The sequence below is a fragment of the Anabrus simplex genome, chromosome 1 (assembly GCF_040414725.1).
Source record: "Anabrus simplex isolate iqAnaSimp1 chromosome 1, ASM4041472v1, whole genome shotgun sequence".
Taxonomy (NCBI): Eukaryota; Metazoa; Arthropoda; class Insecta; order Orthoptera; family Tettigoniidae; genus Anabrus; species Anabrus simplex.
This window is the reverse complement of record NC_090265.1, coordinates 133,572,390-133,836,264: the sequence shown is the minus strand read 5'-3', so window position 1 is coordinate 133,836,264 and position 263,875 is coordinate 133,572,390. Positions and strand designations below refer to the sequence as shown.

Sequence of the window (263,875 nt, the reverse complement as noted above, 5' to 3'; positions counted from 1 at the left end):
GTTGTGTATCATCTTCGTGTATCTTTCGGAACGGAGACCAAAACCCTAACCATTCCTTAAGATCTCCTAAATGTCTTCAGTTCAATTTTGGGTAACTTAAAGGACCTTCGTTTACTGTTATGACTGCCTACCTCATTTACAAACATCTCGCTAGGTGGTGGACTAATCTTTCCAGCGAGCAAAAGTGTATTGTTTATTTGAACCTTAATAACCTCAAATTTGTCACTATATTTCTCAGTACTTTCTCTTTCAGCTAAAACAACATTATCCTCCGCATGACTGTCTAATAAATGATCCATTATTCTCACGTCAATTTCATGTTTCTCCATTAAACGTTCTAAGTGGTTAAAATTTGATTGCAACAAGTCACGATTCTGCAAGGTAATTTCTGTTACAAGAAACTCTTTAATACATTGAAAATTCTTTGTTACACATTGCGTAGTAGGCGTCCTACCTGTCTTTAGCCGTTCCGTGTTGCTTCCTTCTCTTCTTGGATAGGGATAATTATTCACGATTACTCACAACATATATTCCTCTCTCGCCTTGGACAGGAATATTCACAGTAATTTATATACGTCTCCGATCATGTTGGCGGTCACCAGTTGTTCTCACGGTCCGTCTCCGTAGCGTAACGGTTAGTGTTATTAGCTGCCGTCCTCGGGGGCCTGGGTTCGATTCCCGGTACTGCCAGACATTTAAGAATGGCAGGAGGGCTGGTTAGTCGTTGAAATGGTACATGCAGCTCACCTCCAATGGGGGTGTGCCTGAAAAGAGCTGCACCACCTCGGGATGAGGACACGAGTTTACTTTAGTTGTTCTCACGCCATATTTATATTAAAACAGGCTTTATTTTCTCTCATGCAAACTATATTGAAATTCTCCTTCTACCATGTTTATAAAATAAAACAAGAACAACCACCACATTATTAGCATATTATCCCACGATAGTTACTCCGAGGTGCTCTGAATCAACAGTCCATAGAGATAAATTCAGAGTATAAACGTATTTATAACAAGTCATATTGCATTAAGAGTCCCCTTGGATTTGGAGAAATATGGTATTTGTCCATTCTGATCTACTGCACAGTAAAATATTATATTTAACATAAGTATCTGGAAAGTGACAAACTACTTTCCCTCCTTTGTGAATGTCTGTTGGATTAGACTGTTTTCCAACAACGATTTCTCTTCAGTTCTGTTCCAATTTTTAAGAATAGAGACTCACTGCAGAAATGGGAAATGCAGAAGTGAAGAAAAGGATACTATGGCATATGCTTATAAGACAGTTGGTTGGCCAAACCGGTCGACTGCTGCAAAATTAGGGATTTTGGAATATGGTGTTCATATTGCTTTGAAGCAAAAACTAGATACAGGTACTTGCAAAGATAAGAGTATGTAGTGGGATGTCCTTGAAAAACATCTGCTGCTGAAGATAAACGCAACAAATATAAACATAACAGAAAGCTTACAGCTGTGGACATTACACTGAAATCAACAGAACTAGAGAAAAACTAATGTCAGTGTGAACTGTGAAATATTGTTTTCATAGTGTCGGGTTGCGTTGACATATATCTGCCAGAAAGCCTCTCAATACACATGCATAAATCTCAAACTTCAGTTGGCCAGTGAAACCTGCTATGAACTGATGAGTCAAAATGTGAGAAGATTAGGTCAAATCTTCATCAGTATGTCTGCAGTCGTGCAGGAGAAAAAATCCTAGAAGTTTGCCCACCGCCAACTACTAAGCATGGGGATGATAGCTTTATGGTTTGGGATTCTTTCAGAAACAAAGGTAGGAGAGTGAAAAGTATCTCAGGAAAGGAACAGTACCACCGCATTCTATCGCAAAATGTAGTACCATTTGGAACTCAACTTATTGGAACAGGGTTCCATATGCAGCAGAATAATGACCTGAAACACACGTCAAAGCTCACCCTTATCAATCACCTGATTCATCCACCCATCAAGTTGTTGTGGCATGAACTTGCCTGTAAGGCAAAAAATAATTTTCTCTCAACAGTTCTGAAGATCTCTGGCAATGTTTTTTGCACACATTGGGAAGGAAAAACAAACCAGAAAAATGCTACATATTTGTCGAGCAGTAATCGAAGCAAAAGGGAGTCGCATACATGACCACAGAGATTGAACGGTGTATCTCTAAAACATACAGTTTTCCATGATTTGAAGCATATATTGCTTTATAATGAGTCACTTTGTGTATAATGGATGCCTATGTTTGTAGTTTGATTTAAATTTTATGGCAAGAGCAAGAACAACTTAAGCTTTCACAAGCGGAGTTTAACTCACTCATGTCACATGACTAGTGCGATTGCACGCAGTGTCACATGACTAGTGCGATTGCACGCAGCGTTTTGGCGCATTAATAAAATGACTAGATTTGCTCGCAGTGACGCACTGCCTGACTTATCTTCGTATTTTAGATTCCCTTTGCAAAATAATTTCTAACAATCACTAAGGAACTACAGGCATGTACGGTACTGTTGGTAAACAATACTCTCTGCATTTCTGTGTGACACTGGGATTGTTGAAAAACAGTTTATTTTCAACAGTATTCAGTATGTAGTAAAATCGGATTCACAGCAATGACAAGAGACTGATAGCACTTTGTGGACATTGGTTTAGAAGGCAATTATGACAATAATGTTTCGAAAATGAATCAGTTTGAGGATAGTAATGGCAACAGTGAAAGTTACTGAAGTGTGCAGAATATTCAAGAAAGTGGGTGAAAGTGTCAGGCGAGGTTCTTACAAACACGAAAGTACTGTAGTGATTGGAAAATGGAGAAAAAAAGACAATAATCCTGGTCTATATCCGGCTGATTCCAAAGAATAGTCCACCCAAGTAGGAAAAAGTAAAGTTTTATTTTAAACTCAACAATTTGTTTTTATGATAGATAAAACATGATATTTGATTAATTTAATGATATGTATTAATTTATTGATGTCTTTCAGTTTTTAATTGTACCTTTATGTAGAGGCTAGATTCATTTGATATCTCAATAATTTTAGGAATTCTTGTTTATTATGATGAAAAGTTACGAAAATAATAATTGAACATGTTAATTCTAATGCTCTTTCTCTTCGCAGGAAACTGCTTATTTAAGTTATTAACCTTCACATCGCTGCGCTCTCAATATTGCGAGCGCGGAGAGTGACCGCTGCTCTGCTGCACCCGTAATATTGCGAGCGCGACATTCTTCCGACTTTATCAACGCAATACTCCGAATGTTAACATAAGAAGTCATTCAAACTCCGTGGACGGATACACGCATCTCTCTGCAGTCGACAGGAGCTTACAAAATGACAATCTGTTGATTCATTCACGAGTTATTGAGATAAATACGACACACTGCTTTACGAGCTGCTCTGCGGAATGCCCGGCGTGCAAGCTAGCAGTGAGGCCCGCGTCAGAGATGAGTAAGCTACAGTAAGTCGATCGCCAGTAAAGCGCGCGATCTTACCGAATCCGAGGTTGTAAGTGTGGTATCCACATTAGAATCGGAAGATGAACATTCCGATTTTAGTGATTTCGAGAATAATGATGATAGTGATGACACCGATTATAATGAAAGTACAGAAGTTGTCCAACCAGCCGGGAACAAACCGCTTAGACTGACCAGACATTTTCCTTCCCCTGTACCACCCACCCCAAAGAAGAGATTTCCTGCCAGGTACTGCTATGTGTGTTCAAACACCACACTTGATGAGAAAAAGAGGGGAAAAAGTAGATATATGTGTGAAAAATGCGACGTTGGACTCTGTGTACACCCCTGCTTCAGAAACTACCATACCGTAGTAAAGTACTGAAGGAGACGAACTTGTTTCGTGCGAATGAACACTTCCAAAGAAGACATGCTATTTGAAAAAATGTAGGCTACCTACAGTTTTGTACAACCCTTGATGAACTGGTCTGGGCCATTTTTTATTTTGATATCAAACCAATATGTACAGGAATTTTTAATGCATTCTCAGTGTTTTATCTTGAATTATATTTTACCGTAAAATTTACATACATTTTTACTCATTTTAGACACCCCTGAAGTTGTTTTCAGTTTAGTTATATATCGATGTTTGGAAGTGGACAACTAGGACCACATGTAGCCACTGAAAGCGAGTTGAGCTTTTTTTACTGTTATTTTTAATTATTGGTTTGATTTTTGTTCAATTGTTGGCCTTTTATGTTGGACAACCTTGAATTTCCTGCGCAACATATAGCTAATTTTGTGTTGGAAAAATCAGTTTAGTTTACGGCGTTCTTGCAAGCAGGCGACCAGGAATTTCCCTGCTGCCGACAGGATTCAGTTTCTGCGTCACACTCACTTGTAAAGGATGTATTTTAGAACAGCAATCGGTGTTCACACTGAGGTGATATTTAATAATGCCGCTTACAAGGAACGTTGTAAGCGGTATCGCGAGAAGAAAGACGACACCTGCCCAGTTATGCGTATGCCGCCAACAGGTACGAGAATCTGTGAAGAAACGCAGAGCTCAGAAAAAACTTCAAGGCTTATCACCAGTTACTTCCTGTTCTACAACTCCAACAACACAACCATTAACATCAATTGCAAACAAACATTGGGAAAGCTGTAAAGCATTCGGAGCTTTACCAGTGAGGCTGCGGAAGAAGCGCAGAGTTGTTTCTGCACCGAGTGTAAAATTTGGTGGAAGTTCATCTACCTCCGGCAAGTGCAGGAAGTCTTCACTTTCAAATCAAGTCCTTATATTTCTCAATCCAGATGACATCAGTTGGCCATCTCCTCAAGGAAGAGACTTTATCTCCCTAAAGGACAGTTCTGAAAAAAAAATTAGAAATAAAAAAAGGATTCATGTGCATCACAATGCAAGACATACAAAGCTTTTTAAACAAGAATACCCACATCACGCAACCGGTCCGTCTCCTTTTGTGAACTTTGACCAAAGTACATTTCTGTGCACTACCAGGAACACATATTAATTATGTGGAGCTATTCAAAAATATATAGTTCAGGCAAGAAAATATTCTAAACTACTCCCACACACTACACCCAGACTAAAAGATCGAAACAGATGTCAAAAGTCCGCCCCGTGATACGGCTTTTGAAGTGGGCGATTTCGTACTTGGAAAATGCAGCGGAAAGAAACATTCAAAATATTATGTTTGTACCATAACCAAAAGTAATGGTGATACTTATTTTGTAACCAATTTTCGCAAGTGCAACGATGAAGATGAACTTTATTGTGAACCACTGATGAAAGACAAGTGCTTTTTAAATGTAAGTGAAATCGAAAGAAAATTACCGGCGGCTCATTTTACTCGTGGGAAATGGTATTTTGATGAGTCTATACCAGAAGCTGAATGAACTTTTTTTTTTCATTTTATTATATTTTTTCTGACCAAGCTTTCATTCAAACTGTAGGCTACTTAAGCATTGAATGTTCAGTTATTTTTAAATAACTTAGTTCATTTTACATTCCCTGTTATTAGTGTTAAATAAATGTGTGACAGTTCATAAAAACATTATTAGGCAGGTCACATGTCAGTATCTGTAGTTATACATTATTCTTATTATTATAATTATTATTATTAGGAATGAAGCTTGTAATTTTAAATGACTGATAATCTCAGCAACATAAGCTAACACGAAATCCAAATCACCGGACGCGACTTTCACCTCAAAAATCACACATGCATTAATTGGGACTCGAACCCAGTCCGTCTTGATGGTTCCAAGCAGCCTGACTGCTGCGCCATCACACCCCTTCTTTATTATTACTTACTGCGACATTAAATATACATTTTATCATTCAGTGATTGTATTTGATGCGGAGCCGATTTATTAGCCCCTCATGCCCTGTCGCCATAGCATTGATTCGCGTGTGTAATCCCACGACGCTGTCAAGTAAACACGCGACGATCGCCTTTATATTACGCAGACATTACGTACCTTACACATTTGGGTTTTTTTGCAAAATGTACCTTTGTCTTTCTTGTAAACAATATCTTAACATTACCAATAAAGTTGCCACAATTCGCAGAATTTAGAAAAATGTAAAGTTAAGTAAAGTCAGAAATCTGTTCCTTGTAAACACGGATTGCTCCGTTTAAAATGTTATAAAATCACATACATCACGTTTACAACAATGAAACTTGAGGAAGTTGTTAAATATCATGTAGATGTTATTATGAATAAATCTCAATTTATTTAGATGGTAAGTTTCATACATATGTTAAAAAGAAATGTACAAATGTAAACACGCAACACCTGGAATTGGCCATCCATTTCGTGCATACAGCAATGTTTCAGAAATACTTACGTAAAATTTATAGGCCGCTCACCCTCTGAAATTGCGATGATTTTAGAGTACACTGATCCGCTCTTTTAAAAATTATTTCAAATTAAACATTTGTACCACAGCCAGCAGTCACTCATGGAATGAAGAATGGGTCAGTCATAACCTTCAATGGCACGAATGTGAAATTTGAGCGCATTATCTACATTAGTTTATATTTTATGCATGTTTCTGTGCGACAGGTACACTCAAACTACGGGTGGGGAAATTAAATCTGATTCCAGTCACGAATTTGGCCATTTATCGCGACTCGAATGGGTTAAACTTTGTATGTGTTTGGAACTTCTACCGCAGATGTTTGTATCTCGTATAATGTTCACTACTTCCATAAAATCTCCAGTAACCTGTCAAGTAACATTACAGTTCCCTTATTAACACTGGGTCCTAATGAAGTGTGTATGCTCTCCTGTTTCTCAGGGTCCAAAAGCATCATTTTACATCCTGTAAAGGAAAATATAGAATATCACTACTGGTGGCCCAACGGCCGTAGCCGTGTTGAAACACCGGATCCCGTGAGATCTCTGAAGTCAAGCAACATTGGGCGTGGTCATGATTTGGATTGGTTGCCACGCGCTGCTGGTGGGGGAATAACGGAATGGAGGAGCGGAAAGGAACTGGACCCTCTACCATATGTAAACTCCGGCTCAAGCACACCTCTGCGGAGGTTTAGGACCTACCTTTGCGCAGAATACACCCTTACCTTACTACTGGTGGATTAACAGATTTTTATGGAGAAAAGAGCCTTTAACCTCACCTCACTCTGGGGCCAAAACATATTTTGGTACTAGGCATTTAATATTTCATATAAAGCATCATGGAAATCCTTATTCATGGTGCAAGTTCAACAGCTGCTTAAAAATGAACAGAGTCAAGACTAGTTAAGACTTCCTTCCCTAGCGCATTTACCTGGATATTATGCCGTTATTCCCAAGTCCCAGTTCATAACCTATTAAATACAGTAAATACTTAAGAAACTTGGATAGTGTATGTCACTCTTTAGTAAGTTTGTTACTCCCGCCATAAGGAATTTAACCCATTGCCATAATTTGACGGACCTTCCGTCCTGCGATCGTAAGGCGGTAACATACTTTGACGGACCCTTCTGTCCTGGTGCATGGAACATGTATAAGTTCATTATCGCGGTTAGCTGGTCAGAGAGATTTATTCCGTTTGTTTTGCAGCCTACCCGACTGATGTCGGATGAAACCTGAAGCTATTTTCCCTGTGCAAATAGTAACTCTGAGCTGAAATACGGAAAATAAAAAGCAACTCAGTTTGCCGCTCAATCATCTTGTGTCAAAAATTTCATTTTTAGGTTCCGTATTGAATCGAGATTTACAATCAAAATTGTTAGGTATGGGGATCCACTAATTACATACAAGGAATAGTGATAATTATAAAGTCATCGCATATTCATTTTTATTTGGGACCGGTTTCGGCAATAGGGTATGCCATCATCACCCTAGGAAGTAAGACAAAGAAATTGGACAAAAAAGGACATTACATTTCTTAAAATTATTAACAATACTTTTTAAATGTATGTGCTTGAACTGAATTATTTTATATATGTACAAGGGTTTTTATCATTAAAATTGAATACAGAAAGGTGTACACCAAAATATTTGTACAGTTTAAATTACCAAAAGTGGAATGAGCTTTTTTCACATTGTAAGAACAATATGGGCCGTAGCTACTTTGTAGTCATAATGGTATAAATAAAATTAAGTTTCTTAATTCAGTAATAACATTTGCAGTCATTATAGATAGGCTGATGGACTAGTTACAACCAGTTCTTTACTTAAAGTTCCACATAGATGTTCAATAATTATTCTACTTGGATACAGCAATGTGTGAAGTTTAAATAAATGTCTTGTATGCCTAAAATATAGTATGGCTTCTGTGTCACAGGTTATTATATCAGTAAACATTGTTAACACCTGCAGACACGCAGACCAAGCTATACAATGGACTTATCCTTTTTGTTTACTGGACTTTAGTGGATATAATAACCTGCGACACAGAAGCCATACTATATTTTGGCCATATAAGACATTTATTTAAACTTCATACATTGCTATATGTAATTAGAATAATTATTTAACATCTATGAGGAACTTTTAAGTAAACAAATAGTTGTTGTAACTAGTCCATCAGCCTATCTACAGTGACTGCAAATGTTATTACTGAATTAAGAAACTTAATTTTATTTATACCATTACTAATTGATGTACCCGTGCTTCACTACGGAATTCTACATTGTCTACAGAATTCTAGGTTACGTAGTGTACAACGTTATGAGCAAGATTGTATTAAATTATATAGCTCTTAACGTTACCCTAGAAACGCGAGGGGGAAGTCACCAAACGTCTTTTCTCATATGAAGACAGGGTTAGGGAATTTTCATTGTAACGGTAGGCCCGCTTGCCTACCATCAGTCACAATAAGGTAGGGGAGTTTTCGTTATAATGGCAGACACTCTCCACCAGCATTTTTACATCCTCCGAAAGACAGTCTTAGTGGTTTTCCCAACTGAAATGAACATTTACAATTTACAATGACATCAATAGGAATGGTGCGATTAAAAGCAATGCTTTCATGTGAAATACTCGATCAAATGAAAAACCACACATTTTCTTACTTTTAACCAACAGTGCTACGCTGCCGATCTAACAGTCCAAAGTTCCAGAGCTGGAATGACCAGGCTGCAGATAGTCGTGATCCGTGAACAACAATCTTTGTCTTTTTCCGGGGGGGAGTCGAATAGTGGGCAGTCCCAGGGCAAAAACTAAGCCCTTTTACTAATCTGTTTCCTAGGAATACCCGATGAGTCTGAAAATCTCTACTCACTACACTTGCGACGGAAAAATCTATTTGACTTGGAGGCAATTTTTTTCCTCCAAGCCAGAGGAGAAACCTCTTCTTCACTGCTAATTTGGAATAAAATGAATGTAGAATTTAATAAAAGTGAAGAGGAAGATTTTCTTAAGAAACGGCTCTTTTCAGGGTTGACTTTTGAGTTATTTAGTGAAATGTGGTGCTATAATTTGGAATTGGCTTATTAGTGTAATTCTAGACCAGGTCCTACTACTACTACTACTACTACTACTACTACTACTACGCGAGCCTCTGGCGTAAGTGTGCATACAGCTCATTCAGATCATCACGTCAGAGTAGGGATCAAACAGCTGGAATTCTATGACGAACCAGTGTGTTTCGTACCTGCAGTATCAGAAAATGTATGAACCAGAGGAATGGCATGCTAAAGGAGAAAGTTTTCTAACTCCCCAGCTATTTTCCGCCAATATTCAGTCAGGCTGTTATACTCAGTACGCAGTAGTAATCCCATCTATCGGAGTTGAGTGGCACGATAAGAGACAGAGAACATCGCAACAAACAATGGTCAAGGTAATGCTATTGTTTATCAGTGTTATGCGCTTTCGACATTGTAGGCCTTCCCATTTATTTTTCTTTCGACTCTGAAATACCACTCTTATCATAGTCGGTATGGTAAAACTGAATAAAACGTAAGTGATCGGAAATTGTATTCTCTATAAGTTTTGTCATGTAGTACTTTTCGATAACAGCAATATCACAGGTACCGGTATTTAAAAATGAAATTTTAGGCGCCTTCCCCTAAACTACCATTTCGTCTAGGGTGAATAAAATTATTTATAACCTAGACTGTAGTTTCTTATTCCCCGACTCTATATACCGATTTTTATTCAATTCCGTTAACCCATTTTCTCGTGGCTCGGCGCTGATATGGACTTAGCAACAAAAATACAAATTCATTAATATCTGTGTTATCAGAGCCGGTACGGTAAAACTGTATAAGGCATAACTGATCGGAAATTAATTTCTATATAACTTTACTAATATAGTATTTACCAATAGGGCCACTAATAATATAAATATTTGAGAGTTAAATTTTAGGCCTTCCCCTAAACTACCATTTCACTCAGCGTGAATAAAATGATTTATAGCCTGGATTGTAGTGGCTCATCCCTCGACTTTAATACCGATTTTCATTAAAATTTTTTCAGCCGTTTTCTCGTGATGCGTGAACATACATACAGACAGACATTACGGAAAGGTAAAAAGTACATTTCCTTGTTACTATGGACATGACCGATATAGAAATACCATTCTTTTCAAATTCTGAGCAATGTACAGACAAAACTCTTATTTTATATATATAGATGACTACAAAGTAGCTACGACCCATATTGTTCTTACAATGTGAAAAAAGCTCATTCCACTTTTGGTAATTTAAACTGTACAAATATTTTGGTGTACACCTTTCTATATTCAATTTTAATGATAAAAAACCTTTTACATATGTAAAGTAATTCAGTTCAAGCATGTACATTTAAAAAGTATTGTTAATAATTTCTAGAAATGTAAATGTACTCTATAACCAATGTCTTTGTCTTACTTCCTAGGCTGATGATGGCATACCCTATTGCTGAAACCAGCCCCAAATAAAATGAATATGTGATGACTTTATAATTATCTTTATTTCTTGTATTGAATAGGTGGATCCCCATACCTAACAATTTTGAATGCAATCATGGCGGCATCCAAGCGCGGAATGGATGAGGTTATCGTAACTGGCTTGAAAATGGTGATGTTGAAAGTGGAAGTGATTCTCAGGAGAGTGAAAATACTTCAACTGACAGTGATGAAAGTGATTCAGATTTCAGTTCCGAGATGATAGTACCAACTGAAACTACGTGACAAAACCAGAATGCAGCAAGGGCGGGTGAGAAGTTTAGTACAATGATACTTGGAATTGTGACCTTGTTAACAATAAGCCTGTTTCTGTAACATGCAAACTAGTTTCTGAAATTCACCCTATAGTGAGGATGGGGTTGGGTAATAATCCAAAAGAAATGGACATAGTGAATGAATTTCTAACCCCAGTGTTCTGGGATCACGTTACCAAGGAAACTAATGCCTATGCCTCTACATTTCTTGCTAATTTATCTGCTTCCCTTGAAACCAGTCATACTTACGAACAAAAACATTTGTTTCCTGTTACTATAGACGAGCTAAAAGCTCAGTTTGCTCTGTGTATTCTTATGTATGTGATTAGTCAAACTTATGTTAAAGTGACCAAAAAATAAATGGTATGCAAGAGAATATTTCCTTTCACAAGTAATGGTAGGCCAAAGGGTTAAATTAGCTTACCAGGCTATGTTGCAAGCACAATGCGCCAGCGACAACTGGTTTGGACAAGGATTTCTTAGATAAATTTTGTGGCACCGGATTGTGTAGAGCGGGAGCATGTCTGCCTACAAATACAGGGAGCGTCAGTCCCAAGCCAGTCTTTCTTGTGGTTGTTGGGATCACACAACAGTAGCTCAGCTGATGTGTTTGTGCTTAATTGTATGAAAGTGAATTGCATAACATATGTAAATTAGGCATACTGTTTTATGCATAGTGTTTTGCAGGATATTCACTTATGGAGAAGAAGAAAAATGTATAATTAAAGTTTACAAATGATGAAAAATTAAAGTTTATTGAGAAAGTGGATATCAATCCACACATCAAACATGCACAAATTAACCAGATACCTGAAATTTCTATGACAACTGTAAACACCTGAAAGAAGATCGAAATGCTTGTCCGGCAGGACGACGAATCATGTTTGTAAAAACCAGTTTCAAGATTTAGATGTTCTGGTGAAATGGTTTAAACAAGCTAGGGCTCTGAATATTCCTATTGATGAAACAATGACATGGGCCACAGCATCACTCTTGGCCACCAAAACAAGATAATGTAACATCAAGGCATCTCATGGATGGCTTTAATGTTTAAAAAAAAAGAAGGCATAAACTTTCATACAAATCCATATGTAGCGAGGCTGCAAGTGTCCATAATGATAATGTTCACACAGAGATGTGACACTACCGGAAATCTTAAAGGACTACAGCCATGATATTTTTAATGGAAATGAATTGGGGATGTATTTCAGCTCCTCCCTGATAAAACGTACACATTCAAGGGTGAGAACTGCCATGGAGGTAAACTCAGTAAAGGAAGACTAACAGTACTATTATGCTGCAACGAGTGTGGTATGGAGAAATTAACGCCGCTCACAATAGGGAAGTGGAAAAATACGTGCAGTTTTAAGAATGTATCTACCTTTCCATGTCAGTAGATGGCAAATACCAATGCCTGCACGACATCTTCAATTTTTGAGAACTTCTTGCGAACACTTAATGCCAGAATGGGAGTGTGGCAGAGGAAATTCGTATTGTTCATTGCCCGATGTGCTGCACAATCAACCGACACATCTTGAGAAATATACCTGTAGTGTTTCTTCCCATGAACTGTACAAGCCATATCAAAACCTTGCACCAGGGCATCATCTGGTGTGTGAAACAGACAAAAGGGAAGAAGTTGGCTTTCCTGGGAACGCCTTCAAGTAAAATCTCAATTTTGGATGCCATGCAGTTATTAAAATGTGCTAGGAAATCTGTTAGAGAGACCACTATTTGAAACTGTTTCTGCAAAGTGGGCTTCGTTCATTCAGCCACTGATATTTCAATGGAAATTATGGAAGAGGCAAATTTTGCCACATATGTGATGACTAGGGGACGGACTTCTATGACCTAAAATGTATGAAATATGTATGCATTTATGACCTAAAAACATAAACACATGACCTATAAAATTCAAAATATGACTTAATGAATAGCAACTACGTTACATAGAAACACTTTTATTACGATTGCTACAGGCTGCAATTAATTTAGAGTTAAAAAGTTTTAATTCTTCCAAATCTTTAACCCAAAATCAACTAAAATTATGAATATTTCATGAAGCTAAGGTTACACTGCATATTCCTAGGCAAGGACGGACTCTGTGGAAGACAAACACTACAGTTACTTTCACTGTTCAATATTCAATCAGTTTTAATCTATACACAAAACATAAGTTATTTGAATTAAACTTTCATACCTGATCTAGTCTCCATTATCAGAATTGTGGCAATTTATGACCACATGCATCTTAAGATTGTTGAAAGAGAATGCCCTCTTGTTGTACCTAACATACTGTAACCGTACAACAGGGTTACAGATTCCATTCAGTATTTATTATTATTATTATTATTATTATCATTATTAACCCGATTCATTAGATTTTATATTCTGTTTCTCATCATTTAGACTGTAATAATTAGTCATCACGCATATTATTGTATTTAATCATAGGTTAAGTGAAATTTGTTTGTAATTATTCTGTATTGTTGTGAGATTTGTTGGTTTCATATAGTCATGCTATGGCTTGTAACTCTGGCTAGATGAGCTGGCATAGTATTTTGCAATCGAGGCTATGTTTAACTGAGAATGTTGTGTGCAAGTAGAATTCCCGGTGACGCATGAAACTTAGTCATCTGCAATCCGCTTGGGCACGCTTAGACAACACTTGACTGAGAACATAAGTGCGTGGGCACGGGATTGCGACCAAGTGTCAGTATTCGCCAGCTACTGTATGTTGAAGTGGAAGGGATGAACAGAGAGTAGGGAGATGAGTCGTCATCGCGAGGTTATAAAAGTCGATGCAACGGTGGTGAGAGGTATTCAGATCATATGTAACAGTCAGATGTATCAAATGGAAGAAGTGGTCTTAGAGTGATGGTCAGAGCTAAGAGTTGTGTTTTCAAGAGGTCTTGTAATAATCGAGGAGGTCTACAAGAGGTGGTTGTATCCGAGCAGAGACGGGTACTATGCTGATAAAGAAACATCTTCTTGTGAGGATGGACTGCACAAGATGTTTCAATAATATTGTCAATTACTTATATTGAGTGGACGTAATTACATTGGAGCTCCCTACACGCGTACATGGTATGTAGGCCAACTCCTTGTTATATAAGAAGATAACAGCAGACGGCTCCCGACTTCAGCTCATAGGTTTTCCCAAGAATTTCAAGTTCAACAGCGGTGTATGCAGACATCAGGTAATTAAAGCATCAGACATGTTATGCATTCATAACATGAAGAAGAATGTAATCAGCGGCGATATCACATCTCACTTCAAGTTCATGCCAATAGCTTTTTTTGTTTAGATTAAATTTTCCTTTTATTAGTACCGCAAATCTCACTATATATATATTTTTTTTAAAATTAAAAGACGTCAATGATTGTTCATTGTGACATAAATTATAGTCATAAACTCAGTTTTATTTTAATTATAATAAGTGATTCCATCTCCATGTACAATCCTCAATTGTGGAAATGCAACAGTAATTTAATATTGTCCTGATCCATATCCCTGTATATTGCCAGATATGTGAGTTTATCACCTCACGCCTTGAGATAATTGATATAAGAGGTATGCTCTACCGAATTTTGTTGTTTTTCTTTAAAAAGCAACTGGCGCTCAAACAAATGTTATTTATATTGTGTGGAAGATATGAAGGTATAAGAGTAGTGGTTGGAGTAGCCACAATACTGGTTCATCATGGTATTCCAGCTATTCGATCCCTACTCTGACGAGCTGTTTTGAATGAGCAGTGTGCCCACTTAAGCCAGAGGCTCACTTAGTAGCAGTAGTAGTAATAGTAGTAGTATCACCTGGTCTAGAATTACAATTTAGGTCTATTCCAAATTATAGCTCCACAATTCACTAAACAACCTAAAATTCAACCCGGAAAAGAGCCGTTTCTTACGAAAACTTCTTCCTCTTCACTTTTATTAAATTCTACATTAATTTTTATTCCAAATTAGCAGTGAGGAGGGGGTTTCTTCTCTGGCTTGGAGGAAAAATTTGCCTCCAAGTCAGATAGATTTTTTCTGCCGCCAGTGTATTGAATTGGGATTTTCTGACTCATCGGGTACTCCTAGGAAACATTAGTAAAAAGACAGTTTTTGCCCTGGTACTCTCCACTATTCGACTCCCCCCACCGAAAAAAGACGAAGGGTGTTCACGGATCACGGCTGTCTGCTGCTTGGTCGTTCCAGCTCTGGAACTTTGGACTACCAGATCGGCAGCTATCGTTAAAAGTGAGAAAATGTGTGGTTTTTCATTTGATCAACTATTTCATATGGAAGCATTGCTTTTAAACGCGCCATTCCTACTGACGTCATTGTAGTGAGCTATGTTCATTTCAGTTGGGTAAACCACTAAGACAGTCTTTCTGAGGATATAAAAAGACAGGTGGAGTGTGAGTGTCTGACATTATAATAAAAACTCCTCATCCTGATTGTGACTGATGGTAGGTAAGCGGGCCTACCTTTACAATGCAAATGCCCTAACACAGTTTTCATATGAGAAAAGACGTTTGGTGAATTCCCCGTCGCGTTTCTAGGGTAACGTGAAGAGCAATGCAATTTAATACAGTAGAAGTCCGCTATAGCGAGTACGGTATATAACGAGAACTCCATTACAGCAAAGACTTTTTTCTGCCCCTTCAAAATTCCTATATTAAACTGTGTATCGTCCTTCGGTTACAGCGACAACCCTATCACTGGCGCATCCGTTATTACGAGCGATTAAGCGTGCGTGCGTTTTCCGTTACCGATATTTATGCACCACAGCGATGATATTGCATGCGATTGATTACCTTTGGCATCGTTTCCTCGCTATGTGCACTAGCGATTTCTCTCGTCGACATTCGAAGGCGATGTTGGAGTCGATTAGTAATACCCGTCGACAGCTGTTCCGTAAAGAAAATTCAAAATGAAAGAGAACATATTTTCGTAATAAATGCGTAAATAACGTGTCCGATAACAGTTGTTCAGTCGTTAAAAATTAAGGCTGACTAAACGACCGCTTAATTTTGAGGCTAAATACTGCACTTAAGTAAGAATGGGATACACCTCGAGATATGGCAGAGTGTTTAATTGATTTCAGAGGTTAGTTTATATTTTGTCGCGCCTGGTTAAATTACGGAAAGGCTATTATGAAAATTTATAGCGGGAAAGTTATAATTTCTCTAATGGCACTTTAAGTGTGTTTTCATCATACGTATAGTACGATGAAGTTAGGATACGTGATGCTGTTTGAATAAGAAAACTGAAATGTTTGCAACAAAATGCGATCGATCATCTTCGGTACGGTATAGTTTTTTCACTTTGTGCACTTGCGAGCTCTCTCCTTGACATTCAAAGGCAATGTTGGAGTTGATTAGTAATACCCATCGACTGCTGTTCTCTAAAGAAAACTCAAAATGAAAGAGGATAACATGTTTTCGTAATAAATGCGTAAATAGTGTGGCCGATAGCAGTTGTTAACTCGTTAAAAATAAAGACTAAATTAAACGATATCTTAATTTTAATATTATATCGGAAATTAAGTAAGAATGTGATACACCTCAAGATATGGCAGAGTACATCACTGATTTCAGAGGATATTTGATATCTTCTCCCGTTTAGTTACGGCTATTTACATGTAAATTTTTCGCGAGGAGGTTATTTCTCCACATGCATTTCAAATATGTTTTTATGATAGGGCACATATACGGTTATGTTAAGTGACGCTGCTTGAAGAAGAAAGCTGAGGCGTTTGCCACATAAATCTCTAGAGTGATACCGTATTTTTCCAAATCCAAGACTTTTTTCTCAGAATCTCATGCGAAAACTCAAGAGTTGTTGCATTCGCGGCCTAACAGTAAGTTAATGGATACCCCTAGCAACTACTGCGGTAACCACGCTGCTTCTTTTCACACGCGCAGAACTCGTTGACAATAAACGACCGCCTCTTTACTTCATATAATACCAATATAATGGTCCGTTATTGGACATTATAAATTTTCCAGTTAACTCATTCTTGGTTGCCTGCGCTTCGCCCTCGTGTGCTAAGTTGGGCTCGTCAGTTGGGACTTAGCACACCTCCCAAGACCCAAGGCTAGTGCATACCGTGGAGGCTACTGCATAGGCCACTTGAAGCTACCAGCAGTGCCAATGCACTATGAGAACTATGTCTCCACGGTATGCACTAGCCTTGCGTCTTGGGAGGTGTGCTAAGTCCCAACTGACGAGCCCAACTTAGCACACGAGGGTGAAGCGCAGGCAACCAAGAATGAGTTAACTGGAAAATTTATAATGTCCAATAACGGACCATTATATTGGTATTATAAATTTACTCATTGAGGACAAATATTTTTAAGTTCCCTATGGGAATCAACATCTATATCATCTTTACTACACATCGCTAGCCGCGACAACCGGTTGTGCAGTGCCTGTGTGTTTCTCAAATCTGCAGAATGGCATCAAAACATGCAACCCTTCGAATTCTTAGAAAAGCCATGGCTACTCAGTGGCAGAGTCATAACGCGTCTATTGTACTTGACGCTTAGTAAAATTAAGGTTTATACACAGCAGGAATATTTTCGTGATGGATAGTCGTATTGTAAAGATAGGTGGAAAAGGTATTGCCGGCAAATTTTCAACGGGTTCTAGTCGATATTATGATGCCAATTTTAAGTTAATGTTTATTAAACACTCGGAAATGTAGAATAATTGTGCAGCCGCAAGAAAATACAGCAGAGGCCTAACTAAAGCCAATATTTGACGTTAGCGTGAAGACAAAGAGCTAAAAAAAATGCGTACTGCACAAAAAATGCATTCAGTGGTCCGCAACAAGGACGCTTTAAAGAATTCGAAGGTGAAATTGTGAGGTATGTGGACGAAAAACGCAAGGGCGAAATGGCCATACCGTGGCGCAACAAACTTGTTCGTTGACTTTCAACATTTGCGATTAGGCCTATACATCGCTAGCCGCTGAATTTGGCCGAACCCGACAAGCAAGATGTGCATGTAGCGGTAGCCGGCTATATCTGACGCTGCGTAAAAGTAACAGTTTTATAGATAGCAAGAATAATTTCCTGATGGATCGTTGTATTGTAGAGACGCATGGAATAGGTATTGCCGGAAAATTTTCAATGAGTTCTCTTTGGTATTATGATGCCAATGTTAAGTTAATGGCCCTTAAACCCGCGGAAATAAAGAATAATTGTGCAGCCGCAAAAAAAAAAAAAAAAGGAGTGACGAAAGTCAATGTTCGGCATTTAAAAATAGTCTAAAAATGCGTAAGCCTACTGTACAAGGCATTCATATGATTTTACACACTTCTTTTTGAGCCTGATTTAAATTTTTTGAAGGGAAAAGTGGGGTTCATCTTGGATTCGGAGAAATACGCTACTATATTTTTTTCAGAAATAAATTAAACATACACTTTCACCTAGAATTGGATTACGAAAAATAAACACTTAAGCCGTAGTGTGGATATCATCTGCGGAAACACAAGTTTTGAACAAACTGATTGCCGTTTCATACCGATTTTAATGTGCATGAAGCGTTTTCCGACTTTTATACAAAAATCGGATATAACGACAATCCGTTATAGCAAGTGAATTTTTCGCTGTTGTGAATTCTCGCTATAACTGACTTCTACTGTACAATCTTGCTCACAACGTGTACACTACCTAACCTAGAATTCTGTATACAAGGTAAAATTCCATAGCGAAGCACGGGTACATAAGCTACTTTGCTATATACCTTCCATCCACATCTGCGGTCTCATCTATTGAAACCCATATCTTACTGTCTCCCACGCCATGCCTTATTATATCCAACATCTCTTCATAACAAGGGGTCAGATAGTCCTTCCTGAGAGTAGATTCGTTGGAAACAGGATGCTTTGTATATTTTTCAAGAAACTATCTGAAGCTTCGGCTGTTAAGTTTCTTTAAAAGAATATTAGACGAAACCATTATCTTGCAAGATCTTGTGAGAATTGTGAACACCGTGAACTTGATGTTGGGGTTTCGAATAGCAGACTTTGCCTATTTTTGAGTGCAGAATATCTAGTTACACAATTCTTATGTTTTACAGTAGTACAATGTTGTTGCACAGAGAAGCGTTTTTCGGCAGTAATTTTTACCTCGCACAATTTACAGAATAATATCACTCCATCCGTACTGAATATGTTTTCACCGAACTCGCGAACAAAACTTCGCAACTTCCCACAAATTGAGACTTTCGTTTTAGGCATATTGAAAGGAACTGAATTACTGAAGCTCCCTAATGACCAAGGTCATTCAGTGTGTTGAAGGTGGAAAAGGGAAGGGCGAAGGAGAAAGATAAGAACAATGACAAATAACGGCAGAATTACCTCTGCTTCAGTGGAAACAATATCCCGGTTTCCAGGAATTAACCCAGCTAACAAACAATAGCTCCTACCTGTTAAACATTCCATACACTACTTTGGAATGGTTCTTCAGTAGTATATTCCAGTCTATCCTGAAAAATAATTTCTAGAGCTTATTCTGATTTTTATAAAACGAAATTCAAATGAAAATTACCAAAATATACCATTATAATGATATTTTGTTCAAAATATGCCATAAAACTTAAGAAAGCCTAAATATGCATTTATATTCCCAATAAAACCTGTTTAATTTTGATTATCATGCTTGGAAACGTGTTGAAAATACAAGACTATAAAATTTAATGTTAAGGGAAAAATATGACATCATCGAAATCTGCCTCCTAGTGATAATGTTGCAACCTGCGAAGTGTAGACAGACTAAATTCATGAACAGCTGACAATTGATAAAGACAGTAATGAGCGTGAACTAGAGTATGTAAATGAAACTGGTGAGACCTGTGAACAGCAATAACAACACATTCAGCAGCAGTAGAATCTATGGACATAGCACGATGTTATGTGTCATGTTTTATCAAGAACGACTGTAACGAATTATACTACCAAACTCTATACTGTAATTTGGGACGGAAGCAGCAGCAGTCTACTTTAAACATGTTTCTTAAATGCAAGTGAATATATGCAAGTTACTGTAATTTTTAAATGTGTGTTTATTCTACATGAAATTCTTGACAATTTTTGTGCATATTTTTATTTTCATGCAAATATTGATCGTAGTTCATGTTTCTAAGAAGGTTTATCCTTGTTTTACAATGTTGCTGTTTTTAAAATGTACTATTATTCATTCAATTACAGTAATTATAATTGTAAATGGTTCTTTCTTTGTTTTTATTGTAATTTTCGTACAGTCAAACCTAACCTTAAATTTAACTGTGCAATTTTTTAGCAAGTTTCCCCTTTGTGAAGTTATTTTTTGGTCCCCACAAAAATGTCCTAACCAGTTTTGACTATTTCAATCCACACGAAACTTTGAAATCTAAATAAAGATAATGTAGCTTATTAGATATTTAAATCTTGAGCTACTTTTCTATTTCCTACACAGTGAATTGACCTTACCATTTTCCCTATTCTTGTTCAATGATTCTTCCAATAACTGAATACCCAAGATGAAAAGAAGTAAATAAGAAATACTACTCTTTCCAGAAGACATTTATTCCTCGAAATCTTCAGTCTTAAATATGTAAATCTATGCAATGAAGGGTTAAAGATCTTCAGTCTTACCCTGTCTGCCTGCAAACCTTAAAGCATTCTGAAGAGGCAAAGAGGCACTAAAAGTGGTTTTAACAAATGCAACTAAGCAAGAGCAATTTTAGACAAACAGCAAATCAATAGCAAGCAATTTCATAGAATATATTCCAATTTTTTCAGTCAAAAATAATAGCTAGCACTGTTATATTCCTATGATAGCAATGTATTCATATAAAAAACATTAATAACCATCAATTCTACAAAGAAAATTACCACAGCTCTAAACTTAACAGCAATGAATGTTCACGAGAACACTACAGCTTACATTATTCCCGTTTTCTACTGTTACAAAGAACAGGACTTCGTTTTAAAGACAAATTAGAGTAAAATGTTTCTTAGCAAATGGTTATCACTGACACATTACTGAATAAGTGATTTATTAGGGCCATAATCTGAATGTACAACATAAGGAGTCCTTCACTTTAGCAACAACATTTGAAAAAATAATAATAAAGGACAACGTGATTGCAGATGAAGTAAGCTCATTCTGAAAGCAATGTTGTAGTTCCTAAATCCACTTCTTCAGAAGCAAATTCAACAATAAAAAATAATACAAAAATAACAACATCGCTCTAGTAGACTGGACTGCGTGCAATGAGCTCAAAGAGGTTTACTTTTTGTTAAACACAGCACCATGCAGAATTTTAATACTCAAGAAAAATGCTTATATATTATTCTGCATCATAAACAGAAGCATAAAAAATATCAATGCATGAAGTGTTTCTTTCATTCACATACATCATTGCTTTTATAAACATCAATTTATGTGCCTCACTATTTTCTTTTTACATCCACTTCATTCCCATTTCAACACAATTTGTTCAGTGTAAAATATTATGGCATGGTACATTTCATTATTTTATATATATATATATCTCAGCAGTGTTAACTACAGTAAAGATCACACAGCAAAAAATCTCAATTATCTGTACAAACCAACTCACCTAAATTGAACAATGAGAAATGTTTTCACTCGAGTTCAAACCTTATTAGGAGTAAAGTCTTTTATAATAATAAATCTACACAAGAATAATTCAATAATAAACCAATATCCTAAATATATTCAGGTGCATATAAATAAATTATAACTTTCCAATGGCATGATTGTTGCTGCATAAAAAAAAAAACAACAACAGTGATGCAAGGAATGTGTTTCGTACTACTTGTGGCTCATCCACAGATGAAACCATTACTTTTATTTGCAGAGCAATGAACAGAGAAGGCCGGTCAGTTATTTTTTTACGTAATCTTTTTTTACATAACACAAAGAAATACCGGTGATAGCTTGCTAGTTTACTTTTTGTAGTAATTATTACTGAAATTCCCGATGCACAATGCTGTACATCAACTTCCCAACCCCTTTAAGTTTCCTTAGAAACTTTGCAGCAGTTCCCTTGAGTTACTTTCACAGGGACAATTCGTTCACACATTAACAAATCACTCCTCAGAAACACTGTCCCAAGTTGTCTCGTTTTAAGGTGTACAGCACGCCTTCTTGGCCGCACTGCTCTCGTCCGTTGGCTCAACGTGGATGGGTTTCATATTGCCGGACGGCGTATCTTCGTCTGGGCTGTCCGGGATCTGCTTCTGAGATACGATACGGTAGATTTCTGTAACAAAATAATTAGCTATTATTCAAATACAGTAATTAACATAAAAATTATTCAGCATGTTAAGATTTAAAGACAAGGCAAACTCTAAAAATAGAAAATAAAAAAGTGAAAACTAATTATTTAGTTCAAAGATTTGAAAGGTGATAGTAATCACATTGCATATTGAGCACCAATCTGTTTAGCAATAAAAATGTATTTATAAAGATATATTTATTTACTTTTGTTGAACTAGCACTAAATTTTACTTTGATCACGTCTTCGTAATCGTGTCAAAAGTGACCAACTTTTAAATACATTACAATTCTACTGAGGTATTTTGGCGGAAGATACTTGGCCCTTATGTAGTACCCTGGTAATCCGAAATTTTGGATAATGCAAACAGTATACGTAAAAGATTAAAACATATTAAAAACCCCACATGCAATGTAAGAAAAAGGATTTAACGTAGTAATGTACTTAAATCTGATTATTTAGTATAATAGAACCCAAATAAAATCACAGTAAACTGTTAATTAAATTCTAGTGTAGTGTAACTGATAAGTTTTAAAAAACTGAAAGGGTTAATAATGTAAGCAATTTTTTACTGTGTTCTGTACTGTGCCAACAAAACATGTTTGTAGCATAAAAAACTTCATTACCTTATTTTATTGCATTTTGTAATGCACTGATTACCAATACTATATTTTCCTCTCAATTAAACTTTCGCATTTGTATGAATGCACAGTTAACTTTCACTCAACATGAAATACTGTACCTGTAATCTTTAGGCATCAAGAACTAAACCTCCCAGTTTGGCTTGTGGGTGTCAATACCATACTGTAGCTGTTATTGTATAATGTACCGTATACATCATAACCTGAATTAGTACGGATTATTAGGGTTCTACTGTATAAGTATCATGAGTTTGTTAAAGTGTCATTCCAATTCCCCATGAGCAGTATGGTTTTGATAATGTTATGACTAGAGCACGGATTATATGTACAGTAATTACATATGTTCCCATATACGTAACTACAAGAAAAGCTAAAATATCAGCAAATCACACCGAAAAGACCATTATTCCTGGAGTTTAAAGTTACATGTTTTTACATATTTTGATAAATATTACATATTTTAAATATTTTGAACGATATTGCACATTTGAAAGTAAACTGTTCTTTTTTTTTTTTTACAAATTTTATATCAAGTTTTTAAATGAAACGCTTGAAAATAGTTTAAAAAGCCTGTACGTCTCTTAACATCTAAAAAAAATTCAATAATTTAAAGTGAAGTATTCTGTCAAATTGCATCCCTTAGCTATATTAATGTTTTGTACATTCCTTAAGAAGTAAAGGTAGGCTACAATGCAAAGGGTCTGTCAATAACATGACACTGCTACTACGGAGAAAGACTAAGTTACCCTGCGGCCGGGATGACCGCTTGGCAAAAACAACCCGTGAAAGAAAACACTTGTTCTAACTATATTATCAGTTACAGTGATTGGATTTCAACTGAAGAAGCCTTTACAAGTGACTGTAAAATCGTGCTACATGAAGTGTGACAAAACGTATTGGGTGCTCCATTAAGTCACAATTAGAACAGCATTTAAAAATTGATCATGTGAAAAATAAACAACTTGCTCCGTTGAAGAAACAAGTTGTTCTTACACAAGGGACACTGGAACCTTCATCTTCTACCAGTGAATTTAATGAAGATTTGTGCCTGGCAATGGTCACTGCAAACACCAAAATTTCAAGGATTCCTACGCAAATTATTGCAACTTTGATATTCTGGATGAATCAACACTCCCAAAAAACTATTTGAACTCCTGCTATATTGACACGATGGGAAAGATTAGAGCTGAACTTGGAGATTCATACATATGGATTGCCGTTGAAGAGTCAACAGATGCCTTGGGTCGTTTCACTGCAAATCTCCTAGCAAGTAAATTGGATCCAGAAGCTTCGTACAAGTCTTACTTAATTTACTGAAAAGCACTGGAACAGACAAATCATGCAACAGTTTTGCGATTCATCAAGAACAGACTTAAAGAGCTAGTAATTAAGGAAGAACAAGTGTTGGTGCTCTACTCAGATGCTGCATCCTATATCCAAAAGCTGTAGATGCCTTGCCTGTGCTTTACCCCAATATTGTCCACTTCACATATTTGGCATATGGATTACATCTAGTAGCCAAGACTACAAGAGAAAATTTTCCTGGAGTGAATGGTTTAATATCAACAAGAAAAGTTTTCCGGAAATCTCCCTATCGCGTGCAACGCTACAAGAAATTGTTACCAGATGTGCCTTTACCTCCACAGCCTGTGATCACCAGATGGTGAACGTGGATAGCACAGCCTGTGATCAACAGATGGGGAACGTGGATAGAAGTTTTAACCTTCTTTAATGAACATTTTGAAGCTGTGAAGTCAGTAGTGGAAACATTTCCTTCTGAAAGTGCAGTATCTGTGCACGAGTGTATGAATGCCTTTCAAGATTCGAAGGCGGCTTCATCAATTGCATAGGGGAGAGTGTTGTACCTTGGAACAGTTTTGACATTTCATTTTTTAATTTCTTTTATTTGGTATTTCTTGAATCCTACTTATTATTCCTCATTAATATAGGTCTTTTCCACCTATTTTAATGCACTTTGCACTGTGCTCAGTGTCAAAGTTAAGTATTTAAAAAACATTTTCTTGAACTCTGCAACATGTTCCAAGGTACAACATAGTCATGTACCTTGGAACAACTTTAACAGATATGACAGAATTACTGAATATTACAAAAATATTATATTTTTCACAACAAATGACGTTATTCATCTGTACATGTATACACAATATTAAACAGGTTGTGTCACTGGACACAGTATTATTCTCTTATTACAAGTCTCTAAAAATGACTTTAAAATTTAATGAAAATGGCTGATTAATTAAAAAAATAATCAGATTAAACTAGTTTTGTTATCAGCATCTCTTCATATTACAGCAACAGCACAATCAAACACAAATTTGTTTCAGTGACGTACCTGGAAGTTATGAAATCTTTTTCAAAGTGCATATGTTTCTTTTGTCACTGGGTGCCACCAGAGATATTTGGCTGAGGCAATTTCATTATAACGTCATCCTCGGAAACATCATATAGTGAACATCATATGAAGTTTTTAGTGTTGCCCTGTCTCTTTAAAAACTGAATTTTATATTCATCATTTCTCATATTTATGTATTTTACCACCATAATGTACAAGAAACTTTCTTGTTTGAAACTGAATCAGAACAAATTCTCCTGGGAGACATGGGTGATCAAAGTGTTGGCTTAATGCAAAGTCATCCTCTTGCTGCTCTCCCAGCAGATCAGCTGCATAATCTGCTTCACTACCACTAGACACCATGTCAGGTTCCTCTTCAGAATGGAAAATATTCCTGTTAGTCCTTTTCTTTGCAATCAAAGTTTTAGATTCATTATTTTCTTTCATATTGGACAAGTTAGATTGGGGATCATGTTTGTCAGGAGTAGCTGTTAGGACTGTTGACTTCCCTTTCCTTCTTTCCCTGGTTTTCTCTCTTCAGCTGTGGGGAAGAGCCTGATAATATGAGGTGATATGAGAGGACGTCTGTCTTGATCAAGAGAAGATCAAGATCTGTAGACAACTTCAGATTATTAGGTCTAGATCTATTAAAACTGAGTTGGATTCAGGTGAATACAGAATAAGAACAAGATAATGTTTCAAAATAGCATCTAAAAGAACTTAGTGTACCTTATAATGTACCTTGGAACGTTCCAAGGTACAATAGGTGTGCGTGTTCCAAGGTACATGATGTAGCCATTTCAGAAAAAAACAATTTCTTTTTACAGCTTAGGTAGAACAAAAATGTAACCTGTGTATAAGTTAGCCCATTTACATACTAACTTAGTGTAAATATTGAAGGAATCTCTTTTACATGTGTGAACTACTAATATGCCAATCTGAAATCACTTTTAAAATATTTCAAGTACCAAAATGCTTTACACTTAAATAACTTGGAACTGAAACCACAATGGATGCCACCAGACAAACTGTGCTGCCCAGGGTGGCAAAGTAATGAAATCAACTCAACTGATCCAAAGAATGTTTACAACGATCAAAGATAATGCAACTGTTCCAAGGTACAAACGTTCCAAGGTACAACACTCTCCCCTACATCATAAGCTATTTTAGTTGGATTCCTAACAGCACTACAAAGCTAGAAACTTCTGGACTGCCCCTCCACGAATCTATGTCTATAGTAGAAGATGCAATCAGTAAATTGAGTGTTGTGCCAGGAGCAATTAGCGAGTGTTTCATTAAAATTCAATGATGTATTGAAAAAGAACTCAGGATAAAAATGTTTTTCAAATGTATGCCAAATACTTAATGGTGAGTCTATGTAGCTCCCGGAGAATGAGAACGTATCTTCCAGTATCAGTCCTCATTTGAAATACGTGCCAATGACATCATGAGAAGTTGGAAGGTCTTTTTCTATGTACAAGAACATCCTAACAGACAGAAGGCTTTTGATGACCACAGAAAATTTGGAAAAATGATTAGTTATTAATTGCCCCTCCAAATAAAAATTCAACTTTTTTCGGTCATGTTTCCTTTTCCATGTACAAGAAGACATCAAATAAAGCTTAGATATTAAGTTACATATTTTTTCATTTATTACGTATTTATCTACGTATTTTGTCCATTTTAGCTACATATTTGTGTACATATTTTTCATTTTTATACTAAATATAATCAGGGCTCTAGTTATGACATAGCTACATTTATGTCAAGTAGAATTTAAAACAACTTATATAGTCGTCGATGAAGAAACTGATTTCTCTAACCAAAAAACTATTCACAGCAAGCCACGTGCAAAGTGATAATGGCAGCTAAAATGTTTCTGTGCAATGAATCTTCAGAGCTAGGGCAGGAGGCAGGAGGAACTGTAGGGGTCTGAAGGATCGAAGAAGCGTTTACGATAGATTACAAATCTCACAATAAACTAGCGATATTAATTTGCTGACTTTTGACTACAAAAATCTATGCATCATGTATCATGTTACTGCGATTTTATTTTAAATAACTGAGGACATGCTCCTTTAGCAGGTTAGTAATCCTTATTTGCTAACTTGGCAGGAGAGAAAAACAGTCTGCCTCTTCTTGGAAAAGCGTGCCGGTCCAAATGATTAGCCCAAACGGCACGTTCTGGGCAAAATGCTGCATACACACACTAACAACCCAAAAAGCTTGGTTCTATTGCTGTGATTTTTTAATCTGAGATTGTGAAAGCCTTTGACTGGCATTGTATTAAGTAATGATTGCTAAAGCTAAATGATTTTCACAATTTTCCTTCTGAGTATTGAATAGCAATACAGTAGAGTAGAAGTTCTCCTTCATGTAACCTACTATAGCTGTAGATATCAAAACATCTACAACTTCAGCTTATCCCAGTCATTTCTGGGGTTGTTAGAGCCACCCAGGCTCATTTTGGTTTCGGCTGGGGGTTTAAGACCGGATGCTCTTCCTGAGGCCACATGATTCTGGAGATGAAAATCTTGACCCAGGATCAACTGGGATTTGAACCCGAGCCTTCTGGGTGGGAAGCCAGCAGCTAAGCCACTGACTGAATCATGTCACCCTGGTAGGAGACATTATTATTATTATTATTATTATTATTATTATTATTATTATTATTATTATTGTCTGGCTCCTTGGCAGAATGACCAGAGTCAAGACCTTCAGTTAAAAGGGTCCTGGGTTCAATACTGGTTGGGTCAGGGATCTTAATTGCATCTGGTTAATTCCTCTGACTCGGGGGCTGGGTATTTGTATTTGTTCCGATATTCACCTCTTCATACACATACAGCACGCTAGACTACCAAGCACCATAGGAACACACAATGGTAAATTCATCCCTCCATACTACAAGGGTTGTAAATAAAGTAGTGGCAACAGAGTCCAGACACTGGCAGGAGATAGACATGCGAAAGTAGGATATGGCAGCGGTCAGGTGGTGCTGCTGTCTATGTATAGTGTGCATTTGACTGGCATCCAGTTGGGAGTGTTGCTGCTGTGTGGTATTTAAATGAAGAGTGTATTTCATTCTTCTTATTTCAAAAGTCTATCAGCAATTATGGATTAAAATAGAGGTAGCCATGGCAAAAATGCATCAGAATGTTATCGAGGATAACGTGAAGCGAGAATGCATTACTATATAGGACTGTTGCACGATGGGTGAAGGCGTTTAGGTGGGTTGGAATGAGACTGCAGATTTGCACCACACAGGTCAGCTGCCCATTCCCCAAGATCAGATTGACATCCTGAGTTGACTCATTTCCATAGACTATTGATGGGCTGTCCAGGAATTCTCCGTAGAGGTTGGTCTCAGGCATGGAAAATAAGGCCTATAATGCAAAAGTTAAAGAAGAGATGTATTGATAATTTCATACCTGAGGAACACCTATCACTTGATGAATGTATGGCAAAATATTTTGGCCACTATGGGTGCAAACAATTCATTGTGGTAAGCCCATTAGATTTGGGTAGAAGATGTAGAGCCTGAACACCAAGGACGGATTTTTGGTGAATTTCGAGTTGTAGCAGGGTAAAGGACTATGACAAGTTATTTGGTAGGGCTGCAAGTCCCCTACTTGTTCTGCTTGAGGAAGTTCCAGATGAGAAAAGGGAACTAAGCTAAAACTTCTTCAGGGACAATTTATTTTCTAGTGCCCGACTTTTCTCATTTCTGAAATATGGAGACTATTCTGCCATTGGTACTATTCGAGAAAATCAAATTCCTAAAGGATGTTCTCTGGAAAACAAGCAAATATTTTCCAAAAACGATCGTGGGACTTATGAGACAGCATTAGAGAAGAATGATGGACTGCTTTAGGTCCGGTGGATGGATAACTCTGTGGTCACAATGATCTCTTCTTCATGTGGTGCAAAAGAAATCTGTCAAGTGAAGAGAGACTCAGAAGCGAAGTGTAATGATTCCTAGGCCAAGGCTGGTCACCAAATACAACACCTTTATGGGAGGCACTGACCAGATGGATCAGAATGTTGCTTGATATTGCACTGGGATATGAGGCAAAAAATGGTACTGGCCTTTGTTCACGTGGATGCTAGATGTGGCTGTTCAAAACAACTGGATTTTATACAATAAACGGATGACAAAAAATTGCTCAGCTGGATTTCAACAGAGAAATAGCTACAATCTGTCTCCAGAGATACCAGAATGTACCGAAACGAGCTGGAAGGCCAGCAGCTTCACGGACCTCTCTTAGCGGCCGCATATCACATTCTGCAAGACTTTATAAAACTGACCACCTCGTCCAGTACACAGAAGGAAAGAAGAGGAAAAGGTGTGCTAATGAAGACTAAATCCAGTATGAGGACAATGTGCTTGAAGTGTGGAGTGGGATTGTGCATCGACTGTTTTGTTCCTTTTCATACTGGCTAGATCGTGTAGTTTTACAAACACTGAAATGATGTGTGTAATATATCAAATGTAAAGTTCTAATTGTTATTGCATTTTAGTAGTATTACGTTTAATAATAATAATAATAATAATAATAATAATAATAATAATAATAATAATAATAATGTAGAATAGTAGCCTGCTGATGATACAGAGTGAAATTTTTTTATCAAAGTGATACCCAATATAAGTAGGTAGTAGAAGCGCCTAGCGTTGCCATATGGTAACAGCAAATAATTTTCAAAACCGAGTGATGAAATATTTCCAGTGTATTTGTGTTACTTAGAGTCATAATAATGTAAAAACAAATAAAAATTTAGAAAAAATAATTCAGGTGTTAATGGGTTAATTTGGGTATATATTCATTGTTCAAGTTCATTTTTCAAAATTCACCATGCATATTTTATTGTTCAATTTTTTTGCTGCCTATGGCCATGATTTATCGCTGCCCGCGAAGGGTTAATAGATTTGGTTGTCATCAAGTTAAGATGAAATCCAGGCTGCTGACAAAGAATAAGTGTAATGAATCAGAGAAGACAGTGTTGAAAACAAGGTCATCAAAACAGTTTTCTTCCCAGAGAACAGAAAACCAGTACAGCACCTGCCAATGTTCTTACAGAGATTCAGGAGGCTGAAGTTAACCGGAAAGGAATTCCAGAAGGAAGAAAATCAGAAACAAAGAATATGGGTCTCCATACCGAAATCCCAAACACCAGGTGGGAGAGCAGACTAAGTGGTTTAATGCACTACTGACACATACAGGTTTCCTGGTGAGTTGAGGAAAGGTCTTGGACTGAGAAGTAGAATAAAAACTTTGTTATTACAAATAACACATTTCAATACAGATTAAAACATGAGATTAGTCACTTGCAATAAAATGGGAAACCACAGAAAACCATTTCCAGGGCTGCCAACAGTGGGATTTGAGTCCATCTTTCTCCCAAATGCATACTTACACCTAAATTACTTTTACCCCAGAGCAAAGAAACAAAAGACTGATGTGCCTTCAAGTTTTTTCAAGACTGTTTATATTATTATAGACCTACAATTTAAGGTAGAATCCGATCTACAGGGACATGACTTCATTTCCAAAACCCACATGCACTGGCTGTTGTGATCAAGGGCCTGATAGCAGAGTTCAAAAACTTCAAATTGGCTTCATGTAGTCAACACACCTGTAAATTCATCTTTTGATATAATTTCTTGTAATATCCTGCCTACATGTTATTAAACTTATGTTTTCATTCAATTTCTTTGTTATAGCATTGTAAGCAGACTATGTCACTAGGCTACCTCCCAATTGTATTTGCTGATATTAACAACCTAAATAATTTGGATATATTTTGAGAATGTGTCTGCAGAAGAGGTTTCTGCTGAAACCATAGTTGAAATGCAGCATTCATATCGAACAATGGGAACTGGCCTCTAGAGGACATTTCAACTCCTGGAAAATGTAAAAAAATCACATAAGGACATGTCCAGTGTAGAGAGGGCAAAGTGTGAGCACTTCCAATCTGAATATATGCTTTGTGTCACCGATATCACAAGCAGTATTATACAGTTGGGCAAGGTCGTGGAACAAAAACTATCTTCCAAGAGCAGTTCAGGTTTCTTTTACTTTAACTGCAAGCACTGAACAATAAATTTATTACAATTGTTCTACATCAGACATTAGAAGCAAGTCTCAAATAATTTTTCTCCTTTTTAATTTCTTTTCTGTATGTTTATTTATTCCTAATTCTGGCTATCAATCCCAGATTTACTTCTTTGCCTGAGGTCCTAAGTCAACTTAATGACATCATTTAATGACATATGACAAGAAGATCATAACCATAATTTTTGTTATTGTATGTATTTTAATGTTATAAATCCTGCAACATTCTTTTTTTGGTATACATACTGTATGCTTTAGTTATCACCTTTACAAAAAATTCAATAACAACATACACTATCCAAGTATGACAGGTTATCAGCAGGAAGCATTCTCAAACAAAAGAAATCTTTAACAAAATTCCTGGCACATGACATAATTTGGTATTCTACAACCTATTTTTGTGAGGAAAAAAAAAAAAAAAGCCACTTCATTAGTCTTTGAAGTACTACCAACTGAATGAAGAGGACTTTAAAATGGTGGGGATAAACGTGAGTAATAAATGAAAACAGGTTAGGGCTGATTTTTGGAAAACCTTGCACAATGACATATTTGCGAACATATAAGATGTTACCACTAAATAACATGCAATTCCCTAAACAATGCAACTCAAAAAGTTCTCACTTATTAGATTTTCAACCCCAACATCTTAAATCATTTCCAGAATATAAGGCAAGCTACAATAAAATAAAATATATTAGTGCATCTAACAACCAGAAATGAGTGCATGTAATAACCAGATATTCATTCCTTTTAGCATAATAAAATAGCTTAAAGGCTGTAAATAGGGCACTCATGTTGAAAAAAAAAAGAACAGTCTATCATCCTGATCTAGTTTCATTACTGAAAATGCATGAACCCACCAATATAATCACCAGGCTTTTTCCAAGTATCCAGCAATGCAAGAAGTAGGTTAAGTTCCAAAAGCAAGCTTGTAGATTTGTGCAACTACTGATATCAGAATCATAGCCAACTCCTGTTTTACATGGAAACCAAACCATAGGGACACAATTTTTAATTGCAAAAATTCCACATGCATTAGCTAGGATTAAGACGGCACCCGTGCTGCTCTTCGAAGAAGAGTGTGGTTGTCTATTTTGAAAAATTTAATCATTTGAGCATAATTTGAGCATTTTAACATATCAAAATCCACAGCAGAAGATTCATACAGTTCTCCTACCAGGAGTACAGTATATATATATATATATATATATATAATATTTGAAACAGGTTCATTTTTAAAGGATCCAACCGTAAGAAAAGAATCAAGATTTTTTTCAGTGACACAATCAAGATTTTTTCAAAGTGATACTTTGAGTAAAACTCATCCAAAACACATACAAATTTAATTTTCTACAAAAAAAGAATTGCTTTTCTGAAGTGTATTTGTACTGTTAGCACTCCTGAACCAAACATACACATCAGTGAATGAGGCTCTAGCACATACTAAAAAACTGTGTATCACAAGTGATGACAAATAACATTTTCAGGACTAGAAAAATGTGATTGTACCAAGTGGTAATAGTGAAAACTCATGACGCGGTGAAGTATTTTTATATAGATTTAATACAAGGAGAATCTGGACTTCGAATTTATGATGAGTTAAGTGGGAAAACGTATAAAAGAGGAATGCACTAATGAGGTTTCACTGATGTGTTTTTTTTTTTTTTTTTTTGCTTTACGTCACACCGGATAGGTCTTATGGCGACGATGGGACAGGAAAGGCCTAGGAATGGGAAGAACGCGGCCATGGCCTTAAGGTACAGCCCCAGCATTTGCCTGGCGTGAAAACGGGAAACCACGGAAAACCATCTTCAGGGCTGCCGACAGTGGGATTTGAACCCACTATCTCCCGGATGCGATCTTACAGCTGCGCGCTCCTAGCCGCACGGCCAACTCGCCCGGTGATTTAAGTGATTATCAACAACAAATGCTTTACAATTGCAAGGTAGTCCAGCGACAATGTCCGCTTACAATGTTATAACAAAGAAATTAAACGAAAACACAAGTTTAATAACAACATGTACGCAAGATATTACAAGAAATTATATCAAAAGATGAAGTTACAGGTGTGACAACTACATGTAGCTTACTTGAACTTTGTGTACTTTGGGTGTTGTAATCAGGGGCCTGATAAGAGTGGCATAGTCGCTGGCTTCTCACCAAGGTGGCTGCTGTTCAAAATCCAGCCAGTGTATGTGGGTTTTGGAAATGAAGTCATGTCCCTGTAGATTGGATTCTACCTTAAATTGGAGGTCTCAAGACTATAATAATATCAAACAGTCATGAAAAAATTTGAAGCCACTTCAAGTCGTGAAATTCCTTACTAATGAAGACAAAATCGAAATATGTCAGAAAGTGGACAGGTGTCCGCATCTTGCAGCGTGCAGAGGTTGCAAATGTTTAATTCTTTTACTTGCAACTTCGAGTATCGACTCGATCACTCATATTGGTTGAAGTTTTGTTCTATTCAAAATGGTGGCCAAAGTCATTCCTGCCAGTTGCACATGGTCGAGTGTAACTTCCAATTCACTGTCAAAGAGTGTGACCAGAGAATAATGTTTAACCCACTGCTCCAAAATAAAATTCTGGAATGATTCAAATCCTGAGTAAAAATTATGACATTTTGGCCAAGAGCCTACCTTAAGACATCTCTCTCAGAATTGGGTTATGAGAAAAGAAGGAAAAGACATGGAATGTACAACTACACAATCGGGTCCTGTGCTACAACAGCAGCAGCAAAATTCATGTTCTCTACATGCTGAAATGAAAACAGCAATTACACTACAAATTATAATCCAAATACAATACAGTTACAAAATAAAATACAATACTTGCATAGAAGATAAAACGCCAATATGTATAAAATAAGCATTTCTATAGTTACAAAGATACTGACTGCAATATAAAATGTACAAAATGCAATCATTCATGCAAATTAAATGGTCTTTGATTCAGGCATTCCAAGGACAAAACAGAAGTGAAAGCAAATGTAAACAGTTTCTAAATATCATTTTGATAACTTAGGATGTTTGTGTACAGTCGAAAGAGCACACTTAACGGGCATGTACCAATGCAGTTGAAATTTCAGTGCTTGTCCTAATCCAAAGCTGTACGAATTGGGAATAAAAATTATGTACTCCTCAGAAAGCAACGACAAGTCATGCTAATTTCTGAAACTGCCAACTGCAATGTATGTCCATAGAAGTGCTTTAGAGAAAAAAGATGTACAGAACCTGTCCATGCTTCAGTCACTGGCAACACTGCTTGCGGACACTGTCTGTGTTCACCGTTGGCTTCACATCTATTGGCTCCACGTTTTGAGGTCGAATTGTGTCCCCTTCAGGAGGATCACGGATTTGCTTCTGAGAAACGATCCGATATATTTCTGTCGAAAGGAGTGGGAAAAAAAAAAGACAGAAACAAAAACAAAACTTAGAAAAGGATAAACAAATAAAATGTTAAAGTTGTGAGTTAGGAAAAGGTACAAATAACAAAACTGATTTTAAACAGTTGGCAGAATTCCTGAATTTAAGAACTAAATCTTCTCTACGGCTAGGTTTACACTAGCAAGTTATTGCAGCAATTTACTTGCACAGAGCAACTTGCTGTGCCACTTGCAAGTCTAAATTCCTCAGCAAGCTGACTTGCGGGTGTTAGTAATTTCTTGGGCAAGACGCTTGCAGCCGGTCTCATGCTAGCAGTGTGAAAGACACGCCATGAGCTTTATGAGCTTGCATAAGTTACTTGCACGGACAGAATCCGATCCTATTTTGTGCAAGTGGAAGGCGCAAGTTGGTAAGTAGGTGATCACATTTCACACATTCATTTCCCTGTATATTGTAATTAATTTAGAAAACTTAATTAAATTCATGCAAGCACCACCATACCACTCAATTTTCCAGGAAGGACACTGGTGAATAAATACAAAAAAATCGAGACCTTCCCAGAAATTTGGGACATTCACAGCAGTGAATTCAAAGACAGAATTAAGACGCCCAATGCTGTCAGTACCAATGTGGAGGACTTTGTAACATTCCACCGCAGGAAATACAGACAAAATGGCACAACGTGCAAACACAGTTTTCCCAGGAAGTAAAGAAACTTGTAAACATAAAAAGTGGCTCCTCAGGGACCCCGGCTGAGTCTGGGTGGCTGCATTTTTCAGCTATGAAATTCATGGAGAATAACATAGCAACAATTTTGGACGAATTATATTCCTTAATAAAGGTAAAATAATAGTTATTATTTTAAATATTTTATTATTAAAATTGTTTTGTGCATCTGAGAACGGAGGTTGTGGACTCTGATTCCATTACAGAATATCTATTACCGAAGCTGCTTGTTGAGATGTCAATGTACTGTGTATTGGATGTTTGGTTGTGATTTTATGAAAATTTTAGGCTTGCCTTATTTAGGAGAAGAGGCAAGTTTTGTTAGGGCAGGTCCCCAACTACGCTAATGTAGAAACTGTCACGTAACATAGTGGCATTTTGACGGGGCTTTTCATAGCCAGCTTAACCAAAACAGCAGCTGCATTTTCGAATGAGGGAAATTCCGGTTACTAGGCAGTGGAAAATTTTAGGCCAGAGGGCAGTAATACCATATGAGAAAAATGTGCCCACGTTCTACAAATGTAAAGTTTCCAAAGCACAGAAAGTTTAAATAGTTAGCAAGTGAAATAATATTTTCTAGCAGTGTTTTACCAAACAGATTTGTATCTCTGTTGTTTACCACAGATATGAATCAAGTTTGATATCTATGAGAAAATCATTCAGAAACTTTCTCAGGTAGCACATTTCCACTTCTTTCTAATTACTATCAATACACACTCCAGACCTTTTGTAGACATTCTACAAAATTTTGAAAGTCATCCGCATTCTCTAATCTCAGTTCTTGCAGCAGATTATTGTAGGCTCCATACCGTGGTCTTCTGAGTATCCATCCCTAACACTAACCTTCCTAACTCTCCTTGTTTTACCTTATTCACAGGAATTCAGAGAGTTACAGCACATCCGATCTGCCTGTATGTCGCCATTTTGGTGTACAAACACTGCAAGCGTATGTAAACACTATCGGCAAGTTTTTGCAAGCAAGTTACTTGTGAAAAACTTGTGCAAGTAACTTACTTAGTTTCCTTGCACGAACTTAAACACAGTAACAAGTGCCTTGCAACAATTTGCAGCAATACTTGAACAAGTTACTTGCTAGTGTAAACCTAACCTAATGCTCTTCTAAAGTACTGCAATAAAATTTACATACTGTGGTACTAAGAAAACAAAAATAAAAAGTTAAAAGCATGATTTTGCAATTCTCAAATTGTGACACAAAAACCAGAATGTAAGTAATTAAAGTGTTCAATTACAGCAAGTACGTACTTGAAGATGCCATATTTTAAATATACGAGGGCAATCCGGAAAGTAGTACCCGTTAGCGCCGCATGACGCGCTGACAACTCGGGTAGCCGCTGGGCAAGGTCAGACCATGTCAGTGGCTTGTCTGCCTGCTCTGTGCGAGGTTACGTGATGCTAGCATTGCCTGTGTTGTGTCTGTGATCATTTAAAATGTTTAAACAAATTGAGAACCCTGCCAGTTGTGAAGTGAGGGCCGTGATTAAATTTCTTAATGCACGAAATGTTCGACCTTGTGATATTCATCGCCAATTAACGGAGGTGTATGAAGACAATGTGATGGACGAGTAGTCTGTTCGGCACTGGTGTCGCAACTTCAACCTGGGGAGGGGGAATACACACAACCAGGAGCGTTCAGGGAGACCATCTGTCATTACAGACCAACTGCTGAGCGCAGTAGACGAATGCGTGATGAACGATTGGCGCATCACAACTGATGAACTCTGAACATTTTCCTAATGTGTCTCGAACAATTGTTCACGAAAATGTCAAAGACCATCTGCATTATTCAAAAATCTGTGCAAGGTGGGTCCCTCGCATGCTTACAGAGGAGCACAAAACCAAGCATATGGCTGCAGCACTGATGTTTCTGGGACGTTATTCCAATGAAGGAGACTCTTTCCTGACTCACGTCATTACTGGGGACAAAACATGGGTTTGTTATGCATCACCTGAGAGTAAACAACAGTCAACGGAGTGGCATCATGCTCATTCAGCAACAAAAACAAAAAAATTCAAGACAGTTCTGTCCACCAGGAAACTAATGGTAACCTTTTACTGGGATCGCCGAGGTGTACTGCTCATTGCTTTTATAGCCCGTGGAGAGACAATTAATGCCAATGCGTATTATGAAACATTAAAGAAATTACGGCGGGCAATACAAAATCGACGGCGAGGTCTATTGTCTACAGGCGTCATTCTCCTTCATAACAATGCCAGGCCTCACGCAGCTGCGATAACAACTTTTGCAGCAATTCAAGTGGGAAACCTTCGACCATCCCCCGTATATCCCGGACTTGGCCCCTTTGGATTTTCATCTCTTTACGAAGCTTAAAGACTTTCTGGCAGGAAAAATATTTGACAGTGATGAAGAACTTCAACGAGCCGTGACTACATATCTCAATACGCTGGCGGCGGAGGACTATGACGCTGGAATATAAAAACTCATCCCACATTATGACAAATGGCTAAATTTGCTTGGAAATTATGTGGAGAAGTAGTGTAAAGTATGTTCTTTTCAATAAAAATGTGTATATTTGTTAATATTTACTCCTGTATCTTTATTGCGCAAACGGGTACCACTTTCCGGATGGCCTTCGTAGATTGTTAGAACTTTACCGATAACTAGGAGTTTTCAATAATAGAGGATAAAGCAACACGATATAAGGAGAGCTATGGAAAGTCAAGTGAAGGACATGAACTATGCAATTATGATCAGGCTTATGACTTTCTGCTGAACATCTAGTATAATCATATTCAAAAGAAGTTGATCAAAAATTTGAGAAATCACAACGATCAATTTGGTTCGCTTCAACAGAGCAGCACTCTGAAGAACTCAGTTACATGTTCTATTAACACTAATACAGACTATTCATTACGGTATCAAGGTATATCTGGAATGAAGGAAATAAGAGAAAAATTCATAAGCAGTAATCTGATACAACTTATGTAAGAAAGGTAGGGTTAAGCTTTCAGGACCTACCCATCTGAACATGAAATAGTACAAACACAAAACCACAATTCAGCTGTAGCAAATGTAAGAAGTTAATTTTGATACCTTTTTTTTAATTAGGAAGAATGTTTATGAGTAAACTTTGTGGTGGTTACTCTTAGGAGGAAATACAACTAGGCAACCACCCTCTTCAGAGAAAAAATGTGAGGAATCCAACATTTAAAAAAATAAAGATATCGGCCAAAGAAGGACGAGGGCCACGGAGGGCATGAAAATGAGAAACGCCCTAGCCCTCCAATGCTCTAAGAGCGTTGGTGTAGGAAAAGAACAAGAGTTGACTAAGGGAGGTCGGACAGGATAGATGAAAGTGAGGAGCCTGGCACAAGTGGAAGCTATACCAGGACTTGGCTAAGGGCCTTGCGGTTGCCAACCCACGCTCCCAAGTTGAGAGGCCATGGGACCTCTTAGTTGCCTCTCACAACGGGCAGGGAATATTGTGGGTTATTCTACTGCCCCCAACCAGAGGGGGAGAACATTTTGTTGGTCAGGCTGCCTGTTACAAGTGACAGAAAGATGAATTCTTTCTTCTCAATGAACAATGTCCTGAGACTTGAAAATCAAAAACAAGAAAGCAGCAGCTGCATAAAACTAGTTACAGTAACCCCTTGTCATCTGAATAACAATATTTTTTTATGCTATTTCACGAACATGTTCATTTCAAGGGTATTATTCTTATGTTGCCACCAAGTGTAGATCATAGTAGTTCATTTTACCTTTCACCATGAACTATTTTACACAGCTTACAGGAGTAGTATAAAACAGAACATGAACTGTCTAGCTATTTCAATAAAATACAAGAAATTACTCAAAATCTCAAATTAATGAAAATCAAGCAGCACACACATGCAGTGAGCACATTTAAAAACAACAAAACACAAAGAACCAGCAATATGAAGCTTAAAATCACATGCAAAACAATATATCAAACGGTTAATGTTATCTGTCCCCTCTTCCTCGGAATACTTATCTAACATTTCTTCCCCTTTTAAAGAAATTAATGTGAAGTTATTACAATTTCCATTATGGCTCTAAAATTAAAGATTCCCATGCAGAAAAACAAACTGATGGTAAGACTGTTTTGCAGATCACAACAGGGAGGATTTGATGAATTCTGAAACAACTTTGAGCCGGCCCCGTGGTGTAGGGGCAGCGTCTGCCTCTCGCCCGGAGGCCCTGGGTTCAATTCCCGGCCAGGTCAGGGATTTTTCTCTCGAGCTGAAGGCTAGTTCGAGTTCCATTCAGCCTACGTGATTAGCATTGAGGAGCTATTTGACTGTGAGATAGCGGCCCCGGTTCCGAAAGCCCAGAATAACGGCCGAGAGGACGTGACGTGCTGACCACACGGCCCCTCGTAATCTGCAGGCCTTCGGGCTGAGTAGCGGTCGCTGAGTAGGCCAAAGCCCTTTCAAGGGCGTTAAGTGCCTTGGGGGGAACAACTTTTTTATAACTGAAGAAATCTTGATATAAATAGCTGGAAGAGTGAAAAATTAAACTGTGTATAGGACACATTTAAAAAAAAAAAAAAAAAAAAAAAAAGCAACAGTTGCAAATTATATCCCAAATGAATTATTAAAAGAAATTTCGGAAAGGAAAACTTATTTACAGTAAAACCTCATTAATTCAAAATCGTTGGAACACAAAATCGGACTCTGAATTAAGCGATTTTGAATTAACCACCAAATCGTAAATCAAAAATGCCAACCTTCAACACCTTAAGTATTCTAAGACCCATTAATGCTTGCAATCACTATGATTCACAGTTTAAAACTTTCAAATGCTATGGAAAAAACTATTTCCGAAATGTATCCAACAAGGTGCATTTGCATTATTCAAGTAATATAATCTCACGCAACAAAATTAAAAAGAAGAAAGATTCAAAGAAGAGGGCAAGCTCCCCTGTGCAAATGCTTATTTTTTCAGATTACCGTACTCTGCATTTTTTAGATGTCTTGCACTCGCACAGAAAGTGCCCGATGCCCTTAAAACATCGTGGCTTATCTTACTTTCCAATGACAAGAGGAGGAAGTCTCCCACTTCCGTGTGCATTGCAATGAGTACAATGACCCCCACCCTTGTACAATATCCAGGCTGACACTTCTCTCCTTTAAAACCATAGGCTGTTTGGGCTCAGCATTAAAAAACCAATGCAGTTTCATAGGCATTGACAATATTGTTTGGTGCGTACGAATTTATTATATGAGCCATACTCTTTTGCCAACTGTCAGCATTGCCAGTGTTTGCGGATTCTGCTTCTCCACACTGCCTGCTACGTGATATTGTGGAGTTTCTTAAAACTCTGAATACAAAAGAATTACAATTTTACTTAGAACTTAGCAAATATGAAGCACACACTAGACACATCGAAGTGAGTGAAAGTACGGAAAGCTACTCTAGCATGCTCCGAAAGATGCGTTCTATCATGACGCGGATCAATTCTGAATGCGAATTACTATGAAAAATACTTTTTTTTAATGTAAGGGTAGTTTTGAATTAAAAGTCTGAATTTCGGTAATGGGACTGACATTGTTCTCCGAATTATGAATTATCCGTATTTTGAATTAAACAATTTAAATAACATGCATAATCGTACCTCATGTTTCCAGGAATGAGAGCTGCTTCGAATAGGCGGTATTTTGAATCACCGATTTTGAATTATCGAGGTTCTACTGTAAATGCGCAGGAGAATAACGTGTACAGACAAAACTCCCATCAGTGACTAAAGGAAAGGGAAGAAAAATGATTCTTACTGAGGGACAGTCCTGATTTGGAGATACTGTATCTTCAATGGACATGTGACAGAAGTTGAAACACTGAAGTTTTACAAAATTTCTGGGCCACTAATGAAGCTCTTTCTATGACAGCAATTTTCTTGGTTTAAATGCACTGTATTAATGTCTCATCAAATTGCATTGCTTAAGTTGTAATTCTAGTGTTTCGTAGGATCCAAATACAACACACGCTCTTCACCGCTTCTATCACAAGCATTTAGAAAATACTGCCTCGTGTACATTCCAAAACAAAATCTATTTTAATACTAGAAGATTACCTTATTCCTTTATGTTCTTTACTTCTCTAATAATGCTCATTTTGAAGCCCTTATTTTTATTCAGTATGTAAAAGTAGTACCATACAATTCTGGTCAGTTAAACTGGATAAAATTAAGAACAGGCTATTGTAGGCAAATTTTCTAAATTCTGTGAAACTATACTGTGTTGAAATCAGGGCACAGTAAATCATATCATTCTAAATACAGTAGAAGTCCGTTATAGCGAGAATTCACAACATCGAAAAAATCACTCGCTATAACGGATTGTCGTTATATCCGATTATTGTATAAAAGTCGGAAAACCCTTCATGCACATTAAAATCGGTATAAAACGGCAATCATTTATTTTCAAAACTTGTGTTTCCGCAGATTATATCCACACTACGGCTTACGTGTTTGTTATTTTTCGTAATCCGATACTAGGTGAAAGTGTATGTTAAATTTATTCCTGAAAAAATATAGCAGCGTATTTCTCCGAATCCAAGATGAACCCCACTTTTCCCTTCAAAAAATTTAAATCAGGCTCAAAAAGAAGTGTGTAAAATCATATGAATGCCTTGTTGTACAGTAGGCCAACGGATTTTAGACTATTTTTAAATGCCGAACATTGACTTTCGTCACGCCGTTTTTTGTTTTTTTTTTTTGGGGGGGGGGGGGTTGCACAATTATTCTTTATTTCCGCGGGTTTAAGGGCCATTAACTTAACATTGGCATCATAATACTGAAGAGAACTCGTTGAAAATTTTCCGGCAATGCCTATTCCATGCGTCTCTACAATACAACGATCCATCAGGAAATTATTCTTGCTATCTATAAAACTGTTACTTTTACGCAGCGTCAGATATAACCGCTACACGCACGTCTCGCTTGTCGGGTTCGGCCAAATTCAGCGGCTAGCGATGTATAGGCCTAATCGCGAACGTTGAAAGTCAACGAACGAGTTTATTGTGCCACGGTATGGCCATTCCGCCCTTGCGTTCCGCGACTTCTTTAAAGCGTCCTTGTTGCGGACCACTGAATGCATTTTTTGTGCAGTACGCAATTTTTTAGCTCTTTGTCTTCACGCTAACGTCAAATATTGGCTTTAGTTAGGCCTATGCCGTATTTTCTTGCGGCTGCACAATTATTCTACATTTCCGAGTGTTTAATAAACATTAACTTAAAATTGGCGTCATAATATCGACTAGAACCCGTTGAAAATTTGCCGGCAATACCTTTTCCACGTATCTTTACAATACGGCTATCCATCACGAAAATATTCCTGCTGTGTACAAACCTTAATTTTACTAAGCGTCAAGTACAATAGACGCGTTATGACTGCCACTGAGTAGCCATGGCTTTTCTAAGAATTCGAAGGGTCGCATGTTTTGATGCCATTCTGCAGATTTGAGAAATACACAGGCACTGCACAATCGGTTGTCGCGGCTAGCGATGTGTAGTAAAGAGACGGTCGTTTATTGCCAACGAGTTATGCGCGTGTGAAAAGCAGCGTGGTTACCGCGGTAGTTGCTAGTGGTATCCATTAACTTACTGTTAGGCCGCGAATGCAACAACCCTTGAGTTTTCGCATGCGATTCTGAGGAAAAAGTCTTGGATTTGGAAAAATACGGTATCACTCCAGAGATTTATGTGGCAAACACCTCAGCTTTCTTCTTCAAACAGCGTCACTTAACATAACCGTATATGTAGCCTATCATAAAAATATATTTGAAATGCATATAGAGAAATAACCTCCTCGCGAAAAATTTACATGTAAATAGCCGTAACTAAACGGGAGAAGATATGAAATATCCTCTGAAATCAGTGATGTACTCTGCCATATCTCGAGGTGTATCCCTTTCTTACTTAAGTGCAGTATTTAGCCTCAAAATTAAGCGGTCGTTTAGTCAGCCTTAATTTTTAACGATTTAACAACCGTTGTCGGACACGTTATTTACGCATTTATTATGAAAATATGTTCTCTTCCATTTCGAATTTTCTTTACGGAACAGCTGTCGACGGGTATTACTAATCGACTCCGACATCGCCTTCGAATGTCGAGAGAAATCGCTAGTGCACATAGCGAGAAAACGATGCCGCAGGTAATCGATCGCATGCAATATCATCGCTGTGGTGCATAAATATCGGTAACGGAAAACGCGCGCACGCTTAATCGCTCGTAATAACGGATGCGCCAGTGATAGGGTTCTCACTGTAACCGAAGGACGATACACAGTTGAATATGGGAATTTTGAAGGGACAAAAAAAGGCGTCGCTATAACGGAGTTCTCGTTATATGCCGTACTCGCTATAGCGGACTTCCACTGTACTTTTCCCTTCGCTTACATCTGTATAATATATAAATTGTCCAACCCAAAATAACGCATCATTTATAGTAATTTGAAATGAGAAACTTCTGGTCCAATAATTATAGCTTTCCCACTCCTAATAGTTATACGTAGGGGTTGGAATACTTAGAAGCCGTGAATTTTGTGAACTGTGTTAAAATCTGTTTTCTCGTGTTTATACAAAGTCTCAAAGTAATTGTGAATTCAGAAGCAAACTGAAGTGAATGGACAAGTCTTATTTATTTTTTAATAATAATAATAATAATAATAATAATAATAATAATAATAATAATAATAATGAAATCTGCGAAATATAGAAATGTGGAAGTTCGGCAGAGAAAATGCAGCAAAAGCAATCCACGCCCTCATAGTTGAAATCTGGAGAGATGAAAAGATCCCAATTATTGGAAGTGTGCTCTTATGCACCCACTTCACAAGAAAGGTCTCTGCACGAACATACTCTAAAGGCATCACTTTACTCCCAATAACATATAAGATACTCTGTAAAGTACTAATGAGAAGAGTTTAAGAACAAGCAGACCATCTCATTGGTGAGTACCAAGCTGGTTTTCAAAAAGGAAGACCAAATATTTAACCTAAAGAGCATTCTCAGAATAAGAGCTTTGAGAAGCCTGAACACCGTGGTAATATTTGTTGATTTTAAGAAAGCATATGATTCAATTGACAGGCGGACTATTTAACGTCTTGGAGGAATTTGGAATTTACAGGAAAACAAGAATGTTAATAAAACAAACCCTGACAGAAACTTTCTCAAAAGACAAATTCTTCGGTGAAATTACTGAACCATTTGAAATAAAAAAGGGAGTCAGACAAGAGGACGTCCTATCACCAATTTTTCTTTAACATTGTTCTGGAAAAAAAAAAAAATCACTAGAACTTGGAAAAAAGCCTTGGAAGTGAAAGGAACAAGGGGAATACATTTAAGGAGGAAAGGACAGAACTTAGAAATGAAGCATTTGGCTTCTGCAGTTCTTGCCTTCTTGGCTCACAGAGAAAATGCCCAAATTATGCTGAATAATCTATATGGAGAAAATGGGTCTCAGAGTCTCATATGAGAAGACGGAATACATGGAATATGGACATCAAAAGGAGACACTTAGAAGCATGGGACTGTAAAAAGAACAGAAATTTAAATATTTAGGGAAATGGATGGAACCTAACGGATTGGATAAAGAGGCAAACAGGGCAAGAATTAGAAAACTAGAATTAGCTTACAAGTTAACCCAGAACAGATACAATGAAAGAGCAATATCTTATGAGGCAAAACTTAGACACAGTGGTAAAGCCAGAGGGTCTCTACGCTTCAGAGAGCCTGACAATGAATAAAAAGGTTGAGTTTCAAGATCTCGAAAAAAGGAGAGAAGAATTTTAAGGAAAATATTAGGACCACAGAAAAATCCTGATGGGGACTGGAGGAATAGAAAAAAAATTATGATCTCTACAAAAACACCGAAAAAATCAGTCACCATGCGAAAGCGAAGGCTAAAATTCTATGGGCATCTAGAAAGAATGGATGAGACACAGCTAACTAAGAAAATACTGAAGTACATCACTGGACTGAAAGTTTTGACAAAGTGGGCAGAAGAGGTAAAAAGAGATGCAATAGAAAGTTGACTTTCAATGGATATGATTCATAACAGAAAAGAATTTAGAAGCCGAGTGGACAGCATCCAAACATTCCAGGAGAAACCACCAAAATTTAGACCCAAATTGGTCTGAGAAAGAAGATTAGAAGTGAAAGAATGAAGAGGTTCTGGGAGAAGGAGAAAGCCTTAGGTTCAAAGCGGTCCCTAGGCGGCCAAATTCGGAAACAAGAAAGAAGAATATCCGACTCCTTGGCTGAATGGTCAGCATTCTGGCCTCCCGGGTTCAATTCCCAGCCAGGTTGGGGATTTTACCTTCATCTGGTTAAGTTCTGTAGCTTAAGGGCTGGGTGTTTGTGTTGAACTTAATACACGTCTTCGTTTACAAAAAGCGCACACATTACAAACCACCACAGAAACACTTAACAGTGAATACATCCTTTCATATAAGGTTGGCATCAGGAAAAGACATCTGGTCATAAAAATGGGCTCATTCAATACAAACTCCCAAACCCAGGTAATTGGCAAAAAAGCCTGAAATGATGATGATGATAATAATAATAATAATAATAATAATAATAATAATAATAATAATAATAATAATAATCATTTGACCATGCAGAAACTGTTAAGTTAGAAATGAAACAAGACATTGCAAAGAAAATTAAAAGGTTGAATTTATGTTCCAATCTAAGAGTACCATCACATGTGTGTGAAAGGATTAAGGATGACCAAGAAAAATTAACTGTGGGGAAAAGGAGGGCTTTATTCTATGTTAACCAGGATGATCATGAATTATGACTACTTTGCACTCTACCTTCAATTATTATAGATGCCACAGGCAAATGTTGACTGAACGTCTTTTGGTTACAGTAACACCCTTAGAGACAAGCATTCGAATTATATCATCTTTCAGTCGTCTCCTATTGCACTGACTATGTTCTTTCATGCATGCACAGTATTAAATTTATTTCATATGAAAAAAAATTCCATTCTGTGATTCCAAGCTGAAAGTTATACTATACAAACTTATTGAACTTTATAAACTGCAACACAAATCATAAGTTATTCTTAACATACTTGGCTGCTAGTAAAAATATGGTCTTCATACCATGCAGATATAAATAGCATAGAACTCATCTGGTCTACTGTAACAGAGGGTTGGTGCTAGTATAACTGATGTTAAACACCTTTGCAGACAGATTTGCAAAACTAGGGGAAAGTGACTGGATTTTTACGACTTTGTGGAGAAAAGAAGAGAAAAGATTACTACGAACGAGAACAACCTTAAATTGAGAATATAATCTATCATAATGATGACACCAGCAGTGAAAGTGAATCTGATGAAAATTATAGCAAATTGTCTAACTGAACCATAAGACAATTTAATGACCACACAGTAATTGACTTAAGAAAAGATTTAAAATACTTTATTTGACTGACTAATGAATTAATAATTATGTAAGGACTCTCTCTTCAGCTTCTTACGAGACTTGTTCAAGGGCCAATTTGTTTTGAGGCAATAACATTAGTGGTTCTATCGATAAACACGACATACAAGTTATGTAGAATACAATTTCTGATCATTTATCATTCAGTTTTACTGTACCGGCTATGGTAATAGTGGTGGTGGTGGTGATGATTATTGTTTTAGGAGGAAGACAACTAGGCAACCGTCCTCTATTTACAATAAGAGTGGAAAAATGGAGGGGTCAGAACTTTGAGAAATCGAGGATATCGGCCAAAGAAAGAAGACTGCCACGAAGGGCATGAAAATGAGACTCCTTAGGCCTCCTCAAGTAATACCACTGGAGTAAGAAAATAAAAGAACAGGAGTTGACCAAGTGAGATAGGATAGATTAAAGTGAGAAGTCTGGCACAAGTAAGCGGAAACAATGCCAGAACTCAGTTAAGTGCCCTGTGGTCGCCAACTCACGCTCCCAAGTTAAGAGCCCCTAGGGCCCCTTTTAGTTGCCTCTTACGTCAGACAAGGTATACCGTGGGTGTTATTCTACCGCCCAAATACACAGAGGGGCTATGATAAGAGATACTGACGAATTTAGACTTTTGTTGCTAGTCTTGTTTAAAGGGGCTTAACATCTAAGGTCATCAGCTCCTAATGGTATGAGATGGACGACATGCCATAATTAAAATTTTAAATGTATCCACTGACTAGAGTTTAAAATAAATGGTGATGAAAAATGATGAGATTAAAACAATCAGTGGATCTAATTCGCAATGCCTTATTTTCTAATAAAATTATAAAAAATAAGCCGACAATGGAATAAGGCATTGCCTGGAAGTACAGAGAGAGATATAACACAAAATACACAAACTAAAATAGAGTAAATGGGTTAAAAGCGCAGTTAACAGAAATACACTAAGGACATTTTTACACATGATAAAAAAGACCACTATCCCTCATAAACGGATGACTAGGTCTGCTGACTGCTCATCACGCAGGATGAGGGAGATGGTATTTAAAAAAATATAAAAAAAAAATTCCGTTGATCCTTACCTACCTCCGTTTCACTCTTCAGCTAAAAAAAAAAAAAAAAAACTCAGACCTTTATTTTCCTTCCTTCACCTTCTCAAAAAAAAAAAAAATTCCTTTGTTCCTTACCTACCTCCGTTTCTCTCTTCAGCTTAATAAAAAAAAAAATTATATATTCTTCTCCTGCCTTCATTTTTCTTCCCTCACCTCCTCAAAATTTCCTTTGATCCTTTCCTACCTCCGTTTCTCTCTTCAGCTCATCACATCACGCTTGAGTTTTCCTTTTGACATATTAAAAAAAAAAAAAAAAAATCTTACTGTCTTTTATTCAGAATCAAATTTATGGTCCGCATTGAACTGCGAATTTATTTCCACCTTTATTTAACTCCATATATGTTGCTCCACCTCGTGAAACATCCATCGTCCTTCAAGATTCCAGAAGCAGAAGAGCTTTCTCCTAGCATCATACTTCGCATCGTCTATTAATTCTGGTTTATGAACATCTTGAGAAGACTATGTTACGATTCTTTATTTTCAATCGATCTCTGAATGAACAACATTATCGCTTAAGAACCAAGTTTTTTCGATTTCCATTTCCACAATTTATACAACGCACGGGACTTTTTTAAGGATCTCTATTTTTTAACATAATATAACGCTTCTCTGCTTTCCTAAGCCTCCACACGCAACTATTGCCATGTTCAAAAAAAACTGAAGAGCCTTCCAACATCCATGTATTTTGACGTCTATCAATACCTTATAAAACACGACGTAATCTTCTTCGATTATACAACAGCTAAGAAGAAGCCAGCATTCAACCTACTATTCTTCTTTATTGCATCATTTAGTGCACAGTGGTCTTTTATAATATACGGCGCACCGAACTTTACATAAATTCCGCTCAGTGCTTCGTCAATTTGGATGAGTTATTATTTTTAATATATCTCTACTCAACTTCCCACTTGGTACGTACCTTTAAAGAGACTGTACTTGTGTTTACATTGTTTATGTTTTCTTCGATCTTTGACTTACTTCAGGCTGATGATGACCTATTACTAGGTCGAAACTAGTCCCTATGTAATTTTCATTTTGTATTGAAAAGGTGGACCAATAATAATATATTATTTTACTCTACTGAGGGAGATGGTACTCTGGAGTTTTAGACTATGGCGCAGATCGGGCAGATCGACATACTCCACAAGGATGTGTACCATGGTAAGATGATCGCCGCAAGTATACACCGGAGGGGGTTCTCCTTTCAGTAAATAGGAGTGCGTTACTATACCGTGACCGATCCAAAGACGACATAATACCACCGCATCCCTCCAAGAAGCTCGAAGGGAAGTCCTTCATGCCTTCGTTGTACCTTTTATCGCTCTCAGCTTATTTGGAAGTGGAGTGGCCTGCCACTCCATCTCCCAATGGGACATAACCAAATGTCTCAGCTGAGAGCAAATATCACTTGCTGCAACCTTGTAAGGCAACGGGGGCAATGTAACTGCCTCCTTGACAGCCATATCTGCTAACTCGTTTCCCTCTACACCCATGTGGTTTGGGAGCCACATAAACGCGATTCTGGTGCCGGCATCTGAACACCCGGCCAGCAGGTCCTGGATCAGCTGCACCAGAGGGTGCCCAGGAAAACAGGTATCAATAGACTGTAGCGAGCTGAAGGAAGCTGAAGGAGTCTGTACACTGCAGAAAGTGTCTGCACTCATCGGACAGTGCGGTGTACCGCAGAGCTTCACAGATAGCATAGAGCTCTGCTGTATACACACTACAGGTTTCCGGGAGAGCAAAAAGAAACCTATCATTATCGACAAGAAACACACAGCCTACTTTCGTTTCTGCCCTCAAACCATGCTAGTCTATATAAAGATCAAGCATTACCAACATGGAAATATTGTTCAATTCTGTTAACTGGCAATGGTGGTGGGGTTTGTCAAAAGTCAAGGTGAAAAACCGTGTGGTTATCAGCCAATATCAACAAAGAATTTTTTTTTAAAAATCCTGTGGCTATTTTTAGCAGAGTGCAGCCCTTGTAAGGCAGACCCTCCGACGAGGGTGGGCGCCATCTGCCATATGTAGGTAACCGTGTTATTGTGGTGGAGGATAGTGTTATGTGTGGTGTTTGAGTTGCAGGGATGTTGGGGAGAGCACAAACACCCAGCCCCCAAGCCACTGGAATTAACCAATGAAGGTTAAATTCCCCAACTCGGCCGGGAATCAAACCCGGGATCCTCTGAACCGAAGACCAGTATGCTGACCATTCAGCCAATAAGTTGGACAAGGAAAATTATGAAGACTACTATCAAAATGAGAAAACAATTGTGAAAAAATGATCGCTTGATGAATAAGACAAGGAGTCGTGAAAGGAGAAAGGATGACACCCTTTATACTGGATGCCCTAATATCGCCGAGTAACTAAAGGTTAAGGCTACAATATCAAAAGCCCATAAAGCTGATCAATAACATTACATTCACTAGTATTTGTTGTGAAGTGCTTTTTCTTCTGCCACTTATCTCCAATAGATGGTATTTCTGGTAAGTGTAATATGAGCTAAGGGAGTAGAACAGCCTTCCAGAATAAGGGCAATAAGTAGCTGGGGCATTATATAACTTTCCTTTTTAGCATGCCATTCCTCTGCTTCATACATGTTCTGGTTACTACTGGTACATTAAACAGTGGTTTATCATAGTATTCTAGCTATTCAATTCCTGCTATTAGGCACTAATAGGAATGGGGAGTGTGCATACTTAATGGAAAACAGCTGCAGAGTGTTCGTCACTGTCTGTCATTCCAGCTCTGGAATCTGGCATTATAAGAACGGCCAGGGTTTTTTTTTCTTTTTTTACAATTTGCTTTATGTTGCACTGACACAGGTTTTACGGCGACTATGGGATAGAAATGACCTAGGAGTGGGAAGGAAGCGGCTGTGACCTTGATTACGATAAAGCCCCAACATGTGCCTGGTGTGAAAATAGAAAACCACGGAGAAACAGTTTCAGAGCTGCCATCGGTGGTAGTACTGTTCATGAAGCGGGAAACTGCCGTTTTTTATTTTATCTACCATCTCCTACAATAGCATTGCTTTTAACCACCACAATCCAGCCTGTTAATATTGTATTCTGCCAATACCAATGTCACTGTAATGACTAGACATCGGATTAATATGCTATATAAATCACATAATACATGCATGCAACTACGCTGAAAAAGTGTTTGAAATGTGCATTTACGCATGCACTTCTTGATGCTATTAAACACTTTCATGAAACGCAAATGTAAGATTCCTTTACTAGACTCACACAATTCACCTACACTAGTACATAAAATCATACTCGTGAATGAACAGAATGAAAAACAAAGTCACAATACTTAGAACTAGGGTAAATCCAACAGAACAATCTGTGCATACTTTGCAAGACATGTCAATCTATCAGTGTTCGCTGTTAAAACATATGCACACGTCTCCTACATAGAGTGTTAATACACGTAATAAATCATTGTTAAAGTTCTAAGAAAACCATGTAAAAAGAACACAAGCGTGAAGAAAACACACTTAAACATATACAATGGAATCTTGATTCTCTGTTTTTGAAGGGACCATGAAAATAAAACGTAAAACACGGGAAAATGGAAAATCTGGGAATGAATGAAAACCATTAACAATTTGGTTAAACATCATAAAAATGAAATATGTATGATTATATAGTTACAAAAACTCTTAAACCAAACCAAACTACAGCCCCAATGGGACTGCCTGCCAAGCGACCGTTGCTCAGCCCGAAGGCCTGTAGATTACGAGGTGACGCATGGTCAGTGTGACGAATCCTCTCGGCCGATATTCCTGGCTTTCTAGATCGGTGTCGCCATCTGACCATTAGATAGCTCCTCAGTTAAAGGTAATCACGTAGGCTGAGTGGACCTGGAACCAGCCCTTATATCCAGGTATTGCCTGATCTGGTCAGAATCGAACCTGGGCCCTCTGGATGAGAGGCAGGCATGTTAGACCGCGAAACCGCATTAATTATCAGTACGCGAGTTCAAAATCTCAATGGGTACTTATATTCAATTTTACAGGGGAATCTTCGTCAGTTTCCCGTGAAAACTTCTTTCAGTTCAGTAACTTTGATTAGCCAAACTCTTCGAAAAATCTAGTAGTTTTTAATTCTGTCATCTAATAAAGTACATTAAATACAAAAGCGCCCAACATAATGGCAAAATCTTTTCTTTTCTTAAACTTTCGTTGTAATTTGGTCTCCAGTATACTATTCGTAGTCAGTTTCTGGAAATCTTGCACCGTGTAAATTAAGGCCTACGTCGACTCTTAAAGGTTATGTTGAACTCGAAAACATGGTTTTGAATGTAAGTATTGATTCTCAAAATTCTTGAATGCATTATATTCAACGTATTTGTATTCAGTTCTGCCCGTCACTAATCCAATCAAATTGGAAAGAGAAAAAAAGAATGTCATCAAAACTTAGGAAATTACGGTTATTTGTGACCTTGAGGTCATCTGGAAAGCACACTCGCTGCACATGTCAGTAAGAGTTGGAAATGATACAAACCATTTAAATGTAACGTGCGCAAATAAAACGATTGCGGTTTTTGGCATTTTAAAACGAAAACTTGAAATTCCCAGGTTTACATTAGGACCAGAACAGTAATAGGCAATCCCAAAACCTCCCATGGCTTTCTTTCTTAATGTAAGGTGCAACATCTGTTCTGGTCTCGCTAATATAATCGTGTACAATATTAAAATACCGGTACTAAATTTGTTTTAAGAGGGAGCAGTTTCAATTTCTCACCGAAAGCCCAGTCACTCTACAGTGCCCTGAAGAGAGTGCGGAAAATCTGTTCGGCAGTATGATCGAAAAAAGTAAAAATATAAACATCTAACCCTGGATATAATGTGGACGTTTTATAAGTGCGAACATTTGACAAAACTCATTCCGTCTTCAAGTAGAGCTGTCGAAATGTGCCATGTCTCCTTACAGTTTGTTGTGGCCACTCTCTGCTTTATAATTTCCGAGATCCTCTAAACAGTACCATCCAAATGCGATGCTAAGATGATCCCTTATGCAAGTTCACCGCCGATCGCTTTTCCAGTAAAATACTTGCTCTAATTATCGCAATGACGGGACGTTAACGCCAAGATCCAAAGCATGCATAGCCATCCTTTTCGTGAGGTACAGTTTTTTAATAAACGATTGATCGAGGATTTAGCATTGATGGGACTGAAATTTCTGGACGGTTGTTCCGGGAAATAGTTTCTTCGAGGAACAGATAATGTAGGATTTTTACAACATGATTTAATTAAGATGCTCGCGGGACCGCGTAATTTGAATGTCTATTCCTGGAAAACTCTGTTTCCGGGAACGGATAATCGAGGTTCCACTGTATTCCTCTTATTTTACACTGCCCACCTTACTTTTCCTGCCCATAATTTGCTTTGCACTATACAACAATTTTCTCCAAGTTTCATGGCATAAATCTGTGGTGCTTTTCTGTTAAAATTAGCTTCAATGTAGAGAATTCTCTCTCTACTTTCCAACTAGAGAATAAAGTAAGTGTAAACAAAACCACGAGGCTTTGAATGCTACACATTTGTTTCCTTCTTTGGCCGACGAGTAAATAGTCCATTTCTAAATTTAAAAATACGTGTCGATTCTGAAAGTTTGAAGTATGCAGCATTGAACGCGAAAGCGTTTTATCGATTGAAAATTGTAAGCATCTGGTCAATAACTTAAATATGCAATATCTGCTCGCAGAAATCCCTACTTGTGGCATTGTTAGCTGTCAGCCGCAGCCATGAGCAAAGTCGCATGGTTGCAAGACCTTCAGTCAGTTCGTTTTAATGGCTGGTGTTGTAAAACATGTAAGTGGGGAGAAGGCTATTGTCTTAAATGTATTTAATAAGTTTATGGAAGCATATCCCAACAGTTCAGTTGATATTGTGAAATAAATATTCTAGTTCACCGGTGTGTCCGTTTCGCATGCTGACAGTGCGTGGAAAGAATTTTCTACCAAGGGCAGTGTTAGCACACCGAGTAAACAAAAGCAGAGTGTTAGAAGTGTTTTGGACGTGGAGGGCTATGAATTTGTTCACGCTGCTATACGAAAAGCGCACATTTTTTTAAAAGCAATAAAACCCCTGCGATTAACAAAGTGTTATCAGCTGTAAATTCTAATCCTGAACTCCCAGATTTATAGAAATACTCCCTTCACATGCTACGGAAAGAAATAGGTTTCAAGTTCATCAGTAGAAATTGAAAAAGCGTCGTAGTTGACAGAGATGATATATTGTGACATAGGCGTTATAGATTTAGTAAAGGATGCTAGTGATGCAAGTGACAGCGAATCGTCCGAACTACAGGGAATTGAGGCTCTTTAATTTCGTGTAGCTATTTCTAGCCGAGTGCAGCCCTTGTAAGGCAGACCCTCCAATGAGTATGGGCGGCAGCTGCCATTTGTAGGTAACTGCGTGTTATTGTGGCGGAGGATAGTGTTTTGTGTGGTGTGTGAATTACAGGGATGTTGGGGACAGCACAAACACCCAGCCCCCAGCCCATTGGAATTAACCAATTAAGGTTAAAATCCCCGACTCGGCCGGGATTCGAACCCGGGACCCTCTGAACTGAAGGCCAGTACGCTGACCATTCAGCCAACGAGTCCGACATTGAGGCTCTTGAAAGTTCATATTAATGAAGTAATGAAATGTCACGTAAGTAGGCACACTTGTTAATCTTCACGACAAATATATTTTATAGCAGAGATTATGTATTTTTGTTAAGGTATCTCATATATTCATGTGTGTACATCCATCAATTTTAACATATGCTCATAACGTAAAGCGCAGGCAGTGAGACATGTGAGCACATGAGAGATACAAAATGTTTGTTTATTTCTACTTTATTCTTTCACTGGAAATAGTGTACATCTATGGATGTGACAGGGCAGTACTTGAATTCAGGAGCAAATGTATAGGGTGGCCGAGAAGTCCCTTTATAAGTTATAGCAAACGACAGACATGAAAACATTCCCACTGCTATAAAAAAAACAGGATTTTTTGCTTTCATCATTAATTTTGAATAAACAATGTCTGGTTAACATTAACAATTCAATTCATTGATCAACAATGTCCGTATATATTCCTCCAAGTTTGAAGAAGAGGTTGATGCATTGCCATATTGCTGAGTGCATCCCCTGCAGCATGCGAGGGGTGATCGTTTCAAATGCCATGCGAACTCCATACTTTGGTTGATTGTTGTTCACATATAGTTTACAAATGTCTTCTTTTATTATGCCCTATAGTGCATTGTACGGTATGCTGAGGTCAGCTTCGTGGACGGCATGGCAGCAGTGCTGGAAGGTCTCTTGATATATATCCAATCCGGCGGTTTGGAAAAAGTTCATTTAGCCGGTTGCGGACACTCGCAGCGAAATGTGGAGGACAACCATCTTGTTGAAGTGTCATGATATCAGTTTTACCTTTAATTCCGGAAGCAACCATGTGTTAATCATGTGAAGGTAGCTGTGCTGATTCACAGGACCATCGAAGAAATATGATCCGAGCAGATGGTCTCCCGATAACCCTGCCCAAAGCATGCAACGGATTGCTTTTTGCCCAAATAAGGACGTTATTTTGTGAGCTACAATAAATCGCTCACTCAGAGGACATGAAAGTTTTTTATTTCTTTATTTATCATCTGCAAGCAGGAAACATGGGAACAGCATTTCACATTCATGCACACGTTGCTCTGAGTCATGATCGCTCAACTCATTCACTGAGGATGGCCGAAAACGTGGAAGTTTCAAGTCTTTTCACACATGGTCTTGCATAGTCGATCGTGGGATGCCCAATTCTGCTGACCGCTTATGGATTGACTTCACCGGCAATCATTCAATCGATTCCACCACAGCAGCACGAGTTTCTTGCTATTTGCTTTACGTCGCACCGACACAGATGTCTTACGGCGATGATGTGACAGGAAAGGCCTAGGAATTGTAAGGAAGCGGCCATGGCCTTAAGGTACAGCCCGGGCATTTGCCTGGTGTGAAAATGGGAAACCAGGGAAAACCATCTTCAGGGATGCCGACAGTGGGGCTCGAACCCACTATCTCCCGATTACCGGATACTGGCCGCACTTAAGCGACTGCAGCTATCGAGCTCAGTGGCACGAGTTTCAGTGCGAGTCGTACGCCGTCCACTACGTGGTGCATCAAGAATGCTTTCTGTCTCAAAAGGTTTTCTTCTCCCACGCAAATAACGTTTGTCGTGATGGCAGTGGTTTTCCAAACCTCACAGCGAAGTCCTTCAAAATGTCTGTCATTCATGAACCCAAACGGAAGCCACCAAAAGCTCAACAGTGACAGCACTTGTATCCGCCAGGGATTAACTCTTTCGACTGAAGGCAGCAAACTACGCAGCGAAACACGTGACATTACTATCCCACGCTAACCAAAGTGAACGTGGCATGTGCAGGACTCAGCTTATGGCAGGAAATTGTTATGTCAACAATATGTAACAGATAATGTTAATGATTACTTAAAATACACGTCCAACTGTCCTACGCTGTAACATATAAAGGGACTTCTCGGCCAGCCTGTAGGTGTTAAAATATTCTGGCAGATCCAATATTTCCACTTTTTTTAACCATTTGCTGTAAGTCACACCGACACAGACAGATCTTATAGCGATGATGGGCTAGGAAAGGGCAAGGAGTGGGAAGGAAGCGGCCGTGGCCTTAAGGTACAGATTTAGTATTTGCCTGGTGTGAAAACTGGGAAACCAAGGAGAACGATCAAGGCTGCTGATAGTGGGGCTCGAACCCATTATCTCCTGAATGCAAACTCACAGATGCGCGCCCCCAATTGCATGGCCAACTCGCTCGGTTCTGGTAGGTCCACATTATCAGTACCAGCCAAATATTTATTTATAGCTACGATTATGTCGTAGCCCAGATTTTGTTCAAGGACATCACAGTGTTTTGTTTGGAGACCAAGTCCAAGATTTCCTGGGATACCTTCCAGTTCACCTATCACTTTCTCCGTAACCTCCAGTGAATCACTAAGAAGCAACCCACATGCTATTAGCTTCTTCACTCATTCTGGTATGATTTCTGAGTGTGTTTTGATAAGTACCAGTTCACTTTGAGCCTTTTCATTGCTGAAAGCCACTTTCATGTCCTGAATTGCACCGGCATCACTGACATCAAATCCTTACCAACTCGCTTACCATTTATATGAGCTGAGGTATTGGAGTGCTGTGTGAGCTGGTACTTCTTTGACAGAGAACCCCTTTGTCACAAACACAACAAAGAATTATTTTACAATCTGTGGTATGATCTGCGTTGCCTCCAATCCAGTATTTTGCAAGGTAACTTCTACTACAGCTTTGTTTAGTCATTGCCCATGACTGCTTAAAAGTCAAACTTGCAAACAGTCACCGGACAGTTCATCAAAACTGCGATAATTAGCATTGAAACACGTAATTTAACTTTCAGTCACACTCCTGAGATATACTGTGGACTTCAGGAGCAGGTAGAACGCTGAGCATTGCACAAATACTAATTTGTTTTGTTCATAGGAATAAAATTCACTGCACTTGGGTCCCTATAACCTATCAGCAAGTAAGTCCTTCCTATAGCCCATTAAGCCATTTCCCCGTTAGTGCCTTTCCCTTCCCCTCTGAAACATTATTTACCCCATTTTTGGTACAGACGATTGACAAGCCCTCTGCCATTATTTTATAAATATTAACCTGACACCTTACCTTCTTTTATACCACAAGAAAGAGATCAAATAAAGATCAGAAAGAAAAAAACTGCAAAATGTTCATAGAGAGCAAGGAAGAGAGTACGTCAAGACAAACCATTGACTAGGAGAGGAATACCTACTTATGTGCCTCAGATTTTTTTCTTTTCTTACTAGTGGTTTAATGTTGCACCAACACAAAGTATAGGAACGTAGCAGCTGTGGCCTCTAGGTACAGACCCAGCATTTGCCTGGTGAAAATGGGAAACCACAGAAAACCACCTTCAGGGTTGCCAACTGAGGGATTTGAACCCACAATCTTCTAAATGCAAGCTCACAACTACATGATCCTAATCATATGACTAACTCAGTGCCTCAATCTGGGGAACAATATGAGAGGTGGACAAAAATGAAGTCATGCACATGCTAAGTGATTGTCCCATCAATGACTGGTACTATAGCTAGTCTTATGTATATATATATATATTACATACTAGCTGATGTACCCGTGCTTTGCAACGGAATTCTACATTGTATACAGAATTCTAGATTGTATTAAATTGCATAGCTCTTAACGTTACCCTAGAAACGCGACAGGGAAGTCACCGAACGGCTCTTCACGTATGAAGACTGGGTTAGGAAATTTTCATTATAATGGTAGACCCACTTGGCTACTATCAATCACAATCAAGTTGGGGAGTTTTTATTATAATTTGTAGGCACTCAATCTCCGCCGCCTTTTTACATCCTCAGAAAGACTTTCTTAGTAGTTTTCCGAATTGAAATAAACATAGGTCATTACAGTGACGTCAGTAGGAATTGAACAATCCAAAGTTCCAGAGCTGGAATGACCAAGCCGCAGACACCCGTGATCAGCTAAAACTCTTAGTCTTTTTTCGGCGGGGGGGGGGGTCGAATAGTGGAGCGTCCCAGGCCAAAAACTATGCTCTTTTGCTAATCTGTTTCCTAGGAGTACCAGATGAATCGGAAAATCTCACTTCACTACACTAGTGGTGGAAAAAACTATATGACTTGGAGGCAAATTCTTCCTCCAAGCCAGAGGAGAAACCCCTCTTCACTGCTAATTTGGAATAAAATGAATGTAGAATTTAATAAAAGAAGAGGAAGAAGCTTTTCTTAAGAAACAGCTCTTTTCAGGGTTGAATTTTAAGTTATTTAGTGAACTGTGGTGCTATAATTTGGAATACGCCTAAATTGTAATTCTAGACCATGTCATACTACTACTACTACTACTAAGCGAGCCTTTGCTTTAAATGTGCACACTGCTCATTCAAAACAGTCCGTCAGAGTAGGGATTGAATAGCTGGAATACTATGATGAAGCAGTGTATTATGTACCAGCAGTATCGGGAAATGTATGAACCAGAGGAATGGCATACTAAAGAAGAAAGTTTTCTAACTCCCCAGCTATTTCCTGCCAATATTCAGTCAGGCTGTTATACTCGGTCCCGGTCTCGAAAGCCAAGAATAACGGCTGAGAGGATGCGTCATACTCACCACACGACGCCTCGTAATCTGCAGGCCTTCGAGCTGAGCAGTGGTCGCTTGGCAGGCCAAGGCCCTTTCAAGGGCGTTAAGTGCCGTGGGGGGGTTGTTATACTCTGTACGCAGCAGTAATCCCATATCGGAGTTCAGTGGCAGCATAAGAGAAAGAACATCTCAACAATGGTCAATATAATGTTATTGTTGATCAATTTTAAGAGCTTTTGATATGTAGGCCTTCACATTTAGTTTTCTTCCGACCCTGAAATACCACTATCATAGTCGGTATGGTAAAATTGAATGAAACAAAATGATCGGAAATTGTATTCTCTCTAACTTTTGTTATGTAGTACTTTTCGATAGGACCAATAACACAGGTGCTGAAAAATGAAATATTTGATGCCATCCCCTAAACTACAATTTCATCCAGGGTGAATAAAATCGTTTACATCTTAGACGGTACTGTAGTTTCTTATTCCCCGACTCAGATTTTCATTAAATTCTGTTCACCCATTTTCTCGTGGCTCGGCGTTGATATGGACTTAGCAACAATACTAATTCACGAATATCCCTGTTATTATAGCCGGTACGGTAAAAATGTATAAGACATAAATGATCGGAAATTCAATTTTATATAACTTTAGTTATTTAATATTTATCGACAGGACCACTAATTGTATAAATATTTGATAATTAAATTTCAAGCCTTCCCCTAAACAACATTTCACTCAGTGTAAACAAAATAATTTATAGCCTAGATTATTCCCTTCAGCCGTTTTCTCATGATGCGTGTACATACATACAGACAGAAATTACGGAAAAGTAAAAAGTGCATTTCCTTGTTACTGTGGACATGACCAATACAGTAATACCATTCTTTTCAAATTCTGAGCAATGTACAGACAAAACTCTTATTTTATATATATATATATATATATATAGATGATATGCCATTTTCAGCCAACTATGGGCACCATGAATTTGTAACAATTCACCTGTAATGAGAATTAATTATTACAATAGTATTTATCTTGCATCATGGACTCCTGTTACAACAGTTTCTCTGTATGTTAGCAGATCTCATTCAAATGAATGTTCACTTTTCAACATCAGCTATCAATGGTGAAAGTTTCCAGTTGACTGAACGTAACAATTAAAATAGAAACTATTCAATCTTGGGTTCCACTGATGGGAAAACTGTTTCACACACTCAGTATCATTACTGTATGCACTTTGTAAGTCAATTACAATGGTGTTTCAAACATTTTGAAATGAGATAAGCACCATATAGGATTTATGCATTTGTAGTTACAAGATTTTTTAAGACAAAACTTTATTTAGAGATGACAAATCAGCATTTTAAATTATCAAAGTAACATTTTCCAGAAATGCTTGTGTTGTATTGCCTATCAATCACCTGTTCTAAATTTAAATTTGACAAAGCAGACAGAGATCAGCACTAATAATCTGTTTTCAAATACTCGGAACTACTCGACACAAGAATGATGTTTTAATGCAAAAGAACATACCTGTGAGTATGTTCTGGAAGGCTGTTTCAACATTAGTGGAGTCCAACGCCGATGTCTCAATGAAAGAAAGGCCATTCCTCTCAGCGAATGCTTTGGCCTCATCAGTAGGAACAGCACGCAGATGCCTCAAATCCGATTTATTGCCAACAAGCATGATCACAATGTTCTGGTCCGCATGGTCTCGAAGCTCTCTCAGCCATCGTTCCACATTCTCGTATGTCAAATGTTTTGCAATATCATACACAAGAAGTGCACCTACTGCCCCGCGATAGTATCTGCAAAGAAAAATTTCTTGTCATATGACAACTCAAGTTATTTCAATACTAACCCCAAAGCTATAAGAGAACATTTCACATGCAATTTTGATTCTAATATCACAACTCTCATTCCCAGAAATTAACTTTAATAATATTCTACCTTGCAATGCTTTCATGTAGCCTAAGAATAATTCTTCCCATCCCACACATACTAAAGTGGGAGGCAAGTTGATTTAAGGGACTGAAAGATGTGATTACCATCCTCTCATAACTTTAACTAAAAAAGGACAAGGATCAGCAGCCATCTCTTGAAAGAAAAGCAAATTGGGTATGGAGAGACTTGAAACAGCAAGTAAAAAGAAGACTCCACCAGAGTGTTATGGTGTAGGCACCTGAATTCAAGTCTACACTGTGAATCATGGGCAGGGTAGAATTTAACTACTACAACACCTCTAGGCCCAAATGATTTTGCACCCCCTCCCTTAAACTTGATAAGACAATTACAATTACTATTGTTTTTATATATAATGAATCAAGTAATGCACTAGAATGCCTCCAAGTTAAAATATCAAATAATAATAATAATAATAATAATAATAATAATAATAATAATAATAATAATAATAATAATAACAACAACTCCAACAGAGAGCAGACTGCTGTCAACTCTGCACAATTCACTACTCTGTCTTTTAAACATTAACACGTAAGCACGATGAGAGTGAAATTCGTATGTTCTGTTAATCGCTGATTTCCATGCATCAAATAATTGAAGCAAGTTTTTGCAAGTTGGGATGTTTCTCCAAAAAGTTTATAAGGAGCACAAAAACAGATCGCTGGCTGCAGGAATAAACCAGATATTCATGTTTCATAATGTCTCCATTTAAAAGCTTTTTTTCAAACAGCACTTTTGTCAGAAATCACTAATTGTCTGGATGCATCTGCACAGAATTACAAAAATTGTCCTGATTCTGTTTCACTCCACTTTTAGCTTAGTAGTCTCTAATAACATTATTCATAAGCCAAAAATATGGCTATTCGTTTGGTTTACAATGTCTTCTCTTGGTACTAGATAATCTTGTATTGTGAAGAAAGGAATAGAATTAAGTAATTTAATAGATATATATACATACATATACAGATATTGTAATAGGAGTTGAATCATGGCTGAGAAATGATATAATGGATGCAGAAATTTTCTCACGGCACTGGAGTGTGTATCGTAGAGATAGGATAGGAAGGGTGGGAGGGGGAGTGTTCATTCTGGTGAAAGAAGAATCTGTAAGCTACGAAAAAGTTAAAGATGAGACACATGAAATTCTAGGTGTAAGGCTCATTTCTAAAGATAATAGGCAACTTGATATATTTGGAGTGTACAGATCGGGAAAGGGTAGCACTGATGCGGATTCGGAATTATTTAATAGGATAGTCAGCTATGTGGGAAACGACATGGAAAGAAATGTGATTGTAGCGGGAGATCCGAATTTGATATACTAACAATTTGTTGGTTATTTTGATCCACCTTTTCAATACAAGTAATTTGTATACAAGTAATTTGTATTGAAAAGGTGGATCAAAATAACCAACAAATTGTTAGTATATCATAGCATAGTTCAATACGGGTCTAATAATGAGATTAGTTACATGTAAACATCTGAATTTGCCAGATGTCAATTGGGAAGGAAATGCGAACGACAGGAAGCATGACCAACAAATGGCAAATAAGTTAATATGGGAAGGACAGCTGATTCAGAAAGTGATGGAACCAACCAGAGGGAAAAATATCCTGGATGTGGTGCTGATAAAACCAGATGAGCTCTATAGGGAAACTGAAGTAATAGATGGTATTAGTGATCATGAAGCTGTTTTTGTGGTAGTTAGAAACAAATGTGATAGAAAGGAAGGTCTTAAAAATAGGACTATTAGGCAGTACCATATGGCTGATAAAGCAGGCATGAGGCAGTTTCTAAAAAGTAACTATGATCGGTGGAAAACTGTAAATAAAAATGTAAACAGACTCTGGGATGGGTTTAAAGAAATTGTTGAGAAATGTGAAAACAGGTTTGTACCTTTAAGGGTGGTAAGGAATGGTAAAGACCCACCTTATTATAATAGAGAAATAAAGAGGCTAAGAAGGAGGTGCAGACTGGAAAGAAAAAGTTAGAAATGGCTGTGGAAGTAAGGAGAAGCTGAAGGAACTTACTAGAAAATTGAATCTAGCAAAGAAGGCAGCTAAGGATAACATGATGGCAAGCATAATTGGCAGTCAAACAAATTTTAGTGAAAAATGGAAGGGTATGTTTAGGTATTTTAAGGCAAAAAACAGGTTCCAAGAAGGACATTCCAGGAATAATTAATGAACAAGGGGAGTGTGTATGTGAGGATCTTCAAAAGGCAGAAGTATTCAGTCAGCAGTATGTAAAGATTGTTAGTTACAAGGATAATGTAGATGTTGATTCCCATAGGGAATCAGAAATAATCGTTCCGAATGAGTAAATTTATAATACCAATATAAATGGTCCGTTATTGGACATTATAAATTTTCCAGCTAACTCATTCCTGGTTGCCAGCGTTTCGCCCCCGTGTGCTAGGCTGGACTAATCAGTTGGTACCTAGCACACCTACCAAGACGCTGGATAGTGCATACCGTGGAGGCCACTGCGTAGGCTAATTGTAGCCACCGGCAGTGCCAATGCACTATGAGACACATTGTCTCATTATCAAAAATTGATGCCTGCTTGGCCATCAGATGATGTAGATGTTGATTCCCATAGGGAATCAGAAATAATTATTCCGAATGAGTAAATTTATAATACCAATATAAATGGTCCGTTATTGGACATTATAAATTTTCCAGCTAACTCATTGGCACTGCCGGTGTAACCAATCTTGACATACTGCTGACTGAATACTTCTGCCTTTTGAAGATCCTCACATACACACTCCCCTTGTTCATTAATTATTCCTGGAATGTCCTTCTTGGAACCTGTTTCTGCCTTAAAATACATATACATACCCTTCCATTTTTCACTAAAATAACGGACCATTTATTTTGGTATTACAAGGATAATGTCGAGATAGAGGAGGAGATACAAAAGATGAAAACTAGAAAAGCGGCTGGAATTGATCAGATTTCTGGGGATATACTAAAGACAATGGGTTGGGATATAGTACCATATCTGAAGTACTTATTTGATTATTGTTTGGTCGGAGAAGCTATACCAGATGAATGGAGAGTTGCTATTGTAGCCCCTGTGTATAAAGGAAAGGGTGATAGACATAAAGCTGAAAATTACAGGCCAGTAAGTTTGACATGCATTGTATGTAAGCTTTGGGAAGGCATTCTTTCTGATTATATTAGACATGTTTGTGAAATTAATAACAGGTTCGATAGAAGGCAATTCGGTTTTAGGAAAGGTTATTCCACTGAAGCTCAACTTGTAGGATTCCAGCAAGATATAGCAGATATCTTGGATTCTGGAGGTCAAATGGACTGTATCGCGATTGACCTGCCTAAAGCATTTGATAGGGTGGATCATGGGAGACTACTGGCAAAAATGAGTGCAATTGGACTAGACAAAAGAGCGACTGAATGGGTTGCTATATTTCTAGAAAATAGATCTCAGTGAATTAGAGTAGGTGAAGCTTTATCTGACCCTGTAATATTTAAAAGGGGAATTCCTCAAGGCAGTATTATCGGACCTTTATGTTTTCTTATATATATAAATGATATGAGTAAAGGAGTGGAATCAGAGGTAAGGCTTTTTGCGGATGATGTTATTCTCTATAGAGTGATAAATAAGTTACAAGATTGTGAGCAACTGCAACGTGACCTCGAAAATGTTGTGAGATGGACAGCAGGCAATGGTATGTTGATAAACGGGGTTAAAAGTCAGGTTGTGAGTTTCACAAATAGGAAAAGTCCTCTCAGTTTTAATTACTGCGTTGATGGGGTGAAAGTTCCTTTTGGGGATCATTGTAAGTATCTAGGTGTTAATATAAGGAAAGATCTTCATTGGGGTAATCACATAAATGGGATTGTAAATAAAGGGTACAGATCTCTGCACATGGTTATGAGGGTGTTTAGGGGTTGTAGTAAGGATGTAAAGGAGAGTGCATGTAAGTCTCTCGAAAGCCCCCCAACTAGAGTATGGTTCCAGTGTATGGGACCCTCACCAGGATTACCTGATTCAAGAACTGGAAAAAATCCCAAGAAAAGCAGCTCGATTTGTTCTGGGTGATTTCCGACAAAAGAGTAGCGTTACAAAAATGTTGCAAAGTTTGGGTTGGGAAAAATTGAGAGAAAGAAGAAGACTAAGTGGTATGTTCCGAGCTGTCAGCGGAGAGATGGCGTGGAATGACATTAGTAGACGAATAAGTCTGAGTGGCGTTTATAAAAGTAGGAAAGATCACAATATGAAGATAAAGTTGGAATTCAAGAGAACAAACTGGGGCAAATATTCATTTATAGGAAGGGGAGTTAGGGATTGGAATAACTTACCAAGGGAGATGTTCAATAAATTTCCAATTTCTTTGAAATCATTTAGGAAAAGGCTAGGAAAGTCACAGATACGGAATCTGCCACCTGGGCGGCTGCCCTAAATGCAGATCAGTATTGATTGATTGAAGTCTTCATGATTTTCACTTCCAGTTCCAAGATCAGAGCAATGGAAACAACTAAAACCAGGCGTACACTCAAAGTTTTCTGTGCTATTATTTTTATTTTCGTCTATTGCACGAGAGGAAGTTACTCGAGTTATATTTTGGATCCTGTGGAAAAACAAGTCTAATTCTGATGTCTGAGAGAACAATTCACTATCCCTCCCCTTCTGTTAATCTGTGATAATTTCTGCCACTTAGCGTAATCGTTTTCGACCATCCATGTTGTGTACTTAACATGAAAATCGCTTAATAATGCCACAAAATTAATAAAAATGGCTTTTACTTTCACAGACTTCTCCAGAATTCTTGATATTTTGGAAAATTAATGGCCTTCAATTAATTCAACATCACGTGCTTGTCTCTAGGTTGTGTGTGTGCCCCCCCACTGCTGGACTAAGACACATATGTATAGACAAGAAAAGGTTCCACCTTATCAATACAATTTTATTACCGTAAGAATTAGCTTACAGGACCGGTTTCAACTTGAAATAGTCATCAGCTGTACACGAATACCTTTACATATGTGTCAAGCATTAGTTAGTTTGCATTTTTCTAAAGGGAGATGCCATGGGGAAGCATCATGTCTAAGTGTCCAGATTGGGCATGTTGAGTGTAAAATGGTTATATACTATAATTCAGGTACTTAGGTATAGAGCTATCTCCTTAAGACTAGAATTTGTTTGTGGAACCTAACTTAAGCTTGAATCTAAATTACAAATACATTAAACACATTAAAATACACAGAACATGTTAAAATCCTTTAAAATAATAAATATAAAACATTTCATAGACATGAATGTATGCGTCTTGCATGTATCTATGTTCTCGTTTTGAGTCCAATGTTGTAAATAAATCAGTGCTTGCATTTGTAGGCAATGCTGTAGTTCTCTAGGAAGACTTATTGTATATTGAAATGTCTCCACTTATAGGTGTGGTGAAAAGCCTCTATTGTTAACAAAATCCAGTTATATAGATGGAGGTAAGTATGTGCAGCTGTGAGTGGAATCTTCCTCCAATACTTAAAGATAAGACTTGTGCCGCAAAGTCTTCATAAATGTGCATACTTGCTTTGAACAGGCTGTGTGCCATAATGCAGGCTACCTTGAACGTAAGAGCTAAAATAACAGTAATAGAATTTTAATTTTTGTACCTCCTGTATATTTAAATTAAAACATTTTTCTAATAGAGATGTGGAAATATTTTACCCTCAAATGCTAAGCTGCTAGATAAATATGAGATAACCATGATATATTTATCTACTGAAGAATGAGTAACGAACGTTTCACTTGAAATTAGTACAAGCCTCGAAGCACTACAACAGACCATAAGGCTTCATCTATTCTTAGCTTTACAATCCACTGCAATAAACTGTTCAGCATAAATTCAGGAATGAAAGAAACCTACACTCTAAAGAGTCATTTTTAATGAAGCACAAATATTTGACAACAAATGTTCTTGGATGTTCTACATCTTCTATTATCTAATAAAATAACACAATTCTCAACTGCAGGCAGATCCTCATTACATGTCAACTAAAATAATAGACATGTAGTTAAAACTAAATACAGTACTTTAATACTTAATTTTTACCTACTACACACCAACAGAAATTCATGATCATCTATTCAGCCTTGCAAACTGTTTGTACCCATGATGAGTCTTCTCCAAATGAATCTATCTTGGGTCGCTCTTATAGCTTTCACATAATATTTTAGATCATCACAACCAAGGAAGTCTTCATAAATGTTTTTCTAGACCTCCCACGAGGGAGTTTTCCAGGTACTTTGCCCTCAGGTATTTCAATGATTAAGTCACTATGTCACAATTGGTATCCCAGCTATGTTGATCATCTCGTATCTATTTGATTAGCTGTCGCTTCTTGTTAACAATTATCTCCAACGAGCTTATTTTTTCCAAACTTCGCCAGCACCACATTTCAAAGGTTTCTAGTTTTTTTTTTTTTTTTTGTCATCTTTGTTCAATGTCCCGGTTTTGACAAAATATATCTCAACTGGTCACACGCAAGTCTTTACAAGCTTTTTTCTTAAGCTGAGGGACATGTAGCATTGACATATCAGGGACTTGTTTTTCCGTATTGAAGATAATCAGTAAAATTCTTTCAAGAATAAAATTTAGTGTATCCACCTATTCAATACAATTCACAGTTTATAGTGATTAAATTCTACATGAATTACATACACTTCTCAGGTGCATGTTTTTCCCTTTTTAGGCATCTTCAGACTACTGACAATCTTAAGGTCAAGTCCAAGGCCTTGTTTGAGTAAAACATATGAACTTGATACAATACAAAATGATCTTATTCTAAAAAATGTTTGTAAAAAATTTTCTTCAGATGCTGTGTACATGGGTTTAAAATGTGTACGTTAAATAAAACCAAAATTTATGACATGAATACAATAATAATTATCTCACATTTAACTAAAATTGTCCAAAGCGAAAATTGAATCTTCATAAAATTACTGGATGAATCACTGGGTTAATGAAGTTTATAAAAAGTATGTTCATCCAAAGGTGCTCTTTAATCACCTAGGTCGTATGCTTGGTAGCAACAGAACCAGAACTTTGGTCTGTTATCAATCATGCAAAGCTTGAATATCCTATGTGGAAAGAAGCAAAGTTGGATGATACTATTTTTCAAGGAATTTAGTATAATTGTGGGTTAGATGTCATGTAAGTTGGAATTGTGTTGTCCAATATCCTTCATAGGCAGCTGCTCCTCTAACAAAATGCTCCATGGGTTATTTATGTTGTTCTTATTAGACTGTTTTCCTCGAATCTTTGTTCTACCTTTCAGTTTATGAATATTTCTGTAACTGAATAAAAAGAAAAAGAAATTTAGAATAACAAATGTTAGGCCCGCGTTGATAATTATAAAGATAATAATATAATACCCTATAATTGTGGTCAAACTTGTTCATCCAGTCTGTTGTTAGTTGGAGCCACCTGTTCCGGTTGCATCTCATCGACTAACCTTTCTACTTCTAGTGAAATACTGATGCAGTAATGGAGGGGTGGAGCGTAGAGGGGGAAGGGGAGTGGGTTGTACTTTGTGCGTCTGTGTTATTGCTAAAGAGGTGTTACACGAATTGGTGTGGGCGGGCCTAATATTGAGCGTGGTAAATGGAACATTTGAGTGCTGTGATTGAAGAACAGTAGGGACCTTATTCAGATTTACAGTATGGATCAACCTTGGAGTTATATAACAGATTTTTGTAGTTCATGACGATAGGATTATATTTATTATAGGTTTGGTCCGGGGAAAAAAAATGAGGGTTCGATCCTTCTCTATTGAAGTAAATTTATGTCCCGTTTCACTCATATGCTGGCTCATGGCTGAATACTTGTGTTCCAAATACCTTGTATAAAAGCTCCTTCCAGTTTGACCCAGATACGAGAACCCACATTCTGTATACTTTAGTCTATAAACCCCAGATCTTGAGTAACAGTTATTCTTATTGACCTTATTATGGTTGAAAAATATGTTTTGCTTATTACTGCCCTGAAAGCTATATTAATGTGGGTTTTTTTTAAAAGAACATTTGTGGTATGATGGATAGCCAGGTTATTATATGTAACTGTGGCGTAGCTGTTTTTCTTAGATTTATCTGGTACTAGAAGTCAAATTTTTTTTTTTTTTTTTTTTTTAGATCTAATGATTACACGTATGCATAACACCTTTGATTTTCGAATTTATAGGAAACCTACTCATTCACCTATAACTATTAAAGATTTGTCCCTGCACCACAAGACTAAAAAACAAGTCGATTTCATAGTTCCTCTTTCTGGAGACAATTTAGAAACAGAACCAAAATATATAAGACAATTAGCTAAGTTCAATGGTTTTAAAATAAATATGGTCAATCGGTTAGTTAATAAAATAAAAATTAAACTGTCCTCCAATCTAGTGGGGAAAACTATGGGAGAATTGGCAGGTATTGAACAATAAAGAGAAATGGCTGTGAAAGTCAGGAGAAAGTGAAGGAACTAGCTACAAAATTGAATCTAGCAAAAAACTCAGCTAAGGATAACATGATGGTAAGTATAATTGGCGGTCATACAAATTTTAGTGAAAAATGGAAGAGTCTGTATAAGTACTTTGAGGCAGAAACAGGCTCCAAGAAGGACATTCCAGGAATCATTAATGAACAAGAGGAGTATGTATGCGAGGATCATCAAAAGGCAGAAGTATTCAGTCAACAGTATGTTACAAGGATAATGTCCAGATGGAGGAGGTGAGTAATACCAAAGAAATATTAAAATTTATCTATGATAATGACATTTACAGTAAGATGCATAAGTTTAAAACTAGAAAAGCAGCTGGAACTGATAAGGTTTCACGGGATTTACTAAAGACAATGGGTTGGGATACAGTACCATATATCTTTTTTTTTTTGCTATTTTTCTTTACGTCGCACCGACACAGATGTCTTATGGCGACGATGGGATGGGAAAGGCCTAGGAAGTGGAAGGAAGCGGCCGTGGCCTTAATTAAGGTACAGCCCCAGCATTTGCCTGGTGTGAAAATGGGAAACCACGGAAAACCATCTTCAGGGCTGCCGACAGTGGGGCTCGAACCCACGATCTCCCGATTACTGGATACTGGCCGCAATTAAGCGACGTACCATATATCAAGTACTTATTTGATTGTTTGCATGAAGGAGCTATACCAAATTAATGGAGAGTTGCTATAGTAGCCCCTGTGTATAAAGGTAATGGTGATAGACAAAGTTGAAAATTACAGACCAGTCAGTTTGACATATTGCATGTAAGCTTTGGGAAAGCATTCTTTCTGATTATATTAGACATGTTTGCGAAATTAATAACTGGTTCGATAGAAGGCAGTATGGGTTTAGGAAACTGAAGCTCAAGTTGGATTCCAGCAAAATATAGCAGATATCCTGGATTCAGGTGGTCAAATGGACTGTATCATGATTGACCTATCTAAGGCATTTGATAGGGTAGATCATGGAAGACTGGGCAAAAAATGAGCGCAACTGGACTAGGTTAAAAAGAGTGAATGGGTGGCTATATTTCTAGTAAATACAACCCACGAGAATTAAGAGTAGACGAAGCTTTATCTGACCCTATAATAATTACGAGAAGAATTCCTCAAGGCAGTATTATTGGACTTTAATGTTTTTTTATATACATCAATGACATGAGTAAAGAAGTGGAATCAGAGATAAGGCTTTTTGCAGATGTTATTCTGTACGGAGTAATCAATAAGACTGAACAACTGCAAAATGACCTCTATGATGTTGTGAGATGGGCAGTAGGAAATGGTATAATAAATGAGGTTAAGAATCAGGTTGTGAGTTTCACAAGTAGGAAGAGTCCTCTCAGTTTTAATTACTGCATTGATGGTGTGAAAGTTCCTTTTGGGGACCATTATAAGTACCTAGGTGTTAATACAGGGTCTTTTTTTTGGCTCGCTCCGTAGCACCACTCAGAGCACGGCATGGCTGGCGCAATGACACTCCATCGCTAGCCGGTATAATGCGTGCCTTTCCTCCCCACTATTCATGGCAATTCACACATAAGAGATCCATTTCTAGTGAAAGTAGAAGTCTAAAACCTACCTGGCATTACATTTGATGTTCAAAATTTTGTCCCTCAGCTGTCAACATGCCTGACACCTCGTAAATAGGTTTGCAGACACTTGGCGCATCTCAGCCCGTGTGATGTTCGAAATAACTTCTGTAATGTTCTCTTGTATGAGGGTTGTTCACATACACTTTTCCCTTCAGCATCCCCTAAAGATAATCATTTCTGATAAGCCTTCTTTTTACGTTTACAAGCTGCTCTCACTTCATCATTCCACCAAGATGTTTGCCTTTTTCTCATCTTTACACACAGTTGTTCCTAGGTATTCCCTTGCAGTTTCTACTACAGCATCCCTGTATGCCATCCATTCACTTTCTATATCCTGAACCTGCTTACTGTCTACTGTTCGAAACTTCTCACTAATCATATCCATGTACTTCTGTCTAATTTCCTCGTCCTGGAGATTTTCTACCCTTATTCGTTTGCAGACAGAGCCCGCCTGGTGGCCATGATCGTTAAGGCGCTGAAGTCTAAAAACGGTCTAACACCGAGGTTAGCCGGTTCGAGCCCCGTTGGTCGAAAAAAATTTCACCATCAGAATGTTGGCCGGCAGGGTAGGGGAGGTGGTGGTATACAATTTCTAATCACTAGATTGCGTGCCAAAAGCCTGGATTAAATTCCAAACCTCTCCACAGTGCTCATATGGAGTGAGGGCATATGACGCTGTTGATGATGATTTGTCCGTCGGATGGGGACGTTAAGCCTTGAGCAGACCCCTTGGTGCTATTCGACAGGAGTAGGCTATGTGCCGGCACCGGGTTTCACCCTCTCCCTACTATCATATATCACGTCATTCATTTCATCTCTCATTAACTCCTCTGATGAGGTTGACGTCAGGAAGGGCATCCGGTCATAAAAAACCGCCACGACAAATTCATCTCACCTCATACCCGACCCCGTAGGGAAACGGGACAAGGGTTGGACAAACATTCGTTTGCAGACAGATTTCACTTTCTCTACCCTAGGCCTAGAGATACTGTACTTAGTTCACTACAGATCAGATAGTGGTCTGCATCATCGAAAAATCCCCGGAAAACTCATACTTTCCTAACAGATTTCCTGAATTCGAAGTCTGTTAAGATATAGTCTATTATGCACCTGGTACCCCTAGCCTCCCATGTGTAGCGGTGAACAGCCTTCTGCTTGAAGAATGTATTCGTAACTGCTAAACCCATACTAGCAAAGAAGTCCACCAAATGCTTGTCATTCCCATTAGCTGCCATATCTTCCCCATATTTACCAATCACCCTTTCATATCCTTCAGTTCTATTTCCAACTCTCGCATTGAAATCGCCCATTAGCACTATTCTATCCTTGCCTGTCAAATGGGAGTGGGATTATTAATCCCATAGGTCCCAGGCTTGCTTAAAATGTTCTGAGCTCGGTTCATTCATAAAGCAGGATGTTACCCTACTTACACATTTGATTTTTGTAAGCCAACACCCCGTATACATATGCTTTAACTGTTGTTGATACCCTGCTTGCAAAACCAAACCCCCTTCTCCCCTTTTTAGTCTCATCCAATAGTTTAGTATCCTTTTAACACAGTCTGCTTCAATAAACTCCTCACACATTAGAAACGCACCTGCATTAGCCGTGCACTGCGGTAATTCCATTAATGTTTTGTTACATCTACATATAATCTGTTTTAACATGTCCTTTTTATCCTCTAAACCCCATATTTCCACCCCATACAGTACTCTCCCCAGCACCAACGTCTTTAACATCAATCTTTGCAAACTATAATTTATACCAGGGAATTTTGATTCTAGGATGTTGACCACCAAAAAGATCTATGACCCCCTTCCATTTTGCCCTCTTAATTTGGTCCCCCCAGCCTCCTCTCCTGTTTATAATTACTCCCAGATATTCCAGTTTGCTTACTTCTTCAATCTTCTCTCCTAGTACTAGCCATATTTCATTCGTCCTCATCTTATTCTTACTCACTACCATCACAGTCGATCTGCTTCCATTAATTCTCAGAAAACCATTTCCTTGTGAATTCCTCAACCATGTTGAGACTTTTCTGTAAGCCTCCCCCTGTTAGGGCTAGAAGGATCACATCAGCAAATATTAAACCTGGTATCTCCAACCCATTTACCGCCAGCATAACCCAGTTATTTCCTCCGTGACCCTGTAGGATATCGTTAATGAACAGACAAAATAATATGGGCAATAACTTACAGCCCTGCTTAAGCCCCACCTTACATTCTATTTGGCTGCTCATCAGATTTTCCTCCAATCTAATACGACAATATACCTTCTCATTTATAATGCTTTCCCCACCTTCCCTAGTTTTTCTATTAATGTACTTCTACTTACCGTGTCAAACACTTTCTTGAAATCTATTGCAGCTAAGTACACTTTACCCCCTTTCCTATCCAGGTATTTTTCTATAATCATCTTGACTGTCATTATACTGTATATTGTTCGTCCTCTCTTGACCCCCCCCCCCCCCTTGCATGTGTTTGTAGCAGCATGGCCTCTAGTCACAACAGACACTATTCAAAACTGCTTTGGCCATGCGGGTTTTAGTGCCATTTCAGAAGTTTTTAATGAAGATGACACTAGTGGCGACATTATGGAAGATTGGGGGGTTGTATCTAAGGACTCAAGTGCCACAACATTCACAGAATTTGTTACTTGTGATGATATCCTAACCTCAGCACCACAGATGGATGTTAGAGACCTTTGTGACTATGCAAAAAGACTAAGTACTGAAGAAGGAGAAGAAGAAGATCGAGCAGAACAAACTTTTGGGGCAGCAGTGGAGGGACTGGATATTGTCCACCAGCACTTCTCCAACACTGATGAAGATCTCATCAACAGTCTCAATCAAATTGAGAGAAAACTTCTTTCCATGAGAGACCTAGGCAAGAGGAAGCAAACTACTGTACTGGACTGTTTCAGAAAGTGAAGGTTAAGAGGCGGCCCGAGCTGGAACGGCCAGCCACCAGCTCAGTAGTTGTTGTAACATGGGTCAAAAGTTTATGAGAGTTTTTATAAGGAAACGGAACAAGGTAAAATTATTTTGTGTTTATAGCGTACGGTAGCCTATGATACACTTTTCATTGGTGTAAGAGCACTTCAAAAAGAAATGCAAGTATAGTGATAAAAATGGTAGTTAAAATAACGAACCTCCATATAAAATTGAGCTCTGAACTGCGGTTTTCAACTTGTTCTAAGACGGTGTTCAAATTAGAAGCAAACTATACCATAAAGTTTATATTTTTCTCTAATCGGCTATTTTAACATATTTTAAAATTAGGGATTCTTTATATATTTAATCGTGATTTTAATAAAGCTCTGCTTATTGACTTACGAGTGTCAGCCGAATTTTAGTGCTGGTAGTTCAGCCAGTTTCCGTCGGATGCCGCAGCGTAGCAAAGTCTTGTCCTTGAAGAAGGATGATGACAGATTAGCTCTACCCATGCAGGGATGTGGTGAGATCTTCAGCTGCTGTCAATCGCTTCCTTACCCTTGCTTCATAACAAGCGATAACAAGCGGCAGGAGATGCGCTGACACTATTTTGTTACTCGCTAGTTGTGGTATGACCTTTCAATAGCAAGTTATATTTTTTGGTGTCTGGACATTCCGTTCCACTTGATTTTTGAGGACATTTCGTACCACCTAGGTCGTTATCTACCTGCGAACGGTTTTCCCATAATCCCCCAATATTTACGCCAGGACAATTCTTACCACTTGATACCAAATTGGAATTCCATTTCCACGCCTGACAGGCGCACTTTAGAAATCAGAAACAAAAATAATTTACATTTGCTGAAGAACACTTCTATATTACTTTAATAATTGCCCTTTAAACTATACTTATAGCTAATGTTTACGTAGATATCAATAGAAAGTTGATTTTTTGAAGTATAAAGATTGAAACAAAACAACACAATGGAAATATACATTGTATTCGGGTGCAATGTGCCTGATAAGCACAAGGATGGATAATATTACTATTATTGTGAATATTTATAAACTACTGCATTATTTCACTATCAAGCAAGTAAAATAAAAGATTCTGATGAACTGGCCGATATGTGCTTGAAGGTCACACGCAAATAGGAAAGGTGGAAGTAGCTAGGTTCCCCGCGAATGACGAATACGAGGTAAGAATTAACACACGCGCCAATCAGGTCAATTGCGCCCAGCGAAGGTTAACGTCAGCAGTGGTCACATCGTGCGGAGGCTTCTGCGCCAGTAGTGGACAATGGATGTACAAATGAATGCATTCATTAGGAAATCTTTTTACTTCGCAATAATCCCTTTCTCCTTCAAGTGGTACGGAATGTTCTCTCCTAAATTTTTTACAGTCATTAACTGCCACTTTGCAGGTAATCAGCCGGTCAAGTGGAACAAAATGTCCATGGTATGAAATGTCCTAGAACCATATTTTTTGTCGTGTTTTATTATACCATGGTACTATGATTAGTGGATTTTTTGATCAGTGTGGTTGAGGCTGTGCAGTGTTTTTTTTTATCGTGATGGGTTTAACACGGTCTAAAAAATGTATTGCTGTCCACCAATAGGAAAAAAAAAGACTACCGGAGCAGTTACGCAAGTACATCGAAATCAAAAGGTAATAAGAAGATGTACAATATTATAGGGAAGGATCCACCTTTCAATACTCCGTAGTAAGTTGAACTAAAAAGTAGTTACAACCTGTTTATTGGGACCGGTTTCAACACATTTCAAGTGTCATCATCAGCCAATTAGCGAAGATCTTAAAACAACTAGTACATTGAACACAGGCAAAAATATTAACATTGTATCATATCGTAGCAATTCAGTTAATGTTCAAAACACAATAATCACAGTCAAGAGAGTAAACAGGACATCACTATCTTGCGCCGAAAACAAACAGGTTGTAACTACTTTTTAGTTCAACTTACTACGGAGTATTGAAAGGTGGATCCTTCCCTATAATATTGTACATCTTATTTCTCTATTCGATACGGAACAATCATGAAGTTTTTAACTTTAAATCAAAAGGTAAGTTATAATTCAGTATCTTTATTGGTTTACAGTCCAGCAGTCGGGTACTTCCTACCTGGAAAGTTTTCCGAAGTTAATGATATTTTGATATGTTGTTAGCGGGTACTCTGTGTAGCAGAATCTGAGTTTTCGACCTCGAGAAACCTGTGCTATTAAAGGTTAAAAATTTCATGTTGTTGGTCCGTATTGAACTGAGAATAACATACGAGTAACAACACAGTAAAGGTTTCCACCTATTCAATACAAAATATATTCACAATATTTTAAAATTACATGGAACTAGTTTCGACCCATGTAAGGGTCATAATCAGCCATATCAAAGCAAAGATCACTCTTGACGAAATCCTAAGAACATGTTTATTTTAACAGTAAGATTATTATGGAATAAACAAGTGAATGTGGTAAATGAACTGAGATGTTAGTATGGGACAGGTGAGCAATAGCTAATAAATATACAAGGAATATACATAAGAGGTTTGGAACAAAGTATAAAAGGGGGCTTAGTGTTGTAAAAATTATATAATCATGGAAAACAGTAAGTCCTTATAATGAAGAATGCAATGTGAAATGACACACAAAATTATATATGGCTTAGGAAGAATGGAGGTGGTTTGGGAGGGGAAGAGGGCTTAAGGTGGGGCTGAAGGGTGCGGGAGAAAGGGTAATTATCTCGGGAAAGTACCTTTGATTAAATTTAGGATAGAGTTTTGGTTGGCTGCATTATGGTTTCTGAGGAAAGTGATAAATAGATCGAAGAGTATGTTGGGTTTTTCTGAGATTTCATTGAGATTGTGAATGGCGTTAAAGTATTGGTCTAGGTGTATGTAGTAATTTTCCATTATGTCGAGTAAAGGGCCCTTGTTTGCTAATACGAGGATGTCCATGTCTTGTTCGATAATGGTGAAATTACGGTTATAATCTTTCATGTGTTGGCCGATGGCTGAAAACCTGTTGTATTTTATTGCGTTAGTGTGCTCGTGGTATCTGATATTGAAGTTTCTACCGGTTTGCCCGATGTAGGTTTTTCCACAGGTGTTACATTTGATCCTATAAACTCCTGATTTTAAAAAACTGCTGGTCCTGTTGATGTGTGAAGTATTGTGTAAAACGATCATGTTCTTCGAGTTGGTTTTGAAGGCTATTTTAACGCCTTGTTTCTTAAAGATATTGGTTAACTTTTAGATATCATTGTTGAACATGAAGGTGGAAAATGTTAGAGGTTTAGTTGTTTCTTTTTAGAGGGTAGTTTTTGGGCGATATTTGTGTTTATTGATTATCGTTTCTATAAAATGGTTGCTGAAGCCGTTGAATTTTGCAATACCGCGGATTGTGTTGAGTTCGTTCTTTAGATCTTTCTTGGACACAGGTATGCTGAAGGCTCGGTGAACTAGGCTGTTGTATGTGGCTCGTTTGTGGGACTGGGGGTGCACTGAATCTTGGCGAATGGTGGAGGCTGTTTGAGTGGGTTTTCTGAATATTTTATAACTGAAAAATTCCGAGTTTCTAGTGATGGTTAAATCTAGAAAGTTAATTTTTAGATTTGATTCAGATTCTAGTGTGAATTTGATATGAGGATCAATATTGTTGAGTCTTAAGAGGATGGTGGATGCGTTAATTGATTTCTCATTCATGATTACAAAGACATCGTCAACATATCTGGCCCAAAAGAGAATGTTTTCAAATTCATTGTCAATTTTGGTGTATTCGAGGAAATCCAGGTATATTTCTGCTAAGATAGCCAAATTACGCAAAGACATCGATTTCCTAAAAGAATGTATATCACTTAACTTGACACCTAATTTTCTAAGAAGCAATAAATAGAAACATCGGATTTCACCTCAAACCATCAAAACAAAACCAACAAAATATGGTTGAGACGAAATTAAATTCCTGTACAGGAAGAAATCTTTTTTGAATCAGAAATTATACCACTCTCACCTCGCAGCGACTAAACTACTTTCAAACGCACAATGGACACTTTTCTATCAACAAGTAGAGAACAGATTATTCTACGAACTAGCCAGAAAACAGTCAAATTTAGAGAATAAACTCAACAGGCTAAAAAACTGCCAACTACATAACCAACAAACTAGAAACTCCAATAGTAACACGTTTGATCGTACGCAGTTTCATCCAGCTATCGTAAATCTATCAAACACGCCCTAAGTGAAAGTGAACGCTTAACTTTATCCAAAGGACTGAAACACAACTGGCCTAACTTGAACAGCCTCAACATAGCCGCTACTATGATCACACAATCAGAGCTAGCCTTGGCCTACCAAGCGACTGCTGCTCAGCCCGAAGGCCTGAAGATTAGGTGTCGTGTGGTCAGCACAACAAATCCTCTCGGCCGTTATTCTTGGCTTTCTAGACCGGGGCCGCCATCTCACCGTCAAATAGCTCCTCAATTCTAATCACGTAGGCTGAGTGGACCTTGAACCAGCCCTCAGGTCCAGGTAGAAATCCCTGACCTGGCCGGGAATCGAACCCGGGGCCTCCAGGTAAGAGGCAGACATGCTACCCCTACACCACGGGGCCAGCAGAGTACCCACTAACACATCAAAATATGGAATACTTTCCAGGTACCCCCTTCCCTTAGTACCGTACCTGACTGCTGGACTATTAGGTCTAGGACCTAGGTTGTTGCCAAAGTCTACAACACCATGTAGAAGTAGACACATGAAAAAACTCAAAATTTTGAGGTTTTTTTGGCTTTTTACTTGATTGATTTTACAAACGTTGCATCCTTCCTGAAATTATAGTGGTGTATACATTGCAGCGTTTCAAGCAAACCGGTGCCAATGCAAGTATTTCGCGATATGGAAGACCCCGTGTAATATACAGGGAAGATCAGTTCATATGTGCACAGAGTAAACGTCAGAGGACTTGTACGGCACCTGAAATTCGCAAGGAAGTCAATAATATGCGAGCTGCTCTAATCTCTGTCTCAACAGTGCAACGCCGTCTTCGTGAACGAGGTTTAAAGGGGTGCATAGCGGCCAAAAAAAAAACCTTTATTACAGACACAAAATAAGGTGAAAACAACGCAATGGGCACAGCAACATAAAAAATGTAGCGTGCAGCAATGGTCCAAGCTGTTATTCACGGATGAATCGAAGTTTGAAGTATTTGGGAGCCATCGTCGAGTGTTTGTTCGCCGACTTCGTGGGGAACGTATGAAGAGTCAGTATGTGACACCTACGGTGAAGCATGGTGGAGGGTCGGTTATGGTGTGGGGATGTTTTGCGCGTGATAAAGTCTGTGATCTAGTGCGATTTAATGAAACATTAAAGAAGGAAAGATATCACAGGATACTGATCAACAATGCAGTTCCATCTGCCAAGAGGCTTATTGGTCGTGGGTTTGTTCTGCAGCAGGAAAATGACCCCAAACTTTTTCTAAATTGTGTAGAGGGTATGTCAATAGAAAAGAGAAATGTGCAGAACTGAAAAATATGATCTGGTGAAGTCAGTCACCAGACCTAAATCCCATTGAACTGTTATGGGATAAACTTGACAGGGAGGTACGAAAACTGAGGTCAACTAATGTTGAAGAGCTATGGAATAATTTACAGAGCTGTTGGACTGCAATATCTACACAAACACTACAAAATCTTATTTCCAGAATGCCAAGAGTTTGTGCAGCTGTTCTGAGGGCAAAGGGTGGATACTTTGAAGAGGCCAAAATATATATAACTCATATTGTATTCTACTTAGAGAGAGAATATATATTTTGTTGGTCTATTTAGTTTTTATGGTGTGTGTGTGTACATTGAAATAAAGTATCTAGTTTTGTGCATAGCTGCTCGAAAACTTTTGACCGGTAGTGTAGTATAGGCTACTTTCAAGATTATGCCATTGTAACCTATCGTAAATAGATTTGTTGTTGCTGATTCAGTTAAGGGATTCATTTAAGGGTTTGACCACCGTAAAAGTGCCCCTTCCTTTTCCCTTGTACGAAAATTAATGACTTCAATATTCCGTTTCATCACATTTTACCGTGACCGATACACCGCTCAGATACAGACTGACGACGACCATAGACTAAATTCAGCTGACCAGCTTAGGAAAATGTATGCATGCATGTATGTATGTATGTACAGTATGTAGGCTAGTTTTGAATACTAATTTACATTTATATTAGTGCCGCAATGATGCTTACTATTCAAACTAGGACAATTAACATTTTTATTGGTAATTGTAGGTCGGAGGTGAATCATCAGTTCGAATAAGCTACAATATATCCCACGAAAAGAATGGCTAAATGTCGCAACGTTACAGAAATAGATGAAGTAATGGTTGAGAATCAGCATACTGAATAGTAATGTTACTACTAAAGTTTCTGTGTAATCTCTGTGTGTATACAATTTCTAAAACTATTTTAATGTTTATTGGCCCGAGTCGGCTGGTCAGCGTACTGGCCTTCGGTTCAGAGGGTCCCGGGTTCGATTCCCGACTGGGTCTGGGATTTTAACCTTAATTGGTTAATTCCAATGGCTCAAGGGCTGGGTGTGTGTGGCGTATTCAACATTAGAAATCATCCTAGGTAGGGAAAAAGACCTGAACCAGGCCTCTCCAGAGGCCATACATCATTATTATTAATGTTTAGTAGAATAAAAATAAAAATAAAAATAGAAACTATTGCTATAAATATGTTGTTCGTCTTTCACTTGTAGACTATTACAATTTGGGCAGTGGCAGTTCTAGATGCTTAAAACTGGGGGGGAGGGGGGAGCTGTTTGGAATTGAAAGTCTTGGTAACAGAATTAAAAAGAAAAGTAACCATGTTTATGAAAATACAATGAGCCCCGCCCCCATCGCCCCGCACCAGGGCTAGAACCGCCTCTGGATATGGGTATCTACGTTACTATTCTAGTGTGGACGGTAACTCACTGCTGCACTACTTCCCTTGCTCTCGATACGAAGCATGCAGGCACGCAGAGAGCAGAGTGCTCAGCCAAGGCTCTGTGGAGCGGTGAGATGGCCATTCCGAAAGTATTTTAATGTTAGCTTATCTTTACCAAAATATTCCAATTGACGTATACAGGCTTTCTCTTCACACATTCTAGTCGCGATGTTCTGCAGACGGGGTTGGAACACTTGCATGGAGCCCTTCATTCACCTAACAGTACTTGAGTCATAAGTAGGATGGTGACATTTGCACGGAGCCTTGATTTTCATATACTCCGGTATTAATATGTCACATACAATACAGTACGGTAGTGAATTTGGATGCATTTTGTGAGTATCCATTCATGTTATAAGTTGTAAGAGATTTTTAGCAGACTTTGCGCCATTTTCAGGCATCACGAGGAGGAGGTAGTCTCTCTGCATTCCCCATAGATATATTTGATAACTTTATGTAAGTCTGCCAAGTTTTGTTCTTTCTTAAATGCTTATTCTAAATATGAATATATTTACATGATTATCCAGTGACATTCCATTTTCAGGTTATTGCCCTTTCAATTCTGATTCAGGATATTTACATGATTTACTATTGTAGTCCAGTAATATTCCAGTTACAGTTTCACTGCAGTTTCCGGCTTCCCCTTCGTAGTCTTGGTGAACTCCATAGCTGCTGAACAATTATCACCATTTCAACACAGAACACTAGATGTCACAAAGAATCAACTGTAGCAATGAACTCTAAAGGCTATCTATGTACCTGATGGACCTTCCCCTCCCCTGTTTCTGCATTACAACCCTCCTTGAGGCTCCGTGCAAGCATCATTGTTTGAAATACCCATTACAGCTGGGACAGATAGAACGCAACCGTTTCGGGAACACAACCGTTGTTGAATGAAACAGTTACAAGAGTATAACCGTCCTTCAGTTGCAGTGCGGTGGTGGTGGTGGTTACTGTTTTAAGAGGAAGCACAACTAGGCAACCATCCTTTATATAATACTAATCAGAGAGAAAAAATGGAAGGGATCCGACACTTTGAAAAATGAAGGTATCGGCCAAAGAAAGACAAGGACCACGAAGGGCGTGAAAATGAAAGACTACACAGGCCTCCTTACATACTACCGTCAGGCTCGGAAAAGAAGAGTTGACCAAATGTGGTTGGATAGGATAGACGAGATGAGAGAACATCATCTACTGCAGCTGGTTATTCAAGGGAAGATACAAGGCAAAAGAAGACCAGGAAGAAGGCGCATTCCTTGGATTGATAATTTGAAAACTTGGTTCAACTGTTCACTATTGAGCAACATACAAAGCAAGAATCTCTATGATGGTAGCCGACTTTCTGAAAGGACACGACACTTGAAGAAGGGTAGATGAAAGTGAGGAGCCTGGCACAAGTGGAAATAATGCTAGGGGTCAGCTAAGGGCCCCGTGGTCGCCAACCCAGGCTCCTAAGTTCAGAGCCCATAGGGCCCCTTTAGTTGCCTCTTACGACAGGCAGGGGATACGGTGGGTGTTATTCTACCACCCCCAGATACAGGGGGAAGTTGCAGTCCACCTCAGCTGATGCGTTCTTCACCAGTACCGTTTTGGAGTTTCATAACGGGTAGGTATACAAAACCATCATTCACAATCCCTGTATGGGGTTTTCCAACGTAACTAGAATAACTCGCAGGTCAGATAGGTCATTTCGGAGAGCAGCACTGCTATTGGCTAATACGCCTTACGTCACCGAGAGCGAGAACACAGTGGTATTTTTAGAGCTTAGTAGTTACTTTAATTACACTTCACTCAAGTCATAAAATACAGAACTAATGGATCTTTAGATGCTGCAACATTTATCATTAAAAACTTATACGAAAACATACGACTTCAAATCAGTCTTTGTGAAGACAAAGATACTCTCAAAACAGCCCGAAGGATGGAACGCAGGCCTTCTGACCCATGTTTGATCCTGGCTCGGTGTGGTGGTATTGGAAGGTGCTCAAATATGTCAGCCTCGTGTCGACACAAAGAACTCTTGCGGGACAACATTCCGGCACCTCTGCGTCTCCAGAAACACGTTATTTGATCGAATCCAAATTCTCACACAATATACAATGCGATGTTTTATACATTGTTTATATATTTCAGAACTATTTGTTTCCAAGGAAAAAACTTATCAATTTTGTAAGGCTTTTTTTTTTTTTTTTTGACTCAGGGTTGTTGGGAAATTCCATTCTTGGTCGCTTTACAATCCAGTTCACTGTATGACTATTAAATGCGTAAATAAATTCATTTTTATTTCAGTTTGTATTTTCATTGGATAGAATTATATTATGTATTGCTGACTGACTGGTACAGGGAAAGACATGAGGCGGGGACGAGGTTGATACACTACTTCATTTCAACATCGGAAACAGTACGTTATGTTTATAAAACGGTTGACTGTTTTGCTCAACACTAACCCATGTTCAATTTCCTGGAATGTTTCGCACTCCCTATGTCACCACCACCAGCTCCGTGCAAATATCACAACTTCCTGGTGACACGGCGGTATGACGCTGGCGGGCGAGAGAGAAATCACTCGGCCTTGGCCTTCCACACCGACGTCTATGCACAAGCTATTTAACTATCAGTGGAGTTAGCTGTCAACAGTAACGAGACTAGTGGCGATATTTTTAAATGAAAGGTAGATCTTGAGCTGACTACGGCCGCCTCTTAATATGCTTATTCTCACAGTTCTCATGCTCTATTTTTCACATCATGTTAGGCCTCTGTCCCTTCAATTTAAAACTGCAAGCCGGTAATACCTAATTCTCTTTTTCTTGCTGCAGGTTGTGCTCCCAATAGTCCACAAAGGAATTTGTTAAGTCTGCTGTTTTGTAAATATTTTCTGTTATTGTTGTGTTAATTTGAATTTTTAGTACTAATAAGTACATTTATTATTTCTTGATATTACTTTAACTAAAGACAAACGTATTATTTTCTTTGAACCCGCTTTTAAGGAAAACCCCTTTTTAAGGAAGAAACATCAAATCACCCAGAGATTCGTTAAGGGCTATGCGGGAATTTAGGGGTTGTAATAAGGATGTAAAGGAGAGGGCATAGAAGTCTCTGGTAAGACCCCAACTAGAGTACAATTCCAGTGTATGAGACCCTCACCAGGATTATACTTGATTCAAGAACTGGAAAAAATCCAAAGAAAAGCAGCTCGATTTGTTCTGGGTGATTTCTGACAAAAGAACAAAAATGTTGCAAACTTTAGGCTGGGAAGACTTGGGAGAAAGGAGACTAGCTGCTCGACTAAGTGGTATGTGATAAAGATTTTGATTCCCATAGAGAACCTGAAATATTTGTTCCAAATGAGAAAATTTACAATACCAATATAGTTGGTCCGTTATTGGACATTATAAATTTTCCAGCTAACTCACGGAATGAGAAATCACATCACTCATTCCACGAGTTAGCTGGAAAATTTATAATGTCCAATAACGGACCAACTACATTGGAATCAAATGGTATGTTCCGAGCTGTCAGTGGAGAGATGGCATGGAATGACATCAGTAGACAAGTTTTGAGTGGTGTCTTTAAAAGTACAAAATATCACAATATGAAGATAAAGCTGGAATTCAAGAGGACAAATTGGGGGCAAATATTCGTTTTTAGGAAGGGGAGTTAGGGATTGGAATAACTTACCAAGGGAGTTGTTCAATAAATTTCCAATTTCTTTGCAATCATTTAAGAAAAGGCTAAGAAAACAACAGATAGGTAATCTGCCACCTGGGCGACTGCCCTAAATGCAGATCAGTAGTGACTGACTGAATCAGTGTAACATTCTCCATTTGAACACTTTCTCTTGCATATTCAGATCTTATAATCTTACCTAGTTGTGTATTGTCTATGTACTGGGAGTATTTAAATTGTATTATCTTTCTAAAATTTGAAGAAGGAAAAGTTACCCTCAATCAACCTATTGATCTTCCATGCTTTCAGGTACCTACACTTGTAATTCTAATCTTGTTAAACTTCTACCTTCTATTTTCCTTTAAATATGTATTAGTTTTTAAAAAAATATTTGATCATAGGTTGTCATAAGGCATTGTTTAAAACATTTATCCTCCCAGTCAGGTTAGTCTCTCAATCTGTACATATCACTGTTATAACTGTTTTTAATGTCATGTTGCTATCTTGGTTCGGTGTTAAACACACACTTAATGATTGTTATTAGTTAAAAATACTCCTTGAAACATTTTTCATTTATTCTTCTGTACGTCCACGGACCTCTCTCAGATGAAGGCCCAAAAAAAATTGTTATATGCTTCCACCCTTTTTGATGTATATTCCTGGAATTATCTGCTTATTCTATTCTGTACTTGTCTTTATACAACATTCATAATATGTCAATGGTAGCAGAATATTTCAATTCTTAATCCTTTTGCATAAGAAAAAATTGAGGTTAGGTTACTTTACTATTAATTTCATTGTATCTACCTTTTCAGATGCCTTTCCCCTCTTAAGATGACCTGTTCATGATTTACTACATGAAAATTTCACATTACCAGCAATGCATATAAACATGGAAAGTCCTACTACTTCCGAATCATCTGTGCCACCTCACTTTGACGTTCCTGCTAAAGGTAAGGTGAAACCTACTTTTACACCACAAAATGTGGATCCAATCAGAAAATACTTGGATTTTCATTTATCATCTGAAAATCGTGAAAGAACTTCCTTCTGTGACTCGTCCAGTGCAGTGTAACGCTAATTTACCGTCTGAAAATCAGAAACTGCTGCCTCCATCTCAGCCTGCATTTGAGCCTTCATCTTCTGGTAGTACTTTTTAAACCATTCACTTTATTTTCGTATTAATAAACAGTCCCTTATCCAAGTACCCCAACTTGCCGCTACCGACCCCCGGTCATAAGCTTATTAGTTATTTCACATTAGAAGGTTTTTAAAAACACAACTAGCCCCTTTCCAGCAACTTACGTCTTCTCTATCCAAAAACATCATCTTCATTTAAGTAGCTTTTGGTTAGAACATATGAATAAATTTTCAAATTTGATTCAATTTCGAACAGTACTACATAATCATTTTCTACCACACGAAAGTCATTTTAATCTCAGCCATGATTTAATTAGACGACACCAACGCCCTGATGAATCCACCCATGATTATTTGGACTTTCATTACATACAGTGACGTTCCCACTATCGCTGACCATCCCCAAAAGCTAATTTCTGGTCCAATTTTATGCTTCACCACCTTTTAAACACTTAATAAATTCCCTTTTACCCACAACCTCTATTGCTCAGCTATAATACATTGCTCAGGCAGATACTCTTAATACATACAGTAATCTTTCATATCATTCTGCTGTGCCTCCACCGAATTCTAGTATGACTAATGTTCCCTCACCCTCACAACCATCCTTTAAACCTCCTCGCCAAATTTCACATCACTCTACCCCTAATCGCACGAGTTACACTATGATACGCTTTTGCTGTAATGGAATGGGTCATATTGCTAAGAATTGACCTACACCGCACCAGGGAAACTCTTTCTACCCTCGTCATTAGGCGGTGGACAGCAATTTGGGTTAAATCTGCCACTTTTTTCTCTACCATTTCAGACTACTACTGTGTAACCACCTCATACATCTTATATTCTCGTTCAATTAAATTATGTTCCTACCATTGCTCTTTTAGACTCTGGAGCTTTAGTATCCTTAATAATTAAGTTTTCAATGATGTAAAGCAAATATTTCCAACACCTTGTTCATCTATGTTACAACCAGCTGACGTACCCGTGCTTCGCTACGGGATTCTCAGAAAGACTGACATTGTGGTTTTCCTAACTGAAGTCAACATAGGTCATTACAAAAACATCAGTAGGAATGTAACGATTAAAAGCAATGTTATCATATAAAACACTCGATCAAATGAAAAACCGTGCATTTTATCGCTTTTATCGAACAGTACTATGGTGCCAATCTAATAGTCCAAAAGTTCCAGGTCTTACGATGATGATGGGACAGGAAAGGGCTAGGAGTGGGAAGGAAGCGGCCGTGGCCTTAATTAAGGTTCAGCCCCAGCATTTGCCTGGTGTGAAAATGGGAAACCAAGGAAAACCATTTTCAGGGCTGCCGACAGTGGGGTTCGAACCTACTATCTCCCAAATACTGGGATACTGGCTGCACTTAAGCGACTGCAGCTATCGAGCTCGGTTCTGTGATTTGTAAAATTATTTATAGCGTAGACTGTAGTTCCTTATTCTCTGACTTTACATACCGATTTTCATTAAATTCTGTTTACCCACTTTCTGATGACTCAGCGCTGATATGGGCTTAGTAACAAAAATCCAAATTAATGAATATTTTTGTGATCATAGCCAGTGCGGTAACAATGTACAAGACATGAATGTTCGGAAATTTAATGCTATATAACTTTAGTTATACAGTATTTATCGATGCAACCTCTAATAACAAATATTTGAGAATTAAATTTTAAGGCCTTCCCCTAAACTACCATTTCACTCAGCGTAAAAAATATTATTTACATCTTAGATTGTAGCAACATATTATCCGACTTTGCATACCGATTTTCATTAAAATATGACCACTAATAAGATAAATACAGTTGAACCTGACTTATACGTATATCAAGGGGGAAGAGAAAAAACTACTTGTAACTCAGAATTACTTAGAAATCAGACTTACACAATACATCACATATTTACTGAAAAACCAATGGACTAGACCTATATGTGTAAATCCTTGCAAGTAATAAATACATTAAGACAGAAAATATTATTTTGAACTTAGTCCAGCCTTAAAGAAATCATATAGTTTGGCTTGTTTCACTTTTCTTAAATTAAGAGTATAAACCTCCTTTAGGAAACTTAGTAATAAATTCAAAGCATTTTCACTACAACTTTTCGCACCGATGTAACGCCTACACACTTCGATTGCAGTTAATTCACTTAGTTCAGATGTCAAGATTCAAGTTGTTATCTCCATCTCCAATGTCACTATTGCCTGTAGCTGGTCCATCACCGCCGCGTTGTTGGCATACATCTCTTCATCCGGTAGTTCTCCACATACAGCCAGATTATCATCGAAATGCACAAAAGTATCTAATTCTACACCCTCCGGTAGCGTTAGCTCATTGCCAGACAAAACTTCGTCCCCATAATCATCATTAGAGGCAGCCTCTTCTAATACGACACCAGCTTTGCACAAACAGTTGCTGCTTGTGGAGGATGACTCCTGCTTCCATGCAGCCGGAATAAAGTCCATGGCTTGTAGCAAATTATTGGAGAGAGGTTCATTTCCTGCATCACTAAGAGTTATAAAATGTTGAACCAGCATTTTTCTATTATGCGGTTTGAAATTTCCAATGATGCCCAAATCAAGCGGTTGTAGAACACTGGTACAGTTAGGAGGGAAAAATTCCGCTCGGACATTCTCCAGAACGATCCATAAGAAGAAGGATCTTCTTCTGTTCTTTTTCACTTTAAGGTCCAGTTTTTCAACCACTCTTCCACTGGATTCATATTCCGTAGGTTTTGTTTTTGCACCCTTAAAATACCTCAAATTCTTCGATTTTCCTATCACAAGTAGAGGAATTTTGTCAGATCCAACTGCATTGGTGGCGAGAAGTACTGTTACGCGAATTTTACTTTTCTTCCCTCCATGGCATGAGTCACCTTTTCCAGCTAATGTTTTATTAGGAAGGAGATTGTAGAATCGGCCAGTCCCATCACAGTTGTAGATGTTTGAAGGCTGATAATTGCTTATGGTGCCCGGCAGAACCTCTTCTTTCCAGTGTTGCAACGTGACGTCCGCAGATTTTGAGTCACCTCAAAGTGTTCTCCCTGTGATTCCATGACGATCTTTAAATCCTTGCAACCATCCTGATGAAGCCTTGATCAACAGTGATACTCATCATTTTAGTTAAAACTATCGCCTTTGCCTTCAGCGTGTCTCCACTAATTGGTAGAGCTGCAGCCCGCTTTTGTTGAAACCATGTGAAAAGTGCTTCCTCCAAACCTACATACCATCATTCTTGCTGACGGCTGCACTTTGCTGATTTTGAACCCAGTTTTAAGAACTCATACAAAGTAGCGTTTCTTTTACTGATGACTGTACATAGCGTGGTATAAGCATCCCTAAGTCTGGAGCAATTTCGGTTTTTGTTTTATGTGGATTAGTGTCCACTTCTCGAATAAATTTTCCTTTTCCTGTTCTCCATGGCTAATCAAAAGCAACCGAATGACAAAACTGCTGTTCAACAGTAAACACCAGATACCGGCATCATGGACATTTTAATTCTCTTTTGTTCCCACGAAAGAAATTCTCATATTCAAACAAATTTACTCTATTTTCTTTTGTTTCCGCACTGAAACTGCCCACTTTGCTGAAAATGTATCTTTGACTGCGTGTCAAAAACAACGAAGGTAGAGGAGCAGCGAAGGGGACTCGCCTTTGTTAAGCCGCCAGTAAGTAAGCTGCAACAATGTCACTCGGAGAAACTCTTTGTGTTCTGTTTCAGCACCGAAACCTGATCGCTCTACTTCTGCCTACGCCGACAAAGAGGAAACTTCGTAAATACAGTAGTTTATTTTTAAAAAGCACGTGCTCATTACAATTACGCAAAACTCAGTTATAGTTCACTGACAATACGTATAACAGCGAATTACGTACAAACGGATTACGTATAAATAAGGTTTAATTAACACTATTTTAAATTATATTTTGCCAGGACCTGAAGGATATTACGTACAAATACGAATTACGTAGAAAAGAGTTGCGTATAAAGCAGGTTCAACTGTATTTGGGCATTAAATTTTAGGCCTTCCCCTAAACTACCATTTCACTCAACGTGAATAGCATTATTTAAGGCCTAGATAGTAGCAGCTTATTACTCGACTTAGCATACCGATTTTCATTAAATTCTCTTTAGTAGTTTTCTCCTGATGCGTGTACATACAGACAGACAGTCAGAAATTATGGAATATTAAAAAGTGCATTTCCTTGTTACCGTGGACATGACATACATAAATGCCATCCTTTTTAAATTCTGAGCAATGTACAGACGAAACTCTTATTTTATATATATAGATGTACTATTTCTAATCATGTTATAGAAACATGTGGAACTATTCAACTTACTTTAAAGATTAACTAATTTTCTTGGCCTAATACATTCGAAATCATTCAAGACCTTCCACTTCCCATTATTCTTGATTCTGCTTTTTTTTCCATCATACTGGTTTTTTATTTTATTTAAATTTTATGGCCTTCATTGGACCACTCTAGGCAACTTCAAACAAAGAAACGTTCAGTTTCCTGGTTTATTATTATTTATTTTACGCCCACATTGGAGCACTGAAATCAATCTATATACAGTTAAGTCTTATAAATATTGGTTACAAATTTGGTTGATGTTTCTTCTTTTGTTCCCAGAAATGTTTCATTCTCTCTGACCTGGCTGTCCATTGTTCGTCAATTATGTTGTACTGTTTGCGTGTATAGGTCTTCAGTTTAAGTCTCACGTCGTTATTTCTCCAACTTCCATTTCCTTTCACTTCCAACCAAAGATACCCCTAATAAATTGCTCTGATTATCCAATTTCTACAACCTATTGTAAATCTCAACAAAATCTTTATTGTACCTCTAGTCACACCGATTTTATTAATCGGTTAGTAACAACTTTTTCTGATTTAATTACTTCTAAACTTGGTAGTTTTAAACTATAATGCCCATATTTGGCGTAGGGATGTGGCGACCCTATCACCCAGCGGGAAACCACTGCAATCAGCTACCCGAGTATTGGTGGGAAAACCATAACGTTTGTGGGGTATGGAGGAAATGCCTACTCTCAGTCCTGAACAACTAGGATGAAATAAGGCAGAAAGCCTTCACAATTTCATTCTTCATCTCTCATCTTCACCTTTCTAAATAAAATTTAGAATTGTAACTTGAGGTTGGCACAATGCCGTAAAATAACCAGAGAACATCTTGAGGCAAACACTTTTCACAATCTCATTTTTCATCATATCATATTTCATTTCTCGATCACATCAGGAATTGCAAACCCTGACCACAGCGAGACTCTTGATCATTGACCAATCAACCTAATATGGGAAGTCTTCTATTGAAAGAATCCACCAGTTTGGACAGTTATATAATATTCCAAACGAAGACACCGTTCGGATACGGTGGGGTGTCAGAGGATTGTGGCGACTCAGAGCGCCCAGAGACAATAATCAATCATGCAGATTAATCAAACTAAGAATGTACTTAAGTTCAATAAACCAGGAAAGTTCTTGTATTTGGCAACATTAAATATTAATTCATGGATGAAGGTTAGTAAGTTGAAACATCTAATAGATATTCTGAATCAACATAAAATTGTGATAACAGCTTTTCAAGAATTTCATAACAGTGATCATAACCCAATTGAATCAGGAGGGTATCATATCTATAAAGGACCTCGAGGTGAAAGAGTCAAAGAATGTCCCTCAATTTGGAGTTGGTTTCTAGGTACACAATGGAATTCTAGATTCCATTACTGATTACTTTTTTTTTTTTGCTAGGGGCTTTACGTCGCACCGACACATTACTGATTACTGATCTATCCTCAAATTCATCAAGAGTAGCATTATTAACGATTAAAGTAGAAAAAAAGATCAATACATTGATAAATGCTCATGCTGCAACAAATGAAAAGAAGAAAACTGACAAAGAGGGAACAGATCAATTTTGGGATGAACTTGACCAATTAGTAACGAATTAAAATTCTTCTTGGTGAAATGAAATGGCGTATGGCTTTTAGTGCCGGGAGTGTCCGATGACATGTTCGGCTCGCCAGGTGCAGGTCTTTCTATTTGACGCCCTTAGGCGATCTGGGCGTCATGAGGAGGATGAAATGATGATGAAGACGACACATACACCCAGTCACCGTGCCAGAGAAATTAACCAATGATGGTTAAAATTCCCAACCCTGCCGGGAATCGAACCCGGGACCCCTGTGACCAAAGGCCGGTGATTTCAATGCAAAGATAGGACGTGAGAGAAAATTTTGCGTTGTGGAGGGCCGATGGCCAGCACATAAATTAACGAACAAGAATGGCAAACGGTTAATTGAATTTTGTATTAACCATGGACTCATTTCAGAAACAACAAGGTTTAAAAGAAAACCGCATAAATTAATGACTTGGAAAGTCCAAATATTAAATTGGCTGAATCCTAGATAGATCAAGTGGCCATGGATCGAAGATTTCATAAAGAAATTTACAATGTTAAGGTTCTGCATGGTGTCGATGTTCATTCAGACCATTACATCTCCAATATTAAATTTAAATTAACACCTAAAAGGAAAATAAACCACATAACCTTAATAGGAAAAGATTGTATGATCCTAGTTCAGTCATTAACATGCCTGCCAACTTTACAAAACCAAAAGTCAGGAGATTTAGATATGAAAATCAGGAAAAATCGCGAGGAATCAGGAGATTCAATTTGTCAAACTGCTTATTCAAGATGTCTTGCTACTACTATGGTATATTATAACACATTGTCTCAAAACCCGACTGTGGCTATACAAGGTTAAAAATTACACATCTCTCTTCACTCACAGGGAGTATGCAAGTGACATGACCGGTCTCTGATAAGTCTTCTGAAAACAGTATGAACTCGTGCTTCACACATGTGAATCAGTCATACACTTAGACGTCATTACTTCACAAATCATAGATTAACGTATTGCACCACGCGCCCGCACGATTATGCGAGCGTAATGTTATTTTTATCAAGAAATAAATTAAAACACACCAGAATTGTCTCCAAATGGCTCCTAAATTGATGATTGATGTTTGTCGTTTAAAGGGGCCTAACATCGAGGTCATCGGCCCCTAATGTACGAAATGAGACTAAATGAGGTGACAAAATTAAAAGTCCAAAATCCTCTACTGACCAGAATTCGAAGCGCGAGGACGAAGAATGAATGGATGGATTGATATGAAGGTAAACCGATCAGCGGATCCGAACCACAGTGCCTCACATGCACAGAAGCTGGCACAAAACAACAGTAGTGGCCAAGGGACTGCTCCTATAGCACGATGCTGAATCGATTAGAATATGCTCGTTCTCGAAACGGGTCCAAAATCCAGGTCATCGGCCCGCATAATGGTATTTATCGCTAGAAAAGTAGAACCATGGTATTTCCCATGTTGCGGTACTAATCAAGAGAAGCATAGACTCGCGGTATTCCATACATTATGGTACGACTCACAGGTAATGAAATTCGCACATGTATTACAGACTTAATGTGTTTTGCACACTGCGGCGCCCTTGACAGGCAACGCAAACCTATAGTGTTCATCATCTAAGTGTACTAACCACAGGGACTCTTACTATCCCGTGGTGTTCCTCATATAGGGGGTACTAATCATAGGCAAGCCAGAACCATGGGTTCCTTCATCCCATGGTGTCACTCATATAGTGGTACTAATCACAGGTACTGTAAAAGCCATCGTGCCCACGTTTGCTACTAATCACAAACCTATTTGGTACCTAACATAGTGGTACTACGCGCAAGTAAAGGCGACCCATGGTGCCCCCCGCGTGGTGGTACTAATCACAAATAGTTTCATGGTTTTAATTTGATCACCCCTTGGTCGCCCCATTTAGACGCCTCTTACAACAGGCTGAGGATACCGTGGGTGTATTCTTCGTCTGCATCCCCACCCACAGGGGGTAGATAAAAGAGACAAAAGAAGAAAAAAGTAGTGATCCGTCACTTCGGAAAATGAAGTAACGGGCAAAGAAAGGCAAGGGCCATGAAGGGCATGAAAATCAAAGACTCCCTAGGCCTCGAATACTCTAATACAGTCGGGGTCAGAAAAGAACAATAGTTGACCAAGGGAGGTCGGACAGGATAGACGAAAGTGAGGGCCTGGCACAAGAAAGTGGAAGCAATACCAGGATTCAGCTAAGGGCCCCGTGGTCGCCAACCCACACTCCCAAGTTGAGAGCCCCTTGGGCCCCTTTTAGTATCTTTTTACAACAGGCAGGGGATACCGTGGGTGTATTCTTCATCTGCGTCCCCCACCCACAGGGGGTAATGGCTCCTAAAATCTCTAGAAAAGACACTAATCGCTATCTTTGAAATTATGTCACTAAATTACTAAAAAAAAACTCCAAATCCAGCCACTAGTCTCTAGAATTGACTAGACTGATGTGAGCGAACACTAACATAGCACGCGAGAATGAGAGATTGACAATCGAATCGCATTGCGATATACAGGTTTCAATAAACATCGCACATTCGCGCATATTTCTTGCATTAATAAACGTCGATATTTAATTTGAAAGAGACCAATGAGCAAAGGAATTCTGGCCACTGGCGTACAAAGCTGAAATGGCACGATATGAAAAAATTTTTAATTCACTGAAAAATAAGCTAAAATCGGATAAATAATAGAAGAATAATCAGGAGGCGGGGAAAACCGTCGAAAATCGGGAGTCTCCCGCCTAAATTGGGAAATGGAAATTCTAAGTTCAAATGAAGGGAATTAGATTCTTTTCCACCAATAGAGCATATCAAAAATCAGATCAAAATTAAATGGATGGCTTTTCCGGCGTTTGCTCTATTAACCAGCGTTTCGTCTTAGGTCTGACACTAGACTCTTCAGAGTGGGATGTGTCAGACCCTACCCACTGACGCTGGGGTGTATGCAGGTGAACTTATCAGAAGCTTATTTATGAAGCACAGTCTGATAACTGCATACGGGAGATAAAACTCCATAATGGAATTAATGCCCGCCTAGCAATTCCAAATGGAAATTCTAAGTTCAAATGAAGGGAATTAGATTCTTTTCCACCAATAGAGCATATCAAAAATCAGATCAAAATTAAATGGATGGCTTTTCCGGCGTTTGCTCTATTAACCAGCGTTTCGTCTTAGGTCTGACACTAGACTCTTCAGAGTGGGATGTGTCAGACCCTACCCACTGACGCTGGGGTGTATGCAGGTGAACTTATCAGAAGCTTATTTATGAAGCACAGTCTGATAACTGCATACGGGAGATAAAACTCCATAATGGAATTAATGCCCGCCTAGCAATTCCAAATGGAAATTCTAAGTTCAAATGAAGGGAATTAGATTCTTTTCCACCAATAGAGCATATCAAAAATCAGATCAAAATTAAATGGATGGCTTTTCCGGCGTTTGCTCTATTAACCAGCGTTTCGTCTTAGGTCTGACACTAGACTCTTCAGAGTGGGATGTGTCAGACCCTACCCACTGACGCTGGGGTGTATGCAGGTGAACTTATCAGAAGCTTATTTATGAAGCACAGTCTGATAACTGCATACGGGAGATAAAACTCCATAATGGAATTAATGCCCGCCTAGCAATTCCAAATGGAAATTCTAAGTTCAAATGAAGGGAATTAGATTCTTTTCCACCAATAGAGCATATCAAAAATCAGATCAAAATTAAATGGATGGCTTTTCCGGCGTTTGCTCTATTAACCAGCGTTTCGTCTTAGGTCTGACACTAGACTCTTCAGAGTGGGATGTGTCAGACCCTACCCACTGACGCTGGGGTGTATGCAGGTGAACTTATCAGAAGCTTATTTATGAAGCACAGTCTGATAACTGCATACGGGAGATAAAACTCCATAATGGAATTAATGCCCGCCTAGCAATTCCAAATGGAGCAAACGCCGGAAAAGCCATCCATTTAATTTTGATCTGATTTTTGATATGCTCTATTGGTGGAAAAGAATCTAATTCCCTTCATTTGAACTTAGAATTTCCATTTGGAATTGCTAGGCGGGCATTAATTCCATTATGGAGTTTTATCTCCCGTATGCAGTTATCAGACTGTGCTTCATAAATAAGCTTCTGATAAGTTCACCTGCATACACCCCAGCGTCAGTGGGTAGGGTCTGACACATCCCACTCTGAAGAGTCTAGTGTCAGACCTAAGACGAAACGCTGGTTAATAGAGCAAACGCCGGAAAAGCCATCCATTTAATTTTGATCTGATTTTTGATATGCTCTATTGGTGGAAAAGAATCTAATTCCCTTCATTTGAACTTAGAATTTCCATTTGGAATTGCTAGGCGGGCATTAATTCCATTATGGAGTTTTATCTCCCGTATGCAGTTATCAGACTGTGCTTCATAAATAAGCTTCTGATAAGTTCACCTGCATACACCCCAGCGTCAGTGGGTAGGGTCTGACACATCCCACTCTGAAGAGTCTAGTGTCAGACCTAAGACGAAACGCTGGTTAATAGAGCAAACGCCGGAAAAGCCATCCATTTAATTTTGATCTGATTTTTGATATGCTCTATTGGTGGAAAAGAATCTAATTCCCTTCATTTGAACTTAGAATTTCCATTTGGAATTGCTAGGCGGGCATTAATTCCATTATGGAGTTTTATCTCCCGTATGCAGTTATCAGACTGTGCTTCATAAATAAGCTTCTGATAAGTTCACCTGCATACACCCCAGCGTCAGTGGGTAGGGTCTGACACATCCCACTCTGAAGAGTCTAGTGTCAGACCTAAGACGAAACGCTGGTTAATAGAGCAAACGCCGGAAAAGCCATCCATTTAATTTTGATCTGATTTTTGATATGCTCTATTGGTGGAAAAGAATCTAATTCCCTTCATTTGAACTTAGAATTTCCATTTGGAATTGCTAGGCGGGCATTAATTCCATTATGGAGTTTTATCTCCCGTATGCAGTTATCAGACTGTGCTTCATAAATAAGCTTCTGATAAGTTCACCTGCATACACCCCAGCGTCAGTGGGTAGGGTCTGACACATCCCACTCTGAAGAGTCTAGTGTCAGACCTAAGACGAAACGCTGGTTAATAGAGCAAACGCCGGAAAAGCCATCCATTTAATTTTGATCTAAATTGGGAAAGTTGGCAGGTATGCATTAATAATCGAACATACTTTGAGAAATCCACAACACTTTTAAGTGATAGTTTGGGAACCACTATTAACAAACTAAAAGCCACAGCAGAGGAAGTGGCTCTCATTAAAAAATGAAAACAACATGCTTGGTGAAATGAAGAGTTTGATACAGCAATACGCCGACATAAAGCCTGGTTTAATGATCGACAAAAAAACAAAGCTCTAGAGAAGAACTAATCAAAGCTAGACGATTAACAGCTAAAGAAATCAGGGGAGTTAACAGATTATCAGAAGGAAACGTTTAAAATCTACTGATGAAGCTTTCAATCGAAATAAAACTAGGGACTTTTATACGACATTTAAACGATACCAAAAAAATTATACTCCAACACTTCTGATGAAAGATACGAACAGAAAGGTGGCCCATAATGATTATAACACTGCAATAATTTTGGCTGAATACTTCAGAACATTACTTAATGGTGATGACATTGGAAAATATTTTGAATTTGATCCATTTCCCAGAAATAAAACACCTTTGGAGGTCATACCACCAGTTTACGATGAAGTGCAGCTATTGATTCACTGAAAAATTTTAAAGCAGCAAGAGAAAAACAAGTAGTAGCAGATCTCTGGAAGAATCTACATAAACATCTCATTGACATTTAGAATAGAGAAAAATTGCCTGAAGAATGGAATGCTGCAATTATACACCCAATCCATAAAAAAGGTGATAGATCAGATCCTAGTAACTATCAGGAAATTTCTTTGCTAGATATCAGCTGTAAAATTTTCTCTAAGATCCTGTATTCCAGAATCCGTGACCAGCTTGATAGTCAATTGGGTGAATATCAGGGTGGTTTTCGTCCAGGACGAAGTTGTTCAGATCAAATTATGTCTCAAATTGATCATTAAAAAAATCAACGCATTAGGAGCAAAAATTTAGCTGTCACTTTTGTTGATTTTCAAAAGGCTTATGATACTATCCATCGTGAATCATTACTACACATCCTTACTAAGTTTGATCTACATCGGAAACTTGTTAACCTTATTGCGGTCAGTCTGAAAAACACGAAGTCTAAAGTTAGATTCAGAAATGAAATCTCTGAACCATTTGAAATTCATACAGGTCTTCGACAGGGAGATGGATTATCCCCACTGATGTTCAATTGTGTGCTGGAAAAAATTATGTGTGAATGGAGTATAAAATAAGCAACATTTCAAGTAGAGGAACAAGGAAGATTAGCAGCGAATGTTCGGTTGAAAATATATTTTGAGAAAACTGAAATGATGCCATCCTTTAAAGTTGACACTCCACATATATTAAATGATACTCAGAAAGTGCAACAGGCTTTGGCAGCCGGCACAATTCCTATCCTCACTGCTAGATAAGGGCTTCATTCATTCCATCCCTGACCCGGTCAAACGACTGGAAAGAGGCTGTGTATTTTCAATACTCAGAAAATAAAAGTTGTAAATGAATTTAAATATTTTGGTGAAATTGTCCCTTGGAATGCTAATGGGAAAGCATCAATAGATAACAGAACTCTAAAATTGAGACGAGCACAACAAATTACATGGCCGAGTTACAAAAAACAGTCTTAATTAATGCTAAATTTCACCACTATAACTCAGTCGTCAAACCAGAAGCAATGTATGCAAGAGAAACATTATTCAAACTTAATACCCAAGCAACAACAAACTGCAGGAAGTGGACAGAAGAATTCTCCGAACAATTATCAATAAAAAACATCACGTCAATGGCCAGTGGAGATTTTTACCCAATTCTGTAATTTACAAGGAAAATTGACACAATGAGAAAATGGAGGATTGCATTTTTTGGACACATATACAGTTTGCCAAATTTTAGACTCCTAAAACAGCTTTTTGATTTCTTTTGGAATAGTAAAACAAAAGACACTTGGTTTAAAGAAATACAAATGGATCTGGATGAATTGAAAATTACTACAGAGCAAATTGAAAATAAAGAGAAGAAAATTCTAACAATAAATATACAAAACTATCAATTAAAACATCAAAACGTAAGCAGTACGTTATCAGGAGAAGAACGGGCTGCAAGATGGTCTAGAATGAAGAAGTTTTGGGAAAAGAAGAAATTACCAACTTTTAAAAAAACTTAATTTTTTATGTACTGTACTTGTTGTTTTGAAGATTTTATTGTATAAGGTTGATTTTGGTGCTCCGATTTGGGCGTAAACAGTGTAAGTAAATGAACAACACCCATACTGATCTTGGGTTCTTTCCCTCCTATACCACTAAATACCCTTCACTTTAAGACTATGCACCAAGTCACTGATAAATTGTTGACAGAATGATCTGGATTGTTCTCTTAGCATCTGCCACCAATATCCTGCACACGATTCTAACCTTACTTTCTTCCGAAGATCTGTACACTTCTACATATGCTAAACCAGTCTTTTCAACTCCTATATTCTTGAACTTTCCAGCCTCTTTCCCCTCTCGTCCCTACCATTACGACTAAGTCATACTTATCTGCCTATAAATTCTTGCCCATCTCTCCACAACTGGTCAGTGTGCTTCGGATTACTTCGGGACTCGAACATATTTAGACTGTCTCTACGACGACTATTTCACTTAATTCCAGCAGAAGTGTCTTCAATGACTCGGGTAGGGGGAGAGACCTTTTGATTTTCTGGGTCAGCTGGTTCTTCCCAGTTTTGTTTTTTAAATAAAGTTGTTCTTCAAGATTGAACCCTTTTGTGAAGTAGTAGATAATCTTGGGGACCTAATCCATGATTGACTACTAAACCTTTCTGCTCTCCTTTCGTGCCATTATACCCCCCCGGTTTTTTCTTTTCTCTTTCCTAAATCTTTCATTCGTGCTTTGGACCAAGGAGGATAGAATAGAACTTTGGACTATGACTGTCGTGCCGATGCGATGAAGGTAAAGAGCTCCCCTTCTTTTTTTTTGGGGGGGGGGAATGCTTGGAACACCTGTATTTGATGTGCTCAAATTGGCTGGTCTGTTATGAGTCATTGCCACTCATGTAAACAGTGTATCATTCTCCATTTGAACATTTTTTCTTTTCTATGTTCAGATCTTATAATCTTTCCTAATTGTGTACTGTCTATATACCATGCGTATTTGAATTGTATTATCTTTCTAAAATTTGAAGAAGGAAAAGTTACTCTCTATCTACCTATTAATCTTCCGTTTTTTCAGGTACGTACTGTAACGTGTTCAAATCGCTTACCTTATTTTTCTTCTACGCTCAAACCCAACGCACCGTCTCGCTACACGAACTGTCTGCCTTCACGCCTGCCGCTTGACTACTTGGACTGTTTCATCGCTCCACGCGAGGCCTTGTGACGTCATCGCTTCTACCATGTTCCACGGTGACCTCGGTTCCGTATATATACGGCCTCCGTGTGCTTGTTCGAGGTTCAGGTGTGGATCAAATGTTGTAATAGGCAGTGGAAGCTCTGGAAGCGTGCACGGCTGGCCCGTGTACGTGCTGGTTTTAAATTTCTCCGTTCTACGTACTGGGTGAGCAGACTTCATATTTCTCCTCATATTAACATACATTCTATTTTGCCCTTTTTCTTCGGCTTGTTAATTGGAATCCGAACTTTAGTCCTTTTTTTTTTAAAGGGCATTACGAAATTGACACTGTGGTAAAATTCAAACTATGAACTTGAGACAGAAAGGTGAATCGAGAATGTGGACTGGACTCGGGATGTGTGATGTGTGAACTTTGCCTTCCATTCATGTGATGTGGGAGCTTCGCGGCCTGATCACCACTTTGTCTCTTTATCCCTCCTGGTTTTTCTTCTTTCTTCGCCTCATTGCCCTCCTTTGCCTTTCCCGTCCGTTATTCCTTGTTTACCTTTGTTATTTAAGATAGTGTATCGCGGTCTGCTAACCCTTTTATGATGTATCTACACTAGGTATCTTCGATGTTCATATGTTTCCCTATATTGTTTAAGCTGAACCACGAATCTGGGGGATTGTAGTAGTATCTTGCAAAGTGCTCTTTTTTTTTAAATATTGTAAACCACCTTTCAATTTACTGCCAATTGTTTTGTAACTATCTTATTCCCGTTTCTTCAAATGGCCCTCCTATGGGAGCTCGTATGTAAACAAAAACATTGATTTGCTCACGTTTAATCTTTTCACTCAAATTTGTACGAGTCAAGATATTTGTAATTCACGGGGCATTTACCCCTTTGGTTGTACCTCAAAGAGAGTTGTAATTCTCGGGGCTTTTATCCCTTGTTGTAACCAAAGATAATGTTGATTTTTACAGGTCATTTTTACCCTTTGTTGTAACTGTGTGTGCCTATCTAAATAAGATTATTGACCATTGAAATAGTCCCCCGTGATCTGTTTTCTCTCTCTTTTGTGGATCTATATCTTGTTATTTTGAAAACTTTATTCAATATATATGTTATCTTTAAAAAAAAAAAAGAATTCTGTGCTTTGGGAGTTCTCTTTTCTGATATTCCTTTCCTACAATTTAACATGCACTTACCACGACAACTCCTCTTGGGTATGGCCCACCATTAATTTTTTTTTTAATGATCCGAAGTACGACTTGTGTATTATACCTTCCTCTGCGCTCCGCTCTGCTGAGTTTATTGCCTTGTGAGTCAGAACTTGTCTACTGGGAAATTCTCCCTCTTACGCATCGATCTCGAGTTGATACTTGCGAGAGCCGTTTCTATTAACGCTCGGCGATATAGTGGAATCGACCTTTCATTTTTGACCTCTCCTAAAAGGGGATTGGTAAGCTCAGGCCACTAGTGTGAAATTTCATGACATTTTCCAAGAATTGTGCCTAATAGAACCCTTGTAATTCTAGTCTTGTTAAACTTCTATCTTGTATTCTCTTTTAAATATGTATTAGTTTTTTTTTAAATATCATCTGATCATAGGTTGTCATCTTTACATATCAATGTTATAAGTGTTCTTAATGTGTTGCTATCCTAGTTTTAAAAAGAAAAGATCTTGGTTCTGTGTTAAACACATGCTAATGATTGTGATTAGTTAAAATAAAAATACTCTTCGAAATGTTTATTTTATTTATTTTTCTGTATGTCCATGTCCTCCCTTAGGTGAAGGCCCAAAAAAATCGTTATATGCTGCGAGCCTTTTTGATGAATATTCCTGGAATTATCTGCTTATTCTATTGTGTACTTATCTTTATACGACATATTCATAATACATCAGTTTTCATTGAAATCAAGGAATATTGCACAGATTAATATAAGAATTTTCCAAGGGCATAATAACATTGTCATTAAAATAGGGGATCCCTTGTACTGTACTACAGCAGCCATAGTCAGATGTGTATCGGAGTCCGACATCTCACTTTAGCCCTTCGTGCCTGCACTCTAAATTCTTCTTCTGCCTTGAATCATACCTAGCAAGCTTATGAAGTCTTTCATAGCTTCTTAATGTCCCATAACCAAAACAAATAGAATTAAATATTTGAGAATTCTAACATTCCCTGAACGTTAAATGCGGGTTTTGCCTTATTGTGAATTAAGTTAAATGTATGTTCAATCCTCAGCCCTAAGGCTGGTTGGATCCTCAACAGCTCCACCATCAGCTGTCATAGATGGCCTAGGCATCACTGAAGTGGCGTACTACAGAAATGAGAAACGAGGTAGTTTCCCGTTGCTTTCCTCAACGAGCCAAGAGTGGCGATTACATATCAGACTGCCAAGCCCACTGAAATGCATGCTTACATTAAATATTGAATATAAAATTGCATTACTCTTATGAAATAACTTTCGGGACTTTAAATTTCTTACGTTAAATGCAGGTTTAGGTTAAATCGAGGTTATGTAAAATCGGGATTATATTGTAATTAGAGAAATATATTTTTTGCGAGAGACTGATTTATGAAACGAAGTTATATTGCACATACAACAGGTATATTCTGTTCAAGCCTTCCTGCATTGAAACCATCATTTCACGTTAGCAAAATGATGCAAAATTGAATGTGATACAAAAACAACAACAAAATTTTTTTCTGGGGAAGTTTTGGAACTGTAAATAGCATTTAATATAGAATAATGAAATCATTAAGTTTAGTGCAGTGGATTGAAGCCCGAACTGGCTCCTGATCGGCTGAATTAACCACGACACCACAGCGTGTAATCATATCGGTAACAGAGCATTGCACAACATAAAAAGCACACTTGATCTTTTCGAGTAGGGATGGTACATAATTCAAATTGTGATGATGATGCTCGTCGTTTAAAGGGGCCCAACATCTAGGTCATCAGCCCATAATGGTACCAAAATCAAACAAAATGCAATGACAATTTAAAAGTTCAAAATCATCCACTGACCAGAATAACCCTTTCAGACCTGAAAGAAAACTGGCAGTGTGAATTTTTGTTTGTAAGTCAAAAACTGACTAAAATGCTCTTAAATACAAATATTTTTAGTTTATTTCACAAAATAAAAATTAACATCTGAAAAAAAGCACCCGCACAATTGTGCGTGTCAGGACTTACTTCACTACTTACAAAAAAGAAAAATTACCTCAATGCATGTGAATATACATATGTACATGATCAAATGTTCTATTTTACAGTGTGGAACGATTTTAAACAATTAAAATCTTATACATTACATTTCTCATGTAGAGTACGAGTTTTTCTTTCACTGTCCTTTTTGTGACAGCACCCAGCACTCCTGCATGCATTGGCTGCAAGGAAACCTAGCCCGCATATTTGTGCGTATCAACATTCAAAACCTCATGGTGTTATGTACGATGTTGTAAGTTCACAATTTATGTTTGCTACACAATCTACACACTTCATTATTTATATTCTGATATTCAGTAAAGCTTCTAGATTAATATGAATGCAATAAATAAATACTTACTTTAGGCATTACTGCTTCCCGCCATATTCCTAATGAACTGTATTTTTAAACTCTTCTTCCTGCCCCCTGGTGGTCAAGTACTAAATAAAAACAGCTGAAGTACATGCTACGTGTCCCGCACAAGCACTGCAGTCCGGTCTGGTGCCAAGAAAACGTCAAATAAGCTCAGACATAAAATACGAACCCGCACAATTGTGCGTACACGGTCTGAAAGGGTTAAAAAACATAATGAAGAATGAATGGATGGATGGATGGATATGAATTTAAATCAATCAGTGGATCTGACCCGCAATGCCCCACCTTCCCTGAAACTATCAAAGAATAGTATTGCTGACCAAGGGACTGCTTCTAAAGCACAGTCCAAAATCCACATCAACGGCCCCTCATAATGGTACTTATCACTAGTAAAGTAGAACCATAGTAGTTGTCATGTTGCGGTACTAATCAAAAGTAGCATAGACTCACAGTGTTCCACACATTATGGTACTATTCGCAAGTATTGTTCGTCGCACAGGTAACGCAGACCTATGGTCTTTCCCACATAATGGCACCACTCGTAGACAACACAAACCCATGGTGTTCCTCACCTACGTCTAGTAATCACGGGCACCAGTATTCCCGTGGTGTTCCTCACATAGTGGGTACTAATCACAGGCAACACAGACCCACAGTGTCTCTCGTGGTGGTACTAATCACAGGCAACGCCCAGACCCGTGCCGTTTCTCACAATGGTACTAATCACGGCTACTGGAAAACCCATACTGATTCACCCGCTGTTGCTACTAATCACAAACCTATTGTGTACCTAACATAGTGGTACTACTCGCTAGTAAAGGTGACCCATGGTGTTCCCCGCGTGATGGTACTAATCACAAGTAGTTTCATAGTTCTAATACCATAATCCGTTGGTCGCCCCTTTTACTCGCCTCTTGCGACAGGCAGGCGATACCGTGGGTGTATTCTTCATCTGTGTCCTCCACCCACAGGGGGTAGACAGAGAAAAAAGAAGGGATCAGCCACTTCGAAAAATGAAGTAACGGATGAAGAAAGGCAAGCGCCACGAAGGGCATGAAAATTAAAGGCTCCCTAGGCCTAGAATGCTCTAATACCATTGGGGTCAGAAAAGGACAAGAGTTGACCAAAAGTGATCTTTGCTCCAACACGGCTGATGGGTCGAAACTAGTACCGTGTAATTTATAATTTTGTGAATATATTTTAGTATTGAAAAGGTGGAAACGTTTACGTTGTTATTATTATTACTTATTACTTATATATTATCAAGGGAGGTCAGACAGGAGAGATGAAAGTGAGAAGCCTGGCACAAGTGGAAGCAAAGCCAGGACTCTACTAAGGGCCCCATGGTCACCAACCCATGATCCTAAGTTAAGAGCCCCTGGGGCCCATTTTAGTCACCTCTTACGACAGGCAGGGGATTCAAACAGCGAACATTTGAGAAAACTGTGGTGCGAAGAAGTGCAAATAATTTCTTTCGTGAAACATCTCCATGTATGGACAATGATTGGTCTCAATTATCGAAAAATCGTTCAAGATAACAGTGTGGCTTCTCAGAATTTCAAACGACCCAAAATCACCAATGCTGAGCAGCAAAATGTTTAACGGGAACATCTCAAAATTAAGGCGTCATGAAGAGTAGCCAAGCACTACCACCACCCCAGTAGTGGTGGAAAATGATTTAGAACTCGTGATCTTGAAGCTGTAAATTTTTTTAAGGAATGAAATGTCAACAATATAATTTGAAACCCATGATGACTAGATAATTTATCTCAAAAATACCTACAATGCGGTACATATTTTACGTCAAAACTTGCGGCCGTGACACAGACAGCCCAATTCTGTTTTTTAATATTATGAAGACAGGTGTTATTTTGTTTTTATGAAAAAAAAAATTATGGTAGTTATAGTAGCCCAATAGTTGTGGAATATAGCACTGTCTTTGTGCAGGCAATATTGTGCCAAGACTATATAACAAAAATGCTGCAGCAAACAATAAGTAATGGTAGTATTAACTTGTACTAGTTTCATGAAAAAAGCTTGCAGCATATCAAATCCAATGTTCAAGATAACACCGGTTTTTATTGACCAATTCCCAATAACAGTACACTATACACCATTACACGTTTAGAGCTGGTCTTAATAGATCAATAAACTTGACTAATCATGGCAATTTCTTTAGCTCTGCTCAACATGAGCCAAAGTTTAAAGGCCAAAGGCTACCCACTACTAATGAAAATTGATACTACTGTATATCTTTAAAGAGCAGGTACCCTCACAAGACTACCATGTATCAGGAACTATTAATTCATACAAATTACTTACGCAGATGTGATGGCTCTGTAACGCTCTTGTCCTGCTGTGTCCCATATCTGTGCTTTGATAGTTTTTCCATCCACCTAAAAAAGAATAATGCTTCATTCTTACATTTTCTTAGTGAAGACATTTCTATACAACTAAACAAAACATATTCAAACCATCTTTTAAAATTGGCTCCTATTAACAGAATTAAAATGCTGCATTTTGTGTCATCAGCCCACAGATTGGTTTGATGCAGCTCTCCATGCCACCCCAAAGTAACTAGAATATAAGGTAGGCTACTCCGGCGGTTGAAGCTTCAATTGGCTGATGCGCTCTGACGTCATGCAGTATGAACGATAGCGAGTAAGGTACACAGTCGCAGTACAGGAAGCCTGCGAGTTCTCGTGCCTGTGAAACATCTTCTCAATCTTTCATCAAATAATAGTCTGGTTTAGTCCGATTCCATAAGTAACGGCAGTTCCAATAGATTTAAAAACGTGAAAATGTGTTAAATTTCGTCACGTGCTGAGCTGGTAGAACAACTATCAAATACGCGACATACACGGTAATACGATAAGAAAATATTGCCATGCAACTCAAAATAATTTATTTCCTGATGAAGTAAATATTTAGATCAAATGACATAGGAAAATATGCATCATATCGACATCTTTATGGAATTATATTAAATTATTAAAACGCACGTGTCAGGAGACTTAATTACTTGATGAACCAGCCCAAAGCTTAGCCTTCTTATTGGCATATTTTCTCAGTGCTAGCTCCTTACTCTTTGCATTAAAATGCCATATCCTAATAAATGTCCTGGTCCTTATGTAGAGACTAATTATTTTGTCATGGAATACTGGAAATTTTGACTTAATAATAGAAATAAAGAGTTTTCACGTTTTTGCATCTGGATACAGTCTTACCGTGAAACACACCAAATGAAATTTCGAACTGGGCTATATTTTTTAACCACTCATGACTGGGATGTGTGAGGCCCCCTTTTGAAATAACCGAGATCCAGTAACAGGTCTCTTCTCGCGCGACATTTTTGTCTCTTTCTTCGTATTTACTGTATATCAGATCATGGATACTGTATTATTTCACGAGCTTCGAAATATATTCAGAAATATAAGTTATTAGAACATAATAATGTTAATGTTATTGGATTTTACGTTCCACTAACTATGTTTTTGAGCACCTTCACCACCGGACTGAGACAGGATCGAACCTGCCAAGTAGGGCTAAGAAGGCCAGCGATCTACCATTTGAGTTGTTACTCAGCCCGGCTATGAGCACATAATAATTATAGAAAATATTTTCATTCAGTCATTTATATCTGACACCTTTTTACTGTACGAGCTGTAATAATGGAGATATTCAAGAATTTATTACAAAGTGTTTCAATAACCAAGCATTGCTGACGAAGTATTGTTATGCCATCACAGTAGCAAACTAACTGGCTATGATGGTTGTTGTCGTTATTGTCTTTATAATATGCAAAATAATGTTATTTGTGTTACGCCTCACTAACAACATTTACGGTTTTCTGAGACTCGAGGTGCTGCAATTTTGTCCCACGGGAGTTCTTTTACGTGCCGACAATTTATAGCGCCACACACGTTTCCATAATATGTTGACTGCATTTTAATCAGTACAGTGGTTCTACTTCAGATACTGACAACACGAACACTGTTCACGTAGTGAACCACTATAAAATTATGTATCCGTGATCCGATATGCAGTAAATATGTAAAAAGAACAAATGTCGGTCGGTCACTTGCTTTCTTGGCTTACGCTGCGTGAACCATCAACGATAGACCCCAAGTGTAAGCGTACGAAATGTAGAGCATAGAATCCTTTACAAAAAAGTCTGTGATGGCACATACCTATTTAGAACCGGCTGCCCTCTAGAAGCGATTTTATGCTACAGTCCGCGGTAAAAAATATAACCCCTTAAAATTAAATAAATATTTTGATATTATCCTCAAGTTCCTCATCAAAATTGACATCCTCCAGTATTTTATAAGGATTACAATAACCTTGTCAGGACATTATTTGCATGAATGGTTCAGAAGTTATGACCGTTTTAGACTGTAGTGGTAATACGTGTCAGCAGGACAGGAGAGCGCTGTCTCATATCACATGACGTCGCGCAGAAGGCGGACAGGGACAGAAACAAGTGAGTGTGATGCAGGAAGAGACCCCTCTGATGCCACCCAATGCTGTATTAACCTTTTCATTTCTACATAACTACTACATCCTACATCTGCTTGTCATATTGATACTTTGGACTACCCCTACGGTTCTTACCACCTTAACTTCCCTCAAACTGAACAAGTCCAAGGTGTCACATGTGTCCTATCATTCTATCTCTTCTTCTGGTAAATTTAGCCAAATCGATCTCTCAACAATTCAATTCAGTATCTCTTCACTCATGATTCGATCTATCCATCCCAACTTCAGTATTCTTCTGTACCCCCACATTTCAAAAGATTTCCAATAATGTTTGACGAGGTATGTAAATAAAAAAGAAAATAATTGCTTTTACTTTTATACACTATTTTGAAATTGCTGAAGGACATACAAATTACAGTATGTGTAACAAGATGTACAATCATATGAGTTGTCCAGTTGCATAACCCGTTATGTCCATTTTTTTTTCTCAAAATGAGTTATCACCGCCAATGTATGCAGCTCATCAAAGTACACAACCCAGTATTGTAATACGTGAGCAAAGCCCATTTAATCCATACGTTTAAAGGTGACAAATAACTGAACTGCTATAAAAGTCGTTATGTCTAGCGTGTGTTATGCAGCAAAGCTCGTTATGTCGCAGAACCCTGTATGAGGATCATACACAAACAAAATCAGGCAACTGTGTGGTAAGAAGTGAAGTGAACACAATCACGTTCACGATTTTTTTTTTGTGCACCGTGATTTGTGTCTTCAAGTATTGGTACTTATTATCCTGTGCTGAAACTCTTTCGCCCTTGCGTGATCATATTTTGGAGTGTCAATATATGACCATGTCTTAATCAGTCGGGACCCCCTGCAGATTCTACAGTACTACTATTATTTGCTCACTTGCAACATTTCACTGTTTTTGGAGATATACCAACGAACCATTATGGAACGTTCGAGAACATTTTAAGTCCAACATCACATCAGAAAGTATTTCATCAACAAGTTTGATCCAGAACAATTTTACCCCATTGATATAATAAATTAATACCAATACATTTTATAAATGTTACTCCAGCAACGAGAACAAGTCTATCGACCTCAATGACAATTATCAACTGCAAAAAATATTCAATACTGTTATGAAGTTTTAATGACAATTATACAAGTTAAGCGACAGGAATCAACACAACTAGCCAGATTTCAAAAGTTTTTTATTTTTATTTGTTCTTATTTTTAAAAAATTTTAAAAGATGTTCACCAGATGAGTTTCAGCAATAAGATGTTAGACTGAAGAAGATTTTAGACAAAAAGTGTTAGCTTAAGACATAGTTTTATTGTTGTGTGACTTAATATGTTATAAGATTATCAACTAGTTTTATAGGAGCAATCTTGAACCAAAGAATTGTATTATGACCTTATACAATCTTAGATTAATGATAGTTTGGCTGATGATGCTCACGAAAAGGTGCGAAACATGTACCATATAAACATCATAATAAATATGTAAGTTTAAGGTGGCAACTGGCAAAACTAAAGGAATTTTATCACATACCACTTAGTCGAGCAGCTCCTCTTCTTTCTCTCAATTCTTCCCAACCCATATATTGCAAAATTTTTGTAACGCTACTCTTTTGTCGGAAATCACCCAGAACAAATCGAGCTGCTTTTCTTTGGATTTTTTCCAGTTCTTGAATCAGGTAATCCTGGTGAGGGTCCCACACACTGGAACCATACTCTAGTTGGGGTCATACTAGAGACTTATGTGAACTCTCTTTACATCCTTACTACAACCCCTAAACACCCTCATAACCATGTGCAGAGATCTGTACCCTTCATTTACAATCCCATTTATGTAATTACCCCAATGAAGATCTTTCCTTATATTAACACCTAGATACTTACAATGATCCCCAAAAGGAACTTTCACCCCATCAATGCAGTAATTAAAAATGAGAGGACTTTTCCTATTTGTGAAACTCTCAACCTGACTTTTAACCCCGTTTATCAACATACCATTGCCTGCTGTCCATCTCACAACATTTTCGAGGTCACATTGCAGTTGCTCACAATCTTGTAACTTATTTACCACTCTATAGAGAATAATATCATCCGCAAAAAGCCTCATCTCCGATTCCACTCCTTTATCATATCATTTATATATAAAAGAAAACATAAAGGTCCGATAATACTGCCTTGAGGAATTCCCCTCTTAATTATTACGGGGTCAGATAAAGCTTCACCTACTCTAATTCACTGAGATCTATTTTTTAGAAATATAGCAACCCATTCAGTCACTCTTTTGTCTAGTCCAATTGCACTCATTTTTGCCAGTAGTCTCCCATGATCCACCCTATCAAATGCTTTAGACAGGTCAATCGCGATACAGACCATTTGACCTCCAGAATCCAAGATATCTGCTATATCTTGCTGGAATCCTACAAGTTGAGCTTCAGTGGAATAACCTTTCCTAAAACCGAATTGCCTTCTATCGAACCAGTTATTAATTTCACAAACATGTCTAATATAATCAGAAAGAATGCCTTCCCAAAGCTTACATACAATGCATGTTAAACTTACTGGCCTGTAATTTTCAGCTTTATGTCTATCACCCTCTCCTTTATACACAGGGGCTACAATAGCAACTCTCCATTCATCTGGTATAGCTCCTCCGACCAAACAATAATCAAATAAGCCATTGTCTTTAGTATATCCCCAGAAATCTGATCAATTCCAGCCGCTTTTCTAGTTTTCAACTTTTGTATCTCATTGTAAATGTCATTGTTATCATATGTAAATTTTATTACTTCTTTGGCCTTAGTCTCCTCCTCTATCTTGACATTATCCTTGTAACCAACAATCTTTACATACTGCTGCCTGAATACTTCTGCCTTTTGAAGATCCTCACATACACACTCCCCTTGTTCATTAATTATTCCTGGAATGTCCTTCTTGGAACCTGTTTCTGCCTTAAAATACCTATACATACACTTCCATTTTCCACTAAAATTTGTATGACTGCCAATTATGCTTGCCATCATGTTATCCTTAGCTGCCTTCTTTGCTAGATTCAATTTTCTAGTAAGTTCCTTCAATTTCTCCTTACTCCCACAGCCATTTCTAACTATTTCTTTCCAGTCTGCACCTCCTTCTTAGCCTCTTTATTTCCCTATTATAATAAGGTGGGTCTTTACCATTCCTTACCACCCTTAAAGGTACAAACCTGTTTTCGCATTCCTCAACAATTTCTTTAAACCCATCCCAGAGTGTTTACCTTTTTATTTACCGTTTTCCACCGATCATAGTTACTTTTCACAAACTAACACATGCCTGCTTTATCAGCCATATGGTACTGCCTAACATCCGTACTTTGAAGACCTTCCTTTCTATCACATTTTTTACTACCACAAAAACAGCTTCATGATCACTAATACCATCTATTACTTCAGTTTCCCTATAGAGCTCATCTGGTTTTATCAGCACCACATCCAGGATATTTTTCCCTCTGGTAGGTTCCATCACTTTCTGAATCAGCTGTCCTTCCTATATTAAATTTGCCATTTGTTGGTCATGCTTCCTGTCGTTCGCATTTCCTTCCCAACTGACATCTGGCAAATTCAGATCTCCCGCTACAATCACATTTCTTTCCATGTCGTTTCCCACATAGCTGACTATCTTATCAAATAATTCTGAATCCGCGTCAGTGCTACCCTTTCCCGATCTGTACACTCCAAATATATCAAGATGCTTATTATCTTTAGAAATGAGCCTTACACCTAGAAATTCATGTGTCTCATCTTTAACTTTTTCATAGCTTACAAATTCTTCTTTCACCAGAATGAACACTCCCCCCTCCCACCATTCCTATCCTATCTCTACGATACACACTCCAGTGCCGTGAGAAAATTTTCTCTTTAGGATGTTAGAAATATGGTTCATGTTTGTGGATTACCGTAGTCACGTCCTAGTTCGTGAACCATGGGCAACGGCTGAGTGGCCTAGTAAGTGGTCCTGAGAGTCGGGATACCAGTTGCTATGGAATGGGTGTGGGCATCTCGGACATATTCTGAGTCGTGGCCCTCCTTGTGCTCACGCGGCTAGGACTATACAATTCACCGGTGGACCATAACCCATTAGAGGAGAGATCCTCACTTGGACTATGTGTAAGTAGGGCAGCATCCTGCTTCATGAATTTACCGAGCTCAGAACACTTTAGGCAAGCCTCGGACCTATGGGAGTATCGGAGTCCCACTCCCATTTGACAGGCGAGTGACTCCTTGGATACAACTTGGCGAACGAAATGGAATTCGATGGGGAGCTATCAATATTAATGGGGCTTATGGAAGAAAGAAAGTAGAACTGGCTGAGTCAGCAAAGAGGATGCATTTGGATGTGCTAGGAGTAAGTGATATTCAGCTAAGGGGAGATAACGAAGAAGAGATAGGCGTTCATAAAGTGTACTTGACGGGTGTTAGAAAGGGAAGGGCAGAGTCTGGGGTAGGGTTCTTCATCAGGAATACCATTGCACGCAACAGAGTTTCTATTAGGCACGTAAATGAGCGAATGATGTGGGTAGATTTGTCAGTTGCAGGAATTAGGACTAGAATTGTGTCCGTGCATTCACCATGTGAGGGTGCAGATGATGATGAAGTGGACAAGTTTTATGAAGTTTTATGAAGCATTGAGTGACAACTGTGTGTAAAGATGGGAAAAGGCGAATATCTTGGAATGATGAAGTGAGAGCAGGTTGTAAACGTAAAAAGAAGGCTTATCAGAAATGGCTCCAAACAAGGGCCGAGGCAGACAGGGATTTGTACGTAGATGAAAGAAACAGAGCGAAACAAATAGTTGTTGAATCCAAAAAGAAGTCATCGGAAGATTTTGGTAACAACCTGGAAAGGCTAGGTCAAGCAGCAGGGAAACCTTTCTGGACAGTAATAAAGAATCTTAGGAAGGGAGGGAAAAAGGAAATGAACAGTGTTTTGAGTAATTCAGGTGAACTCATAATAGATCCCAGGGAATCACTGGAGAGGTGGAGGGAATATTTTGAACATCTTCTCAATGTAAAAGGAAATCATCCTTGTGGTGTTGCGAACAGCCAAGCTCATGAGGAGGAAAATGATGTTGGTGAAATTATTCTTGAAGTGGAAAGGAATGTCTCCATTGTCATAAAGCAGCAGGAATAGATGAAATTAGACCTGAAATGGTGAAGTATAGTGGGAAGGCAGGGATGAAATGGCTTCATAGAGTAGTAAAATTAGCATGGAGTGTTGGTAAGGTACCTTCAGATTGGACAAAAGCAGTAATTGCACCTATCTATAAGCAAGGGAACAGAAAGGATTGCAACAATTATCGAGGTATCTCCTTGATTAGTATACCAGGCAAAGTATTCACTGGCATCTTGGAAGGGAGGGTGCGATCAGTCGTTGAGAGGAAGTTGGATGAAACCCAGTGTGGTTTCAGACCACAGAGAGGCTGTCAGGATCAGATTTTCAGTATGCGCCAGGTAATTGAAAAATGCTACGAGAGGAATAGGCAGTTGTGTTTATGTTTCGTAGATCTAGAGAAAGCATATGACAGGGTACCGAGGGAGAAGATGTTCGCTATACTGGGGGACTATGGAATTAAAGGAAGATTATTAAAATCAAAGGCATTTATGTTGACAATTGGGCTTCAGTGAGAATTGATGGTAGAATGAGTTCTTGGTTCAGGGTACTTACAGGGGTTAGACAAGGCTGTAATCTTTCACCTTTGCTGTTCGTAGTTTACATAGATCATCTGCTGAAAGGTATAAAATGGCAGGGAGGGATTCAGTTAGGTGGAAATGTAATAAGCAGTCTGGCCTATGCTGACGACTTGGTCTTAATGGCAGATTGTGCCGAAAGCCTGCAGTCTAATATCTTGGAACTTGAAAATAGGTGCAATGAGTATGGTATGAAAATTAGCCTCTCGAAGACTAAATTGATGTCAGTAGGTAAGAAATTCAACAGAATTGACTGTCAGATTGGTGAAACAAAGCTAGAACAGGTCGATTATTTCAAGTATTTATGTTGTGTATTCTCCCAGGATGGTAATATAGTAAGTGAGATTGAATCAAGGTGTCGTAAAGCTAATGCAGTGAGCTCGCAGTTGCGATCAACAGTATTCTGTAAGAAGGAAGTCAGCTCCCAGACCAAACTATCGTTAATTCGGTCTGTTTTCAGACCAACTTTGCTTTACAGGAGCAAAAGCTGGGTGGACTCAGGATATCTTATTCATAAGTTAGAAGTAACAGACATGAAAGTAGCAAGAATGAATGCTGGTACAAACAGGTGGTAACAATGGCAGGAGGGTACTCGGAATGAGGAGATAAAGGCTAATTTGGGAATGAACTCTATGGATGAAGCTGTACGCATAAACCGGGTTCGGTGGTGGGGTCATGTGAGGCGAATGGAGGAGGATAGGTTACCTAGGAGAATAATGGAGGGTAAGAGAAGTAGAGGTAGACCAAGACTATGATGGTTAGACTCGGTTTCTAACGATTTAAAGATAAGAGGTATAGAACTAAATGAGGCCACAACACTAGTTGCAAATTGAGGATTGTGGCGACGTTTAGTAAATTCACAGAGGCTTGCAGACTGAACACTGAAAGGCATAACAGTATATAATGACAATGTATGTATGTATGTATGTTAGAAATAATGCATGTGTACGAAGTAGTATTAGAACGGATTATAAACTGGGCACGCAGTAGCATTGTGAGCGTTCAATTATATCACTGAGCCTATAATCCTGTTCACAATACTCCGCAATACACTGAGCTCGAGGGAAGTGAAAATCCTTAGTTTTCAAAAGCTCAAGCAGAGGGAGGGTGTGTCTAAATATCCTGCCACGACGATGACGGCTCCTGATGTCAGGCGCCAGAACAAAAGGGACTACCCATTCCTAAACTATTGCCGCCAAAGCAGTGCTGATAAATTCCCATGGAATGAATTCTTTTCATTTAAAACATACAGAATGACTGTTTATCAATTCTTGTATTTTCACTGAACATCATTTGTACTTTTTTTCTTTTACAATTTGCTTTTCGTTGCACCGACACAGATAGGTCTTATGGTGACGATGGGACAGGAAAGGCCTAGGATTGGGAGGGAAGCGACCATGGCCTTAATTAAGGTACAGCCCCAGCATTTTCCTGGTGAAAATGGGAAACCACAGAAAACCTGCCGACAATGGGGTTCGAACCCACCATCTCCCGAATACTGGATACTGGCCACACTTAAGCGACTGGAACTATCGAGCTCGGTACTTTTAATTTAATTACAGCATCTTTGTATCGAACCGTTTGCAGTTTAGAAACTGGCAACCTTGCATCAGACATCGAGGCCCGCGAACTCTAAAGCCATTTAAAGCTGGTGATTTCTTGTAGTCCATTACGTGTTTTACGTTTCTGTGTTATACTAGAGAAAATTGGTAAAATGAAACAAAGCCGCACAAATTGACCGATACGAGTAAAAAAAAAAAACAGTGTACTCTTTCAGATTTCTTCGTAAGTAGGCCGTAAATGTAACATAAAAGTGATGCAGAAGGTTGTGAATGTGGGGAAACACTTACAAGTGCCGATTGTAGTGTTCAGGACTACAATGACCAGTGTGAAATTTATGGTGTTCAAGACAATGATAAATCAAACATTAAAAATACGTCGAAATTTCAATTGTCAGGTAAATGGAAATTTCAGCAATCGTGGCTTGAATTACCGTTACCTGCGCTATGAAGAAGAAATTGCGAAGTGTGAATTGTGCAGTAAATTTCGTAGTATTTCCGACTAAAATTCTAAAATTGTATCCAGATTTTCAGGACCATTTAAACTGGAAACTTTTTAAAACTGCGAAAAATCCTATCCTCACTGGAAATATCAGGAGGCTGAAAGTTTCAAGAAAAAAGGCCAAATGTGCACCTTTAGTTAAGTGCGTAAAGAAAATGGATGCTAACATGTTACAGCACATGAATGCATTGTTCATGGCATCTTATATTGCGAAAATAACAGACCCTACACTGATTTTGAAGGTTTGGTTGCACTGTTAAGCCGGCCCCATGGTATAGGGTAGCGTGCCTGCGTCTTACCCAGAGGCCCAGGGTTTGATTCCCGGCCAGGTAAGGGATTTTTACCTACATCTGAGGGCTGGTTTGAGGTCCACTCAGCCTACGGGATTACAGTTGAGGAGCTATCTGACTGTGAAATAGCGGCCTCGGTCTAGAAAGCCAATAATAACGGCCGAGATATTCCATCATGCTGACCACACGAAACTTCGTAATCTGTAAGCCTTCGGGCTGGACAACTGTCACTTGGTAGGCCACGGTCCTTCGGTGCTGTTGCGCCATGGGATTTGGTTTGGTTTTGGTTGTATTGTTAAGCAAGTTGAATGTTAATGATTCAGAGAAGTGCGTGAATATGATAAACAATGCAGAGAATTTATTTCCAACAATGCCTCAGATCTTTGTGAAGATTTGAAGTGTGAAATTAAGGAAAGTTCATATGTCAGTATCTTACTCGACGGATCAAAAGGTAAATCTGATGAGCTCATACTTTACATTAGTTTTTAAGAAAATAACGTGAAGGAGACATTTCTTTCTATTGTGACATTGGAGGATGCAACAAGTGATGACTATACGGAAGCTCTTAGAAACAGAATTGCTTCAGTTAGGGCTTGAAGAACTCTTCACAGGTACAAAACTATCGCCACAACGACTTCGCGAACTGAAGAAAATTTCGGAGTTGCTGGAATGTGAAATATCTTAATTGCAGTACTTACACCAAGTTAGATGGGTAGAGGCAAATTAAATGCTACGCATACAGTTGTCAAAGTCTGGGAATGCCTAGTGATGCATTTAGAGAATATTTATGAAAGGAAAAGTGAAGAATGAATCAAGGATAAAGGTCTTCTAAAAATCAAGGACTTCAAATTTGTCATCACAATTCATTTCTTGTATGATTATCTGAGTACATTCAAAAGACTTTCACTTGTATTTCAGAGGCATTATCTGATTTTAAGCCAGATAAGAGTGCATGTAAGTAATCCAATTAATTCATTGCCGCAACTTCAGAACACCAAGTGCCCAATGGAAAAAATGTTTGTTTCTGTACAACACTTTCAGGAGTTTTCAGTGAAATAGACTTATCAGGTGTGTCGGATAAGAATTTCACGAACGACAAGGAACATATTTTGGCAAGTGGAATTAACATTCTGAAAGACACTTCTTCAAAATGAAGATATTCAAAGTGCCGCTGGTGTTTTTGACACATATTCCTGACCATTGGGAAAACAATGGCAACAGTGAAATACAGTTTCTTGCCACTTATTTTTCAAAACACTTTCAAACTGAGAACGTAGAAGACATACTGAGCGAGTGGTACGAGTTCAAAGTAGTCGGGAAAGGTCTTTCACTGAGCGATCTACTTGAAAAGTCGCGGACTGCGAAAGGACTTTCAGAATTTAGGAAAGCTCCTCAGTATAGTGGCAAAAGTTTCTGTATCGACCTCATCACGTGAGAGAGGGTTCAGCACAATGAATATTATCGAACACAAACTGCGAAGCAAGCTTGCCGTGAAGAACTTAAGTGATCTCTTGATGAAATCTTTTGAATGGTCCATCTTTAAAGGACTTTGATGCAACAAAATGTAATGATCTTTGGTATTTTGGTGGGAAATCAAACAGGTGCATGCAGTGCAATTTCAAAAGACGCTGACCTTAGTATTTCTTAACATATAAATTGTTTCTATTCCATTCTTATATGAATTAAGACTAGACTACTTAGGGACACATTTCTAAAACAATACGTAGCTTTATCCTAGTCTAACCTGTAGTTTTTATGATGTATGTTTGCAAAAAAATGTGCTGTCTCCTGATAAAATGGGGCTGGCTACTGAATTATTTCCTTTTTTTCTACCCCTGGTGGTAACCGTATACTCGCACATCAAGCGAACCCATATGAACATGGCTTTCATCACAGCTGGCAAAAAAAGAACAAAGAAAATGATCACATTTTGTATGTCAGGCTGTTCAGTTTTAATTCTTATATACACAAGAATACATTTTTGGGGTAGGTTGGTGGGCCCTGGAAAACATCAAGGAAGGATCTCTCCTCTCTGCTACTTCAGGTATTGTAGAACATTATTTTAATAAGATTTCAACATCTGAACCAGCAACAAAAGTACCACCATATTAAATTTGGTGATACCATCTGTACCTAGGGTGCATATTTAAGACCAAAAAAAAAGACATAGATAAATGATTTGTAGTGATACCTTAAGTATCAGAAAGAAGAGATCCTTCTTCAAGCATGCTAGGGACCCACCATCCTGCCCCAAGAAGTATTCTTTCTTATACAGAAGTATGAAAACCAAAATTGTAAACCACCAACGTATGACCATTTTCTGTGTTGCTCTTGGCCAGCCAAGTCTCCTACTGTCTCCGATAAAGTTTGCATCTTGCCTAACCACAGGTCTGCCACAATCGGTAAAAGTAAGAAAACTATGTATTTAGAATTTGCCATATGCCCTGCTGCCACATAAGACTTGTGTATTTGACATGATAAATAGTTTTGTCCAGATCAATGATGTAATCAATCCAAAACAAAGGTTTTGTCTAGACCAATTAGCTAGAAAGAAGGGGTTAACATGTCTGCCGCAGCGCTCTGGGTGGTGCCAAAGTAAAATAGCCGATGCCATACTTCAAGCACCATCCACACAGTTTTGCTCACCTATTATGCATTACTTTTAATAAATAACATCAAATCAATTAAGTGTGGTCTATTTTTATGTCGTTCCGTAACGTGTAAGGTGCAGACCAAGTTTTTCAGCAGAGGTTTCTACGAGGTTTGCAGTTCAATGCGGGACCTCGGGTGGCAAAGCAGCAACGCATGATGAAGAGGAACTTAGCTTTCTAAATTTCCTCTTCATCCTGCATCACAGCTTTGCCGCCCGAGGTCCCGCACTGAACTGCGAACATCGTAGAAACCTCGGCTGAAAATCTTTGTCTCCACCATACACGTTATGGTGCAACATAAAAACAACAGACCACAGACAACGGCACAGCCATGATTTAAAACTAATTTCAAAGCTCTCAGAGGAACATCTTACGTAAATTGAACGTTGTATTTCTGTCAAAAGCTAAAAGAAAATGTTTGCTACACTCTTAGTTAATAAGTGACATTTAATGAAAAGGTGACTACAAATTCGAATCTTTGACTACCAAGTTCATCTCGGACTTAAGAAAAGTTTTAAAGTATTGTATGTATTTTTAATGGATTATGTTTGTTGAGTCCTAACTCGTGTTTGTACAATTAGATTACTATTTTAATTCACCCTCCATGGGTTGTTTTGATAATGACTGCCAAGATCTGAACTTGTGACTGAATATCTATTCACTATTTTATTCCCCCTTTTTACTCTTATTTAATCAGAATGTTATAATATTTTGTGTAATGTATATGTTTGTTTGTATGTACGTACCTATGCTTCTTTTTTCTCACATTTTGGCTGAAGATGACGCTAAATAGCGTTGACACTAGTTCCACGTAAACATGTTATAACTTAACCATTATAACATTTATTTGTATTGAAAAGGTCGACCCCTTAAGTTACCTCTCTTACAGTACCTGGCATGCTAAATCTCTCAACTTTTTTCGACATATTCAAAATTCCTTTTTTTTCAAAAGTTTTTGAGAGTTGCGCACTACTACTTTGCCAGTGTGCTTTTGTGATGTAGTACTACCAACCTAAAAAGTTTGAACAAAATCGATGATGCAGACATCGTCACCTCCCCTTGTGAATGGGTGCGACATAAGGCAAATAAAAAGAATGTGCATTACCAGAATCTTCATCCAAAAACATGGTAATTGAGGTACAGTAAGTACGAGATTTAAGATCAATAACATAAGGACTGTCCTGTTTTCAAATAATTTAAACTGCATCATACAACTTCTTGTTATAATTATTATTATTATTATTATTATTATTATTATTATTATGGGATATTTTATTAAACCCATTGTTCACTTCAAACCTATTTCCCCACGTTTCTAGAATATTTATTTTTTGTAAATGAATTGTCTTTTACTGCTTATCCCACACCTGTGGGTTTGTGGGTGTGAACTATGTTGCACACGTAGATTTCAATGTTTTATGGCCAGATGCCCTTCTTGGCACTCGCCCTATGTGGTGCGATGTATTCACTATTGCATGTTTCCCTGGTGGGGAGGAGTGTTGGGGACAGACAAATACCCAGTCCCCAAGTCTGAAGAATTAATCACAAGCGATTAAAATCCCCGACCCGGCTAGGAATCAAACCCGGGGCCCTCTGAACCTAAGGCCTCAGCACAAGTGATGGGCAGTGTGAGACGAGGTCTCGAGATTTCTCTGGATTTCGAGACTAGCGCTGGCATTATTTCTCGCGAGAAATTCTGAGAGATCTCGAGGTCCCTGCATTGTGAGGCGAGCAGCGTGTCATAGGCCTACAGGTAGTCCGAGCTGAATGTTGTTTGTGCAAGGTATGTGAATAGCCAACCACGGACCATCTCCATTTCATAAATACTTGTTAACAAGTGACTAGGGCGTTCGTTTCTACAGGGGTCTATTTTGACGCAGTATTCTGGCACTGTATGCACTGGTAGGTACACGAATGAGTGGTTGAAGTACAGAACCTAACGGCTACTGTAGGTAAACGTACCTGGATAATGGAGGCGTGCGTTATTTGAACTCGAGACAAGGCAAGATGCGCCCTGTTGCATAAGCAACCACCATTACGCATGAGTGGAATGTGTAGTCTAAAATGCTTGAGTTTGCTCCAAATCTTTCGATAGGTAGGTGTGCATCGTTAACAGACCCCACATTCAATAACAAATGACCATTGCTTATGTTTACCAATATTTTGGTGACGAAGGAAATAATTCCTTACAATATTATAGAATATTCCCGTCAAAATTAGGTACTTCGATATATGACTGTGCAATGTGAAATTGTGTCTAGTTGTACGCGACAAGCGACAACTTGAAGACTATGTCCGAAACACAACGTAATTTGTGGATGCCGGTTATTTTGAAGAGATGTCACATAGCACAGCCCGCTGTGTTGGTTGTTCAAAAGAAGTAAAATACTTCTGGGATGATCTGGCACTTACTAACGCATTATATCAATGAAGAGGAATCGTCACACTCAGCTCGATAGCTGCAGTCGCTTAAGTGCAGCCAGTATCCAGTATTCGGGAGATAGTGGGTTCGAACCCCACTGTCGGCAGCCCTGAAGATGGTTTTCTGTGGTTTCCATTTTCACACCAGGCAAATGCTGGGGCTGTACCTTAACTAAGGCCACGGAAGCTTCCTTCCCATTCTCTAGGCCTTTCCTGTCCCATCGTCGCCATAAGACATGTGTCAGTGCGACGTAAAACAAATAGAAAAAAAAAAAAAAAAAAAAAAAAAAAGAATCGTCACAGAACACATCCGGCCCGATCTGCATCACAAGAAGGTAACCTGTCGAATAGCATAATTACCCAACAACAGCAACAACAAGAGTACAACAAGCAATTCCATGGAAAGGAAATATTACAAGAAGTAAGTTACTAATTCAACATTCTAAATCCAGCATCATACACAAATTCAGTATTTCCAGTGCTTAACACTACTGCTTACAATACGATAGGTTGAGCTTTCTATTAGCTTAACATTACAAGTGATGATAAAGTGAAGTTAAACCATCATTACCCTACAACTATAACGACAACAACGATAAAAAATATGACAAGAAGTTTAACTTTCGAAATCCAGCATCATTATATACAAATTCACACACAAATTACGTATTCCCATTACTTAACACTGGTTTACAATACTATAGGTTGAAATTACTACTAGCTTAACACTACAAGTGATATTGAAGTTAAAACATAACTACCCCACAACAACAAGAGTACAACAAGCAGTTCCATGGAGAGAAAAAATTAGAAGAAATACTACTAGTTTAACACACTAAATCCAGCAGAAAATTACCAATTCAGTGTCCGTCGTTTACAGCTTTTACTTTTCACTTTACACTAGCACTAATCATCATCTTAAACGATTTGATACCGGAAGAGTATCTATCAAAGACTGCTGCAAGTAATTTATTTCAATCCCTTATGGTCCTGTTCAGGAAGGAAAACTTGCCCACATCAGTATGCTGGTTATTATTACACTACTGTAAGTGACCATTGCCACCGGGATATTTCCCATTGGCGATGTATTTGTTGTTAATAATAATAATTAGGTGCTTCGGTATATGACAGTGCAATGTGTAATTATGTCCAGTTGTACGCAACAACTTGAAAACGATGTCCGAAATGAGACGCAAGTCTTGGATGTCGGTTATTTTGAAGAGATGCCACATAGAACAGCCCGCTGTGTTGTTTATTCAAAAGAAGTAAAATACGTAGACAGAAATACTTCTGGGATGATCTGACACTTAAAACCACATAATATCAATGAAGAGTAATAGTCACAGAACACCTCCGGCCCGGCCTGCATCACAGGAAGCTACCCTGTCGACGATTGCGAGGCGTCCAGGTAGGTTTACATCCTAATAACAGTTAACATATAAGGATTATGCAGCTAAGAAGTCCACCTGAAATAACTCTTGAACAGTTTAAGATACTGGCATTCTGTCTTCACTTTCGTTAATTCTATTAAGGAGCTCATAGTTCAAAATGCAGTGCTTTCCTAGGCCTGTGACAAAATTTATCGTCACACACGTTTCTATATGAGAACTGCTGATGATAACTATCAAGCTTACACTCGTAACTGGGATGTCGCACAGCTCGCAACACACGAGATTCGGTCTCGAGAGCATTGCCCATCACCTCCACTGAAAGAATTGGAGCAAAATCGGGCATTTTAGATTACACGTACCACTCGTGTGTATTGGGGCTTGCATATGTAGCAAAGTACATCTTCCCCGTCCCACGTTCGAATAATGCATGCCTCCAGTATTCAGAGTAGGTGCCCATCCTATCTACAGTTATTCACAAATTATGCAAAATTATTCAGCTAAGATGTCCACCCCAAATAAGTCGTGAACAAGTTTAAGATACTGACATTCTGTTTTCACTTTCGTTAATGGTATTAAGGGGTTCATAGTTGAACATGCAGTACTTTTCCAGACTTGACAAAATGTATTGGCTCACACGTTTTCACAGGAGAACTTTATTTCGCGCAATAACTGCCAATGATATGCTATCAACTTTACAGTTTACGTCCCACAGCTTGCACTACAGGAGGCTTGGTCTCGAGATCTGCGACGTCAGTCGCAAGAGTCTCGAGCGAGTGTTGCCCATCACTACTCAACACTGACCATTCGGTCAAGGAGTCAGGCTTTCACAAATTATTATTATTATTATTATTATTATCATTATTATTATTAGGTATCATTATTATTGCTTATTGTCTGGATCCTTGGCTGAACGATCAGCATACTGGTCTTCGGTTCCGTGGGTCCTGGATTCAACAATCATCTTCATCTAAACGAAACACATCACACTAGAAACCACCACAGAAACACGCAATTAGTGAATACGTCCCTGTAAATAGGGTTGGCATCAGGAAAGACCCCCCGGCCGTAAAACTGGGCTTACCCTGTACAAAATGCCGAACAAAGGTAACTGGGAAAAGGCCACGAATAATAATTATTATTCAGGTTACAACAACATGTTGACCTTTCGCATGGGTTCGCCCAACAGGGTTAAGAATTTTATCCTCAAACGGTTGATCATTCTAGCTTGGGGACCAGGTGTTTGAGCCATCTTCAACAACAGATTTCATCCTATAGGTAGAGCCCTAATCTTCACAGACGTGTACATCACCCAAGGACATCAACTTTAAGACCTGCAGCAGACCTCTCCGGATGCCATGTATTTAACTTAATGGCAATGTAATGGGATTTCTTTTGTAATTGCTGGAAACGTGTTTAGTTTCTTTCTTTGTTATTCATGTGATATGAACAATTTCCACTATAGTCCCGGTATTGTATTGTCTTATTACTACTATAATTGCAATTATTTTAACAACATTTGTTTTACATTCCACTATAGTGCAGACCAGCCGGGAAGGTGGTCCACAGAACACAATGACGTCAAAGCATCACGCCTCTCCATACTCGCGCCAATCAGAATCAGTGAAGCTTTGCCGGGCGAGCTATAAGGTGTGTGAGAGCAAACTGACTATTTTGCAAGTTTTCAAATGAAAAAGTAATTATCTAGATTGTGTTTGTGATTGTCAGAAAGCAGAGGTAGGAAGTAAACGACAGGTTTTGCATATGAACATTAAATAGTTAACACCACCTTTCCAATACTTGTCTTTCCTTATATTTAGGATATAAACATTACAACAGGCGTTGTAAGATGGGAAATGTTTAGCTGAACTGTCGTAAGCATCATCAGCCAAAATAAATCTTAGCCTAAAATTAGGTCAGGGCCCCGAACCATTCTTTTGGATGAAGTGGATATTGGCCTCTACCTTATAAGCGGCTTCAGGCATGACCAATCCTGTTTGAAATGTTACTAATCCATGTCTGCTACAATATGTGATTTCTCTTGCCCGACTCACGTATCCATACAAGATTGGGATTTAATTATTTCTTCATTCAAAATAATATAATCATCACTTTTTGTTATGTATGAACATTCTTATTAACTGACTGGTAGCAATGAGTTTATTATTACACTACCAGCTCTGTGTTGTACCTTCTGTTTTTAACCTCTGGCAACATGATTACGCGTTTTTTTTCTCTTAGCCATGATGAACACTCATATTTTTCACTCTTGTTTTATGTTTGAACATTCTGATTGACTGATTGGTAGCAATGATATCTTAATGATTTTAATTATTTCACTACCAGCTCTGTATTGTACTCTCTGTTTTTACCCTCTGTTTCAACAGGATTGTGTTGTTTTTCTCTTAGCCATGTTGCAACATTATATGTTTCTTCACACTAGTTGATTCTTAGGGTGCCATATATTTTAAGGACACTAGGTTCGAGGCCCTGACCTAACTTTAGGCTAAAATTTATTTCGGCTGATGATGCTCACGACAGTTAAGCGAAACATGTCCCATCTTACACCTGTTGTAATGTTTATATCCTAAATATAAGGAAAGGTAAGTATTGGAAAGGTGGTGTTAACTATTTTAATATTCATAATTTGATGTCCAATACGGTCTACAATGAGTTTTATTACTTATAAGGTTTTGCATAAGTAAGCGCAAGAAGTAGTGTTCAAAGTGCACCAGTACTTTAAGAACGTTAAGGAACGAGAGATGGACGAGGCAGAAGATGCCTGGGGTGATGGTGCCACATTGCAGGAACTAACAGCAGCAGCATGCGATGTCAGTGTTCGTACATATCCTTGCCACCAGAAACCAGTAACAAATTTAGATGACTTTAACAAAAACGTGTTGCTCCGTACAATTTTCGACATGTACGCTGAAGGGCAATTTCCAACATCATTGAAACTTCTTTAAAAAAAATGAAAGAGGCAGCGGGTTTCAGTGGTGGCAAGTCGTCTCTCCTTTGAGTTTTAACCTCTTCAGTGGCACGCCCAAGAAATTCTTGGGTGGCGCACGCTTGCCCATAATGTCACCGCCCGAGAAATTCTCGTTTAGCTGCAGTGTTCATTTTGCAATCGCCCAATAATTTCTCGGGTACTGTAATCTATTTGGAAATTTTTTTCCAGCATTCTCAACAGATGGCGTGAGGGTTTCCAGTTTTATTCATGAAGCCTCTGGCCCAAAATATGCCTTATCTGCTATATGCAATCTCTGGCCAGCTGATGAGGTAAACAGAAATGGCAAGCACGAAACGGAAGATATGTTTGAAGGCAAAATAAGGAACTACATCATAGATTAATCTCTAAGTGACATTAGTATTTCTGATAGCAATGATAATGTTTCTATTGATTCTTTGGATGATGACCTTAGTATTTCTAGTGAAAGTGAGGAAGATGATATGTCAGAAGCTAAGTTGATGGTGGGGGATGTTGAATATACATTCGTGTGGAAAAATTTGTGTGGAAAAAGTATAAGGCTGGGGATAGTGTGCGATCTGATATCATTCCATTTGCGGGAAATCTTGGTGTGAGGGTTGGATTATTATCAGAGGTGAGTACAATTGACTGTTTTGAACTGGTTCTAACAGCTGAAGTTGTAAATTTGACAGTGACCTAAAAAATTTGTACATTAAAAGTGCATTGAAAAACTTTTAAATAAATCTCCACATGCAGTGGCACAGTTTTGGAAGGAAATGAACTCTTATGAAATTTGACAGTTTGTTGCATTAGTGCTGTTGATGGGAATAATAAAAAAGCCTGAAATTAAAATGTATTGCTCACAGGACAGTATTCTCTAAACACCAATATTTTATGAAATCATATTACAGGCCTACTGTAAAAAAGTGTAAATATAGCATATCATGAGGATGCAGGACTCGAGACTTCTGAAACAACTACACAATCTCGTCTCAAAAAATACCACAACAGGATGTAAATGAATCAGAGAAGTAAGAGAGGATCTGAAGGAAATAGGCCTTACAACAGAAGACACCACAAATAAGATAAAATTGAATACAAAACTCAAGAATACAAACCTCCGCTTTACCCTTACACAAAACAAACCAACAACACGCACATTTTCAACTGACGAAAGGGCACAAAGATCGGAGCGTCTGAAGAAGTACTGGGAGGACCGCAAAGCCCGAACAATCCCTTCAAAGAGACCTGAACGGCTGACTGACTAAAGTGATCCTATGTGGTCATAAAAGAAGAAGAAGAAAGTAAGTTTTTATTAACCTTGAATAATATTTGAATGTGTTCCCTTAATAACTATTACACATTCCTTGCTTCATAAAAATAAATCATCTCCTCCAAAAAAAACCTCATTATTCTGGCACAAGCGGTCTGCCAGAACCCGCCACTGAAGGGGTTAAGGAGTATAGGTTTCAAATATTTAAAAAATGTAACGATGGACGTAAGATGTTAATGGAACGCAGTGATATTGCTGCAGCTAGAACAGTATTTCTAAGGACAGTTCATGACATAAGACAGGAGGGTAACTCAATTGCATTTTATTTAGATGAGACTTTCATACACCAAAATCACACAAGGAAGGCATGCTGGGTAAGACGGGACCGGAGGACTTAGGTTCCTGTGTGTATGAGAGCTTGGCTTATCGTGTGTCATGTAGGATCAGCGTCCACAGAATTTATACCGCAATGCAATTTAATTTTTCGTTCCAAATCGAAAAACAGTTCCACTGATTATCATTCGGACATGAATTCCACATTGTTTAAAAAAGTGGTTCCTAGAACAGTTACTTCCTAATAGCCCCCCGCATTCAGCAATTATTATGGACAATGCAAGCATTCATTTGGTTCAATTAGATAAAGCACCAAACCATAGCACACAAAAGGCAGACATCGTATCCTGGTTGTCTATGAATAAAATCCTCACAGAAATTCACAAACCAGAGCAGAACTGTTACAGGTTGTGAAAGCACACACAGCCAGGTCTGTAAAGTACGAACTCGATTCCATCACCACAGAAAAAGGTCATAGGGTTGTCCGACTGCCCCCCTACCATTGCCAGTACAATACAATTGAACTTGTATGGGCTCAGGTAATGGCAAACATAGCAGATAAGAACAAGACTTCTAAGATCGCTGATGTTGAAAAGCTCACTCACGAGGCCATAGACAGCATTTCAACTGAGGTGTGGAGTAACTGTGTTGCACGCAGAGAAATTACAGGAGGAGGATTTTGCAAGGAAGATGCCAATGAACAGCATAATGGAACCCTTTATCGTCAATCTTCAAGATTCTGAGTCCGAGTCCCAGACATCAGACACCGAGAGTGATTGAGAATCTTCCCAAGTGAACGCTTTTCACACATTTTCTTATGCGTATTTTTAATGTGTTATGGTTTGTGTATGTGGAGTAGCCTATATCTCGCACTTTTGCCTTTACTGTACTGTACAGCAACCAATTGATTGATGTGTTGTTTTTACTGTTGTAGAATACAATTCTACTGAGGGTAGCATATTTTGATTTTCGAAGTTCTACTAATTATTAAGGTATTATTACATTCATGTTTGTGGATGGTTCATGTTAGTGGATTACTGTAGTCACGTCCTAGTTCGTGAACCATGGGCAACGGCTGAGTGGCCTAGTAAGTGGTCCTGAGAGCCGGGATACCAGTTGCTATGGAATGGAAGTGGGCATCTCGGACATATTCTGAGTCGTGGCCCTCCTTGTGCTCACGCGGCTAGGACTATACAATTCACTGGTGGTTCATAACCCATTAGAGGAGAGATCCTCACTTGGACTATGTGCAAGTAGGGCAGCATCCTGCTTCATGAATTTACCGAGCTCAGAACACTTTAAGCAAGCCTCGGACCTATGGGAATAATGGAGTCCCACTCCAATTTGACAGGCGAGCGACTCCTTGGATACAACTTGGCGAACGAAATGGAATTCGATGAGGAGCTAACAATATTAAGTGGTCCTGAGAGCCGGGATACCAGTTGCTATGGAATGGAAGTGGGCATCTCGGACATATTCTGAGTCGTGGCCCTCCTTGTGCTCACGCGGCTAGGACTATACAATTCACCGGTGGTTCATAACCCATTAGAGGAGAGATCCTCACTTGGACTATGTGCAAGTAGGGCAGCATCCTGCTTCATGAATTTACCGAGCTCAGAAAGTAGAACTGGCTGAGTCAGCAAAGAGGATGCATCTGGATGTGCTAGGAGTAAGTGATATTCGGGTAAGGGGAGATAATGAGGAAGAGATAGGAAATTATAAGGTGTACTTGACGGGTGTTAGAAAGGGAAGGGCAGAGTCTGGGGTAGGGCTCTATCAGGAATACCATTGCACGCAACATAGTTTCTGTTAGGCATGTAAATGAGCGAATGATGTGGGTAGATTTGTCAGTGGGAGGAATTAGGACAAGAATTGTGTCCGTGTATTCACCATGTGAGGGTGCAGATTAGGATGAAGTTGACAAGTTGATTTCCCGAAACATGTATGGTTTAATTAATAATGTTTCTTCATTTAATGAGTGTATTGATCAAGGCGGATTTAAATAAACTATTATAAATAGTTATATTACACATTAAGATGGGAAAAGGCAAACATCTTGGTGGAATGATGAAGTGAGAGCAGCCTGTAAACTTAAAAAGAAGGCTTATCAGAAATGGCTCCAAACAAGGGCCGAGGCAGACAGGGATTGGTACGTAGATGAAAGAAACAGAGCGAAACAAATAGTTGTTAAATCCAAAAAGAAGTCATGGGAAGATTTTGGTAATAACCTGGAAAGGCTAGGTCAAGCAGGCAGGGAAACCTTTCTGGACAGTAATAATCTTAGGAAGGGAGCGAAAAAGGAAATAAACAGTTTTGAGTAATTCAGGTGAACTCATAATAGATCCCAGGGAATCATTGGATAGGTGGAGGGAATATTTTGAACATCTTCTGAATGTAAAAGGAAATCATGGTGGTGTTGCAAACAGCCAAGCTCATGGGGAGGAGGAAAATAATGGTGAAATTATGCTTGAGGAAGTGGAAAGGATAGTAAATAAACTCCTTTGTCATAAGGCAGTAGGGATAGATGAAATTAGACCGGAAATGGTGAAGTATAGTGGGAAGGCAGGGATGAAATGGCTTCATAGAGTAGTAAAATTAGCGTGGAGTGTTGGTAAGGTACCTTTAGATTGAACAAAAGCAGTAATTGCACCTATCTATAAGCAAGGGAGCAGAAAGGATTGCAACAACTATCAAGGTATCTCCTTGATTAGTATACCAGGCGAAGTATTCACTGGCATCTTGGAAGGGAGGGTGCGATCAGTCGAGAGGAAGTTGGATGAAAACCAGTGTGGTTTCAGACCACAGGGAGGCTGTCAGGATCAGATTTTCAGTATGCGCCAGGTAATTGAAAAATGCTACGAGAGGAATAGGCAGTTGTGTTTATGTTTCGTAGATCTAGAGAAAGCATATGACAGGGTACCGAGGGAAAAGATGTTCGCCATACTGGGGAACTATGGAATTAAAGGTAGATTATTAAAATCAATCAAAGGCATTTATGTTGACAATTGGGCTTCAGTGAGAATTGATGGTAGAATGAGTTCTTGGTTCAGGGTACTTACAGGAGTTAGACAAGGCTGTAATCTTTCACCTTTGCTGTTCGTAGTTTACATGGATCATCTGCTGAAAGGTATAAAATGGCAGGGAGGGATTCAGTTAGGTGGAAATGTAGTAAGCAGTTTGGCCTATGCTGACGACTTGGTCTTAATGGCAGATTGTGCCAAAAGCCTGCAGTCTAATATCTTGGAACTTGAAAATAGGTGCAATGAGTATGGTATGAAAATTAGCATCTCGAAGACTAAATTGATGTCAGTAGGTAAGAAATTCAAGAGAATTGAATGTCAGATTGGTGACACAAAGCTAGAACAGGTCGATAATTTCAAGTATTTAGGTTGTGTGTTCTCCCAGGATGGTATTATAGTGAGACTGAATCAATGTGCAGTAAAGCTAATGCAGGGAGCTCGCAGTTGCGATCAGCAGTATTCTGTAAGAAGGAAGTCAGCTCCCAGACGAAACTACCTTTACATCGGTCTGTTTTCAGACCAACTTTGCTTTACGGGAGCGAAAGATGGGTGGACTCAGGATATCTTATTCATAAGTTAGAAGTAACAGACATGAAAGTAGCAAGAATGAATGCTGGTACAAACAAGTGGGAATAATGGCAGGAGGGTACTCGGAATGAGGAGATAAAGGCTAATTTAGGAATGAAGTCTATGGATGAAGCTGTACGCATAAACCGGCTTCGGTGGTGGGGTCATGTGAGGCGAATGGAGGAGGATAGGTTACCTAGGAGAATAATGGACTCTGTTATGGAGGGTAAGAGAAGTAGAGGGAGACCAAGACTATGATGGTTAGACTCGGTTTCTAACGATTTAAAGATAAGAGGTATAGAACTAAATGAGGCCACAACACTAGTTGCAAATCGAGGATTGTGGCGACATTTAGTAAATTCTCAGAGGCTTGCAGACTGAACGCTGAAAGGGATAAGAGTCTATATGATAATGTTTGTATGTATGTATGTATGTATGTTATTACACCCTGGTGTAATGTTGCTCTTATTATTACTATTCCCACTTGTGCTGTTATTATTCCCACTCGCATGAAGAGTATACCAGGTTAATAATTATGGTGATTTCTGTAGTGAAAAATGCATTGAAACATCAATAATGACTAACATTAATCAGTCATCCTCCACCCGCTGTAACTCCACCTCTGGCCACCTTAACAGTTGCAACGGCAGCTGTGTATCTCTGTCTCTCTGCGCCGCACGCAGAGAGCCGTCCCACCATCCCAGCTGGTCCGCACCCTAACTACTTTTACGATTTGCGGAGATGCCAAGGTGCCAGAATTTTATCACACAGGAGTTGTACGAGCAGGTAAATCTAGACATGAAGCTGACTTATCTGAGCACCCACAAATCCGACTGGACTCTTTCAGAATCGAACCTGCAGTAGATATGCAGTATGTGCAGCATACGTTTTATAGCATTATGATGGATTTGAACCGCTATCCCCCAGAATTACATTTTCATTTATAACCTACCGTACTTACTCGTGTATTTCCCCCCCCATTTTTACAGCCAAAAAAAAAAAGTACAGGGGGGGTGGGTCCAATATGCAATAACCTCAAATTCTGTGCAGTGAACACGTGACTTCTGGGCTATAAAGAGCTATATATTGTACATGTAAACATTCTACACTGTTCTTTAACAAACCTATGAATGTATTTGAGTTATACAGGCTATTTTCGGTGGAAGGCAGTATTTCTAAATGTAAAAAGTCAATAAATGGTGAACACGACTTAGGCCTATTTTATATAAATATGATCAGTTTTCATTGCTCATATCAAGTCATTTGTTTCATCTCATTAATTCCTCTAATGAGGTCGATGTCAGGCTACGAAGATTCATCTCACTTCATACTCGATCCCATAGAGAAAAGGGATACGGGTATCGTATTATGTAATATTGATATAAAATGACTCAACTCAATGTCCAGTCATTTGTCAGTTGAGCAGTAGGACTACCACACACTAAACCTGATCACTGCTTTCATTTGAATCGTCTTGCGCTGCTAACTTCCCTGCTGCCGGCGTGTCGTCATTCCAAGTGACATCTTCACTGCCATCTCTTCAGCCATGCACTGCAATCGAAACAGAGAGCATTCGAGGTCCTGTCTTTTTGAACCTTTTAAAAATAGTTTCTTTCCCCGACTATACAGTCCGAACTGTGTGAAGCTATTCCCAAATGATTTCTGGAGATGGTCTCTGATATTCCCAGCTGGTGTATGTGTAGCAGAAGCCACTCCTTCTGAATAAAGCCATGTTGCTGAAAGAGTGCCAAATCACCAGCTGATAACTAGCATATGTTACGAGTTGTATTTCTGAATGTAATACACAGCAACTGGAAGCATTCCTTTGATAACTGCGGCTGTTGAAAGCCAGACCCTTATTTTTAAGTATATTTCATGCTTGTTCTCTACATTTATCAAATCAGGATTTACCTAAATAGCTGTAAATGAGATAAGAGGCCACACTGTTTAGATTAGGTAATGTATCGCCTGGATAGTGTCAAAAGTTCGACGGAAAGAATAGAAATAAATAACAGGAAAGTTTGCCGCATTAATGGATATCTAACTACAGGTGTGGCGGTAATGTGTTTCATTATCATAATGTTTAATTGGTTACAGTACACAAGCCCGCTATCTCCAGTTCACTTGTAGGTGCCGTCATATGCTATTAGATATGTTCACTAGGGTACAAGGAAGGAGTAAAGGTGCGAAAATGCTAGGTTTTTGTACTATTACCTGCCATATAGAACACTGAAGAGGACACACTATAGGACTGGTAGAGCACATGGCGACCATGTTTACTCGACGTCATAGGATGTGAGAGAGAGACAGGGAATTAATATCCAAAAACTAAGTCCAAATTTTTGCTACTGCACATCCGTCACCAATGTAATTATTTAATATTTCACCGTGGACAAGAAAAATGATTGTGACATAAGTATAATGTCACACCACCCCCTGATCCTCTGTAGATAACTCAAGTGGTACACCTGCAAGAATATGACATCAGCCAGGCCCACCAATCCTTCCTCGCGGAGGGAAGGGGGCATAACACCTGCGGTCCCGATGACCGTGAGTTCATCTAAATAAGTACATACCTATGACACATAATGGAATATTGAAACGAATGCATACCCATGGCGTAAAAAACTTGTGAATAGTTTAAGTAAAGACATTTGGGAAACTATAATCATATGAACTCTCTTTGCCAATAAACAGGTAAATAGTGCTGTTAGGGGTTTTGCGCCACATCGCAGAGCAGTACCCTCAATAACGTGAGTAAGCTGCTTATTATCGTGTGTGAATGTATTGCATTCTGCATCCATGCTATTGAAACAGGCCGCCGTAAATTGGTCCATAGGATCGGGCGCTCATGGGTATCGAAGCGATCCATGATGTTTTCTTCCTGTGTTTTTAATTTCCAGTATTAGAATTGTTCATTGTGATTTCTATGGTGAATTTATATCATCAGTATGCTTTATGTGATGTGAAGTGATCATTTCCTGCTGTAACCCATGGTGTGCTTCATTTATTTTTAAGTAAATTTAAATGTGACATGTTGGCTCTTGACATCATAGTTTGATCATGGCTGCCCTTCAACAAGTTGAAGGGATGAACTATGACAAACATGGATACCATGCCAAGAGAGTCATGGCACTCGGCAAATATTTGCATTTAATAATTACTTAAAATTACGAAAAATCATAATTTTCACACCTAAGTTCCTTTTTTTGGACATGGCAAAATTCGCCCTTTGAGGGTTAATAAATTTCTGAGACCTGAAATGGAGACAGCGGGATTGAGTACTGGGCCTGTATAATTTCGTACATTCGTTGTCTCCCATTTTTTATTAACGCATACACTAGTATGTTTTGTTTGGAGAGTCCAAAAATCATTGAAAGTGGGGGGGGGAATCAATATTATTAATAAATATAACTCGCTGGGGCCATCAAGGACCACGTTAAGTCTTGTTGCATTTGACACTGAACTTGGCCTTCTTTAGAGCCCAAATTTCCCTCATTCTTTGTGAGTGGGCCTGCTTATGCTCCTCTGTCCAAGGGGCACCGTGTCTTCTCTTCGGTTGCTCGTCTCGGTTTAGCCCGTTCGTCAATATTTTCTTGCGGAAGAGATCTCTGTTAAAGGCGTCTTCAGCTGAGATATGTAGCATTTGCAGGTCTTCTTTGGTATTTCTAAACCAGGGAATTGTGGTTTTGGGGTTTGAATCAAAAAAGTGAAAGATTCCTTTAGTTAACTTTCTTCTGTCCATTCTTTTCAGATGACCGTAAAATCATGCCCGTCTTTTTCTGATTGTGTCGGTAATTTTCTCTATTTTGCTGCAGACTTCCTTGTTGGATCTCTTTTGATGGATTCCATTTCTGTACTTTGATCCCAAGATTCCTCTCACAATTTTGCGTTCTCTTTTCTCCAGTTCTTCAAGGAGTCCTTTGTTGGCATTTAGAGACAGGGTTTCGGCTGCATATAGAACTACTGGCTTCAGAACTGTTTCATAGTGACGTATCTTGGTGTTTTGGGAAAGGCATTTTTTGTTTTAGATTGTGCGGGATATTTGGTAGGCTATTTCCAGTTTGCGTACTCGCTCCTGAAGTGCTTCTTTGTCCAGTCCATTTTTCATGATGATCTCACCCAGGTATTTGAATTTGTCTACTCGGGTGATGTCCCCGTATTTTGTATGGAGTTTTGGTGGAGCCTCTTTGATGTTAGTCATTACTTCTGTTTTCTCAAACGATATCTGCAAACCAGTTTGTTCGGCAATTTCCTTTAAAATTTCAACTTGAGCTCTAGCGGTTTCTATGTCGGTTGAGAGAACAGCAATATCATCGGCAAATGCTAAGCAATCTGTTGCGATCCCCTTGGATTTGGTTCCTATTTTCAATGGACTGTAGTTCGTTTCCTGTAATCTGACCCGCCAGGTTCTGATGATCTTTTCAAGAACACAGTTGAAGAGTATCGGGGATAGTCCATCACCTTGTCGGACTCCTGTTTTGATGTCAAAGGAATGTGAGAGACATCCGTGGAACTTCACCTTGGATTTTGTATCGGTCAGGGTGACTAATTAATGCCAGCAGTTTCAAATCAATTCCAAATTCATTTAAGATGTTTAGCAGGACTTCCCGGTCAATGGAGTCGTACGCTTTCTTAAAGTCCACAAAGACAGACACATACTGCTTGGACCTTAGTGTACAATATCTGATGATCATTTTGAGATTTTGGATCTGTTCAGCTGTTGAGCGACCTTTTCGGAACCCTCCTTGGTATTCACCTATTTGATGTTCGACTTGTGCTTCCAAACGCTCCAGGATGGCAAGTGATAGAATTTTGTAAGTCACGGGTAGCAAAGATATTCCTCTGTAGTTGTTGATGTTCTTCATGCTGCCTTTTTTGTGTAATGGATGGATCAAAGCTATTTTCCAATATTCGGGTAGGGTCTCCTTGTTCCAAATTTCTTCTATTTGCTTTTGCAAGATATCAAGTGATTCTTCTGGGGCATATTTCCATAGTTCTGCTACTACTGAGTCTTCCCCCGGCGCTTTGTTATTTTTGAGACGGGCAATGTGGCGCTTGATTTCATCTCTGTCGGGTGGTCTGGAATCTGGGTACCTGAGTAAGGGTTCCTTGGTCCCAAAGGCGCTTTGCGGTTTAGAGCAATTAAGTAAATTCTTGAAGTAATCTGCCAGAATGCTGCAATTTTCTTCATTTGACGTCGCCAGTGTGCCGTCCGTTCGCTCAAAGCATAGAGATGGTGGTTTATAGCCAGTGAGTTTGCGTTTGAAGGCTCTGTAGTACTCTCTGCTTTCATTCTTCCTAAAGTTTTGTTCTATCTTTTCAATGAGAGATTTTTCGTATTTACGTTTCTCAGTTCTGAACACCCTAGCTGCTTGGGCATGTTGGGTTTTGTAGGTTCCCCAATCATTTTTTGATTTCGTTGTACTGTTTCCACGCATTGAGTCTTTCTTGGAGGACTGATTCACAGGTACTATTCCACCAGGCATGCTTTTTGCTTCTCTTGATTTCTGCAACGTCTATGGCGGCCTCAACAAGGAGACTTTTGGCGTTGTTAAAGTCACAGTCATTTGGTCTAGCCTTCTCCTGGAACTCCTCGACCCTTTGCCGAAATTTATCATTGTCGAAGCGTGTGATCTGTTTGGTTGTCTTCCTTGTGTTTGCGGGAATTGGTTTGAATTTGATAAGAGACATATAATGATCTGAGGCCACATTGATGCCTTTCTTTACCTTCACATTCATAATCTCAGGGCTGTTTCTCCTGGAGATCACAACATGATCAATTTGGAACTCCCCGAGAGCTTGGACGGGAGAACGCCAAGTCATTTGCTTTCTGGGTAGATGGCGAAAGTGGGTCGACATGACCTGCAGGTTGTAATTTTCGCAAATGGACACCAGTCTTTTGCCGTTGGGATTGGTTCTTTTGTGAGCAGGGTAATTTCCTATAACTTTCTTGTACTTCTGCTCACGACCTAGTTGGGCATTGAAGTCACCCAAAAGAAGCTTGACATGGTGTTTGGGGATTTTGTTCAATTTTTCATCCAGTAGGTCCCTGAAATTATCAACTTCGTCTGGATCAGACTTGTTCTTATCGTTTGTAGGAGCATGTGCGTTAACTAGGGCGTAGGTTTTGTTCGCGCATTTAATTGTGAGTATAGACAATCTGTCATTCATAGGTTCGAAATTTGCAACTGATTTAAGGATCTTGGTTCTAACAGCAAACGCGGTTCCAAGCATCACAGCTCCATTGAGGATTCCTCTTTGCGCTTTGCTCTTGAAAAATCGGTAGCCTTCGGATTCAAACATCTCTTCATCTGGGTACCTTGTTTCCTGTAGGGCCATTATGGATATCTGATTTTCGTGAAGAGCTTTGGTGAGGGTTTTCAGCTTGCCAGTTTGTGTAAGTGAATTTATGTTGAAAGTTGCTAGAAAGGTTTTAGATTTTGGCCTGAGTTTTTGACTCTTCGGGCTACACCGAGACGCTCCGACTCGTCTCTTGCATGATGAGTCTCCCCCAGAATCCGAACGAGACTCGTGCGCCGTGGCGTTCACGACGAGAGATTTATCCGAAGATTTACCCCCTGGGGTATGTTTCTTGAAATGTTGTGCCATGCTTTTTGACTTGAATTTGCCTTGGACGGGTACCCATCCTTTTACAACTAGGGTTGTTAGCCCTAGAGGTTGCCTCAAGACGTTTTCTGGCTTCTGGTCATTTACCAGTCTTCGCCGTAACCCTGGCAAGGGACCAGTTTTTTTTTCACGGTGGTATTTTATTTCCCTACTACCCTCTGACTCTGCTGGCGGCAGAGCCAGCGAGCTTCCCCAATTCCAATGGGACGCGCCCGATGGAGGTAACCGGTAAATCCCCACACGGGATATTATTATTATTATTATTATTATTATTACTATTTGTTAGGTACGTTGCGGAGTAAAACAATTGTGATTGGATTGTTTTTATCACGTTTTAAACCTACTTCCCTCCCAAAAACCCTATAATGGCCCGGTTTTCAAGATATTAAACAATCACTTTGTTAATGATCTCACCTGCCTATATTAATAGACCTAGCAACAACCGTGAATATTTCTTAACTAAGTAAACTAGTTTCCTCATCCCGAGGTGATGCAGCTCTTTTTAGACAGGTCTCCAGTGGAAGGGAGTTGCATGAATCATTTTTACTGCAAATCAACTTTCCTGCCATTCCTAAATCTCTGGCAATACGGTACTGGGAATCGAACTCAGGCTCCCGAGAAAGAGACTGTGCTAACCATTACGCTGGCGGACATTCTTAACTACAAAACGCAGACATGTACATGACTGATGTGTGCTTGCAATGCATGGGTCAGACACAAAACAATTCACCTATTTGTGCAACGCCATCAGAGCTGCAGTAGGCCTACGCTACGGAGGCGGACATTTCTTAACTACGAAACACAGATGTACCACAGGAATTCAACGTGTTTTCATTGCGCGAGCCGTACGGACGAAACTGCCGTATTTACTCGCGTAATAGACCCCTTCCCCCCCCCCCCCACTTTTGCAGCCAAAAATAGTAAAGGGGGGTCCAATATGCGACAACCTCAAAATTTTGTGCAGCGAACATATGACTTCTAGGTTATAAAGAGCTAAAATTGTACGTGTAAACATTCTATATGTACTATTATTTAACAAACTTAGAATGCATTTAAGTTATATTGGCTATTTTCGTTGGATGGCAGTATTTCTAAACGTAAAAAGACGATAAATGGTGAACACGACTTTTAGGCCTACGGTACATATAAAAGTCAGTTTTAGATACTCTTATCACGTCATTTGTTACATCTCAATTTCTCTGGTGAGGCTGACGTCAGGAAGGGCATACGGCCGTAAAAACTCGCTATGAAGATTCGTATCACTTCATACTCGATCCCGTAGAAGAAACAGATAAGGGTATCGTGTTATCATATAATTAAATACTGATACAAAAGAACTTAATGGCCAGTCATTTGTCTCCGTCAGTTCAGCAGTAGGCCTAGCACACAGTAAACCTGATCACGATCACTGCTTTCATTTGAATTATCGCCTTGCGCCCAAAGAGAATGTGTTGCGCCGCCAACTTCCCTGCCTTGCTACCGGCGTGTCGGCATTCTAAGTGACGTCATCTTCACTGCTATCTCTCGCCAGTCATGTCAGCTATGCTTCTTTGAGCCATGCAATGCATGCATACACATTCCCTTTGTGCACTGCAATCAAGAGCATACGAGATCCCGTCTTTTTGAACCTCTTAAAAAAAATTTCATTCCCGACTATACAGTCTAAACAGTGTAAATCTATTCCCAGATGGTCTCTGATATTCCCAGTTGGTGTACTGTAGCAGAAGCCACTCCTTCCGAATAAAGAAGTGCTGCAGAAAGCATGCCAAACCATCAGCTGATAACTAGTGTATGTTACGAGTTCTACTTCCGAATGTAATACATAGTAACTGGAAACATTCTTTTGATAACTGAGGCTGTTGAAACACAGACCCTTATTTTTAAGTACATTTCATGCTTGTTCTCTACATTTATCACATCAGGATTTTTGTAAACAGCTGTCCATGAGATAAGACAGACCAATAAGGTATATTATCGCCCTGATAGTGCCAAACGTTCGACGGAAAAAAGAAAACGGTTAATAACATGAAAATATACCGCATTTATGGATATCTACAGGTGTGGCGGTAATGCGTTTTATTATCATAATGTTTAATTTTGTACGTTCGCTGTCTTTTTATTAACGCACACCCTAGTATGTTTTGTTTGGTACCTCCAAAAATCGTTTAAAGTACGTGGGGACATAAAATTATTATTTTTTGTTAGGTACGTTGGCGAGTAAAACAATCTTTTTAATTGGATAGCTTTTATCACGTTTTAAACTTACTTCTCTCCAAATATATATCTATATTGGACCAAGTTACGAGATATTAAACAACCACTTTGTTAATGATCTCGCCTGCTGTATAAATAGCAACAACCACAAATATTTCTCAACTAAAGCAAACTCGTTTCCTCATCCCGAGGTGGTACAGCTCTTCTTAGACACACCCCCAGTGAAGGAGAATTACATGTACCAGTACCGCTTTTACCGCAGATCAACCTTCCTGCCATTCGTAAATCTCTGGCAGTACGGTACTGAGAATCAAAGGAAGATCCCCAAAAACAGCAACTAATTGTGCTAACCATTACGCTGGCAGACATTATTAAGTACAAAACACATACATACAGCATGACTGATGCATGCTTGCAATGCACGGGTTGGACACAAAGCTAGGCCTATTCATCTATTTGTGCGACGTCATCAGAGCTGCAGTAGACTTACGCTACAGAGGCGGACATTTCTTAACTGCAAAACACAGATGTACCGCATGGATTCAACGCGTATTCATTGCGTAGGTTGTATGGACGAAACTATTCACAAATTTGTGCGATGTCAGAGCTGCAATAAGACTTGTAGCCTACCCGCTTCGAAGCCGAATATTCGTCATTCTCTGACGAATTACGTTGTGGGGTCTTACAGGCGAGATTTATTTTTTTTTCATTTTCTTCGTCTCGGAAACCCAGGGGGTGTCTAATACGCGAGGGGGTCTAATATACAAGTAAATACGGTATTTACAAATTTGTGTGAAACCAGAGCTGCATAAGGCTTGTGGCTGCTTCGAAGTGGAATCATTGTTCTTCTCTGATGAAATGTTAGACGGGTCTTTTATGCAAGATTTATTTTTTCATTTTCTTCGTCTCAAAAAGTCAAGGAGGGTCTAATACGCGAATAAATACGGTCATTTAATTTAGCTTACACCATTATCCATTGCTCAAGTATGCTTCAAGCATTTCCATTGTCTGAGATACAATCTAATATGACGTCATTTCCACAAGTCAAGTGAAATGCATTCTGTTGCCAACCCACGCACAATATAAACAGAACTAAATGCAATCTGTAACAAAACAATGTACAATACAGAACAAATTATTCATTTGTCATTAGCTGCAAGTAACAAATGGCTATGTCGGTGTCAGCTATTCATCACTGTCCAACATAGAATGCGCCGCTATCACCATACCGAATACTAGAAGCCTAACAGCCGTTTTGCGGCCCTAATCTGGGAGGTTATGCCTCCAGATCCCCTTTGCATGATCACAGTCCAAAGGTTTTTTTAACTAACTAGACCTAACCATTCCAGACCAATGGTTTTCTCACTAGCTGGACCAAACCAATCCAGACCCAGTGTTATCCCTAGGAGCTTTCTAATGGGCGCACCGCCAAGCCGCTTTCATTAACCACCCAGCTACCATAACCTAGATATGCACTAATTACATAATATTTCAAGTTGGTTTACGTTGCACCGACATAGGTCTAATACCAACGATGGGATAAAGGGCTAGGAGTAGGAAGGTAGAGGCCTTGGCCCTAACTAAAGTACAGATCCAGCATTTACCTGGTGTGAAAATAGGAAACCACAGAAAACACTCTTCAGGGCTGCCGACAGTGGGATACGTTAACGTCCTCAAAACAAGCTCTCCAAACACCCCCACTAAGTCGCTCAACTCATCACGCCCCTATTCTCCCTCCAATACACTCAACTCCTCCCCAAGCGCCAATCACATACCCACAGCCCCGCCTTCTCAAATCCACTCCCCTCCTCTAAGACGTCACACGTACAACACGAGGAGTAGGACATTAGCGACAGCCAGTGCTCCACAAACCTCCTAACAATTAGGTAACAGCTCAACAGCTTTCAAGGTAAAATTTTTAACTTTCACATTTTTCATTTCTCAATGATTTCCCCTTTTCTCTTTTTCCGTCATTTCACTTAACTAATTAAGACAAATCCTCCATTTTCAGATTTCCGTCACATGTAGGACAGCTCAAACACCGATTGCACTGCACAACATTTTCGACCGTTGCCCATTCAACCAACAACTGACTTTCCCACATTTCAACAACAAAATATACGCAAACCTTTAGTCAACTAGGAAGAACCTAATGATGTTTTTAACTATCTTCATTTGAAGCCGGTGTTGTTTTAACTCTGTCTTAGCACAGCCTCAGCTTATAATCAACAAAAGCTGTTCACTTGCACTGTGCACTCCATTCAAATAGAATGTGACCAACGGAGTTGACTACCTCATGAATCCCAGGGCCAATTATTTTGGTTGGAGCCAAATTACAAATAGACAAATTGGAATGTTTTACCTCATCAATTTTAACAATTATAAATAAGTGTACAGTAATTATAAATTGTGTTTTATTTGGCCAACTTTTGTATATACTACGTAGAACTACCATCGAACTCAATATCATATGGACTTTGATTACTTCCATTTTTATACTGTGTATATGATGGCCTCATTTTAATATTAAGAAACCACTAACGTATTTTACTACGTGTAACTAGTCTATTGTTATTTCGTTTTGGATAGGACTTTGTACGTGTTTTTAATGTATTCTTTCTTACATATTATGTTCATAATTTCCAACCAGACGTCTGGTTTAATTTTGAGGTGCTTTGATATGACTGATGATGCCCCACATGAGGGCGAAACATGTCTCCATTTTAACGATATTTAACTAAAAATGTTAACATCCTGTAATGTATTGAATAGGTTGGAGTCCAATAAATTCTCTTATATTATTATTATTAGTGGGATACGAACCGACTACTTCCCGAATGAAAGCTCACAGCTGTGCGCTCTTAACCGCACGGCCAACTCGCTCGATTTACTTAATATTAATAGCCTACATATTTTAGTCAATGCGCGTTCCAAATTAAAATTTAAATACTGTAAAACTGTTTATTTGAATGAAAAATGTTCATTATTGTCAGCAAAATTGCACGAGTTACAGAGTTTAAATGTTCAGCTTAACACACAGTGTCATGCGCGAGTGCTGTCTGGATTAGCGTGGAATCACATGTGAGCACTCGATTCCACGGGATGTAACAAACCCGCCCTGCTCTCCACAGCAACTGAGTGATTATGAATGAACAGTAGAACATTAGAAGTTCAAAATACTCTAATGTCTTCGTCTTGTCCATTTTTGCAGTTAATGTTTACCTATCTTAATCGTTAATGGCCAGAGGGGAATAAGTTGAAATTTTTATATGCAGTATTCCCCTCCCTCCGCAGCTACTCATTCCTGCCACCCAGCTAACGAAAATTTCTGGGGAGAACACTGCATACCCGGGGGCTTAGCCCTCACACCCTCTTTGCTTGATCACAATCCAATGGTTTTTTTACTAACCAGACCTAACCAATCCAGACCAATGGTTTTGTCATTAGCCGGCATGATAAATTGATGCAGCTTTTCGCCAATGTCCAACATAGAATGCACTGCTATTACCGTATGGAATGCTAGAGACCTAACAGCCACGTCGTGGTCCTAACCTGGAAGCTTATGCCCCCAAACCCACTTTGCTTGATCGGGCATAACTATGGAGTCCACCCCACAATGTTAGTAACACAGGGCAGCACTATGTGGCACACGCAAAGTGACTGTCCTTTGTTTAATACTTAGGTTTCCACCAGTAGTGCTTAGGTAAGTACAACAGCACTGCTGCCAACTGTTGAATGTTGATTTGATATGGCTGGGTTTTTATTCCCTTGCTGTGCGGATAATATACGCCGCAGCAACAGAAAAAAGCCTCTCGAAGGGAGTGTGGCCCTGAAGCGGCCACTGTCATCGTGAAAGAGATTGGCCTGAATGTGCAAAAATAGGTTACAACTACTAAATTACCATTTCTTTCCTTGCCATGTGGGCAGTATGCGCCACACGGCCATAGAAAATAGCCTCTTGAAGGGAGTGTAGGGGCCACTGTTCTCATGACACATTGGCCTGTATGTGCAAAAATACGTTACAGCTAATGAGTGATCTTTTCCTTGTCGTAAGCCCCGAGATTAGAGAAGGAATTGAGAAAGTGTAAAGTTATAGCCCGATGCCACGACACTTTCAAACTTCGTGGGCCTCTAGCCTTTTCTTCTGGAATGATTGATAACGAAATCTCTCTTCGTTGGTGGGAATGACGTCTTAATCTCAGATATATCAGCCAATGCCTGTGATCCTTGGCAGAAACAATGGATAATTGCGTCCAGACCATTACTTTAGGTTATAAAAGTAAACCTACTTCTAGGGGCGGGCGTAATGAACACATCTCTCCTCCAGAACCATTTCTAGGTAAGAATAGCAGCACTGAAACTACCACATGTAATAATCCTTGCAGGGCAGACACTATATTTCTACTCTTGATCGCAGTCCAAACAAATCCACTAGTTCGTAAATTCAAAAGTAGTGCCACCACACGTAACAACGTATTACTAGTTCTTAAGGTCCAGAGTTGGCAGCCTTGTGCACCGCATGTTCACGGCCACCACAAGAAAGAAATAAAAACAGTGCCATCGCGCCTAGATGTTTGCGCTGAAAAACTGCTGCAGTAACAACTTTTGCCAAACCTGCCAACATGGATTTAGAGAGCTTGTGTCTTAACCGTCCGATCCACTCAGCATAGCCGGAATTATTTTATTATGAGCTATTTCAGTACATAATTTTATTACAATTTCAAGTGATATGAATAATTTCTCCATGGCATTTTGTTCAAGGTTTCCTGTTCTATATTTTCATTCTCTCTAAGTAGAGCTAAATGTATTAAAACGGCAATTTATTGTGATTTATTTTGTAAATACTGGAAGTGTGTTCATTTTCCTCCTTTATGCAATATGTAAATATGTAGGCCTATATCTTGTATTTTTAATGCCCATTTAAGCATAAGCTATACCAGTATTATGCAACCGAGTGCTTTCGTAATTATAAGGCCCCATACACGTGCAGACTCAGTCGGAAGTAAGTCTGTGCAAACCAGTCTCTTCAGACATGTCTCTCTGTGTATGGCCGATAAGTCTGCTGACAAAGTCTACAGGCAAGTCTCTGACATTCTGGCGCTGCTTGAATTCTGCCGGAGACTTTGCGACGAAAGCGCTACCTCTGAGATGCGGCAGAAAATGTAAACGTGGTAACCTACAAATATGAGAACTGAATTCCTTTTGCGCGTCTTATTCGTGCAGAGCGCTACATTATGTCCAAATAACTCATCTTCTATATCTACTATCTAATTTCAATCCGTATACATTTTTCAATCATCCAAAGTGCATAATCTTAAACGGAAAACAGCTGCGCACGTCGTATTCAACTTCCTCGGTAAACAATCATTTAGTCTGAGCATGTGTGGGCAACTGCATATTTCCGACTTACCTCCTGGAGGCAAGTCTGTGCAGGTAAGTATTCCAGAAGTCTGCGCGTGTATGGGGCCCTTCAGAGAACTGTGAAATCTCACTTCTCTTTTCCTGCAGCCTGTGTACTTGCTTCATCGCCACACTGACTTGTTTCCGTTGCTAAAAATATGGGACACACGGCGTTCAGTGGATTCAAATCTGGCGATGCAACAGCCACTCTATAGTCTTCTCCCTAACACGGTCTAGACCAATGATCTAACCAATCCAGACCAATCAGTTTGTCATGGGATACTAGAGACCTGCACACCGCTTCACAGTCTAACCTGGAGCTTACACCCCCCAAACAAATTAACAAAAAACTGCACCAGCAGCGGAATACGACATAAAGGAGTCGTGTCTAGAGGCCTTAAGTATGTATTCATATTTCTCTAATAACTTTGGTATTTCTTAATGTGCCGCAGATTTTTCACTTCATATAAGTAAAAGCAATTATGTTCCATTTGTGACAAATTTTACAGTGACATTTCATAGATAGGAATGCGCGATGTAACCCATTAAACGATTTATTGGTCCAGGAATCGTACTATTTTCCTTTTAAAATATATATATGTATTGGTCCAGGGGTCATGCTATTTTTCAACAAAATACCCGCACTCCCATTCATCGATGCCAGCCAACGAGCTAGAAAGAGAGCTCGTTGGTGCCAGCCCTGGGTGTTCTGTGCCTGGACCTCAGAAAAAACAGACGACGGCACGAACAGCGGAATGCAACACCATGGACTGCTATTTACAGCCAGTAAATATGTATACATATTTCTTGCTAGTTACGACGGTATTTCTTAATCAACCTGGGATTTGAGACTTTATTTGAGTAAATCAATGATTACCCAAAGGGTTACGTGAATGATGTTGATCCACGAAATATCACTGTAATATTTGTCACAAATGGAAGATAGTAATTGCTTTTGCTCAAATCACGTAATCGATCTTCCCTTGTAATGTAACAACCTAGACTTAAGCTTTGGAGGATTTGATGTTAATGCCTTTTTGTAGAATTTATACTTCAATGCCTGTAAAATATCTATGCCACCATAAAATACATAACAAAATTTGAAGTTAACAGTTTAAAAGTTATTTCAGGTGAACAACTTAGCTGTCTAATCCTGGGTTACATTGCGCATTCCTATCAATGAAATATCACTGTAAAATTTGTCACAAATGGAACATATTAATTGCTTTAACTTAATTGAAATGAAAAATATACAGTAAATTAAGAAATACCGTCGTTATTAGAGAAATATGAATACATACTTAAGGCCTGCAAACAGGACTCCTTTATGTCGTATTCCGCTGCTGGTGCCGTCTTTTGTTAAAGATCCAGGGCTAGCACCGAGGAATGGGATAATTGCTTTTACTTAAATGAAGTGAAAAGTCTGCAGTAAATTAAGAAATACCGTTGTTATTAGAGAAATACATAAGGCTGACAGGACTCCTTTATGTCGTATTCCGCTGCTGGTGCCATCGTTTGTTAATTTCTTGAGGTCCAGGGCTAGCACTCAGGAAAGGGAGTACTATGTCTGTGGATTCTCATTATCTTTGTCCATATGATTAGAGCGGCCAGTTCAAACAGCAAAATGGAGGTCAACATATTTCGTTCTTCAATGAGGCAAATTACCATGTTATAGTGATGTGGCTGGAACTCCACGGAAAAACAACTAAGGACGCATTCAACAACTTGGTCCTGCACATTACAGAGAAATATCGCAGATACCACAAAAATGATTTTTGTTGAAAGAAAAGTAGCATGATCCCTGGACCAATTAACTTTTTTTTTTTTGTTCGAATAAATCACTAGTCCATAGAATTCTCCGTATGTACATTGGCCATAGCTTTTTGTCACCTATTAAATCTTGCATATCGCGATACAATTCAGGAAATGATGTCATTGACAACTGAAGCAATGAAACGAAAGCAAAGAACTTCAGTGAACACAGACATCACACACAAAATTGTTGAAAGTGTAAGACAAACGAAAGACATACGTGTGTTATTGTGAGCGTAGCACCAAAGGTACTTGTAAAGTAGTAAAGTAGGTATACATAATAGGCCTATTCTCCAAAAATAAAATGTTTCTTAATTTACTGCAGATTTTAGACTTCAACTGTGTAAAAGCAATTATTATGTTCCATTTGTGACAAATTTTACAGTGACATTTCGTAGATAGGAATGCGCGATGTAACCCTAATCCTGTACACCAAGCTGAATGGCTGAAACGGTTGAGATGCTGGCCTTCTGAACAACTTGGCAGGTTAGATCCTGGCTCAGCCCAATGGTATTTGAAGGTGCTCAAACACGTCAGCCTTATGTAGGTAGGCAGATTTACTAGCACGTAAAAGAACTCCCGTAGGACTAAATTCCGGCACCATCGCGTCTCCGAAAATCTTAAAAGTTGTTGATGGGACGTAAAGCCAATAACATTATTAACTTTGTACGCCTAAGCATGAAGAACCCAATATATTACAACAGCAACTGAGAATAAAAGTAAAATTTGTAGGCATGTCATCCAAATCACAATTTTCCAGGAATGGAACAATATAGGTACAGACAATGTTGCCTAATATCTCTTAGCATAGAAAGAACACAAAATAACTAAGCTCACCTGTATACTTCTCGTTGCAAATTCAACACCTATAGTTGACTTAGACTCCAAATTAAATTCATTTCTAGTAAATCGAGATAGAAGGTTACTCTTGCCAACTCCAGAATCTCCTATAAGCACCACTGTGAACAGCAAAATGAAAGAAGATTAGGAAATTCCACTCTTGCATTGAAAAATAGAAGTAGATATGCATTAAATCACAATATGCACGCGGTTTACTCAGCAAAGAGGACTTGACTTCATTCAAACTTTAAAACATGAAGTTTGAAAGGTCCACCTGTATACAATTAGTTAGCATTTTCGTATTTTAAATTTTCCTAACGTACTAAATAACTTTAAACAGTAAAAAAGCAGAGAGTAGGTATTCATAAAAAGAAGTTATCACAATGTTTCCAGCCACTTGCCGTAACAAAATAAAACTGGAAATGTTAGGTTACGAGACAGTTGTTAACCGAAATAAATACCAAACTAGTCGTAACACAGTCTGATCACGACATCAAGTAACACATCAGCACATAATACTAGCAATAGTGACTGGAGAGTACATTCATTATCTGAAATGCACAGTTTCTTCCCCGTAGTCAGACACTGTCTCAGAATATCAACTAATTGCAAGTGTTGATGAAGATGTTTTAAAATGACATTCTCAACTCGAAAGTGTAATACGCAAAATAAAAATACTACACAGATCAAAGACACGATTTCTAAAAACCTTTTCACAGCAGAACACACTTCAAATGCATTAACTGAAACTAAATCTTGACAGCTAAATCCCAAATGTCAAACGAAACGGTGAATTAATTACCGCGAATATTCACGACTGCTGAATCATAAGTCAGGGACATCAACCTCGGCATTAACTTCAACACTAGTCCTGATAACCTTTAATAAGAATTAGTAAAAAAAAAAGTCTCATAGTAACTCTACCTTTGAACAAATAGTCGTACTCGTCATCTCGGGTGCCCATCTTCTACGAGGAATTTACACCCTAGACGAGGTGGAAAAATCAATATAGGTAGCTGAAATTAAACGAACACCAAAACCACACTCTACAGGAAGTGTAGCACTTCAAGCACAAACCAATGTCAAATCTTGAATTTCGATTACACGCAGGATGTTTCAGATGGAAATAAATACACTAAACGAATAATTTACTCTCGCAGGAGAGTTACACAATATGGCTGCCACCTCCTACGCCCCTCGGATTGCGCACGCGCATTACGTCACTACCACATATTCTTTGACCATCACCGCCTTCTTACGTTCTTCTCAGTCCGGCATTCACCGACTTTTGGAACGGAGTTGGGCCTAATTTTATGTTTATAATATTCTGCCGAGTGGTTCTGTCTGATGATGGTCTGTATTACACAATTAAATTTTATGAAAATAATGGAACATTTCTGGAACGAGAAAAGTAGCTGGTAGCAGTACACTATACAGCACAGCTCAATAAATAAATATAGAATGATCAAAGGTTTTCGTATATAGTGTTTTCTTTTATAAAGACTGAACATTCAGCAGATAATGGAAAAGGCATCCTCCTATATAGATATATTGATTTTATTAAATTTATCTGAAGTAAAAGTTGTAAAAATCTAAAAGAGTAGATAAAGCCCCGTTTTCGTTTTTGCTTTTAAGAAGGTACCGGTACCGGTATGCGCCCTTCCACAGTCCAGATAGGCCTATCTCCGGGAGTCATATGTAACTCGTGTCACTAAGTTGGCAATTTGACATTAGATTTGTACTTTTTCAGTAGGTGGCGCAGCTATAGGTTTACTAGCAGCTGTTCAGCCGAGTCAGCTGATTCGCTAACCTCTGCAATGCCTTTGTTCTTTCAGTAAGGTCAATATTGTTGCTTCTCAAAGGGGTTGGAGATTTCGTCTGAACCGATGACGGTAAAATTGCCAAGTATTTTCGGCGCATTGTAAGAATGAAACGAAGTGATGACGCGAAGTAATCTTTTCGAATTGAAGTGTAACGTGAGTGATCGCTGCTTACGGCACGGAGTGCATGATTTAACGATGAGAAAGGAGAAATAGGCTTACGCCACATTTGCCATTGTCTTACAACAAATTTTGGTTAGCTGACCTTCAACTGCATATATAATTAACCAAATTACAATGACCTCCTTAGCAAAACTAGTGTATGTGAATAATCGGGGTGATGATGCGTCTTATATAACGGCAGAAAATAAAATATTAACTCTTGCGTACGAAAATCTTGAAGAAATTCCACTTAATTTGGTGTATAATTTCGGAAGTTCTGTTTCAACACTTGACATTAGTCATAACCAATTCAGGTTTGTGAGAAAGTTTGTATCGTAGACGTATATGATAAATATCATAAACTATGACATCTGGTTTTTAAATGGAGTGCATTATAGAGCACTAGGTTGCGGATCTATAATGTTTTCATAGAGCTGTTATTTCATATGCGGGGCAGTAATGTTAACTTCGATGAATTTATAGTTTATCCTTGCAGTGAGAAAGTTATGCTGTTTCTATATTTATTTCCAGATGCTTGGATTTTCTGACTCAGTTTGACAATTTGACATCACTCATTCTGGATCACAATGTTGTGGATTCAAGCACAGCTTTTCCATCCATGCCATCTTTGAGACTTTTGTGGTTAAATCATAACAAAGTAGCAAGTTTATATCCATTCATTCGTAACTTGCACAATAGCTGTCCAAATCTGCGATATCTTAGTCTCATGGGCAACACAGCTGCCCCAAGCTACCTGAATGGAGGATCCTTTTATGAATATCTTCAATACAGGTAATACTGCAACAGTGTATTTTTTTTTTTTTTTTCAAAACCATTTTAAAGTATAGTAATGGTTGTCAGTGAAATGAGAAATATTAGGGGTGTCAGGTGAATTGGATAAAAATAATAAAATTAGAAATGAAAACCTTTCGTCATAAGCTATGTGTTTATACAGTTAACTGTAGCTTGGGTACAAGGAGGTCTAATTTTTTTTTCTCATTTGTCTGTTGTTGTTTCCTGAGACTTGAATCAGTAGGTTATACAGCCACCATTGACTGCTTCATTATTCAAACTTTATGACCATTGATTTATAATAATTGCTTTACGTCCCGCTGACTACTTTTACGGTTTTCGGAGGCGCCGAGGTGTCTGAACTTAGTCCCTCAGGAGTTCTTTTACGTGTCATTAAATCTACCAACATGAGGCTGATATATTTGATTTGATATTTGATCTATACCACCGGTCTGAGCCAGGATCGAACCTAGAAAGTTGTGGTCAGAAGGCCAGCGCCTCAACTGTCTGAGCCACTCAGTCTGGCTAATTGGCTACTAACAATTATTTTATTATGATAGTATATTAACATTCCTGTCATTTATTATATAAAGAATTAGCTTTTAATTCATAATACATCTAGTGCAGTATAATAAGTTACACCGATGAAGTTTTCTTTTTTTTTTTTTTTTTTTAACTGTACAGAGATCAGTGCTAGCTGCTTCCTTTTTTGTACATTACACACGAAAGCTTCTCATCCACTTCAGCTGTTTTACTACTGTGCAAGTTGGCATCTTGGCGCATAGTGTGTAGGTGTAAGTTTCCATTCCGGAGATGGTGGGTTTGAAGAAGTCCTGAAGATGGTTTACCATTGTTTCCAATTTTCACACCAGGCAAATTATGGTGCTGTACCTTAATTAAGGCCTTGTTCCTTCTTTCCAGTCTTAGCACTTCGTATCCCAAAAACCTTTGTTTTAGTGCAACATTAAACCAGTGGCTAGCAAAGAAATTAGAAAGCTGTTTTACTTAGCCTCATGTACTGTCAGAGTTTATATATGGTACTGGTATTGCTTAAAAAGTACTAATTATTGTTTACAGTTAGTGAAATTCTTTTATTTCTCTTGTCATCAAACTTTCTCTTTTTCAACAGCCAGAATATTCTTTAACTCTTGTTTTAGAGGTCTTAAAGTTTTAGTATTATTTTAATATTCACAATGTTACACCTCTAGTTAAAAGTCCTTCACATAGTAATGAAAAGTAGGGTGCACTGCAAGCTGATTGAAATTTAAAAACTGTTAATGTATTCACATCAGTCTAGAAAGCCAAGAATAACAGCAAAGAGGAATTGTCGTGCCGACCATACAACACCTTGTAATCTGCAGGCCTTCAGGCTGAGCAGCGGTAGCTTGGTAGGCCAAGGCCATTCAAGGGCCGTAGTACCATGTTGGGTTAATGTATTCACAAATGTCATGTTTCTCTTGAAGATGCTCATGACAGCTCATTACATTTTGATTCCTCAGAGCCCTGTCCTGAGTAAAAACCGAATACACACAAAGCTGTAGATACTGTAGGAGAACTTGTGTGTAGGTTAACTAATGCTTCAACCCTTATGCACTCTCTTTAAACCTTTACTGTTTGATGGGAATGTAATCTTGTTAGCAGATAATTATGAACAAAATCTGCAGGTCGGAGCAGGAAGCATGTTCAGAAACAGGAATTGTTTGTATAACTGTTGTTCATGCATGATCAGAGCATTTCATTGCTTGCTAATAAGTATTACACACTGACAGTACAAAACTTTATTATTAATGTTCACTTCCAGCCATTGCTGCCAGATCGATAGCAACTTCAGGATAGCATACTGTCCACTAACATTTGTGTGTTATGATGACCCTAAGTGAAGTGACTTAGTATGAAGTTTTGTCATCCGTTTACGGTATTAAAGTAGCGAGAATGGTTGCTGGTACAAACGGGTGGGAGCAATGGTAGGAGGGTACTCAGAATGGGTGAGATGAAGGCTGAGTTAGGAATGAAATCGATGTATCAAACAGTAGCCTACGCATGAAACGGCTTAGATGTAGGTTTTGTATGTGAGGTGAATGGTTAGACTTGGTTTTTAATGCCTAGTCAATTCATAGAGGCTTGCAGACAGAACTGAAAAGTGTAAGTCTGTAATGAAGATGTATAACGTTATGATCAGAGCAGATTTGATTGAACAGAGTTGTTGACATTTGTTCGTATTTTCTACTCAGTATCCAGATAATATGGAAATGTACAGTTTCTCAGTTTTAAATATCATTCAGTTATGGACATGATACTGTATAGGCTTTTGGGCTTATGCCATGTCAAGAAAATAAGGTGAAATTTCTTTACGTTTCGCAGAGAACTGTGCTCTGCGTCATCAGAAGAAAATCTTGACTGTCCCCAAGAAAGGCTTCTTAAACAATGACTGTTTTGAAATTTAGAGCGTTATAATAGAAGTGGAAATGGTACATTCATTCATCACCAGATGCCTCTCTGGACGTGGCACAATGCTAGCGTTTGAAGCGGAAGCTGACCGAACCATCAGAATTAGTCTAAGAAGGTCACATAACATGTGCACGTAACATATGACATAGACAGGTGTATGACATTGACACAAGCCTGGAATGAAACATCTGGCGATGAGGAACATACGAATTTGGAAAACACAAAGACAAAATAACAATAGTGAAGGGACAGAGAAGGGAACTACCTACGTAAATCCTTAATGGGTGGCAACCAGGTATTACTTAATTGATAGCCATTGTCCCTATTGAAATTGTTTAGATTTCTACATATTTCCACAGCTTCCCATATAAACCTGGACCTGTAATGTCTAGTTTGGGTAAGAGCTCAAGAATCCTGGAACATGTCATTATGACCCGACGATAGAGCGTGCTCAGCTATTGCCGATTTGTCTGGCTGGTTGAGACGAATATTACATTAATGTTCCTTGATACGGGTACCAGTGGACCGGCATGTTTGGCCGATGTATACCTTACCACAAGTACAGGGAATTTCATATAACGCAGGATGTAAAAGTGGGGACAATTTGTTGTTGGTTTTACAAGCTGTCAACCATAACCCTTCAACCTAATGCACTTTTAGCAAGTTTCGATGTGGTGTCCTTGTTCACTAAAGTGCCGATTGACTTGGTCATGTCTCTCATTGAACACCTGTTCCCTGAGGACATTACTAAGCTATTTCTTGTGGGGTGGGAATTTTTACGAACAGACGGACGGAGTGGCTATGGGAAGTCCACTTTCACCCGTAGTGGCTAATTTCTTTATGGAGCATTTTGAGGAGGCGCCATAGCTTCGGCGCCCCTCAAACCCATGATATGGTGGAGGTATGTTGATGATGCATTTGTGGTCTGGACAGAAGGTCCTGAGAAACTTTGTCTATTTCTAAACCACCTAAATCGGAAACATCCTTCAATTAACTTCACTATGGAGATGGAGTTGGACGGATGCCTTCCTTTCTTGGATGTTCTAGTAAGAAAGAAACCAGACGGCTCCTTAGGACATAAACTGTATATAGGATAATATCTTTTGTTTATTTCCACCTATTCAATACATTACAAGAAGTTGGCATGTTTTAAAGTAAATGCCAACTTCTTGTAATGTATTGAATAGGTGGAAATAAACAAAAGATATTATCCTATATACAGTTTATGAAACTTTCAATACGGACGAAAAATGATTTTCATCACTTGTAATAATCCTTAGGACATACCGTCTATTGTAAGCCTACCCACACAAATCGCTATCTTCATGCAGATTCTCACCACCATCCAGCGCAAAAACAAGGCATTCTCACGACACTCGCCAAGAGGGCAAGACGAATTTGTGAGCCATCAAATATCCAGGTGGAGATGGACACGCTCAAAATCACGTTCAAGGATAATGGTTACGGCAATTTGCAGATTCATAGAACCCTGCATCGCAGAGAAATGACTTAGCAAAGCTCACAGAAGGAAGAAGTGAAGGGAACTGCCTACTTGCCTTACATTCACAACACCACAGATCGAATTGCCAAGGTCCTCCACAAACACAATATAAAAACCGTGTTTGGCACCACCACTAAAATGACTCGCAGTCTGATTAAAGCCAAGGACAAATTGTCCCCATTTTTACATCCTGGGTTATACAAATTCCCTGTACTTGCAGTAAGGCATACATCGGCCAAACATGCCGGTCCATTGGTACCCGTATCAAGGAACATTAATGTAATATTCGTCTCAACCAGCTAGACAAATCGGCAATAGCTGAGCACGCTCTATCGTCGGGTCATGTCATGTTCCAGGATGCTCGAGCTCATACCCACACTAGACACTACAGGTCCAGGATTATACAGGAAGCTGTGGAAATAGGTAGAAGTCCTAACAATTTCAACAGGAACACTGGCTATCAATTAATACCTGGTTGCCACCCATTAAGGATTTACGTAGGTAGTTCCCTTCACTATTGTTACTTCGTCTCGGTGTTTTCCAAATTCATGCGTTCTTCATCGCCAGATGTTTCATTCCAGGCTTGTGTCAATGTCATACACCTGTCTGTGTCATATGTTACGTACACATGTTATGTGACCTTCTTAGACTGATTCTGATGGTTCGGTCAGCTTCCGCTTCGAAGGCTAGAACTGTGCCACGTCCAGAGAGCCATCTGGTGATGAATGAATGCACCATTTCCCCTTCTATTATAATGTTCTAAATTTCAAAAAAGTCATTGTTTAAGAAGCTTGTCTCATGGACAGTCGAGATTTTCTTCTGATGATACAGAGCACAGTTCTCTGCGAAACGTAAAGAAATTTCACCTTATTTTCTTGACATGGCATAAGCCCAAAAGCCTATACAGTATCTTGTCTATAAGTATGGGCCGTGAATGCATCAATAGCAACATTCAGTTATGGTTGATCGTGGCTATGTTAATGCTGAATATTGTAAGATACTAAATCCTCAACTAAGATGTTCATTTTATGAAAGCAGCATTTCACATGTCTTATTATGTAAAGCCATTATAATTCCAAAGTAAATGTCACAGTGGTGCTGAAGAAATCATACTAAATTTTAGTCCACCATATACAGTACATAAATGAAGAAAATTGTACACAATTTATTGTAAAAAATATGAGAATATACAGAGTCCAATGGGACTATATCTATCTATCTATCAATCAATCAGTCAATCTCCATTGATCTGCACTTTGGTCTGTTGCCCAGGTGATAGGTTCCCTAACAGTTCTTTACCTAGTTTGTTCTTAAATGATTTCAAAGTAGTTGGGAATCATGTCCTGTGATAAATTATTCCTATCCATAATTCCTCTTCCTTTTTAAACGAATATTTGCCCCAATTTGTCCTTCTTAATTTGCCTCCCTGTAGGTGGGGACGCAGATGAATACACCCATGGTATCCCTGGCCTGTCGTAAGAGGCGACTAAAAGGGACATCCAAGCGATGCTGAATGTTGAACCATGAGATTACCTGCGATTAGTTCCATCGTGTGAGGAACTCCATTATTTGACTTTTCTTGCGATTAGTATCACTATGTGAGGAATACCATGGGTCTGTGAGTGGGTTGCTGGGTTTACAGTACCTGTGTATAGTATCTGCCACTATGACGGAGGCTCCCCTCTGTCCAGGTTCGGTTGGAATGTGCCAAGAAGATAAATAGACAGTATCCTCACTGGGGTATTTCAGCATCTGGTTGTGGACATCATGGGTCTGCGTTTCAAGGAACACCACTGGTCTGGGCGTTGACTGTGATTAGTACCTCTATATGAGCGACACCCTGGGTCTGCGATGCCTGTGATTAGTACGCAGTATGTGAGGAATACCACAGGATAGTACGAGTCCCTGTGATTAGTATCACTATGTGAGGAACACCATGGGTACGCGTTGCGTATGAGTGGTGCCATTATGTGAGTAACACCATACGGTAGGTCTGCTTTACCTGCGAGTAGTACCACAATGTGAAGAACACCACAAGTCTAAGGAACACCACGAGTCTATGTTACTTGTGATTAGTACCGCTACATGAGAAACACCATCATTCTGCTTTACTAGCAATAAGTGCCATTATGAGGGTCCGTTGACCTGGATTTTTTACCCCTTTATACAACAACCATCTTTGATTCACGTTTGTGTGCTTTGGAAGCAGCCCGTTGATCTTTATATACAGTTGTTTTAAGTTAGTTTTTAGTTTCCGGGAAGGTGTATTGCGGGTCTGATTCACTGATTGTTTCAACTTCATAATCATTGTTCATTGTCGTCCTTTAGAATTCTATTCAGTGGAATGATTTTGGAATTATTTTTAACTTTGAATATTGTGAGTTGGACCCACTGATTATTTTACATTCACATTTATTCATCCATTCATTCTTCATCAAATTTTGAATTCTGGTCAGTGGATGAATTTTGTAATTTTAAATTGTCATTGCATTTGGTCTCATTTTGTACCATTAAGGGATGACCTAGATGTTAGGCCCCTTTCTTCATTGGCTTTAACTCATTTCCAAGTAATTCACTTCTTTAAACTTTTAACTTTTGATGGTTAAACAGACCAATTCTAACATGGAATAAGCATCCACACATATTGCACAGAATTGTTGGAGGAGGGCGTGGTTGTGCTGCACGGAGTTTTCATGCTTCTCTCCTGGCCTCTTCACATCTGCGTGGTTCCCCTTTAAACAGATTGACAGCAGCAGGGATGGTGGGGCGTCAAATTGTACAGTCTTGTGCAAGCATGTCCCCTGGTTTGTGGATTGAGACCTGTCATCTTCATAGTGTGCTTAAGCTGGTCCTGTAGCGCCTCGTGGGGGCTCCACGAGGTCTGGTGCCGGAACAAAGTTCACCATACAAGATTTGGCGAGGAAATCTGGTATCACTCATCCGACGGACATGGCCAATTGATCTAAGCTGATGATCAATGATGGATGATTCTATGCTCTTGGCATGCTCTTTCTCAAGAATAGCAATGTTGTTGACATGGCCTTCCCTTTTGATCCTAAGGATGAATCAGTTTTCGTTGGTGGAAGCGCTCAAGCTTTCTCAAGTCATGTCGGTAAAGGGTCCAAATTTCACAACCATATAGCATTGTTGTGATAACACCATGAGTTTAATCTTCACGGTTAGGTCTTTATTCACGAACACCTGGTATGATAGTTGTCCAAATGCTGCATGGGCAGCACCAATTCTCTTCTCCACATCTTGCATACGCACAGAAAAGATACTACCCAAGTACAAAAAGTGGTCTACCTGCTCCAGTGGAGCATCTGAGATGGAGATGTTTAAATGTGGAAGGGCTGTGCAGGGTGAAGGTTGGGTGAGGACCTTGGTCTTTTGAACATTAATTGTAAGTCCAAAACAATCACATGCACTCTTGTAGCAGTTAACTGACTGTTGCAATTCCTCTGGTGTGAGTGTAGGTGATGTTCATCACCTGCATACAGCATTTTGATTACCTTTGTAACCTGGGTGAGCCTCCGGGAGCAAAGTCTTGCTCGATTGGAAAGCCCTCTATCGAAACATTACCTAACCTCCACACCTGGGTTGTATGTAGAAGATTCATGTAGCATGGTAGCCAAATATAATACAAAAACTGTTGGAGCAAGCACACACCTATGTTTCAGTCCATGAGTAATAGAAAATTCATCCGAGATCCTATTCTGATGGCAAACCTGTATGGTCATCCCATCATGGAGAGCCTGGACCAGATCAACAAAACTCTGAAGACAGCCAAAGTGTTTCAGTACTGCCCACAAAGCAGGTCTTGGAATAGAGTCAAATGCCTTTTCCAGGTCATAAAATGGGAGGATTCTGTTGCTCTCTGCATTTTTCTTCAAGATGCCTTGAACAGAAGATCAGTTCAGTTGTTCCTGTGGAAGTTCGAAACCCACTCTGGGAGGACTCTTTCAGAGATAACCTGGAGGCGGTTAAGCAGAGTTCTTGCGAGAATTTTACCTACGATAGATAGTAGTGATATACCACCATAGTTGCCACAAACACTGCGATCACCTTTCTTGAAGATTGTGATAACATATTTTAGTTCACCAGGTACTTCTCAACTTCCCAAATTTTGAGGATTAGAGTGAAAAATCCTCGTTTTGAGTGATTGACTACCAGCTTGAATTAACTCCAGGGAGATGTTATCTGGGCCAGGTGCCTTTCTGGGTTACAGACGATTGAGAACTGCACTGAGTTCTTGGTAAGTTGGCGGAACTGCCATCCATTCAGCTGTTCAGGCACATCACAAAGATAGTCTTCATCAGCAGTGGAAGGACGATTTAGAAGGGTGGAGAAATGTTCTTCTAACACTTCAAGATTTCATGGCTGTCAGTAAGAGTGGTAGAGTTGTCAACAGTTTTCAGTCTACCTGTTGATGAACAAGATGGACAATACAGCTCTTTTATTCCTGTGTTAAAGTTCCTGAGGCCCTTGTTAGGCCCCTTTAAACACAAAGCATCATCGTAATAACCACCTTTTGAATTCCACCTTTTCTCTTCAGTTTATCTTTTCTACTCTTAAAAACCGCACTCATACTTACGGTATTTGTCTACTAACATCATTACAAGCAATCTCACCACCGACAGTACGAAACATTCTGCTTAGTTCAACCGCTAATCTCCTTACTTCCAAGTCTTTCCAACCCAAAGTTTACAACATTTTCACAACTCTACTCTTTTTTCAGAAATCATCCAGAATGAATCGCGCTGCTTTCCTTTGGATCTTTTCCAGGTCTCGTATCAAATAATCCTGGTGAGGATCCCATACACTAAAACCATACTCTAATTGGGGTCTTACCAGTGACATATACGTCCTCTCCACTACATCCTTGCTACAACCTCTTAGTACCCTCATAACCATATGAAGAGATCTGTAACCCTTATTTACAATCTTATTTATGTGATTACCTCAAATAAGATCTTTTCTTATATTAACAATTAACACAACCGGGCTGAGTGGCTCAGACGGTTAAGGCGCTGGCCTTCTGACCCCAACTTGGCAGGTTCGATCCTGGCTCAGTCCGGTGGTATTTGAAGGTGCTCAAATACGTCAGCCTCGTGTCGGTAGATTTACTGGCACGTAAAAGAACTCCTGCGAGACTAAATTCCGGCACCTCGGCGTCTCCGAAAACCGTAAAAGAGTAGTTAGTGAGACCTAAAACAAATATTATTATTATTATTATTATTATTATTATTATTATTATTATTATTATTATTATTATTATTATTATTATTATTATTAACACCTAGATACTTAACAGTGATTCCCATGAGTTACTGTCATCCCATCAACACAGTAATTAAAACTCAGAGGACTTCTTGCCTTTGTGAAACTTACAATCTGACTTTTCTCCCAGTTAACCAGGGGTAGAAGAAAATAGAAATAATTCAGTAGCCAGCCCCTTTTTATCAGGAGCCAGCACATTTTTTGCAAAAATACATTATGAACACCACACGTTAGGCTAGGATCAAGCTACGTATTATTTTTGAAATGTGGCCTTAAGTAGTATAGTCTCAGTTCATATAAGAATGGAAATTTATATTTTAAGAGATACTAACCCAAATAATCACCGGTCGCCTTCAAGGTCAGCGTCTTTTAAAATTACACTACATGTGCCTGTTTGATTTCCCACCAGTAACATTCAACTTGCTTTACAAGGCAAACAAACCTTCGAAATCAGTATAGAGTTCGTTTTTTTTTTTTTTTTCCAGTATAAGATGCCATGAACAATGCATTCTTATGCTGTAACATATTAGCATTCATTTTCTTGACGCACCCCTTAAAGTACACATTCGGGATTTTTCATGAAACTTTCAGACTCCTGCCGGCCCCGCGGTGTAGTGGTAGCGTGCCTGCCTCTTACCCGGAAGCCCTGGATTCGATTCCCGGCCAGGTTACGGATGTTGACGTGGATCTGAGGGCTGGTTCGAGGTCCACTCAGCCTACATGATTACAATTGAGGAGCTATCTGACGGTGAGATGGCGGCCTCCGCCAAGAAAGCCAAGGATAACGGCCGAGAGGATTCGCCGTGCTGACCGCACGACACCTCATAATCTGCAGGCCTCCGGGCTGATCAGCGATCGCTTGGTAGGCCAAGGCCCTTTGGGGCTGTTACACCATTTTCAGCCTCCTGACACTTCGAGTGAGGATAGGATTTTTCGTATGTTTTAAACGTTTCCAATTTAAATGGTCCTGAAAATTCGGATACACCTTTAGAATGTTTACCGGCAATACTACGAAAGTTACTGCATAATTTACACTTCGCAATTCCTTCTTCATAGCACAGCCACGGCTGTAATTCAAGCTACGATTCTCTGCATTGTGTATCATTCTCATACTTCTCTGAATCAGTAACATTCAGCTTGCGTAACAATGTAACCAAACCTTCAAAATCAGTCTAGGGTCTGTTATTTTTTGCAATATGATAAGTTGCCATGTACAATGCATTCATATGCTGTGACATTAGCATTAATTTTCTTTACGCACTTCGCTGAAATTTCCGTTTGCCTGAAAATTGAAATTTCCACGTATTTTTGATTTCAAGCTGGTCATTGTCGTCCTGAACTCTACAGTCGGCACTTCTATCGAGTGTTTTCTCACATTCACTCCCTTCTGTATCACTTTGTGTTACATTTACGGGCCCTACTTACGAAGAAATCTGAAAGAATACACTGTTACTCGCATCAGTCAATTCGCGCGGTGTTGTACGTTTCATTTTGCCGGTTTTCTGAAGTATAGCACAGAAACGTAAAATAGCTTCCGATTTCGCGGGCTTCGATGTCTGATGCTACGTTGCCAATTTTCCATAAACGCGCAGGAATAAAAACAACCGTATTTATAAAGTGCAAACTGTTCAATACCAAAATGCTGTAACTAAATTAAAAGTATAAATATTGTTCGGTGAAAATGTAAGAATTGATAAACACGTAATTCCGTATGTTCTAAATGCAAAGAATGAATTCCACGGGAATTTATCAGCACTGCTTTGGCGGCAATGGTTGAGGAACGGTTAGCAACTACTGTATTTGCGGTTAGTCACGGGATGGATGGCGGTAATGTAGTGTTTGTGGAATTATTTAACGTAGTAGTTCTCTGCATTTCTCCACAACTCTGGTCTGATCTTTGTTCTCGGATACCGATAGCTGATCATTTGTAATAGAACTCGTGTTACGATATGTCCACATGAAAGGATACTTGTTTGGCGGGTTACAACGATATCACCCATGACCGCTAGGCAGCTCCCGCGCAGAACTGAAACGTCCAGTTCCAAGGTACGAAGAGCAATTACAGAATTCAAGACTCTGCCAAAAGCACAGAAAATGTTTATTGCACATATTAGAATAAATGTGAGCTACAGAAAAAAAAACGTTAAACACCACACGACTTGTTACTTTGTAAAGTAATGGAAAAGTACATGTAAGGGAACTCCGGATTTCAAAAAATAATTTTCAAAACCGAATTTGAAAATTCAGGCGCCAAGTTAAAATTTTCAGGCGCCATGGCGACTGGGCGCCCGGTATTTTTCGACCCCTGCAGTTAACCATCATACCATTGTCTGCTGTCCACCTCACAGCTTTGGCGAGATCTTTTTGCAGTTGCTCACAATCCTGTAAATTATTTACTATTACTCAAAACAGTATAGCATCATCTACAAAGAGACTTATCTGTGATTCCACTTCCTTACTCATATCATTTATATATAAGAAAACAAAGGTCCAATAACATTGCCTTTCAGGAAACCCCTTCTTAATGATTGCACTATCACCTACTCTGATTCTCTCGAGTTCTGTTTTCAATAAATTTAGCCACCCCTTCAGTCTCTTTTTGTCTATTCCAGTAGCCTTCATTTTTGTCAATTTTCCATGATCTACCCCGTCAAAGGCCTTGAATAGGTCAGTAGCTATACAGTCAGTTTGATCTGAATCTAAAATATCTGCTATATCTTGCTGAAATCCTACAAGTTGAGCCTCACAGGAGTAACCTTTCCTAAACCAAACTGCCTTCTATCAAACCAATTAGTAAATTCACAGACATGTCTAATACAATCAAAAAGAATGCTTTCCAATGGTAAGACAGTTTTCAAAATAATAACATAGGTTTCAGTTACATTTTTCTTTTACAGCATGTTTGTAAACTTTTCATTTACTTGAAGCTTTTATCTTGGAAATGGTAATGAAATAACATTACAGCACGCGAAACTTTCAGTGATACTTCGGCTCCCTAGTGCTGAATCGCAGTGATGGGCAACGCTCTCGCTCGAGACTCTCGAAACTGACGTCGCAGATCTCGAGACCCATACTCCTGTAGTGCAAGCTGTGCGACGTCCCAGTAACTACGAGTGTAAGCTTGACAGTTATCATCAGCAGTTCTCATTTGGAAACGTGTGTGACGATAAATTTTGTCAAAAGCACTGCATGTTGAACTATGAGCTCCTTAATGCCATTAACGAAAGTGAAGACAGAATGCCAGTATCTTAAACTGTTCACGAGTTATTTCAGGTGGACTTTGTAGCTGAGTAACCCGTTTAATTTGTTAATAACTGTCATTAGGATGTAAACCTACCTGAATCCCTCACAATCGTTATCGGGAGGGTAGCTCCTTGTGATTCAGACCGGGCCGGAGGTGTTCTGTGACTATTCATCTTCATTTATAATATGTGTTTGTATGTGTCGGATCATCCCAGAAGTATTTCTGCCAACGTATTTTACTTTTTTTGAATAAGCAACACAGTGGGTTGTGCTATGTGACATCTCTTCAAAATAACTGACATCCACGACTTACCCTACGTTGCGTTTCAGACGTCTTTCAAGTTGTCGCGTACAACTAGACACAATTTCACATTGCACCGCCATATATCGAAGTACCTAATTATGACGCGAATACTCTATAACATTGTAAGGAATTATTTCCTTCGTCATCAAAATATCGGTAAACACAAGCAGTGGTCATATGTTATTGAATGTGGGGTCTGATAACGATGTACACCTACCTGTCGAAAGAATAAATTGAAGCTAGGAAGCTTTTTAGATTACACATTCCACTCAAACGTAATGGTGGTTGCATATGTAGCAAGGCGTGTCTTGCCTCGTCACGAGTTCAAATAATGCACGCCTCTACTTATCGAGGTACGTGTACATACAGTAGCCGTCAGGTTCTGTACTTAAACCACTCATTCGTGTACCTACCAGTGCATACAATGCCAGAATGCTTAACCTTTATAATTATGTTATACTGCGTCAAAATAGACCTGGGTGGAAATGAACGCCCTTGTCGCTTGTTGACATGTATTTACAAAATTAAGAAGGTATTCGCATATATTCGACACAAACAACATTCAGCTCCGACTACCTGTAGGCCTACGACACGCTGCTCGCTGCACAATGCGGAGACAACGCTCTCGAGATCTCTCGAAATTTCTCGCGAGAAATAGTGCCTGCGTTAGTCTCGAGAAATCCCGAGAAATCTGGAGACCTCGTCTCAGACTGCCCATCACTACTGAATCGGAAGACCTTGGTTATATTCAAGCTTCGTATTTGCAACCTTTGACACACAAACTATGAATCGATTATGCATCGCCATGAGACATCTGGGGTACACTTTACGTACTAGTACTGTTGTTGTTTACACAGCAAAGCCAAGGTGATATTTCTGAGAATTCATGCTAGGAACAAGATTCGTGCCGAGAAATGTTTTATAGAGAGAGAGAGAGAGAGAGAGACAGTTGTTGGCTTAATATAATAAGGGTTTAGAAAATTCATATTGATTGATCATACTATCAATTCAATTCAGATTTCATTTCCATTCAGTTGGCAGTATTACCGGAACCGGAGTAGCTTCCTCCTTTCTCCTCACCTCCATAAAACAAAGTATCACTAAAAGTTTGCAGACTGTACAGAGTGTAACAAAAATGCTGGGACATATCCTGTAGGTGGTCTGGAAGAGAGTTTTTAATAAATTCTCTGAAGACATTGCCTATTCAATATGGACCCGCTAAACAGTCTTTTACATTACCTGCTAACAGATTGACTTTGTATTGCTGCTGTCTAGCATGAATTGTTCTTTGAGGATTTGCATCTGCCCACAAAAGTTGGTTATGAAAAGTCTTGATACTATCTTTTCCAAATGTTGCCTCATCTGTAAACAATGGATTGAATTTCCTGGCATGTAATATAACACCTGCAGGACAACATTCTGGCACCTTGGTGTCTCCAAGAACTGTACAAGTAGTTAGTGGGTCATAAAACCAATATTATTATTATTTTCATTACAATGGCTTGACAGTTTGCACAAGACCCTGAATACGTTAAAGAAATACAAACGCTGTTCATAGAGGATCCTCCATGTGATCATATGATACATACCAAATGCCATGACCAACTGTTTTGTACTGATTGCTGTATCTTCTTGGTCAGGAGTACGAATGACTCTGTCTTCCTCGATTCGCAGTTTATGATGCTACGGATCCTGTCTTGGTAACCTGATGATAAACTGTAAAGGTTTTATGGTTTGGCTAATTTTGGTCTGGGAATGGTGCCTGATATAGCTTTGGCCAGACTGTCAAACACTTATGAAATGTCCTGCCATGGTTAGGCACTCAAATGTAACTGATTTGCTTTACAAGTCAAATGTACGATTCATACTAATCACAAGTGAACACAAATGATAAATGTAAACAAGTTTTGCAACCCATTGCCATATTCAGGAGATGGATTTGTATAGATAATATCACTTGACTATCAATTTGTTCCATTTTCAGCCTGACTCACAGGGCTGCGGTAACTGAGTTAAAATAATCAAATTACTTGTACTGGTAATGAATACTTTATTTTAGTAATCTTTACTTGTAAACATTACTTTTTGTAAAAGGTCATTTTTACTCATAATTTACACCTTGAAATTAAGTTGTGGTAGTTATATTCCAGTAATCAGTATACATTGAATTGAAGCAGAAAAAAAAAAAAAGTGATGAAGTATTTCTCCTACTGCAGAACCAGTGCTGGATTGGGTACTTTCTTACCTCTTCAGAACTTTGAACGACATCTAACTTACCCTACATCATTTCTGGGGGTGTTCTTAAAATTAAATACAGGTATTCCTTCATGTATCCCCAAGATGTCGAGGCTGAGCAATGAGAATTTTCAGAACCAATTATTTTTTAATGTAAATGGCAAATTATTGTAAATGCTATGAAAAGTCACTAAAATAAAATTATGGGAAAAAAATCATTTTCAAAATGCCAAGGTATCATGTTCGGTCTCACTTAGTGATGATACCCACTTGAATTACATTTCTCCTCCTCTATACATGTTACAACATACCATGGTACTAACCACCATAGAAACACACAGTTGTGAAAATGTGTACCCTTCATATATGGTTAGCATCAGGAAGGGCATTGTGCCATAAAACTGGGCTGAATCCACTAATGCCAACCCCAATAAATTAGAAAGAAGGCCAGGAAGAAGATAGCCACTTAAGGTCTTTGTTAGAAAAAGAACACAAAATGAATTATAGTATATTTTTAGCAAATTTTTATATCATTTCAGCCTTGTGAGGAAAAAGTTGGCAATTTTCTTAAGATGGACATTCTTTGAAGTAATTGAGTAAAATGTTTCTCAGGTAACTGTATTTTAGCCCTGTTACTTTTTTCTGGTACTTCTTCCATCACTGCTTAGACACCATAAAACATACCAAACCAGCTTGTCATATTTCAATAACAACTTGCAAACAAGGCTTTTCTAGACATATGTTTGTGACTCTTTTCCCTTGTTTTGGTATGAGGAACTTGCCCTCACAGTTTGTTACAGCCTGTATATCACAGGGTGCTCTTGATTGAAATTGCATGGGAGAAAAAGGAATTCATTCACAAAGCATGCTCATTTCTTTGCTTGGTCAGTGATCATGGATTCTTCTCTCTCACTCAACTTTTATTAAAACCTTGCTGATATGCAAGTTATTGCTCTTGAAATGCATCTGTTTATGTGATCAGTTTACTTCATTGCTCACTGTCACCTTTACATGCTTTCTAAGCTAAAACTCAAAATGTGCCGGACCATGAAGCCTTGACAACCAAGCAAGAAATACTGAAGCTTTTTAATCATGTCAGTTGAACTTCGGACATAAGGTGATGCTCCACTTACATGAAATTCTCAATCATTGTTTGGCAGTGTATCATCATATTTATATGCGATAGTAGCAACATGGTCACTTACTTATGAATGCAAGACTCGACTGTTCCTTAAATTGTCTGGAAAAATACCACCAAAACTAACTGAGAATAACACAGCAAAATGGACAGGCTGTCAAATAGATAACAGTATCTTGGAAAAGGCCAGTGCCACTAGCGTTGAGGTTATGACTAACAAACATAAACTTTGATGGGCAGACCATTTCATCCACTTCCCTAGCATGCCCTCCTGAACAAGTGGTGCATTTTTAATTGAAGGATGGGCAGTACTCTCAGGGGAGGACTGCAAAAACAGTACACGGACAGTCTAAAGTTGAATATGAAAGAATGCCAGATGGACTTCAGCTTCTGGGAGGATGTAACATCTGTATTTGTATTATTTGTATTGTATATGGAGACTGGCAGCATTTTTAATTCCGACAAAGGTTCGTGTACTATAAAATTGATCGTAAAAGAGAATGAGAAAATCAGAGTACTGACTGGCAAGTTTTACAATACCTAACAAATTTGGGTACATTTAATGTTCAGGCATTGCAGCTTGTCTTTCAAGAATTGGTTTCTTTAGCCATATAAGAGCCCATAGTTGGCAACACTGATACACTCGTTAGACAATAGTTATAGTTGCCAGCTAGTGAATGTTGGTAATGTTATAGCATGTTTAGGTACTTGCCAGATTTAGATTTGTTTCAAAGAAAATATGTACAACAAATTTGTTACCTCACATCATACACCATACTATTATTGTTGCAACAATTTTGATTTTTAATGCACTTATCTAGTGTGATTCAGTAAAATTCCATTATTATAAAAAAATGTCATTAGAAAATGTTATCCAGACTGTGGAGTTTGAAATTCCATCCTATTTGTTTATAGTTCATTACTCATTTCAGTACATGGAATATCTTGATTTCTGTTGTGTAAAATTTGTCATGGATGGGTATTGCTATTGATCTTTCGTCTAAATTTTCTGATGAAGTGAGCAAGATTATCATGTCCAATGTGCTTAACATGTTTCTGGTTAAAATCTATTGCCACCTTACAAAAACTTTCTTATTCAGCCATATAATTTTCATTACAGTATATGTTCACTTAAGATTAAAAAGTGATCCTCATAAAATATGGTAGCAGTGGTCACATAATTATAACAATAAATACTTCATCAGTGTTAATCCTGTGAATAGAGATTTAAGAACATCTTGTAGTAGAAAACCACAGGAAATTAATGAATTGATATTTTAGTATTAACTGTGAAAATTTTATTTTGAATGCAGGTTATTTGTGATCTCATGGTTCCCAGACTTGAAACATTTGGATGATCGTGCTGTGACTAGTGATCAGGTCGATGAAGCTCTTCGGTTATTCAAAAGACCTCTCCTGGACCGTTTCTCTCTTACGTCATCATATTCACCATACCTCCAGTTTCTTCAAAACAAAATAACCTCCTTTATGGCTTCAGTAAGTTTTCTTTCTAGCACAAATAATACAAGGAATTCAATTGTTTAAACTTGTGTGAAAGTATTGGATAACAAGTGATAGCTTATGAGTATATTCTTGCCATAATTCAATATTTTTTAAAATCTGGAATGAATTGCAAAATTGAATGCCTAGGCTAATGTGAATCAGTGTATTTTTGTTAAGTGTATTTTGCATAATTTTATTTATTTGTTCTTGTTTTGTATAAGACACTTATTTTATAATGCTCAGATATGTTCAGTACAAAAAAATGTGGATCCTGTTTTATATTAATTGATAGGATAATAATAGTAAAGTCTATAGAAGTCATCAGAGTTACACATTCCCTTCCAGTCCGTCAGACAGAAATATTAATTCATTCTGATAACTTAAGTAATGAGAAAACAGCCAGTCAGAATAATTGTTTTCAAACTCTTAAGACCGGGATTTTTGAAGGGCAGTAATAAACAAATAGAAATGTTGGACCTCATGACTTGTAATCTTACTGAAGTGACAGTTTGCAGATATTTTGCCTAAATCCTCATATTTTAAAAGAGATTTTTGGTATCCCAATAGTAGATTGTAGTTGCATTTTTCAGCCCCAACATGGTTACAAAACTGCCCGTAATGTTTTTTTTATTTTTTATGTGTAAGTCCTGTACTTAAGAGCAGAGAAAGTGCCTGTATTTTGAGTGTACAATAGTACCCTCTTCCTACCCTTATGGAAATTATTATATTTTTGTTTCTGAAGGTGTGTGTTCTTTTCTTCTATTTTTTCTGTATCATGTCTTTTTTCAGTTAATCTTTTCCAAGTTAATAGGTGCTATTGGTTTACTTTTTTAAAAAGTCACCAAAGCATCTCATCTTACTGGCAATATTTTTAATATTTATGACATGGTCATTCTGTAACCTTTTATCATTACATTAAGTTGAAAGAATTGAATTTAATTTTGAAATGGAAAGTGATATTTTGAATTTTTAGCATCCATATAATCCATTTTTTTAAATTCATTTCGTTTACTTCAGAAATGTTGAAAAATTATACTGTACATGTCAGTCTTTCAATATGTCAGACATTTAATAAAACCTTGAACCAAGGATTGAACCACAAGGGCAATAAACTGATACCAAGATTTGTGCTGTATGCTATGACTTAAAATATATAAATAACCACTTTTTAAGTTCTTTTAAAAATCATGATTTAGTTGTGCAGTTAAGGATTAGTGTGTTGCAAGAAATGCTGTGGCGAAAGAGTTAAGTTACTCTCGGTTTGAGTAGTTGAACTATTAGACAACCTTTTGCTTAGCAACAATTCTATCAGATATACATGTAGCACACACATTTTGCTGTGAACTTACTGACAGATTTGCATTACATGTTTCATGAGCTGCCTTCCAATATTTCAAACTGTAAAATAGAACTGTAAGACATCAAGTGCATGTTCTTGTAATTGGAATGATGGGTGCACTTTGCTTTAAGCAATTTCTTACTAAGACTTCCATAGGCTGGTGGATTTTCATTTTTTTAAAATTTATGTGATTTTGTTGATTAATATTCAGATTTTATGTCAAATAAATAAAGATGGAACTCAAATGTCGAGGTTAGAAGAGTACAAAAGTTGACTGAGTGGGGGTAGTTCGGGATTGGTATCCTTGATGTTGTGTACCTTAAAGGCATGTCAATCATTAGAAGCCTCATGAGAAAAAAATAAGACTGGAATGAAAAAATAAATAAATGAAAGTAGTACATGTCTCACATATTGCACAATCCTGAGGGGAGGCAGATGGAATGTTTATTTGTGTTACTTGTGTTGTACAGTATTTTATATACTGCAGATACTGTTGCCTACAGCTCCCTCTGTAAGATCAGTGGTAGTATTGACCTGTGGATCCCAAGACTGCATGTTCAAATGAGGGGGATAATCAGACTTTTGGAGGGCGGAGAAAAGTCCATTTGACACTCTGTTTCGTGCAATGTTAGCATGTAGATGATCTCTGGTGACACATCTCATGTTTGCTCCACAGAATGAATTAAAACTCATCTATAGATTGCCCTGCAGAGATTTACTCTGCTATCTGGTTTTTTTTTAAACAAACGTTGAAATTGACATACGGGCAGTGTAGATGGCATCTGTCTTCTATAGAAATGTGTAGATTTAGAAATAGCTGTACCATAGTATCTTTAACATTGTTTGTCCCACTTGTTCAAAACTGATATCAATCTTTGAGTTCTTTTATATCGGATCATCTAGTTCTATATATGAAGCAATGAAAGTTCAAAATTGTGTATTGTTGTTAATCAGCATATCACACACACACACACACACACACACATATATATATTATAGTGTAATAAAGATTGTAGTGGTTTATAAATTAATTATAATTTAGTCTATGAAAGTAATTTTTAAATCTAATAAAATTTATATCAAAGTTAAAGTTGTGCAATTATATTCCATTGTTATATTGATAATGTTTATATCAAAGTTCAAGTTATGCAATTTTATAAGTGATATGAGTGTGTGCAATAAATGGTAACGGTGTATCAAAAATGATGCAAGACATTACACAAAGAGTAATTAATAAGGTCTTACAATCCATAAGATTTAAATCTTGACTGAAATTAGATGGTTCAAATGCTCAAATTAAAATGAAAGAAAGTTTATTATCCAGAAAGCAATTATGGTTAGCACTGCTAACTATCCTTTTATTCTTCTCTGGTAGTATACTATGCAGAGTCTATGCGTACTCTGTACTCACTCAAATAAACAAGGCTGATACAGTATAATTTTAATGAACTAAAACTTTTTATTTGCTAAAGACGTGGTGGTGTAATTAAGACTACCAATTTGTGTCAAACAGTCGGCATTTATGTTGGTTCCAGGTGTTGCATACAGTTTGTATAAGATAATTCCTGTTAAATAACTGTGCTGAAGATTGCATTTGTATCATTGTTTAATGCCCTATTAAAATGAAATTTGTACTAATGTACATGCAAATATTGAAGCAATTCTGTGATTTGTTTTATTGTGTCTATTATTGTATATAAGTACATATATTACATTTTTATTATATAGCAAAAGTGTTTTATTTTCTATGATCCCTAGTCATGCTGGTCCTGTGGCTTAGGGGTACCGAGCCAGTCTCTCGCCTGGAGACCCTGGAATCTATATTCTGGCCAGACCAGAGGGTTTGTTTGAGGCCCATTCAGCCAATATGAAAACCTTTGAGGAGCTATCTGACAGTGAGATAATGATACCAGTCCACAAAAGCCAAGAATAATAGCTGAGAGGATTCGACATGCTAATTACATTTCACCATGTAATCTACAGCTGTGAAATAGACATCAGGTGAAGGATAGCCATGGCCGAGAATATCATGTCTGTTATCTCATATTTGGAAGGATCACTCCATTTCTGTAAAACTAAAGATGAGACTAGTACAGACACTGGTATTCTCTATCTTCCTCTATGGTGCTGAAACGTGGAATTCACGAGTTTAAGATTTGAATAAGATCAGCTCATTCAAGATGTGGTACTGAAGAAGAATGCCTCGCATTCCTTGGACATCATTTGGAACCAGCGAATCCATCCTCAAGGAGCTGAACATCAGTACAAGGTTATTGGCAAAATGTCAACAGAGGATTCTCCAGTTCTTTGGTCATATTATGCATTGTGGAGAAGGAAGCCTTGAAAAGCACATAATCTTGGGATACGTGCCTGGAAAGAGGGAGCGTGGGCGAGCACCTATATGCTGGATAGATGGCATAAAACATGCAACAAAGACATCATACAATCTACCTGTATAGCAGAAAACCGTGGAGGATGGAAACAGGTACAAAGAATATCTTCAGAGATCACGATCCTCAAGATTGAGGGTCCGATATAGACAGACAAACGTAATCTACAGGCTTTTGGACTGAGCAACGGTTGCTTGGTAGACCAAGGTCCATCAGGGACTTTGGAGCTAATCCCCTATGCTCCTGAATTTCATGATTACAGAAACAGCAAGAATAGGCAGGCAGACAAATCTTTTATTGACATTCTTTGGCACGAATGGGGAAATGAAAATAGGCTGCTGGAACGTTAGAACCTTCAGAGACAAAGTAGTAGACTGAACCAAGTGATTACTACAAGTTGGACATTCTTGAGCTTCCATGGAAAATTCAGATAAACAAAGAGTGTGTTCATTGTGTCTTAGAAACCATGTTGTGAAAAAGGTCAGCAAAAAAAGACATCTTGATTGTTATAAGTGATCTGAATACAGAGGTTGGGGCCAACAAAAGTATACAGCAAGTTGTGGGAATTAATGATATTGGAGAAATGAATGAAAATGGGGATATGTTAACTAACTTCTGTTTAAATCATAATCAGCTGATTAGTGGTACTCTGTTTTCTCACAAGAACTCTCATAAGGTCATATGGATATCACCTGACCAAATTACAGAAAACCAAATTAACCATTTATCAAGGAGCCAGAAATTTAGGTCATTGCTGGATGTAAGAACAAGAAGGTTGCCAATATCAACAGTGATCATCATGTAGTTGTTGCAGAAGTTCATTGAATATAATTGTTACCAGCAGATGATTTCAGCAACAGAACGAACAAATTATCATGAGGAAACTGAAAACTGGGGCAAAACAATAGGAATTCTGTGTAGAACATTGGAATCACTTTGAGGCAATAGGAGATAAAGGATGATGTTATTGAGGCTAAATGGACCCAGGTTAGTAACTTCCACTGTGAAACTTGTGAATGTGTGATTGGCTTTAAAAACTGTCTGAAGAAAGATTGGCTGAAAATACATGGCACTTAATGAGCTGCAGGTCTATTAAACATGAGCAAAATAAGGCACCAGAAAGTTCTAGCATTAGCAGAGAACACAGCTATTGATAATTTAGTAAGGAGTGATAAGGAAGCAGATGGACGAATAGGGGCAGAGCTTGCTGAAGAAAGGGAGGTATGAAAGATCTGTTTAGCATCACAAATGTTATGAAAAGGAGGCTTCAATAGAAGCATACCAGTGAGAAGTAAGGATGGAAGGCTGCTGACAAAACAAAGACTAGCTGAGGAGGTACAAAGAACATTTCTCCGAAGTCCTTAACCAAGAACAAGCAAATATGAATGATAACTAAGAGAATGTTAGAAGCCAGTGATACCAGTATAAATACTCCTCAAGTTGTACTGAAATCAATACACAGCTCTCAATCAAATCAATAATAGGAAGGCACCTGGGATCAATATCACACCTTAGGTATTGGAAATAAACACTGAGATCACTGTTAGGCTTCTACATCTATTGTTGGACAAGATATGAATAGAGGAAATGATACCAAAAAACTGGAAGAAAGAACATGTCAAGATACCCAGAAAGGAAACACTATCAACTGAATCTATTGGCAGGTTATTCCCATGTCCCTATGAAGCAAAAGTGGGCCCCTTGTGATTGCGGGTGTTGGAATACATGCATTGTATCCCTTGCCTGTCATAGGTGGCATTGCTTCCACTTTCTTGAATCTGGCTCCTCATTTTCATCTTTCCTATCCAACTTCCCTTGGTCAACTCTTGTTCCATTCTGATGGTTTTAGGTTTGTGAAGCATAGAGAGTCTTCAAATTTCATGCCATCCACAGCCCTAACCTTGCTTTTACTTTTGCCTTCATTCTTCAAAGTGTCTGACTTCTTTTATTTTCCTTCTGATTGGTGTTAAGAAAGGATGGTTGCCCAGTTGTACTTCCTCTTAATATAAACACCACCAAATAAAGTGCTCTTAATGATAATTTTGAATAGATTTGAGGATTCTGTAGAAACATGATTGAAGAAGGAGCGAGCAGGGTTTGATAACCTTTATTAACACACTGTATAATAATTGAACAGAGCGGTAAATGGCAGAATGCACTGTATTTGACCACTATTAATTTCGAGAAGACCTTTGACTCAGTCTATAGGAAAGTTATGTGGCATCTTTTGGAAGAATATGGATTCCCTCCAGAAATTATTAATATCATCAAGGAAATATATGAAGGTTACAAATACCATGTTTTGCACAGTGGGAAGTTAACGGAACCCATTCAGGCTAATTCCGGAATGAGATAAGGCTGTATACACTCACTCACTCTGATCCTGTTATTGTTGGAAGAGTGAGGAAGAAGGTTATAGCAGGTAGGAAGAAATTTATTCAATGGGAAATGCCATATAGGCCTGACGGCATTTACTTTGCAGATAATGTATGTCTACTTATACAAATATTTCGTGGCATGTAGGCCTACTGAATGAACGCCGTTTTGGTCTACCTTGTCAGACTAAAATTCAAGACCACTCTAACTGTAACCAAAACTTGATCTCTGCTAGATTATAACCTGGAACTAAAATGTAAATTCACTTCTAGTATGATTAAACAGCATATTCATCCCTCAGACTAGTGGTGGGCAACGCTCTTGCTCGAGACTCTAGAGACTGACGTCACAGGTCTCGGTACTACCAGCATAAGCTTCATAGTATATCATAGCGGTTATTGCGTGAAATAACGTTCTCAAACGGAAACGTGTGTGCTGATAAATTTTGCCAAAAGCCTGCTGCCTGAGTTATTCGTCTTAAATAACCATGAACAATGTTTAGAACTGATGATTAAATATTACAAAATGTGTTGCATAAAACAACGCATTAAAACGAAACAAATTGTATACCCTGTAATCGTGTAAACGTTTCAGTAAAAGAAACAACGAACATTCGAGATCGGCCTTCTTTTCGCTATTACAACGCTGCAATGGTGTTATTTTGCGGCATCAACAAACCCAAAGGTCACGTATCGTATAAAAAGAACTAAGGCCAAACTAACAAGGAAACCCTTCCAATGCTAAGTCTCAGATCTTCTTGAGATTTGGTACGACGGCTTCATTGATGAAATGGCTTTTTGCTTTTATTGCTGGGGGTGTCCGAGGACATGTTCGGCTCGCCAGGTGCAGGTCTTTGTTTACTTGACTCCCGCAGGCGACCTGAGGATGAAATGATGATGAAGACGACTTCAGTAGGAGTGTCGTATTCAGCCATATCAAATTTAGGTGCTCAGTCGTATTTTTAGCGCCTGTTTTGGGGCGTCAAAGTTTGCTCAGTTAAGCATCGCATAGACAGGAGTAAGCGACGGGAAGCAGATAGAGATGGAGCGGCCGGCCAGTTCACGTGTCACGCTCTCAATCTTAAGGCTCGCTTCCACCTGGTGGAATCGAACCGAACAGTCGAAATTTCCACTCGACCGCTCACATCTAGCGAAGCAGAATCGAAGGGATTCTACGGGAAACTTCAGGCTATCAATGGACGTTCTGATGGAAGGTGTGGGGAGGCAGAAAATTACGAGAGATCGGGGAAGTTTCTGGGTGCATGACATGAACAAGAGAACTAAACGGAGAGTATTCAAACTTATTGGAATATTTAATGCGCGATGAAGCTAAGTCTCAACGGTAGGCCTACTTCAGAGTTACTGTATTGTAATCTCAACAACTATTTTATATAGGCCTAGAGAAAAGTTTAATTTTACAGGAGGAAATGCTACCTCAGATGCAATGGGAGTCCGTGATCATTTTTGAAACTAATTTAATGTAGTAGATTGCGTCCCATGGCAGGATGAAATAATTGATCGAGGTAGCCTCAACTTTATTTTTTACCATTTGCTTTCCTTCACACGGACACAGATATATCTTACGGCGAAAGTGGGATAAGAAATGGTTAGGACCGTGGTCTTACTGTAATTAAGGTACAGGCCCAGCATTTGCTTTGTATAAAAATGGGGAAACCACGGAAAGCCATCTTCAGGGCTGCCGACAGTGGGTTTCGAACCCATTACCTCTCGAATAAAAACTCACACCTACGCGACCCTAACCGCATGGTCAACTCTCTGTAACATTAATTAAAGACCGTGAAGTGTATTTATTGTCCTCAGCAGAGCAATTTCGTATACAGTAGCCTACTGTTTGTTAGAAACACATATACGACAGTTTGAAACCTAGGGAATGCAACTTACGAAATCGTTCACTGTAAATATAATAAACACTTAAAGATACATCCCATGTTAGAAGTGATGTTAATTATCATACTGATATACTGTATGTGGACTCCAACATAACATGATTGTGATGAAGTCAACAAAAATTATGAAATAAATTGTAGGCTATATAGACTACAGTAGCCTACCACAAAACTGATTATTCTAATAAGTTTGGTTTTCCATAGCGTTGCTTATTTCCTCCCAGACATTATTTTTATGTTGTTGCAGTAATGCTCGTGGGTCTTGTAGTAGAGGAAATATGTTTTAACTAAAGTGAAAAGTTTTTCCGTGTCTAGTATCATCATGAAACAGAACGTTTCGTATCCCAGAAACAGCTGAAGCTGATACACATTTGCCGCCAAATAGTCGTACGACCGTTTACGACGTTTCACTAATCTTGGTAATTCTGTTCGATTCCGCTCCGCTCGTCGAAAAATATTCTTGGCAGAGAATCCTGTTCCGTTCGATCCGATTCGACTCATGACGATCGCCATCTCTATCTCCCATTTAAACACATGTTCAAAACATTAGTTGGAAGCGGGCCTCAACTCTCTCTCGCACTCACATTACTTCCCCCACCTCTACCTGTTTCCCGCAGCTCACTGCTGTCTACGCCGTGCTTAAATGAGCAAACTTTGACACCCTAAAACAGGTGCTAAATATACGACTGGGCATCCAATTTTGATATGGCTGATTAAGGCATTCCTACTGAAGTCGTTTTACCAACTCTCAATTAGATCGGAGATTTACAGTTGAAAGGGTTTTCTTGTAAGTGCCGTATCGTACCAAGCTCGGTACAAAACACAAAAAAATCACGAATTTAATTAATACTGTGCCACCATATCCGGCCTCTAGTCATGACGTAATTTGTTATTATTACGATGGAATACGATGTTTACAATCCAAGAGTTAGAAGTCGTAAATCACTGCTTTACTGGGTAAACTTGAATAAGAGATTATTACGACCAATCTTATCGTGGGGAATATTGTGCACGAAAACATTATTTATTAGTTTACTTGCCTGGGTTCTTAGACCCTATCACACCAGGCGAGTTGGTCGTGCGCGTAGAGGCGCGCGGCTGTGAGCTTGCATCCGGGAGATAGTAGATTCGAATCCCACTATCGGCAGCTCTGAAAATGGTTTTCCGTGGTTTCCCATTTTCACACCAGGCAAATGCTGGGGCTGTACCTTAATTAAGGCCACGGCCGCTTCCTTCCAACTCCTAGGCCTTTCCTATCCCATCGTCGCCATAAGACCTATCTGTGTCGGTGCGACGTAAAGCCCCTAGCAAAAAAAAAAAAGACCCTATCACAAACACTAGATTCGACTGGAAACAAGACGTACACATACGCTATGAACTGCATGGTGAAAGCCAGACAATGAAGGAATCAGTTACATTTATAACGATGGGTAAAAGATGTAACCAACGTACATGTACTGAGCAGTATACCTTGACTGTAACTCTCATTAATTGAACGTATAAATTATGAAACTATACCATATATCGTCACTTCTATGTCAAAACCACGAAAGTGACAATGCTCTTCCAATCCAATATTTCCCTTAAGACTGGTCATGCCTCCCAGCATATTGATATACTGTTCATCAAACCAGTGTACATACACCATACTCTATTAGCGGCTAAATACACTGGCAGAAAAATGTCCAAACATCATGAAATAAGCAAGATAGAATACGGAAATTTAGGCAATATATTTGTCGAGACAACATATTTAATTGATTAAAGGTACAAGACTACAAGTTAATATCCGCGCGAGAAAAGCAATCGCAAATGTGCCATGCTGATCCATTAATAACCGGTTTAATCGCCTGACTGTTGAATGCAGGCATGCATTGTGTTGTACAGGTGCCGGATGTCAGCTTGCGGGATGGAGTTCCATGCCTGTTGCACTTGGTCGGTCAATACAGGGACTGTTAATGCCAGTTGTGGATGACGCTGGAGTTGTCGTCCGATGACGTCCCATACGTGCTCGAGGGGGACAGATCAGGGAATCGAGCAGACAAAAGCAACATATCGACACTATGTAGAGCACGTTGGGTTAAAACAGTGGCATGGGGCGTGCATTATCCTGTTGGAAAACACCCCCGAGAATGCTGTTCATGAATGGCAGCACAACAGGTCAAATCATCAGACGGACGTACACATCTGCAGTAAGGGTGCGTAGGATAACCACGAGAGTGCTCCTGCTGTCACAAGAAATTGCTTCCCAGACCAGAACTCCCGGTGTAGGTCCAGTGTGTCGACGCCGCAGTTAGGTGGAATGCAGGCGCTCACCTGGCCTCCTCTTAACCAACACACGGCCATCAATGGCACCAAGGCAGAACCAGCTTTCGTCAGAAAACTCAACGGACCTCCACTCCAACCTACAATGAGCTCTCGCTCGACACCATTGAAGTCACAGACGGGGGTGATTTTTTTGTAACTGGAATGCACGCCGTAGGGCGTCTGGCTCGGAGCTGTCCTTCAGGTAACAAATTTCGAACAGTTCGTTACGTCACTCTGGTGTCAACTACTGCTCGAATTGCTGCTGTAGACGGAGTCCGCTGCGCCATAGCCACACGCCGAATACGGCGGTCCTCCCTCTCGGTGGTGCCACTGGGACATCCGGAGCCCGGTCTTCTTGCACGCGTACCTTCTCGTGACCGCTGCTGCCAGCACGCATGCACAGTGGAGACATTACTGCCAAGTCGTTCTGCAATAGTGCGGAAGGAAAATCCATCTTCACGTAGCCCTATTATACGGCCTCGTTCAACCGCAGTGAGCAGTTGATACTGGCCTCTTCGTCGTCGTAAAGGCATTCTTGACCCACTCACAGTCACTCCGTCCAATCTCACAGGTAACTAACGCTCTCGATTTTTTGGGAGGGGGCGGAGCGCGCTCCCCCGCGTGGCAATCAGCTCAATCTACATTGCCTCCAACATGCTATTAATTTCTAAGAAGAAAAGAGATACAGTTACTCCCATAAATATTCGGTCAGTCTGATTTTTCACACACTTTTATTGGGTAGTTATTCTTACACTATAATGATAACGTTTAATACAACGAAACATGTAGGAAAACATAGTAACACGTTATACAAACATTGTGATGTAATTCAAAATCTTCTGACAGTCATTAGGACGCCCTCTGTCGTACATTAAATAAAAGCAATAATTCCAGTGCCACCTCAAAAATATTCGGCCACTATACAAAAAGCAACATAAACTCGCATAATTCACAACAGTGTTACACATTCAGTACTTTGTAGGTCCACCTTGATGTTTTAGGACCTATTCCAGTCGATTCGGCATACTGGCGATAACTTTCTTGATGTAATCAGGACCTAATGCCGCCCATTCTTTTAGCAGTCTCCTCTTCAAGTCTCTGAAGGAACTTGACCGCGGCAATTGCAGAGCTGCCTTCATTCGACTCCATACCTTCTCGATGGGGTTCAGGTCGAGTGATTGTGGTGGAGTTTCAAGACCTTCGGGCAGTTGTACAACAGCCACTCCCTGACAAGTTACGACTTGTGCTTGAGGTCGATATCTTGGTAGAACTTAAAAGTACACTGTGTACCAAGTTGTTCCACAAATTTACGCAAATTGTTTTTGAGGATAGCCAAATACGCCCTTTTTTGTCGAAGTATCTTCATTGAAACTCAGTGCACCAACCCCGTTCGATGCTACACATCCCTACACGATTGCTCTTCCTCCACAATTTTTTCCCGTTGCTTGTAAATTGCTTGTTCTCAGTTCCTCATGACGTTTCCAGCACACAAATTGCTTTCGATCGGACCTGAAGACGTTGAACTTTGACTCATCAACAAATAATACATCCTCCCACCAAGCACTGGGTTTGCGTACGAAGATTTTTGCGAACTCTAGCCGCTTGTTTTTATTTACTGCACTAATGTATGGTTTCCTCCTAGCTCTTCTCCGAAAGAACTAATACCTTCGCAGTGCTCTTCGCACGGTATCAGTACCCACTTTCTTTCCACACTCCTCTAAAACAGCTGCTGCCAGTTTCGGAGCACTAATTTTCGGATTTCGTTTTCCATTCTGAAGCACAACCGCTCCTCTCGTTGTGTCAGCCTTCTTGGTCTGCCTGCCTGGGAAATTGAAACAATTCTGTCTTCATTTTTGCATCGTCTTATTATATCTCCAATTGTTGTTCTGGTTATGTTAAGCATCTGCGATATCTTTCTATGCGATTTACCTCGAGCACGATGGAATATCACGAGCTGGCGTTCTTCAAAAGTGGTATTGTGTTGTTTTTTGCACCCCATTTGATACCATTCGGCAACACTGCAGCAAAATAATTTCTGTACGACGTGTCTCGCGTCACCGCACTCCTGAACTGAACGTTTTGCAACGCTATCTGCCCTCTCTCTGTCAATGAAAACAACGGCAATCCCGGCCTTTTCGGGTGACCGAATATATTTGAGGCGTGTCATTTCACCCATGTCCACTATGTCCTTTCTTTTACAGCATACTGTACATCAATGTTACGTGATTTCTCTTCGACCTAAGCAACCAAATGTAGTTTCGTAACTTGGACACATTTGGTTTCACATTCGGCTCATGGGTGCGTTATTGTCATCACTTTTTCGCGGATTTTATCGGTGGCCGAATATTTATGGGAGTGACTGTAGCAGGGAAGAGTGGGAAGTGATACAAGGAGTATCTGCCGGTTTCCGAGTTAGACTCGCTACCACGGCGAAAGTTTGTGTTGGTAAGGTGGTGTTAAAGTGTGGCATTAAGGTTCAGGGTAAACCACATAGGCAGAAAAGAGAAAGAGCCTACATGTAAAACCTGACAAATTTTGATAACAAATGCAAGGATGTGGGCTGAAAAAGTCCAGAGGTTGTGTTAATTAGGAATGTGTGTCATGCAGTCATAACCATTTCCTTGCCATTGTCAATTATTATGGGGATCAGTACTTCTTGTCACTGCCGGGTCGGCTCGGGTCCACTAGCATCTGGGCTTTAGGCCACAGTTTCGTCCCATTGTCCAGCAGCCTGGTGCCAAGTCTCCTTTTGGAGAAGGGGATTAAAAGCCAAGCCTTACGTGGTGTAAGGGGCTATCTTCTTCCGACTGGCGATGTCCCACTCGTATGGTGTTGCTGGAACACACTTGTCACTGCAATTCTGCACCTATGCTAAGGTTATCGCTCTCACACAGTACAGTCCATATTTAAAATAAACCTGATGTGCAACGTCATGGGGCTGCTACTAGCGCCACGCTAATGCGATTTGAGGAAAATTTGATTCAACGTCATCCTTCTTGGTGTTCCAATTTTTTTCCACCAATGTATGTCATGCAAATATATATTCCTACAGTACGTTACACGTTAGCATAGGAATATGAACTCAACGAAATTTGTTCCGATGGACTACACATCAATATGTGACTGGGAGATGTGACCAGTCTTAAAGGAAATAATGGATAGAAAAAGCATTGTTTTGGCATAAGAGAGACGATATGCTACACACATTTACAATATCTTTTTGCGAGCAAACTGCTGTCTGGAATTAATAAATAATCATAGTAATAATGAGGGCCTCTTCAACACTTTCTCAGCCACACAATTCTTTTTTAAATATATACGTTGGCCACAGTGGCGTATCCTGGAATCTCCACTGAGGCATGCAACTAGTAACCATGCAGTTAACACAATGTATTAAGTAAATTTCAATTCTACTCACCCTAATTACATGTAGGTGAACTCGAGCCAAACAGTTTTACTGTAAGTTTCTGGATTGAACGTGCGTACACAATTCTTGTTTTCTCTTTTTAAATTTACGAGGGTCCGCCTCTGTGGTGTAGTAGTTAATGTAATTAGCTGCCACCCCCGGAGGCCCGGGTTCGCTTCCCGGCTCTGCCACGAAATTTGAAAAGTGGTACGAGGGCTGGAACGGGGTCCACTCAGCCTCGGGAGGTCAACTGAGTAGAGGTGGGTTCGATTCCCACCTCAGCCATCCTCGAAGTGGTTTTCCGTGGTTTCCCACTTCTCCTCCAGGCCAATGCCGGGATGGTACCTAACTTCAGGCCACGGCCGCTTCCTTCCCTCTTCCTTGTCTATCCCTTCCAATCTTCCCATCCCCCGCAAGGCCCCTGTTCAGCATAGCAGGTGAGGCAGCCTGGGCGAGGTACTGGTCATCCTCCCCAGTTGTATCCCCGACCCAGAGTCTGAAGCTCCAGGACACTGCCCTTGAGGCGGTAGAGGAGGGATCCCTCGCTGAGTCCGAGGGAAAAGCCAACCCTGGAGGGTAAGGAGATTAAGAAGAAGAAGAAGAAATTTACGAGAAAAGGTAGAGGTCTCGCGGCTTTAACTATTTGCATCTTTTCATCAAACGAACGGCCAGTAAATGGCTTTTCAAACTGATTTACAATTATATCCGTTTTAGACTCATCCATCGTTAATACCACATTGCGCAAAATATAATAAAACTCCGAAAACGACGAATAGCACAGGAACAGCACACACAGAATGAACTCACTAATCAGCAAAACACACAATGAATTAACTCACTAGTTAGTCACAACTCAAGCACTGGAGATAAGTCACCCCAGTGGCATTGGTCAGTTTCGTCACGTTGGGTTCTCGCTAGGGGGTAATATGTGTGTCCCGTTCGCTGTAAACATGTCGACTTTCTCCAAGTTGCTAACAGATGGCAGAGGGTAGCACGGGTATGGGGTGACAAATTCTGACCAAGTTTCAATTGCAGCGACATCGTTCGGAGGGTTTCAGAACTACGTCTGCCACTGAATGCAATTTTAAGATTGAATGCCTTACGTCGTTAACTCCTCCATTTGCTGTCTCTTTCTTCCGAGAGTGGAGTAGACGGCGACACTACACCAGCACCACACGTAGTCAAGCAACGGAACCAGTACAGTTGCGCGGACCTTTTGAACTTCTGAGAGATGAAATCGTTAATATTTGACCTGAAACAACCTAAACTCGTAAATCAGACAGTTCTTTGTGTTATCATAACGCATGCAATGAATGACTTGCATTCAAGGAGAATACGCCCCTGTTTGGCCAAACAGCTTCCTATGCAACATATCTCTATGTTCATAAATAACAAAGCCAGTGTTGGAAAATGTCTATTCACTCGGTATTGTTGTGGCTGGTATAGAGAGGTATTTCCTGGCTAAAACATGCAATTTGGGATATCGAATCTTCTTGCAGCGCCTGTTTTCTGGAGGATTGACTGTACGCTGAACACGGGCTTCTCCAAGGTAACGCTGTATCTCCACAGTAGCATCGGCTACAGCGTTATGGCTTTAATGGCATCATACGATGCCCATACCTAAAATATATCAGATGATGATAACGTGATTTGCTTACTGGCTGAAATATGTGATACATGACTCGATGTATCGTTCAGTATAGCCATACACTCTGTCGCCTGTCGCATGACATGCATCCGTTAACGGCGACGTTTTAAACCGAGGGCTGAGAATGGTCAAGGTGGCAAATAGGAGATTGGTTTCAGGGTAATCTGGCTTTATAGTTACCTACTAGCTTTCGCTCGTATGGGGCCCCGCCACTAAACCTCCCAATTCCTGTTCATTAGAAGTGGTTATTTGGAAAATTACTATGGGGAAATGGTACGTCGTATCGACAAAAGGATTGCGCCACCAGACTTCACTTTTAGTGACCTATATGTTTGCTCCTAAGACCTTTTCGCGTATATTGGCGATTTAGAAGATAGATAAAAACGTTTCAATCTGGGGCAAATTTCATACGTTTTTCAGAAGGTGAAAAATGAATTTCCTCACCTAGTGAACGGATACAGTCTTGAAACTTGAGAGGCGTATCGAGGATGAAACTATCTACAATTTTGGTTCTTTTCTTATAAGTGTGCCAAACAGCAAAATTAATTGTGGAAAACGGAAAATGCAACTCTATCTAAAGTATACTGAGCTGCATTTAGCGCAGTCGCCAGGTGGCAGATTCCCTATCTGTTGTTTTCCAAGCCTTTTCTTAAATGATTGCAATGAAATTGGAAATTTATTGAACTTCTCCCTTGGTAGGTTATTTCAGTCACTAACTCCCCTACCTACGAACGAATATTTGCCCTAATTCGTCCTCTTGAATTCCAACTTTATCTTCATATTGTGAACTTTCCTACTTCTAAAGACACCACTCAAACTAATGCTTCTGCTAATGTCATTCCACGCCATCTCTCCACCGACAGCTCGGAACATACCGCTTAGTCGAGCAGCTCGTCTCCTTCCTCCCAAGTCCTCCCAGCGAAAACTTTGCAACATTTTTGTAACGCTACTCTTTTGTCGGAAATCACCCAGAACAAATCGAGCTGATTTTCTTTGGATTTTTTCCAGTTCTCGAATCAAGTATCCTGGTGAGGGTCCCATACACTGGAACCATACTCTGGTTGGAGTCTTACCAGAGTCGTATATGCCCTCTCCTTTACATCCTTACTACAACCCCTGAACACCCTCATAACCATGTACAGAAATCTGTACCCTTTATTTACAATCCCATTTATGTGATCACCCCAATGAAGATCTTCCTTATATTAACACCTACAGTAGGTACTTACAATCATTCCCATAAGAAACTTTCACATCATCAACACAGTAATTAAAGCTGAGAGTACTTTTCCTACTTGTGAAACTCACAACCTGACTTTTAACTCCGTTTATCATCATACCATTGCGTACTGCCTTCTATCGAGACGGTTATTAATTTCGCAAACATGTCTAATATAATCAAAAAGAATGCTTTCACAAAGCTTAGCCTACATGCAATGAATGTCAAACTGACTGGCCTGTAATTTTCACCTTTATGTCTACCACCCTTTCCTTTATACACAGGGGCAACTATAGCAACTCTCCATTCATCTGGTATAGCTCCTCCGACCAAACAATAATCAAATAAGTACTTCAGATATGATACTATAACCCAACCGATTGTCTTTAGTATATACCCGAAATCTTATCAATTCCAGCCGCTTTTCTAGTTTTCAACTTTTGTTTGTATCTTATTGTAAATGCCATTGTGGTCGTAGGTAAATTTTAATACTTCTTTAGTATTAGTCACCTCCTTTATCTGGATATTATCCTTGTAACCAACAATCTTTACATACTGCTGGCTAATTACTTCCGCCTTTTGAAGATCTTCGCATACACACTCCTCTTGTTCATTAATGGTTCCTGGAATGTCCTTCTTGGAACCTGTTTCTGCCTTAAAGTACCTATACATACTCTTCCATTTTTCACTAAAATTTGTATGACTGCCAATTATGCTTGCCATCATGTTTCCTTGGCTGACTTCTTTGCTAGATTCAATTTCCTAGTAAGTTCCCTCTATTTCTCCTTACTTCCACAGCCATTTCTAACTCTATTTCTTTCCAACCTGCACCTCCTTCTCATTCTCTTTACTTCTCTGTTATAATACAGGGTGTAACAAAATTGTACGGGACAAATTGCAGGACACATTCCTTATACATAGATGAAGAAATCATGTTATATGAACGTGGGTCCGGAAACGCTTTGTTTCCATTTTACACCTCATTGTCTCCTAGCCATTAATCACGGGAAATACACAAGAACAGAACGTAGCAGCATACCACATGCAACTCTTTCTCACAGGAGATGTTCATTATGCCCTCCGTGAGCCTTGGTACATGCTTGCCAAGGTCGTACTTATCACTAGAACAGGTGATGTTACCTGTAAACAAGCAATGTCGTAAGTCGCATGGCAACATGGACATGTAAAACAAAACAAAACACTGGCAGTGCACTAGGGCTCGGATGTTTAAGACCTAAAAATAGCCCAAATAAACAAGCTAATATGACCTCAAATGTGACGAAATATGACCTGAAAAGTGACTAAATATGACGCAAAAACTACAAAATATGACCCGAAAATGATTAGGGCCATTTTAAAATAAATTATAAACTGAAACGTCCATTGGTTTGACACATATTTGTATTTATTCTTACTTTCATATTGATTTTCTGAATATACATGTTTAGCAGTTATTCACAGTCTATTGTCCTTGATTCACTTATCAAACATTTGTGACACATACCTATAAAGTATTATCAGATCACACAACATTTTGAAAGTGAAAACATGTTTGCACCCTGCATTGATGGATTGAAATACTAGAAAACTAGAAATTAATCTATTTCTTAAAATATTTTGAAACGTTTAAGCCCAGATTCGTTTATATTATAAAATGCGTTAATGTTTCAATTGAGTACCACGAAACGAATTAAGTAGATGTCTTTCAGTACATTACGGTAGGGCCTATAATGCAAACTCACATACGTTTTTCATTCTTCTCTGCGGCTGGAATTGAAGTGTATGACAAGATTCATGTTTTGTGACAACTTGTTCGCATTCGGAAAGTTGAAGATGATTTTGCCCAGCTACAGATGTCAAAGCGCCGAAATATGGCCGAAATATGACCTTTCTACGAAAATAGCTCAAAATATGACATTATGACAAAAAATAGCCAAAATATGCATTTATATGACAAATAAAGATCACTTAGTTGTGACCATAATCACCTGATTTGCACCAAAATACAATCAGGTAAAAAAATAGACACAAAGTAAAAATATCACTTTTCCTAAACATCCGATCCCTAATAATGTTACCGTTACCAGACGCAACAAAGAATGCGTATTTCCCATGATTAATGAGTTAGAGAAAATGAGGTGTAACATGGAAACAAAACGTTTCCAGACCTCTGTTCATATAACAAAATTTCTACGTCTACGTGTGAGGAATGTGTCTTGCAATTTGTGTCGTACATTTTGTTACAACTTGTATAGTGATTCATTTCTTACCACCTTGAAAGGTACCTACTAACCTGTTTTCACATTCCTTAGCAATTGCTTTATGCCCATTCCAGAGTCTGCTTACATTTTTTTTTTACCTTTTCCCACCGATCATAGTTACTTTTAAAACATTTCCTCATGCCGTTTTATCAGCCATATGGTAGTGCCTAATATCCTACTTTTAAGACCTAAATTTCAATTTCCTATCGTAAATGGAACTTGCGTTCGCCATTTTGATTTAGGGAGGGAATTTAACATTTAAACTTTTTGGAACCTTCTCGTGGGTTGCATGTTAATGGTTATAAGTTTGCCAAATTTCACGTTTATAGTTCGTCTGGAATTGGGTAAACATTAATGTCAGTCAGTCAGTCATGTGGTTTTATACAGGGTGTATCCGTGATGATGTTACAAATTTTCAGGGATGATGGAGGACGGAAAATTGATCAATTTGAGATAAGGAACCATATTCCGGAAACGTTCGAGTCAATAATGAAGCAACATTTTACCCATTTAAGTCCGTTTACCTGCACAAGTTTCACAAGCTGCTTCACTTACAACAAATGTTCAAATGGCGTCCCCCTGCGTATGCAGGTATGGCATCGTCGCACAAAGTTTTGTCGTACCCGTTCGAATATCCCCGTCGCATGCAGGGATTATTCTTGCCAAGAGATTCTCTTCGGTCTCGACAGGTGTCTCATACACGAGATATTTTACATGGCTCCACAAGAAGAAATCAAGTGGGGTGAGATCAGGTGAACGAGTGGGCCACGAAACAGGACCTCCTCTTCCTATCCACTTTGCATGGAATGTCTGATCCAGGTGTTCACGAACCCTTAGTTCAAAGTAAGGTGGGGCTCCATCATGTTGGAACCAGGGTTGCAGTGGTATCAGAAATAGGTTTCAGACTCACTCATCAAATGATTAAATAAAGATGAACGAGTCTGTAACGGGTTACTTAGAAAGGCTTTTCACCTATTAAAACAGGAAAATAACTGCATTAAATTAGTTATAACTATTTAAATGTCTCATATACCACTGTATATTTCAAGGTAAGGCAAGGGTGTATTATGCCCGAAGGCAGATCCGAACCTCCCCAGAGGTGTGTCTGAGCCGGAGTTTACGTACCGTATAGGTGGCCAGTTCCTTTCCGCTCCTCCATTCCCTTAACCCCCACCAACAGCGCTTGCCAACCCATCCAAATCTTGACCACGCTCTGTGTTGCTTAACTTCGGAGATCTCACGGGGTCCGGTGTTTCAACGCGGCAAAATCAAAAGGCAAGAAAGCTGTACACAACAGCTGTAGAAAAACATTAGAATTATTTTGCTGTGTTAGCGTAACTGAAGGATAGATCATTTATTTTCGTTAGTTCAGGTTGGTTTCCATATTCAGGCATATTTGCCACTTGCACTTAAAATTAGTTATTATACAGCTTACTAATTTTCTAGATTATTTGGTAAATACTAATCTTTTTTTTCTTCTACCGCTTTTCCCACACTTGTGGGGTAGCACATATGTTTGACCCTGTTTTACGTCCGGATGCCCTTCCTGACGCCAACCCTAGGGTATGTGGAGGGATGTAGTCATTATTGAGTGTTTCTGTGGCTGTTAATAGTGTGGGGTGTTGACTGAATATGAAGAGGAAAGTGTTGGGACAAACACCCAGTCTCGAGCCAGAAGCATTAATCAGCCACGATTAAGATCCCAGACCTGGCCGGGAATAGAACCCAGGACCCTCTTAACCGAAAGCCTTATTGCTGAGCATTCGCCCAGCGAGTTGGACATTTGGTAAATAATAATATTTAACGATAATACAATAATAGCAAAATATTAATTAAGGTAATTTTCAAATTCACTTAAAAGTTAAATATCAACTAAACTGACCTATAATACAGTTCTTCATAACATCTTGCACAATATTTGTTATGATAATGCTTTACATGAAAAATTACTTTAAAATGGCAATAAAAAGTCATACACTCGCAGTCAAAAGAGCTTACAGAGTCTCTTGTATCTTCAATTTTCTTGAAGCTGACGCTGCCGTATTCTTGTGTCATCAGCCGTCCTGTATTTAACTATTCTTGTACATAAGGTGTTGGATCCCACAAAACTCGTGACTCTAATGCGTTGATGAACAATAAAGCAGGCAGATTTTCAACCTAAAGATGGTTCTTGGATGGTGTCATAGTGTCATTCTAAGTGCTAAATCCCCTTTCACAGTCAACGTTGGTTATTGGCAATGTTGATATAGCCAGTCCTGCTTTATTAAGATTGTCTTTCACACATTTACCATTACCGTTAAATAAATCCCTAAAGTCTTCACAAACCATGTCGAATGACATACAGAACCTTTTCTATAGTTGTGCAAATTTGTTCTCCCTATCAAGCCATGGGATATCTACATCTAATGGCCATGCAGTATGTTCCATTACGGTACTTGATTTGTTCAATCAGTGCCTTCTCCGATGTATTGGCAGCATCACGTAGAGAATTGCAGTTGGAAGAAATAGCAATCTGTATTTCAGATTCTCAGACAGACTCTGGAAAAATTTATCCCGATTTATATTTACCATAGCAGGTAGACCTTTCTTATGTGGATGATCAGAAAGATTTCCATTTTGTATAGCAGGGCATTCTCTCATTATTTCAACAGCACGAATGATTCTATTCACTTTTCTATAACCACCAGTCAGGCTAGAATATTTCTGCAATAACTCATTTATTGTTCTAACTTCATAAAAACATCAGTAATTAGAGCCAGATTAAACACAAACTCGTGTGAACAAATATAAGGACAGAGACCTGTCTACATGGAACGCACTTTAGAACTATGAGTCTAATCATCTGATGCCATTAGAAAATGTTCAGCTTCCCAGAAATTCTCCTTACTTTTTGCTATTTGCACCCTAGGTCTTTTGCCTGTAGCTGGTACTGATTTTTTGGTTATCTATGGTACAATGAATAGACTTTTTCCATGAAAATCTAAAATGCATTCACTCCAGGCTCATAGTTTACGGTATTACCAATACTCAATTCTATTCTGTTAATGTTTTGTTTGCGTCCCGCTAATTACTTTCGACGGTTTTCGGTGACGCCGAGATGCCAGAAATTTGTCCCGTAGGAGTTCTTTTACGTGCCGGTAAATCTATAGACACAAGGCTGACGTATTTGTGCACCTTCAAATACCACCGGACTGAGCCAGGATCGAATTATGTTCTATGACACAGACGATGCCGGCCCCGTGGTCCAGGGGTAGCATGCCTGCCTCTTACCCGGAGGCCTCGGGTTCGATTCCCGGCCAGGTCAGGGATTTTTCCTGGACCTGAAGGCTGGTTTGAGATCCACTCAGCCTACGTGATTAGAATTGAGGAGCTATCTGACGGTGAGATAGCTGTCCCGGTCTAGAAAGCCAAGAATAACGGGCCGAGAGGATTCGTCGTGCTGACCACACGACACCTCGTAATCTGCAGGCCTTCGGGCTTAGCAGCGGTCGCTTGGTAGGCCAAGGTCCTTCAAGGGGTGTAGTGCCATGGGGTTTGGTTTGGACACTGACGATGTCACTTTATATTAGCAGGACACTCCCGGCTCAGTAATTTCAGCGCACCAGCTTTGTACCCATCATAGAACTCGTACCATCTTTACACACACAATGGTTTGCTAAAAAATTGTGTGAGAGGCCACTAGAATATAATCAGTTAAAAATGGTATTCAGTATTTTCTCAGAAGAAGCAGACTCAAATGAATAGCAACTTAAAGAAAAATGTTATTGTTTCATCACAACTGAAAGGTGCACGGCTATATAACTATTAAAAGTATTTTCGATGATACTGTTGTCGATTCACCCACAGTATAATAACTAACAATTAAGAATCAGCTGCAAATACACTCATGTTCATAAACACCAGAACACCTTGAAAGACTAGAGATATGACTTTCATATTCACAGGACATGTGCATTAGTATGTTCTGAAGAAATGGTTAGCATTTGAACCATGTCGGCCCACAGGTTCAAGGTCAAAATTGATATCTCGGCGCAACACCACCGACTGGTAAAATGTGCCTACGGCTCTCTTTGTCGTTATAAACCGAACTTAATGGATCAGTGTGACTTGAGCACACGTGCAAGATGCCTTGCAGACGTATACCAGAACAGTGCCGTCAAATTTGTGAGTTTGAAAGAGGGCGCATTATTGGCATGCGAGAACATGATGCCTCCTCCCGGGAAATTGCTGCTCGTGTGGAACGAAGTGTGTCGGCAGTGCAGGGGGTGTGTACAGAATGGTTCACAGAAGGCTGTATAACACGACGAGATGGGTCTGGTTGCACCACCCTACCACCCCCCCCCTCCTTCCGAGAAGATCGACACCTCATCCGAATGGCATTGCAGGACAGATCTGCGTCCTCCTCGGCTCTGGCGCAATAGTAGAACAGTGTAACACATCGTACACTATCAGGAATGATAGTCCACCGTCGTTTATTACGGTCTGGGTTACCGGCGCGTCGTCCACTTCTCTGCCTACCTTTGACTAATGTGCATAAACCTGCTAGACTGCAATGATGCGTGGAATGACGTCACTGGGGACAGGAGTGGAAGCAGTTAGTGTTTTCAGACGAATGCAGGTTCTGTTTTTTTAATGATGGCCGCAGACAGGGGGAGAGGCATCACACTGACTGCATTCGCACAAGACATACAGCGCCAACCCAATAACTTATGATGTGGGGTGCTATTGGGTACAACCACAAATCACAGCTGGTGCGTGTCCAGGGCGCTGTGACCACTTTGACGCACGTGAATGACATCCTGCGACCCGTAGCCATACCCTTTCTGCACGACGCCCCAGACGCCATATTTCAGCAAGACCACATGTTGCTACATGAATACGTGCCTTCTTGTTGTCGCAGGATGTCAGATTGTTGCACTAGCCCGACGGATTACCGGACTTGTCGCCAATCGAAAATATGTGGGATATGGTGAAACGACGGGTGCGGCGCTGTGATTCAATACCAACCACAAAAGATGAACTGTGGAACCAGGTGAATGCAGCATGGGTGGATATACTCCAGGACGCCATTCGCACCTTTGGGCATCGATGCCATCACGCATGGAACACATTATCAGTGCCCATGGAGGACCCAGTGCCTACTAAGCAACAGGACACATGCTGAACCTAAGTTATTGAAATGCTAATCGTTTCTGCAGAATATATTAATGAACATGTCCTGTGGATATGAACTTCCTATCTCTAGTCTTTCAAGGTGTACTATTTTTTATGAACATGCGTGTATTTCCTTGCATAACAATTGATTATTCTGGACGTTGATGTACGACTCTGGAGGCCTGTACCCTTATCCAGTCAACTGGATACCTGTAGATCTATTAAATCAGGTTATTTGTTCAATGAAATGCAAGTTTTTGCTACACTGTATGTATTTCATAAAATAAATGTCATTATAAAGTCCGTTCCACCCTTACAATACTATTTTTTAAAATAACATTTAAAAATTTCATCTATCATGTAGACATCATCAGCCGAAAAGTTTTACGATTGAGAACAAAGGACAAGGACAAAAACATTAAAATAATTCGGAATACCGAATGCGTCAGTTAAAATGTTTAAAAATTATGTTGGAATGTTCTGAGCACAATATTTTATACTGTAATAAAAGATATTGAACACATGAGATAGTTCAGTAAAATTGGTAATAAAGTCCTTCTTGACGTGGTGATGTTGTGTTGAAATACAGTTTGCCGAATGCGTCGATGCAAACTTGGTGATATGGAGCACAATGTTTAGTTTAGTTCTAGTAGAACGAAGATAAAAATATTAATCGTATATTAGACATAAGTGATTGTTCCAGTAAAATAAAATTGAGTGCATCTTGTTGGCTTGATAATAAGGTAAGCGGAATATCTGATTTCATAGGTGGACAAATTTATAGTAGAATGCCCTAGAACGAGAATGAACGCTATTATTAACGTTAAAAGTGTCCGACTTGTTGGCTGAACGGTCAGCGTACTGGCCTTCGGTTCAGAGGGTCCCGGGTTAACCTTAATTGGTTAATTCCAATGGCACGGTGACTGGATGTACATATTGTCTTCATCATCATTTCATCCTCATCACGACGCTCAGGTCGCCTACGGGTGTCAAATAGAAAGACCTGCACCTGGCGAGCCGAATCCGTCCTGGGATATCCAGGCACTAAAAGCCATACGACATTTCACTTTCAACGTTAAAAGTAGGCAAATTTTGAAGCATCTTATAATACAAAGGAATGAACTAAAATGCGGCACATCTGACTACTTACGTCCCTGCCTGCCCAAGCACGGTTAGCTCAAGCGTGTGCTGATGTTTATGGCTGACTGGCGGTGGACTGTAGAGGCCGTGTGTGATGGAAGCTGGTATGAAGGGTGAGTAGGGGAAGGCTGGAACCAATAGGCGGGTAGCGAGTGCGTAGAGGTTCGTTGCGAGGCTTGTTCAAATAGGAACTGTTGAGTAATGCCTTGGAAAGTACATTCACAGTTTCTGAAATCTCATTTAAATTGTAAGCAGGATTGCATTTTTGGTCTATATTAATAAAGACGTTTTCCAGAACGTTGAGTAAATTACCCTTGTTATAAAAGTAGAGAATTTTTAAATCCTGCTGTATGGAGGAGAAGGAATGATTGAACTCTGTTACAAGAGTTCTCTTGGTGGAATATTTTTTGTGTCTGGAGGCTTTGACGTGTTCTTTATATCTAATTAAAAAGCTTCTTCGGGTTTGGGCAACGTAGCTCGCTGAACATTGGTTGCAATTTAACTTATATACACCCGATTTGTTGTATTTAATCCAGATGTTATTGATTTTTTGCTGGTTATAATAAAATATTAGTATTGTTGTTGATTGTTTTAAAGGCAATATTGGCACTATGTTTCTTAACCCGCGAGTGGTCGCTATATGAGGTTTTCTCTCACATTATTTTTTTTATTGTGATATTACTTCACAGTGATGAAAGGGAGGTGACTGTTCCCTCTTCTAGCTGAGTTTATAACTGTTGTGAGTAGAGCGATTCACATTTGAAGGGTAAGCACCCCCCTTCCCTAGTCAAAACAAAGGTTCCTATGTTCCGTGCGCGCTGTGTGAGAGATTCTCTCATCGCGCGACCAATGACGTTGGTGTTATTTTGAAGTGGAGCGGGAAACTTACTCCTCTTGTACACATTAGTATTTGTATTAAGAGTACTTCTTGTTTTTGAAAATGTTATTGTGTTCAGAAACCTTGCTTTGTACGTAAATATTACTAGATATAATGCATGTGTGAAAGATTTCTTTTTACAACTTCAGGACGGAAGTTATTTTAATGTACATTGCATATGTTATTTTAAGTAGTAACTTGTGTCTTTAATAAACAATTATGTCCGGCTCCATGTCTAAATGGTTAGCGTGCTGGCCTTTGGTCACAGAAGTCCCGGGTTCGATTCTCGGCGGGGTCGGGAATTTTAACCTTAACTAGTTAATTTCGCTGACACGGGGGCTGGGTGTATGTGTCGTCTTCATCATCATTCCATCCTCATCATGACGCGAAGGTCGCCTACGGGCGTCAAATCAAAAGACCTGCATCTGGTGAGCCGAACTTGTCATCGGACACTCCCGGGGCTAAAAGCCATACGCCACCTCTCACACACAGCTAATCATTTCATTTTTATCTAAAATATATAAGGTAGAACTTGCGTTTCATCTCAGTAGTAAATTTCAGCTTTACGCCCCAAAAAACTGTGCAAAAAGTCACATTTATTTTAATGTGAGAGAAAGTGTCACGCGCGACCACTCACGTTACATTTCGGCTAGCGACCACTCGCGGGTTAAGAATATTAGTGATTTCATAAATGTTTGTATTGGTGTAAGTGAAGGTGGCGAAGTTATCTGTTTTCTTTTTTGTTTCTCTGATCAGAGTTGAGGTGAATTTGTTGACAAAACCGTTTTTACTCGCAATAAAGTAAATGGTATTGAGTTCGTTTTTTCGGTTCTCGTCAGATAAAGGGACTTTAAAAGCTCTATGAATTAGGCTGTAAAATGTTGCTTTTTTTGAGAGTTCGGGTGCATAGAATATTAACGAATGGTGTTTAAGGTTTTGGTGGGCTTTCTAAAGATAGTATAAGAACATTTATTCGAGTTACGGTTAATAGTGTGATCTAAAATGTTTAGAGAATTATTGATTTCAACTTCGGAAGTAAACTTGATCCACGGATCAACCACATTTAGCTGTTCAAGGATGATGTCGCCGTTGGTGTTGTTGTGATCTATTAAGGCAAATATATCGTCGACATAGCATGTCCAGAACACAATTCCTTTAATTTTATTATACCGAGCTCGATAGCTGCAGTCGCTTAATTGCGGCCAGTATCCAGTATTCGGGAGATAGTGGGTTCGAACCCCACTGTCGGCAGCCCTGAAGATGGTTTTCCGTGATTTTCCATTTTCACACCAGGCAAATGCTGTACCTTAATTAAGGCCACGGACGCTTCCTTCCCACTCCTAGCCCTTTCCTGCCCCATCGTCGCAATAAGACCTATCTGTGTCGATGCGACGTAAAGTAACTTGCAAAAAAAAATTATTATAAATTTTGGTATTTTCCAAATGGTCTAAATCAATTTCTGCCATTATTCCTGAAGCTAGAGCGCCCATAGGAAGGCTGTCCTGTTTATAGATTTTGCCAGTGAAATATGAAGTAATTATTAGAAGTTACAAATTCCAAAATATTTAAGAACTCCTATAATTTCCTGTGTACTTAATTTACTACGTTTTCGAAAATTGTCTTTGATTATCTTTAAAGTTTTTTGACCGGTATATTATAATACATGTTTTTATGTCAAAATAATACCTTTCTGTTGTGATTGTAACACTAGGCCTTTTGTCAAATTTAAACGTTCTATAGAATTCTTAATAGAGCTGGGTTCCCAAACTTGTGATTTTTTTAAGAAGTTGTGAATAAATTTGGAAGTAATTTAAGTCGGGCTGTATCTTAGAAGTGAAGCTTCCGCGGTGTGAAGAATTATTTAATTTATTTTCCGGGTTGAACCGTGTTGTACTTGTACGCATATCACGTACAGTTTGCCGACGTTTCGAATACATTGCAGTATTCTTTGTCAAGGCGACTGAAATACCCCTACTCGATCCGAGGTAATCAGTCTCCCAGGCAGAATTACACTACTAGAGTGGCCTTGATCTTGGCCTTTTATATCCTAGCCTATCTGGCTGACGTAAGCCCTGGCTGTCTCGCGAGGCTTCTGGAAAGTTTATGTCACAGCCAGGTAGTGGGGGCTTGCCCGCGCTGTTATGTAATGGGGTTGCGGCCCGTGTGTTTATGTTGTGGTCTGTATGTCTTAAACTGTGAATGATGGGCATCCAATCACAGTTTAAGACATACAGACCACAACATAAACACACGGGCCGCAACCCCATTACATAACAGCGCGGGCAAGCCCCCACTACCTGGCTGTGACATAAACTTTCCAGAAGCCTCGCGAGACAGCCAGGGCTTACGTCAGCCAGATAGGCTAGGATATAAAAGGCCAAGATCAAGGCCACTCTAGTAGTGTAATTCTGCCTGGGAGACTGATTACCTCGGATCGAGTAGGGGTATTTCAGTCGCCTTGACAAAGAATACTGCAATGTATTCGAAACGTCGGCAAACTGTACGTGATATGCGCACAAGTACAACACGGTTCAACCCGGAAAATAAATTAAATAAGTCGGGCTGTTCCTATAATTAACTATGGGTCTTATGGGAATATCTGTTTTATGGACTTTAGACAATGCTTTGGCTGAAGGAATATTGGGTTTCATATTGACTTGTTTCAGAGAAACGTATTCACTGAGAATGAAGGATGTTTCTTTCAATATTTGTTTAAAATTATTTTGAATATTATTAGTTGGCTCTTTCTTGATCAGTTTAAACGAATTTTCCGGAAAAAAATGTTTCGGTTTTTTTGCACATAGATCTCTTTGTTCATAATTACTGTATCATTGCCCTTGTCCGCTTTCGTGACTATCAGATCATTCTGCTTGATTTTTTATTTTAAAGAATCACTGGCTTTTTAGGGAATAAAGGAGCTGTAAATTTGTTGATTTCAGTTAGGTTAGAGATTTTTTTTACGAACATTGAATCTAATTTCTGTTTGAATGTCAACTGGCAATTTTAGTATAGCATTCTCAGCTTCAGCATTAATGGCTATAGCATCTTTTAATTTAAAGGTTGTAAGCCAATTAAATTTAGAGCCTGAGTTGGGTGTCAGAATGATTTATAACAGGATCGTGGAACTTCAAGTTTCCCGAGACGGAATCATTAATATGCCTATTATGTGGAGGCGAGTTTTATCAGAATTCTTACAAATTATTACGCATGAGAGTGTTGAATTTATTGTCTAGAGTGGTCTGTTTTTGGTGATTACACTGTCTATTTTCATAATTGCGAATTTATGAAAAGAATTCCATTCTAAAGAGGTTAGGGTGAACGAAGCAGACAGATGTGCTTCATACAAATTAGTGTTGAGTAGAGATTTCTTCCTGTATAGGAACTTAATTTCATTTCTAATACATATGAATTGGATTTTAACTGGGTTCTTTTGGTGCCAAAAAGATGTATTGTTCTTGTTTTTATTGAACTTTAAGAAATTAGGTATACGTTCATTATGTAAACATTTCTTCAAAAAAGCTATATCCTTGTCTATTTTTTACAACTTAATCTTATAATTGAAACAGATGTAAGCTTTATTTTCCTGGTTGGCATAATCAATGCATAAAATACATTTCATTATGAAGCCCGTATTGTCGTACATATACTTAATCAAAAAGGAATGGTCAAATGTTCCACCTCTGAAATGCGACACCTTAGTAAATATTGTTTATTTAAATAGCATTTAAAATAACGGAACATGTTTTATCTATCCTGTAGACATCATCAACCGAAAAGTTTTACATTAAGAACAAAGGACAAGGACAAAAACACACTAAAATAATTCGGAATACCGAATGCGTCAGTGAAAATGTTGAAAAATTATGTTGAATGTTCTGAGCACAATATTTTATACTGTTATAGTTCAGTATAATTGGTAATAGAGTCCTTCTTGACGTAATGATGTTGTGTGAAATACAGTTTGCCGAATGCGTCGATTGAAATTTGGTGATATGGAGCACAATGTGTAGTTTAGTGCTAGTAGAATGACGATAAAAATATTAAAACGTAACTTAGACATAAGTTATTGTTCCAGTAAAATAAAATTAAGTGCATCTTGTTGGGTTGATAATAAGGTAAGAGGAATATCTAATTTCATAGGTAGAAAAATTTGCAAACTGTGAACGTACTTTTCGAGGCATTACTCAACAGTTCCTATTTGAACAAGCCTCGCAACAAACCTCTACGCACTCGCTCCCCGCCTATTGGTTCCAGCCTTCCCCTACTCTCCCTACATACCACCTTCCATCACACACGGCCTCCACAGTCCACCTCCAGTCAACCACAAATATCAGTACACGCTTGAGCTAACCATTCTTGGGCAAGCAGGGACGTAAGTAGTCAGATGTGCCGCATTGTATTTAATTCCTTTGTATTATAAGATGCTTCAAAATTTACCTACTTTTAACGTTGAAAGTGAAATGTCGTGAAGTAATATCACAATAAAAAATAATGTGAGAGAAAACCTCATATAGCGACCACTCGCGGGTTAAGAAACATAGTGCCAATATTGCCTTTAAAACAATCAACAACAATACTAATATTTTATTATAACCAGCAAAAAATCAATAACATCTGGATTAAAAACAACAAATCGGGTGTATATAAGTTAAATTGCAACCAATGTTCAGCGAGCTACGTTGCCCAAACCCGAAGAAGCTTTTTAATTAGATATAAAGAACACGTCAAAGCCTCCAGACACAAAAAATATTCCACCAAGAGCACTCTTGTAACAGAGTCCAATCATTCCTTCTCCTCCATAGAGCAGGATTTAAAAATTCTCTACTTTTATAACAAGGGTAATTTACTCAACGTTCTGGAAAACGTCTTTATTAATATAGACCAAAAATGCAATCCTGCTTACAATTTAAATATCAGTACACGCTTGAGCTAACCATTCTTGGGCAAGCAGGGACGTAAGTAGTCAGATGTGCCGCATTTTATTTAATTCCTTTGTATTATAAGATGCTTCAAAACATGCCTACTTTTAACGTTAATAATAGTGTTCATTCTCGTTCTAGGGCATTCTACTGCAAATTTTTCCACCTATGAAATCAGATATTCCGCCTTCTTGTTATCAAGAATTGTTAACATCATCACGCCACTGCTGGATTTAGGCCGGGAGGAAGAAGAAACGGGCCTACTACGTAATCATTGACTATGCATACCCAGACGTCGACTGAAAGTTTGTGCTGATGGCTCTTCACAATTGTAGTGTGGGGATTCTCGTCGGGACAAACATGACTATTGTGACTATTTAGCATTCCTTTTCTGGTGAAACAGGCTTCATCTGTGAAAAGCACATTGGCAGGAAAGTGAGGATCGACTGCAAGGCGCTGCAAGACCCTTTGGCTGAACACGACTCGAGGTGCGAAGTCAACAGGACTCAAAGCCTGCACATTGAGTGAATGATAGGGGTGTAGCTGTATTTCACGTAATACTCGCCACACAGTCATATACGAAACATTAATTTCACGTGCAACTGCTCGAGTGCTGATTGCAGGCGCCTCATCCACAAGTGCAAGCACTGCATCTTCTAAGTCGGGCGTCCGTGTAATTTGTCATCCTACTCGGTCATTGTACTGTGGTACCAACTGCCCTGTTTCATTTCATCGTTGGAACAGTAGTGGAAACATGGTGTGATCCGAATGGCTCCTACGTGGATATTTTATCCTGTACAACCGTTCGCCTTCTCTTGTGCTTCCATTTGTTTGCCCATACACGAACACTATATATGCATGTTCCGTCACCGGGTACAACTCCATTTGGATACAGCTGATCAACGTACCGCTTCAAACCGTAAAACAGAATGAAGCCCGCAGTACAGACATCGAACACCGATCTCGTCAGTACACAGTAGACCATCTGCGTTGGAGTCGTTAAGTTATTATCCTAGTCTCTTCTGCTCATCGGGATTGTGTCCCCGATTGTACTCTTAGCACAGTCGGAGCTGTCAGACCGATTTTTGTTTTAACTTTCGACTGTCAGCCGCAGTGGTGTAGTGGATGCCACGTTAACGGGTTCAAACCCGACTGAGGTGTTTAAAGGTGACAACCCCATATTTTCTTGAATGATTTCAAGGAAATTGGAAATTTATTGAACATCTTGCTTGGTAAGTTATTCCAATCCCTAACTCCTCTTCCTATAAACGAATATTTGCCCCAATTTGTCCTCTTAAATTCCAACTTTATCTTCGTATTGTGATCATTCCTACTTTTAAAGACACCACTCAAATTTATTCGTTTACTAATGTCATTCAACGCCATCTCTCCACTGACAGCTCAGAACATACCACTTCTACTTTTCCAAAATAACACCCCTTGAAAGTCCACCCTTTCAACACCATTTGGTTCCTATTCACATAAAAACTTTACGCCATTAAAACTTCAACGGGACATGCCTCGCCTACATCCGGGCATCACCAGCCGCTGCTCCTACACGCAACGATCAAAAACATCAGGCTCCTGGGCATCTGCATCCCGACAAAGCATTCAAAATTGCCATGCCAACCTGGATGCTACTCAGCAAAATAGACCTCTGCATGCATATATGACTCGCGGAAACAACTGTCTAACTTTGACTATTCTGACCGGTGGAACATGCCACACACAAAAACAATGGTGTCATGTACAATTACTCTGCTAAAAGGCGAGTCCATACCCATCAAACATTCGATACAAGCAGATTGCCATGTTCCACGTCCTATTGGGTGACATTGGTTGGTTTAATTGTGCAGCCTCCGAAGTCCAAATAACCCACTTCCCTGGTTGATTGTATGCGCGAGCCCGAATGTCCAACCCTCCCGCTCCCCTGGAATGCTGTCGAACCCAGGTGCCACTCCGCAATCCCACCCCCGTGAGCGCACCTGTGAAACACTATATGTTCTGTTGGAATGCTACTTGTGCCACCAAAAAATGTGGATGATTTATTGAACTAAAATTGTAAATTCAGACAATGAACTATACATTGCCTACATGTATACAGCATAGTAGCCACAAGGAAAAACAAAACACTGCACATTGTTAATTGACAAAGCAGACAAAAACAACAGAACAGTTCGAAAAGTGGTCTCCAAGAAGTATTCGTCCGTGCCTTTGTCTGGCTATTTCGACGTTACTTTTGGAGTTCAGTACTTCGTTGGGCCACCATTTTGTTTAATAACCTCTGCCAGTCGTCGGGACATGGACTTCATCAACTTTTCAGTCGTGGTTCTGGTGATATTCTTCCACTCGTTCAACAATGCTACATGTAACTCATTCTTGTTCGAAATAGGTATTTTTCGTTTCGTTCCAAAACATCCCACAAATACTCAATAGGATTGAGGTCCGGTGACTGAAGTGGGGTCTGCATATAACGTGGTGTGTTATAAAGCAGCCTATCTCGTATTAAGAGCCTTTTGTTTAGGGTCGTTGTCCTTGGTAAAAATGTAGTCCCCTGCCAGGCCCATATATCTTCTACACTTTTGACAAGATGGTGCTTCAGAACCTGAATATACCCACCGTGGTCCAAGACCTTCAATTGGATATATGTCCCCAACTCATGCACTCCCATACTTGATTGGAGCCCCTACCGTGTTTGACAGTAGCAGTCAAGTTCCGTTCTTCCATCCCACTGTTCTTTTGTCTCCAAACCGTCATTCTACCATCCAATTTGAAAATATTAAATTTGTTTTCGTCTGTGAAGACGACCTCTTCCAGAATTCAAGACCCTTATTTTTGTTGGTTTCTGCAAATGTACGTCTCTTCTTTCTATTCACTTTGTTAATGTATGGCTTTCTGCGGGCTGTTCGTCCATGAAATCATGCTGAGTGGAGGACATTCCTTACAGTATTCTTTGAAGCAGTCTTTCCTAATTCATTTGCCAATTTTTGGAGTGAAAGGGATAGTCCTGTGGAATTTCCCGAGGTTTTACTAGCGGCCATTGTCTCGGGGAAGGGAGCCGGACAGTGAGTCACGCGCAGATGTAAACAGCTAATGGGCCAGGAACGATTTTTACACATTTTAAGGTAGGAGCGATTGTCATTGTTGGCGAATAACATAAAATTCCTACAGCTAGTACAATATTTAAAATCTAAATACGCGTGAATTATAAAGAAATATCATTGATATCTTGTCAAGTATGTCAGATTATTACCCGTCTCTTCCTCATTCCTCTTCCTGGCCTTTTTTTCAGTTTATTGGCGACGGCACTTGATATAAATTTGACCCAGATTTATAAACGGTTGCCCTTCCTAACGCCAATCCTATGTAGAAGGATGCATTCACTATTGCGTGTTTCTGTGGTGGTTATTAGTGTGTTGTATGTATATGGACCAATAAAACGCTGCCGGCTTCAAATCAAACTCAGGGGCTTTGATTTCCTACGGGTACTCCCAAGCGGACAGCAGGGACGAGTTTAAGCATAACGAATATAAGATCAAGTGTGAGGACTCAGATATTATAGCAGGGTACTTTGTGGTCCCGCCACTGCAAGCACTGCAAGCGATTGTATCCAACACGTGCTCCAGTAGTTCCGGAAAGCCGTGTATAGAAAAGTGCAGGAGACGTTACTGTGCGAGATATTTCAGTGAATAAGTTGAATTTTATTTGCTTTCAGTTCCTAAACTCAGTTCATTGTATGTTGTGTACTTCAAGTATGTATCTCATGTGGCTTGATTAATTTAATAGTTCAGCATGCCGTACTGTGTTGTGCCTGACTGTAAATCAGGCTATGGCAGAGTAGTTGATGATCTGCGATTTTGTTCACCACCAAAGGATAGACATCAATTTGAAAATTGGGCCAGAACTATTCTACGGAAGGATACTGAGTTAACACATAATAGCAGAATTTGTCATGTTCATTTCTCTGACGAGTTGATAGTAAAATCAGATAATTTTATAGTGAATGGTGAAAAATCGGATATTTCTCGTGTGAGACCGAAATTACATCTAGGAGCAGTGCCTCAAATTTTCAGTTCTCAAAGAAATAAAAGACTGTGGTCCTAGCAACAATGAAGTGTTTTTTACATCCTTCGAAAAAGTGTATGTGACATTTTTTACAGGTCGAGAAAAAAATCAGTTGATCCTTTAGGAGCTGGCTGTTGTCTTCAGCATGTTATGTATATAATCCTCAGACTTGTTTATCATTATCTGAAGTGCCGATTTTTCTTCAGAACGAAGAAAATCCGCTGAGATCTCGAACACCCGCCAAATCTTCACGCAAGCTTTCGAAAGTCCAGTAACCGACAAATTGAGTTGGTAAGTAGAGTATTAACTCTAAATAGTTTATGGGTGTTTGTCTTAATATGCTGTGAGTAATGTGTTATTTATCTGTATATATACATTCCAGTAACCTGTGTTTTCCACAACATGTAATGAAGATCGTAGCTGTTATTTCCATGTATGATTTTTCGATTGTACCCGGCGGGGGTAATTTGATTGTAATCTCTCATTGTTTCTTACAAGACGGTGCTCGTACTTATCAGTTACGGAGTAATACATTTCCTCTGGCATCATTCCTAAGACCAGCTGATTAAAAGATAGTGTATATACTTATCAGTTACGGAGTAATACGTTTCCTCTGGCATCATTCCTAAGACCAGCTGATTAAAAGACAGTGTATATACTTATCAGTTACGGAGTAATATGTTTCCTCTGGAATCATTCCTAAGACCCGCTGATCGGTACTGTGGAGCTAGCCCAATCGAGCGCTGCCTGGCGGGACGCGTTTGAACTCGATGAGTCCTCACACTTGTTCTTATATTCGTCATGGTTTAAATAAGCCTGTGCGTAGCATCAGGTAGTACGCTCACCAGTTCCCATCCTTGGGTGTTGCATGAGACCAGCAAACCCCCTATCGAGAAACAATACCAAAATGTCCCCGTTAGATTGCATCAGTCTGCGGAGATGACTTCGTCCCTACTTCCTCTCCTCTCGCAACGGTAATTTGTTTTCCACGTCACTAGAGTACACCATACCGGTCCATTCTCAACATTACCAACATTTTGCATCAATGAGAAACAGGAGACCGAATTTGCAATTCAAGTGAGGTAAGAATAACTGTAGTTGTACGGTATAATGAATTAGCCTCTTATTTCCTGTGTTTTAATTGCCGGGTATAGTTCAGTTTTAATAGGAATGTATTTCATTACATAACGATAATGGAGTTCCGTGATATTTATGTAAGCATCTCATATAAAAATGTGACATTGAAAATTTTGGTGCAACATCCAGCTTCAAATACCACCAGCCGCACTGTCAGAAGTCAATAAAAAGCATATTAAGACATTCTCACATACACGACTTCACATAACTTTGTCACTGGGGGTCGCAGAACAACGTCAATGTACCGCCATCTCGGACTTAGAGCAAAAGCAAAGCAAAGTCATCTCCGTACAGGCCATGAAGGCCCTTGGAGGGGTGGAAGGTAAAGGCTTCCACTATCCGTAACCTCGTCACTTGATGGGGGTAGAGTGGTTAGCTCTACGTCCGGCCGCCTTTGCCCCCAGGAATTAACCTGGTACCCATTTTTGGTGTAGGCTGGGTGAACCCCAGGGTCATGTGCACCACCGAAAGTGGAAATATCGTTTCTTAAATTTTACAACTTTCTGATGGGGATTCGAACCCACGTCATTCTTGGTGAACCGAGGACGCCTTTACCACCTCGGCCAAGCAGCCCCTCTCGTACTTAGAGAGGGCCGGTATAATCCTCCTTCGGAGGGTCACAATTCTCTTTCTTCTACGAGATTCTTCCAGTATGGAATCACTTATGTATTGGAAGGACAAGGAACTATTCTCGGGAAAATGTTGGATTGAAATTGTAATTGAAACTCAGCATCAAATAAAGAACTAAATGAGTAATAGAGAAAATATTTTAATTCAGTCATTAGTTTAAATAACAAGAATTATAATAATAAACAATACTTTTAGTCACATATATATGTTTGTGAAAATAAATATATTGATTGCATTTTAACCAGTTCTAACTATAAATCTACAAGTTGTAAAAAAATAATAGGTGATATTCTCAAATAACAAACGAAACAAAAATGTATGTAAACACTTTCATACATTATTGCAAACTTAATATCTACATCAAACATTAACTCTCCACTTTGGATAACATGGTGATAGTTTAAAATACTGTACTGTACTGCTTAATTTGATTAGCAACATATTCTAACTGAAAATGAATTACACAGGGTGTCAAAATACCAGTGCACACAGTAACAGGTAGAGAAGGATGATGTACAACAACAAAACAGGAATCATTCTCTATCTTGTAGACTTTTCATAACAGTTAAATGAAACATACTCCTACGTTTTAGGACTCAGTGTTGTCTAAGTCAGTGGTACGAACAGATCGTTGAATTGGAGTTATGCTAGTGAAAAACGGTGTCCAATTTCTTTTGAGCTCTGTTCCCAACCCAGGATTTTTTCGGTAACTGCTTAGAAGAAGCACTACCAAGCAGCATGGCATGTAGTCTCAATGAGTTACGCAAACGCTATTGATCTTGGAGCTTTCAGTTTATCCGTTGTCATTCTTATTTTGTTACTCTTCATTTTTGTAAATGTCTCACAAATTTACATTTTATATGAATTTGTGTAAAGGGGGCTGTAATGCGATTTGACAAGCACAGTAGTCAGCGACATTGCTTTCGAAAGCTGTGAACATAACGCGACCTTCAGCAGTTTTATTCCATCAGCATAAAATCAAACTTCCAAGTGAAGGTTACTGAGTGGATTGGGTAAGGAAGATACCGGGCGACATGGCAATAAGATACTACTGGGGAAAAAAATGTATACCTAATTGAACTAAGTTTTTTCAGCTTATCCCAGTTATTTGAGAGGTCACTGGAGGTCACCCAAACTCAGTTTGGTTTTGGCAGGGGTTTTAAGGCCGGATGCTCTTCCTAACGCCACATGATTTTTGTGGTGAAAAACTCAATCCAGGAATGAACGGGATTCAAACCTCAGCCTTGTGGGTGGAAAGCCAGCATCTAAGCCACTGAGCTAACACATCTCCCTCCCACTGTATACCTAATTCAACTGCCTGTTGCTATTTTGTGATGGATGCAGTACTTTTCAATCTATCTCTTGACACAGGAGAGAATAAAATGTAGCCTTCATCGAATTCTCAGTTTCGGCTGTGGCAGTATTTAGCTGCTGAGGTATAGATATTGCTGAGTAATGACATTCAAAACCCAACTAATGCGTTTGAATGTTTTAAAAGGTACTAATGATAGGGTCGGACGTGCTGTAATAGCACTTTATAACCCTTTGAGGAAAGCAATGGTAAATTACCTCCCTCCTCATCATGCCTTCTACGCCTCAGCACCACCGTTGGTTTTTGCGGTTTTCCTATAACCACATTATTTTTAGTGGTGATATTTGAGGATCCAACCTGACTACGGGATGAAGACTTAGCAGGCCAGTCTAATGGAAAATAACTTACTGAGTGCATCAGTAAATATTTCAAACAATCTCTCGCCAGTTCCTGGTCATGCGTGGCTGGGAGAATATTGTTCTACTATAGAGACTCCCCACCCCATATTTCTACACTTAGGGGTACTTCAAGTTTTCATTGTTTTATAATTATAATAAAAGCGGATAGATAAAATATTATAGTCCACTTTGTGGATGGCCCTATACCCTCGCCAGTTGGTGGTCTTGTGACCTTCCGTAATCCAGATCATGTACTGTGTTTCTTACGAACATCGTGAGTTTGTCCGCTTAGTCTTTAAGTATTTGATTATGTTAATCAACAGAACACCAGAAGTTTGTACGTAGCGTAACATGTGGGCAAAACCTCAGGAATGAATTTCACGTAAAGAAGAGAAAAATATTAGAACAATATGGGCCCGTAAATGCATAATAATCGCTGAGTTATCCGTTTCTATTGTAGGTAGTACGCTCCAACACGTCTAAATTGCTGGAATAAAATGCGAGATTCTTCTTAGGGTACATTTATTACTTGCGTAACCATGTCACGGCTGAAGATGTAATCAGTACAACATCATTCAAGACACGTGTTGTAACAGTAAAATGTGTTGGAGTACACTACGAATAAAGTCTGATTACTCAGTAATTATGCATTTCCGCATCCATGTTGTTATTTGTTCTTATAAGTGAAATTCATTCTTGAAGTTTTGCCCAGAGATGTCGTTACACATCGTATGACGTGTGTGAAGCCAACTGCTATGCAGGAAGAAGTGTCATAGTCGGGTCTTGGCCCTTTAGGTGGCCCGCCCCACTCCTTCAGGGCGTGGATGAAAACATTAAAAAAATTGAACGCCGACGAAGACATGTGCATGTAATTCATTTTTTTAACTATAGAAATATCCTAAAAATATTATCTTACACATGAACCGAGTGACCTACTATTTACATCGTCCTATGAATACTAATAAATGAAATTGCGGTTTAATTAACTATTTACGTTCCTTTTCATTCTTTTTTCTTTTCTTAGCTCGAAGTTAAAAAAAGGAAACGGTGATATTGTCTGTGCTCGTTGAATTTCCTTAGGTAAGGACAAGTAGGAGAATAATACCGAAATTCATGTCAGGTAAAATATGTTGCTTCAAGTTATTAAAATAGTTTACTTCTTGTAGTGATGTGGAGTATCCCTCCATGCCTCAAGGTTCATCGCTGGAATGATGTCATACCTGTGGCAAGGAACCACGAAATTGCTGGAAAACAAAAGAATATTATATTAGGGAAAAATTAAACTTAGGGAAGTTTGTGAAATTATTAATAACATACAGAAGAAGGAAACAGATCTAAGATTTTCGCAGGGTTAAAAGGAAAATCATGTAAAGAACTATAATGATACATGGTAAAATTGGAACTATCTAGTTCAATAGACAAATATATCTTCTTCTTCTTCTTCTTAATCTGTTTACCATCCAGGGTTGGTTTTCCTCTCGGACTCAGCGAGGGATCCAACCTCTACCGCCTCAAGGGAAGTATCCTGGAGTGTGAGACTCTAGATCGGGGGATACAACCGGGGAGGAGGACCAGTACCTCACCCAAGCTACCTCACGCTGAACAGAAGCCTTGTGGGGGATGGGAAGATTGGAAGGGATAGACAAGGAAGAGGGAAGGAAGCGGCCGTGGCCTTAAGTTAGGTACCATTCTAGCATTTGCCTGGAGGAGAAGTGGGAAACCACGGAAAACCATTTCGAGGATGGCTGAGGTGGGAATTGATCACCCCCCACCCTCTTCTCAATTGACCTCCCGAGGCTGAGTGGAAGCCCTCGTACCCGGGCCGCTGGGGGTGGCAGCTAATCACATTAACTACTACACCACAGAGGCGGACTCCAATGGAAACATATTCTATATTTAATAAACTGTTTTGTTTATTGAAAAGGCGTGTTGCTTTCATAAATATGTTATTGATGTATGTTTGGTAATATTATTACAATAATGTAATTATTATAATGGCGTGCAAATATATAATAATGAATATTATATCATCATCGTCGTTAATAATATTATTAATAATAAAAATAAAGGAGAATACCAAGGAAGATACTCGGACAAAGGGCAGTTGGGAGTACTTGGATGAGAAGGAGTAATAAACAACTAAACTGAAACAATTTCAAGAAAAGAAGAATTTCATTTTATGATTACTTGGTCCGAATGAATCCGGAAGGATCGGCTAAAAAATTGACAATTTTAAAGAAATTGCAAAATACAGAAAAGTTGGCTCATCAAACTTGAAAAAGGATTTAGCAGAAATGAAAATTACGAAGGCAGAAATTCTATATGGGTCTACATTTCGCAATAGGGCTAGAAAGTTGGGAGAGGGGGGGTGGTCAGGAAAAAGACAGAAAGAGTGCTGCTGTCTGGACGGATGGAAGAAGAAAATAACACAGCGAAAGGATAAATAAATTCTGGAGAGATCGAAAATCAAGCAAGGAGGCAAAAAACATTACGAAGTTATTTTACGTGGTCCATAGACGACCGAAATCAAATAATAATAATAATAATAATAATAATAATAATAATAATAATAATAATAATAATAATAATAATAATAATAATAATAATAATAATAATAATAATGTTTGGGTCACGTAACTGTCAGCTTGCATTCGGGAGATAGTGGGTTCAAACCCCACTGTCGGCAGATTTGTACATTCTGTAACTGATAGCTAAAACAACATAGGCCACATTTTAGTCATTTTACAGGAGAGAGGAAAAACGTCAGTTGTAGAGCATTTTTGCTGCATTGAGACATAGGCAATAAATGTTCAACATTGTTCTTGATATATTTTGTGTAATTTTGATCACTGAACGCATTCATTTATACAATTTACACTTAAAATGGTTAACTATCATTTTGTTGCCATAAAAATAACATGACAGTGGACTTACGTTTATATGGCTCTGAAAAAATGAACATTCACAGCCTTTTTCCAGTCATTCGACCGGGTGAGGAATAGAATGAATGAAGCCCCCATCTAGCGGCGAGGATAGGATTTGTGCCGGATGGCGAAGCCTATCGCACTCCTGTGGGGCAATGATTAATGCATGATAGATGAAATGAAATGATATTGGAGAGTGTTGCTGGAATGAAAGGTGACAGAGAAAACCGGAGTACTCGGAGAAAATCCTGTCCCGCCTCCGCTTTGTCCAGCACAAAGCTCACATGGAGTGACCGGAATTTGAACCACGGAACCCAGCGGTGAGAGGCCGGCGCGCTGCCGCCTGAGCCACGGAGGCTCTGATTTTTCTCGATATATGTTGTGTAATGAACGCATTCATTAATACAATTTACACTCAAAATGGTTAACTATCATTTTGTTGCCATAAAAATAACATGACAGTGGACTTACGTTTATATGGCTCTAAGTTTCATAAAAGATTAAATTGTGACATACATTGGTTTAGTTCTCAGGTACAAGCTTTTTTCCGACCCCGGCGGTATTAAGTTTGCGAGGTGTAGGGAGTCCTTTCTTTTCACACTCTTCGTGGCCGTCCCCTTTCTTTTGCCGATACCTTCATTCTTAGAAGTTTCGGGCCGCTTCGATTTTTTTTGTATTATATTGATTAGCGATGATTGCCCAGTTGTAATTCCTCTTAAAACAAAAACCACCACCAACAGTCTTCGAAAAAACCTGTAAAATAACAAGAAGATACTTACTCATGAGAAATGAGTTCAAATGCTCTTGGCTGCATTGCTTTGATGCTGTCTCCGTTATCACACATAACTCTTGAAAGGCTGGACTTCCTAATTTCATTCAGTTGATCTGAAGGAGAAATATTCAATCGTGTTACAGAGGTTATAAACAATTTGACACTTTGTTTCAACTACATTAACAATAAAAGCAATAAAATAAATTACAAGTAGCTACATGCTATGTTCAGTCTTCAGCCCTAAGGCTGGATGGATCCTCAACAGCTCCGCCATCAGCTGTCATAGATGGCCTAGGCATCACTGAAGAGGCCTACTAGGAAAATGTGGAGTGAGGTCGTTTCCCGTTGCTTTCCTCACCGAAACAGAAGTTGCTATTACATATCAGTCTGCCAAGCCCACTGAAATGCATGCACCAACCAACCCTATGAGCAACATTTCCACACCATTCATAGCAGAAACTGGCTGCAGAAGGAATGGCATTACTAGCATCACTCATACCTCAGTCACTTTCACATTGTCAAAGCCAAGGATAAGACAGGGACAGATCTATGAAAGTAACAAAATTGCTCTAGCCCATACCAGAAGACATAGTGCACTGTAAACACTAGGTCCTGCCAGCAAAGACAAAAGCTACATACTAGTGACATAAAATTATTTATGGATAATATTAAAATATAACTAGAGGACCCATACTGCGCCACAGCAGTCTCTATAAATAGGTCAAATAACTCGTCTTGATATGCCTGTCGTAATCACATTGTATTGGCAGCCCTTTTCAATGGTTTTATGAACATTTAATAAGAAGCGCGTTGTGGTATGCCGCAGATCGTAGTCAGAATTCATCCATTCTAACGTCGTCATGTCGTCTATTTGCTAAAAAATCTATCCATATATTCGCTTTCTTTATCCTGCAGTTATTGATGTAGAGTTTGGCGTTATGTCATAGAGGCAATGCAATTTTTAATCGCAGTTCTTCTATATAGAACGGTTGTCTCGTGAGCTCGTAGTTTAGTCTCGAAGGAGAGTTTCTTTTGCCAGGCAGAGAACTTTTTCAAGATACATGGCCTTCATTCTTTGTAGTGTAGCTAGGTTATCCTTCGATAGGTGTTCCCAGATAATGTTTAAGGCGTACCGGTATGTCATGTTGGGGTCTGTTTGTACGTAGACATTTTTTTCTCCTAGCAGCATGTAAATTGTTAGGAACGCTCTGCCATCTGTTGAATATATTTGGAAGCTGGGGAAGATTAGAGAATCAAAGAGTATGTAGCAGGGAATAGTATTCTTCCGTGATCAGAAAAAGTTTATACTCTCTGGCTTTACAGGTAGTAATCAAACATGGCTGCATCCAATAACATTACTAAGGATGAAAATAACATATATCAGAATATTAATGAAAGCGTTAGTCGCTTAGCAACCTGCCAAGTACAGAATGTATTGCGGGTTAGGGTAAGCCTTCGCCTGCAATTATTGGAGTGATCATGTAATGATTTGTTTTTATGATTACTCTAAATTGGCTGAACTTAGGAAAACTATCAGTGTCTCATGATTCACCGGCAGGAAATTCCGAAGAGAATGAAACAAAAATGAAATAAATCGGTCCAGTAGAACGGACGGACAGATTTGACAAAGCTGTTTTTAGTCAACTCATTTAATATATAGTGCTTCATAACTGTTCTGCCTACTCACTTACTGTAATGCATCTTCTGATGAAGTGTGAGTAGATGTTAAAAGATAACATGTATCAGAAGGCTGGGTAAGAGTAACACATGAGTCCATTCTTTCTCATAGTTATAGTTACAAAATGATGATAGAACATAAATAAAAGTACGTCTTGTGCGTGTGTGGTGCGCGCATGCATTATAAGCACACTGATACAAGTGAATTATGTTGATATTCAGCTTGCAGTACACTACAAAATCTTACATTGAAATACAGAACAAGAACAATACGATCATGTTCAAAAGTTTTAGAGCAAATTGTATGTACAGTTTACAATCTAAAAACCAATTTTCGAGATTTCTTAGAAATTATATTGAACATATATCTGTTGGTTTTACAATTATGTCTCTGTATGTGCATTTAGTTATCTGTTTATTTTCTTTCTGTAAAAAATCCATGTGGGGGGGGGGGTCGTCTAACCCTCAGTATAACACTCCCTGCCTACGCCCCTGACCTTACCCCAAAGTTGAAAATCACATGTAAATGGTTTAGGCCTATATCAGCGATTAATTTAGCCAGGACTATCATCCAAACAACAGGAGAACTTGTCACTGTATTTTTTCCTTATAATGCTAACTGCATTTGGATAATTCTAGTACCAAAGTATACGTTTTACTGCGAAAGTTAATAATAGCAATACATCATTCATTGTTGCCCGGGTGCAGCCCTCCTTAGGCCGATCCTCTGTGGAGGGTGGACGGCGTCTGCCGTATGAGGTGGTGGATTTCTCGCTCGTGTGTGTTGCTCCAGTTAGTCCCAGACTTGTTCACTCGGATTCAAGCCGAGACTTCTGGATGGCCACTGAATTCGTTGCATGTGGTGCTCTTGCAGGAATTTCTTAACGATGTTGGCATAATGCGCTTCAGTTTTATCATTCGTAGGCTTGCATGACCGGTGTCATTATCTATTGCTTCTTCCGAAGTGGAACACGTCAACATATTTCCGCTGTCTGATATTTCACCTATGTTCTACCATTTCCACCGAAAATGCCTTGTCACAATATGACTGAAACGTATGACAGCGTAATTAAATAGACACCAAGATGAGCCGGGCTGAGAGGCTTAGGCGGTAGAGACAGTCTCCAAGTGGGCGGGCTCTATCCCCGTTCAGTTCGTTGGTGTTTGAAGATCCTCAAACACGCCTCGTGTCGCTAGATTTACCAGCACGTAAAGGAACTCATGCGGGACAAAATTTTGACACCTCAGGTTCCCCAAAATTCGCAAAAATTGTTAGTGCACGAAAAACTAATAACATTATGACTAAACATTAGTGAGAGATACCACAGTGCAAGCTGGGAATAGAGGCTTAGTTCATTCATGGATGTTTATGGACTTAATGCTGAAAGGCATCAAGTCTATGATGTTCATATAACATTTCGTCTAGAAAACTTGCCGTTTTTTGGTTTTGTTCCAAAATCTGTCAATTCTTAGAAGGTTTGGAAGCCAAACACGCTTACGTTATTTTGTTAGCATGTGGGAAAAGTGCAGGAATACGTACCCAGAGTGAAGGCCTGAGGTTTCTCGCCATTCTCGAAGAAGAACCTGTCACCTACACGGGTTCGGAAGAATTGCTCGATCAGCACACAGAGGAAGGTTGGACCAGCCAGGGTGTTTTCTACGTGTTTCTCCAGTGAAGCTGCAACTACGAACTCCACATCGTCAGGATGCTCGTAGAGATGCATCAGCTTGTTGATATTCTGTGAACATTAAACATACACATCGTTAAGAAGCAGACTCCAGCACTCCTTACGAAACTTGACTGTTTTAGAGGTGACAAATTACGTTAATGGTCTATTCCATAAGATTACAATGTCGAACTTCTCTAACCAGTGTGATTCCAAATTTATACTCTAAAGCGATTTACGACTTTCAAATATTTGTCTCAGGCAACTGCAGAATGGAATTCTTTACTTTCCCTGTCCAGGACAAGTAAACTTTTTCCCAAAATTCAGCAGCCTCAAAGGTTTTGTCATTGTCTTCAAAGAGGCCTCGAATGGTGCAGGGTTCATCTGGTTTGCTGCAGATACGGGATTCTGGATGTCACCGCATTCGTACAGTGTGTTGGATCCCACAGGTAGCAGTCCACACTTCTGAAGGTTGATTTTACTTCATGGGACTCCTACTGTCAGTCGATTCCTATACTGGGGCAAGTTCTTCCTTAATTTCTAACTGCACTTTTGTAGTTTTGGCCTTCCATTTAGTTATGCGGTTCAATTCTTGGGGGCTTGAAGGGCTTGTGACCTAGATAGGACACTCCTCTTCGATCTTGGCCGGCGATATGGTGGATGATGACCGCGCAATGGACGTCGAGGGTGACGATAATGAATAGTGGATGAATATGCCAATCATATGAAATTTAGCTCGTTTATGAGAGTCGGTCATTTTGACTCAGTTGCTTAATTGCTTCCCTTAAGGCGAATAATGGTGAGTGTTTGTTTCAGCGTCCCGCTCCATGGCTAAATGGTTAGCGTGCTGGACTTTGGTCACAGGGGTCTCGGGTTCGATTCCCGGCAGGGTCGGGAATTTTAACCATAATTGGTTAATTCCGCTGGCACAGGGGCTGGGTGTATGTGTCGTCTTCATCGTTTCATCCTCATCACGACGCGGAGGTCGCCTATGGGAGTCAATTCAAAAGGCCTGCATCTGGCGAGCCGAACTTGTCCTCGGACACTCCCGGCACAAAAAGCCATAAGCCATTTAATTTTTTTGTTGTTGTTTCAGCCGGTGTCATTGTGGCGCGATCCTCCCTGCTTTGAGGTCGGTATTCAAGCTCCTCCCCTGGCGAAGCTTTATTCTTCGACTGGTACTCTCATGCCGGTCTTAAGTCAGGTGCAGATTTAGCAACATCGCCTAGCAAAGCCCATTTGAAGTCGGCCGCGAAGTGATCTGATTGGCTAACTTCAGCGGCGAGATATCGAATTATTTCTTTCAAATTATTTATCAGTATGACCAACCCTGTAACGCTGATATACCAAGTTCACGTTTTTTTTACCACCCTGTAGCCTATATACAATAAAATATTTAATACAGAAGTGCTGAGTTCCAGATTCCCCTTTAATAAATATTCACAACACTTACCTCTTCACTGATAAGGTCTGCAAAATCGCTGAAATGGTGAGCACGTGGAATGCCGCAGAAATGACGGTAGTCGTTATATGAAGCCAAGCCGTGATCTCTTGATCGCTGGATATCAAAGGAACGAAGATCCAAGCCCAGTGGTTTACCTCTGCGGAACAAGAAGTTGGTGATCTGAAACAGAAATAAAAAATGTTGAATGACATTGCAAATAAATGTTTATACTTTCGTAAAACTTTCGTGGCCTGCTTTCCAGGATACTTGTTGTTAGAGACGTGTGATTGAATTGAATTTGAATTTATTGATAATGATGATATACATGCCACTGAGGCTGAAAAGCCCCTTTATGTAGCGTCTACTTATAACACAATACAAGTTTATGAATATACTAACTACATTTTATAATATTAAAATATTAAATTAAACATTAAACTTAAAAATTAAAATACAGATACCAATTCCAATAAAATTAAAACATAAATCATATAAGAAGTAATAAAGTATATCATTCGATTTTTTAATATTTTAGGCTACAAGAATCTCAGGAATATAAAAAACAGAAACAATTTTCTTAGAAATATACATATTTCTTATTATTAGACACAAGAATACCTGATCTCAGCCCCTTGCATACTCCTCCAGGAAGATAGATGTTAAGGACTGCTTTAGTTGGGTGCAGTTCCTGTCATTTGCGAAACGGTGAAGATTAAAGACATTGAAGATACGGGATGCAGTGCAAACAAAAGATTTGTTAAATTTAGTGGTACGATGAAGGGGAATTTGAAGGGTAGATTTTGTAAATATTATCTCTGTTATGTACTGACTCCATAGATTTAAATGCATTATATAGGTAGGGTGGGGTCTTCAGTTTGAGAATTTTGTGCGTAGCAACGGCTAGAAATGCTAGAGTGTAAGAGGGGAAATAAATCCATTGAAGGTTGCCTAACTTTAAAAGGTATATCTGAATAACTATTAAAGAATATGTATTGTAGCAGTAAATTACAATATGTATTATGACAGTTTGTTAGTTCGAATTAGGCTGGTACATTTTGAAAACGAACAATACCAGTGGCATGTGATAGCGATGATTGCGATGGTCGGACGGTCTCTCCCCCATTTGGGAGGTCATCCGTGACTGGGGGAGGGGGATGTCAGTTCGTTGTTTTCATCGGTCATATAGGCCTATAGTAAATTTATATTTGATATTTCACCAAATTAGTAATACTGGTTAATGTGAGTTGCAATGGTTGCGGCGGGCGGATGTTCTCTCCCTCGGTTGGTGGCAGCTAATCACACTAACCACTACACAACAGAGGCAGACCATGTGTATGCATATTTAGATGAATATTTAGATATTTGTCTTCCGCCTCAGTGGTGTGCCACGAAATTTGAAAAGTGGTACGAGGGTTGGAACGGAGTCCACTCAGCCTCGGGAGGTCAAATGAGCAGAGGTGGGTTCGATTCCCACCTCAGCCACCCTGGAAGTTTTTTTTTTTGTGGTTTCCCACTTCTCCTCCAGGCAAATGCCGGGATGGTACCTAACTTCAGGCCACGGCCGCTTCCTTCCCTCTTCCTTGTCTATCCCTTCCGGTATTCCTATCTCCCCTCCCCCCACAAGCTCCTGTTCAGCATACCAGTTGAGGTCGCCTGGGCGAGGTACTGGTTCTCCTTCCCAGTTTTACCCCCGACCCAAAGTCTCATGCTCCAGGGCACTGTCCTAGAGACGGTAGAGATGGGATCCCTCGCTGAGTCCGAGGGAAAACCCGACACTGGAGGGTAAACGGATTAAGAAAGAAAGAAGGAAGATTTAGATATTTGTTACTTTGTAGTATTAGTAACCAACTTAAGTAGAATCTAATCCTTTTTTAACATTTGTATTGTTATTTCTCGTTTTTATTAAATATAATGTATAATGACTATTATATTTGGAGTGAGACTAAATGAATAACTATAATAAGTCTCTACTGTAGATACCATTAAACTACGTGATTCACACTGCTGCCCCAGCAGTCTAGGGGTAGTTAGTCTGCTTTTTATCCGGAGGCATCGAGTTTGATTCCTGGCCAGGTCACGGATCTTTTCCTGAATATTACAGCTGGTTCGAGGTCCACTCATCCTAGGTGAGGAAAACTGAGAGGTTAACAACGAGATAGCCCCGGTCTAGGAAACCAAATCTAATGTGTCACCTCGTAATCTGCAGGTCGTCGGGTTAAGCGGCGGTCGCTTGGTACGCCAATACCTATCACAGTTGTTGTACAATGGGATTAGATTGGATTCACTCCTGGGAGGCTCAAAATTTAAGATTTTTGAGACTCATCTGAGATTACCCTTTCTTTTACTATGCCGAGCTCCTCTCTTTAATATTTCCTGCCTGGTCTTCGCAGAGCATTATGTTCGGCATGACTTTATAATAATGTGATTGGCTTTACGTCCCACAAACTACTTTTACTGTTTTCGGACAGCAAGGTTTAGGAGGCATATTTATTTGTCTATTGAGACCCTTCTCTGTCTCTCTCTCTCTCTCTCTAGCCTCGGAAAATGCCCTTCTTCTGTTATAGCGCCGGTAATCTCACTGCTAATAAACTACGCCGTCAATCACCTAGTCATACAGCTCCATGCTTGCTTAATACAGCATGTTTCCGTAAGTTGCAAACCTAGAGACAGTTCGGAAGACGACCGACGAGTTATCACATTTTAACACACTTAAATGCCACCGATCTCATCTGCAATCGAAACCACTATATTTGGAACAGAAGGACAACGACTAACCGCCAGCACCTCTGAAGTCGGCATGTTCTCGTTAGGAGCAAAATGGATACACTGTATACCTGTATACCTTTCCCACGTACATTTTATCATCTAGTAATACATGTCCGATGTTTTTCTGGATGGAACGAGATTGATAACGAGGCTGGCAGATGACGCTCTGTTAATTGATAGTTAGATTTTGCTTGTATTCAGCTAACTGTACAGGAAATGTAGTAGTATAGAATTTCGCACAATGTGCATGGAGTAGTTAATTTTCACAGAACTTTCTTAGAGAGGAGCCGCGTCGATTACACCACAGTACGTGATATCTGTCACATGGCCGACCGCATAGTTCACACAGACACTGTATATCCGGAACGTGGAACTTCTTCATGCTGCACACTCTATGGTGAAACCCATGTACTGCAAGACGGGTAACTATATGTCGAAGCTCGTAGTTCGAGTCCATCCAGTCAGTTGACATCATTGCTTCGGTCGCATAGAAATCGCCCCATATTTCCTTCCGTTTCTCTTGCAGCTCGTGAAATAATTGTTGATAGGCCTCAGTAGATGGCAGATGCAACTGCATGCGAAGTTCTTCCATGTAGTATTCCTGCCGAGCCAGAACATACACCAGGCGGGAAGGGGTGAATTTTGAAAGATTCATAGCCTTTTTCAGATACCTTGGTTTGACACTTTCTAATAGTTTCAGGTCTTTCTTCTTCAGGTGGTCCCATATACATTCCAGAGCATACGTCAAGACGGGTGTCACTTTCAGCTTAAATAGGTCCATAGCCGTTTTGAGCGAAAGTTTACTGATATTCTTCACTTCGCTCATTGCAGCCACTGCAAACGCTACCTTCTCCTTTATATGTATGGAGAAGACATCGCCATGGGTTTGGAATGTCAGACCCAGATACTTGAAATTGTTCACTATTTGCAGGTTTGACCCTTCTAATGTAATAACTTGGTTTGCAGCTAGTCTTCCTCCCTTTCTGAAGGTCATCATGACCGTTTTCACTTTATTCATCCTTAGCCCATTCTCTTTATACCATTTCAGTAATTTGTCGAAGGCTACTTGTAACTGCTCAATCGATTCCGAAGTTAGCACCATGTCGTCCGCATACATATAGATCGCGACGTTGTTCATGCTAACTACTTGTACTACATCCAAGACAGCTATGTTGAACAGTAGGGGGCTTAGTGGGTCGCCCTGCAATATTCCGTTCGTTTGTTCTAACACGCTGGATACGGATCTGTTGTCGTCGATCTGGACCACGTTGTTCGCAAGAATACTCCTTATAAGCATTGATATGTAGTTTTGAGGTCCGATTAGGGATTCTAGCTTCTCTATTATAAGCTTTCTGCTCACCAGGTCGAAGGCCTTGCAATAGTCAATAAATATGGCATGTAATTTGCCACCTTTCAGTCTCAATGATCTCTCGATATCATTTTGTAGGCATTTTATGCCGTCGATTGTTGAACGACCCTTCCGGAAACCAAGTTGTTCCTCAGGTAATCTTCTGTCCACTAAGTCTGATAGTCTTTCCGTCAATAATCTTGTCAGTATTTTAAAGCCTGCACATTCTAAAGCAATGCCCCTATATGAGTTAGGGTCACCTATGTCTCCTTTTCCCTTGTATAACACCTTTAGTAATGAGCTTCTCCACTTGTCTGGCACGTTGCACTCTAGTAGGCAGTTATTAAGCAAGTGTGTCCAGTCTTCTGTCAGTACATCTGTGCTCTCTGTTATGTGTTCGTTGAAAATCTGGTCAGGGCCGCATGCTTTTTTCTTCTTCAGCTTTTTTAATGCTGTTTCGACTTCCTTTGCAGTAAACAGTTCTACGTTTACGCTGCTCTTGTGATCTTCAACTGGTGCCGGTCGTGTTTCTTCCTTCTGTAGCACATCTTTGAAATGCGCTTCCCAGATCTCCATGGGTATATCCCTGGGGAATTGAGGTTGTTTTGCTTTCAGGGCTTTATATGGATGTGCCTTGGCTTCTTCTATTAGCTTCTTTTCTTCATCCAGCAGAAAATCTTTCCTTGTAGCTCTCAATATGGTTTTGTATTCTCTATTTTTCTTTGCATATTCCTGTAGATCAGACTGAGACTGGGATTTTCTGAATATGTGCAGCGCTTGGAGCGCTTCCTTACGGGCTTTGTAGCATAGCTTATTAAACCATGGCTTTGCACGTCTGGGGTTAACTAATGGTCGTTCGGCGTTTTGAATAAAATGTCCTACATGTGACTCAGTATTTGAAGGCATATCCATGTTTGAAGAAGCTTGTTGTCCGTTTCATTGACACACAAGTTATACTTTCCTAGATGTTCATACAGTTAATGGCGTGTTCTTCATTTTATCCGCTAATATTCTCTCCAGGTTTTTGCGATACATAATTATGGAAGAGAAAATACTAATTAATAATAAATAACGTTAATGTTTTTACGTCCCGCTAACTACTTTCGATGGTTTTCGAAGGCGCCGAGGTGCCGGAATTTTGTTCGACAGGTGTTCTCTTACGTGCCAGTAAATCTACCGACATGAGGCTGACGTATTTGAGCACCTTCAAATACCACCGGACAGGGAAAATACTGTGCCAGGAATATATTTCCCGCAGTTGATATGCGACCTCGTACAGGCTAAAAGCGTCAACACGTTCTGTTAGTTATACCCACAACTCTTAGAAAATATTTTAGTAAATACAGTACAAGTACATGAAGCATTCGAATTGTATTATTTATTGAAAAAGATCACTCAAATTTACCCTTAAAATCTAAATATTGATTTACACATGAAAATTGCACAACATTTTGAAATAATTTCAGTGCTTTGCCGACAACAAAATTACTAATCATAGACTATATGAACTAAGCACTAGCGGTATATATTTTCGGTCACGAAACCGAAATATGTGCCTCAAGATGGTATAGTATTTGATCAATTCTTCTTCTTGGCATTTTCTCGCTAGAGGTTGCAGCTTCTGCTCTCTATAACAAGTTGTTTTTACGTCGCACAAACACAAATAGGTCTTATGGCGACGATGGGATAGGAAAGGGCTAGGAGTGGAAAGGAAGCAGCCGTGGCCTTAATTAAGGTACAGCCTCAGCATTTGCCTGTTGTAAAAATGGGAAACCACTGAAAACTATCTTCAGGGCTGCCGACAGTGGGGTTCGAACCCACTATCTCCCGAATACTGGATAATGTCCGCACTTAAGTGACTGCAGCTATCGAGTTCGGTGCCTCTGCTCTTCGTATGATCTCAACTTTGTAGCTTTTATACGCTGTTGATTGTGTCTGTCCATCCTTGTGTTGGTCTTCCTCCGGGTCTTTTCCCAACTCTATTGCCGCCTTAGAAGTGGGCTGTGATCTCCTCTCGCACCCAAACAATTGGAGTCTTTTCGGCAATGGGAGTTTCTATCATAATTTACTTGATCTTCTCGTTTCACAGTTTACCCAGTCAGGTTACTCAGCATGTTCATCCCCACTGTGCAGTTTTGTAGTTACGGTCTTAGTAGCGTTACTGGTGTTACAACAGCGCAATATTTTGCAGTCATGTGACCTATCTGTGTCGGAGCGACGTAAAGCAAAATGCACAGCGCGACATAACTTGGACGTGAATTCCACAGATATTTCTTTAAAATCACATAGCACTCCTTTGAGATCTCTGTATTTTTGTCGAAGCAGCTTTTTGCTTTTCTCGTCCGTCTTCGTTTAGGGACTCACCACCCTGAATTTTGGTTCCTATGTACTTGAGTGATTGAACCTTGTTTTGATTTTCACCTAAGGTACTCTGCCTTTTTGGTGTCTAGATGGAGTCATATTCGTCTAACAACTCTTTGATAAATGAGACTTCTTTTTTTTTACAATTGGGTTTACGTCTTACCGACACAGATAGGTCTTATTGCGACGATGGGAGAGGAAAGGCCTAGGAGTGGGAAGAAAGCGGCCTTAATTAAGGTACATTTGCCTGGTGTGAAAAGTGAAAACCACGGAAGCCATTTTCAGGCCTGCCGATAGTGGTGTTCGAACCCACTACCTACCGGATGCAAGTTCACAGCTACGCACCCCTAACCGCACGGCCAACTCGCCCGGTGATAAATGAAACACAAAAGTAGCTAATTTTTTAAAGATGTATATAATATGCCTTCTTGAGTTTGTACATATATGGTTAAAATTCGCCGAAAATAAGCTCAATATGGAAATATATTTATAGCCACGACTTCTCTCACTAACGTTCTCGTTGTTGCTTCAGATTTGATGTTTAGAGGCGTTTATGTAAAATAAAATAAAAAGGATATATTTCAGCCTATGTATGAATTGGAGAGAAATTGTTGACATGTTAGTACGGCGTTTGTACTTGTGTATGTTAAGGAAAAGTACTTCAATGTGAGGGGTGTTATACCTGTGTGACATTATCGCTGGCTCTTCACCAAGGCTGGCGTGGTTCGAATCCCAGCCAATGCACGTGGGATTTTTGAAATGAAAGAAACAAGTAAGAAAACGTTTTGGAACTTCCGGCGGCGAACGGAATATTTTCATATCCATTTCTTTGCACTGTTGTACCGATTTCAATATCAAGATTCAATAGTGTATGTTGTTTTATACAAGATAATAAAACTGCAAGTATGCATTTATATGCACGTATCTCAAGAATATGCGCGTATTCCGCACTTATGCATTTATATTTTATATGTACTATAAATCTTAGCCCTTCAATTTAAAATGGTATAAATCGACTTAACTTCTTATGGTCATTTTGTATCTTGAAACAAACAAAACATGGAAATATGCCAAAATCTGCCTTCTACTCATGATGTACCTAAAATAGCTTCACATCCCGGTACGTGAAATATCCGTGCTTTTGCTAGAGCAAGGTTTCTAATGGATGGGCTCGTATAGTTTTGGAAGCGTTTCCTCGTGCTATGTGAGTTCCCATGAGATTCATTTATACCTCGGAACTTCCTTGTGGCCTACGTTGGCAGTTTAAAACGGACGTCCCTTGTTGTCGTGTTTGGCGGTGCTTGGAACCAAAACAGGATATGAGAGAGTAACGACTGCTGTTTCTGGGAGGAAGTAAGTGAGCAGCGGATAAAAGGTTGCTAATGACCTGACATCATGTGACATTATAACTAGCCGAGTGTGCTCGGTTCACCTGGGAGAACGTCAGTTGGAGTCATAAGTACGAAATCGAAAAAGTAGGAGGTTCACTCTGGATTATTTTATATTGATCTTAGAAATGATCACGGGCTCCGCATTCAAGCGGTAGGAGTCTGCCTCTTACCCGAAGACCTCGGGTTCTATTACCGGCCGGGTCAGGGATTTAAATCTAGATCTGTGGCCTGCTCGAGGTCCACTCAACCTGTATGAGTCTGAGGAGCTAACTGGCGGTGAGACAGTGGCCTCGGTCTAGAAAGCTAAGAATAACGGCCGAGAGGATTCGTCGCGCTCACCTCGTAATCTGCAAACTTTCGCGTTGAGCAGCATCACGTGGTAGGTGGTACCATTGGGGTTTATTGGAAATGATCAGTAGCTCCCAGAATTGTGTTCATTTAGACAAATAATGTAAGAAGTAGAAGACCTTGAATTTGACCTAACGATAATATGGAAAATGGTCTTTCACAAAGTATGCGTTTTTATAAAGTTATATTTACTTAGGTCCACCTCTATGATGAGTGGTTAGTGTGATCAGTAGAGCCCTGAAGTTTGGCAAAATGCCTTTCTTATCTGCATGTTTATATCGAAGTGTCAAATAAAAACAAACAAAAACAAACGGTAGGGCCAGTTATTATTTTGCCTTTTTGCGTATTTTCGCTTCCGTTGCCTATTCGACAGTTTAATGCTTTTTTTTAGTTGATGTGTATATTTTATGATGCTATTTATTAATCAAATGGAAGAAAATAAAATATGATTCCAATGTACTGTGTTAATTATAAAAAAGATTATTTAATTTTAACTTTCTTTCTTAATCTGTTTACTCTCCAGGGTTGGTTTTTCCCTCGGACTCACCGAGGGATCCCACCTCTACCCCCTCAAGGGCAGTGTCCTGGAGCGTGAGACATTGGGTCGGGGGATACAACTGGGGAGAATGACCAGTACCTCACCCAGGCGGTCTCACCTCCTATGCTGAACAGGGGCCTTGGTGGGGGGATGGAAAGTTTGGAAGGGATAGACAAGGAAGAGGGAAGGAAGCGATCGTGGCCTTAAGTTAGGTACCATCCCGGCATTTGCCTGGAGGAGAAGTGCGGAAACCATGAAAAACCACTTCCAGTATGGCTGAGGTGGGAATTGAACCCATCCCTACTCGGTTCACCTTCCGAGGCTGAGTGAACCCCGTTCCAGCTCTCGTACCACTTTTCTTTAAATTTCGTGGCAGAGCTGGGAATCGAACCCGGGTCTCCGGGGGTGGCAGCTAATCACACTAACCACTACACCACAGAGGCAGACTCATTTAACTTATTAGATAAAAATAACACTTACACACACCATATTTTAATATTACACAAATCTCTACTGAAAACTCACTCCACAAGCCAAATGGTCGAGAGAGTTGCCAGGTCCCGTCCCTGCGACGTAAGATTAAGTGGTGGTGGTGATTATTGTTTTAAGAGGAAAAGCAACTTGGTAACCATCTTCTATTAACACTAATCAGAAGGAAAATGGAAGAAGTTTGACACTTCGGCGTGAAAATGAAAACTCCCTAATCCTCGAAGACCTAATACCGTCGGGGTAGGAAAAGAGCAAGAGTTAACCAAGAGAATTCGGGTATGAAAGGTAAGAGCGAGGAATCTGACACAAGTAAGTGGAAGCAACGCCAGACTCAGCTAGGGGAACCGCGATCGCTAACCCATACTCCCAAGCTGAGAGCCCCAGGTCCCCCTTTTAGTCACCTCTTACGACAGGCAGGGGATACCCTTGACTTTATTCTACCACCACCACTCACAGGGGGACGTAAAATTACATAGTAGAATGGGAGGCAGATGAGATGCGCATTACGTAACTTACATTAGACCATCTTTATTGTTCTAGTGCCCATTTTTGTCAAAAATGCCTATTGAAATTATTTTACTGTCTATTTCCTAAATGTTAAGTGCTTACTTGCCGGCGCATTTTAGCAAACATAAATGCCTGAACTTCCGGGCTCTAGTAATTAGCTACCGCCCCTGGAGGCCTGGGTTCGATTCCCGGCTCTGCCACAAAATTGGAAAAGTGATAGAAGGACTGGAACGGGGGCCAATCAGCGTCGGGAAGTCAACTGAGTTGAGGAGGCTCGATTCCCACCTCAGCCATCATCGAAGTAGTTTTCTGAGGTTTCCCACTTCTCCTCCATGCAAATGCCGGCATGGTACCTAGCTTAAGGCCATGGCCGCTTTCTTACCTATCCCTTCCAATCTTCCCATCCCACCACAAAACCTGGTCCTCCAACCCAGTTGTATCCCCGACCAAATGTCTCACGCTCCAGGATACTGCCCTTGATGGGGTAGAGGTCCGGGGGTGGGGGGTGGGGGGGTGGAGAGAAACCAAACACGGACGGTATACTGACTAAATAATATACATATTTACTTAGTTTTACGACCTCTGGCCTGTAGCTGAGTTCAGCGTTCCAAAGGACGAAAAAACTGTGTAAGTTTTCCGTTTCGATTTCTTGTGACGGAGGGTTTTATTTGAAACTACCTGTTATTGACATTAACTTTACATGTATAGTAGCTCGAAAGTGAATAAGCGCATGCTAATCTATATTTCTCACATTTAATATTTTGTCAGACTTGGCCAAATTGTATTATCAAAATTCACCGCCCATGTAGATACAAACCCAGTGGGTATTCACAACAAACATTATTTCTATAGGTTCCATTGTGTCTGAGAAAAAGTGTACCTGCGTGTGGTTTCTTTTTTTTTTTTTTTTTTTTTTTACAAGTTGCTTTACGTCGCACCGACACAGATAGGTCTTATGGCGACGATGGGACAGGAAAGGCTAGAAGCGGAAATGGAGTGGCCGTTACCTTAATTAAGGTACAGTCCCAGCATTTGCCTGGTGTGAAAATGGTAAACCACTGAAAACCATCTTCAGGGCTGCCGACAGTGGGGATCGAGCCCATTATTTACCGAATACTGGATATTGGCCACAGTTAAGCGACTGCAGCTATCGAGCTCGGTTGCGGGGAATTGATGCAATGACATGTGCTCATATTATTTTATTTTATATTTTTAGTGATGTCCGCCTCTGTGGTGTAGTGGTTAGCGTGATTAGCTGCCACCCCCGGAGTTCCGGGTTCGATTCCCGGCTCTGCCACGAATTTTGAAAAGTGGTATGAGGGCTGGAACGGGGTCCACTCAGCCTCGGGAGGTCAACTGAGTAGAGGTGGGTTCGATTCCCACCTCAGCCATCCTGGAAGTGGTTTTCCGTGGTTTCCAACTTCTCCTCCAGGCGAATGCCGGGATGGTACCTAACATAAGGCCACGGCCGCTTCCTTCCCTCTTCCTTGCCTATCCCTTCCAATCTTCCCATCCCTCCACAAGGCCCCTGTTCAGCATAGCAGGTGAGGCCGCCTGGGCGAGGTACTGGTCATTCTCCCCAGTTGTATCCCCGACCAAGAATCTGAAGCTCCAGGACACTGCCCTTGAGGCGGTAGAGGTGGGATCCCTCGCTGTGTCCGAGGGAAAAGCCGACCCTGGAGGGTAAACAGATGATGGTGATGATGATGATGATTTTTAGTGATTGTACAGCTCTTTAAACTGACTGACTCATTCTGTTTCTATAGGCTACATGTTTCCGTTTCCTTATTGACAACGAGCAGATCGATACGGAAGTGACGTCAGAATATCATACTGGAAAGTTACGTGGTTGATTAAATATTCTTTGATAAGAAATTTAGCTAACTTCCTGAGGCCACATCATAATTATGTTATTGAATTATTTTGTATTCCTCTTTAGGACCTTCGGAATAGAAAAGATGGTGAAAAGAGCAATCTACTCTCTTGAGGTAAAGAGCAAAGTGCTGCCTTGCTGAACGGCAGTTCCTTACAGGTTAGGGAGTAAACATGAAAGAACACCGCAGGCCTCCCGAGTACGGCTACGTTACATCCGCGTTCTGAAAAATAAATGGTGTAATAACCACTACCCTACAGGACTGGAGACATTAAAGAAGTAGCAACGCTAGGAAGTAGAATTCAATTTGGAAAACGCAACGTCCATAGCGTATATCAAGTTGATGCAGCAACGCAGTTGTAAGAGAACTTAAGAAATCAAAGACAAAGACACCTCCGTACAGGCCATGAAGGCCTGGAGGAGTGGAAGGTAAAGGCTTCCACCATTGTTAACCGCGGCACGTGATGGGGTAGAGTGGTTAGCTCTACGCCCGGCCGCCTTTGCCCCCAGGAATTAACCTGGTACTCACTTTTGGTGTAGGCTGAGTGAACCCCAGGGCCATATGCACCTCCAGAAGTGGAAATCTCGTTTCTTAAATTTTACGGGGATTAGAACCCACGTCCTTCCGGGCGAACCGAGCACGCCTTTACCGCCTCGGCCAGGCAGCCCCTCCGAACTTGAGAAGTACAGTATGAAATACATTTTGTGGTACTGTAAGAAATAGCGTTGCGATGGTTCTGGTGCGTAGACATTGGGAACTTAATTGTATTTTGGGTAGAGGGAGGATCAGGGAATAGGTTTCTGTGTGAATAAGACCCTTACATCACACCAGTATTCCCCCTATGAGTGGGGGCGGTAGAACAATACCCACGATATCATCTGCCTGTCGTTAGAGGCGACTAAAAAGGGGGATCAGGGGCTTTGAAATTGGGAGCGTGCGTTGGCGACCACGGTCCCCTTAGCTGAGTCTGGTACTGATTCTCTTGTGTCAGTCTCCTCATTGTCATCCTTCCTATCGGATGTTCCTACGTCAACTCTCGTTCTTTTTCGATCCCAACGGTATTAGGTTTCCGAGGCCTAGGGAGTCTTTCATTTTCACGCTCGTCGTGGCCCTTGTCTCCGATCCTTGATGTTTCGAAGTGTCGGACCTCTTCCATCTTTCTTTCTGATCGATGTTAATAGAGGATAGTTGCTCAGTTGTACTTCCTCTTAAAACAATACTCACCACCACTTTGCTTGCTTCTTAATGTGTGTGTGTTTTTTTTTTTTTTTTTACCTGGGTGCTCAGTGTGTCTGACTTGGTTTTGGCACGTCCTTGCCAGCCCATGATGAAGTCCCCAATACTATCTGAATACTGTACAGCGAGATACACACCCATTCCCCTGCACATCCATCATATGACGGTAAATGCGGGTTCCGCCAACATCATCTGCCCCTATAAACTAAATAATCGACGCTGGGTAATTCTGGACGAATTCATGGCAAAACCGTACGTAGTCACTATGTTTCCAAACGTTCGAACAGCACACTAACACTTTCTGATAAGGTATTCAAAGTCTGATGGTGACATTCTGGTAAAAAGAAAAAAAAAAAAAAAAATAGAATTTGATTTACGTCGCACCGACGCAGATAGATCTTACGGCGACAATAGGATAGAAAAGGGTTAGAAGTGGGAAGGAAGCGCCCGTGGCCCTAATTAAGGTGCACTACCGGCATTTGCCTGGTGTGAAAATGGAAAACCACGTAAAACCTGGTAAAATTTGTATAATGCCCACTAACTATTTGAAACTTCATGTCAACCAGAAAAATGAACCACCATGTATAGTTCTACGTGTATATAAGTGATTTTGCCACCATCGCCGCCGTTTCCGTCTCCTTTTGCTTCCATAATGCAGATAAATATAGACAGCTACCTCCATATTTGAAATTGAAAGCTGCACTATCTCAAGTGGCGGAACGCTGGTACATTACATGTTACGCGCTGCGGCGCGGGCTGGAAAATTTTTCTCAATCAATCAATACTGATCTGCATTTAGGGCAGTCGCCCAGGTGGCAGATTCCCTATCTGTTGCTTTCCTAGCCTTTTCCTAAATGATTTCAAAGAAATTGGAAATTTATTGAACATCACCCTTGGTAAGTTATTCCAATCCCTAACTCCCCTTCCTATAAATGAATATTTGCCCCAGTTTGTCCTCTTGAATTCCAACTTTATCTTCATATCGTGATCTTTCCTACTTTAATAAACGCCACTCAAACCTATTCGTCTACTAATGTCATTCCACGCCATCTCTCCGCTGACAGCTCGGAACATACTACTTAGTCGAGCAGCTCTTCTTCTTTCTCTCAATTCTTCCCAGCCCAAACATTGCAACATTTTTGTAACGCTACTCTTTTGTCGGAAATCACCCAGAACAAATCGAGCTGCTTTTCTTTGGATTTTTTCCAGTTCTTGAATCAGGTAATCCTGGTGAGGGTCCCATACACTGGAACCATACTCTAGTTGGGGTCTTACCAGAAACTTATATGCACTCTCCTTTACATCCTTACTACAACCCCTAAACACCCTCATAACCATGTGTAGAGATCGGTACCCTTTATTTACAATCCCATTTATGTGATTACCCCAGTGAAGATCTTTCCTTATATTAACACCTAGATACTTACAATGATCCCCAAAAGGAACTTTCACCCCATCAACGCAGTAATTAAAACTGAGAGGACTTTTCCTATTTGTGAAACTCACAACCTGACTTTTAGCCCCGTTTATCAACATACCATTGCCTGCTGTCCATCTCACAACATTTTCTAGGTCACGTTGCAGTTGCTCACAATCTTGTAACTTATTTATCACTCTGTAGAGAATAACATCATCCGCAAAAAGCCTTACCTCCGATTCCACTCCTTTACTCATATCATTTATGTATATAAGAAAACATAAAGGTCCGATAACACTGCCCTGAGGAACTCCCCTCTCAACTATTACAGGGTCAGACAAAGCTTCACCTACTCTAACTCTCTGAGATCTATTTTCTAGAAATATAGCAACCCATTCAGTCACTCTTTTGTCTAGTCCAATTGCACTCATTTTTGCCAGTAGTCTCCCATGATCCACCCTATCAAATGCTTTAGACATGTCAATCGCGATACAGTCCATTTGACCTCCAGAATCCAAGATATCTGCTATATCTTGCTGGAATCCTACAAGTTGAGCTTCAGTGGAATAACCTTTCCTAAAACCGAATTGCCTTCTATCGAACCAGTTACTAATTTCACAAACATGTCTAATATAATCAGAAAGAATGCCTTCCCAAAGCTTACATACAATGCATGTCAAACTTACTGGCCTGTAATTTTCAGCTTTATGTCTATCACCCTTTCCTTTATACACAGGGGCTACTATAGCAACTCTCCATTCATCTGGTATAGCTCCTTCGACCAAACAATAATCAAATAAGTACTTCAGATATGGTACTACATTCCAACCCATTGTCTTTAGTATATCCCCAGAAATCTGATCAATTCCAGCCGCTTTTCTAGTTTTCAACTTTTGTATCTTATTGTAAATGTCATTGTTATCATATGCAAATTGTATTACTTCTTTGGCCTTAGTCTCTTCCTCTATCTCGACATTATCCTTGTAACCAACAATCTTTACATACTGCTGACTGAATACTTCTGCCTTTTGAAGATCCTCACATACACACTCCCCTTGTTCATTAATTATTCCTGGAATGTCCTTCTTGGAACCTGTTTCTGCCTTAAAATACCTATACATACCCTTCCATTTTTCACTAAAATTTGTATGACTGCCAATTATGCTTGCCATCATGTTATCCTTAGCCGCCTTCTTTGCTAGATTCAATTTTCTAGTAAGTTCTTCAATTTCTCCTTACTTCCACAGCCATTTATAACTCTATTTCTTTCCAGTCTGCACCTCCTTCTTAGTCTCTTTATTTCTCTATTATAATAAGGTGGGTCTTTACCATTCCTTACCACCCTTAAAGGTACAAACCTGTTTTCGCATTCCTCAACAATTTCTTTAAACCCATCCCAGAGTCTGTTTACATTTTTATTTACCGTTTTCCACCGATCATAGTTACTTTTTAGAAACTGCCTCATACCTGCTTTATCAGCCATATGGTACTGCCTAACAGTCCTACTTTTAAGACCTTCCTTTCTATCACATTTATTTTTAACTACCACAAAAACAGCTTCATGATCACTAATACCATCTATTACTTCAGTTTCCCTATAGAGCTCATCTGGTTTTATCAGCACCACATCCAAAATATTTTTCCCTCTGGTTGGTTCCATCACTTTCTGAATCAGCTGTCCTTCCCATATTAGCTTATTTGCCATTTGTTGGTCATGCTTCCTGTCGTTCGCATTTCCTTCCCAATTGACATCTGGCAAATTCAGATCTCCCGCTACAATCACATTTCTTTCCATGTCGTTTCCCACATAGCTGACTATCCTATCAAATAATTCCGAATCCGCATCAGTGCTACCCTTTCCCGATCTGTACACTCCAAATATATCAAGTTGCCTATTATCTTTAGAAATGAGCCTTACACCTAGAATTTCATGTGTCTCATCTTTAACTTTTTCGTAGCTTACAAATTCTTCTTTCACCAGAATGAAAACTCCCCCTCCCACCTTTCCTATCCTATCTCTACGATACACACTCCAGTGCCGTGAGAAAATTTCTGCATCCATTATATCATTTCTCAGCCATGATTCAACTCCTATTACAATATCTGGTAAATATATATCTATTAAATTACTTAATTCTATTCCTTTCTTTACAATACTTCTACAGGTCAACACTAACAATTTTATGTCATCCCTACTTGATTTCCAGTTCCCTGTTCCCTTATCACCGCTCCCTAGGCCATCCCGTTTCCCTGAATGTACCTCCCTATTACCCTTCCAAACAAATTTCCTAACTTATATGTACCACTGCGGTTTAAATGAAGGCCATCCGAGCGCAGATCCCTATCTCCTACCCACCCATTAGGATCTAGAAATTTCACTCCCAGTTTCCCACATACCCACTCCATAGTCTCATTTAAATCCCCAATCACCCTCCAGTCAGTATCCCTCCTACACAGTATTCCACTAATAACAATCTCCGCTTTCTTAAACTTCACCCGTGCTGCATTTACCAGATCCCACACATCTCCAGCTATGTTGGTACTTATATCAGTTTGCCTTACGTTGTTGGTACCAACGTGAAACACTACCACCTTCTCCTTCCCCTCCTCCCTCTCTTCTACTTTCCTCAACATCTGCCTCAACCTAATTCCTGGATAACATTCTACCCTGGTTCCCTTTCCTCCACACACTTTCCCCACGTGTCTAACGATGGAATCCCCCATGACCAGAGCCTCAACCCTACCCACCTCATTTGATCCCCTCCCATCCTGGTCAGCCCTATCTTTCCTGATAGCTGCAGAAGCTACTTCCTCCTCCCTTTTCTCCTTCCCATGACCCTGTTCCACCTGTCTTTCCCTATCCTCTACTCTACATTTCCCTTTCCTACCTTTTCCCTTCCTCCTACTTCCATGCATCTCAGCAACAGTTCCCTGTCCCTCATCTTCCCTCTGTTGTTCTACCTGGAGTGACTCGTACCGATTTCGCACAGACACCTGTCCTGAATTCTGATCCTGAATAGAGCCCTTGGCCTGCAATCTCCTTCCCCTTAGAACGTTAGACCACCTGTCTTCTACAACTCCTCCCTTTCCTTCCCCTCCCTCTTGTATACCTACTGTAACCTGTACATTGTTTGAGGGAGTCCTATCTTCCTTCATGTCTTCTGTGAGAATCCTAATTATCTCCCTCAAACTTTCCAACTCCTCCCTCATACCCCTCAATGCCTCACCACACCCACAATAAGTACACTCGCGCTCCTTAGCCATTTTTTTACGGGGGAAAAATTATAAATTAAAAAAATAAAGTAACTTATTTGCAAAAAAATAAATGAACGGAGGGATATATTGTCTGGGATGGTACACAACAATAAGGTAATTAATATACGACTACACTACAATACTACTTAGTCGTGCTTTATTTTTTTTATCCTACAACCCCTAACAGGATAAAAACTGCTGTTAATTACTGAATATCGAAAATAATACACAAGAACTACACAATTCCAAACTGCAATTAAGCCTATCCTAATTTCAACAATATTTTAGTAAGAGTTTCTACGGATACCTCTACTACACCAGTACTACACAAATATTTTACAATAATAAAATAAGCAGACTAAATTCTAATAGGATATTACTCGTATACTACTGTACAGTACACTACAGTAATTTTTAAACTACTTTCAGACGTATCCTAATTACGATACCGGTACCGTACCGTATGTCACTACTAAGCACAACAGAAATGAAATTTGCAAGAACTACTGTACTCAAAGATTACCAACGAAGCTAAATGCTTAGACAAATTATTATTAGTATTAGGGTGTAATAGATACACACGAATATAGCAGGCAAGATACGGCACTATCTAAATGTACGGTACCGTACTGTGTCTATACTACAATGTATCTACACTACACTATACTGCGTTTGGTTAAATGCTTAAGTATCAAAAGGATTGCCGTACACGAAGAAAAATACGAATATAACTGGCAAGATACTATCTAATACTATCTAATATATTATACCTTATCTTCTCGTACTCACAGCGCGTAACATTGCCCCGTTTAATCTTGGTGCACGATGCGGTTACATTACGACGATCGGCCCCCATGTCCTTGTTAAACTTTCTTAAACTTTTAGTTGATGTCTAATATCCATTGCCTCACTGCTCTTGGTAAAGGTCTCCCCCAAGATCCCCCTGTGGATGGGGGCGGTAGAATGCATTCACGGTACCCCCGCCTGTCACAAGAGGCGACTAAAAGGTGGTAACGTTTGGGGGATCTGAACAAAGGGTTCCTTAGCCAGATATGGTACTTCCACCTACTTGTGCCAGGCTCCACATTTCCTTCTACACCTCTGTATTCGTGAGACGGAGAGGCGCTGGTCCCCAACGTCGACTGTCCTGAGAACGGTTTTCCGTGGTTTTCCATTCTCCTGCTCTAAGGCGAATGCCGGGACAGTTCCTAGTATAGGCCACGGCCACCAACTCTCTCATCATCTCCGCACATCTCCTTCCCCGACACAAATCTCCTGGCCCGAGGAACGGCGTCACCGACTAAGAGGCCCACCTCCTCCTTAAGGGGAGAATGAAAACAGTAGTAGTAGTAGTAGTAGTAGAAGGAATTCGGTCTGGAAAGCCAAGAATAACGGCCGAGGGAACTCGTCGTGCTAACCACACGACACCTCGTAATCTGCAGGCCTTCGGGCTGAGCAGCGGTGGCTTGGTAGGCCAAGGCTCTTCAGGGCTGTAGTGCCATGGCGTTAGTTTGTTAGTTTAGTAGAATAAATGGAGAAGGTCTGACGCTTCGAAGAAGTTAAGGGACACTAAGAGCGTGAAAATGAAAGACTCCCCTGTTTTTTTAATTTGCTTTACGGCCCGGCGCATCGACACAGGTCTTATGGCGACGATGGGATAGAAAAGTGCTAGGAGTGGGAAGGAATTGACCGCGGTCTTGATTAAGGTACAGCCCCAGCATTTTCCTGTGTGAAAATGGGGAAACCACGGAACACCATCTTCAGATCTGCCGACAGTGGGGTTCGAACTCAATATCTCCCGAATGCAGGCTGACAGCTACGTGACCCGAACCGCGCAGCCACTTGCTCGGTAGACTCCATCGTCCTCGTAAATCTAATACCGTCAGGGTCGGAAGAGAACACGATTTGACCTATGGAGGTCAGACAGGAAAGATGATAGCGAGGAGCCTGGTATAAGTTAGTGGAAGAAATTTCAGATCAGCTAGGGATCCACTGGTTGCCAAAAAACGCTCCTGAAGATGAGAGCCTCTGGGGATTCCCCTTTTAGTCACTGTTATGACAGGAAGGTGATACCGTGCATGTTTTGTCACCCAAACCCACAGGAGAAACTGTGCCAGTGTGAACGTACAGCTTGGTTTTGGCACTAAGGTTGTGACTGTCGAAGTCCCGTGTTAGGAATTGTGTCCTGTACTCACCTCTTTGCTCAAGTGCTGGTCCACGTCCTGCTCAGGTTGTGTGCTCAAGCCTCGCAGGAGGTCATCGTAGTTATCGTGTTCCTCGATCACCTGAGGTTTGTTCATGTGGTCACTAAGACGCAGGGCTCCATAACTCTCACGGTGCTCTCCTACCAACCTGAAATCCAATAATATAACTCAGCTCACTCTTGCTCCTTCTTTCATTATGTCATTTCGTTTCAGATTTATAAGAAGAAACGTAAACTGAACTAACAAGTGGAAACCACAGCTATAGGGTTACTGGTTTCCTTCAAACTTCCGGAGTTTGATCTACACGGCGAACCCAAACTCCACCGATAAATGTTTGGAGATTGTTCAAGGATACTTTCCGAGTATATTGGTAGAAGGGATCCGTGGTCCCCGATGGCTTGTTACAGAGTAATAGTTATGATTTATTCGTTTTGTTACCCCAATCATTGGCGGCTAGTGACGAATTATGTTGATGGTTCTGCACTGTGATGCCCAGACCGTTGTAGTAAGTGTAACAGATACATCTAATTTCGTATTACATTCGTGAAGTGCCAACTGAGCTCGTGTACACCTGTCCTCAACCCCCGAGGAAACGCCTTACGTGTCCCACTCTTCATGTCCTATCAGCTTTGAAGTTCCCGAAAATTTGCAGAAAAAATTACAGGTAAACATACATCTCGATTTGTAAGACTTCGTTATTTCGAGTAACTTCGACGATATAAAAACTGACTTGTACAAATCACGATTTAAAAAGTTACAAAACAGCATACAGTAATAATCACTGTAGGGGTTTAATCTATTATCGACATACTCATATTTGATGACTACCTAACTTTGAAGAATTCACCTTCATTTGTACCATTACGGGAAAACATCATTACTTGTAGAATGTTTGTTCAGCTATTGACGTATCCTTGTCTTATCTTGCTAGCTGTATTAAGAAGAGTGGAAAAACTACCTACTAAAAACCGCGCAGCCACTTGCTCGGTAGACTCCATCGTCCTCGTAAATCTAATACCGTCAGGGTCGGAAGAGAACACGATTTGACCCATGGAGGTCAGACAGGAAAGATGATAGCGAGGAGCCTGGTATAAGTTAGTGGAAGAAATTTCAGATCAGCTGAAGACCCAGTGGTTGCCAAACAACGCTCCTGAAGATGAGAGCCTCTGGGGATTCCCCTTTTAGTTACTTGTTATGACAGGAAGGGGATACCGTGCATGTTTTGTCACCCAAACCCACAGGGAAAACTGTGCCAGTGTGAACGTACAGCTTGGTTTTGGCACTAAGGTGTTCTCTTCCGACCCTGACGGTATTAGATTTACGAGGACGATGGAGTCTACCGAGCAAGTGTCTGCGCGGCTTTTAGTAGGTAGTTTTTCCACTCTTCTTAATACAGCTAGCAAGATAAGGCAAGGATACGTCAGTTTAAACCCTTGAAATAATTCTTTGCCACAGCGCGATCTAATGGCAAGATGACAACCCGGAACAATGATATTTCAATACAAATAGCCAAGCCAGGTCTAAAGCGTTTCTTTCCTTGTCACATTCTGCAAGACAGGGTGTCTCAAAGAGGGTGATAATCCAAGAGAGGACACGGAGTGCTTTACAGCCACGCATGGAGAGGAACTGTCAACGATTTCAATAATTGGGACGTCTTAAAGCGACACAGCTCCTCCAGTACACACGAACGGGTCCAGCCGTGCTGCAAGGCGTGTAGATCAAACAGAACCTTATGGGCGACTCTCTGCACTGTACATAATAAATACAGAACTGTTTTCTTACAGTATTGTTCAAAATGTCGACCACTATGATCACGGCAAAGTGTACAGCGGCGCACCATCGACTATCTAACACACTCAAGAATCAAATTCGCCTCAGATCGCTGGCCTTCAAAGGGTATTTTAAAAGAAACAACTCCGTGTCGTTGTCTCCCGGCACTTTAAAGGAGTCCTGAGGGACAAAATTCTGACACCCTGATGTTTGTCAAGAACGATAGGACGGACGTAATAATAATAATAATAATAATAATAATAATAATAATAATAATAATAATAATAATAATAATAATAATAATAATAATAATAATAATAATAAATAACAGTAATAGCCGGCGCCCGGAGGCCCAGGGTTCGACTCGCGGCCAGACCTGGGATTTTTACCTGGATCTGAGGGCTGGATCAAGGTGCACTCAGCCTACATGTTTACATTTGAGGAGCTATCCGACCGTGAGGTAGCGGCCCCAGTCTAGAAAGCCAAGAATAACGGCCGATCACACGACATCTTGTAATCTGCAGGCCTTCGAGGTTTTTTTGCTGTATAAGATAAAGGGAAAGGATGAAGAAAGAAAGTAAACTTGGAGCGCTGGCATGCCTCCAATCCAAGACGCCCATATGGAAATCACGGACGCTGACCAGGCCTCTCCGGAGGCCATTCTTTATCATGTATAAATTATTAACCTTTTACGAGAACTCCTTTAGTTAAATAAAATATACTGTAGTGTTAGAATAAATCTGTTAGGTATTTATTAACTTTTGTTTTTCCCGGGAATCAAAATTAAAGCCAACAGATAGTACAGAGCCGTAGTAATTTACATAACAAATGGCTAAAGGGGTGCTTTTGTTACGTGTGGGAAGTAAATCATACGAGTAAAACATAACACCCATTCATTCATGAGTTATATATTATATTTTTGAATCACCATTCCAATAATTACTGAAAGACATATTAATATTTTTTAAATGTTAAAATTTTAGTTAGTTCTGAAAAATATAATTTAAACTGACTAGTTGTATGCGGTATATTTAGAATACATTTTAAGAAGGCGGTGGTTGTAAGTTTTAGTGGTTTCCGGGGTAACAATTTTATCAAGAAATTTATCACCATATCAATATAAATACCTACATGGATCAAAATATTTTCAGCACAAGTCGATCACGTATTCCAAGAATTAATATATATATAAAATATTTCTGGCAGTACCGGTACCATTAATATATATTTTGTTAACAGTCAATACAACTTCAATAGAACAATGCACTTTAACGTTTTACTGTTTTCTTATCTAAGATTTCTATTCATACTTTGAAGGAAGGTTTTTTAATAGTTATATAATGGCATTCTATTGATGCTTAGCAAGCTTGAGTATTTTTTCTTAGCTAATGGTTATGAACATATGAATGTATTTTGTGAAATGATATGGCGTATGGCTTTTAGTGCCGGCAGTGTCCGTGGACAAGTTCGGCTGGCCAGATGCAGGTCTTTTTGATTTGACGCCCTTAGGCGAACTGCGCGTCGTAATGAAGATGAAATGATGATGAAGATGACACACACACACCCAGCCCCCGTGCCCGCGAAATTAACCAATGATGGTTAAAATTCCCGACCCTGCCGGGAATCGAACCCAGGGCTCCTGTGACCAAAGGCCAGCGCGCTAACCATTTAGCCATGGAGCCGGACAATGCGTTTTACATTTTGTTACTTCATTTTACATTTTTACATTTTTTAAAAATATTTGACAAAATTCGTCAGACTGTCATCCATTCTAACTATTAGTTTAAAGATATATAACACTTGAACTTACTTGAGGAAGCCAACGATGTTGGTGTGGAAGTACCGGAAGGCAGCAGTGGCGTGGCCATTGATAACAGATGGGTCTACATGCTCATCGTAGTCATGAGTGTAGCCATGGGTATCGTAGATCAAGCCATGTCGCCTAGAATTCTCTGGACCTGTAACCGACAAAGATACCCACATTAATGTAACATCAAGTATCCTTACTTCCCGAAAAGTGTCATAAGAATAAACATAAATGTATCCATTACAAGTACATTTCTTCTAAAAAAAGAACAACAGCCTGATTTAGAGGGTTCCGAGTTCGATAGAATGCTAGCTTCCCGAACCCAAGTTGCAGGTTCGTACCTGGCTGGCTCAGTCCGGTAGTATTTGAAGGTGTTGAAATACGACAGCCTTATGTCAGTAGATTTACTGGCATGCAAAAGAACTCGTGAGAGACAAAATCCTGGTACATTGGCGTCTTCGAAAACCACACAAAAAGTTAGTGGGATTTAAATCAAACAAAATAATGGCCGAGAGTGTTCTTCGCTCTAACCCCGCATTACATCAATCTGCAGGCATTTGGCCTGGGCAGTGTTCGTTCGGTAGGCCAAGGCCCATCGGAGGTGCAGCGTCACGAGGCTTTGAACTAACGGGACAAAATGTCTCCTGAATTGTAATAATAATAATAATAATAATAATAATAATAATAATAATAATAATAATAATAATAATAATAGCAAAGCAAATTCATCTCCGTACAGGCCATGAAGGCCATGGGAGGGGCGAAAGGGAAAGGCTTCCACTATCCGTAACCTCGGCACTTGGTAGGGTAGAGCGGTTAGCTCTACGCCCGGCCACCTTTGCCCCAGGAATTAACCTGGTACTCATTTTTGGAGTAGGCTGAGTCAACCTCAGGGCCATGTGCACCTCCGGAAGTGTAAATCTCTTTTCTTAAATTTTTCGACTTCTTGACGGGGAATCGAACCCATGTCCTTCCGCGTGAACCAAGCACGCCTCTACCGCCTCCGCCAGACAGTCTCTAATAATAATAATAATAATAATAATAATAATAACTAACTACTTTTACGGTTTTGGGAGACACCGAGGTGCCGGAATTTTGTACCGCAGAAGTTATTTTGCTTGTCAGTAAATTTACCGAAACGAGGCTGGCGTATTTGAGCAGCTTCAATTACCCCCGGACTGTGCCAGGATCAAGCCCACCAACTTGAGCTCAGAAGGCCAGTGCTCTGCCGAGCTGCTCTGCACAGAAATCTCCAGGGGTCTTTTCCTTAAAAAGAATATACAAAGTATACCTATACTTAGTGCAGGGAGGGTCTGGCTCTTTGACCGAATGGTCAGGGTTGTGGCCTTCGGTTCTGATGACCCCGGCCAGGTCGGAGATTTTGACTAGGGATCTGCGGGTTTGTGATCGGTATACACACCTTCGTCTGCATACAACACATCATAGAAACACTCTACATAGGGTTGGAGTCGGGAAGGGCATGAGGTCGTAGAAAATTGACTTAATTCACATTAGTGCAGTCCACAGATAATTGGAGAAAGCTTTAGGAAGTGCCAGTTTGTTAATTTCAGTTCTGTGAACTTGCTGTTCAGCTACACTACAGCTGACCTCTGTGTATTTTTCAAGGTTTTCTGGTGTAAATGTAGGTCTCGTTTCAGTCAGAATATTCCTAAATCGAGAGATTGTCCTCTGAAACTCACAGGATGTGATCGGGCTATACTACCGGCCGACCAACAAAAAAAAAAAAAAAAAAAAAAAAAAAAAAAAAAAAAAAAAAAAAATGTATAAATACAGTTTTAGGCGCTTAAATAGTCATGTATAGTGAAATAGGCACTAATGGGCGTAATAAGCATGTATTGGCAACTAGCTAAAGTACCCGTTCTTTGTAGGGAATTTATGAGCTAGGATAAAAGTTATTAAATTAAGGTGGCCCGCAAGTGTACGCGAGTCTTACAAAACGCTCTCGTAGGCAATATTTACTACCTTCTTATCGGGTACATAAATATATGTTATTTTCCCCGACACTCAAGAGCACGCCACGCAAGTTGGCCGTGACTAAAGCACTGGTTCTCCAGGTAATGACGCAAAATGAAATGTGAGTTATAAACCCACTAAATATGAATCCTAAATCTACACAATATTAAAAAGATAAAACACGGAATATACATGATGATAATGAAAATGGCTGAATAAATAAACCACAGCCCACAGCAGTTCTCAAATATGGATAAGCACACTTAGGACTCTCAACAATACAACTGTAGCCTCCAAACGCCTTCCGTAGAATATCATGTTCATTATTTAGCTGGCCTGTTAACAAACGAACAACGACTTAGCCTATCAATCATTCAATCAGTCAATCAATCACTACTGATTTGCATTTAGGGTAGTCGCTCAGGTAGCAGATTCCCTATCTGTTGTTTTTTTAGCCTTTTCTTAAATAATTGCAAAGAAATTGGAAATTTATTGAACATCTAACTTGGTAAATTATTCCAATCTCTAACGCTTCTTCCTATAAACGAATATTTGACCCAATTTGTCCTCTTGAATTCCAGCTTTATCTTCATATTGTGATCTTTCGTACTTTTAAAGATACCACTCAAACTTATTCGTCTACCAATGCCATTCCACGCCATCTCTCCACCGACATGTCAGAACATACCACTTAGTCGAGCAGCTCGTCTCCTTTCTCCCAAGCCTTCCGAGCCCAAACTTTGCAACATATTTGTAACGCTACTCTTTTGTCGGAAAATGCCCAGAACAAATCGAGTTGCTTTTCTTTGGATTTTTTCTAGTTCTTGAATCAAGTAATCCTGGTGAGGATCCCATACACTGGAACCATACTCTAGTTGGGGTCTTACCAGAGACTTATACGCCCTCTTCTTTACATCCTTACTACAACCCCTAAATACCCTCATGACCATGTGCAGAGATCTGTACCCTTTATCTGCACCCCTATTCATAAGCGAAGGCGACCACAGCCAAAAACGCAAGAAAGCTGATTTTTTTCGGAAACTGTTAGTCACAAAAAAAATGCATATTACCTTTCTTGAAAATCATTTAATTCCAAGGCCACACGCTGTACTTCATTTATCGATAGGGCCAACACTTTACCCGTTATTTTAGGTGTTATAGGGGAAAACATTTCCAAATTTAGGACAGACTCCTGTAAAATCCCCTCACTAGTTGGAAACGATGAGATATATCGAAATCAAAAGTATCCCTTGGATGATTGGAGATTTCAAGCTATATCCTTAGCGTTTGGGAGAGAAAGTGTGAGCTCTTAAGTTGTTCACTGTTGGCTACTGTAAGGACTGTCAATCAAATGAGAACACTGGCTAAGAAGACAGAAGAGACAAATAAGGCTATAGTACACAATGAAATAAGGCAAGCACTAGACTTTACTGAGAACATGGTTGACCTCTTAGCGGACTGGGAAAACGATTTAGGCAAGAGACTTTGGGCCAGGGATACAGCTGGGGAGAATGATCAGTACCTCCCCCAGCCGGCCTCACCTGCTATGCTGAACTGGGACCTTATGGGGGGATAGGAAGATTGGAAGGGATAGAGAAGGAAGAGGGAAGGAAGCGGCCGTGGGCTTAAATTAGGTACCATCCACGCATTTTCCTGGAGGAGAAGTGGAAAACCACGGTAAACCACTTCGTGGATGGCTGAGGTGGGAATCGAACCCTCATATACTCAGTTGACCTCACGAGACTAAGTGGACCCCGTTCCAGCCTTCGTACCACTTTTTCAAATTTCGTGGCAGAGCCGGGAATCGAACCCGAGCCTCTGGGGGGTGGGGCGCAGCTAATCATACTAACCACTACACCACAGAGGCGGACATTATTATTATTATTATTATTATTATTATTATTATTATTATTATTATTATTAATTCGCAAGGATTACGGCGCAGCCATGACCATATTATGGACATTATCCCTACACTTGTATTACGGTATATGAAGTGTTGATTGTATTGTGTAACAAGACAGATGAGAAAGGAATTAAAATATTCTAAGACCACAAAGTTTACCCGGAAGTCTAAACTATGTGACAGCTGACTTCTGGAATGGTAAGCAAAAGCATAATATATTGCACGCAATAATTGTCTTTTATTCGTAGGCTGACTTGTAAGCTCAAGCCCACTTACTGGTGGAAGAGCCGCATAGCGGAGGAACCGATGAACTAGGTGAGAGGTCACACTTTCCCTTCTACTCGCTATGCCAGGGCCTCTCAGGGTGCATGCGCGTGGTGCATGCACTGTGCACGGTGCAAAAGACGACTTCGCTTGGTTGACCAGAGTGCAGGCCCCCCACTCCTCTCTCCCTACACCTGTCTCCCCGTTCGGCCTCTCTCCGCGTTCCTCACCTTCACTGCTGTTTCTCCCCCACTGCGAAATGTTTACGTGTGGTGAGCGGAGACGCACAGTTGTATGGGACAAGGTTACCAGTGTTATTAAAAAAATTAAAAAAGTGAATTAGAAATACACATACATGTTTGAGAGGAATGTAAACATAATTTTAAAAAAATGCAGAACCCGTAACCAAAATGAAAATGCTACAGTACTGGAACAAAACTCATTTGTGGATATAGAATGCTCTTCTTCAAGCTGTTTCAACTTCCGTAATTCTTTCTCTCTGACGTCTCCTATGATTTCACAATAATTTTCCGAATGTAGTCTGTTGTAGTGTCTTTCAATAGATGATTTTCTTACGCACGTAATTATCGTCCCACGGATTAAGCATTTGGCGTTATCGTCACGACAAACAAACAAACAAAAATACGAAAGTTCCCAGTTCGATTGAAATGGACTTTCGGAAGTCTTTGCTTTCTTCGAAACAGGTTGCTCCATTATTGTGTTGTTGTCGTGCGCTTGTCTATTTCACTGATAAACACGTCGTCTACCACCAAACGCTTCGTCGCTCTCAGCACACTACACCACCCGAGTCAAGCCGAGTTGAGGCGAAGCGTACCGATGCACAGTGCACAGAGCCTATGCACCTCGCTCTGCACGCGTGAGAGTTTGGGCGTTTGAGAGGCCCTGCGCTATGCTATGTATCCTTATCAAATTTCAGCTCAATCGATACAGTAGTTTTCGATCATATACGGAACAAACAAACAGACACCATCTCATTTTAATTCATAGTAAAGAATAATAATAATTTAATGTTATTTGTTTTACGTCCCACTAACTACTCTTTTACGGTTTTCGGAGACGCCGAGGTGCCGGAATTTAGTCCCGCAGGAGTTCTTTTACGTGCCAGTAAATCTACCGACACGAGGCTGACGTATTTGAGCACCTTCAAATACCACCGGACTGAGCCAGGATCGAACCTGCCAAGTTGGGGTCAGAAGGCCAGCGCCTTAACCGTCTGAGCCACTCAGCCCGGCCATAGTAAAGATACCAAATGCCTTTTATTCCTCATAATTTGACCTACAGTGGATGTTTAACTTTACTCCCCGTGTTTAACATCCACAGAAAGAAACAGGCACTTTAGGAAATATCCTTAGCTTTGCCACGTATCTGGAACTCGTTCCGTAGTTCTAAGGTCATACTTCTGCTTGTCAGGTGACGCTAACAATGCTCGCAATGCGTCAGTCAGTTCCCATGACCATGAATTATAATTACTCATGCCTGTACAGTCACTCTTGTGTGTCATACAGCTGTAGCCAGTACAGGTACTCATGGTCAGCGTACAGTGACAGCAAATATTCATAAGTACATCGTTACTGTAATTTGAATGCTACATAATTCAGCGGGGTAGAAAGAGGTTACTGCTGACGTTTAGGAGATAACATAGTACCCTCCTGCCCTGTTGGTCTGGGTTTCTCCCATCTATAGCATTAGATCTGGAAGGTGGTGCATTCAACCACGGGGTAGAGTGGATTAAACCTCACTCTCACGTATCCCAGGTCAACTCTGGATGAGTGCCTTAATGGATCCATCGACCACAACCGTAAACTTCCTGATTTTATGCCTCTGTGGGATAGAATGCCGGCCCCGTGGTGTAGGGGTAGCGTGCCTGCCTCTCACCCGGAGGCCCCGGGTTCGATTCCCGGCCAGGTCAGGGATTTTTACCTGGACCTGAGGGCTGGTTCGAGGTCCACTCAGCCTACGTGATTAGAATTGAGGAGCTATCTGACGGTGAGATAGCGGCCCCGGTCTAGAAAGCCAAGAATAACGACCGAGAGGATTCGTCGTGCTGACCACACGACACCTCGTAATCTGCAGGCCTCCGGGCTGAGCAGCGGTCGCTTGGTAGGCCAAGGCCCTTCAAGGGCTGTAGTGCCATGGGGTTTGGTTTGGTTTGGTTTGGTTTGGTGGGATAGAATACAGCCACTGTATCTTCTGCCTGTCGAAAGAGGCAGCTGAGCTCTGAACTTGGGAGCGTAGCTTGGCGACCACGGGTTCCATACCTGAGTATGGTAATTGTTTTACTTTCTTGTGCTAGGCTCCTCATACCCTGGAGAGTCTTTCACATTTGTGCCCTTCACGAGTATTCCCTTTTCCTTGCTTATCCCTTCATTCTTCCAAGGGACGGTACTCTTCTCTTTTATCCTCCAGTTAATTTAACTGAATTCGATACATTTCTAACTTACTACGAAAATACTAGTTAAACAACTGGTAAGTAATCTGTCACCTGGGCGACTGCCCTAAATGCAGATCAGTTGTGATGGATGAGGTATTGATGTACTTCACCTTAAAACAGTGATCACCACCACCACCACTTTCATAAAGCTATCGTCTTTCAAGCCGATAACTACTGGTTGCCCAGACAAAAGATACCATCCAGGGTTTTGTGAAATTAAGGCTGATCTGTTTCCGATATTTACTTCAGAGAAATTTAAATGGTTAAATGATGTAGGACTATAGCCATGAGAGTCATTACAAGAGTCCTTACAAGAGTGTAACTTCCTCAGATCAAACTGTGACAACCTATAGAATAGTTTGTTTAAAGAAATCAGATGATTTCTCAACTTCACCGTCCTTAAAGTGACAACTAGTTTAAACCTTCTCATATTTAACTATTTTTTCTGTGGACGAGTTCGCTGAAGGAAGTGGACTTATTCATAGCAGGAGGATGGCGAGAAAAGACTGGAGGCAAGCGTTTCTGCAAAGGCGGGGTGATCTTTGAATGGATCGAGTGAGCTAGCTACAAGACAAGAGATCACAAGAACAACCTCTCGATTTTATGACATAATTGGCTGGAATAACTTTTTATTAACACCGTTTATTTATATCGTTATTTAAAATTTTATATATTTTTAGTGGATTATTCTGATCAGTAATCAGTAGTAAAACGGGAGTCATTTTCCCCACTAGTAGGAGCTTAATGCTGTTAATTTTATTATTTCAAGCATGTATATGTTTTATTTACTTCTTTTGATTGCTACGTGTGATTAAGAAGGTTTCTGAGCTATGTTTGCTGTATTAATGATTAATTTCAACTAATTATTCTGGTCATTATGACATATTTTGCCGTAACGTGGCTCTCTTGTTCCTCTCCACCCTGCATCCGTTTTGGTAGCAACAAAGATACAAAACTTTCCATTCCTGCAACTAATAGGCCTGGAAGCCCTTTCCTGTTACTGCAGAAGGCAAACAATATCTGTTATTAAATAGGGCAGAAACTTGACTTTTTTGACTTAATTCCTCTCGTTCCCACTGGAACATAGGGCATCCATGAAACGTCTCCATTGTGGTTGTCGACTTGCCAATGTTTTAACTTCCTTCCAAGTCTTCCCTGCTTCAAGAACCTCCTCCTCTACAGTCCTCTTCCAGGTCTTCCTAGGACGACCTCTCCTCTGTGCCCCTTTGCATCTCTTTCTCAGCCTGCTTTAGTTTACCTTCCTCTGTCAAAGTTCTAACATTCCAACAACCAATTCTCACTTTCCCTTTTGGGCCAAAGTTGGTCATCGAGGTATCCATCCGGTTTCGTTTCACTTCAGTTTCTTTAATAAGTGGATTTAAGATGTGCAAGTTATTAGCCCACAGCACCCGAGCTTGGTGGTGGGGCTGCCACCTGAGCCTCCAAACATGCTGTTTTATGTAGGGGTTGTCTCCCTCAGCCTTTGAAGATCACTCTTTACCACAAGGCAGTGGTTTCCCCCACTTCTTCAACCCCAAGGGAAAAGGGTTGCCTCGTCTGCCAGATTTGCCGTTCCAAAGGTCTCCAGAAAAAATGAAATTCGACAGCCTGTTTCCAGTTATTCGACCGGATCAGGAATGAGATTAATGAAGCCCCATCTAGCGGCAAGGATAGGAATTGTGCCGGCTGCCGAAGCCTGTCACACTCCTCTCTCTGGGGCAATGATTAATGACTGGCAGAAGAAATTATACTGGAGAGTATTGCTGGAACGAAAGATGGCAGGGAAAACCGGACTACCCAGAGAAAAACCTCTCTCGCCTCCGCTTTGTCTAGCATAAATGTCACATGAGGTGACCGGGATTTGAACCGCGTAACCCAGCAGTAAGAGGCCGGTGCGCTGCAGCCTGAGCCATGGAGGCTCTTTAATACAGAAGTAATAATATTTACTTAATAAAACTTGTTAATGATGTATATTTATCCCCCTGTGGGCGGGGGCAGTAGAATAACATCTATGGTTATCCCCTGTTTGTCATAAGAGGTGACTAAAAGGGACCTAGGGGATCTTCACTTGGGATCGTGGTGTGGTGATCACGGTGCCCTTTGCTGAGTCCTGGCATTGCTTCCACTTGCTTGTCACAGGCTCCTCATTTTCATCTATCCTATTCGACCTCGCTTCGTCAGCCCTTGTTACTTTTGCGACCCCGACACTATTAGGTTCAGGAGGTCTAGGGAGTCATTCATTTTCACGGCCTTCTTGACCTTTGTCTTTCTTTGGCCGATACTTTAATTTTTCGAAGTGTCGGACCCCTTCCATTCATTTTCTATGATTATCGACTGCAAGGTTTGTATTCACGAGGAAGATATGAAGAAACTCGTGTTCAGTGAATAAATGAACTGTAGTTGCCATGGGAGATATGAAGAAACTGGTGTTCAGTGAATAAATGAACTGTAGTTGCCATGGGAGATATGAAGAAACTGGTGTTCAGTGAATAAATGGAGTGTAGTCGCCACGGAAGATATGAAGAAACTGGTGTTCAATGAATAAATGGACTGTAGTCGCCACGGAAGATATGAAGAAACTGGTGTTGAGTGAATAAATGAACTGTAGTTGCCATGGGAGATATGAAGAAACTGGTGTTCAATGAATAAATGGACTGTAGTCGCCACGGAAGATATGAAGAAACTGGTGTTCAATGAATAAATGGACTGTAGTCGCCACGGAAGATATGAAGAAACTGGTGTTCAGTGAATAAATGAACTGTAGTCGCCATGGGAGATATGAAGAAACTGGTGTTCAGTGAATAAATGGACTGTAGTCGCCACGGAAGATATGAAGAAACTGGTGTTCAATGAATAAATGAACTGTAGTCGCCATGGGAGATATGAAGAAACTGGTGTTCAGTGAATAAATGGACTGTAGTCGCCACGGAAGATATGAAGAAACTGGTGTTCAATGAATAAATGAACTGTAGTCGCCATGGGAGATATGAAGAAACTGGTGTTCAGTGAATAAATGGACTGTAGTCGCCACGGAAGATATGAAGAAACTGGTGTTCAATGAATAAATGAACTGTAGTCGCCATGGGAGATATGAAGAAACTGGTGTTCAGTGAATAAATGGACTGTAGTCGCCACGGAAGATATGAAGAAACTGGTGTTCAATGAATAAATGAACTGTAGTCGCCATGGGAGATATGAAGAAACTGGTGTTCAGTGAATAAATGGAGTGTAGTCGCCACGGAAGATATGAAGAAACTGGTGTTCAATGAATAAATGAACTGTAGTCGCCATGGGAGATATGAAGAAACTGGTGTTCAGTGAATAAATGGAGTGTAGTCGCCACGGAAGATATGAAGAAACTGGTGTTCAGTGAATAAATTGACTGTAGTCGCCACGGAAGATATGAAGAAACTGGTGTTCAGTGAATAAATGGAGTGTAGTCGCCACGGAAGATATGAAGAAACTGGTGTTCAGTGAATAAATGGAGTGTAGTCGCCACGGAAGATATGAAGAAACTGGTGTTCAGTGAATTAAAAAGCTGTAGTCAACAAGGATGATAGGAACAGAAGTGGTACTCACCAAGGAAGATCGGCAACCACTCGTAGTAGGAGATAAACTGGTGCTCAGCGACCACAATTCGACGTGCCTCCTGGTAAACCTTCTCGTCGTCCCAGTGGGGGTTGATGTGCTGCAGAATGTGAGCAACACGGTTGTGTTCTCGTAGGTACAAGATGTGCAGCACTGTGAGTTGTGTGTTCTGGTTAACTCTCACGTCACCTGAAAGATGTGCAAAGTCTGAGATCTTCGACATTTCGTTAGACACAGCAAAATTTCAACATATTTTAACATCATATACTTTAGCAAGGTCATAGTTTCAATTCATATTCACCTTAGAAAAAAGTTAGAAAATAATACCAAACAACAATTTTGCCGCTCACAGTTAAGCAACGCTGACCATGGTCATCGCGTAGATGGATAACCACTTACGCACACGTCGCGGTGTCTGTCCGGAAGAATAGTATGATTCTCCAGACAATTATAATCACCTCAATCATTCAATCAAAAGTAAGAGAAGATACTCAAATTCTATAAGACTATGGCTGTACCAACTTTGTTATATGGAAGTGAGACATGGGTGGATAAAACAAGCTATAGGAATAAAATACAGTCATCTGAAATGAGATTCCTAAGATCAGTGAAAGGATACTCCCTAAAAGATAAAATACGAAATGAAGAGATAAGACAACAATTAAATATATTCTCAGTGAATGAAGAATATTCCAAAACAAGATAAATTGGAAAAAAACACGTTCTGAGGATGGATAACAACAGAATCCCAAAACTTGCCCTGGAATACCATCCTACGGGAAAAAGAGATATTAGTCGTCCTATGAAGAGATGGAATGAACTCTGACGTCGGAACAGGAAGAGGAAGTTAGTAAGTAAGTCAATTATTCCGATCCTGCAGTGTAGATTGCAAAATGGTCGACTGCGGGAAACAATAGGCACCATTACTTTCTTACTCTAATATCGGAAAAGAAGCAACTTGGCGGGAACGAACCTCCTCCTGTCTTCTCCGCGAGAAGGTACTGGGGAGGAGAAAAACAGTGCTAAGGGGAGAATAGAGCAGGTCTGTCAAGTTATCAGCGTAGAGGCTCGTTCAATCCTCAGACAGCACCATCGAAAGTTATGCACTTACAAGGAAGTCGATATATCGATGGCGGTGCTACAGTATAATGATGCGTACTAGACAATATGAGAACTGAGATAGTTTACTATTGCATTTAGCAGTGACCCAGAAAATTATCACTCATAATTTATCAGATCCTACGTTCAATATCCATTTGGCCAGATATTACCGACATTATGGTGACGAAGGAAATCATTTCCTACAAGGTTGTAGAGTATTCGCGTCATAGTTAGGTACTTCGGTATTTGACGGTGCAATGTGTAATTGTGTCTAATTGTACGCGACAAATTTAAAGCGATGTCCGAAAAGAATTGTAAGTCGTGGATGTGGGATTATTTTGAAGGGATGACACATGGCACAGTCCGTTGTGTTGTTTGTTCAAAAGAAGTAAAATACTCCTGAGATGATCCGGCACTTAAAAACACATAAAATCACTGAAGGGGAATCGTCACAGAGAACACCTCCGGCCCGGTATGCATCACAAGAAGCTACCCTGTCGACAATTACGAGGTATCCAGATGGGTGTATATTCTATCCACAGTTATTAACAAATTCATCATCATCTTCGTAGCGTTTGTCCTGCAATGGAACAGGGTTCGCTGTTTTGCAAGCCAATCTCCACTTGGTTCTATGAAGGACGTACTATAATGTTTTACATTTTTTTTTTACCCAAATGAACTACATTACACATCCGTTCTTACGTCCACCTTCTCAACATAATCTCCTTGTAACTGTATGAACTGTTGCCATCGATGTGTCAGTCTCTCCAGACCTTCCTGAAACCACTCTTTCGGAGTGCTGCGTATCCATGCCTGTGTCCAGTTCTGCAAAATCCGCAGAGGTTTCTTCATATTCCCGAACAGGTGATAATCACTGTTCGACATTTCTTTGGCAGTGGACTGCCCCTATGCTTCCATTGCATCGACTGTTGTTTCGTTTGTGGTTCATGGTACTGGAGTCATGTCTCATTACCAGTCACAAGCCTAGCCATGAAGTCGGCTGGATCTTGATCACGGCGTTGCAGAAGTTCTCTGCACACGTCCACACGCCTCTGCTTTTCGTCTGCAGACAAGAGTCTAGGCACCCAGGTGGATGACACCTTCCCGAACCGTAAGTGGCCGAGCACGATCTGCTGCAGGGTGTTTCGGCTTATTCCCATGGCTGCCTCCATTTCCGTAAATGTGATGCATTTGTTTCCTTGGATGACCTGTTCGACCTGGGCGATGTTGGCTGGTGTTGACACTGTCACGTTCCTTACAGAACTGGTTCCCTTGTCCACCGATGTGCGCCCTGTTTTCCAACCTTCCACCCAGCTGTAAACTGTTTTCCGTGACGGCGCATGTTCCCCACAGACTGCCATCAAGCGCTGATGAATTTCTGCAGTTGTCACGCCTTCATTCCATAGGAACCATAGCGCTGTCCCTGACGGTTTCTTTCCATGTTGTCTGCTCCTATACTGACAGTGTTGTTATGATATGGCCATGACGAGTGCATTCGTTGGCCCCTGTGCGTGTGCTGCTACCACATGGTGGAACAAGACACTGGTTACACGTCACCACCTTCAAAAGTGAAATGTGAACCACACCCGCATGTACAAAAAATAAAGCGTAAAACAGTATAGTACGCCCCTCGTATTAAGTGCATCGTTCGGAACAAGATGAACAGAGCGCATGGCTTCTTGAAGGTGACCAAGCCAGCGTTTCATGGACCGACCACGGATGGTGTGATGGTTATTCAGCTAAGATGTCCACCTCAAATAACTCGTGAACCGATTTTTAACATATTGACATTCTGTTTGCACTTCCGTTAATGCTATTAAGGGGCTCATAGTTGAACATGCAGTACTTTTGCAGGCTTTTGACAAAATGTATCGACGCACACGTTTCCATATGAGAACGTTATTCTACGCAATAACTGCCGTTTATATGCTATCAAGCTTACGCTCGTAGATACTGGGACATCACACAGATCGCAGCACAGTACAATAAGTCTCGATTCTCGCGAGTCCCGAGATCTGTGACGTCAGAGTCTCGAGCGAGAACATTGGCCATCATTACTACAGCGTCCATTTTATGTCCATTTGTCATAAATGAATGTCAGTAAATGAGTTTCTGCTCACAATTAGTAGCTATTTATTGAAGATGGGTGGAGATTATGCTTTTTTTACAAGTTGCTTTACGTCGCACCGACACAGCTAGGTCTTATGGCGACGATGGGATAGGAAAGGGCTAGGAGTGGGGAGGAAGCGTCTGTGGCCTCAATTAAGGTACAGACCCAGCATTTTCCTGGTGTAAAATGGGAAACCACGGGAAACCATCTTCAGGGATGTCGACAGTGGGGTTCGAATCCACTATCACCCGAATACTGGATACTGGCCGCAACTGCAACTGCAGCTATCGAGCTCGGTGGAAATTATGTTTAATGTCCACGATATTTGGTAATGAAGTGATTATGACTTGAAGATTGCACGCATCGTCAATGATTCCTGCAGAATTTACCTCCAGTCTGTAAGCGGCGACCCTCTGGTAAGTAGTAATGTGTTGTCATCATAGTTAGGGCCCCATTTTCACAAACGTGCAGGACGCCTATGAGGCGTCAAATCGAAAGACCTGCACTAGGCTCACCATTATTGTTATCAAATTACTATGAAGTGGTTTATCCCAAATTGCTCTCTTCCGATCGCTTGTATCTGTCTCACGCGCATCATGTGTTTCCCTTATTGGTTTACAGCTATCGTCACGGTGATAGTGAAGAACATGTGGATCTCGCCCATCTGTTACCGAGTGACTCTCCAATAGAGCCGTTGCCGGCCGTTCCGTTCACAGACATCTCTTATTACAACAGCAACACGAATTCCTTATAGGATGAATCCACTCAATGTATTCTAGTAAAATACCTGTAACGAACTCTGTCTATTCTGCCTCCTGACAATATCCACCACTGCTAGACTTACCAACAAAATAAAATTGTTTCTACATATCAATCGATCATACAAGAGATAATCAATCTCTAGATACGCATATGATTTTCCAGGCCTAAATATGAAAGTCTCTTCCGAACGTCGTGCTTATAATGTAAACGTTTGGATTTCCATCAATATTTTCGGCCATTCCTGAGAAAATCGCGAACACAGCATTTCTCCATAGAATTTTTCCGTGTAGAGTTCACGAAACTACATTACTTCCTTTCGAAAATATATGGACTTCATGGGCTCCAAATGCCGTAGATAACAATAAGTAAATTGTTTTATAAATATATCAAGTTAAGAAGACTGCTATATTGTTACCTGGGACCCTCTGAGGGTGGCGGCAGTAGAACAACACTCACGGTATCACCTGTCTGTCGTAAGAGGCGACTAAAAGGGGCACCAGGAGCTCTGAACTTGGAAACTTGGGTTGGCGAAGACGGGGCCCATAACTGAGCCCTGGCATTGCTTCCACTTACTTCTGCCAGGTTCTTCACTTCCATCTATCCTATTCGACCTTCCTCAATCAATTCTTGTTCTTTTCCTACTCCGGCGCTATGAGAGCATTCGAGGGCCCTTGTGTATCTTTGGCCGATATTTTCATTTTTCAAGTATCGAACCTTTTCCATTTTTTCACTCTGATTAGTGTTCCATAGATGATGGATGCCCAGTTGTATTTCCTCTTAAAATAATAATCACCATCACCACCACTGTTAACTGGGACCTCACCCCAGCCATTGCAGTTTCCTCTGAGCAACCTGTACGCTCAATCAAGCTGATCTATCCATATAACACTATTAGATACTTAGTGTATAAAAGCCTCCGTGGCTCAGACGGCAGCGCGTCGGCCTCTCACCGCTGGACACCGTGGTTCAAATCCCGGTCATTCCACGTGAGATTTGTGCTGGACAAAGCGGGGGCGGGACAGGTTTTTCTCCGGGTACTCCGGTTTTCCCTGTCATCTTTCATTCCAGCAACACTCTCCATTCTCATTTCGTAGCATCTATCATTCATTAATATATATCACTTTGGGAGTGGCGACCCCATCGTTATAATAGCCTATATATGATTCATTCATTACATCCCTGACCCGGTCATTGACTGGAAAACAGGTTGTAGGTTTTCATTTTTCAGATACTTAGTGTCTGTAGGGTTGCATTAATTTCTTACTTAAAAACTTTTAGCTACGAGAGGGCAGGGTTGCTATTTTTCAATGCGACATATGCCTGATATATTTCGCGTCCACAAAGGAATTTTCCAATTCTAAGAGAACGTTTTAAAATATCTAAGATGTGATTTCGTGTTTTGGATGCTAATACATTTGTCTGAAGTTTAAGCCTTTGTTACTGACGCACGTTGTTTTGATTATTTGTCGTTTATAAACTGTAAATCAATTTATGCGTCTATACAGAAACCAATGAAACTGTATGAAATGTGTCAGTCTTAGGAAAACGTGTTAAATTATACAGCCTTATTCTCTCGACAGTTTGAATAGTCTCTTTCTTCCTATAATGAGGCGTATGACCTTCCTCTTAAACCTCTCGAATACCGGGCGAGTTGGCCGTGCGGGTAGAGGCGCGCGGCTGTGAGCTTGCATCCGGGAGATAGTACGTTCGAATCCCACTATCGGCAGCCCTGAAAATGGTTTTCCGTGGTTTCCCATTTTCACACCAGGCAAATGCTGGGGCTGTACCTTAATTAAGGCCACGGCCGCTTCCTTCCAACTCCTAGGCCTTTCCTATCCCATCGTCGCCATAAGACCTTTCTGTGTCGGCGCGACGTAAAGCCCCTAGCAAAAAAAACCTCTCGAATGGGATAAGAACCGTGCTTCGGACTGATTACATTTTAATTATAAAATAATTCCTCCTACTTCCGATTCAGCTATCACTCTACACAGTGTCGAGTTCGTATAGGACATGCCGAAGAAATATTGAGTACCGGATACCGGTGGAACCGAATACCACAACATGAACTATGAGGTACTCGATATGACGTGTGTTCGTGAAAGCTGTATTCGAAAGAATATTCGATTAGAATTTTCTCTTATTTTCGTTAGACATCAGTGCCACGGGATGGCAGAAAAACTAGATCGGAAATACTGACATCTGAGTTATTGTAACGACAAGTCGAAAATATGAGTGATTTCCATAAACCATTTTCAGTAGAGAGGGGAAGCCAATCGAGATGAAGTGTTGATTATACAGTACTAACAATCTCCTGCACAGGAAATAAGAAAAAGTGAGAAGCTATGAACTCCTCATACCTCGCCACGGGAGCATTTAACGTCACCCACGCATGACTAGCAGGTACACTCACAGGATATTCAGTTTCAAGGTGTCGGTCGTCTTTTGTTCAGCTTAAAGAGGATGCAAGGTTTTTTTCCTCCACAAATGCTAATTAAGTAAAACAAGCGACACACTCCTGTACGCCTACATTAACAAAGGTTAATTCCAATATCCTCTCTGGCGTACCATCTGGTTGCTACTTGGCAAGTGACCATCAACTTGTAAATAATGACTGACTCTTGCTTGCTCTACTAAGTCGTGTTTCTACTTATCAACAAGGCCACTCATATTCATTTATATTTACTCATTCGGCTTCAACGAAAGATTCAATACAGAGATATCAGAAAGATTTAACAATAGTGTAAAGAATTCGATAAGATAATCAGGCCAGGCATCGTTGTTGAACCCACAGCACAGTTTGAAGATGCCAGAGATTAGTCATTATCGGTCGATGGAAACGGGAGAAAGTACAGAAAATTACTTAGAGACCACTGTTACTGTTACAGTAGGGATATTCTTTTTTTGACCTCTGTGTTCACTTCAGCTATAAGAAACCGCCACATTATCTCGAAAATGTAATTCTAAATCTGATTCCCATATCTAATTGAATGAAGAGACTGCATTATCATCCCCATCCAAAAAAGAACGAAATCTCCATGAATGTGGCAACTACAGAACCATTACTCTCATAAGGTAATGTTCCGCGTTATTAATGAGATACTGAAATGCTACTTTATTTTTAGAATATATGGACTTGATGGGCTCTACATTCCGTAGATAAGGAAAATTAAATTATTTTACAGGCAGGTTAATAAAGGGAAGAGGTACTCAAGACCACCTGCTGAACCCACGACAGTTGATAGAGAAGTCGAGAGAATTTTGTTCTCCACTATACGTATGTTTAATCGACTATCAGGAAGCCTTTGACAATAAAAGTGGCATCATCTATGGCAAGTGTTAAGGGCGATGGATGTGCCAAATCACCTCATATCGCTGATAGTTGAATTGTATAAACAAACCACAGGATCAATGAGAGTGCTTCAGACTCTATTAAAGGAGTTCCAAAAGAGGTACACAGGGCTATATACTGTCGCCTCAACTCCTCAACATATAAATGGGGATTATATCATGAGGAAAGCTGTGGATGGATTGGAAGGAGGTGTTTCAGTTTGTGGCCAAAAAATTAACAACTTGCGCTTTGCTGATGATACAGATTTGTTGGTAAACAGCCAAGAAGAATTATTATTTAAACTCATTCAGTTAATTAAAAAAGATATCCAAGAACTCCATTTAGAACTGAACATCTTGAAAATTAAAGTAATAATAATGGAAAGGCAGTATAACAACCAATCGGAAATAAAGCGGATGGATCAATGAATACATTTATCTTGGAACACTGATAACAAATTCTGGGTCATCAAAAGAGATAAAATGAAGATGTAATCTGGCTAAGGTGGCAATGAAAAAATGAACACGACTGTGGAAAGTTCAACAGATTTCCATGAGCCTGAAAATAAGACTAGTAAACTGCATGGTATTTCCCATAATAATGTATGGATTGAGTCGTGGACATTAAGAAAGAAAGAGATGAATAAAATCAATGCAACTAAAATGTTTTGCTGGAGAAGTATGTTAAAAATTCCAAGGACCAATCACCACACAAACAACTCTACTAGCTGAAATACTTTGGTCATGTAATGAATAGGGGACTAGAACATACGGAGCCAAGTTGATCATTCAAGGAAAAAACCAGGGACAGAGGGCACGCGGAAGAGTTCCAACAAGGGGGATTAGCCATATTACCAGTACATGTGGAAGAACGATGCATGATATAATAAAGCCAGTCAGTGATAGGATATCATGGAGAAAAATGATATCACGACAATCACCACAAAATCCTATAGGATGTCAGGATTGAATAGACAGATGTAATTGTTAAGTATCGTTTATGCTGTAAGTAAACGTAATGTTAAGAATTTTAGTATATTTATCCAGTGCAAGGGTTATCATTTTGTTATTTAATTCACCTTCTCTTATAGGTAAATTAATTTGGTGTACAAATTCATTTATGAAATCATGCAAAGTACTACAAGTAAGACATTCGCTCTGGAAACGCTGGTAGAAATCATGTCATTACATTAAAATCTCTAAACATACTTATAAAAAGGGAACACAATATTGTATAACACATTCACGTTCAAAATATCCCATAGTCTACTTATGCTTATTTAATATCGTCTCACGTGATGAAATCATAGTAGTGCTGGTAACCATTGAGTACTGCCCTCTTATTATTGTGTTTTCTCCACACCTGCCCCGCCTCGAAGGAACAGTAGGAAGGAGGAAATGCACGATATGCTTCTCTTACGATTATAGAGTGTGAATGTAATTGCTTCCTACAGTCGACCATTTTAGAGTCGGTGCCGCAGGTCTTGAGTATTTATAGTCATTGTTGATGAGGGATTCACGCTTCTGTCCAGACAGAATATTGTCGTTGAACCTCGCAACACCGTTATGTGACTATGTTGAGGAGGAAAATACTGACCTGCAGCACATGTATCGCTTAGAACGAAAATTCGTGGTCGGAAACTATGTGAACCGAGTATTAGAGGATTGGTCATGCTAATAAATAATTTGAAAGAAATAATTTGATATATCCCACAGTTGTCTTTCCTTTTTTGTTTAGAGAAAGTACACGAGAGTCCCAGGGTGAAAACTATGCCCTTCTACTTATTCGTTTCCGCAAACTGCTGATGGGTCAGAAAATATCCATCAGCTACACTGGCGGGGAAGGGGGGGCAATCTGCCATGGAGGGAAAGTTTTTACACCTATGTCAGGAAAGAAACTGCCTTTTCTCTAAAACTTTTAAAAGTCTAATTATTGGGAATTTTGAGAAGAAGAATCATTGGGAGGATGGAAAGCTTCTCTTTTTAACAACCGGGCCTTTTCAGGGGGGATTTAGTGACTTTTAGTGATTTTTAGTGGCTTAGTGTAGCGCTGTCATTTTATCAGCTGCTGAAGTTAGCCAGTCAGATCGCTTCGAGGGCGAATTCAAATGGGCCTTGCGCGACACTGCTGCTAAATCTGCGCGGGACTTAAGAATGGCTTGAAAGCCATGCCGAGAAATCAGCATCAAAAACAAGAAACACGCCGTTCGTTTTACTCAGTATCACCGGAGCATACTTGCTGTGGAGCGATCCTGTCAGCTGAGAGGTCTGTGTTTAAAACCCTCGCCTGGCAAAGTTTTATTTTTCGACTGGTGCTCTCATGCCGGTGCCCTTAGCAGCCTTGCAAAGTCCATTTGAATTCGCCGACGAAGTGATCTGATTGTTGGATTTCAGCAGCTGATAAAGTGACAACGATGCGGGATATCGATTTTTCTTTCAAATTATTTATCCACATGACCAACCCTCTAACGCCCATATACCCGGTTCACGTTGTTTCCAACCACGCTGTAGTTCATGCAATTCTGAACCTTTTTGGTCAGAGCTCTAAGTTGAAATATTATTACAGTACATAGAGGTTTTTCTAGATGCAACGACGACATATTCCTGATAATGCAGTATAGTGGAGTATCGCCATTTAGAACGCCTGGAAGGTATGCATAGCCACTTAACGGCGTGGACGGACAAGTTGCCGGCGAAACTCCTAGCCATTCAATTGCAAGGACACCTGTGTTAACGCTGCTGTAGAGCGGGTTGCGGCCTCCCCAGGCTGAATATTCCTGTTGTACGGATTACAATGCGAACGGACTTATGTCCTCACCAGATAATTACCTCCGTTTTTCATATCTAAATACAAATCCACAGTTCTATCCCTTCAGGCAAGCAACTAAATGTTGAAAACATCCAAAGGGTTATGAGCTACGAATTTTAGGTGAATAAAATATAATAAAACATGAGAAAATATGAGAAAATATGAGAATATATTCTTTATGAGTTCAAATCCCGGTTCCTCCATGTGAGATTTGTACTGGACAAAGCGGAGGTGGGACAGGTTTTTCTCCGGGTACTCCGGTCTTCCCCGTCATCTTTCATTCCAGCAACACGCTCCACTAACATTTCATTTCATCTGTCAGTCATTTATCATTGCTCCAGAGGAGTGCGACGGACTTCGGCAGCCAACACAATTCCTATCCTCGCCGCTAGATAGGGGCTTCATTCACCACTACGAGCGCTAATGTGAGTCAATGGAGAGTTTTACTTAAACCCTTATAACTACATTCGGTGTGGACATTTTAAAAACCTCGCTTGAGGGTATTGAACCAAGGAACACATTACAGAAAGAATTATGTAAATGTTAATTTGGCTAGGATTTGAATGGAATATGAAACGATTAAAGCGACAAGCGATTTTAGGCTGTTTTTCTGGAACTATATTTAGGCTGGAAATGATTTTCGAAATTTTGTTTTCAGTTTGATAGAGCTATCCAAGACTTACAATTTGAAACATTTCCGGGCCCTTTATCCCTTCAACTTTCGGCACAATTGAGGAAATTGCTCAGTTTTACGTTTTTCGTAGTATGGGGACCCTTTGTCTGCTGGGAAATGTTTTCAGCATTTAAAAGAATTAGTATGTGCATCCAACATTGTTAGAAAACACATTTTTCTTCAGGGGAAAAGGCCGTCTCCTATAGGGCTAAAACTCACCGTACAGCAAAACACACAGGTAGCGCTAGTCTGTAATATCACCTTAAAAGAACTACAGTTCTCTTTATGCCAGTAATCATCCATTTTACATTTCCATTCGATGCCACACTCCAGTTTTAAGACAGACACAAATAACTTGCACTCCTGGTTTCAAAATAACTCCCTTTTAGGTAAACTTGATCAGAGAAAAGACACACACTTGTCCTGTGAGCAGGGGCAGCTTTTGAAGAGGGTTGCAAATTTTTACAAATCCCAGTTAATTTCCTGAATTTACGATTCTTTTACTAGACCATCATTTTACAGATCCGTAGGCTGTCCGTAGGAAGCCGGGAGCTTTTACGTTTGCAACAGGTGTGCAGGGAAGTTACAAACTTTCGGAAGGACAATTCGTAGAGGATTTTAGCTTGCGCGAGGAAGGAGAGCTGGAGCCTGGCATTATTTTTTCCATTGAGAAAGGTTTTCCAAATTCCCTGACATACTTGCAAGTGAAAATAATAAATAAATAAATAAATAAATAAATAAATAAATAAAATAAACACCAAAGAAGTTGGTTTCAAAAAGGCATTTGTTCGAAGTGGTATGAACATTTTATTTATTCGGTTTGTGCTATGTACTGGCACATATTTTGAATAAAAACAACAGGCACTCACTCGATACAGTGACCAGGCAATCATCAATGACCTGCATTTAGTGCTGTCACCCAGGTGGCAGATTACCTACCGAGCAACTGGTCGCGCGGTTTGCATCATGTAGCCACTAGCTTGCATTCGGCGTATAGCTCGTTCGAATCGCACAGTCGGTAGCCCTGAAGACTGTCCGTGGTCACCCATTTTCGCACTAGGCAAAAGTTGCAGCTGTACCTTAATTAACGCTACGGCCACTTCCTTCCCAGTACTAGCCCTTTCCTTTCCTATCCCATCGTTGCCATAAGACCTATCTGGGTCGGTGCGACGTAGCTAAAGCAGATTGTAAAAAAATTAATGTTTACCTAGCCTTTTCTTAAAAGTTTTCAAAGAGTTTGGAAATTTGACGAACATTCCCCGTGATAAATTATTTCAATCCCTTATTCCTTGTCGTGTAATTGAATATTTGCCCCATTTTTTTACAACTTGCTTTACGTCGCACCGGTACGGATAGGTCTTATGGCAACGATGGGATAAGAAAGGCCTAGGAGTGGGAAAGAAGCGTCAGTGATCTTAAGTGAGGTACAGCCGCAGCATTTTCCTGGTGTGAAAATAGAAAAGTACGGAAAACCATATTCAGGGCTGCCGAGAGTGGCGTCTGAACCCACTATCTCCCGAATACAAACTCACAGCGGCGCACCCTTAACCACGCGGTCAACTCGCCCGGTCATTTTGATGTTATCCTAGTCATGAAAGCGTCGTCAATCTGAAAGTCGTTATTTTCGTAAGCTGTCAAGATGTAGGAGCACTCATGCTTGCCATCTGACTGAGAGATCATCGATTGCGTCATACAAATTTTTCTCTTGAATGAAAACGACCCCAAATATTTTGCTGTTACAAAGTGAATATGAATGATACTTTCTTCCTCATTTGAAAGACGGTTGAACTTCCTGTATCAATAGGTATGCTTGTGTGTACTTTACTAAAGCGCATTTCATTTAGCTTTGTATGGCTAGCGGTACAAAATTTTTAAATCTAAAGTATGTTCAACCTCACCTGATTTTCGTTGTGCATCGCCACATTTTCAAACCACCAGCCACTGCCTGCGAAGGTATTCCAAGTACTGTATAATAATTGTATTTACCTGCTATGTAGCACGCGTCGTTATGGCTATCAAGATCGCAGGCTGAAGTTGCGTTAGGGTTAGTCGGTGGAAATGCTCTGCCATGCTTGTACTCCACAATCAGCTTTCCTCCTTTGAACGCCCTCAGTGATCTCGCTGTATTTTCATCCGATCCGTAAATGAAGGAGCCATCCAAATAATGCGTGACTGCAGTAAGCTACAACAAAGAAAATACATTACTTTTGGTGTTACAATGTAGGAAAATGTTGTTGGTAGTGGTAATTGTTTTAAAAAGAAGTACAACTATAGACCATATCATTTGTAAACGTCTTGCGCGGGAATCGGATGCGCATGTGGGGAGGGGTAATGGAAGGGGGCTGCCTCATCTCCCACTCCTTTCGCTGGCCAATCTTCGTCTACACAACGTGATAAGCACTGTACACATTGGCTGAACACAACGTGTCAAAAAGCGAGTTAAGAGATAGCGAAACGGGTAGAGAGAGAGAGCGCGCTAATCAGACCTCCCACACTACCAACATGACTACGCCTCGCCGGTTACTCTGAAAGAGTTTTACTAAGTATCTGGACTATAGGCAACCATCCTCTATATCACTAATCAGTAGAGTCCGGATTATTAGGTGCTAATAGGTTAGAATGCAAACTTACTTAAGCCAGTAACAAGTATACCCTACACTGTACAACGGTAATGCTATGAGGTTTGGATAGATATTAGGGGTGCAGGCTATAGAACTCCTTGAATTTATTCTACTCTTCCTACATTGTGGTACAACGGGTTGCATAACACTTCCTACAAACCAAATTACTTTGTATTCTAATCTATTACCACGTAAAAATACGAGGTATACTAATCAGAGAGAAAAAATGGAAGGGATCCGACACTTCAAAAATAAAGGTACTTATTGGCCAAAGAAAGACAACAACCACGAAGGGAGTGAAAATGAAAGATTGCCTTGGCCTCGAATGCTCTAATACAGTATGGTTCGGAAAATAACAAGAGGTGGCCAAGGAAGGACGGATAGGATAAGTGAAAGTGAAGAGCCTGGTACAAGTACTATTCGCACACTTTTTAGTGATAGATTTTTGTACTGGGTTGAGGAGTAAGGAGGGAGAACTGCCGGTTCCGGTAATACTGCCAACTGAATGGAAATGAAATCCGAATTGAATCGATAATATGATCGATCGATATGAATTTTCTAAACCTTTATTATCTTACGCTAGCATCTGTGTCACACACACAATATATAATATTATATAACATTTCTCGATGCGCAACTTGTTCCTAGTATGAATTCTATAGTTCGGCTTTGCTGTGTAAACAACAACAGTACGAGTACGTAAAGTGTACGCCAGATGTCTCACAGCGATCATAAGCGATACATAGTTTGTGTTTCAAAGGTTGTCAATACGAATCTCGAAGATAACCAAGGTCGACCGATTCAGCACTAGGGTGTCCATCTATCACTAAAAGGTGCGCGCACAATAAGTGGAGTCAATGCCAGGGTCAATGTCGCCAAGCTACGCTCCCAAGTTCAGAGTTACCTCTTACGACAGGCTGGGGATACCGTAGGTTTTATCCTACCACCCCCACCCACAGTGGGACTTGGAATGAATGAAACTCTGTATTTTGCCATCTGATGACAGAGCAACGCCAAAAACATTTTACATCCACAGACGAGTATCTCGTGTACCATGCAAATGTGTGAAAGTACAGTATTCTCAAGAGCTAATGGCAGATGGTAATGGTATCTTAGCCTGCCCCATGATGTGTGTTGTATCGATAGCATGTCTTTTCATTATCGGCTCTCCCACGGATTTTAATTCTAGATCATGGGTTGGAAAATGGAGTTTGGTGAATCTTACGAGTTCGATAGAGGAAATGATTGATATAATGGGCCTTAAAAGCGGTCAAGAAAATTCAGCAATAATGGCTAATAAGGAAGT

The 263,875-nt window shown here is 39.6% G+C and overlaps 3 protein-coding genes across 5 annotated transcripts in view; 1 reads left to right on the top strand and 2 right to left on the bottom strand.

Annotated features, from left to right (window-relative positions):
* Positions 1 to 20,657: 20,657 nt before the first annotated feature.
* Positions 20,658 to 149,490, bottom strand: Rab11 (RAS oncogene family member Rab11). 2 transcript variants are annotated; one of them, XM_067157163.2, is made up of 6 exons: positions 149,202 to 149,485; positions 148,275 to 148,396; positions 106,504 to 106,577; positions 60,909 to 61,183; positions 34,740 to 34,891; positions 22,250 to 22,384 (listed from the first exon to the last, which is right to left on the bottom strand). In XM_067157163.2, the coding sequence occupies exons 1-5, from the start codon at positions 149,239 to 149,241 to the stop codon at positions 34,755 to 34,757; spliced, it is 648 nt and encodes a 215-aa protein (XP_067013264.1). In that variant the 5' UTR covers positions 149,242 to 149,485; the 3' UTR covers positions 22,250 to 22,384; positions 34,740 to 34,754. The 2 variants fall into 2 exon arrangements, with proteins under 2 accessions (XP_067013271.1, XP_067013264.1); XM_067157170.2 differs by lacking the exon at positions 34,740 to 34,891 and having other exon boundaries at positions 20,658 to 22,384; positions 149,202 to 149,490.
* Positions 149,491 to 150,060: 570 nt separating this feature from the next.
* Positions 150,061 to 170,779, top strand: LOC136884859 (leucine-rich melanocyte differentiation-associated protein). Its single transcript, XM_067157152.2, has 3 exons — positions 150,061 to 150,573; positions 150,791 to 151,051; positions 168,514 to 170,779. Exons 1-3 carry the CDS (start codon positions 150,395 to 150,397, stop codon positions 168,743 to 168,745), a joined length of 672 nt encoding a protein of 223 aa, XP_067013253.1. The 5' UTR covers positions 150,061 to 150,394; the 3' UTR covers positions 168,746 to 170,779.
* A 34,821-nt stretch (positions 170,780 to 205,600) lies between these two features.
* Pxd (Peroxidase) overlaps positions 205,601 to 263,875 on the bottom strand; it is a 310,908-nt gene continuing 252,633 nt past the window's right edge. For both annotated transcript variants that reach the window (XM_067139197.2, XM_067139206.2), the window contains 8 exons: positions 261,935 to 262,130; positions 249,158 to 249,355; positions 238,986 to 239,133; positions 235,397 to 235,553; positions 215,681 to 215,851; positions 214,101 to 214,299; positions 210,891 to 210,996; positions 205,601 to 208,431 (listed from right to left, as the gene is read on the bottom strand). In XM_067139197.2, coding sequence (XP_066995298.2) covers positions 208,341 to 208,431; positions 210,891 to 210,996; positions 214,101 to 214,299; positions 215,681 to 215,851; positions 235,397 to 235,553; positions 238,986 to 239,133; positions 249,158 to 249,355; positions 261,935 to 262,130 — 1,266 coding nt within the window. In that variant the 3' untranslated portion in view covers positions 205,601 to 208,340. The remainder of the gene's footprint in view (positions 208,432 to 210,890; positions 210,997 to 214,100; positions 214,300 to 215,680; positions 215,852 to 235,396; positions 235,554 to 238,985; positions 239,134 to 249,157; positions 249,356 to 261,934; positions 262,131 to 263,875) is intronic.

Coding starts and splice junctions, on each gene's coding strand:
- Rab11 (XM_067157170.2), bottom strand. CDS start 149,241: ATGGGCACCCGAGATGACGAGTACGACTATTTGTTCAAAG. Junction 148,397..149,201: donor GTACGACTATTTGTTCAAAG/GTAGAGTTACTA, acceptor TGCTGTTCACAG/TGGTGCTTATAGGAGATTCT. Junction 22,385..60,908: donor CTTCCAGAACATACTCACAG/GTATGTTCTTTT, acceptor ATTTTGTTACAG/AAATCTACCGTATCGTATCT.
- LOC136884859 (XM_067157152.2), top strand. CDS start 150,395: ATGACCTCCTTAGCAAAACTAGTGTATGTGAATAATCGGGGTGATGAT. Junction 150,574..150,790: donor ATTAGTCATAACCAATTCAG/GTTTGTGAGAAA, acceptor ATTTATTTCCAG/ATGCTTGGATTTTCTGACTC. Junction 151,052..168,513: donor TATGAATATCTTCAATACAG/GTAATACTGCAA, acceptor TTTTGAATGCAG/GTTATTTGTGATCTCATGGT.